The sequence below is a fragment of the Calypte anna genome, chromosome 1 (assembly GCF_003957555.1).
Source record: "Calypte anna isolate BGI_N300 chromosome 1, bCalAnn1_v1.p, whole genome shotgun sequence".
In the NCBI taxonomy this organism is placed as follows: Eukaryota; Metazoa; Chordata; class Aves; order Apodiformes; family Trochilidae; genus Calypte; species Calypte anna.
Genome location: NC_044244.1, coordinates 89,429,967 through 89,673,759, shown reverse-complemented (window position 1 = coordinate 89,673,759; position 243,793 = coordinate 89,429,967). Strand labels below are relative to the sequence as shown.

Sequence of the window (243,793 nt, the reverse complement as noted above, 5' to 3'; positions counted from 1 at the left end):
TGACTAGAAATAATAATAAAAATGCATAGCTAACATGCAGCTAGCTAGCTAAAAGGAGATGTAGAAATAAATGCTATCTCAAACTTACTGCAGTGAAAACTAGAAATCACTTGCCACACTGAATATGAAATTCAGGACCAAACACCAGCAAGAGTAAAATTTTTTTTTAATTTAATAAAGGCTCTCCTCTCCCATTAAGCATTTACATACTACTATTCCTTTTGGAACTAATACTGAAAATAATGTTCTGCCCTTTAAATTCTTAAGGAAAAAAGGCTAAAGGAAGGCTTACTTCAACCATATTTGCTTGAACAGATCTACTTCCCCTCTCAATCTTAATTTCTCTGGGCTGACATATCAGTGGCAATCAGTGCTTTACCACTACAAGAAGTGAGAATCCCTGCAGGAAACACCTGGAACTTCTCCCCATTCTTGTTACCAGCTGGTTGCAAGTCTGGGATTTCAAACTTCCTTCTAGCAACTATTTACTCTTCTTTAGTGTCATTGCACTTCTTGATGTAGCTTTTCCTACAGCCCTACTACAGATTTAATGATCCAGTAGCTGCATTTGTACAGATATACTGATAAACACATAATTTCATTGCTGGATAGGTTTTATTTCATAAAATATGATCAGGCAACAGCACCAATTACTCTAAAAAGAAATTATTCTCTTTTTTACTTAAAATGAAATAAATCAAATATGCCCAAGTTCCCCTATTCTAGAATCCAGACAGTAACCTTCCCACCTGTATGCAGAATGAAAAACAATTACTTGTTCTTAAACATTAATTTTCTAAAATTCTAAAGTACTGAGTGACAAGCTCACACTGACATAATTGCATATATCATTATTAGAAATAATATATACCAAGATAGTATAGTAGTATAAATCAAAATCTCAGAATGTTGTGTCGTTACAAAGAATAACATAGAAAATATAATTATACAGAATAATAAACAGTATTCAAACATCCAAATAACTATGAGAAGACAAAGATTTTTTTCTGCTTCCTTGAATAAGCAAGGTTTCAAAACTGACAAATAACTACTCTTCCACATTGCATAATTTTCTACTGCTGACTTCCAAGCTGCTAAATCTCCTTGTCCAAGTTCAGGCTATTGCCTGAAACAATTTCTGTCAGTTGATTGGCCAAACCTCAATCAGCAGATACTTGGATTTTGGAGACAAATAACACTGGGAAGTGAGAAGTTAGTAACAATGGGAAATGGAAGCAATGATGCCAAAATATCAAAATTAATACTGTAATATAGTAAGAAATGGCTTGAACAGATGCATTAAACTAAAAATACTGGAGGTCATCACCAGGTTATTTTAGGTCTCCCTTTGTTTGTAGCCAATGCTTAATTCCTAGAAGTGTCTATTTTGGTCCTGTGTGTATTCCCAGACCAAATGCATAAGAGAGAAAGTGTTGGGATTCAGTTGGCTGCTCAGAAGTTATGTATACAAACAATAGTGTTATTTCCCCAAGATGATTTCTATCTCCAGCATATGTAGCTGCTCAGAATTATAACAGCAAATGTGCATCAGGAGAATATGAATAAAAGTGCACTGTTGAATTTAGCTTCGTGAGAGATTTGGGAAGGTCTAAAGAAGTAATTTATTTCTTGGAATAGGCTACACTTCCTCTCATTTAAAGTTTGCCTTGAGAATCCTCGTGAATGAGGAAAATGCCTGATGGTTTTAAAACATGTAACTTTTTTTAACAAAATCAGTTAACTACTAGATATGAAGCAATCAGCATAAGCTCAATACAGCTAAAAGAGAATTAATTTCTTTCATTTCTGTGCTCCATCTCTGCTACTTGCTTTCTCACAGTCCATAGAAAATATAGTTACTCAGCTTGTCTCTCTGCTCAATAAATTAGATATTGTTTTTAGCTCAGGCCTCTCTCCAGGTTTTTCTACATTCAGCTAATTGTTCTGTGTTTTCTGTGTTTCTAAGATGCAGCTTTCATGCACATCACTAAAAATCTTGTTCAGACTTTTTATCTTTTCATGACTGGAAGTGATCTATTGTGCAAGACTTCGAAGCTATTGCTCTAAACTAGCCCTAGGCATAGCTTCTTCATTAGAAGAACCCCTACAGCTTCCTGAGATTTGAGACAAGATCTTTGATTGAGACAAGAATTTTACTTCCATATTCTACCTAGTGAACCAAAATTAGTACATCCTCAGAAGAAATATTTGCAGGTCCCTGTAGCTTTTCCAAGATAAACTATATCAGTTGATTTCTACTTGAGTCAAATGTACTTATAAACTGGAATAAAGCATATTGTCAACAAATAAAGAAAATAACAGGAATTTTGGGAAAAGTATATCATTGAAGCAATAGCTTCATCTTTTGGAAAGTCACTAATGGACTCTGTTGTGTCCAGCTGCTACTTTAGGTATTGAAGTCCATAAAGCAGATCTCAGAATCTGTTGTGTTTCAGTTTAAATATCTTATAAACTCAGGCAGATATATAAAATACTTGCTGCATCTCCCTCCTCAAAGACTGGTGAACCCACTCAATGGATAACAATACAGCCTGAGTGGGTGAGTCAAAGCTCACAAATATTACATATTCCTACACTTTCTTTGGGGGAAAAAACTTGACTGAACAAAATCTCTCGTATAATGCATTTTCTGCAAATCAACTGCAATTCATTTATATGCCTAAGAATATTTCCCTAATGATAAAAATGCTCACATTGTTGTGAGCATTCACACTTGCATTAAACCAAAAATGTTACTTTTGTATTATAACCTTGAAAGCTTACACTTCATCTTTAGAATCTGGCATTGAAACCTTTCATATGATACAACCAAAACACAGTGACAACTGTCACCCCAAACTCAAATGTAGCTCTGCAAGAACCTGGCAGTTGCACAGTTCTTAGTCACTGCAGTTCTTTTTCGTGTTGATCTTTTCCCTTCATCTTACTACACTGACAAGCTAGATCAGAAAGGAAGCCAAGAACTGTTTTCAAGTAAAAACTTAGCATTTTCCTTCTCTTAGCACTGACTTGCCTTGAAACTGTCCCAGATCTGCTTTCAGCATATCTTGAAAGACCATCAATTGCTTGTCAAACGATTCACATGCTTCAGCTGCTTTTCTAAAGCATGTTCCAGAGTTCAGAGACTATTCCATAGTTTGACAAAATTTTTGTACTGCTCAGTGACAGGAACAGTGCTGGAATACTCCACAAATATGTGTTACTATCTCAGTAAAGGCCACAATCTGCTGCATTGTTTGAAAAGTTACCTGGATTGTTTCCTAAATAAGCCCTTTCTACCATCTTTCCACATCTCCCTATGTTTGCAGTCAGGCATGTACCTTCCTAATTCAGGACATGTTTCTTCATGGTACAGCAAAACATAAAAATGCTATCAAAATATGACAGTGTCTCTTTCATCTCATCACTAGCTTTTCCATTGAAAGGGAGCAGGTAGCCCTTAGATAAGGTTAGGACTCCACAAATTCTCTCTGTATGTAAAAGCAAATTTAAGTAATACATCTGAATCTAAAGACACTCACTATCAATAAGCCACAAGCAGCTCTTCCAAACAAGCCCTAAAACATGGAGGGAAGAAGGACAGGAAGGAAATGGTGAGAGTATAATCCCTCATAGCTACCCATAAAAGCCCTGTATTCCTGTATGTGTCTCATCAGTTGTAGGTATAGACAAGTGCCACAGATTGTGACAGCAATAAACTTCTATGTCTCCTGCACCTCAAATAACCTTCCTGTACAGTTACTTATTTGAAAAGTACATTGATTCCAGCAAGTGGCTTGCCTCTTGTGGGTTTAGTACAAGTTCTTCTTTTTTTCCTCCCCCAGGATGACTTCACCACATTTTATAAAGTGTAGTCCTGGCATTCAGCAATTTAGTTCATGTCTTCCAGCTACGTGATGGCTTTTTAAGGACCTTTATCAGGCAACCTAGTGCTATTCTTCTGTATTGTATGTGGCTCCCCTATTCCATGTGAATATGTGAATAGAAAATGTTGCACTGTCATTTAAGACATTTTTTCCTTGATTTTGTTTTCCTCGCCTAACTCACAAACTGAATTTCTCCATAAGAATCAGCACATACCTGCCACTGCTGCTTTCTCTGGAGTTACTTCTGGTTTTTAACTCAAACAATGCACTCCTACTCAAAGGGCGAGAACTGTTGATTCTCACTGGCACTTGCAACCAGGCAGGCACACTGCAAGAAGAGTAAATGCAGAGATCCCAGTTCTGAATATGCTAGTCCATAAATACATTAAACATATTTTCAAGTCCTATGCCTTCATTAGCTTGAAGATACTAAGTGATGGCCAAGGATCACCTCAACTCAGCATTTTTTTTTCCTATAATCATCAGTGAAAAAATGACATAATTTGCATTCTTTCATCTCCAGGAACTCTCAGGTTACCTTGCAGAAGTCTGGTGACACTGCATCTATGACTGCCTTTTGTGCCTGAGTATCACACAGCAAAATCTACAGACACCATAAATACAGACACCAAGAAAGGTCTACATTTGCTAGAAGCATCCCAAGAAGGTATCTAAACATGCATCTCAGAATTATTTATGACACAAACTTCCAACTGATGTTCTAAATAGGGCCTGGCAGACATGACCTCAGCCCCTGTACCCTGATCCCAGCTCTGCTGTGATCACACAAGTGTTTCCCCCCCTCTGCTCTTAGAAACAGTGACTGTTCACACACGTGGAACTGACACCTGAGCAGTAAGCAAGCAGCTTCATGAGTTAGCAGCAAAATTATTATTACCCTTTCTGACTCAGGCACACCCTTGGCCCTATAGCCATGAGAGCAGACACTTTCTATATGTGTTTTTAGAAAGTTAACTCTTTATGGGTCCTTGTGTTTCTGAGGCAGCTTCCTTCTGTCCAACCTGGTGATGTTATATCACAGGTTGTTACAGCCTCTCTGCTTGGGTCAATGGATTTACCTCAGTTCCATTTCTTGGCATTCTGTCTGTGCCAGCTCACCGTGATCTCTCTTAATTTCTCCTTAATTTTACTGTAAATCAGATTACTATCTAAATGTTCACCTGCTAAGGATGAATAAATCATTAGCCTTTCCATCAACAAATCACATTTTTTTTAAGATATAGGGACATATGTGATTCAACGAATTACTATAAACATTCCAAGTCAAACAGGTAATGATTTGTATAGTCCATTTTTAAAGGAAATTCTCCTGTCCTGGTTTCAACTTCAATACCCATCACCTCTTACAGCTTTGTATACACCAAGCTTTTCTCTATAAACATCAGATTATGCATGCTGAAGAATTCATATTCTGAAGAATCAGTATATATAATTCCCTCTGAAGTTAAAATGTTCTATTCATTTATCTATAAGCCTTTTTGACTTTTGGACCTCTTAATGTTGGACATATTAAATGTTATGACTATCTGAAGGGTAAAATTGAGTCCAGAACAGTAAAGAAAGAATCAATACTGCAAGCATGCAAAACTGAAATAACATAGATGCCATCATGCTTGCTGTGGTGTAGTTCCTTGCTATGGTTCTCCATGGCTTTCTACCACAGGTGCTGAGAGGGTCAGAACTGTATTAAACCTGTACTAGGAAGGAGTGTGTGTAGTTGGGTGCTGTTGAACTCTAGCCCAGGAATTTTAGACTGAGCTGTCTGATCAGCTACACCCTGGTTAACTTCCCAGTGCTTAAAGCTTTATCTTTACATAGTTCTGTTATCTTCCCTTTGGGAAAACTGCTAGCCTCTCATTCTTTTACTGATTTCTTTGACTCGGTTTGTTTGTGTGGCTGAAACACTAATTCAAACTGCTAATGTGTCATTCAGTTCACCATCTGCTAGCCAAATACTAGAGATATACAGTCTTGTTTCCAGGCACTCAAGTTCCCCTTGAAGTTTCTAGGCACTGGTGTTAGGTTTAGGGCATGTCTCCACGTCCCTGTGAGCCTTTAGATGAGCCCTTTGGGATACAGCACCATCTACTGAGGCAAATTAGCCCAGATCTTCACAAGGACTTGAAATGGATGCCACCGGCTGTATTCACAGTGGCATTAGAGGCCAGTGTTTATTAATAAACTGGAATCCATCACATCTTTGGTTAGTGTGGCAAAGCACAGGCAAAATCTTGAAATGTAGCTCTCCAGCTCTCATATTTCAGTTGTCTTGTAAAATTTGTCGCTGTACCCAGCGATTTCTAAATTCCAGCATCAGCACCTTTGTGCCATGACTTTTATTGCAGGCTTCGTTTTTGACTGCCCCCACAGGAAACTGAGAAACACACTCCCTCTTGCACTCAAGTCACTTGCTCCCACCTAAATGCATAGCCATTGTCACTGGAATTAACTTCATGCATATGAATCTCCTGTAATGATTCCTGCTAACACCTTCCAGTAGTCACACAATACCTGTTGGGTGATGGATCCACAACAGGTAACAATACAAAATCAGTGTGTAAAATGACTCAGACACATATATACAAATGTATATATATATATATATATATATATATACACATTTTTTCCCTTATAGAATCTAAGTGACTCCCACATAATTGCTCTGGGCTAATGCATTGTGTTCTGGTTCCAATCATTCAGCATGACAATGTTGCATCTCTCTGCTAATTCAAAGGCCAGTTTCTTTACTACCACCTATTAATTACTTCTATGCACTTTTCAGGGGCACTTTCTCCCTTTCCCATCCCTATTGATCCTTTTCCATTCAGTGTCAAGAAACTGCCTTCAACTGACCCTGGCTGCTAGGATTCATTGCTCCCTCATTAATTTCTAGGCTTTCACTTTCATGTTTTCTATTATCTGCCCCTTATGCTCATCATGATGATGAACATGGCAACATAGCCGGTTTCCTTCACATCCTTCCTAAAACCCTTTAGCACAATGCCTATAAAGAGCTTGAAAAGACACTGGTTGCTATGGTTGCCTCCTATAACATGGATAAATACGGTCTGTTTTTTTCTAGTTTGTCACCTTTTTCTTCTTTTTTTTTTTTTTTTTTTTTTTTTTTTTTTTTTTTTAATAGATATTAGAGGGTTAGTAGACTTCCTATGTCTGTAGTTGCACAGTAGTAGGCAGGCTCAGTGATGCAGTAAGTAGGTTCAAAACGGTATCCCTGGTGGAATACATGATTGAGCTGCATTCCCCTCAGACACTCCCTGGCCTTGTCCAAGTATCCTCCAGCATCAAACATCTTTCATACCGCATCGTCTTTTGCTAGCAATGATCCTGCCCGTCGCCACGGTGTACGGCACCCGTGAAGCTCCTTCCTCACCCTTCTGGGCAGCCTGGAGTCTTTTTGTGGAGACACAGTAACTCTCTCACCTGCTGGAGAGAAGTGCGAGGACCTTCCGGCTCTGTGAGCCTTCTCGCTCGCTCCCCGGCGGCTACAACCCGTCCCCCGATACGGAGACCCCTCCGGCGGGGGATGAAGCCAGAGATCGTGCCTCCTGGAGAGAGTGGGGGGGTTCAGTGGGGAGCTCTCAGGGCCGCAGCCCCGTCCTAGGCTCCCCCTCCACCTCCCGCCACCGCCTCTGCCAGCCCCGCGGGGCCGTTGCCCGAGGCCGTTGCCTGGCGACTCAGGCGCGTTACCGCCGGGGCCGGGCCGCAGAATGGCGGAGCCCACCGAGCTGCCTCTCCCCTCTTCGGTCCCGCAGCCCTTGCCGGCCTCTTTCTTCGGGGACGTGGCGCCGGGCAACCCGGTGATAGACAGATTCGAGACCGAGGTGCGGGACGTCCTGGGCTTCCTTCAGTGGCTGGGAAGCGCGGGGGAGGACAAGCAGCAGCAGCACGACCTGCACCGCCGCGGGTAGGGGCTGCGCCACCGCCCTCCTGCCCTTCCTGCGTTGACACCCACTCCGACACCCGCTCCGGGAGCCTCTGGTCGTTTCCCCCTGCCACAAACCCCGCTTCCTCCACCTTTGCCCGCTTTCTTCGCTCTGTTCCTTCAGCCCATTACCCTTCACCGCCCCACCGGGGCTTTCCATGCCGCTTTCCGCAGCTCCCGGCCCGCAGGACTCCTCCGTGGTGTCCTACGGGCTCTTTCCGAGTTTCCTCTTCGCGCCGCATCCTGCAGGCCAGGGAGCTCCTCTCCCACTCTTCCTGGCCCGAGAGCTAGCCAGGAGCTGGTTTTCTTCTGGGTCAGCTCAGCTTCTTCAGCAGCGTACCAGAACACCGGCAATTCGTTTCCTTTTTCTTTTCTTTTCTTTTCTTTTCTTTTCTTTTCTTTTCTTTTCTTTTCTTTTCTTTTCTTTTCTTTTCTTTTCTTTTCTTTTCTTTTCTTTTCTTTTCTTTTCTTTTCTTTTCTTTTCTTTTCTTTTCTTTTCTTTTCTTTTCTTTTCTTTTCTTCCCTTCCCCTCTTCCTCTTCCTCTTCCTTTCTTTTTCCCTTTCCCTTTCCCTTTCCCTTTCCCTTTCCCTTTCCCTTTCCCTTTCCCTTTCCCTTTCCCTTTCCCTTTCCCTTTCCCTTTCCCTTTCCCTTTCCCTTTCCCTTTCCCTTTCCCTTTCCCTTTCCCTTTTCCTTTCCCTTTCCCTTTTCCTTTTCCCTTCCCCTTTCCCTTTCCCTTCCCTTTTCATTTCTCTTTCCCTTTCCCTTTCCCTTTCCCTTTCCCTTTCCCTTTCCCTTTCCCTTTCCCTTTCCCTTGTCCTTTCTCTTCCGCTTTCCCTTTCCCTTTCCCTTTCCCTTTCCCTTTCCCTTTCCCTTTCCCTTTCCCTTTCCCTTTCCCTTTCCCTTTTTTTTTCCCTTTCCCTTTTTCCTTTCCCTTTTGAATTCAGAGCCCTCAAAAATCTGAGCGCTGCCTTTCCCACCACTTCCTACAAGTTCACGCTTTAGAGAAAAAACACAAGGTATTGTGGCGCGGTTGGCAGCACCACTGCCGGCTGTATCGGAGCTGCCTGGTAGGAAAATCCCTTCCCCGTGCTGGAGCAGCTGGCAGCCCACCAGGATGTGGTGCTGCTGCGTGCGAGGCTGAAGGGATGTGGGAATGTACGTGCCTCCGAGAGATGCACTCACAGTGGGGCTACATGAGGATAACGCCACACAGCTCTTTTTTGTGCGGATGTCTACGCTGGTATATTTTTATACACGTAGATGCAGGCAGAGCATATGGCAAGTGTGATTGTGCACATTTGTTTGCTCACATACATGCATGTCTGTGGGCATGCATAAATCTAGATTTTGTAATGCAGTTAAGAGAGAGCAACTGGAGTCAGCGTATGATTCATGGTGCATTCATATGTCTTTTATAGACTGTGCATTTCTCATGTAGCTCTCCTTGCTGCCTTTAGGTACATTAAGATAGAAAATTTCAGCTGCTGCTTTTAAGGTAAATGCTTGATTTTCGGTCCTTTTATCTCAGCAGTGTTCTATTCTAAATTTACCAGGTGATCAAAACCTGATTCAAAACCAGCATAGGAGTTAGATTTCAGGGTGGTTTGCTTATCACTTAGGTGCAGCTTCTACCCTTATATATTTCTCTCAGGACTTTTCCAGATGTAGTCCACAAATGCCCCTTCTCTGAAAGAGCAGTATACATTTCCAGGAGGTGCTCAGATTCTGCAGTGTGGCATTGGTCTGCACTGGAGATCCTTCCTTTTCAAAGCCATCAGGATTTCTAATTTTTTTATGTGTTGTGTCCATCCTCAGGTCTAGCACTAGATCTATCAAGCAGGTATCAGTCTCTGGGCTTTTTGCCCTCCGTGTTTTAAATCTCTATGCTGGCTTTTTGTATGGCTTCAGCAGCCCATTTCAGTGTTTTGCTATTTTTAAGCCATTGGGTTTTTACTTTAACTGACCTGTATTATTTTGAAAATTATCCCCTCAAGGAACCTTAGAAGAAGGAACACCAGCTGCTTCAGATACCACCAAAACGGCTGATAAGAATACATTCATTGTATCTTCTCCACATTAATTGTATCTTCTGGTTAGGAGTCAGGAATGCTGAGTCTGGTCTGTTTGCAATGCCATGCCAATTTATCAGTTCTTGTGAACAGTGTCTCCAAGCTTTACTTTACTTAACCCTCTGGAATATTTGGATCTGAGTAGACTCTGTCTTTTTCATACAGGTATTCTGTATATGTGTCCCATGTCCACAGATAACTCAGTAGGCATGAGAGCATTTTCTCATCCAATGGATTCTGCCACATTGGTCATGGAGATGACAAATAACATTACCTGGTTCTTGATCCCAGAAGCCACTGTTAGTCATGATCCATACCAAAATTCCAGGTCACTGACAACACTGTGTAACACGAAGCTCCCAATAGCTCTGTATCCCCCAGTATTCTTCCCCTGGCATTCTTCATTTGTAAAGGGGCAGTACAGAGGCAGAAGATTGGAATTCTCATTGTTAGCATATATTCAGGCATCTAGCAAAATTGTAGATATATATTTGTGATTACGAATTTTTAGGCTGTTTTTCCTTTGCCTGTCATTTTTTGATAAGTTGAAATAGGAGTGTGTGCTGCTTGCAAACCAGCATTAGTCTCCTTGTTCCTAACAATTTCTGAAGGTAATGGCTATTACATACAGGTGCTTTCCTAAATGCTCTAAAGACTTCTTACTGTGTCATTTGTCAAGCTGGTTTTCCTGGCATGTGTCAGGGTCAAAGTGTTTCTGTTATTAGAGGAACAAGAAAACCTGATTCCACATGGCAACTATGTTCTATTTAGATAAAAAAAAGAAATTGTCAGCTTCATTCCTCTAGTGCTGACAGCCTTTTGTGTTGATAAGTCAACTGTAAGGCCATAATTTAGGCACATTCAATGTTCTAATGTAGGAAGCAAAAATTACTGAGATCCTGCCCTGTACTGGAATCATAAATGTTTTCAATCAGAAGTAGCAATCAAAAGTATTTTTCCCTCAACTAAACATGAAGTTGTTTTACCTCATTTCTCTTGGATGTGGTGCCATAAAAGGGTTACCTTGAGCTTTTAATTTTCTCTCATATTGTATGGCTTAGGCACTCTTAATAAGATTTCTTTTGATCAATATCAGAGAATCCTTTGCTATCTGTGGTAAAGACTTGGCTCCAAATGCAGCCACGTGGGCCTTACCCTGTGCACACTTTTATGGGTGGGCCGTTGTGATTTTTTTTTTTTTTCCATTCACTGAGTAGTTGGAAATGAAGAAACTTCACCTCTGAGCTCTGACAACCTGGTATTTTTTTGAGAAGTCACTTGCTTAGCTTGTTATTCTGGTGTCCTACAGCCTGTTTGAAATAAAGGCTGATGAGCTGTTAGGGAAGTGTCTCACTCTCTGCCTTTGTCTGTGACAAACATTCCTGTGTCATGAACTCATGACTTGTAATTAGTCATTGCATCTTAGCAGATACAGTTTACCTTAATCTTCCCATTGAAGTTGAAAGCCTAGTCAGATTTATCACTAATTTACTAAGCTTTGTTACTTACTACATTTAAGAATCTCATATGTTAATATGAGCATTCAAAACAAAAAGTGAAAATGACCTTCAACTGGGGATTTAACAGCTAATCAATCTTAAAGAAGCTTATTAGTCTTACCTTCCAGAGTTTTATCAACATTCTTACCATCATTTACTTCATTGCCTTACAACCTGATCATTAGGGGGTTTCTTCCCCTTTCTTCCCCTCTCCCTAACCTCCCCCCTGCCCAAGTAACATCCATCAAACCTTTTGGGTTCTAGAAGATTTTTCCTAAGATTTTTCCCATGATAGCCCAAGAGAACATTGCTCAGATGCCTGAAGAGATTCCTTTCCTTTGGAGCCTCTTTGCAGATTTATCCCTGCTAACTGGAGTGGGATACTATTCTCAGTTTAAGAAATCAGTAGTCACCCAGGCTGTTGATCAGTTATGAATGGACTTGGAGAGACTCATTCTCTATTTGGAAGGTGCTCTTCTTAAGAACATTTAATTCAGATTGTTGCTTTTTGGCCTAGTTTGTGCTGTTACTGCATTTTTCCTTTAGGATACACTTCTAGAATGTCCTAGTTATTTCTTTGCTGTTTGCTTTCAAGAACTGAGAATTGTGCTGAGGTGATATTTCTAGAAAAGAAAGAAAAAAGAAAAGAAAAGAAAAAGAAAAGAAAAGAAAAAGAAAAGAAAAAGAAAAGAAAAGAAAAAGAAAAGAAAAGAAAAGAAAAGAAAAGAAAGAAAAGAAAAAGAAAAGAAAGAAAAGAAAAGAAAAAAAGAAAAAGAAAAAAAAAAAAAAGGACCATGACAGTTGTAATTCTTTGATGTAAAGATCATCTTGACAGGTTTCTCATACAACCATCTGCTTCACCTTGAAATGTGAAGGTGGCTCACAGCTTTCTGTGTGGAAACATTGGTGTTACTTGCTGCGTTTTTCTTTATTGGAATTCTTCTTTGCTCAAATTAAGATCTGTCTGGGAGACTGTGAGGATGGATCCCACATTCCCGAATGTCAAAAAACCACTTAAGAAAGCATCTTGAATTCTCTGCTACCATAACTCTTTTAAGAGTTTGAGAAGTTCCAGATATCTCTTTGTAGTAAGCATAAGGTTTACATGTGAGAATTCAGTTAGAAGCTTATTTTCAGAGACTAATTAATGTTTCTGGAGTGGCTTTCTGTCCTCATAAATAGCTAACTATGAATAATTTAGCCATTGTGGTTTCACAGGCATTCTTTGCTGAGGTTTCTATGCAAGCAATTTGTTAAGAGAATAAATGTAAGATAAGCCTGGCACTGTGAACACTGTCAATACTATTAATAAGTCGGTAACAGAATTCTTTTCTGAAAAATCCCCATGCTTATTATCAGTTTGCCTGTTCAATTACTGTTTTTCAGTTTGAAAGTAGCTTTTTAAAAGAAGTCTAAGATGGGAAAGTTGTACTTAAGAGGGCACTATCAAACAGCAGGCACTGGGGCTATAATACTGGCATGCCAGTCAGTCTCTCTATTCAGAAGGCTAACTACTTGGAGTCACCATTTATGGGAGCCTTGCTGGTTCAGCCTAATAACTGATTTGCTACACAAAGTCATCCTTGATGACAACTGTGGCTAGAATAATAGGCAAAAGCAACAAGGGTATTGCAGCTATTGCCATAAAATCCTTTCTATTTTAACAAATGTGTCTGTATACTACCCTTTATGACCTAAAATTCCTGAACATTTCATGCCAAATGCAGTTCATGCTAGAGGCTTTCAAATGACTTTCTTCTTTTGTGATTCATGGTATAGCTTATAGATACCATGATCTATATAGCTATAGATACCATAGCTCTAAATGCTCTATAGCTTTATGGTTTATTCCATGGCTACCACTTCCCAAATTTGCTGCTACTGGACATGAATTGCTATTTGAAATCTTTTTTCTTGTTCTTACCCATTGTAGCTTCCAGTCTAAGAATTGCTCTGAGTTTCAATTGCATTGAGTTTCTGTAAAATAGAAAATTGTTTTTTCGAAGAGGACCTCTCAAATACCAGCTGAATGGTGGGACAGGTTTTCCCCTTCTGACCATGTTTGAATAATGCTAGGGAATTAATACTAAGATATTGTAATAAGAATTTACACAGGAGAAAATTAATCCTATTTTAAATGCGTGATAAAAACTGGTGACAGAAATGAAACCCAAAACCATCCTCGGCTGCCTGTTAAATCGAGTTTTAATGATCACTTGTTTTGAAATACATAGAGGTTCAAATAAATTTGGAAGAAAGGTGTCTTCACAGTTTGCAGTTTTCCTGATTTGTTTACTTGTTATGGCAGGTCTGCTGCCAGTTTAAACTGAAGCCCTTTCTCCTCTATCTTTTTTAGAGCAAATACTTTGTTTAATATTTGGATCAAATATAAGCCTAGACTGCCGGAGTGGTATTACAGTGAAAAACTTCTGAAAGTTGGTGATTTCCTTGCTCAGATCAAAGTAAGTCATGAGAAAACAGAACAAGCTCGATCATAGTCTTTGTTTCATTATGTCTCTGTGCTACTTTAATTTTTAATCAGATTGTACTAGAAGCTATTTAGAAAGCAGAAAAAACTTTTGCAAAATAATTCCAGTGAGAGTTGGTAGTTTGTATATCTTGCTTATTATTTAAAAATTGTCCTGGTTTTCAGTATATTTTCCATATCTATACTTGTTATGCACTCATTGTCTTTTTAAACACCCCACAATCTCTCTTTAATATTTGTTTGATGTTTCTATGCAGTGGAGTACAATATCTGACTGTGCCTATAGACATTGCTTAAGTTCTAATTGACCATGATAGAGCAAGTGGCAGTTCCACTGGAATGTCAATTCAGAGCTCAGTTAACCAAGCGTGCAGATGAAGAATGGTCAGCAGAAAAACAGAGCAAAAAGTGCAGTTACACATTGTACAACTATCTGCATTGATGATGCTTCTGCATATTGAATTCTGTGTGGACTTATGGTCTATTAAGAAAAAACATAAATCACAATTAAAAGGGATTCAGGAGCAAGTTTGTTAAAGACTTCAGAAGTATTTCAGGGATATTTCACTACGTGATAACTCTTTTTATACTCTTACTAGTCATCTGTTACTAGCTACTGTTGGAGATGGGATACTGGTCTAATAACTATTGGTCTGACTCAGTAGGGATGTTTTTATGTTATATTCTTACATAATACTTGTCTTTTGTGTCTGCTGGGAAATAAGGGCTCAAGGGCATTCCACTTTTTACCTCAGTGATATTTGTGTTAGAAGATCATGTCGTAAAATCTGGGGCTTTCAAGGGTAAATACTAAGCAAAGCTCAGGGCTAGCTGCAAGTAATTTCTTTTAGGACTGAAGAAGGGTTTGTGATCCTGAGTGATACAGTTATGAGTCAGAAATACTGAGGGATTACAGAATTTATTACAAAAGTTCAGTGCTTGAAAAGCTACTTGAGAGAAACTACTTAATGTTTGTAGAGAATTTGCATAATTTAAAGTACAGCTACTAATTAGATCCAGCAGTGGATTTTTCTACTTTTTATCAGGAACATATTAGAAGTGTCTTGGGTTAGTGCAGTGGTGTTTTGGCAGTGGAGGGGTGGGTCACAGGGGTGGTTCCTTTGAGAAGCTGATGGAAGATCCCCCGTCTTCAATCCTGGTCCTGCCTCTGCCTAACGCCAAGCAGATATGGGAAGCTGGATGCTCCTCTGCAAGTAACATATTAAAGAAACAGAACACAAAACTGCAAAAATATAAAGAGAGAGACCTGCAAAACAGAGGAGGGGAGATGAGAGAACAGTGACAGAGAATAGACAACAAGGTCCGTGAAGAAGGAGGGGGAAAGGTGTCTGAGCAGAGATTTCCCCGTAACCCATGGTGAGATGTTCCAGGCTGCCCCCTGCAACCTACGGAGAAGCACAATGGAGCAGTCCCTGAAGAAGTATGGTGGGACAGTCCTTGATGGACCATGGTGGGGTAAAGGTGGATTTGTGGCCGTTAAACTATCACAGGTGGGCAGACGAGAAGAAGCAGCCTGTGCAGGATCACAGAAAAGGATCCATGGATGTGGATCTGCAGCTGTGGAGGACCCTGTGTCAGAGGAGGTGACTGTTCCAGAATCAGACTGTGACACTGTTTGCAGCCCAGGCTGGAGCAGTCTGTGCCTGAAGAGCTGCACCTCATGGGAGGGACTCATGTCGGAGGGGTTTGTGAAGGACTCTCTCCCATGAGAGGGACTCCATGTTGGAGCAGAGGAAGAATGTGAGGAGTCCTCCCCCTGAGGAGGAAAGTGGCATAAACAGCGTGTGGTGAACTGACCCTAAACCCCTATTCCCTGTCCCCCTCTGCTGCTGAGGGGGAGGCAGGAGTGAAGAAGTCTTCCCGGGGAGGCCTGGGAAGAAGATGGATGGGGGGGAAGAGAAGATATTAAGATCTGGCCATGGTTTATCTTTCTCTTTGTAGATTAGGTTTGTTTGTGATTTTTTTTTTCTTTTCCAAAGTTGAACTTGTCTGTTTTTTGCCTGTTACTGTAATTGAGGAATGAAAACCTCCCTGTCTAGATTAACAAACCTTTGGGTGGATTTTCTCCTCCCTGTCCCACAGTAGGGTGGACAGGTAGGGTCTGTGTGTGAGTGAGCGGAGGTCTGGTTGATACCGGCTGGGCCTATACCACGACAAGAAGATATATTTATTTGGTCAATAATAAAGAAGGGAAGAAACCAGCATGGCTGAGCTGTGACCTGCTAGTCAAATTAAACAGCAAGAGGAAACTGCACAGACAGTTCAACCAGGGACAGATATCTTGGAAGAGTATAGAGATGCTGTCCAATTGTGTTGAGATGAGGTCAGGAAGGCCAGGGCACAGTTGGAGCTTAACTTGTCAAGGCATGTAAAGAGTAAAAAGAAGAACTTCTACAGGTACATCAGTGAAAAAAAAGGTTAAAGAAAACATACTCCTCCTGAAGAGCAAGTCTAGTGAGCTAGTAACAACAGATGAGGTTGAGGCTGATGACAGAGGCTGAGGATGATGAGGATGATGAGGCTGAGGTTCTCAACAACTTTTTTCCTCAGTCTTCACTGGCAACCTCTTCCCCAGCACCTCCCAAGTTAAAAAAAAACGCAAGGAGGGGAACAGAGTGGCAGAGTTCCTCCCACTGTATATAAAGATCAGGTTTGTGAGCACCTGAGGAGCCTGAACATACATAAGTCCATGGGACCTCATGAGATGCATCCCAGAGTCTTCAGAGAATTGGCGGATGTGGTCACCAAGCTGCTATATGATATTTGGAAATTCATGGCAGTCAGATGAAGTCCCTAGTGACTTGAAGAAGGGACACGTTACACCCAATTTAAAACAGGGTAGTAAGGAGGACCCTGGAAACTACTGACCTGTCAGCCTCACCTCTGTGCCTGAGAAGATCATGGAGCAGTTTCTCATAGAGGGTCTGATAAGGCACATGGAGGACAGGAATGTGAGCCAAGATAGCCAGCATGGCTTCACAAAGGGTAAATCCTGTCTGACGAGCCTAGTGGCTTTCCATGATAGGGTAAATATATCAGTGGACAAGGGACAACCTATTGGTGTGATCTATCTCAACATCTGCAAGGCATTTGACATGGTTCCCCATAATATCCTACTCACCAAGTTGGAGAGGTATGTATTTAATGTGTGGACTGTTTAGAGGGTAATTGGCTGAGTGGTCACATCTAGAGGGTAGTGGTTGACAGCTTGAAGTCCAGATGGAGGCCAGGGGCAGATGGTGTCCCTCAGGGGTCTGTACTGGGACCTGTACTGTTTAGTATTTTTATCAACGATATAGACAACGGGATCAAGTGCACCATCAGCAACTTAGTAGATGACACCAAGCTGAGTGGTACTGTCAATAAGCCAGAGGAACAGGATGTCATCCAGAAGGAACTGGATGAACTGCAGGGGTGCACCCAGGTGAATCTGCAACTTTGCTCTGGTAAGACCTAACCTGGAGTACTGCATTCAGCTCCAGAGCCCTCAACACTGGAAGGACATGGATCTGATGGAGTGGGTCCAGAGGAGGGCCATGAAGATGATCAGGGTGCTGCAGCACCTCTCCTACGAAGACAGGATGAGGGAGCTGAGGTTGTTCAGGCTGGAGAAAAGAAGGCTCTGATCATTCAGTGAATTACAAAAAGGGCAAGTGTAAAGTCTTACATCTGGGTAGGAACAACCCCAAGAACCAGTACAGACTGGAGACTGAGCTATTGGACAGTTGTGAAGGGGAAAGGGAACTGGGGGTGCTGGTGGATGGATTACCATGAGCCAACAATGTGCCCTTGTAGCCAAGAAGACCAATGGCATACTGGGGTGCATTAGGGGTGTAGCTAGTAGGTCAAGAAAGGTTTTCCTCCCCCTCTACTCTGCCCTGGTGAGGCCACATTGTGGAATATTGTGTTCAGTTCTGGGACCCTCAGTTCAAGAAGGACAGGGAACTGCTTGAAAGAGTCCAGTGCGGAGCCTCCAAGATGATGAAGGGAGTGGAGCATCTCCCGTATGAGGAAAGGCTGAGGGAGCTGGGTCTTTTCAGCTTGGAGAAGCAGAGAATGAAGGGTGACCGCATTAATGTTTATAAGTATGTAAAGGGAGAGAGCCAGGATGGTGCCAGGCTCTTCTCAATTATGTCCAATGACAGGACAAGAGGCAACAGATATTAACTTGAGCACAGGAGGTTCCATATGCAGACAAGGAGAATTTTTTTCACTGTGAGGGTGACAGAGCACTGGCACAGGCTGCACAGGGAGGTTGTGGAGTCTCCTTCCCTGGAGACATTCAAAGCCCACCTGGACGTGTTCCTGTGTGACCTCCTGTAGGTGACCCTGCTCTGGCAGGGGAGTTGTGTTCGATGATCTTTTAAGGTCCCTTCCAACCCCTAACTTTTCTGTGATTTTTTTCTGTGAATGTGTAGCACCAAGTTCTGTGGTAGGTAGGGTAGAGCCTACTCCATAAGCACCCATCTTAACCCCCAGTTCAAAACTATTCCACCTTTATGTTATACCATACTCAATTATGCATAGTCTTTTAAAATTAATTATTAAATATGAGTCGCCAGTAGGTAAGAACCAACTTAACTTTCTTGTAATTTCTCTTAATGCCTTCTCACTTTAGATTCATTCTATTACATGTCTGCTATGTATCTTTTAGGACACACCTAAATTCATTATGTCATGTATCTGGAAATCCCATTAGTCATCATATTGATCAGTACTGACTCATTTTTTCCCCCTCCCTATCTACCTGTATTCACCTCTTATCTCTGGTCATATACATATATTTTCAACTTTGGAAAAGAAATTACCTTTTTGTTATGTATTGGTAACTAGCTTAATGGTAATCTGATCCATGAATTTGGACCCTAAGAGGTATCAGAGCCTGAACCTATGCATTAGAGTACACAAATGACCACTTCCACATAGCTGTCTATGAAAAGTAAACGTTTCTGTGTATGGCTGCAGCTTTCAAACAGCACAGAGGGCAACAAGGCAATGTGGGTTAGACTGAGCTGATTAAAAAATCAAGGAAAGTTTTACCTTGGTGGTACAAATTTATATTTTAAGAAGTAAATGCAAGGAAATACTTGTGTATTTTCTGTGATTTACCATTACAGGATTATTTTAACATATACAAATTAGATACATTTTCCTCCCGAATTTATCATGACTGGTCTGTGTGTGCTAGAGTTAGTGAAGTTGGTAGAGAAACCTCTAAATAATCTTTGCTGCAGGAAGTGTTGGAGGTGATTCAGTAAATGGCACCTCCACATCTGAGTCAGAGCTGAACCACAGCATGATGTTGGAGTGGTTCAGCATGCTGCTGAGGAGCTGTAATTTGAATGAAACATTGAGCTCAACATCCTGTTTCCTAACAGTTACGAAAGACCCAGTGGCACTTTCTGCTAATGCTGACTCCTAGGTCATATGTAAATTTTGGTTGGCACTTCCTTCATTTTTTTTTTTTTAAATCTTTTAATCTTCCTCTTTGCTTCCTCTCTGCTGTTTGTGTACAAGGGGCTTTAACATCAGGGACACAGGGGAGAGGGAAGTGATGGTGGCTGTATATTGCTTATGAATTTCTTCTTTATGAAGTACATCATTATCTTTACTATTGCAAAGCTGCAGGACATTCCAGGAACACTTGGAGTTTATTAAATCAGCCCAGGATTGTACTTTAAAATTGTTCTCTGATATGTCATATTTATTGTTGAAATAAACACAAACTTCCAAACCAAAAAGCTATTCTTCTAAGTACTTCAGCCTTTCATATGCTGAGCGTTCATATTAGAAATTACATGGCTGAGCTTTTGTATGAAACTTCAGTGTTTTACTTATAGCTGCATTTTTGCCTTGATACTTTTTCACATAAAGTTAATAAAAATAATGCATGTTTTATAGAAACAAAAATGTAAGAGAACTATAAGAGAAACAATATTATTTCTTCTTCAGGAATACAAGTTGGCACTTCAACAGTGCTATGGAAGATACCTTCAGCAGTTTTATTCTGCAGACCTTGATGATATCATTGATGATGTGCATCAGTTTAAATCTACCTTTTTTCCAAATGGTTTCAGAGACAAATATGCAGTACTTACGGTAGGTTTGTCTTTTGTGTTTTTTTGTTTGTTTTGGTTTTTTTTTAATTGTAAAAGACATTTACAGCTTCAGAACAAGTAGCCTATTTTAACTCCCACAAATTTACTTCATATTAATATTAACTAGTCTATACTAGTTTATTGATACAGATTGTGTTGAGATTAAAGTCATATGCATGATATGGATATCCAGAGCTGGTGGACATTTCTAAGAGGATATAAGTACTTATGCTGCTGTGGCATAAACTAACCACTGTCAACTTTATGTTAAAAAAGGCATTTTTTTCTGAGTGGCTTATTTTGTGACAGTCTGTAGCAGCAACTCTGCTGCAACTTCAGCAACTCTGAAATACTTGCTATAAACCACTGTCAGAATGAGGCTGTGGGCAAAATTTGATAAGTGTCCATGTGTTCTGCATTTGTAGAAATTTCTGTGCAGTGTGGTGTAAAACTGGGAAGAATGCAAGTGAATTAAAACATTGCACTGTAGTTTGTACCATAAATTTGCAAAAATACCTCCAGTAAAAAAGCACATGACATAGGAAAAATACAGCATTGTGTTATTATCAACAGATTATTTGCAGAGCAAATAATCATTGCTCTGATTATGAGCAAGAGGCAGAATGAGGAATAGTTTTGTAAGTGCTCTAAGTTCTAAGGGGAGCCAAGTGACCTCAAGAGTATGTTAGCATCCTTTTGTGTTAATTGCTTATCAAAGCAGGTGCTTCCAATTTGGCATTTCTTATCCATGGGACATATAGGGGGAATGCTAAAAACATGCTAGATTTTGCTCTAAGCAATTCTTTGCTGAGAAGCTCTGCTTACAGTACATGGTGGATATTTAGAAATAAACTAATGCCACTTAGGAAGAAGTCCTTTAGTGTGAGGGTGGTGAGGCATTGGATCAGATTGCCCAGGGAGGCTGTGGATCCCCCATCCCTGGAAGTGTTCAAGGCCAGGTTGGATGGGGCTTGGAGCAACCTGGTCTAGGGGGAGGTGTCCCTGCCCATGGCAGGGCAGTTGGAAGCTGGAGATATTTAAGGTCCCTTCCAACCCAAACAATTCCTTGATATTCTGTCATCAAGAACAAGAAAAGGAAACCAAAGGCTTCTCCTGTGAAGCTAATCACATTCTTATTCCTATAGTGAGAGTTAGATTGTAAATAGGTGCTCAGTGAGGAGAAAAAAGCAGGCAGTTCGATTAAAACCTAGAAGCGGATGTCATGGTACAAGAGAAACTCTGTTTATACTTTTCACACGTAGTCCAGCTTTCTAGAGAGAGTATGATCAAAGACTATATTCATCCATTTTATTTTAGTTTTTAAAAAATGCCTTGTTAATAAATTTGAAGTTCCAGAGGTGGTTTCTTCTATTTTCTATGTCCTTGAATCAGTCATAGTGCTTGATGTTATCATGAATCTAAACTAAAATGCCTGTTCTGTAACTTGGCCCTTAGACACTGAAATATCCCTAAATTTTGAGATATGGAATCTATCATGACAGTGATCTCTGCAACTGCAAATAGATAATGATAATGTGTCAAATGATTCCATCTAGAGGCTTTTTATGTAATTTTTTTGCCAGGTTTTTGTGGCTAGCTTTTGTTTTGTAATATAGCACTTGTTAAATTATAGAAATGGAGTTCCAGGCCTTGAAACTTCCACTTTTGGTGAATTAACTGCAAAAATTGATATAATGTCAAATACTTTCAACAAGACAAGAGGGCATGGTCTTAAGTTGTGCCAGGGGAAGTTTAGGTTAGATATTAGAAATAATTTCTTTACAGAGAGAGTGATCAAGCATTGGAACGGACTGCCCAGGGAAGTAGTGGATTCTCCGTCCCTGGAGATATTTAAAAAGAGACTGGATGTGGCACTCAGTGCCATGGTCTGGTAACTGCAGTGGTTGTGGATCAAGGGTTGGACTCGATGATCTCTGAGGTCCCTTCCAACCCAGCCAATTCTATGATTCTATGATTCTATATTATCAGGTTCTGAGGCTTCTGAGAGGGTGGTAGGTACTGACTAGCTGTGTCCCTCTTAGCTCATTCCCTCACATGTTGGTTTCTTCAGATGATTCTGTACTCCAGACAAGACTGAGATCACAGTATGATAGGTCTTAAAAAAAAGAGAAGGAATGATGCATCAGTAGAAAAGTAACAGATAAGAGTGATAAATAAGGTATCTGTGATACAGATGGAGAAGTGCAGAGAAGTTCGAGACTGCCATAATTTACAGAGGACATCTATAGACAAGCCAAGAATTAAAGACAGATTCTTTGAATATCAGTTTAATGCCTCATCCATCCTTTCTCCCTATGGCCCTTTCAGCAGCCCCAGTTGACTCCATGCATTTTCATCCTCTGATGCAGCAGGAACTGACTCAGGCTAATGATACAGCAACCTTAAAGCTTGGGAACTTTCTCCATATCCTAATGCTCATTTCAATGTCACATTGATTTTTTTGCTGGCATGCTGGGTCTTTCAGTGCTCACCATTTTGTTGTACTTCGCTGATGTGAAACTGACATATGCCTCTATTTTAACTACCTATTTTATCTCTATATTTTTTTCTGTGTTTTAGTTCCGTGCTTTGCAGGAGAGAAATACTTGCATCTATCAGATGGTTTGCAGCAGTGACAGAAATCTCCAGAATCAAGAGTCCCTGCACACTTGTTTCAATGTCTTGTCCTCCTTACGACTCACTATGCAATTGGCTCTGCCTCAGGAGAATTTGTGTTGGCTTATCTACAATGGTACCTCAGGCTTTCCATTTGAATTCCTTTACTAAGCAGCCTGTGGAACTAAACTCTATACATATTCTTTAAGGCCAACTTAAGGGTCATGAATAAACTTTTAGTTAGTCTTCAGTCACAGTAGGGTTTTGCTTTTGTTTTGTTTTTTGGTTTTTTTTTTCATTTTTTTCTAAAATAATTATTTTTACACTCAAGTTTCTACATACTCTCCCTTTACTAGGTGGGCTGTTGCAAAAGTAATAGATTTTTCATCGTAGCTGTGGTTAGAATGTACTAATAAACTGAAATCTAACAGCATAATAAGTTTTTGGGCTTGTAGTTTGTTTTTTCATGTGTGTGGTTTTGTTTTGGTTTTTTTTTTTTTGTATTTGAAAGGGATTGCAGGTCTAAGAGTAGAAAACTGTTGTTTGCCATTATGTCTTTTTTTTTTAATGTTCTTTAAGGGTAGAGTTAATAATCAACCTACTTTAAAAATACCATATGGCATATAAGAACTTGAATCTCTGTATATAATTTTAGTATGCTACTTATAAATGCTTGAATTAGGAAAAAAAATTGAAGAAAAAATTGAACTTCCATGAACCAGAAAAACCAGTAGTAATATATCAAGATTTTTATTTCAAGAACAACCACAGTGTGTTTTTTGCTTTGAAAGGCAATGGTGTTTAATAAAAAGTCAAAAGGCTATTACGAATTATTTTTTCTATGATCAACTGTTGCAATATAAGTTGAGGAGATGATGTGGTTTTATTTTGATTTTGGAAAATTTAATTTCTGCAAAACTTAACTGGTCAAAATTATTTTGTTTTGCTGGGAATATCATTGGCATCCAGTCCCTATTTTTGAGCTGGTTTTTATTTGTCTTGTTCTATGGGAGAAGAATTAAATTTAAAATATGCTCACCTGCCATTTGTAAGTCTCCTGCCTGTGTGTGGGACAGGTCTCTACCAAGCCTAGCTAAGAAGCTAATTAAAAGTGGCAATAGCTCAGATTTTACTCAGTTTCAGAGCATTTTTCTGCAATTTCTGGCAATAGATTTTATGCTTTTTTACAGATTTGACTGTTAAAAAGGAATTTCTTAATGCTTGTTCTATTCTTGCTTATTGGGATAATAACACCCTCTATGACAGTTGACATTGTGATGGCTCCTGCTCCCACAGATGTCCCTTTCTGAACATTCATACAGACAGAATAATAGGCTCACTTTTTTTTTTTTTTTCCCCTTTTTTTTTTCCTTTTTTTTTTTTCTCTCCAGAACTGCAATGTCTTTTATGTTTCGGGGGCTGATTTATGAAAAGCAGTTTTGCAGCATAGCCTAAATTTTTGACAGGATAAGTCACTTTGATATTTTTGAAAACTCTCTAGTCACGGTTTTCTTCATTTCACTTATCATACTTAAAATCATTCAGTTCTGGGTTTGCCTGTCAGGACAGTGCCATGACAGCTAAAAGAGTCATGTAAGGTAAGATTTGTGAGTAGAGATAATACTTGTTTTATAGAGACTGGCATTTGGGGATAAAGTAAGATTTTTCTCTCTATTTGTTACTTAACAAAAATTTGATACAGTATATTTTTAAGATTTCATTCTTTTATTATATTACTTCATTGTGTAGGTATTTTTGAAGCTAGTGTTGTCCAAGATTTTAATGGCTTCATCTGTAGTTTGAGAGTAGCTATAGAAAAATCATTTATTTTTTCAGTCTCTGGAAGTAACAAAGCAGATGTAAGAATAAGTTTTTGTTGGTTAGCAGAATAAATTTCATGTAGTATTATAGACCTTATACTTCATATATTTACATAGTTTATATAGTTACATACATTTATATAGTTTGCTATTTATTTTAATTTATTTTTGCAGGTACCATTCACATTTACACCATATGCAGGCATTTGATGACGATAGGTCAGTCTGCTAAGGTATGGCAAAGCAAAGAAAAACATCTGGAAAATTTACACAAGATGGGAAAATGTGCCTGTATTTTGCATAATGCTGTATTCTGCCTTTTGTGTTTCATTGTTGTTGCAAACAGTAGCTCTTTGTCACAAGGGAATAAATTGTCTAGGTTGCAAAATGGGCAATTTTTAAGCCCGCATGCCTTCATTACTCCACTTCTTCATCAGCTGTGGAATCAAGTCCACCATGCTGTCATGCTGGTATTTGAAATGGGAATTATTTTACTGCTTCGGAGGGCTTTAGATAGCTTTCTTTCCCAAGAATTGTTCTTTCGTTTGGTAAAACGTGGGAATGTGCTGACACCTGGTGGCTACCTTTTCTGCTGTAAATACTTGTTAAAAATCACCTGGCCTTTCCCCACTGCCCTTTGCTTTTTAACTGGTAATGTAATTTTTGCTTGTGCTAGATTTACCTTTTTCTTAATCCGGTGTATTTTCTTATCTGTTGGTTTATTAATCTTGCATTGAGAAGGAAAGATTTTATGTCTTTCAGCATCATTTATTGTAATAAGAAGTGATTTATAACCTCCATTAGTGTATTCAGGTGTTTACTATACAGGAAACAGAGGAATTTATCATTGGTATTTCAGATTCTTGAAATTCAGACAAAAGGAAAATCTGTATAATGATTACTTTAGGACTAAGGTTGTGCATATGCTGTTTACCTGAGGGAACAGCTGACCCAAAGACAATACAAGGAGAAGATATTGTTTAATCAATTTAGTAGGATTAATTTAAAAAAATTAGACTGCTGCAATAACTGTGCTAGCCCTAAAGTTAAGATCCAATGGTCTAGTTCCATGGATGTAAATTAATCAGGCAGACCCCATTGGATCTCAAATAAGCTTGCTGATCTTGCTGAAAACTAGCATGGAAAATAAAGATCACTAGAGCTGTCAGAGAGAGAGTTCTCAAAACAAGGGCAGATGAGAGGTAAAGACAGGACCTGTTTTGGGGGTGGAAAGGCTATAGTGAACTGGAGTGGTTAAGGTAGCTTGGAGACTAAAAAGTTATGCTTGGCCATAGTTTCAGATGAGAAGCAAAAATATGCAGGAGGAGTGCTTTGTAGTCAATGAAACATATTAAAAATTAATACAATTTCTGTGATCTCCCCCACTCCTTTTAATTTGTATTACCAGTTGAGGGTAAATCTTTATATATGTCCTTTATTTATATATTTATATTTATATAGTTTAGAATGCATCCAGCTTGAAACTGAATTTCTTCAACACAGGTGCTGGAATACTTACTGTGGGCCAGTATGTGTATGGAATCATCCATTCCGCTCTTATCTGTGCATTATCTGACGTGGAGAGCCACCCTGTATACTGCAGTTTCTCAGTGTTATTTTGATTGTCAAGACAGCGTTCATGGAGAGGTATATTAATTTACCATGCACAGCATTTCAGATGGAATTAAATGGGAAATAAATCATTATCTAAATATTCGTGCTTATGATCAGATTGTATGTATTTAGAGTTCTGCCCATATTCCAAAATTTAACTGTGAAGTGGAGGAGTGTTCCCACATGTAAATGAGTAATCAATTACAATTTAAATGCATTAGAACTTTGTAATATAACCATATATAGAGGTGCATAGATGTAGCATTAAGTGTTTGCAAGTGTTCATGAAAATATACAGTGTTTTGCAAAGGTTTTGTTTTCTATTGTTGTTCATGACCTAGCTTTCACTACAGCTTTTTGAAGTTGTCAGTAGTCAAGAACGATATGATGCTAAAAAATTACGTACAGAATATGAAAACAAAGTATAATAATTATTTTTTTTTTAATACTTTGGACAGATATTTGCTCGACGTGGTCTGATTCAGATTTATGAACTGAAGCAATTAGAAAATACCAATCCTTCGCGGGAAAATTCAGAGACAAAAGCCTCTTTTATAGAGGCCACTATAAAGGTATAATTCTGCAATTCATTATAAACAGGTAGTTACAGTCCCTATAAATAGAACATATAATGCAGTTATTTACTACTTTTTTCTTTGTGTCAGATGTCTGTAATGATTTTTAAGAGAGCAGTATATGAATCCAGAAGGAAGCCAGAAGATTGGTTTCGACCTAAGTTAAAAGTTAGCTTGAAAGAAGCACAGAATGTAAGTCTGAAATCCTTCTCTGTGTTTACAGTTTGCATATGATGAGTATGTGATAAAATTCTGCTTAATACATATGGTACTATTCAAAGGAAAAAGTTTTACTCTTTCAATTTTATGTTTAACACTATTATTAAAATTCAGAACAAACTTGAAAGGAAGAATGATGGAGGAATTACTACTTTAGAAAATACTGAATGTTCTAGCATGTTCTATATTTTAGCAACTATGTTAGCAATAAGTATAAGATAAATCTTGTTCAAATTCATACTGAGTGTATGGGGGTCCTGGGTTTTCCCTGCTAGGTTAAATTACTGTGAAGATAAAGAGGTACTTTGAATCAAAGCTACTGCATTTAAATTTTTTTTTTAATACTCACATTGTAGAACTCTCTTAAGTCTTGTGACATTTTTTTTGCAAGCCACCTAATTTTCTGCAAGGTACCTCGAATTAGAGAAAGACAATGGCCAAAAGAAAGAAAGAAAGGGCCCAAACCTCAATATATTTAAGTATGTAAGGTTTGCACATATAAATGTACTGGTTTGTTTGAAATATGCAAGTGAGGAATATAATAGTGTTTTGCTTACATGGCAGTGCTTAGCATCCTGATTTTTCTCTGATTTTCTGCAAAGTATGTAGAATTTTTGAAAATAGCTATAGAGAAATAATTTATGGTTTGTTATGGTCAAGACAGTATCATTATATAGAGAGATCTGGATGCCCTAAACTACATGGCCTTAATACTCTTACAATGTTTGTTCTATTGTTTTCTAAAGAAAATATCATGCAGCAGTGCATGTTGTTGCTATGAAGTTACAGCACTTAGCATGAGGCTTTGGTATGCCTTTGAATAACAAAATTTGTAACACCAGTATATTTTCCAGTATGTTATTTTCTGTTTTAAATATGTACTTTTTGGTGGAGAGCTGTTTTGGAAGAAATTCTGCCTTGTTGTAACTCAGCTTAAATATTACAAGGCTTACATTGCCTTTTCTTACATAGTTAGCATGGCCTCGCACCATCACTGAACAGCTGCTGACAGAAATGTTTGAAGGTGCTGCAGCTCAGTTTCTTGCCATCCTGGAAGCTCTGTCTGATAGTAGCAGGCGTGTGTTGTGCCCTGATACACCTCCTCCTGATGAAACTGAAGTTCGTGATGTCATTTCAGAGCTTTTTTTTGCAGGACTGGAAATCCTCACAGGTAACAACATAAAGGAGTAGAGTGTTGGTGAACAACCAAGACCTCTGTTGTATTAGTTTTTCCTTTGCCAGGTAATCTTCATAAAATTTAAGATTAAAAAAATGGGCCAATATCTATTGTCTTCTGTATCAGTAGAAATCTACAGTAATTTACATGCTTCCTCAACAAGATGAAGTTCACTTTCTTCATAGCAGCCCATGTATAGTGCTACGCCTTACATTTGTGGCTAAAATAGTGGGTTTTGGGAAAACACCCATGTTTGGCCATTGCTGAGCAGTGCTTGCACAACATCAAGGCTAACTCTCCAACCCTCCTCCTCCTCACAAAGGCCAGTAGGCTGGGGGTGGGTAAAAGATTAGGAGAGGTCATAGTTGGGATAGGTGACCTGAATTCAACCAACAGCTATTCATACCATCTGATGTCACACTAAGGGACAGGATGGGAGCACATCAGTTGTTACAGTATTTGTCTTCCCAAGGAACTGCTGTGCATCTTGAGGCCTGACTTTCTTGGAAGTGGCTAGACAGCTGCCTATGACAACAGTGAATAATTTTTTTTTTTTTTTTTTCCCTTTGCTTGCGTGCACAGCTTTTGCTTTTCTTATTAAACTATCTTTGTCTCAACCCACAAGCCTTTCCACCTTACTTGCTCCCTTTGTCCTCTTGTGGAGGGTAAGAGAGAGAGAGCCAGTGAGGCAGGGTCTGGAAGCCAGGCAAGGTCTGCACACCATGGTGTTTCATATACTTCTTAAAAAAAAAATCCATCAGACTTAGATTTGAAAACTTGACAAAAACACTGGACTTGATGATTCCTCCCAAACCTCTTTTTTTTCTGGGATATTGACTGAATATAGCCATAGACACAGAGATACTTTGTTAATAAAAGATTTTGTAGAGACTAAATACACTTCAGAATCATATTTTCTTGATATGACTACTGATAAGGCAAGTACAATGTAAACTAATGTCATGGATTTTCTATTATAAAGGTGAAGCGAGCAGTACTGATATTCAAGGAAGTCATTGCACTGATCATTTTGGTATAATTCATGCATCATCCACCCTTTTGCAGTTAATACTAACAGGTAAATTAACTTTAAATTTCCAAAGGATTCTGTACCTAGTAATACAAATACTTGACAAGCAGAATTAATATTCATGTTAGTAGCAGTTCTATGCATAAAGGGACTGCAAAATCCCATACTCTTTGCACAAGATATGCTTGTTTATTTGTGTATTCTTAAGGTGTTTAAAGGAATTACATAGAGATATCATTATGATTTTCTTAACACAAGTGTTCTTAAATATTTAAATATTTAAATAGTTATTAAATAGTAATGTGTGGACGTTCTAATCACATAGCAGTTCATCTAGATATGTTATTTCTCCTAAACAGTGATTCAAAGGCCAAATCCTGCAACAATGTCCTTATATATTCTCATGGAAGAGAAGTAGGATGCAGTAATAAAAGGACTGTCATAAGCTTGTTAAAATCCTTGGGCCAATCACTGTGCTGCTTTGGAAAATAACAACTATTACTAAGTTAATGTTACTAACGTGTGTTAGCTGAGTGCCCAGGTGATATAGCAATGACCGTAGCATGTTCTTAGGACTGCAGAACACCACTGAACATATTAGCTAAGACATTAAGAACTTGCTTAGAGTTCCAAGGACCTGGAAATTCCTGTTCTGCTTTTAATGTGGTTCGGATAAACTTGAAGAGTGATAAAACAGACTCACCTTGTGTGCATGCACATTTTCTGATAGAGTAATGAGAAACACTCACCTGTCTTGCAAGACACTGTGCAATTTTTTTTCTATGCATTTTTGAAACTAAATTTCACATAAGAAGGGTCATTATGGAGTGATACCCAGACTTAAGCTCTTTCTGCAACAGAAAGGACAAGCTCCTTGATAGTCTTTATTAAGGTACATTATTAACAATAATAGTGTAGCCTCTTTGGCATGTAACAGGACATTACAGGTATATTATTAAAGTAGTATTTAAGTACAGCCATTACAGAAATATGATAAAGCTCTTGTTTCTTGTGCAGCTATTAAAACATCCATCTAGATTATTCTGACTGTTAAAAAAACACATGGAGTTTTATCTTTTTTTCTTACTTATATATAAAAATATTTTCTAAATGATAAACTATTTTTTGTCATCACTGCAGGAGAAAAGGGAGTATCTGGAGATGCAGCTGTGAAATTCATAAAATTAGCTTTTAGCTATGAAGAGTGGGATGTGTTTGATTCTGCTATTGAATTTGTTTTTAATTTTCTTCAGGTAATCCAGATGCTATTTAGACTTTATGTAGTCTTTTCCTATGAGGATAAGAAAGATTGTTCAAAGACAAATTTCCATTATTTTGGGATTTTTGTTCTCTCTCAATTAGGCCCAAGATGACCCACCATGGAAGAAAGCTGAAATGGAACTCAAACTTCTTGCACTGATGCAAACTTTACTATTTCCAAGAAAACCTAAACACACTTTTTCTATTAGTGGCAATGATGCCAAAGAAGCTATGATGCCTCATGGTTCTGAAAAGAAGCAAGCATTTAGAAGTGAGTGTTGTTAAGTTTTAGCTGTGTTTGCATTTAAAATATTTTTGCACCAAGAAATTTTGTTTATTATTCAAAAAAATATGTGGTATGGTGGATGCAGTATTCTGTAACAAAAACTAGCAACTGAGAAATTGTCATGTATTGAATTTCACCCAGTTTTCATTTGTCAAAACAGGACTTTATAACAATTCCCTCAAGTGTGAGAAGGCAGGCTGTACATTAAACATACATGAAATTATATGCAATAATATAAAATTAATGGATGTTTTCGGATGGATTTTCAGGAAACAAATAGATAGGTTTGACTTTCTTTTATCTGTTCTTATACTTCATTTATGTAAAATTTCTTGACATCGAAGCAAGAAAAAATTACTAGCCAACTGTAGTTTAATTCCATGACACTCCAAAAAACCTCCAGATATTTGGAAAACTTTCCGTTTCCAAAAGTAGAAATGCTGACTTTTCACTGAAATTAATGAGCTTGGGGATATCTGTCCCCTTTTTATTTACTGTTTCCTAGATCCTATTATCTGCTGGCATAAATTGGTAAGTGAATTCACTCAGATGTTTTCAACCTAGAAGTAACATCTTGACTTTCCTTTTCTTCCTTCTCTAGAAACTTTGAATATAGATCATGGAGATCCTCCTCATGATCTTATTATTTTGGCAACAACAGTTTTATCCTGTGTTTCCACACCTGAACAGGTATAGTAAAATTCAAGGCATTGCTTCTGAATGCATCATATAATCTAAAATGAATGCATATCATTAAGCATTAAAGGAATCAGTTGCATGGTTAACAAGCTGCAAACATGAAATAGCAAAAATGAAAAAAAAAAAACATGGATAAGATGTGATCAATTTTTGATTTTAAAAAATAGTATTTGTTTCAATTTTAAAGAAGATTTGTTGATGCTCTATACTCTGGCTACTTAAAAATGTTTAATAGATACTGAATCCATTTGGAATATGATAGAACTAATTGCATGTTTTAACAAATCAAGCAGAGATCAAATTTCTGGTATTAGATATAGGTTCTCAGCTGTAGGAAACATTGCTGCAATATTTATGGAAATGGAAGCAGTGACCCTAAGGAATGATAATGCCTTTATAGCAGTGATATGCCTGCAATTTAGTATAAATTCGCATTGCAAACAAACCAATAAGAAACAGCAACAATAAAAACAAAGAGAGTGAGGCTTTGTGCTGAAGTCTGTACTACAGAATAATCCAAAAGACTGATGAAAATTGTCCTTAGAAAGAATATGTTCTGCTTTTTTGTCTTAACTGCAAAATTAATTTTAGATACAATTTGAATAATGCCCCAGTTTGAATATAACTGGGCCACACATCTTTATAACTTCAGCTTGATATTTTCAATCATAATATCCTGCCTGTGTGGTAGTTATACCTGTAGATAACATGATTTGTTATTTTTTTTACATGACCGCTGTATTATAGAGGCAGGTTACCTGAGTTTAAATTCTTCTGGTTCTTGTACAGTTTACCACAGATCTCCTCAGAACCTAATTTGTGTGGTAAAGAAAGACAAATTCTCCCCTGATTAACAATGAATTCACTGATGGTGACATTACATGATAGAGCTGAGCCAATCTAACACCTTGCTGCCACCAAATAAATAGCAAAAGTCACCTTGATTTACTTCTTTTTCAGTTTTTTTTTCCCGCTTCTCCATTTCTCAATATCAATAGCACTGAAGTCTTAACCTTCTACATATATGTGTGTACAGATAGTGTGGAATAACCCATAAGTTTCATTATACCTGAGATACTGGTCCTGGCCTGTATCAGGAACAGCGTTGCCAGCAGGTCCAAGGAAGTGATTCTGCCCCTGTACTCAGCCCTGGTGAGGCCACACCTCGAGTACTGTGTCCAGTTCTGGGCCCCTCAGTTTAGGAAGGATATCGAGGTCCTGGAGCAGGTCCAAAGGAGGGCAACCAGGCTGGGGAAGGGACTCAAGCACAAGTCCTATGAGGAGAGGCTGAGGGAGCTGGGGCTGTTCAGCCTGGAGAAGAGGAGGCTCAGAGGAGACCTCATCACTCTCTACAACTCCCTGAAAGGAGGGGGTAGCCAGGGGGGGGTTGGTCTCTTTTGCCAGACGACTTTCAACAAGACAAGAGGGCATGGTCTCAAGTTGTGCCAGGGGAAGTTTAGGTTGGACATTAGAAAGAATTTCTTTACAGAGAGGGTGATCAGGCAATGGAATGGGCTGCCCAGGGAAGTAGTGGATTCTCCGTCCCTGGAGATATTTTAAAAGAGACTGGATGTGGCACTCAGTGCCATGGTCTGGTAACTGCAGCGGTAGTGGATCAAGGGTTGGACTTGATGATCTCTGAGGTCCCTTCCAACCCAGCCAATTCTATGATCCTATGATTCTATGAACTTGGGTATAAATGGCAATTAAGGTGTGTGACTGATCCTTATTCACTGTTCAGAAAATGTGTAACAGTGTAGGTGGACTCTATTGCCTTTTAAAATGGCTTAATTAGGAGGCTAACTGAAAAGAGTTTTGAATTTGTTAATTTTTCTCTTCACAAGATGCAGATGTGTTTTAACATTTTCTTCAGTTGTTAGATATTCCACTCCAGCCTAGTTTTTCTAGTTAAGTTGTTCTTGACTGCTCCTTTGTCAGAGATGCACCAACAACACATGGACTTTGGCAATGCAAAATGAAGCAGACTAATCTTCTGCAAATATTTAAATACTGTACTAAAAAATTAAAAATCTGTTAAATTACATTACTTATTTTCCCTAGAATGTATGGACTATTATAATATTTCACAGGTAGTTTATTTTCTTGCCTCTCCCACATAATTTTGATCTCACTGCTTTCCTCGGCTGTATTACTGTTAAGAGCTTGGCAATAAAAAAGAAATAACAACCCCCCCCATCTTCCCCCCCCCAAACCTAGCCGCCTCTAAAACCACTTTTATTGATGGGAGAAGAAAAGCTTGGCTGGTCTACAAGAAATTACTTGAAAATATATTTATTAAACTTTCTAAATGTTTTCATCCCTTATAAGACAGTTAATTGTCATTATGGCTTTTTTATGTGGTTACTTTGAAAAAATTCGAGACTGTTTATCTGTTTATGTACTGCTGTTTTGACAGTGTTTATATACATACCTATTTTTAAAATTACATTGTTTATTCTTTCCAGAATATGAAACCAGACAAAGAAATACTTGTTGATGTAATAAAGTTTTTGTGGCAGAAGTGTAAAATGGGACTTCAGCGAATCCAGATGAGTGGAAGTGACTTCTTAAAATACATCCACAAACACAAAGCTTACCAAGTACTTCTTTATTATAATGTATTTCTCTTAATATGAATGTGGTCTGTTACAGTGAAGCCAGGATAAAATACTGGTATCCAGTCCTAGTACATTTTCTTATGCTAAAATGCATATAAATCTTCTTCACTGAAAATACGGATGGTATATACAGTTTGAACATGCTGTGCTTCCACATTCCTGTATCAAAATATCTCAGCCTTGTCCCAGTACAGTAACACATGCTCTGCCATTTGTCCATGGTGCCAAGAAGCTAAAACAGTGAACAGTCTTTTGGTGAAAGCAGTCCTCTGAAGGGTAAATTACACTAGTTTCTCTGGGCTGCCAGTTGATGGGGAAGTTAATTTTGTGGCCCTGATCCCCATAGTAAAATTGTTCAGATATTCACCAGAAGGGGTGTATGGTTGCTTTCCTCTGTGTGTCCATCAGAAGCATTCAAGTCTCTTTTGTCCTGCTTAAGTGGAAGGGTACAGGGATAGATGAGAGGCAATTGATCAAAATTGCTAAAAGTTTTGCCTGTAGAACATTCATAAACCTTTCTAAAATAATAATTAAAGAGTATTCTAAAATTAAAAAAGTCTACTGTCTGAAGAAATAGGGCGTTTGGAGCAGCACAAATTTAGCATCTTAGTCTGGTGGCATTCAAAAAAAGAATCCAAACCCAAGAAAGATTGAGTCCATGTTTATGATTATTTTTAAATGTGTGCAAAATCCTGTCTACCTCTGTAATGCATAAATATCTCAAAAAAAAAAAAAAAAGTTTTAACTCTGTCTTGATTCTTCTCTTCCCCCTAACCCCATTTTTAGTGGGTTCACATACTATGGATAATAAATGAAATAATTCAGAAGAACAGCATGGCAGACACTGACATTGTAATGCACACAGAGATAACCTTATGGCTAACTGCAATATTGGAAAATGCAGCTGATTCTGCACGTAAATCCAAGGAAAAAAAAGGTAAAGCTTTCAATAAAAATTTAGTTTTCTTTCAAGAATGACTGTTCTGAGTTGAAAACCTGAACAAATACACCTATTCAAAAATTATTGTGAAGAGATTGTTGAGAATAAAATAGTAATTTTTTTGTACACACAATTTTATCCATAACCAGAGCTAATGAAACCTATTTTTTAAAGGTTTTGGTGCCTTATTTCCTTAGATTTCCAGTTCTACTGAAGTAACCCCTCTTTGAATCACATCTCCTATGATCCAGCCTCCCCACAAGTCTTCAATGTGACTCTCAGCCCCTTCAGAGAAGCCTCAGATCACTCATGTTCTCTGAATATTGGCTGAGCAGAAGACAATATGTGCTGTAGTTCATGTAGAGCATTCAAGTGCTGGTTGACTAGTGACAGGCCAAAGGGAAGAGTGAAATATTGAGGTCATACTGAAACTTTTGCTTCTGTTAGGGCATTAATTTGGATCTCTTGTCTAAACAAGTCTTGATTTTCATATAGGAATTCAGCTGTCTTTGAAATCGAACTTAACTTGGCTGACATTATTGGGATGTAATGCAATCACAATCACAGAAACAAATTTCCTTCCAAAACCTGACTAATGCTGTAAAGTATGGATATTTAGACATACTTTAAAAAGTTCACTCCTGTGGATGTAGGATCTTGGAATATGAAATGTTGTTCCCATAATATTTGATGCTAACTAGATAGTAGCTTTTACGGACCCTTTTAGAAAATATTTAGGAACAGAGGAGAATGACAAACCCTCTTCCTCTTTTGAAAGTATAAAAAATCTCAGAATGCTGCCATTCATTATAAAGGTAGAGTAGGTATAGTTTTCTGTGATATTACGAAAATCATACCATTCTAATGGAGATCGGATGAGTCCTCATTGTAGCACCACTGCTATTCTTTTCATTCAGTTTAAATATGTCTTTTTGGTGGCAAAAAAAAGCTAAATTGATAGGAGTCATTTGTCAAAATAGGCTGATAAATAGTCAAGCACATGCTTATACTGGAAAGAGTTCTTTTGCTGAATGAATGTTAGGTGAATGTAGGTTTTTTCTCTTTGCAAAAAAGAAACAGTGAACAATCAGAAATAAACAGGTGAAAGTGGTGCAAGGAGTACAGCACTGACTAGCAGGTTGTCCCTAGAGCTAGAGAGCTGTAACCAAGAACAAAGAAACTGCTTAACTGCTTCCTCTTGCTTTGAAAAGGAAAGCACAATTCTGCATGCATTCTTTATAAATTAAAATAATTGAAACAATGCAAATGAATGTCAAAAAGATGATAATACCCCTCAAGGAGTATTAAATTAAAATAGTATATATAATAAAAATGTGACCCCACATATTTAAAAATCCTCCTATAAGTTAAATTTAACATTAAACCCACTATGAATTAGACAACAATAGAGCTGAAGTGACTTGATGGAAAATAGATATGACTGTTATAATAATGTGAGGAACAACAAAATAAGTCCAGGTTTCATTGTCTTGGATATAATGCTGCTATGAAAAATAGGGTGCATTTAAAAATACTACATTATTGGATAATCATACATTGAGTTGATGTAATTGTATATATGTAGCTATTGCATTTAAACCTCAAAAAGCTTTTCAATTCACAATATAATTATGTCTCATAGTCAACTGCTGAGGCCCTACTTTTTTTGCCCGACTTTTAAGTTAGTAGTAGCGTTAATCAAATGGTACAAAGATTTGCTGACCATCTTTAATTTTTACTTTCTGATTTTCTTTCTATAAAAAAGGGAGTAGAAGTTTCTCGTCCTTGCAAGATGAAACATGTGATATTCCTGAAATACTGATGGTAATGTCTGGTTTTTAATTAATACAGCATTTTTGAATAGCATAAGAACACTTAATTCTGCTTGAAGCATTTAATACAATTTGACATTTAGCTTTATAAAGGTGAAATGTTTCATACACTCAGGCTAGTGCAGAGGAAAAGCAAAGGTATTTTCTCAAATAAAATCTCAAAATTTTCCTTTTTTTTAAGTAATTGGTGATACAGAGGTTTGATTTGAAACTATTTTCCAGTATACTGATTTCCACTATCCACTATTTTTATGCTTAGTTTGATTGCAAGTTTTTAAATGATCATATAAACTATATTAATTGTGTCATTTAGGACAATATTTTGCATTGCGCTTTTGCTTGTTTGTTTTTGTAATGGCAGTGATGTGGAACAGATGGAACAACCCGAGTGTCCTTGCTTAGTCCAGTGAGTTCAATGCTCAGCACTTTGCAGAAACATTCAGTCAATTAGTTCAAAATTAACTACTGAAACACATTAAGAGGAAAAGTCATAGGTTTGTCTGAGGATCTGGGATATTGGGATTGGGATATTGGGATCTGGGATAGTGCTTACACACATGGAGAACCTTTAACTCAGTGACTGCCCACTTAGGGGTGTTTTCCGACAAGTTAGTGTTTCCTTACCAACATCTAGTGGAACATTGGAAGGCTGCTTGTGTAAAACACTGTCAACTTAATTCTCTAAATTCAGTTTCATTCTGCTGTAAGTAACTCTCTGAGATAGTAAAATGTTTTATGAGAGCTGAAGGAAAATCAGTCCTAAATAAATTAAAATAACTTTAAATTTAAAACATTGATATACGTCTATGAAGACATGGGGAGCAATGCCTATGTAAAGGTTATCTGACTGAGTTTAAACTACATCAGCTAAAAATAATAGCACTTCACTTTTGATAGTCCATGTTAGAGCTTTTAATGTTGTTATCCCATAAAGTGTGTTTTTATGTGTTTTAATTTCAGAAAAGCCCTATGGAACAGTTACAAGTTGCTTATGAAAGTCTTGAGAAAGCAATTAATGAAATGAACACATCTTACTTGATGACCCTTGTGCCAGATGGAAAGTCGATATTTGACAACTGCTGTACAAAGGTAAGCTCTACAAAAATCTACCCTGCAACGAAATCAATAAATAAAATATTGGATTTTGATGACACAAACTTAGTATTTTATTCATACCTAGAAACCTTAGCATTATAAAATGTACCTCACCTTCTTGCCTCATGTAAGAATAGAAAATGTAAATCTCTGTGTAGTAGAAATAGCACTTTTCTCTTTCACTAAAAATATAAATAATTTTAGGCTTTCTTTGCTTTATTCATTTGGAAATAATAATTATGTTTAGCTTTTCCTATAAAATAAAAGCAGAAATCTTGTTCATATTTATTGCTTGCAACTGTTTATTATTAAAACTAATTTTTGCTGTTGAGGGGAGTTCAGACTTCCTAAATATTCTCATTCTTCAATCTGATTTTTGTTTTGTGGAATAGTAACACAATAAAACAATTTTTTCTGCAGCTTCATCTTTATTATTAATTTCCTTTCTTATTGATTCTCAGGCTGTTTTCTAGTTTTCTTTGACTGCTATCCATGCTTTCTGTCTAGTCATTCTCTTTCCTTTCATGCTTTCTCAAATGACTACGTTACACAGTTATGACAAATTTCGGTGTTTGTCAGTTTACTGCATAATAATAATACTATCAAGATAAATGCAGTAAGATAAGTAATTACAGTTTGTGTTCATTTAATTGCCACTTCCTCTCCGTTAGGTGGAGTCAAATGATGAGAATTTAAATTCTGTTTTGGGATGTGGTAATTCTCAGACAGGAACAGGTTATGGTTTTGTTGTGGATTTACACTTGGAGCTCATTCAGGCCCAACATCGAGTATCTGTGAAGCTTCTTAAAATGGCACAAGGTAGGTGTCAGTAAAGCTCAGTAATCATCACAGCTTGATTAGAGTCCTCTATTAATGTATTTTGTAGTACTAAGAAATAAAGGAGTGTCTATTTTCTATAGAGGAGCTGATGTTGGGCAATTTATCTGCCACATGCTGACAGAGTAATGCACCAAATTTATAGAATGTGGATTTACCATATTAGTCTCTGACCTCTACTCAACTAATGTGAGTTAAGCTTTGCAAACAACTACTGCTTCTGTTTCCCAGTTGTGGTATTTCTGTTACAATATTGACTCTTACAATGTCACTAAGGGACAAATGGGGTATGGTCTGCAGAAGTTTTTTTTCTTTAATGCTTATTTTCTCTCTAGAGAGTGACCTGAATATTTCTTCTATACTCTTTGTAATCTGAATTTCTACTCCTTTGAAGCTGTCCATAGCTCTTCCCAGTCAGCAGATATCCCACTTCTGCCAAATGCCTTCTGAAGTAATTCTACTTGGTTTCCCATTCCTGGTAGTACTTTTTAAATGAAAGGCTAATATTTGACTCTCCAGAGGTCCCCTGTGCACCACTCTCTATGATCAAACAAGATTCTGTGATGTTAGTATAACTACTAAAGATATTAGAGCATGAGGGTGGAATATTTTTAGTGGTCTGATCAGTCCAAGAAATTCTTCTTCAACCAAAGAAAAGAACATAAGAGAGCAAATCTTTACTACAAAATAACATATTAACTCCTCACTGAAATTCTCTCAATAGTACTATCAGAATGAATAAATAAGAATTTCCTTTCCACCTAGATGCTGAAAAGGATGACAGAAGTCTTAAGTCTAGCAAGTCCAATGTGAATAATATTAAAGATTTCTATTATTTAACAGGTAAGTCTTATTAACTAAATGTTTTAGAAGTATTTAAACTTTTTGCTGCTGTTTTATAAATGCATTAAAATATCTATTTTACAGAGGCATTTATAATGAGAAAAATAAAAAAGAACAAGCTATCCAGAGCAATCTTTTTGATGCAAAAAGCTTCACTGAAATTCCCTAATGACTTAACCACTTCTTCCCAAAGGCAGCTACTGGAGGTAATTAAAAAAATATCTGAGGGTACCTTTTTTTTTTTTTTAATATTGTTATCACAGTTTTTCATGTTCTGTATAACTATGATTTGGATTGCTCCTTCCTCATAAAGAAGAAAAATGAACTTGAGGGACATAGAGTGTTTTCAACTTCTGTTGTCAAATTTCCCCTGAGTAGTTTTGTTACAATGAAAGAATAAAATTATTTAAAATGAGGAAATAGCATATCTCCAATTTTTTTGCACACATATGCATTGCAGAAAACCTGAAAGAAGATAAGATCTTCCTTTCTACACTTCATGACCTAGACTTTGAAATGATGAACCTATGCCTCACCAAAATGTCATTCAAGTTACCTTCTCCACATTGCAACCTTAATTAGCCTTTTTTCCCCAAGATCTGTAAGTTGTCTTAGGACATTTTGGCTGATGATGAGGACACATACATTTTGTTTTATTCTTATTAAATAGACAGATTAGGAGTTGGAGATTTTGGAATTTATTTGGACTAAATGTCATCTTTATTTGGAGTTTCCATTGAGTTTTATACTAATATCTGTCCATAAAAATTATGTTCTCATCAGTGGGGCATAAAAGTTCTCTATAGCCAGTACAACAGATAAGAGAATCTGCATTTCTCACTATATATGAAAAAGTATTTTAAGCAAGAAATTACCAGAAAGTGTTTGTCTTCTAAGTTCTACAAATTTTGAAATATGCCAATGAACACACTTATTTTTTCTGGCAGAAGAATGCAAAAAATGGATCAGAAAAGGCATACACTAAAAATCTAATATATTTTAAAAATATATGACATTTATGGATATAAATTGTAGTGTTATGGTATGCGATTTGTAACTGTAGTCGTCAGTGAAGACTTACAAGCAACTCCCAAGAAATGTGTGGTTATCCCCAACATTTGCAAAGGCCTTATACTGACCTTCACTATGTTTTCCTTTTGTGTTCTTTTCACAGAGGAAGATGGAGGTAAAAGATTATGCTAAATTTGCAGTCAATTGCCAGAAAATGTCAGAATTAACTGCTTGCACAAACTTATCATGATCATTGATAGTTTTACTGTGATGAAGTATTTAATTATATGCTCAATTAATTTTCCTTCTAGAGGTGGACAGTGCTCACTTCATGAACAGAAAATCCATATCTTTATTTTCATGCTTCTGTACAGAGAATTTTGCCTTTTTTATTACAGTATTATAGAATATCCAAGAGGTCTGTCTAGGGTTACTCATATCCTTTGGTCAGTTTCTCCCTTTTGTTTTAATTTAAATCATAGGAAGCACTGGCTTTAATTGAGCAAGTTGAAGCTGAACAAAGTGCATTGCATCTCAGTCTCAAAGAAGCTATGAATAGCAAGGAAAAAAGCAAGACTCCTCCTCCTCCTCTGTTACTTTCTAGATCACATTGCTCCATGACATTTAAACCAGCCCCGTTCTTTTCAGATATACAGGTAATGTTTTTCATGATGATTGTGTAAGAAATAACTAAATAATATACAAGACAGCAAAAGTTGTTTCAACAGTGCTATACCATCACTGATTTGTCCTTGAGAAGAGTATGTTATTCTGACAAATATGTATCCTTTTTTTCCCCAGCAGTCAATTGTGACTCACTGTTTTGAACTTCACATTTACATGAAACTGTCTTCGTGTCACGTATCGTGTTTCTTGGTGTTTCTGTTGTGTAACATTTATTCTACTTTTGTTCAAAAGCTCATTCTCTTGCTTAGGGGCTGACATACTCCTACTTACCCTCTGAGGGGATGCAGGGCAGTTGTGAGAAGGTACCATACAGAAGCCTTTGTTAATGAAGTACTGAAGTGACATAGTTCAGGTGGAAAAATCTACTTTCCATTGAACATGTAGAACTACAGAACTACTCAGATAATAAGGGATTTTAGGAAAGGTCTCTAGTCAAACCTTTCACTCAAAGGAGAGTTGGCTGAGATATTAAAACAGGTTGTTTGGGCTTTTATTCAGTCAGCTCTGAAAAGCTGCAAGGGTGGAGACTGAACAGCTTCTCTGGGCAACATGTTCGTGGGGAAAGTATTTTTCCTTATGTACAGTTGGAATCTCTCTTTCTTCAATTAAGTTCAATTTTTCATCCTCCTACCATCCACTACTGTGAAAAGCCCAACTGCATCTTCTTCATCACTTGCTTGCAGGCACTCAGAGGCTCCTGATAGGTGCTCTGAAGTGACCTCTTCTCCAGGAAGAATAAGCCAAACTCTCTCAGCTTCTTCTTGCAGGATTAGCTGCAAGAAACATCTCCCAAACATCTTGGAGGTCCTCTACTGTAATCACTCTAGTCATTCAACAGTTCTTGTTAGAATGATGGGTGTCAGGAGGGAAACTGGCTGTGGTATCCAGAGGCAGTACAGTGAGTGCTGAGCAGAGAGGAATAATCACATTTCCCAGCCTCCTAACTCTAATTTTTTAATACAGTTCAAGATGTTTGTAGGCTGCTTTGGTGTCATGGCACACCACTGGCTAATGTTTGGCTTGATGTCTAACATGACTCCCAGATCCTTTTAATGCTGCTCCTCAGTCCATTAGTCCCCAGCCTATGTCCTTGTGAGGGATTCCTCCTTTCCCACCTTGCAAGGGTGCAAGTTTTTGCATTTGTCCTTGCTTAATGTCATGATGTTCCTGTTGGTATTCCTCTGGGCTATCTTGGTCCTTCTGAATAGCAATTCCACCCTCAAGGATATCAACTGTTCCCCTCAATTTGGCATAATCTGCACACCTGCTGAGTGTGTACTCACTTGTTTTCCTCAGGTTATTAGTAAAGTTATAAAACGGGACAGGTCCTAGGGTAGTGCACTGCAGTACTCCATTTGTTACTACCCTCCAGCTAGAGTACAAACTACTAACAACTGACATGCCAACCATTTTTTGCCATTTATCTCTTCACAGCCCTATACTGTATTATCCTAATCTGTATATAATACTGGGAGACCTTGCTAAGGTCCATGGTGACTGTTCCAGATAAACTTATTTTTCTTCATATGCCCAGAAGAGGGCATATGTTCAAAGGTTGATCTAAAATTCACTAGCTGCCATTTTCTCCAGCGAGATATTTTAATAGTAATTTTACAAGCTTCTTCAAAATAATAAGTGTCTATAAAACCAGTAGAAACTGAGATCTTATTAATACTGGTAAGATATTTCTGTGAACAGTTGTTATATAACTTGCAGTTCTATTGCATTTTGATTAGTGATTTTCAAAGAAATTATTTGAGAAAAGATGTTTTGTTTTATAACTAAAGAATATAAAATTTAAAAAGAAATTAAGTCTGGTAGTTCATCTGTATCAGTGTTACTACTATTGTTTGGTATAGGACAGTGAATGTAACATTAGGCCACCAGGTGGTGCAATTAGATTATTATTCTTACAATTTGAGCCTAGATATTCTAGAATAATTTTCTAAGGTTATGCATAGCTGTTGAACAGATATGAGAGCTATTTTAATGAAAATTTTATTAACCAGACTTGGATGCTTAGGATTTAATTAGATTTATATAGTTGTTGTACTAGAAGTCAAAGTATCTAAAATTTTCTGGTCTTAAACCTGTTCATTTGCTGAAAACAATCTCTTCTATTTCAATATCTTCTGAAAAAAAAATCAGATTTCTTTGCCAAAGAAATAATGTCTATATCAAACTGATGTCAACTTGAGAAGAATACCATAGCAAGAATCAAATAAGGAGTTTAGATTACTTTAAATCTACAGGATTATCTATAGAGTTTATGCTTAGCAATAGATTTGAGATAGATTTGAGTAGCTAAAGTTAGGAGACAGGATAATGGAGAGTCATCTGCTTCTATTGCCACTTTTATTCTCCAGCATAATCAATTAAATTTTCTAGCATAGTTAGTCCATTGAATTTTTTTCTCTTAATTTTTTTTGCAAAATCAGTACATTCCACATAAGGTAAAAGTTGGAAATACTATTATGTATCAATATTTTTTTTTAATTTTCTTCAAAGGTTTCGTGGTACAGTATATTTGGCTGTGTGGCAGGAGGAACTAATGAGAAAGTAAGGTTAAATAACAATAAACTTCCAAATGCAGGAGAAGAGGTAAGACAAATTGTTCACAAAGATGAACAAAGATGTTAAAGATGTTGAGAGGACCTGAGCCATCCTCTGCCCATATCTAATACTTGCATGTGGCATGTATGGAGGAGATCCATGCACTCTCTCTCTGGAAGCCCAGCTGAGGGCTACAATGCCTCCGTCTCAATGACTGCAAGCTTGCTCACTCATGATGTCAATGTGCAAACAGACAAAAAGGTCTCAGAGAAGCTTCAGATCCTGGTACTTCATTGTTCTCTTAGGTGATGTGCTCTGTGCACTTAACTGTATTCCAGAGAAAACTGATACCTTGTCCCCCTCTCATTTAATTGTTTCTCTCTTGTTATGTGGAAACACAGCATGTCTATAGATTTAGGCTGTACTTTGATTTTATCCAAGACCTTTAAATAATTTGTTTCACAATAGAAGTTTAGAGTTAGAAATTTGTTACGATATATACAGTGGATGTATCTGGAAAATATTCTTCTTTTATTGGTAGATACCAGCTGATGGCAAAAGCCTCTTGGAAATACAAGGCTTAGATCCCAACGAGAAATACATATTTGCAGTTGCAGCATATTCTTCTGATGGAAAACTTATTGGTGATCAAATTGGAGAAACAACTAATCCAATCCTTGCTTATCCACCTCTTTCTGCAACTACTGTTCGAGCCTATCTAACTCAGGTAGCTTTAGAATCTCTGATAATAAAGGCATAATTGAACTAGTTTGCAATTAAGTTTTCACTGATAGCTCTGAAACTTGTTCTAGTAAACCTTGAGACTTTCTTGTCAAAACCTTGATTAGCACAAATCACAATGTTAGCATAGTAAATTATATATTTGAGTAACTTGATTCTTTATTCAAAATTACTCGAAATTCCATTTTACAGGGGAAGATGTCTCTCAGCTAGTTCCCTTATCCCTGTTTCTGGTTTTCACTCTGCATTTAACTTCTTTCTTCTTTTTTATAATTTATTTTTTCATTTTTGTGATTGAGAGCAAGGTGCTAGAAATCATCTTATTAGTCATTACAGAATAGGTTAAAAAATGTGATTTAACTTACCAGGCATTAAATTCAACCATTTTCATATGGAAATTGCTTTTGTCATGTCTTGTAGAAGACAACAAAGGCTCTGTCAGAGCAAATTATTATTACAAATATATCAGAATTTTTTGTAGTCTTAATAAAAGAAAACTTAAAACAAGTAGCTGCATGAAGAAAAGGGAGATTGTCTAGCCCAATCTGTCAGATCATATCACATCATGTTAGAAGATTTCCTACAATCTTCCAGAGTAAGAGGTATCCACAAGAGTTTATGACTACTTGTGTGTCTCCATTTACATCCAACTATCCAAAGCACTAGGGCACTCTGCAGAATTAGCAAAAGTAAAATGAACCTAGGCAAAATAAAAAAAAACCTGCACCACAATACCTGTGAAGTATTCTACAAAGGGCTGTTAGATCCTTGGTTACCAGTTAAGAAACTCTTTTGCCTTCTCTGATGCTAATTCTGCAGGGAAATACTAATATTGGTAGGGTCAGAGTGCTACTAGGTGTGTTTTATTCAAATATGTCAGAATATTCTCACAGATATAATAGATTTACATTTGGTGGAGTTTAAAAACCTTTCTTTAGGCTATAATCATATTTAGGTTGGTTATTTGATAAACAAAACTTGGAAAAAAACCAAAAATTCCAAAAACTTGGAATTTTGTTGTTGGTGGATTTTTTGTAGGTAGCCTTTCAGACTGGCAGCTATGCAGTAGCCAGAGAAGCTTTTTCACCATTGTGGGATTATTTTGTGTCAAGTTCTTCTCCACTGCCTGCCAATGCATCTGTTATTTCTGCAAGGAGAGATTTGACGATATCTGAAAACAGGTAACTTGTAAAAAAAAATTGAAGTAATAGTTAATTATAGCTGTGTACATTTTATTTTAAAGAGTCTCAGGCTGTGAAATTATGTGCAGACTTGTGGTATGAAAAACATTCTGGAAAGAAGTGTGAGATGAGTTATATAAATATAGTGTTTTATGATTAACAGAGTTCTTTTTTGTTATTTATGGAACCTCTAGCATAGCATATACACATCTAATTCTTTGTAATGATTATTTTCTTAATATCATTGCGAAACATTTATAAAGTGGATATTAATTCTGCATGATACATTTGCATGTGGAAAATAAGTAATATTCACTGGGCTCTTGACTTTCAGTTCCAATCAAGAGAGAAGTAGAGTTCAGAAATTTTGAAAATTCTCTTGAGAACACTACTCGAAACGAGTAAATGCTTGCCCAATTTTTTGTGGAGTGTCTATGTAAAACTACCAATAATCTTAGAATATACCTTGCATATGGTCTTCTAAAATGCTTTATAAGAAATATTTAAAAATAGTTATTTTTTATTTATAAATGAATTTCAATTGTTCAACCATAATACTATAGTTTTTTCAAAGTGCAGATAAAAATTTTGTGATTGCATATACTGAAATTCAATTGATCCAGATGGAAAAATAAAAAACTCTATTAATTCCCAGATAAAAGAAAAGACTTGCATGAAATAGAAGGCATGAAATACTGTAATAAAAATAATACTTTTAAATGTCAGTCAGCTGCTTACTATGTGATAATGAATCAACATCCTGTAGAACTGAACACAAATCTTCATCCTCACTTATGTGGAATTCTTTTTAGACAAAGTATTTCATTAGGGAAACTGATGGAGGAGATATGAAAGAGTTTTGAAGCATCTCTGTTTCAGTCTGACAGACTGGCTGAAACCATAATGACAAGAAGCAACCTTATTGCACGTGTGTTAAATAGTTCTTGATTGTTTCAAGAATTAAAGAAGAATCAAAAAAATCTAGATCTTTGTTTCAAGAAAAAAAATGCTACAGGGATTTCGTAGAAAGTTTTCTCACAATACTTCCATTTCCACTTAACAGAGTGAGTAACTGGTAAGAAGCTGTTCTGAGACATGCAGTGTAGCTTGTGTTTTCTCTGTATTCTTTTGACATACTTGCATCAGAGCCCATACATTTCCCATGGAAATGCTGTTTGGATGCAAGCAGGTAGTGGGTGCTTTGAATCCTGTTACAGGAGAAATGTGTCTAAGTCTAGTTCTTGTTACCTGGGTTCAGCCAGACCACTGCTGTGTACCCTGTCTGTCCTTCAAGTGCCACCATATGCCTGATACAAGGCATAAAAATTGTTTGAGGTTCTTAATGTTGCATGCAATAAGTGCACTTGGGATTTACAGGTAACACTGGTGTAGGCAGATAATCACTTGACATCCTATTTCATAACCCTGTGGATTTTTTAAATCTATCCCTGGCCTAGGCAACAGAGCAGGAATGCAAGTCTGGTCATTGTGGTGTTTGGTGGGTTTTTAAAAATCTGTTTTTAATTTCTTTTTTATCTTTTTTTTTTTAACACATACAGCTCTAGAGATAACATTTAAATGAAGCTGTCTTCAGTTAAACCAAATGGAGACAGAAAACTTTAAATAGTATGGAAAACATTTTCAGGGATTTTTCTTTTCAATTTTTGACAGCTACGTCCAAGAATAATTTTTAATATTTTCTTAAATTTTATAATTTTTTAAAATTAATGTAGAAGATTCTCAGGGTTTTAGTAAACAACCTAGGATAAGGCAGTCTCAGTTACTGATCGGTAGCTAGGAAATCAGATGATCTAGTTTGAAAGTACATAGAAATTCAAGAGACAGTAGAGGGAGCTGGAATGAAAGGAAACCTGTTGGTTCCATCTGGAAGCTCTATTGATATCTTGGTAATGTCAGCTATGAGAATGTGTCAATTTGGTCTTACTTCTTGAGCTTTAGTCTCTTTTAGGAATTACAATCAAGGAGAAGGAGGAATTAATTTCTTATACTTCAAAATAATAGGATTTTTCCTGTAATAGCAGTATATAAAAAAATACAACAAGGACAAAGACAAATGTCCCCAAGGAAGGAAAAAAACCCATCAAACCCCAAGCAAAAAGCAGACAGCAGAAGATGTTCTTTTGCAACTTGTAATGCAAGTGATGAAAAGGAGTCTGTTACTAATACTTAGTAATGGGCTTCATGACTGCATGCATCATTGTCATGAGATAAAAGTAATGTGAAAGTGGAGAAAATTACAGTAAATAAACTGTAGCATCCTAAGATTTCAAGTAAAGTTCAAAGAAAGTTTTACTGGATTAGGTGAAATAAATAAGGAAAAGCTATCTTGAGAAGTAGTCTTATCCCTTTTTTATTTTTTATATTAGAAATTTTAAGCATTTTTTTTCAGTTTTATGTATAAATCTTATTTCCAGAAGTGGCTATAGCAATCCTTTGTGCCCATCATTTTAAAATTAAAGACTGCATTTTAATGTAATGCAGTTTCAGACATGCAATATTTGAATCATCATTAACATGCTTTTGCTGTTCTTTTGGTTTTGCTTTTTTTGTAGGTTACATTTTGAAGCTGTATCTCAGACTTCTCCTATTACCTTGCACCTCTTTCTGAGGAATATATTTGCTATTTGTGACATCAGTGTAATGGAAGGAGCACTCTTCTGTGATTCCATGTGTTCCAATGAGATCCTTTATAAGGAACAAGTATGTGAGGCTTAAAATTATGTACTGTATTTGATTTTACTTTTTGATCACCTTTGATCATCATTGCAAGATAAACGTTGCAATGTCTAACCTAAATATTTAACCTCCCCAGGTTTCCTGTAGATGCCCTTCAGATACTGGAAGGCCACTATATATTAAGCTTCTTCTAATATACTAAACAGATTTTATCTTATTGCAGTCTTTCGTATTGTATAATGGCATGTTAATGACACAGAAATTATTCTTTTTTATTTGAATAGACAAAATTTGCCTCCTGCATAATTACATTCCTATTCCACTCTTTCTTTGTTGAATATTGTCTGATAAAAATGTAAGCAGTTGATTACTCAGTGACTTCACTGGATCTGCTTGAATGTGCAGAGTGCAGCAGATAACTGGAAGGGAAAGGGAGGAATTGTTATCCTCCCCTTAGCTACTCAGAAATTAGCATGTGAAAGTTCCACTTGACACAGACTGAGGTTGTTTACCAGGCTTTGTAAATTTCAGAGGGCACAATTAGTCAAGAACAATCATCCCCTTAAAATAATGACTAATGTTACATTTGTTTATATTCTTCTAACAGGTGTCAATGTAAATTAATTTTTAAACTTTTATCTTACTTCCTGCTTACATTGCTTTTTGAACAGCAGTAACATCTGTCTTCTTTCACTCTCAAATGATTTAAAACAACAAAATTCATATTTGAATCAAAATGTGGTTTTCTTTTGCAGGTTGCCAGATTAGCAGAATGTGAAAGAATGACTGTGGCAATTGAACTTAGCAATTGGTTGAATGATGCAAGTTATGCCCTGCAGTCTGTTGTACAATGTTATGGTCTTCTTGCTCCATTTATTTATCACAAGATTTCTTCAGTGCCAGTAGTTCAGGTGAGAGCATCCAAGTCCTGCATTTATAGTGATTCAAATTAAACTTACAATGGACTGTACAGTGTGAAAGCTAAATATTCTTTATTTAGAGCTTCTCATTCTTTGTAGATGCTGAAATAAAATCCCTTTTTTGGCTTTAGATGTTCCCAATGTATAGACATTTAGTAAGCTGCACAGATTCTGCTCTCAGATTTACTAAGGTAACTGCAGAATGTTGTTTCTTCAGGTTTTTTTATTGGTATTTTTAAACTATAGTAGAATCTATGCTGTAACCTCTGCTTATATGCTACATGCAAATGACAATTTTTAGGAAAGAAAAACATCATTTGCCTGTGTCTTTTTTTGGAAATTTGCTTCATATACAGGATTTTTTTTAAGGCTATAAAAATGGTTTTGAATGCAATTTTTAGTTTTCAGCTATGGGCTCCTTTCCAGAAACAAGCACCTTCTCTTTGAAAACAAAGTAACTGATTTCTTTCCTGTACTTTCTGAAACAGCAAATATGGTGTTTAGATTCAGCAAAGATACAGTAGAAATGTGCAACTTTTTTCCCCCCATAATTTGTAGTTTTGTCAGGGAGCAGCAGTAAGGGTATATTTGCTCTGTGAGGATGGATGAGGTGATTGCAGTGCAGTCAGGGTGAATAGCATCATCTGAACACATCAGACAAAGCAGAGTGTTGCTAAGAGAATCCACTGAGAATCCAGAAAAGGTGAAGTTTTGGGCTGGCCAAGGATCCATCCAGGAGAAAAAGTCAGGGCTGCAGGACCTGGAGCCAGAGACTGGAGACAAGGCTACAATACAGGTCCAAGGTAAATTCTGAGGACAAAATTAAAGACCAGCACATCAATACCAGAGGTCAAGCAGGGACTGAAGGCTTGTGTCTTTGCTTAATTGGGACTCTTGGGCCCCTGGGTAGAAGATGTGAGAGGAGGACTCAAGTCAGGCTGCTCAGAGAATGACTATTAGGGTCCTCAGGGCCTGACACGTTTTTAGGAGTGCTAAGAAAAAAAAAATAATCTGTTCACATACAGGGATAGCCTCTTGCTATGGGTTATGATGAACTATGAAAGGCACAGCTACCCCCTGGAAAAAGCTCCTGTTTTATTTTTCCCAAATAATTTAGCTGCATGTCTTTTTTGTGTCTGACAGACAAAAATGGAGGCAAGAAGTCTTAGTTTGAGGGCACAGTGGAAACCTTTTTCTTTCCTCTAAAATTCTGACCAGCTCAATATATTTTTCAGCAGTCCTCTACTAGGAGTATGTCATCTCACTGAATTAAGCATTCTCTTATTTCATGTTAATTAAATCAGCAAAAATCTCCATCATGTATCTGTAATTTAATATCTGTAAATTTATGTGAATGTGCAATTTATTCCAAAGGGCTGTGGTTGAGATCCTGACACACTTAAGTTCAATGGAAATTTTATTATTGGCTTTGTAGAGTTAGTATTTAATTTTGTATGTTAGATTTCCAAGTATTTTTGAGGTTTGCTATCAAATACAATAGGCTTATACAGAAGTGTGTTGCAGACTGCAAGGTTTTTTTTAACCCTTGTCTTTACAGATCCTCATTAAGTGCCTGGCTGTCCTTCAAGAAATTCCAAGTGCTGTTTTGCAGAGGAGGCAGGCAGAGCGCTATGAGAGTATTCAGCATATGATAGCTTGTACTTCATTTTATACAGCAAAGGTAATGTGTGTATTATTGTGTTTACAGCTTGGTTTAAGATTTAGCTCTTGACTTTTAGAGAAAAAAAAAGAATTAGTAAGCTCAACTTCAAGGTGGATACTTAGAGGACAATCACTCAAACAGTAAAGGCATAGAAATACGTATTAGAATCTTTGTATCAGTGCATTTTATATACTAATGGCATTTTGACTTTCTAATAGAATTGAGAATTTTCATTTTTTCAGAAAATAGTCTGTAGTTATTATTCCATGAAATGAAATCTGTATTTTATATCATTGTGTGTATTTTTACATTTAAGGTAGTACTATTTTCAATAAGGCTTTATGTGATACATAAATTTACAAGCTAATTTACTTCAAATAGGCCATCTTTGTAGTTTTAATCAGATTATAGATGGCTTATTTGCTATGTAGATACAGGAGATTTTAAATTATTTAGTTCCATTTACTGGCAGGAACATAAACACCTTGATTTTTAACCATGATACATATCTGTGGATCACATTTATGATTCAGATGCTCAATTTATTTAGTGAAATAAGGAGAAATGTGGTACCGGTAGGATTTTTTTCCTCAGGTGCAGAGACATGCTGGAGTCAAAATACTTGCCATGATAAATATATGGTTTTGAAAAAGTCAGCTTTCCTCTAGCTTTGAGCACATGTCAGCTGTGAGTTCAGTATTGAAGCTAAATTGCAGCTAATACTTTGAGGGATTCCCCTGGGTCAGTGATCCCTCACCCCAGTTTCTATAGGAGCTGGATCTCTGTGCTCACCTCGCCAGACCAGATCAGCATCAAGTATCCTTAAAAGTGCACTGCGAGGAGACCAGGTTTTCATTCTTTATAGAATTCTTATAATATTTTAAGCCTCAGTGTTGTCATTTTCTTCATATTGATCACTTCATGGCTATGAGGGCACCGTGAGGGCTGGGGAGCCAGGAGCTGAGGGCAATTCCATGGCCCTGAGGACAGCACTGAGCAGTCAGGTTCAACCAGGAGTCCAGATGATGATGAGAGTTTGCAGCAGTGAGGAAGGTCTGAGGTGAAGCTGGGAAGTTAATCCTCAGGTCAGGATAAGGTGTGTGAGGGTAGCTAGGGTCAGGCACAGCCAAGCAGGCTGTGATGGGAGCAGTCTGAGGTCAGGCTGGGGAGTCAGTCTCCAAAACCTGTCAGGTCTTCAAACCTGTGGATCCATTGCCAGGTGCAGGCATGGTTTGGAGCACTCTGGAGAGCAGCATCCCACCCACACAGGAGCTGGCAGGGGCTGTAGGCTGTAGGCTCAGGGCTGAGCTGAAAGGGAGCTCCTGGACCCATGGGGTGGAGCCCAGGTGGAGGTTATGGAGGTCAATAAAGCTTATGAGCAATGCTGAAACTGTGATGGTGTTGTTGGATTTTCCAGCTACATGACGGTCTATACTGCTGATTTTCTTTTTTCCTTAGAGATAGCATTTCAACATAATAGCATGCAGAACAGCAAGCAAAGTGAGTGAATTGCAAATGCATTAATTGCATATACCATTTATCATGGTGTATGGTTTTCTGTTGAGCCACAGTCAGGCCATGTGCTGTATTTATCCTAAAGCACACTTATTTTGTATTCCACAGACAAACATCCTAACATGAAGTTACCTTGCATATAGTAGAAGTGCTTTGGCCTTTAGAGCTCTATCTAAAGAAATGAAGCCATCTCAAAACATTCTGTACACTGTTAATTTATAAATATCATAATTTAAAAAATAGATTTCACTACTCCTTTTGCTAATACAGTCGGGATTTTCTGATATGCACTTGATACCAGATAAGTAAAAGAGAATCATTTAGTTACCCTTTCTATTCTTTGATATCAGTACTGCCTAAGAAGAAGGAGGATGTCAATCACAGCAATGCATACCTCTGGTTAAATCTCTCTATGCTCAGATGGATAGGTTAAACAGAAGTAGAACACAAATAACATATCTACAAGTCCAATTATTTTACAGGCCTATACTCCTGATTTTTTTTTAAAAAAGAAAACTTAAGAATTAAGAAATTAATTTCTAATAGTTAGGTACTTTGACAATTATAAGGAGACAACAATGAAACATTACATGTTATACAAAACAAAAATATTTAACAGATGATTCTTTAATAGGTACTACGCTCATGGAAAGAATATGAACTAGCAGTAATTATTGTTAATTATGGGAAAAAATTGTTGGATTCCACAGCAACAACCTCACCCTGTCTGTCAGAAGCTATAAAAACTGAAGAAACAGATACCAACAAAGAAGTAATTGCTCTGTTTTTTACTTTTTCTTTTCTCTAAATACTGAATTCTGTTATGTTAAAGACTCTATTTTTAACCTTTTTGTTCTAGAAGTGAATGTATGAGAGCTGCCTTGCAGAATAAGAGTTCCCAAAGAACAGCTGAGAGGCTCTATTTAATTGTAGCCATCTTTGCAAAGACCAGTTGCAGCTTGCAGTGGGTACAGGGTCTAACTTGTTTAAATGGAAAGGGCTTAGTAATACTACAGTTCAAAGCTGTGATGATCCTGTGGATATTTATATAATCCTAGAATCATTTTGGTTTGACAAGACAACTGATCTTCATATATAGTTTCCAGGTATGCTTTTTTAGACAATTTTTTTTAAAGAATTGTGTACTTAGATATGGGCAAAAATATGCTAAGTAATATGGAAACTTAGCCTCACATTTTGTACTTGAAACTGAGTAATTTAGGGCTGAAAAATATTTCTGAATGGAAGAAGAACTTCCAATCTCAAAGACTGTAATACTTCAGTTAGAGAGATGCAGCAGGCTGATTTTAACTGAAGAAGAGATTTGAAACAGGGGCAAGGAAGAAGGAATAATGAGGGAAGAAAGGAAGCTGTGTGAGCATGAAACTGGGATTTATTGAAGGAAAAAAGTGAGCCAGCTTGCCAGGAAAGATTTCTGTATCAAAATTTGTAAGACAGTGATAGGATCCAGGACAAAATTTTCTCCATTGCTTGTTGGTGAGTTTGTGTTAGCAACTGTCAGGTTCATTCTGAAAAAGATCGAGGAACGTAGAAACAATACAGTATCTTAAGCCAAGTAGGGCTCACTGAAAATTACCTTTTTACCAAATAAAAAAAAAACAAACCTTGATTTCCAGTGGAAAATTCTGATTTCTGTAGGCAGCAAATGAACTACAAAATATTTTTTCTGGATAACAACAATTTTGTCAAACAGTCTGTTCAAATAAGTTGTAGTAGCCTGTGGTACTTCACTTAAAATTTATTTGGTGGCAGAGCAATTGTACTCACACCCTTGAAGATCAATCAAGGATGTATCATGGCCAGGTTTTTGAAACCTTATAAAGATCTATGAACATTGATTTTATTTCACTTGAAGTATAAGAGAATATCAATGAAATAATCAGATATAAAACTAGAAGGGATATAACCTAAAGGGATATAACCTAAACTCCACTATTGACTTGCTGGCTTTACTTAGATAAAAGATATGTTTTCACAACTAAATAATGGAAATTTCAGATTGCTTCTGCAAAGACATCCCACTTAGCTGCAGTGGAAAAAGCAACAGAAAATCTAAATGCTCTGGAATCAAATCTTCTCAAACTAACAAAACCAGGTGGGTCTACTGTTAAAACACTTCCTATCTTTTCCTATGGAATTTTCTGTGATTTCTTTGTAAAAATTATTTACCTAAGGAGTGCTTTTATTTCATATATCTTTCATGATAAATCAAACAAAATCATAATTTTATTGATCTGATTTGTATCTGGTAGTAATGTGTATAATTGCAGTGAAATGAGGCAACGAGGCAATCAGGTGTGGCTAATTCCGAGGGGGGAGGCGTGAGCTTGTGCCAGACCCACCTGTGCCCAGTTAAGGCCTACCCCAACTGGGCATGAGCAGGATTGGACAACCAATAAAAGGTGAACTTCAGAGTGCATGCCCAGGTCACTCTCGAGCAGTCAGAGGGGGATGTTGGCTGAGTCCAGAGCACAAGCACTGAACAAGGCCAGCCAAGTCTAAAGGTGACAAGATCGGAGCACTGTTTGTGCAACCCAACAAGAACACCTGCTTGACTTCAAAGCGCCATGCCCCAAGGAAGGTTCTGTCTGCTACATATAATTACTTTTATTAATCTTGTTCATCATTGCCACTAAAACACCCATTCGTTCTTAGAAAGGAATGGTCATTTTTGTTCTATTCTACAAATAGTTATATTTTTCCAATCTGTTCATATTGAGTTCTGTGTTATTTAGGCTCGCTTTATCTTCCTTAATCAGAGAATGAAGTGGCAAAGCCCATTTATAGTATGTCTTACTAACCTGCCAGTGCTAGTAGTAATGACCACTACAAGAAATTTTAGTAGTGAAAAGGTTTCCTAAAGAAAGATAACAGAAATCATCCTTTCTGTGAAGGAATTGCATGTATACTAGCATTTAACTACCTTGTAACTCAGGAGTGAACATGTCAGCTTTAAAATATCTTAGAGCCTGGATTAAGTACAAGAATTTTCATGCAATAGTTCTGCCAAAGTCAGATGAATTCATAAGTAGGATTTACAAAGGAAAATTGATTGTAACTTAAAGCACAGAACTACGGCTGATATTTTTTCCATTAAGTTTATGGCATTTATAGCATCTAATAGTCCTTGTGGCCTGGGTACAATCATAGACTAATTTAGTTTGGAACCCATTTCTGGAAAGCATTTATTTCAAACGCCTGCTCAAAGCAGGTACAATTAGATCAGGTTGCTCTGGAACTTGTCAAGTTCTGAATCTCTCTGAAGGAGATTTTGCAAACTTTATGGGTAACTTCTTCCCATGGCTGGCCACCTTTATTGTCAAAAGGGTTTTCTTTATATCTATTTGGAATTTCCTGATTTCCAGCTTGTGTCTATTGCCTCTTGTGTTATCAGTGAGGACAATCTGTCTCCACTTTCTGTATTCCTCCTAATAGGCAAGTGGGGACTCCTCTTAGTCTTTTCTTAAGACTGAATAAACCCAGTTCTCTCAGCCTCTTATTGCTGTCTCATGCACTCCAGCTCGTTATCATCTTGGTGGCTTTTCACTGGGCTTAGTCCAATATGTCTGGTACTGCAGTGTCCAAAGACAAACACAGTAATCTAGATGTGGTCTTGGAAGTGCTGAACAGAGGGGATTAACCACTTCCCTTGACACTGCTGATTCTTGCTGCAAGGGCATGCCATGCTGCGGACTCATGTTCTAGTTGCCTGTCATCTCTGTATATGCATTTTTCTTAGAAGAGAAAGCATTTCTGTAATAAATAGGATAAAAAGAATGAGGCAGAAATTCCATTAATCTGTGCACTGATCCTGCTGCTGACACCAATGCACACATTCTTGCAGATCAGCTTACAGAATGAATTAGTTTGGTAAGTTAATTGAAAATTACAGTGATTATTTAATAAACCAATATTCCATTCTTACTTAATAGGAAGTTAAATTCATGGGCTGATCAGTTAGAGAAGAACACATTTTCAGTAGCTGGCAAACCCTTGATGGTTGAAGTCTGCTTTGTTGCAGAAATAGCATATTTGTCAATAAGTTTCAAGATACCATATGAAGAGGACTCTTCTGCGAAGGATGTGCGAACAAATAACAAAACTTAGAGCTGTCCCTGCAAATATTCTTAAGTGTTTTAGAACAGTGTGCACACCTGTAAGGCATGAGTTTAAAATAGTTTGGAGAAAACATTTTAATAGGAATTCCTTAAATGTGTATCAACATTTAGTATTCCACTGATGATAGTCTACAAAGATAATGAAATAGAGATGAGTGTGCCTCTTTCATAAGAAACTGAATGCAATTTAAAGTCTGAAATTTCAAATGTTTTCCCATTAAAAGAAATTAAAATTGGGAGGTATTATTCTTTGGGAAAATGCTCATTTGAAGCAGTATGTTTTTGAACTTTTCAAATAGGAGAGAGTACTAGTAAAGGCTGTGACTTTGTCCTAGAAAGAAAATGAAAAAACCCCATACTTGTTCTGTTGACTGCCCTATTTAATTGGGTGTTATTTGCATTCACTAGACTTCAACTGATTGCTACCACTGGAGAGCATAGCTATTGATCCACTATCACAACAGGTTTTTCCAGAGTGTATTTTTAACCTCTTTTTCTCAGGGACTAGCTGCATTGATCTTTTTCAGCCCCAGAACTTGCCTAAGCACAAAATGTGTTGTGCTTCTTTATTAAGTCAGGATAGCAACTAGCACAAGTAACACTGTTCTGGTGTTCATCAGCTGGTAATGAGTTATGTTTAACTCTCAGAAGCTTGAATCCAAGTTATTCTTCTCCTATGTATGATACAAATTATTAATGTCTATACATTGTGTATTTTGCTTACATCTGCATCTAATATTTTATTCAGAGAATGGAAGCACATTTGCATGCATTTATTTATGTAGATATTTAGTTACAGAAAAAGAAATGTCTTTACCTACTTATGCTATTCCCATGCTGAGTGTGCATGTAAGCACAGTCACTGCCATCATCATATGTCCAGTTCATGCTGGATAGGTTTAAACACATTTCTGGAAATGTCCTTACTGCACATCCTCCTCAACAGATGATTTTTATGGACCTTTGTTAGACTTCTGATGAACTCCAGACATCCTGCTCTTTAGTCTAGTACCTGGAAATCCATCAGGCACCTCTCTAAGCTCTTCATTATTTAAGTGGCACAGCTGCTTAAGTTAGAAGAAAAAGTACAAACTTTTGCATTTCTCTCTGGATGACACTGAAATATTTAAAAGCAAATCCTGTGCTAAAGAAGGATTTTTCTAGTCTTCAGTTATGATTCCAGGTAGAGTTTCTATTGTACACTATCACTGTGTGACTTCATGGATTTGTTTTGGTTGATGTAGCTCGTGGATCAGACCTTACAGGACAGGAAGATCCTTTGTTCCTCTACCCTGTAATTTCATGTTGGACATCAAACAGTGCTTATCAAGAAGGTAGGATAATTTGTGTTTATTTTAATTGTAAAGGGTTTTTTAAATTAGAAAGTCAAGAGGAAAGCTATCTTCTTTCTTGGAATAAGGCCTTGGAAACTTTGTCTTAATTTTTCTCTCAAATAAAAAAAAAAAAATCAAGAAAAACATATCTTAAGAAAAGTTTTTAGTATGGTCACATTTAGAAGTATATGAAATACTTGCAACAAATTATTTTACATGCTATTATTAAGTATGTAAAATATTACTATTTTAAATAATTTGAATATATATTTTCTAATAACCTTACAAATGAGCTTATATTTTAAAAGTTGTGTTAAGTTTCCGAAGTTTGAAATATATATATACATATATATATTTAAATTGAGATATCTCATTTCCACATTCAATTATGTTATTGGATGAGGAATTGACAAAAGTCTAAGTAAACTTGTGTTATTTAAATAAGATTTAAGATTCTGGTATGTGGCCTTTTTCACCGCCCTTTTTTTTAACACCAGTGTTCAAAATAACAGTGGAGCCTAGCCTTTAAAACTGCTATAGCTTTTAGATAGAATAAATATTTATTTATTCATGGTAAAAAATTTATGAAGACAAGCAGTAAAATAAGCTTGCAAACCATTAAATAGCTCTCTAATATCTAGACAACACATATCTACTGCTGCAATGAGAACTATGTGATGCTCGTACACTAATGGGACTGTTATAGAGAAGAGCAGCTAAGTGAAGAGTATAAAGTTTATACTTGATGAATACTTGTTTGGGTTTTTTTTGCCAGGCTTTTCAGGCATATGTGCAGTTAAGTATGTTGAATGCTGTTATTAAATATTTTTGCACAATGTATTACACAGTAAAAAAATAGTTCCAAAACTATTCTCTTAGTCCCTAGAACATTTCTCATTCTAGGAGTATAAATAGAGTGAACTTGTGATTCTGGGTGCCTTGTCACAAGAAGTATTTAGTAAGGGCTATTGTGAGTTATGAGTTGTCTGATTTTACTATTAGGATGCCTTTTCTTTATTATCATGCAACATGACATAAATATGTGCATTGAGTTATACGTAGCTAGAGTTACAGCTGAATTCAGAAATCTCTTACAGATTAAATACAAAATTGTATTAATTATCTGTTACTTTCTTGCAGTGATGAAATTCAGAAATCAGTCACGTTTTCTTGAGTTCTTTGTTCAAGTTTTGCACAAAATCATCAATGAAGAGAAGTTTCAAAGTGTTCTGGAATGGGCAGACAATGTGGAAGACTACTTGAAAAGGTAGATACCTATAATAGTAGTAGTGAATAACTACTGCTTTGGTTTACCAGTGTCAGAGTTCCATCAGAAACTGTAAATTGCGCCTGGTAGGAGTCTCATTTGCCGTCATTTCTATGGCTGCTACTGCACAGAAGTTACCATGAGCACAGGGTTATGTAGCTACAGAAAATATTGTATTGTGACCTCACTGAATATGTTGACTTCTTCCTTGGCTGTGTCTGTTTAAAACTCCTGTCTAGCATCAGCAGTTTCCAGTATTTGCCTTTTCGCAGACACCACTTGGTACTCTTGCCATTTGCCATATTATGAGGTAGAAGGATAACTTAGAAAAATATGTCAGGTTAAGTCATGAGCAAACTGATCAGGAGCTACTGTAGTGTCTAAAAAAATCTATACTGAAAAGATAAGCGTAACAAAATTACAGACACTTACCTAAAAGTATCTCAAAGAAATGTGATTATAGATTTGTTAAAAATTATGCACCACTCAAAACACTATTTTTAAAATTGAAAAGCAAATGATCGGTAAAAACCAGATGTAGGGAATAGCAATTCCTGTTACAAAAGACCAAAGGAATTGGACATGAAGAAGTTCTATGCAAAATTTCAGAGCAGAATTTGGGTAATGGAGCAAACTGTTTTGTTTTAGTAGAAGATATGAAGGTGAATAGTTGTTGCCTATAAATTCAGATTTCTATAATAAACCTTGAGAATGAGTATTCCCTCTTTTTGGAGGGAAAGAAGGAAATGAAAGGTGATGAATTTAGAACTCCCAATCAAACAGGAATGGCATGTGTTCTATATGTTCAAAATACAATCCTTTAACTAATCCTTTAACTACAAGAGGAGTTTAACATGATGGTGGTTTTAACATTGTTTGTTTATCAGGAGGAATGACCACCTTCTCTGTAAAAATGGAATTTCAGCAGCAGAAACAAAAGCTCCTACTCCGATAAAAAGCCCAGATAGGAACACTACAAGAACTGCAGGACTTCAAAAAGTGAGTTTTGTTTTTAAGGATTCATGAGTGTCTTTACTGGGCATGAATACCATAGGCACAGAAACAAGTTTTTAAAAGTTGTCTCATAAAAAACTCAACTGAGGACATGCATAGTTATTAATATTTGAGATACAAACTCTAGGCCTCAGCTCACCTCTGCACTTCTAAAAACAGAAAGAAAAGCCAGAATGGGATTTTATCTGAAAGTCCAACAAATGTGAGGAATTTGAGATGAGTCAGAGTATGCATTCCAAAATCAAATGAAAACTTTCCTTTTATCATCTCCCTTTAAAAAACAGTATGTTAATAGGAAATGCCTTGGGTACTGTCAGAAAAAATGAAAAGCTTTCTGGAATACTAAATATTTTCTTAGCTTTCTTTTTTTGACAAACCATTCCAGAATTTATTTTCTGTTCCTTTCCTGTGTAAGCCTAACTGCTGTCTACCTTAAGTAATTGATAATGTAGTTATAAATAAGTATTTGAAGTATATTTAAGATTTTCATGGAAGATTTTTTTAAAGAATACAAAGACCTCAGCTTTAAAGAAACCAGAGACACCAACTTCGAAGAAAACAAGAAAAGAAGCCTCGAGTCCTAGTCAAAAAAGACAGACTCTTAGACAGTACTTAATGAAACATCAAGACATAATGATATCTCCAGAAGCACAAAGGTAAATGAACAAAAGTTGTCAGGTTCATAAACAGAACTAAAATATTTTTACTGAAATCTAGTTTCCAATTGAGTGTGTATTTTAAAACTTTTTTTCTGTCAAAGGGACGAATTTGTGCATAGTTTACTCCCTTTACTGCTGTAGTTAGGTACAAATTGGCTTCCAGTCAAGAGAACAAAATCTATCTCTGTTTCAGAGAATAACTGCTGAAGATTATGAAGTCTTGGTATTAATAATCAAAGACTGTATCAGTTGTGTTAGCCTGAGCATGTTGATTCATCTTGGTGGAAAAGCTGTGTTAATCTGTGTACTGTAATGCTTGTGATGGAGAGCTTACCTCTTAGAAATCTAATAAAAAATGTTTGTTTGTTCCTGATGTTCATGTAGTTTCAGAATGATTTTTGTCATTCTTTTGCTAGCCTATTGGATTATCTGTTCTGTAGCTTCAGAAAACTGTTTCTTGACAGGAAAAAAAGAAAATTCATTCACCTCTTTTGTCAGATAATTGTATAGATTTGATTAAGGTCAGAAGGTTCTGTTAGTAATGAGTTAAATCGTTTGTAGTACTCATTACATGTTGCTTTGGTCACTTATGCTTCCAGCAATTAGCATGTAGAGAACTAGATATATACTGAGAATATGAGCATCCACATAACTGTTTCTGGAAGTGTTTAAAATGAAGAACATCAAAAAAAGTTTTGCATATACTGCCATACACTTGCATACACTATCTTCTAAATACTTACCTGAACTGCCCATTTTCCCTCCTTGAAAGAGAAAACCCACCTTGCCTAACGTGATCTTTGTGGCTTTCATTGGAAGAGGAGATGTTAAACTTATCCTGGGCTTCATGCTTTTTTAGCTACTCTTTGGTATCTTACATCATAGTACTGCTCTATAATAAAATCAACATTGTAGGTGGTGTACTGTTCTGCCCACATTTTAAAGGTGGAAACAGGCAGAAAAATAATTTAGATTGGTAAATGGATGTGTTTGAAGTTTATATAAAACTAAAAATGAGATTTAATTTGACTACAGCATTGTATGCATGCCAGGTAATACAGAACTGGCAGAGTTACAATACAGAATCTGGCACAGAAACAAAAAAAACAACAAACTGCTATAGCTGGAAATTAAAACCAAGCATCCAAATTTCAAAGAAAATGTTTTGTTCACATTGAGGATGACTGGCTACCAAAATACAGTAATAAAAAGTATGATCCAAATTTATAGTATAATAGTAGACCTTTCATCTCCTGAGTAGACTATGTGAAACACACTGTATTTGCTATAATAATCCTCTTGGATGATTACAGTACAAATAATTTCAAACACAGATAAATATTTTATAAGTACTCAGAAAAATATCTTGTGGAAGTTGGTAAAGTATTAGATAGGATTTAGTGTGTGTTGAGTGCACTTAAAGAGGGAAAGCACAATTCCTTGTTTTGATGGCAGCAAAAATCCTTTTGCTAGAAATATGTTATATGCTTTTGAGTTTATACAAGTCCGTGGATATGAATTGGGATATTTCTGTGTATATTTCCCATGATTTTTTTCACTAGAGCCTCAGGAAAAAACGGTTTCATTTTTGTTATTTCATGTATTTGGATTTAGGGAACACAGTGACGAGTTGCAAAAAGCAGCTCATCACACTTTGGTGATACTGCTGAAGCCACTTTTGAGGAATTACTTAAATCAAGAGAAGTTTCATCAGATTTGTCTTGAAGAGATGCCCTGGAGGTCTCAGATGAATATCTATCTGGCACTTGCTCACTACAACTTATTTAAAAAGAAAATAGAAGATGAATTTAACATTGGAATTTCTGCTTCACAGCACCTGGACAGGTAAATCTTACTGCATAATCAGTGGTTGCTATTCATGTAGATTAACATATGATTGCCATAAATAAATCTGAATTACAATATCATCAGTAATTTTTTCATTTGAACAGTTCAGCATCCAAATACAAATTGATTTACTATGTAACAAGTTTTGTTTTCCATTTTATTAGAGGTGACATGTACATTTTTGGTTGCTCGCTTGACTAGTCAGATGAAAGTTTTGATATACACTGTGCTATTTTTTAATTCCTTATAGCTTTTAGATATCATGGAAAGCAATCAAAACTAACTTTTGGAAAACTGAATTTTGTGCAAATATAAAAATTTTTTTTAATAGTATATCTGTGGGTTTTTTATGTGTGTATTTTCTTCTTTGTCTCCCATTCTGCAGTTACAGTATATTGGATCCTGAAATATTCTCATTAAGTAATTCTGGTACTATAGTGGTGGGCCAAGATGTAGAGAGTATCATGAGAATACCACCTCCTCCTCTCCTTGAAAAGTCAGGAGTGACTGAAAAACAAACCCGTAAGAACTTTTAATGTGTGCACAACTGGAATAAGTTTCAACCTAACTTTTTCTTTCTCTTACTTTCTGTTTTTACCTCCATCCTTAGTTCTCCCCATCACCTTTGGAAAAACATTCATGTCAATTTAAAGAGAAAGTGCTTCTGGATTTCAAAAGTGTCCACTAAATTTTTTCCTTTTGGCATCATGCTTAGTATAGGAGAAGTCATAATCAATAATCAGCATTTATAATCACTTTGAGTTTTAGTAAGAATTTATAACAAGCTTATAAATTCTAATTAATTAGTGATACTGGCTTTTGGTTTGCAGGAGCTGTGCTACCTAAATCTATTAAATTGATAATTACTTTAAATGCAATTATAATTTTTATCACTTTTTGTGGTTATTAATTTGTTAACCTTTAGATTTCCTATCAGGTGAATTATTTCCGGTGTCACTCTAAGTCTTTCTTAAAGTTACATACTGAAGTGATCTTTCAGATTTTAAGTAGAATTATTTAGGTCTCCTTCTTTACTGCTTTCTCCCCAGTGTTGTCCTGTGGCAAATCAATTTTTTATCTTCCACCTCTTTTACTTCAGTTGTCTGTCTTTCACATTTGACTGTTCTATTATACCAACTCTTTGCATAGCATCCTTTGAGGTTTCAGCAGGAACTCAAAGGCTCCTGGTGGTAGGTATTGGTGAAAAACAGGACTTCAGTTACCTCAGACATTTATAACATACAAAGTGATTCAAAGTCGTCTGCCTAGTCAACACAAGCTCAAGAAGACAGCATGAGCCTGGCCTTTCAAATACCACTCTAGGGAACACCTTGTCACCGCTGTATAGAGCAAAATTCTCCTATAATTCCATGGAGGACTTCCTTGTCTTTTCCAAAGAAGTGTAATAAAAAGTAGCAGTTGAATTCACTGGTTCCCTTTGCAACAGCTCGTTATAGTCTTTTATTTTGATGCTTACAAGTCACTGAGAAAAAAGTTACTGAAAACAAATGAACATCCTGTTTATTACCTTTTATTACCCTTTGCAGCAATTCTGAATGAAAGAATTTAATGAAGCATATAGTTTACCATAGAGATCAAATGCTATTTTAGCTTGAAATTAGCTTCTGCCTGAAACCTATAGCTCAGATATTACTATATTCTGCTACCATGAACCCTTGTCTTTCCCCTTGAAGGATATTTGGTATTGAATAAAATGATGAAGCAATTCCATGCATAGCACATCATTTGTCACAAGTCTTCCCTTCTTTTGAGCTTCTTTTGAGAGGCCTTGGTTTTCTGAAAGGTTCTTTGGAGCTTTCCACATGGTGATCTCTTCCTAAAACTTAACTTGCCTGAGGGCTGAATTTTGGATTTGAGGCTGAAAACTGTTTGGTATACATTATTATTTTGCTAAAACTTTTATTTTTATTCCTGCTCCTTCCAGAACTTAAGTAAAAGCATCCTCTATTTTAAATATCATAACCTTATAAATATGATAACCTTAACTTTGGCATTTGCTAACATATAAACTTAGCTGCCACAGGAAAATCCTAGATGAATGATAATATTTTCTTTTTAATTTTTTTGGAAATTTAACTTATTTTTAACCTGTGAACTTTTTGTCTTCAGGTAAAGGTAAATCTCAGCAAAACATTAAACTGGGTGGAAGAGGTACTCCTCAAACTCAAAAAACAAGCAATACTGAAAAATCCATATCTCCTTCCTCAAAAAAACCCCTGTTTGTGTCAAATACTGCGTTATTGGAGCATTGTACTAAAATCTTTTTGCATTTGAGAAGAGCAGTGGTAAGAATCTTTTTTACTAAACATTTTGTTTATTATTAGATATTTATATACAATAATTACTACAAAAAATTATCATTACTTACTACAAAACCCCACATTTCAGACTCTTCCAAGTAAGTTCAGTGATTATCATTTTTTAGCTTCTGCAAAATGTCCAATTATAGCATATGAAATGTCAGACATATCACCTATTATAATTTATATTTTTGTCAAATTTATTATAATGTATATTTTTTTCATTTAGTCTTTGAACATTCCTTCTCATGTTAAATCTTACTGAAAATGCTTGTTGACCGATCTTTCCCTTTACTGGTGTTAGTGAATGTCTTGGTAGTATTGACAGAAAGACCATTGATTGACAAGCAGACTGCCTATTCTTCCCATAAGCACTTCTAAAACCAAGGGAAGATACATGCATAGGGGATGTGGATTAATTTTTAGTGCTTATTCTCACACCAGAGGGAAAAATTAAAATAAGTTATAAATTAGTGCTCCTATGAAAATTTCCAATTAAGGTTCTACAAATGCTTTCTGTGAATTGACATACTGAATTATCTGTTATTAAGAAGAATCCATAGAATGTAATTTTGAAATGTTACTTGTAGCTAAATTCCTCAATAAAATATTTAAGCTTTTAATTTTTCTGTGTCCATACTATAATTGTATTTTGAATAGGTTCTTGCTCATCGTGGTGGCCACTGGACTTTGCTTCAAAATGCTTGTCGAGAACTTTGGAACTGTACTCAAGAATTACAATTGATGGCTTATTATTCACATTCCCATACGGATGCATTTCCTATTACCATCAGTTTTCTTAGGAACACCATCTGGTTGCCATTTTATTTGGCATCAGACACGATCATTGATATGATAACTGAACTACAAGCTAGCAGGTCCCTCAAGGTAAAAATTATGTTTATTAAGGCAGTATACACTTTATTACTACACCTTCAATAGAAATATTTATTCTCTGCAGTAAGTTTTTAGAAGATTACAGTGTTTTCTGATCTTTATCATTTGATTTATCCTAAAAAAAAAAATTTGAAATTAACAGGTAGAATAATGTTTCTTCATTGTAGATTGTGGATCCTGAAGGGGACTTCTGCATCCCTGGTTGCTTAGGAGGTATTCTGGATGAGAATGGTGGTTCTAATCTTCATCCCCAGCCTCCCCTGGATGATGTGAATGTGGTTGACTTGAAATGGATATGTAATCTGATTCTTAAAACAATAGAATTGTTATACCAAATGAAGAAGTGGGAAGCACTGGTACACATAGCTGTACAATTTAATATATTTACACAGTAAGTTAAACATACTCTTCTAAAACTAAAGGGCAATATTATATGGTTAAATATACCATTATTTTCCTTAATTACTATACTTTACTTTTTCCAGTGAGAGATACACAGAACAAGTGAGCCCATTGCTGGTGTATGCTCAGAGGCAGCTGCTGGGAAGGATGGAGCAATTCAGTGGCCCACACAGCCATAAATCTCATTTTATGAAAACTGTGTCTTATAATGCACAAAAGGTGAACCACAGATTTATTTTTTGGTTACTGACTCTCGATGTAAACTAAATGTAGTGAGGTACTTTCCCAGATTAGATTGACATGGGTTTTCATATTGTTCAAAACAGTAAAATTGTAAGTTTTAATATATATAAGTATATATAAGTGTATATAACATAAGTTATATAAATATAAGTTCAAGATTACACTAAATTAATGAACATAATAGAAGTGCATGACAAAAAGGCTTATGTGACATGATTCCTGGAACAGCAGAGGTCTGGACTTGATGACCCAGAAAATATTACTTCCATGGATGATGTACCTCTTCCATATGATAAGCCTAAATCTAATTTCTTGTTAGTTCTTAATGCTGCTCTTTTAAACTGAAAATATTTGCATATTGCACAATACTTATGTTTAATTAAAGTTAACTACAAAGCGATTGTTTTGTTTCTGCATTGGAATGCTACTTCTGAAGACCAAAATTAATGAAATTGAATCAGCCCTAGCACTGCAAATGCCAAGGAAAAACTTGAAAAACTTCATGACCAACAAAAAAACCTCTGAGCTGCTCAGCAAGGTCCTCTTAATAAATCTATGGCTCTGTATAGTTAGTAAACTGACTTTCCCACTTGGAAATTTTTCATGGAATTAGCTATTAAAAAGTAGAATTTTCCTTTTTTTTTAACCTGAGGTTTATTTCTTACAAGTTTTGCTAAAGGCAATCACACAGTTGATACTGATGTTTTTATTACTTGTATAAAAGAGGACTAGGAGAAAGTGGGGAAAGTGGGGTTTGTTCTGAACATGAGCATGGGGTTTAGAAGCCCACTGCCTTGCCTAGAGGTGGCCCACAGATACCTGGGGTGTGCTTGAGCTCAGGAGGGCAGCTGAGGTGCTCTGCCTGGTCTCTCTGTAAAGCTGCTCCCTGCTGACTTCTTTCAGGCCCTGCCATTCAGAAGGCTTTTGTCTGAAAGGTCTTTTGTTGAAAAGTCTTTTGTTTTGTTGTCTTTAAAAGTCTTTTGTCTTAAAAAAAGGGGCATTGTAGCAAACCACCACATGCAGCTGGAATCTGAGAAGTGTGAAAAAGTAGTCATAGTTTGGAAAGACTACTTGCAGATTAAAGACTGATGTTACCTAAAGTAATAAAGATTGTCTAAAAAATACACCATCTGGTCAGAAATTTGGAGGGTATGGCTACATTTCACAATGCAGTGTCTTTCAGAGAGACTAGAATGAGCCCTGAACTGGTTCTTTTGCTTCTGAAATGATGTAGCTTCATTAGGAAAATAAAACATCTGTGCTGGATTAGCCCTTTATAGAAGTCTGGAAGTTTGCTTCTCTGACAGGGTTAGATTGCTTCTATTATTTGCTTAGAGCTATTTTGTGTAAGCCTATGCAGCATCACTTTCATGCTGTACAGGCAGTTTGCTCTTTAGGCATCCTTACACTGGCAGGTTCTTTGCAATCAATCATTTATCCAGACAAAAAAAGGTGGAATATTTGGTGAACATCATTGAGTTACTCATGATTAGGGCAAATACTAAGTAAGGTACAAGTTTACATTTAAACACTTACATGGTATATCCAGTATTTAGGCATTTTTCACTTCTTGATGGCAAGGGTACTACTTGTGTGTGACTGATGTTTTTTATAAATTAGTCCCCTTTTCTTCTTTTTTTTGTCATATAACTGAGTATCCGTATACTTAACTTTAAGCACCAAACATTTTTCTGAATATTATTTATTAAAGGCAACTTCCTTTTTTTTAGATGAGTTGCAGGAACTACATAGAGCAGAAATTGCAGCTGTCTGTTTCCTGTTCTCCTAGTGAACGGTTTTCTCCTGGACACTTTTCTGGGATCAAAAAGGATTATACAGGTCAGAACACATTTCAATTTCAGTATTCTGATTTCTCTTTTCTCCAAAGCCCTTTCCTTTTTTTTTTCATACTAGATGGGATTTTTTGGTGTTGTTGTTTTTTTTTCCCAATTCTTGTTTTCCTCTTTATCATGGGTCTTAAAATCTGTTTGAAGAGACTTTTGTCTCCAAATTTTTATTCTTGATATTTTGAATGGAATAATGTTTTCAAGACCTTTCAAAAAATATTCAGACTGCTTCTGAAAGGAGCAAGAAGCAGTTGTCATGTAGATGCCAGATAACCTACAGTATCTTGAGTGGTCTAGCTCCAGTTTTCCACAGGTACTGTTGGATATCCAGCAGGATACCCAGAAGTTAATGGGAACCTGCACTGCTATAAACAGAATCAGTATTAAAAATGAACTATAGAGGTGAAAAAAATGCTATTTTACCCACAGTTGTTCTTTCTAGTTAAGATTAAGATGGTACCCTCATTAAAGTCTGTAAAGCATAGTTCCTAATATCACAGATATAGCAATGCTGTTCACATAAGGCTTTGTGTTAAATTCATCTGAGGAATGTCATTAAACATTAAATCATGGTGTATGTAAGAGTACACAATATTATGCATTTAGTGGACAGAGCATACCATTTCACAGGTTTGGTACATAGAAACTATGGGAATTAGAGTAAATGGAATTAGTAGTTGTAGTTAAAGATGTGTTTCCAAACTTCAGACACCACAATACAGAGCAGAGTGGAGCTGAAGCATGCCCAGGGAATGTGACATTCAGAAAATACAGATATCACATGGCAATTAAAATGTAACTCTGAAATATCATAGAATCATAGAATCATAGAATTGGCTGGGTTGGAAGGGACCTCAGAGATCATAGAGTCCAACCCTTGATCCACTACTGCTGCAGTTACCAGACCATGGCACTGAGTGCCACATCCAGTCTCTTTTTAAATAGCTCCAGGGATGGAGAATCCACTACTTCCCTGGGCAGCCCATTCCAATGTCTGATCACCCTCTCCGTAAAGAAATTCTTTCTAATATCTAACCTAAATTTCCCCTGGCACAACTTAAGACCATGCCCTCTTGTCTTGTTGAAAGTCGTCTGGCAAAAGAGACCAACCCCCACCTGGCTACCCTCTCCTTTCAGGGAGTTGTAGAGAGTGATGAGGTCTCCCCTGAGCCTCCTCTTCTCCAGGCTGAACACCCCCAGCTCCCTCAGCCTCTCCTCATAGGGTCTGTGCTCGAGTCCCTTCACCAGCCTGGTTGCCCTCCTTTGGACCTGATATTTATATATTTATATATATATTTATATAAAAATATAAATCATCTGAAGTGTTCCTGCTGGTTAATAATTTTGCTTTATTTCATAACCCAAGAGTAAACAAAGGGGAAAATTGCATTAATATATTTTAATATTGAAGTTGCAGAATTGTTGAAATACATGTTTTGTGGGTCATGTACTAACATATATATTTGTGTAATGCAAAAGTGTTCTCCATAATTATTAATCTCTTTTAGAAAGCAGTCAAGGGAAAGCCCTAGCTTATGTACCTCTTGATGTGAATGATACACTGAAATGTTTTAGAGAAACTCTGCAAAAATCTAAACATCACAGCAGAGCACTGAGACACAGCAGAAAACTACTTTCCTTATTTCTTGCACACGCACAAGGTGAGTTATTTGTTGAAGTGTTTCTCATTGAATAAAGTGTATGTGCAGTTAAAATATTACAGAGTGAAAGAAATGGATTCTTCTAAAACAAAATTCTAATTGTTAATGACAATTAGAAAAACAATGGAATATAAAGGTATATGTATGAAATTCTGTAAGCATAAGCTCTAAGCCTGGTTTTCTATGATTTGTGTCTGATGGTTTGATGATAGTTTTGGTTGGTTTTGTTTTTTTTTTATATTCAGCTGTGTCTGTCTGCATCCAAGCCTCTGTCAGAATACTTACAGTTCTTCCCAAGTTAATTTTCCCTAACAGGAATGTATTTTCGTTTGGTTGCACTGACTGATGAGTTATGTCCAATGAGCTTAATTAGGAGACGCATATGATCATAGCATAGGAAATCAGCTAAAGATAGGGTACATAGGGATTCTGTATTTGTTTGAGTAATGTGGTTTGGAAATATTTGTGGTGCTGTAAATAGGACAATACTTTTTGAAACTGATCATATAAATCACTTTTCTCACCTAGAAAATGCTGAAAGAGCAATTGACAGTCATATCTCTTCAAGCAAAAAGGTGAAATTTAATTTGGGACCTGCACTGGCATTCCTTCCAACACCATGTGACCTCTCGCAAGAAAAATTTTATTCCTCCAGTGTGGTTGAAAGTAGACCAATACCATCATCACAGCTTTCAGTAATCATCTCTTCCTATGAACAAACAATTGGTAATTTTAAAAATAAATTTCTGTTTACAGTTCCAATGTAGTAATATTCTACCTATCTGCATTCATGTGTCTTTATTTCTGTGTTACTTTCCTTTGTCAGATAACTGAAAGGTGGTGTCCAGAAATACATATTCTTTTTTCTGTTGATTCAGAAAATCAACATTAGAATCTACACAAGACACTAATTGGCTTGTTGGTTCCTAGTCTCTACAGTTATTGCATTTTATGAGAAAGATACTGAATAATCCTAATTAAAAATGTGCTGTAATGTTTAGTACATTCTACTTAGTCCCATGAAGTTTTTTTTCCTAGAAGACAAACTTTTTGGGTTCTTTGCATTTCAATATGAGACCTACTTGCTTAGCTTACATCTGACGTTCTAGTAAGGCTTTACTCACACAGTTACATCTCAGCACCACTCCCTTATCACAGTATGACCCAATAGGTAAAGTGTAGCAGCTCAACAGTTGCTGTGATTTTATTTGAAGTAAGGGATCCTGAAATGAGGCAGGAAGAGTGCCACTGTACTGCTTGCTGTCTACCTTATGTTTTGGAAAGGAAGAAATTTTAGAACTCTGAGAAAACAATACAAAAGGTAAGGTAAACAGGGCTATAGATATATCCCACTCTTCTTTTTAATTAGTGGAAAACAGACATGGTATATTTGAAGATAAATTATACAAACCAAAGAATACTATAAAATCATATTCCTGCACTGAATTACATGTGAGAGCATGTCTACTTCTCATGCAGAATTTTTCAAGATTCAGTAACTGATTTACTGATGTGAATTTTTTTTTTTCTAATTGATTAAAAATAAATTACAGGAATCCTTGAGATAAAAAACCAGAAAGACCTCAAGGTTCAGGCTCTACACGAACTTGGAAATCTTCACTTTTATGCTGGAAACAAAAGGTACCTAGTTACTGTATTAAAAATGAGCATGGCTTCATGGTTTTTTAAAATTGGCATTCACATATCCTATAAGTTCTTGCACTATCTGTATAAATTCTTTCATCTAACTGTACTAGCTATATTTTGCAAATCTTCTCTCTAGAAATTGTTTATTTTTATTAGCTATCTAATTGTAATTAAAAAAAAATTAACTCCTTTTTAGGAAATAATATCTACTGTTTGACAATTTAATTTTAGTTTAAGTTCCAATAAGTCTGTTGACCAGGTATCCTTTTGTGTTATAGAAACTGTATTTCAGTTTTTCATTCATTCAGAATTAGTTATAACTTGGGCAACAAAGGTAAAATGAAGCAAGACTTATCTTCCACTTTGGAAAATGTAAGGAGAATCATGAGAACGTTTTTTGTGTGTTACAGAGCTGCTTTTAAATATTGGTGTCAAGCCCTTGATGAAACACTCAACATTGCTGATGCTCTTAACAACTGGCAAGATTTAGGTTTTCAAAAAGATGCTACAGACTGCTCTGCAGATGGAATATCTACTGATACTACTCAGAAACTTCTTTCTCAGGCTGGAATTTGGGGATGTTTACATGCAGCAGTGTTAGTAGCCAAGATAGCTCAGTAAGTATTTTATCAACATACGTATTTCTTTCATATTTTAAAGGAATTGCTCATCCAGGACAGTAGGCAAGTTTAAATTACTTTAAAAACACTAATGAGTTGCTATAAAAAAAGACTCATCAAAAGCAGAGGAATATTTCTCTTTCAGGAAGCAAGTTTCTCTTTTGGAGATTGTTTGTTCCCTTTGCTTGAGTGCTCATCTTTGATCGTAATTGCAGCCGTACATTATACGGAGACATCACTGATATAAAACAAAATGATAAAAAGTCATAAAAGCAAGGATTTTACAGTCATATTGATTTTCAATTGAAATATCACATCTCCCAAGTCATTACACCTATTAAATATTAATGTATCTTAAGGGCAGATTTACTGCCTGAAGTACTCGTTTTCTGGTGAATTACAACTAAATGAATTTTGAATTACTGTGTTAAAGTCTACCATTAATAAATATTTCCACTCAGTACTCCATAACTGCTGGTAAAACACTGTGGATGTAATTCTGAGCTGTTCCTTGTTGTATTGTACAATATAAAAATGAACAAAATATAATGTATAGGAATATCTAAGCCAGAAGCATTCTGTCCATGAAAGAGCAGAGTTTAATTTGAGTTAACTGTCTTGTCTGAGAAGCACTTTACTAATACTGTAATAAACACTGTACTAATACTGTACAGCACTAATAGCACTGTAACATATCTGTAAAACAAGGTAGCATTGAAAGTATTAGTATGGGTATTTCAAGATGATATCTCATAGTCACACTCAGAATTAGCACTTAAGAGGGTAAAAAAAGAGTTTAAATTGATTCTAAACCACAGCTCTTCTGGTTCTGAGCTGTGGGTCAGTCTTAGGTCCAATTAGGCAAGACTCAGTCTCTAGCTTCTTTTATAGGTGTCCATGGCACGTATTTGCTGCACTGTATACTACCCCTTTACTGCTAATATGTACATTCCAAATCCTGGCAGGGATCTAGAGGTAGCTGTTCTCTTGGCTTCTCCCTCAGACACTTCTTTTTAAATTCAGACTTGACTTGAACTGTTAAACATCTTTCCCTTGAGTTGCTCTTTCTATAGCAACTTAATCTAAGACTGTAAAATGCAGATTAAAGGATTCTAATATTGTATTAAGGATTTCTGATATTGTAGGTCAGAGGAGTAGCCCACCACCAGCGTGGTTTAAAGCTCTGATGGAGTACTTACTGTGTGGGATTCATTTAATCTAGCTAGACACTTACCATGTGAAACTCCACATATGCCTGTCATCTGAGGCTTCCTTTATGGAAAGAAATACACTTTGAGGTGGGAGTTGCTTAAGCCAATTTATCTTTCCAGTTTTGTATGAGATGAATATTGCACATAGATCGCCAGTATATCTCATTTAACTTTAAAGAGAACCAATCTGGGTGACTATGTTTGTCTAGGTATGCCTTTTGTCAAACATATTGCATGATATGGCTGAGCACCTACCTACAGAATAGGCAGTTGCTTTCCCACATGGAAAACATCTAGTTTATGTTAGTATTGTTATCATACTAGAGTTAAAAAAGTGTTTGCATAATTTACATTGATGATGGGAAAACCATATTTCTTACTTTTTTTTTTGTACTTTAGGTATATAACAACATCAAAGATGAGATTAAGAGTTAAATACTGCTATTTTTCTGCTATGCTTTTTAAGGTAAGGATGTTATTTCTGTAAGAATTTCATGAAGTTGAAAAATTGCTTCTAAAATTTAAATCTCAGTAAGCCTTTACTGAAACATCTTTCATTTCATTTTCATTATAAAAGACAAGTGGAGCTCGGAGGTAGTTGACAATTTATGCACATTAGATTAGATGTTTTGATTCTCTGCATTTAAACATTATTCCTGTATTATAGCCTAGAAATTACCACTTCAGTAGGAGGCCAAGAGAAAAAGTTCATAAAAAATAAGTTTCAGAACTTTCAGCCACCAACTATAGAAGAGAAAAAGGTTTTGGCTTATTTTTTAAGGGGCGTTTTACAATACCAGTAACAAACATGACATAGGAAAAAATCTGAAAGTATTTTTCCAGTCAAACTCCACTGGGATCAATTCTTACTCACCGCAGTACTGCACCAGGAAGTTAGTGGGCTTCTTCCAAAACAAAACAACGCCAGTTTCTAACATCTTGTGCCAGCCATGCTTGTGCCAGGCAGTGCTTAAAATCATTGGAAGTTCAGGAAAGGGAGAACAAATTGAAGGAACAAATGATAAAGGAGAATTTTTACTATCTTCTAGCACTGTAATTGCTTTTTGTACAAACGGAAAGATTCTGATTCCTCCTTTTGACAGGAATAGTATTAAGACTTTGTTCCAGTTTTATAATGGTAGAAATAATTGTGACTTGACTGAAGGGGGTCTGATATTAATTGGCATAGGAGCAGCTTGCAGGGCGAGTGTCTTGAAAAATATAATCAATTACTGTCACTGTACCTAGTGAAGTTCAAGAATATAATTTGTTCCTTCATTTGGGAAGCTTTTATAATCTTATTTAGATTCCACTTCTGGTAAAGGCTTTAGACTTGTTAACATCAGATCAGAGCATGTAAATGCATATTTTTCTAGCATATCATTGCTGATTACAAGATAAGCAGAACTGGGAGCAATATCCAACATCAGAGAAAACATTAGCACTCCTCCCTTTTTAAAGGAGGAACATTCAAGTTACTTCCTTAAAATTCATATCTATTTTAAGTTATATGATTTAAGATGCAGTTGGTGATGTAGTTAAAGCTGGAACTAGGGTGGAAATAGCTTTTAACTGGCTGTAAACTTAGCGGCTCTCCCAGAAACAATGCCTGAGGTGATGGCAGGGCAAGGACTTAAGGCTAAGTAAAATCAAACTTGTGAGAATCCCAAGTGATTTATTAGGATTTTTCCAGTACTTTCAGAGATCTGTTTAGTGAAAGTTTTGACTCGGAGTCTTAGAGAAACTTCATTAGGAAAAAAATCCCTTACCTGGGGAATACTTGCTGACGAATGTTTCATTATTATTATTCTTCACTTAGTTTAATTTTTCTTTTTTTGCTTTTGCTATGAAATATTGTTCTTAAACTATTTACAGCCTGAGGGGGGGTTGTTTTTTGCTTATTTGGTTTTTTCCCCATCAAGTTCACACATAAAATATTTTTTCTAAAAAGATTTTTCATGTTTTTTTCTGGAAACAACTGTGCACTTGGAAGATTGACAGGATTTAATCTGTGAAATCATTTATGATTCAACAGAGGTTGGAGTTTTTTTAGTGTTTCATGAATGCCTATACATCTTTTCACACATTGTTATTATTTGCAGACTCTATTTAGAGCTTCTCTTCCACATCCAACATCTGACTGTGACTTTGCACAATATGAAACTGATATGCTTATTCCTGGTATCAACTTATTCTCGGATCGCTACAGAGCTGATATCTCCACTGTAGTTGCAAGTCTGAATTTTCTTATGTTTGAACTACATTGTGCAAAACAAAATTTAATAGTAAGTATTATTTTTATACTCTGGAAATGAATTTTAAGATGTCAAGTCTTATTTCTTTGTGTGGGTGTATTTACGAGATACCTCAGAAGATCTAGCAAAATACCTTTATGTTTAGAGTGTGGCACTGAGACAGGTATAGCTTGCCTCCTGCAATTTTTAGAATATACAGGACACTTTTTAATGCAGGAAGACAACAATACACCATCCACTTAGCTTCGGCATTTTAGAGGAAATTTCCTATTATAAACAGTTTGAAATACCCTGTAGTGAGAATTAATTTGAATGCAGTATGTCCAGAATGCTTTCAATAGTTTTACTTTCAGTAAATTTATAACTTCAGCATTTTTTCTTCCCATATTTTCTAACTCCTCTGTATGGAGTATTTTTATAGCTTCCCTTTTATGCTGATGATGTGCTTATTTCTTCCATTTCAGTGACTGACAACTTCCACTTTAATCCAACTTCTTTCAAAGGTGCAGTGCTGTACATTGGAATAAACAAATTGAATTGCTTGCTAATACTGAAACATGTGCAATACTACCTCTTTTCTGTTTGTTTCTGTATGCTCTAACAGATTTTAATTCCAGGCAATTATTGTATATCTTTAACAATCAACTTTCAGCTTGACAGAAAATTCTCTAGCAGAAAAAGCCAATAGTTTTCTCATGCTCTAAGGAGTTGGGTCCACTTATGGAAAGGTCCTACAAGTGCAAGAGCCCACGCAAGGGAGAGAAAAAGATCATGGGGACTTGCAGCAGGGGAGTAAGAAAAGGTTAGGGAGTAAAGATAGAAGAGCAGGAGGCAGCAAGATGTTGCCCCTTTTCTGTCAGCAAGCGATTTGTTGGATTGATTTCTTCTGGAACTTCAGGCTAAGTGTCTGTCTTACCTCCTGTTGATGCTTCTTCCCATCCTGCTTTACTGGAATTCACTTTGTTATTAAGCTTTTTCTAACTGCCCTCACTATGGGAGATCAAGTGAGATGAAGGAGCAGACAGTTACCTGGAGGCAGGGACACTTAATTTGACTGCTTGCTTCACACAGCCATGCACATTTTGGACCCTTTCTGCACTTCTACTCTCAGAATATAGATCCAGGTCATAGATCGTGGTCGGAGCTTCATTCTACTGAATGCATAATGTGTGGGAATGTTTTGGATGTTGAGCACTGAATTGATTTGACACGTAAAATACATCAAGATTCGAGTTTTATTAAAAATAAGCCTTTGAAGGCTGATTTTGTTGAACTGCCTGAAATATCACTTGGAAAATGTATGGGTACAATTAGAAGATTTGCCTCGAGCATTTGTAATCCAACTTCAGAAGTTACTGGTTTAAGTAGCCATAAAAGGCTATTCTATGAAAATGAGTGCATTTGACAAGAAAGTAACAATACCATTATCATTATCCACGCTCAAGGACATTTTAAACTGAAAAAAAAATGTAAAAGCTAAACACTTATTACATTTTGCAAGTTTTTTTCATTTTCAATAAACAAATGCCTCTGTTAGCAAAGAGTCCGCTTTTTCCGAAATCTTATATAATAATAATGACAATGTTTGTGAACTCTAGTAGACCACACTTTTTTGTTAGTTGTCCCTACAAAAACGTTCAATGTGAAATACATGCAAATAAATTTGCCAATAATTCTCATTGCTATCCAGTTTGTTTGGTATTGTTTCACTTAGACCATTGTAGGATTTAATTTATTTTTGTTAGAAAACTCGCAGAATAATATTATCCTGTTAATTATACTGAAAAAAATATAGCATCAAAATGCAGTTTTATAAAACCTTTAAATCAACATATTTCCAGTACGTTTATTCACTAATGGTAGAGGTAAATTGCCCACCTTGAACAGAGAGAATAATTTGGGAGAACTTTACTGTCTACATTGCAAATGCTTAGGCATTTACATAGCTATATATGCACATACAGATATATATATACACACACACACACATATATAGTATTAGACAGTGTAAGAGGTTAGCTTTAGCCTGCTGAAGAACTTTTCAACACTTTAATCTGTCACAGAGCATAATAGTAGTGGTGGTATGCAGCAGTGAAAGCAGTACTCCTGTATTTATATGTTTCTGATATGTATTTGCAATGCATCTTTATATAATTGTATCCTTTATAGCATTTATAACTAGATGACCTAATATTTTCTTACAGATTTTACCATTGTTCACATTATACCAATACTGTGTTTCTGAGATTTGTAAGGATCCAGTTAAATGTATTGAAGGAAGAATCTTCAAGGTAATCAAGAAATTTTTTTTAATCACAGAACATTGTATTTCAAATAAACTTTTCCTTGTTAAATGTAGTTAATTTAATATTTTCTCATATATCACTACTTTGAAAAGTAATGGTTGTGCTTAGTCTTTCTAAGCACAGTAGATTGTAGGATTACTTTTTAAATGTAATTATTCTCAATTTTATTAGGGTGCAGTTATTTATGCAGTTTTACTGTTAACGTCCTTCCTACAGAGACAGCCAAGTACTTCCATAATTTCTTTCTGCTGTCCATTTAACAAGCATTCTCCTTAAAGATATGGTTGTAAGATTTTCACTCTAGGATCCAAACTTTTTACTTGGTATTTTTTATCTTGTTCCATCAGTCTTGGAAATGTTTTAGTAGTGCAAAACATAAATGATTTCTTCTTCACTGTGTTCACTTCTGGATTTGTTATCAGTAATCCTGGTGGAACAAGTTGTCACGCTTCTGGGAAGAGACTTTTGTCATTTCACTAATGTTTGCTTATTGGTTTTGTTTTGATTTTATTAGTCCCCTGTTTTGTTGTGTTTTTTTAATTGAAGGAGTCTGAGCTCCAGTAAAAATCAAACTATTATTGTTTTTCAGGAAAAGCTGATACCGGTTAGGGAGAGTAGCTGAGCACTAAAAGACTACGATGAGTGAAAACAGAAACAGATTTTGATAAGGCACTGACACTCAAAGCTCTAGCCAGATGAATTAAATTCTTTTCCTTTTTCAGGAGCAAGTCTCTGAAGAATATGTTTTTGGGGTTTCTTTTCATTTTTGTTTTCAAAAGGGAAATATCCATCTTTGAGATTTCATTTATTTAGTAAAAAATGTCAGAGATTTCTTTCCATTGAAGAACATTCTCCATCAGTGTACCTATTCCAGTAGCCAAATCTGCTTAAAAGTTACCTTTAAATACATGCTATTTTCAGCAAACAATAGTTACAAAATTATTTAAATGAAAGGCTCTGGTCTTTTTTCACAGATTAAAGTACTTGCAGATATAGGATTTTTTACGGAGGCTTTCGATGAACTGTCTTTGCTTAACTGTGGAGAGAGAATTCCATGGAAAATACCTGCAGGATACAGAAAAACTGAACAAATGAAGGTAAACAAGTATAATATTAAACTATAACATTATCTTTGTGAACTATCCATTATCTTTGTGAAACTGCACATATTCCACATCTGAAAGTTATTACATGTTCCTAAAAATCTCCTAAATTTCTTTCAATAAGCAGGTCAAACAGTAAGCATCAAATGACTTTAATTTTTTTCACTGAGCAGCAGGAGAAAGATTGAAACATACAGTGTTTTATACAGTCGATAATACTGTTGAAAAAATGTGTGATTTCATATGTGATTTACATGAAAAATATGGAGAGAATTCTTGCCTTGTCAATAAGATACAATTCCCACTGTCCCAGCTAGGATCTGGACATCTGGAGGGCAGCTAAGGCCACCTCCAGCCCTGGGCATGGGGCTGGAAACAGGCTGAGTCTGGGAAGGGGCATCATCTGGCAGGTGGGGATGAGGATCAGAGCTGTGGAGGAGAACTGGGCTCAGAAACAGCTGCAGAATGACTGCACAGGGCTGTGGAATCTGGCTGAGGCTGTGCCAGGATGTGGGCACACAGGTGGGACTGGGCTGAGGACTTGTGGCAAGGCACAGCTGTGGAAACCTGGAGACTGGCCCTGCTGTGGCAATGCTGAGGCAGGGGCTAATGGCCCTGGGGGACTCACATGGGCTCCTGAGTCCTGGACATGGTGTGGAAAACCCCAGGAGATGCTAGGCAATAAGAATTCTTGGTGCCCTTGAAGCCTTGACAGTCAAGTCACCCCAGATCAGACTCTTTCATTTTCCTCACACCCAAAGTGAAGTAGTAATCTTATCTTTTTCACTTACCTGGTTACGAAGCTGTTAACAACTGACCTGGGTTTCTTTGTCTTACCTGTGTAGGCAGATGCCGTCCAGAGCTATTGAGCAAGCCTGCTATGTAACAATGCTGTAGCCTTTTCTTGTTTTCTACCAAAATAATCTAATGAATTATTGCTGGGTGAATGTTAGCAAAGTCTCACTTCTCAGACTGGTGCTTTTGGGTAGGTGTCACCCCATGACAAAGTATGTGTGCCAGAATTAGAGAACTGGACCCAACATAGGCCAATGGGACAGGTAGTGACATCCCTCTTGACAGCACTGTGGATTTAACGTGGTTGTACAGCCACACTTTATACATGCAGTAGGATGATGTCTCTACTTTGGTATTAATTACAGGCTGGTGATGAAAGGGTAATTCGTAGCCCACCTCCATGCCTTTTTGCTTCCCTTAGCTTGGGTTGTAGCCAGTGAAGCCATCGTTGCAGAGCAAATTGAGTTGAATGAGTTGATTTGACTGAAATTACCCTCCTCCCACTTCCTCCAATCCTGAGAAGAAGTTTCCATCTGACCCACAGCCTGACTGGTCTTATCCTGTAGCCTCAAAATGGCTAGAACCATCACAAAGAGCAATATCTTTTTTTAGCAGCAGCCAACAAATTAATGTCTAAACTAATTAATAAGGGAAGAGATGAAAAATAAATGATAGAATGACAAATGTTTGCATTTTTAAAACAGCAGTGTGGACAATATGCAGTGGTACTAGGTTATAAATGAATCATAAACTTAATAAAATTAAATTTATATATTTATTTAAAAGGTGACTTTTTTTAACAAGCTGATGATGCTTGCATACTAACTGTATAGGAAGATAAGAAACTGAAATATAGTGGTTTTCCTTAGAGTACAAAATATGTTACATTTTCATGAGGTTGAGCCATCAAGTAATGAGCAGCCTCACTGGAGCTCAGTCTTCAAATTTTCCCTGTTCATGGCTATAGTAAGGAATGCATTTAATCCTTAATGATGGTAGTGAGGTTAAAGTGCATCTTTTCTTAATTTTTATATTGTCTAATGTGCTCACATAGTCCTGGTTGGTTTGCCATCTGTCTTTTTCTGACTGGATTCACAGGTGAGTGTTGAGGTGAACAGCAGAGGAAGTTCAGCGTTAGGTCTGTGGTTAGGGTGTGATGCATGTAGAAGCGAGCACTTGCTGGACTTTTGCATGGCTAAATAGTAAGGACCATGTTCCAGGGAATGATAGAGGTGACAGAGGTCAACATCTGGAGCACAGAGTTAATAGAAGAGTTAATAAAGAATACATAGAACCCCAGTGACAGTTGTATATGGAGCTCTCAGTTACAATGAAGGCAGGAAGTGACCTTTACCTCTGCCTTTTGCTTATCCTCAGTAGACTGATTTATCTCCTGGTGAAAAGGTAATGGTTTTTTTAACGAAGGATATGGTTTAGGCTTAGGGTTCAGAAAACTGAAGCACATATAAGCAAAGAAACAGCTGACCTCAAGAACTGGCTTCAGAGCCCTCAGGGAAGTTTAGTTCTCAAGTTCATCTTGACCTGTAGTTCTTGTTTTCATTCCATTCACAGATTAGTGGTCTGGTGCAAAGCAGAGAAAGCATGTGCTAAGTCTGGAGCTGGGTTTGAGATTCAGAAGTGTAAAGAACATAAAACCAGTGAACTGTTGGGCTCTATAGAGATCCTAGAATTTGGAAGAGGATTTTTTTTTGGTTTTATATCTCTGACTTTTTCTTGCTTCACACTGAAGGGCAGTAGTCAATGGCATAGAAGGTATTGGGATAGGTCTGAGTCTCATGTTACGGTTCAGAAATGCAAAACCTGTAGAAACCAAGGAAATGTTGGCATTTTCAGAGTCCTCAAAGTACAGTTGGAAATACACTACACTTATTCACTGTTCTGCTAATCCATTTGTTTTTTACTCACAAGTAACACATTAGTTACCTTTTGTTATCTTTGGGTTCTTTTCCATTTTACAGGTGTTCCAGAAATTTGACTCCTCAAAATCTCTCCTCACTGTTACAAATTTACAGGTAAAAAAATATGAAAGAGTAGAATATCTTATGCTAGACATAAATATTTATTTTTCTGATATCAGATAGAGGTTATTTGGTTCAGCAAATATACTTGTTATTGGTTAATAAAAGTGAATAGACAACATATTCTCCTTAACAGTTTACCATTTACTAAATTTTAAATTCAATGAATGACTGCTAAAGGGAGAGGCAAGTACCATTATCACAATTTTTCAGGTGCCAAACCTAAAATGTATAAATCTGTTATTTGTCTGTGCAAAGAATACTAGTTGAATTATTCAGGTTTTGTCATGATATGTAGGATCTGTTGTTTATCCTGGTAAAATATGGAGAAAATAAGTCATCCTGCCTTCTAATTTTTGCTTATCAGAGCTGTCTTCATAAATTTGTCCTCATTCAGACTGGGGCTGAAGTCCATTTCTGAAAAAAGAGGTGAATCTGTAAACTAGTTAACAAATATCTATTTCTTATTTCAATTAAATTTACATGTTCATCAATGACTTCTCTTTTGTTTTTCAATATTACTCATTTTCTTTCTCTTTACTTGTCATAGGTCTACTGACCCTGTAGGGGTAAAAGTTAGCAGATTGTGCAAAAAAAGCTGTACCATAAAAAAAGCCCTAATCCTGATAAAGTAGAAAACCCCCACTTTTCCCCTCCACTTTCCTCTCTTTTTCTTCCAGTAAGCTTGTGTGCCTCCTAAACCAGTCAATATTAGAAGACAGAAATTAGATTCCTATTTTTATAGCTTTTGACTTTGCTAGTTTCAGATTTAATCTGAAGTTGTTCTTTATATTCAACTTCTGATCTCAACACTTCACTGTATATATGGGCCTCCTATTGGCCTCCTTAAGGGTTTGAAAAGCTGTGTAGACTTTCTGATTCTAAATTCATTAATCTAAAGTGAGGATTTTAGACTAAAGAGAAAATAAAATGATGCCATGCATAGCAGACTCTATGAATTACCACAGAACTGTATCATAGAATGGTTTGGGTTGGAAAGGACCCCAAAAATCATGTCCCTGCCTGAGCAGTCACACTTTTTGCTAGACCAGCCCCATCCTACCTGGCTTTATTCCAGGGAGGGTTCATCCACAGCTTTGGCTGTTTCACTGTCTCATCACCCTCACAGTAAAAGAATTTCTTCCTAATGTTTAACCTTAATCTACCCTCTTCCATTTTAAAGCTATTACCCCTTATCCTATTGCTAAATGTCCTTGAAAAAAGTCCCTCCCCAGCTTCCCTGCAGGCCCCTTCAGGTACTGGAAAGCTGCTGTAAGGCTCTGCTGCCCAGAGCCTTCCCTTCTCCAGGCTGAACAACCCCAGCTCTCTCAGCCTCTCATCATAGGAGAGGCATTCCAGCCTCCACATCATCTTTTTGGTCCTCCTCTGGACTTGCTCTGACAGCTCCATATCCTTCTTAACATGCTAGAATGATGATTTTTCTTTCTCAACAGGGTGAACTGTAACAACAAACAGTCCTTTGAATTCAGATTTCTGAACTACAGACTTACCTGTTTATTTTTATGACCACCTGAGCTCATAGGGTGCTATGAACAATTCAAGAAATGAGAACTCTCCCAAAGAAATAGTTATTAGCTTCATAGATGTGCCTTCTACTAGAAAAGTGATCACTGAGGCTGTTGTCACAAGCACTGCTGAGGGGCAAATTAAATTTGGAAAAAAAAAGAGCAACTCATTCCTAATGACTAAAAGCATGTTACTAATATTATTCATGTTAATTGTTGATAGACATCATTATTAATAGAGAAATAATATGTCTTCAACAAGAAAAAAATGTAAAATGTGATTTTTAATAGTCCCAATTTTTAATTTTCTTGTAGGTACTGGAAGACATATTTAATTGTAGTCTACCTTTAATGGTGGTGCCACTGTGCAACCAACAAATTATGAACAAACTAACCTTAGCCAAAATGCATTTCATTATTTGCCTGTCTGCCACAATAAATAATATACCTGAAAAAGTGGAAAAAACCATCTATGCTGTTGAAAAAAAACCCATGAAGGAGCCAAGTAGAGTATCAAATATAAAAGGTAATTATAAGGGTGGTGGAAAAGTGCACTGATTCTACAACTTGTTTCAAGCATATATACATATGCTTGAACATTTCATATTATAAGCAAGATTCATATTTATATGTTGCTGAAAAAAACCAGTCATTGTTATTATAAGCATTAAGATTTTTCAAGGGTTTATTTAGCTAATATCTCTAATATTATTAGAGCTCTTCCTTTGTTCCTCACTTATTTTGATACTGAAAGTCCCAATTGTATATAAAAAAGGAGTATATTCTTCAAATTGCTGAGAATGCTTTGGTTCTGTTTTTGTTATCTAAAACTTAATATTAAATGTTTGACAGCTGATGCTGATAAGAATTCAAGACTACAGGAACAAAGAAGCAGGATGGTGCAGCTTGTTAACTGTAAAGATGAATTAAATATGGCCATGATGAAGGTAATTCTGGTTTTTAGGAAAAAAAAGATTTAAGAAACAGCAGATTGTTAAAAAAAAATATTGCTAATGCTTTGAATGTAACAGACATTATGATGAGAGGATTGCATGAATAAGGGGACTAGACATTCCTGTTTCTGATCTGATTATAATCTTTCTAGCCATACATGAAATCTTGGTGGTTCAGTGCAGTTTTTCAAATATTCTTATTGGCTATGGTCTATTTGATGCAAGATAAATGTCCCTGGGAAATTCAGATGCAGTGCTACTGTTTCAGCATCAAGAGTAAAGACTGAATGGGATTTCAAGTATAAAATCATTACGTTATAGAGTTGGGGCCTGTAGAACATCTGAGATCTATTTGTTGGGACAGGATGCTCCACAAATAAATGGAAATTTATTCTCTGACATTTGTGAAATGTCTCAAATTTTTCATTTTCCTCTTTCTGATACTATTTATCTTAGAGAAAAAATAGCACATCTTATTAGGTTATTTGTTAGAAGTGGGGAGGTTGTGCATTTGGTTGGTTGGTTGATTTATTTGGTTTAGGTTATATATATTTTTTGTTTAATTGTAAACTTCATGCTTGGCAGTTTCACGTCACAAAAAGACCAAAACTGAATGCTAACATATTTTGATTTCAGAGGGGTTCTTCCACTTTGGAAGTATCTACTTTTGGCTACTGTTAAAAACAGAGTAATGCACAGAATTCATCTGGAGAAATGGAAGATGATTTTATATGGCAATTGGCATATGCCATACAGTAGAAAGTTGAAAGTCTTGGAGTATCTTGAAAATAACTTAATAGAAATGTTAGGTTAATTATAATGAGGTTTGTTTAAGAGGCATAATATGTTTCTTACCCTTCTGATTTTTCTTTAGCCATTCCGTTAATTTGGAAGTTTTTATTTGTTTGTTTGTGTTGGGGTTTTTAGTTTTGGTTTGGTTTTGCTTAGGTTTGGTTTTTGTTGGTTTGTTTTGTTTTGTTTTTTAAGTAGAGCTCTGAATTCCTTGAGGAAACCGGACAGAAAAAGATACTTCATGATAAAAGCCTTTGAATTATTTTTTAATTCTGATGAAAGTTCTGTGATTGAAATGTTGTTTAAAATTAACTTTCTTCTATATTTGGTTTTCATAACTTCTTACAGCTTAGTTTGTCAGAAAGACTGAACTACAGCTGGATATACTGCGCTCAAGGATCTGTCAAAGTATAGATAGAAAAACGTAATTACTCTTGCAAAATCTTTAATACTGTATTTTAATATTCCGTTTTAATGTTTAAAATTATTAAGCATATTAAGAAGTATATAAAAATAATCAAATATGCCTGTAAGATACAGGTAAGAAGGAAATACAATTGAGTAATATTGCCAAGCTCTAAAATATGTAGTTAAACAAAAATTGCACGTGTTTTTATATTGCTACTTCCAACACACTGAATCTGTAAACCTAAAACCCCTCAAATTACCCTCCCTATTCTTTATAGGAAAGGTATATTGTACTCAAGTTGGTTAATTTTAGGGAGGAGTGAGAACAGGCTGTATAACAGAATAAAATTTTTTGTTCTTTAATTATTTTTTATATTCATACAAGGCTGTTTTTTTCTGTAGGAGATTTTATTGACAGAAGCTGAAGAAAGTCTTACCAATCTTGTGCAGAGCACAGAGGACAAATATAATGGGAAGATATCTCTCTGTTCTGCTGAAGATTTAGAGGCTCTTGTTGAGGCCAAACTTCAGCTTGCTGCTATTTCTCAGCAAAGGCATCAAGCACCTTGTAGGTAAGCAATATTATAAACAACCTTATGTTGCACAGCCCTAACTACAGAAGTTTAAAAAATATCTAGCAATTTTTTCTTTGAATCATTTATGTCCACATTAATATTCTAAATCTTATTAAACAATTATAACAATTGTTCTAGTGTTTCTAAAAATGTAAGTTACACTGGCATTTCATTTTTTATTCTTTATTTTTTGGTCTATGTTAGTGGTCAGTTATTGTTCTGTTAGTTGTCTGTCAGGTGTTTTTGTGATATAATGCTATAGAAAATCAAAGAAATCCTCCAATGTTCATGCGTCTGTTAAAGTCTGGATGTGCTAGGTCATGTATTTGCTATAATTTTAAAATGTACCACAGAACACTAATGTAGCACAGAGCAGTGATCTCTGAACTATAGAATTCTACTTTATTTCAAGAACACCCTGTGTTACTGTCTTAAAAGAATATTTCTTTTTGATGTACTTACTGCTGATAAAAAATGTTGAAGTTACATTTTAAAATTAATTTTATTTAAAAGCACTGATGTAACCTTTGATATATTGGAGTAGATGTATAGATTTTAGTGAGTGTGTAAATTATATCATTAGTGTGTAAAATACTGTTATATTCACATGATCTGGAAGACACTCTCCAAACTGTGGTGTCCTTGAGGTTTGGATTTCTTTTGAAGAATGTAAGGAAATTAAATTGTGCTGTTCTTTGACTATACAGGGCATAGAGAAATATAGTAAATATTAGTAGATACTAAATTCTAAACATAATTTTTATCTTTTAGTTAGGAGGATTCTTCTGTTTGGAATAACTTTAATTTAAAATTTATGTAAGAAAGATAACAGTTTAATGATGCATCGTTTTTATTAGTGTAAAAACATTTTTAATGTAAAATAATTTAATCTCTTTCATCTAATCTAATTTTTTTATCTATGTGGTTGAAAAATCTTTGAGGGTACAATTTTTTAACTAAAGTTCCAGCATATAGAGGTGTAGCAGTCTCTTGTCATGAAATTCTCATCTATTATGGTGCCTTTTGAATGAAATTGGTTTACCATAAATTTGTCAAAGAGAAAACTAAAAATCACTGGGCAGTGACTTCATCATAATTTTGTTTGCCATGTAAATCATAATTGTAAAAATACAATTTCTTAAAATTATCTTATTAGTAGCCAAGGACCAGTACACAGAGTCAATACTAAACTTTGTAAAACCTGTATTAGTACAGTTCTGACTCAGATGCTAAACTGGTTCCTGTATCCAAGCCATTTTCAGTGCAGGACCCTTCTTTTTGACCTGCAGTTGTATCCTAGAGTGAAGTTTCTCTCTTGACTTATAACTTGAGTCAAATTGAAGAAATTTTTTTAGAGTATCAGGATGTCAGGTATTATGAATTATTTTCTGGGATTCTCAAATTTTTGATGGGTGCTTAATGGGCCCTATATATTGATAGTGGTCAGATAGCAGCAAAAAAGAGCACCAACAAACAAAGCAAGAGTTTGGGGTTTTTTAACCTATTTTATAATATTATTGCACTGCCATCCATGGAAACTGCTGATATATCTTCCTGAGATACAAATGAAACATTTCTTCAGACAGCTGAATGTTTTCCGCCTGCTAGCCTAGAAATCAAACTTTGCATGATATTACAGAAATTCATCATTTTTTTTTCCTTTGGCAAAATGACTTAGTGGTGAAATTGTTATAGTCAGCTGTACTTTCCTATTTTGATCATCCTGTCATTTTCTGATTCAGCTGATAAAAGGATGTGTATTTTGTCAAGGGAAATATATAGACACATCACTCTTGTTGACAGCAGAAGAGAGTCACAAAAATTTAATCAAGGAAAGTTTCCACATTACAGCCTCTGTCTTGCAAAAAAACTATGCTTCAGAAGGAATTTACGTATAGGACTAATTCCACTGATCTCAAGGAGAGTACTTACATGGTTTGATCCCCTAAATATGTGAGGTTTCTAATTATCCAAATATATGCTTCTCTGCTTATGTGAATACCTTACTCTTTTAAACAATGCATTAGGAAAGTTTGGGCTTCACCTATACATTATGGTCCTGAAATTTGTATGTAAGCATGTAGGTAAAAATGACCTCATTTTCAGGATTGGTAAATGTTGACAACAGTAGTTGGAGCGACTGGAGGCTGCGTGCACAGGAAGTTAGGCTAATAATTCTTAAAAAGCTTGTATATACTCTTGGGTGCTGCACTTTCTCAAATTTATTTGAGAAATGTTAGCCATAGCATCTCAAACACTAGGTTGAAAAATGTCAGGTTTTGCTGTAATTTTAAATTTCATCCCTGGTTTCAGGGGAAAATTCTTCTCAGTAAAAAGGAAGAAAGACACCTGGGATATTTCACTGCATTATCCTTACTGTCTGTTTTGCTTTTATAAGCTTCAAAAGCTATAAGCTTTTGCTTCGTCTTTTCTGTTGTTAGAGAGAAGGTTATCATCAAATTCAGTAGGGATTTATTCTGGTTTCATTTTGTTGAATAGAACCAAAAGGATGATGAAGAAAATTAGTAAGGATTAAATTTGGTGACCTGAAAGGCAAATATTAACAGTTTTGGTTCTCATTGTTACTTTGGGATCTATTTGTGCTAAATTGGTGTAATCCATCCAGTTCTGCATCACAAAAAACAAGCAGGACAGCATAAAAAATTATGGGAAAACTTCAACTACCCCCCTAATCTCTGGAGGTTACCCATCCTGTGGGGAGATGTATTTTGGCATCATAATGTGAGTAATGCCAGAGTAGTGCAGCTCTTGTTATGACTTCTCTGTGCATGAATCAAGAACTTTGCCTTTACATCAATTAATCTAGAAGTTCTCAGAATCAGTAAGTTCATACAGAGCCTGGATCTCTCTCTCAGTAAATCTTTTTACAGTGTTCTGGCAGTTAAGGTGTTCATAATTTAGTTTTTCCTTTTTCTTCATAGCAGCCAGTCTCAATGTAGAGAGTATGTAAAAAGATACATAGATAAGGATTTTGGTTGCACATTTTTAAAAATTAACCCGATGAAATATCATTGAGACATAAGATACAGGTACTTGCAGACACCTTTTCGTCATTAGGAAAGTATGTTTCAGTGGGTAGAAAATAAGTAGAAATTAAAAAAAACCCCCCAAACAACAACAACCCCCCAAAAATGTCTTAGAGCAGTAGGAAAATAGAGAATTATGGATGTAAAATTACCTTTGGAGTTAGAAAAGTAAAATATGAGACATTCAGTTTTGGCAGTTCTTAGGATATTTTGAGTAAGGTGTTCTTTGGCCCACAAATTCTGTTCTGAAAAAAATCTCACTATGTTGGTTTTGCAGCTGTTTTCATACCATCAAAATAGCAGTATTCACACAATCTGTACAGATATACCTTTCTAAAGATGTAATGAAAATTGATTGGTGTAACTGAAAGCTTTTTAAAAAAAAACCCTCATAAAAAGGAAAAAAAGAAAAACCCCAAACCAACTCATACTTAATATTTTCAGGAGTCAATATTTTGGGATTCCAAGTCACAATTTTCTTAAATGTGTGGTTGAATGCTGAGCATCTCTCTAGATGCTATTTGGAATGAACAGGATTTACGATTGGTGTGAAGGGGAGCAGAATCAATGTCGTGTCATTACTTTCAAGGTTTTGCTGGGGTGGAACCTAGCTCGATTTTTGGTTGAGGGTGTTCACTAATATTCTGTGAGTATTTCGTTGCATGGTCACTTTGTGATCACTGTGGTCATTTAATGAAAGGAGGAAGGTGTTTTCTTAACTCTCCTAATTTATTGCTGTTGTCAATATTTTTACATTTTCTAATTACTAAAAGCCCATCCCTGAAGACAGGTATGCATAACTGAAAGTTATAGTGGAGTTCTGTTTTGATTGCTCCAAGAGAATATGACATATCTTTGCTTCTACAATATTATCAGGTTATGCCTGCTATTGGCAAAACTTCTTCTCTTACTGCTGTTTTCTCACTTTTACTCCAGTGTCTAAAAATTCAGAATAAACCATGAGTGCAGTTTTTTTGTTCTACTGAAATATAGATAAATATAAAATCATAAAGTGGCTTGTATGAGTAGTATTTTTAAATAATATTGTGTGTGTCACAGTGCTGCTTTGGCTTTCTCTGCAATTCGACTTCTCCAAGATGCAAAAATTTTTAGGAGGGAAATGACACATTTTCAAGAAGAAAAGGACAAAAGGGAGTGTTTGGTATGTGTGGATATTTGTTTTAAACTATTGTTTCTTAGTATATGAAGTCTTGTATTAAATGCTGAGTGCTTTTCAGAATACTAGAACATAGCAGTCATCTGTACTATGTGGTCACCATTGACCTGGGGAGAAAATTATGTATGACACGTTTTGGTTACCTGCTTGCCTTTCAATCATTATGTGAGTAGACATTACAGAATTTATGTACGTACTCTCATATGCTAGCATTGAGAATTCCCTTTTGTTAAAAAAAGAAACAAACCAAAACTAATAAAAAGCTGAAAAAATAGCCATCAATAAAAATCTTGTATTACTAAGTGAAGTTATTTTAGATTCTTTGATTGAAATCCTACTTCAGTCTGTCCTCTTTCAAAAGGCCAAACAGACCAGTTCATATCATTGCTGCCTTCCAAATTTAGCAAGATTGCAGCTGACTTCTGGTGTCTAATACTTACATATACTTTGGAAAGCAAATGTACAAAACTTATTGGTCACTCTCAAGTGTACAGGTTAAGTCAAAGTGACTCACATGGGCAGAAAAAATAAGCAATGAGATGAGATTTTGTAATAAGCATAATGAAACTAGACTTCCTTGCAGGCAGTATAATTATTCTCTGTCTGTGTTGTGTATCAGGGTTCGTCTTTCTGCACTTGATCCTACATTTTCCTAGGATTGCCCTATAGGAAGTAGTGGTGCCATTCAATTTATTCCTTGCTGGAACAAATCTTTAGAATATGAACTGTGGAAATTTAGTATTAGAAAGATGACTTGAGCAGAAAATTCTCCCAAACACTTCCAGTGCAATACTGCATTACTCTGTTACATTAAAAGAAACTAATGGAAACTAGAGAACAAAAATTAATTTTTTTTATCATTAGTGAAGTACCAGAACTTAATATTGCTTCATTATGCAATATAGATGCAATACTGCTCTATATGCAAGTAGACTTCTACGTGCCTTACAGAACATTTGTGTGATGTTCTTGTTTGAGAGGTATAAAGTCCAAACTGTTCTGAATTATTCTCCATAACACATATAGTATAGGGGTATACTTAAGGACTCTACAAAGTAAACAGCTTTTGTTGTAACTGTTTTTCTATAGATTAAAAGCTGAATAACAAATAGACTCCTGTTATTAGAAAAATATATACCTACCCTTCAAATAAACTTTGGGTTATAATTATTTGAAATATACTTGTCTTAATTTGATTTATTTTAGACTGATGCTGCTCTATTGCTTTGTTTGTAGTAAAGTAGTTGACTCAGAAAGTAACAATGCTCTTGCTTCTGGAAATTATCAGGACCCTTGTGTTGAAGATGTTCAACTGCCACGAAGTGTAGCAGCACAAGACCATATGAGTGTACATCTGTGGCTAAGGTGTCGTGTGATGTTAGTGACTGCACTAGTAGCACAAATACTTGGTGTTGCTGATATCGAAGGTATTACCCTTTTTTTGGTTTAGCCTTCAGGAGCATACCAGGCAAATGAGCATATTCAGACACAATTCTTACTCATAAATAAAAAGTAAGAGGATTCATTCTGGGGCTGTATTATCACTGAACAATTATTTGTATTAAATTCATCCAATCCAATAAGGAAAATACATTTCTTAGTACAATGTCTGCTCAGACCATGTAAACAAAAAGCATGATGTTGGTGTTCATTTAATGATCATTATCTTTTGATAAATCACTTGTGTGCGAAAAAGTTGCAAAAGTTGTAGTGTAATTAAGTTAAATAAGTATGCTTGTTTTAAATAAAACACTTGCTGCATAATTCTAGTTTCCTTAACTTTTTCTATCTCCAGTAAATTAAATGTTCCTATATATCTCCTAAAAGTGTTCTAGACTGTTTTGTTTTTTTTAAGAAGTGAAATACCACAAAATACATTTAGTGCTGCTTCATCGTGAATAAATTGCTTTTCATTTGTTAGTTCTGTGAACTTAGTATAACCTCTAATGCTCACTTAAGTATTAAACTCATAGTTTTAAGTCTGTAGCCAAACTCTTATTCTCTCCTGGGTAATTCCTGCGAATAAATGATAACTAAGATCAGATTTTTTAATATATAGAATATATTGTATGAGTGAGTATGATATCTGATCAACAAAATCTCATTATTTATGCTGTTGGCTGGCATATAAAAAACATATTTGGATGAACATAAACTAAAGAGCAGTTGAAAAACTAGGCAGTTTTTGTAGTGAAATGAGGCAATGAGGCAATCAGGTGTGGCTAATTAGGAGATGAGAGGCGTGAGCTTGTGCCAAGCCTTTTATTGGTAGCCCAATGCTGCTCATGCACAGCTGGGGTAGGCCTCAATTGGGCACAGGTGGGCTTGGCAGAAGCTCATGCCTCCCACCTCGTAATTAGCCACACCTGATTGCCTCATTGCCTCATTTCACTACAGTTTTTTCTTTCTTTTGAAGTAAATTTGGCACAGAATCAATGTAATGGTAAATCTATCCTGTCATATTTTCTGCTACTTTTTAATGTAGAAGAGACTTCTTAAGAAAGGTAGAAGATACTCTAAAGTCTTTTCTACTGTACTTTTCTATGCATATGTTATCTTCTTCCAGAAAAGAATGTGGCTGAACGCAGAAGTGTGATAGAAGAAGTGATACTGGAGGCAGAAGCCTTTGGTGCTACCGAGACTCAAGCTGAAATAATGGTGCAAGCTGCTATTCTTGATCTGCAAGAAAAACATCCTGTGACAAGTGTTAAACTTCTTTTGCAGGTTTGAGCACAAAGGAGAAACTGTTTGCTTTTCTCTGATCCATTTTTCAGGTAGTCAGAACAGCTGATGCCAGCATTAAATAAGCTTGAAACAGCACCTCTAAAATAGATCTTTTTTCACTTTGTGTCATTTGTACTCATAAATAGACAGAAAAAGTAGTAAGTCCTTTGGTTTATGTTGTCTATGTCCAAACAGAATATCATCAGTCTACTCCAAGAGGATACAGTTATTTCCCCTTCAGCTTCTTTGACCCTCGTGAAAAGTTTGCTTCTGCTGGCAGACATACTGACACTGCAAACAGTAGAGGGCACAGAACATTGGCCTTCCACAGTGGAACCACTGGATTTACTGATTTTGGCACATGAGCTTACCATTAAAGCAGTGAGTATATGTTGATGATTTGAACAGCATTTACAAATCCTTCCAACAACCTAAATTATCTTTTCTTGAAGCTATTTTAACAATTCATTAAAAATAAATGTTAAAATTGTTAAAATTCCTATTAACTTATCACTTCAATCTTCCCTGTATCACCTAGTGTAAAGAAGTAATCCATTTTACCAAACTTACTTACATATAATCATCATGCATACTTATGTATGCCACCTGGAAATTTTTAATCAATATAAATATATTGAATACCTGCAAAAATGTACATGCATCTGTAAAAACTATAATAGGTACCTTCAATTTTGCCATTTGAAATGAGTAATATGGTGATACTCAGCACCTCAGGGATTATGTACATCACAAAAAATTCCTAACTCTTGAGCATTCAAGTTTAAGAATTTATTTTTGTATCTCAATTTAAAAATAATTTGATTTAAAAATTTGCATAAGGTACCATATTGTTTCTGATGTTTCAGATTGAAGAATTCTTACTATCAATATGAGAAAATGATTTCCGTGTAAAAATTTAAATATGCACTAAACAAAAATAAATATAAACTCATGAAATCTGTGTGAGGAAAAAAATAGTAATAATCCTCTACCTACTTGGTGATCTACAAGTGTAGTCTCTACCCATTCTTGATACAATTTGTAAAGAAAAGATTTGGATCAAATTCTTCCCATATATTTCTTATATATGTTTATATAAGTTTAATTTGTTGAAAGATTTATTCTTAAAAGTATTAAGGAATGATATGAATCAATTCAGAATCAGACTTCCACTTGTGAGACTTGCTGACCTTCAAGAGACTTAACACTAAGAGCATGTCTCCATCCTTTTTTTCCATGAAAGAAAAGTCTGACTGGTCCATACCTATTTTTTTCTTTTTCTTTTATGGCCCTTGTTGGATGTCATATTTCTTGTAGAAATGCCAATTTCTTTCTAGGGCTTGTGGTACTTGGGAGGTCTGTTTCTTGAAGACTGAGTTGAGGGAGTTTGCTTTCATAAAATAAAGCATAAAGTTAATAAATTTGAAAAAGGAACATTGAAATTGGTCATTTGAAAGCAAACTCCTCTGCAAAGACGACAAGTACAATCTGAAGTAAAGGCATTTGGGAGTATAAAGCCCTTTTCTATTGCACTTTTGCAAGACACATTAGGCTTCCAAGGTGTTGCAGTACTTAACTTTTTTAATGCTATATAATTTGTGTCTGCAATCTAATTTTACCAAGTATACTTTTTTCATAGATTTTTATTTGTGGAGAACCCATTGAACGTCACATAGAAGACAGCACATTGACTTGCATGGTCCTGCCTACAAAAAATATCTACTTGCCACATATCAACTTGCTAGCCCAAGTCAAAATGAGAATCGGTAAGAAAAAACCAAGTCATTATTGTTATTTTTCGTTAATTTTCATTCATATTTTATGCAATAGCAGATAAAGTGGTGCCTCAGAAGTGAGTGTAGTAAAGAAACTGTTTTCATTATACAAATAAATTATTTTGAAAGACAACCTTAGATGCCTGTTTGGCTCCCTGCAATGTGTATAAGCAAGGTACATTTCTTACAGGACCAATTATCAACAAAGGTTTAAATATTAATGTAATAGCTTGAGGAAACTAATGTGAACTTCAGGGATTTTTTTAACTGGAAGTACTTTTCTAACTTGTGTACAGAGTATTAATTCTGTGAAAAAATTCTGTGAAAACGTGCCATATGTTTCATCTCTCTGGAAGCAGTTAGGTGGAAATCAACTAATAAAATCAAATCAGGCATGATACTAGTGATAACTGTCCCAATAAAATGATTAGCATATGTTTTTTCTGTCACCGTTTAACTGAACAACATTTGTGGATAACTTTTCCTTATATAGAAACTTGGAAATACGCTGATTAGTAACAGAAGATAACCTTTAAGGGCTGTCTCAGATTTGTTGCCCTACAGGAAATATAGGGGAAGGGATATTGTCTCCATGTCCATCTGCTAAACTTAATTTAGTGAATATGTGACTTATAATGAATTAGAAAATCTGATTTGGTTCGTATTGTGGTGAAACCTCAGTATGCTCCAGATAATTTTTCAGGAAGATGTACTGCAGGAGCACCCCAACCACTACTTTGTATGCAGTCCTTAAGACTAGAATAGAGATAGTCCAAAGTAAACTTCTCTGAAATGCATCTGCTGTGGCTGTCTTTAGCCAAATCAGATGGTTTGCCCTAGAAATCCACTTTTATTGCTCCTTACTGCTTGTCACTGCAGGCATTGCCAGACTCACTTGCAGGAATGGCCATACTTGACTAATTCCCATTTCTGAATGGGAATCACAGGTGAATATTAGGGCTTACAGTGTAAGAGGTATGCAGTACATCAAGGAAGCCTCCAGAACTGTTTAGAACAAAAGGAACTCAGGGATTTGGAAACGTTCAGAGAGGTTTGGGTTTTGCATACAACTGCCAGGTGAACTAAAGTTATGAACTGGCTTACTGGTTGTCTTTCCAGATAGTTTGTGAAAGGGCTGATATGTTTAGCTTGAACTTCTTTTGGATGGCCTATGTAAACATCAGTGGCAACTGTAAAGTACTTGAACAGCATTATAGTTCAGTATTTATATCCATTAATTGCTTGGATCATTGAGAATTTAATTGTAGCAGTGAATTCATAACAGCATTTGTTCTGTGGAAGTTGCTTCTTGTTTTTGCACAAATTGGTTTTCTATTGAATGATTTACTGAGCACTGGTTTTTTTTTTCCCTTAGGACACACACTAGCTGCAAACATAGCTCGTACACCTGCAAGAGAAGATCCACTGCAATGGGTACATGCTCTCAAACATTTAGAAACAGCACTGGAGCTCTGCAGAGCATCTGCAACAAAGCATTTAGATATGGAAGCTGAACTTCTTTTTCAGATAGGTAAATGAAACCTTGCTTGTACATCATGGTTACCTTCCTAAGCACCGTGATGCATGTGGCCTCACTTGAAATGGAGACATTTTACTGTAAAAATAGAACAGATTTGGATATTTCTCTCCTAGCTGCAGATTTCCTGTTTAGTATCATACCTACATAGTTCAGAATGCATTACACAACAAGTAATTTTAAAACTGCAGTAGAAAAACTGCAGTAGAACTTCTCCCACCTCTGTGATGTTTGGGATCAAAAGGTGTAACAAATGAGATGAAGGACACTGTAAAAAGTTAATTAGCTTCTTTGCATCAGTCTGAAATAAAGATGAGAGGCCTATAAAGTTTTTCTAAATGATTTAATAAAACTAAAGAAATACAGAGCGTTCACATGCATTTGGATTTTACTGGCATTATGTTTTGCATCAGAAGGTGTTGGTTTGTTAGTGTCCTAGCCAGAAAGGCATTCAGACTCTGTAGAGTATCTCTTAAAATCTTATTTATTGCAGTTACCACTTTAAAGAAAAAGAGGATAGTGCAAATAATATTATATCACTTCAGATGCTGGGAATCCCTAGTTGGCAGTATTGAATGGGCTTCCAATCAGGTAGCACAACACAGAGATCCTGTCTGTGGAAACTCCTTGTTTTGGTCTTTTGAGTTGTTAGAGGATTTTCTTAAAACAATTATATTCATTATTTCTGTTGTCTAGCAAAAAACTCATTCACCTAAGAACTTCCTGCTATGCTTTTACAAATAGGGCAAGTGGTGTAATCCCTAATAATGAGAAGATGGTGCCAGCTGGCTCTTCTCTTACAGCTAACTGGCTATGTTTATCCCATGGCTAAGGGATGTGGACAGCACATCAGAGGCCTGCAGGTCACACTCTATGTGCAGCACAGCATATATGTACAGCCTGTGCATTATCTCCTCCACTTATGATGGTCTTTTAGTTAGAATCACTACATTAGAGTCATTATGGTTCCAAAGTTTGGTTATTGTAGCTAATATATAAAATAATTTTCTATACAAGCATTATGGCTCACATTTGAATGAACTGGAAAAGATCTTGCATATCTGGAATAGTTAATGCACTATGCTGTTCAGCTTTCCTGGAGGGGAAAGCAGGTTGGGCCTTACAGAAAAAAAATTAAAATATTGCAAATTTTCCTTCTGTATTTCTTTCTTAGGCAAGGTAGAACGCCAGATAACTGAAGCAGGCCGTAACAAGTCATCTCAAGCTGTTGGAACCCTGTTGGAAGCTATAGCAGTCAGCCAGCAACATGATCAAAAATTAGAGTAAGAAACTAGCATTGTAACTTTCAAAATAATTCTAATAACACATGAATATAGTAATTTGACTGTTTTCTGACATTTAGTGGAGGTTTTCTATTATCAAGCATCTTTTATGTGTTGGAGACTTTTCTTCTATTGCAGTATAGAAGAGCAACTGTGTATTTCTTAGGTAAAAAAAAATCTGAGAGCATTCAAAAACATGTTGTGGAGTATACAAAGTTACAGCTTTCTGTTCTTTTTTTTCAAACCTGTACCCTCTCTGTCAACACCAGGAGCAGAGCTATCAGTTAAACAGGAGTTTTATGCACATTTCAGAAGATGAGCTGTGGTCTGCCCCCTTCCAGATAATAGAAATCCAGCTTGAAAAGGTTAGCAGCCAGAAACAGAAGAGCAGAGGCAGAAGGAGCATAGGAAATGTGTTTGTAACAGATATTGGGACAGTGACTTTGGCATTAGTTATAAGCATAGAAGATGCCTGAGCCAGGCCAGCCAATAAGTTCTGTCAAGCAGCCCTGATACATTGTACTTTAGGGTTTTTTTAGTTTCTTTACCAGTCTTAATGTAACATGCCATGTCTGGTTACAGACAATGTAAAGGCAGCAATTTACCTGGCTTGTTTGGGTATTCTGTTACTTAAGCTAATGAACCAGAACTCTGAACACAGAAGCAGTAGCGTAGTAATAAACCTCTGGAAGCAGTCAGCATAATGGAAGACAGTACAGAAATGGACTGTGGTGCTGCTTTCCAGGTTTAATTTGCTAAACTTATTTAAATCTGTTGCTGTCTTTCTAAAACAATATACAGCAATATTGATGGTGCCTGCCTTTCTTATTTTAGAGAACTAAACATTCCAATCACCTTTATACAAGCCCTCTGATGTATGTAAGTTGGTTTAGTTAAAGATTTTTCTTCATATCTCAAAGCTTATTTTGTTAGCATGCCTAGAAAGTTACCTAAATTGTCACAAACTCAGGTGTAGAATTTAACATCTTTCCACCTAGCTTGTCCTATCTTGAACTGTACAGTACTCTGAATTTAGTATTTTGCTTTACACAGATCATACTAGAACTGGAATTTATTGTACTATATAAATAGCCAACTACATAAGCAAGAATTTGTTGCTATGCCTAGCAAAGCCAATTCACAGGTGAAGTCTGGAATAATTTACAGAACCAGGAGGAACCTGCATAATAAGACTTAAATCTATACGGAACAGAAATTTTGGGAAGTTCTCCAGATACATTGATTTTCTGCAGATGCAGGGCAAGGGAAGTAATTCTGCCCCTCCCCTAGGCTTTGGTGAGATCCCACCTGGATTACTGCATCCAGCTCTGGAGTCCTCAGTACACGAAAGACATGGACCTCTTAAAGATGGTCCAGAAGAGAACCACAGAAATGATCAAGGGAATGGAACACCTCTGCTTTGAAGATAGGTTGAGAGAATTGGGATTCAGCCTGGAGAAAAGAAGGCTCTGTGGAGACCATACTGTGTCCTTTCAATACTTAAAGCAGACCTATAAGAAAGGGGGACACAAACTCTTTAATACAGCTTGTAGCAGTGGAACAAGGGGTGATGGTTTTAAACTAAAAGGGGATAGATTTAGATTAGATATAAGGGAGAAATTTTTTATAATGAGCATGGTGAAACACTGGAAGAAGGTTGCCCAGGGAGGTAGTAGAATCCCAGTACCTGGAAGCATTCAAGATCAGGTTGGACAGGGCTTTGAGCAAACTGATTTAGTTGAACATGTCCCTGCTCATTCCATGGGATTTTGCAATAGATGACCTCTAAAGGTTCCTTCCAACCCCAAATGTATTCTATGATTCTCTCTTATTTGCCTGATTTGTGCTGCTACTGTAAAAATAACTAAAAGAAGAAGGATGCAGAGGGGGAGAATGGGAATTGCTGAGCACAGTCTTCCTGCAGCTATAGAGTAGTCTGTGGAGAACTCAAAACGGAATATTCCTCAGCTGAGCACAATGAAGAAACAGGACTGTTTTGGCCAACTGTTGGTTTTTTTTTTTTTGCTGATTCTTGGAAGAGTTTGGCTGAAGATCCATATCCAAATTCAGACACTCATGATTCAAGGAAACCAGGACAATGAATGGTTGAAGAAGGAAAAGGAACCCGTGCAGATTCTGTACGAAAAGATCACTTCCCTTTCAGAATTACAGTTCTCTTACTGAGTGTTTGCAATTTAGTTAGGGAATATTTGTTGCACATAGTGCAAATGAGATTTGACAGACTCTTAAATCATTGTGTTATTTGTTAGGCATAGCATAGGGATGTTTTAGTCTCACAATGACTTTAAAACAGGATTACATGGCTTTCTGAAAGAAGATACACTTTAGGTAGATGATGAAGGATGGATGAATGATTTATTTGGTGAAGCTGTCTGGCTAGTTTTATGTATGAGTCAGATTGTGGCACTGCAATGCTTACTTTGATAGCAGCATTGATAGATCTGTATGTTGTTTCTCACAGGTTAATAAGAAGATCATACCTTGAAATAGCACTACTGTATTTACATTTTGCCTCAAATAATGAGGATGTGTCACAGATGGATGAGATGGTGCCTTCCAAATCAAATGTATGTTTTCTGTCTCTTAGGTAGTGGCCTCTTGAAAGCAGGAAATACATTTCTGTACACTGTATATACATTATGCACCTTGCCAGACTATTTCTTACACTGACATGCTGCTATTGAAAATCCTACTAGAAAAATCACACAAAGAAATCATATACTACAGCAGTAGAGTTGTTTTTTTGTGTGTGATATTTTTTTATTCATTCTTCTGTATAAAATTGGAAAAAACAGAATGAGCGGTGTTTTAATTTCTAATTATGCACTAAACAATTTGTGCCTTGTGAAGACAACATAACATTCAAACATTTTAAAGTTATTTATACTTTACGAGATTTAAATTTTTAAGTACAAACTTGAATGACAGCATGAGAAAAATAAGACTTTAACCATCTTAAACTGTCTGCAGGTCATAGATTAGAAGTGTAAGGTGTAACATAAGAAAAAAGAAGTAATTAAGATCCCAAAAAATAGAAAATTATATTGAAACTCTATATAGTAGTGAGTGTAGGATGGGCTGCTCTGAGAAAATTTTTACAGGAGCAGCCAATTAGTATGGTCTAGATATTTTTTAAAGGTCTTAGCAATTAATCATTGGATTTACAATCAATGCTGATTTTTACAACTTGCAAATAAACTAATAATTCTGAAATTAGGAGGACTTTTTTTCTATCTTTAAATTTATTTTACCAAAATTCATTTAGAATACTAATTATGAACTGATGTATAATTTTAGATATCTTCTGAAGAAGTCTCTTCTCCTGAGGAAGCTCTGAAATCAAAGTGCTACAAAGTACAAGCCTGGATTGCTATAAGAGCAGCTACACAGGTTGGTGCAATATTCCAAAGTAGTAACTTATTTTTTATTTTAATTTCATTTTACACAAGCATGCAATACAACACAAGGTAAGAATTAAGGCTTCCTGAAATTTTTGTCATAGGTCTTATTTTAGGAAATTAAAGTGGGCAGTGACTGTGTAGGGCATTTAATCTCACTAGGACAGAACTGACTCTGCTTGCTTCAACTTTGATTCAGTGCAAATAAAACTGCACACTGCCTGATATGTGTGCACATATATTTGACATGTGGGTAGACATCAGTGGCATCCAGGTGAGGATATCTGATTTGAAATCACTTATGTAGTAATTAAGCTGTCAGCAGTAATGATTTATTTAAGTATAGTATGTACCTTATGTCAGAGAAAAATAGATTTTTCTGACTTTTAAAAATATTGTACCTTGAATAATTAATTTTTGTCATCATCTTGCTACTCTCTGTTTTTAAAATCTGTATAAATATTGTAGGGAATTGCTTTTGAATAATAAAAATATTATTTTTAGGCCAGTGAAGCTGTGCTTGCTTCTCAGCTATTAATTGGAATGAAGAGTGTTAAAGAAGGGAGCATGAAGGATGCAGTGCAACAGAAAATCCCAGCATTTGCTTCCATGGATCTTTGTGCTTCGTACAAGGATTTCTTATCTGGTATTCTTTATATCTTGTAATATTAGAGCATTACGTTGCTGATAAACCATATGTGCCATGTAATCTATTAACACATTTAATATCTAATTTTCATTTATGCAAAATTACAAGTCAGATTTGGAAAGTAATAGAAAAATCCTCATCTTGCATAGTAGTACTAAATATTGAATAGACCTAATGGGTCTGTAAATATAATCCTGTGTATAATCAATAGGTTAAGACAAATTGCATTGTTTGCACACTGTGGCTCAGAAAGAGTGCGTATGCCACAGTACTTTCAGGAAAACTTCTAGAATAGGTCTTGGTCCCTTTATCAGTCATCAACTTCTTTTTTTTTGAAACACTGATTTAGAACAGACTTCTTTCCCTGGGCATTTTAGCTGTTGGAAATTTTCAGTATTTCTTTTTCAAAGAGATGTTGAAGTCCAATAGCTTGTATCTCCCTACCCTTCCCTCCCCTCAAAAAAAGCCCAACCACCAAAACCAAAAAACCCAAATTCTTTAAAATTTATCTGCCCGCTTCCTGCATTCTGAGAGTCAAAATCAGGATAATGAAATAATTTTCACTGCTTTTTGGTTCCAATGGGGAATCATTCAGAAATGCTTCCATTATCTTGGTAGAACTTTGCCTTTGCCTGGCTTATTTCCAACTTCTGCATTTATTTTGCAGCTAATGGGGTTGATGAAATGGAATTTTTTGATTTAAAAAAAAAAAGAAAATCAACGAAACTAGAAATTCTGGGTTGCCAAATGTTATATAAACACTACAGTAAACTATCTGTATTTATTTTTAAATTGGAAACCATTAATGTTGTTATAAAATTTTGGTTCAGTGGCTTGATTTCAACCATCTCAAATGACTGACAAAGACTGAATTGTTCTGCCTGAATGTTGCAGGCAAAGCTAAGCAATGTCTGCCTACTGTGCAGCATTTGAACATATGTTTTGATTCATTTATGAAAACAAGTGCTGTATGCTAAGACTTTCCATCCAACTGATTATTTTGTACTAGCTCTGTTGGTTGTAATTACAGCTAATTTTTTTCTTTTAGCAAATGCAGCAGGTGTTTTTCCTGATAGTTCCATTAGGCAATACAAAGAAGAAAAGAAAATGTAGAAAAGAAATAGTAGGCCAAAATATATAAATGTAAACTTAAATGGAAATGATGAGCACAGCATGCTAAATATTTTCTGTGAACCATTCATGAAACACATTGTTAAAATTTTGGCTATTAACAATGGGGCCAATTTTCCAATTGACAGTGAAATATCAGAAATAATAAAAAATAGAAAAAATAATGGAAAATCCCGATTTTCTAGAAGTACACATTTTCTGGAAGTTTGCAAAGAGTGTAATGTTTGTTCAGTTTTGAAAGAAAAAACAGAGCAGACTTTTGAGAGAGCTATATACTAATACACTGAAAAAAAATAATATAAGCAGTGATAGAGTGATAACTATAATGAAATATTTTTCCTCTTTTCACATAAGTATAACTTTCAAGCAGCACCCAAAAAAAAAAAAAAATTTTTTTAAGTCCCTATTTAGGAACTTTAATAATGTGCTTAATACTGAAAAAGGGACTGGATTGAAGCTGACTGGAAACACTTAAGAGTACCTGACTTTTCTGAGTTAGGTCAATGTAAATGAGAAGTTCAGCTGCTGCAGCTATGACTAATGATTACTGGTATTGTTTCCATTTAATAAATGTATATGATTGAAAATTTATAGAAATATTTGGTTTATATTTAAGTTCTGAGAGAGAGAAAGCATCTTGCTTACTACGCCTTCCAGCTTCTTGCAAGGAACAGTCAGATTCCTGGCCATGATCTGTGAAATATTTTCTTTATAAGGTCAATTCACATTAAAGCAGAATGGATAGATTTTTCCTCTTATGAAAAATAAAACCAGATTCACAAGCTACATTTTTAGTTACAGATCAGTCAATTCCAAAGCAATGCAGAAATAGAAATACTCAACTAATTTGTATTGTTGAACTGTTACCCCGTTTGCAGATGGATACCGTGTTGTCTTTGAAAGTCTCCAAACATCTTCTGCTGCAAACAAACAAATCATACAAGACAAGCAGAATGAAGATGAAGGAACAGAAAGTTTTGCTGCCAAGGACAGCCAGAAAAAAGAGGAAATAACATGGGTTCACTTAATCCGCTACCACATCCATTTAAAAAGGCTTTATAACACAAACCTGCTATTTGGTATGAATTTTTATTTCCTTCTAGAAAACTGCTGTGAGTGAGATATTGTTCCTGGGTGCCAATACTGTCAGATTCAAAGGTCATTATGATAGTGTCATTTTGAGTTCCTTTAAATTGTATAACTGTGAAAAAACCTTCACTGAAATCAAGATTTATGTCAGTTTACAAGCACTGTAAGTGAAGGTATAATTACCTTTTTTCATAATTATTTGTAATCCTTAATGATACCAGGAAAAACATCCCTCAGAACTTAATTGCTATTACTATATCAGAATCATAATTTAAAATTATTTGCCTATATTTGGTTTTATTCCTGGATACATCAGAAATAAATTTGTTCAGTTTGGGACCTGTTTGTGAGAACTGAATGTAGTGGAAATGGGAAGTCTGAGCATTATTGAATGTGTTTTGACTAAAACACGGATACTATTGCTGGTTTATTTTGCTGTAAACAAAACATGGCAATAGATAGGACCTTCCAAACAAAGAAAAAATCCATTAATTTTAGGTCCTTTATACTCTGCATCTACATTTGATCCCCAGTTGCTGAATATACAAATGACAACCTGAAAGGTTAAAACAGAACTAGATACAGGTGCTGCCTAGAGAGAAACTCTGAAAATAATAATTTCCTTGCAAGGATTTTTCCTTGGAGCTTCAGAAGAAAGGAAAGTATTTTACTTCACCACAGAACTGGAAGGATAATAGTAAGGTATCTACAGGAAAGCATCAAAATATGCATTTATATCTCAACTGTATTGACAAATGATGGACCTGAGGGGGGAACTCAGCTGATCAGCCACTATAGCTCTAAATTGGGGTCTTAGGAGCTCTTAGGGCTGCTTTTGACTCTCCTGAGTAAATATGCATCGATTCTAGTGGGTGCTTAGATGTCTGGTGAATATACTGATGCTTACACTTCTAAATGTAAGTATTTACACCTCAAAACTGCAGCTCTTTTTAAAATGCCACTTTAAAATGTCTAGACAGACTTGTTTCATTATCAACCTCCAGTGAAAAACTGCAATTCAAATAGCATCACCTAGTAATACTTAAAGACAATCAGTAGTATTATTGGAAATGCATTTATTTGACATTGAAACACTTGTATTTTAAAAATGGATAAGTACTGAGTAGCTGTAGAAACTTTACTTAGTAATGGCAAGTGATGATGTAATAAAAATCTCTTTTCAAAGCTGCCCCTTACTCAGGACCTGGATCATTTTCTGCAAGAGATGGACACCTTAGTGCTGTTTTTGACTCAGGGATTGTTCTGCGCATTGCAGAAATGCATTCCTTTCTTAAACAACATTTGACTGAATATTCAGTATGTTGTCTTGAGAATTTCCCAAAAGAGCTACATGATGTAGAACTGCTGCTTGGTAGGCCTGCTGATTCTTCAAAGGTACTTATTTTCTCTCTGATGTTTCAAAAATATGTATTATACTTGCATTTCACTCATATTCTTGCCAGTTCCAGTGATGGTATTTCTGAGAGTATTATAGAAGAATGAAATACATTATTCAGAGCATTTTTTTGGGTGCAAAACCAAAATCCTTTGCAAGCAGCAAAGGACATAGATAACAAATGCAAATACCCTTGTGTTATTCATCACTGCAAAAATTATTTAGTGTATTTAGACCCTGGGAAGCAGAATAATATTTAAGATTTTATTATTAGTTAATGAAATCGGCTGTGTCATTTCATAGGACTGAGGCTTTTAGTCATCTAGATCTCCATGTTTCATACCAAAAATGTCCTGATGTTTTCTTTGTAGTGTGTATGTACAAGCCTCTATCTTGCTAATATTGGCCTATAATAAAAACGTAGCTTAAAAAAAGATATGATTTATATTCTCTTAAAATTTGTTGAATCGCCCTCGTGTGCCAATTTTTTTCACTGAGTATCAGCTGCTTAGGAAATCGATCTTTTCAGATCTCTGGCTTGTGAACAGCCTATTTGAGCTTTCATATGTAGGCAGCTCAGACTGCATTACTCTGAGGCATCTTGAATTGGAATTCTGGAGTATATGTTGGCTGTGGTATATATATTGAATATTGAGTAGTAAAAGTCTTTGAAGATTCAATGTAAAAATAATTGTCTTCAAAGTTACTTTATACCACTTCTCACATTAATAATTATCCAAATACAAAAAATTTAAAATGACAGGTTTCTCTTTGGTTTATTATTTTACCTGTTTTGTTCAGTATTAGATGGAGTCAGGGGAACCTTGAGGAGTGAGAAGTTGTTATTGTAAAAAAAAATGTATTGAAATACTTTTGTGAAAGTAGCTTTTCTAGAATTGGTGAACTTTTTGCAGTGTTGGACAGCATATCATTACTCATTTCCCAACAAAGAGCTGACTGTGCCACTGAATAAATTGTAAATATATGGTATGTGACATTTATAACAACCATCATATATCAAAAATTATTTTACTCTGTCTGCTCTTCTTTTGACATAATTAGTATTACACTGTCCTAGAATAATAAGCTTCAGAGCTCACTGTCATGTTCATGACAGGTCCAAGCTGCATAATCATGTGTTAGCTTCACTATTGTAGACAGCTAACAAGCATGAAGCTCCTTACGTTTTTTAATTCTAAGCTTCATTGATTTTTATCACAACATTTTTAGAAGCCTTTACTATTCAGAAGGCTGCATAAGTGATTTAAAAAAAAAAAAAAAAGTACTGTAATTTGTTACTGGGATTTTTAACAGTAGAAAGAGAGAATTTTTCAATGAATGATTTTTATGTATGAGGTTGTTTTGGCTACATATGTCTTTGTAATTTTGTTTTTGACTCTTGAAGATTTTTTTGGCTGTGCTGGACAAAACACCCAAAATACATTAAGAAAGCCATAATTAAAATCATGGGCCCTGTTACATTTTGCATGCTTGTTTTTTATTCCACTTCAAGATAGTATATAGGATTGGAAGCACTTAACTAGGGCAGTTAGTTGTTTTCAAGCTTTTGAGAAAGTTGAATAGATAAATATTTATGCGTGTAATTCAGCAGCCTTCCAGTTTGACAAGAGCAGTTGTAATTACTCCAAAAGATTCAGTAACAATGTAAATAACAAAAGATGCAGTTCAGCAAAAAAGAATCATAGAATCATAGAATTGGCTGGGTTGGAAGGGACCTCAGAGATCATAGAGTCCAACCCTTGATCCACTACTGCTGCGGTTACCAGCCCATGGCACTGAGTGCCACATCCAGTCTCTTTTTAAATATCTCCAGGGACGGAGAATCCACTACTTCCCTGGGCAGCCCATTCCAATGCCTGATCACCCTCTCCGTAAAGAAATTCTTTCTAATGTCCAACCTAAACTTCCCTTGGCACAACTTAAGACCGTGCCCTCTTGTCTTGTTGAAAGTCGTCTGGCAAAAGAGACCAACCCCCCCCTGGCTACACCCTCCTTTCAGGGAGTTGTAGAGAGTGATGAGGTCTCCCCTGAGCCTCCTCTTCTCCAGGCTGAACAGCCCCAGCTCCCTCAGCCTCTCCTCATAGGGTCTGTGCTCGAGTCCCTTCACCAGCCTGTTTGCCCTCCTTTGGACCTGTTCCAGGACCTCAATCTCCTTCCTGAACTGAGGGGCCCAGAACTGGACACAGCACTCGAGGTGTGGCCTCACCAGCACTGAAAACATAACATAACACAACACGCCTTTTAGAAGAAAAAATAACACAGTAACGCAGATTTTGAAGAGGCCCAACTCAGAGTTATAGCATAAATTAGGTGGTTCCCACCTCCATGTATGTTGTGTTCTCATATTTTTTTTTACACTTCATACTAGCAGGCTAGTGGGTGATTAACTGCCAAAAATAAAGTGTAAAATCCCAAATGTAAATCCTTTTAGTAGGTGGGTGATGCATGCTCATTTCATCAAAATGAAAAAAACAGCTACCTCACCAAGTATTATGTTTTAGTGTCCATATTTTGGAAACAATGATGGAGGCCCTAACAACCTTTTCACATAACTTCAGAATTCCTCCTGTTCTTTGCAGAGCTGCGTAACACTTCCGAAAGTAGAAATGGTATGGTGCTGTTCAGCCTGTAAACAAAATAACCTACAATTTTAAAGGAGGCTTTTATTCATAAAGAGATGTTGATTTACAGTATTCCTCCATTCCTTCCAAATGATGGGCAGACAGTAACTATTTGATGGATAGTCTGATAATATTCTATATATATTTTAGTAAGTGCAACACAGAATAAATTGTCACAAATTAAGAGACTGAATTTTAAGCACATATCACCCTTTGATAGTTGCACAGCTAATGAAATGGCAAATAGATAAACAAAGCATTACTCTAACATTCAGAATACTAATTTCGTTATTAATATATGGATTAATATTAAGATGGCACAAATTAGTTTTTCATCATTAAATTTCATATGGTTGGCAAATAATATCTTTTAGCAAAAAACACAGTTCCATAAGAAAGATGTCAAATGTAGCAGTCAGTGTTACTGTAGATATCTCTAAGTCAGCCCAAAGATTCTTTGCATTAACTTTAGAAATATTTCATCATGTGGACTTTGAAAAGCTTTAACTTGGTAAAAGGAACATGTTTTAGAATAACCCATTTATTACATAAGCATATGTTTGTGTAGCACTGAAAGTCATTCTGATTCTGGTTGACACTATATTATAGCAGATTTTTTATGTTAAACTAGAAAAATATGATTTAAAAATTTATTCTGTGTTTCAGAGGTCTCTTGAAATTACTGGAGTTACATCAAAGATGACACCTGGGAGAATAGTTTCTCCGGTTTCTGTCACCAGAGAAGCAGACACTCAAATGGAGAGCAGGGCAACAAATGCTTCAAATAAAGAAATTAATTTTCAGTGGTACATTCCTTCTCTGGAAAAGCCATCTAACAATAGAGAGACTAAGGTATAACTACACCAAAACTGTTCCTTAGGTATTAGAACAAATTAAGTGTCATTTCCAATGAATATTTGTGTTCTCACTGATTAGCTTTTTAATTATACGTATGCTGATTGACAAGTTGGCAATCATTGGCTATAGATTCACTCTGCCACAAACCTGCTGTGTGGGACAAAGGGAATTCCCTGACAGGTTTTTGGGAGCAGGGCAAAGGGATTGTTGGCCATACAGATCTCCAAGGCCATGTTGTATCCATGCCTTTTGCAGGTCTTTGTTGCCTGAGAAGCATAGAAACATGGAGTTATTCAGGTTGGAAGGGGCCCCAAAGCTCAGATATGCTACTCCCCTGCAGTTAGCAGGGACATCTTCAACTAGACCAGGTTGCTCAGTGCCTCATCCAACCTGACCTTGAATGTTTCCAGGGCTGGGGCATCTATCACCTCTCTGATCAACCTGGGCCTGTGTTTCACCACCCTCATCATAAAAAGATTTCTTCCTTATACTAAATCTAAATCTACCCTGTTTTAGATTAAAACCAGCACCCCTTATCCTGTTGCAGCAGGCCCTACTAAAAAACATTCCCATCTTTCTTAGAAGCCCCCTTTAAGTATTGAAAGGCTTCAATAAAGTCTCCTTGAGCTTTTTCTTCTCCAGGCTCAGCAACCTTGACTTTCTCAGGCTCTCTTCAAAGCAGAGCTGTTCCATTCCCCTGATCATTTTTGTACTTCTCCTCTGGACCATCTTTAACAGGTCCATGCCTTTGTGTGCTGAGGACTCCAGAGCTGGATGCAGTAATCCAGGTGGGGTCTCACCAAATCATAGCAGAGGGTCAGCATTTCCTCTCTCATACTGCTGGCCACAGTTCTTTTGATGGAGCCCAGGATATGGTTGGCCTTCTGGGCTGCAAGTGCACATTGGTGGCTCATGTCCAGCCTTTCATCCACCAATACCCCCAACTATTTTAGGTCTGCTCTCAAACCCTTCATCATCCAGCCTGTACTGATACAATGAGGGTTTGCCTAGATGCAGGTGTAGGACCTTGCACTTGTCCTTGTTGAACCTCATGAGATTCACATGGGCCCACTTCTCATGTTTAAGCTGACCAGTACATTCAAACCTCACCGTCTGGTGGGAGGCTGCTAGAAAAGCTAAGATACACATATACAGGAAAAATGATTTTTGTAAACCTCATTTCTCTGAGAAATCAGAGTAACCATGAAAGATGAGACCAATTGGAGGGCTGCAGGAAAGCAAGAGACTAGGACATGGAATTAGTTTTATTTTTAACCAAGGGAACAGCATGTAGGTAAAATTTCTGCTGCTGCAATAGAAATCTGTGGTCTTGAATCTCACGCTCCATGAGTTTTTGACACAGCAGCTCAGTGTCAAATCTCCCCCAGGCCCTCTTCATCTCTGTTAGTAAGCTGATAGAAGCCCTCTGAACTTAGTGCAAAGAATGTACTTTTCAATATAGTTTTGCAGGTTACTTTAGCATGACCTTAGAGATCCAGAGGCATCTGTTAAAAATGACTACTGCATGAGCATATTTTTAGTAATAATAGCAAACTGATTCAGTGAAAGATGAGAACATTCTGTTTCATTTTCTTGTGCTCTTGTATTGATACAGCTTTATTAGATTGGTGGTGAGTTATGTGTATTTCATGGGTTTTAACATAGTATGATGACAGCCATGCACAAGTCAATATAACTAATAACACAGGACCTTTGGAAATTCAGTAAAAACTCTTCGTTCAGCCCACCTGAAGTTGGAACTTTGGACATAAGTGTGAATGATTGAAGAGGCTCAAGACAAGACTAGCATTTTGGTGGTGACTCTATAGGGTATAACTAATTTACAGTACAAATTCCTATGAAGTGACATTTCTCCCTTTTTTGAAAGTCAGTTATCAAAGTTTTCTTCATCACTACACTGTATTTGATAGTTATAATTTAGCATCACTGGAATAGCTCAGGTCTACTACAGCATTGTGCATTGTTGTTTACCTATTCCATCTCTTCTACAGGTTTTGCTGCTTTATGCTTACAATACAAAGCCTGTCAAGATTAGCAACATCAAGATTTTCCGTTCAACATCCGTGTTTTCAGGCTACTTGTGGATTCCATTGGCTAGGTAAGCAGTCACTGAATTTATGCTGTTATTTCATGCTACATTAAAGATCAGTCAACCATTTAGGATGGGAGAAAATAAAGCACAAAATATCAAAGAGCTCTAAACCTTTAAAAGCATACATTTTCACTTTTCAGAGATTTTTCACTATAAAAACAGTATGAAGTTGTACACAGCATTAAACCCATTCAGACATATCTTTTCAATATATTAGTATTTTTGTTTTGATTCTTAAAGAAATGAGAAGCACATGCTAATTATATTACAGTGGCATAGCAGCATAAGAAAAGGCTAGCAAATCTAAGGAGCCAATCCCAGTGGTTATTCCCATTCTTTCACTGGATCAGCTACTTTCTCCATCCCATATTACAACTCTGAGCATGCAGTAACTTTCCTCAGTTGTAGCCCCAGATTCAGCTTTTCACTTTACGTTCTCTGGCATTTTTCATTACCTTTTCCTTGTCATTCATCTAGCCCCAGAATTTTTGGAACTGCTGAGAAGGTGGAGGGGAAAAAATAACAGGCCATGAAGAGTTACAGCCCCTTCAACTTAAGTTGTCAGCACATCTTGTACTGGTTGGATGAGAAAGTATTTTCTTAGAAAGGCATACTTACAATATTTCTTACCATTATTAATGCCAAAAGTTGATACGTTCCATATTTCCACTTCCCTAATGGAAAACTTCTCTTTGTAAAATTATGAGATCAGTATTGAAATGAAAGGAAATGTAGAAGCTAATCAATATGTAATAAAAGCTAGGTCAGTTTAATCATAACATGGAAACCACAAATATTGTTGTTTTATAACAGCAGTAATGAAAAATCTTGTGTTCTCTCAGAATTACTTCTTTACGGGAGAAATTATCTAATCTGAAGCAGCAAGTTGAAATATTGATGGAAAGTCCAACAAGCTTGCCTTCAGCTTCAGAACCTACAAGTTTTCTAGAAGAAAGTAAAACTTCGAAAATAATTCCTTCAAAAAAATCGAAAATTAAAGTTGCAAAAGTGCATCTTGATGAAAAAACAGAAGTAAGTGGAAACAATTCTACTCCTAAATATGTTTGACAGTCTTTTACTTAGGTTGTCTGTTTTATGGAAATAAATGACAGCTGACCTGGAAAGCAGATATAAAAGATTAAACTGCCCTTACCCCTTTCAAGATTTTTCATTTTTCATTTAATATTTGACTTCTTTTTCTTACATATTGCTTGTTGCTATACAAAAATACCAGACACCTTCAACCTTCCACTTGAAAATTAAAAGCTACATCTTCAGGTACATAAATCTGAAAATTTATGCTTAATATATATTATTCTACATCTGAAAATGCTTAGTGCAGTTCTAAACAAGGCCATCAACCAAAAAGTGCATTTTACAAGTCATTTACACCATCTTCAATGCAAAATGGGCAGGGATGGTTCTGAAATCAGAACCTACTGCTAACATATTGAAAGAGGACTAAAACTGGCAGTGAATTTATTTTCTCTATGCCACTTTTCTCTCTTCTTTTTATTAGTAAGGCTGAATATGGTCTGCAAATAACCCCCCCCCCCCTCCCTACACACACAAAGGACGTAATTTCAGAATTTTCCATGTGGTCTGTTAGAGATAATGTCATTGAAATAGAATGTTGCCACAGCATAACTGCTGCTTGATAAATGCCAAGGCAAAACAGACGTTTATTTTCAAAGTGGGAGACATTTATCATGTGACAGGATTCTCTTTCTATCTATTATATGAAATGATTAATGATGTAGAGGCTGTCATTTAGCCTGATGGATGCTGTAAAACAGTGACAATTGTGCACTGTGCCATTATTATGAGGCTGTATTTTGACCAGCTTGGAGAACAAATGATGTTTTGGCCAATCACAGTGCTTTCAGGAGGGTAGACAGAACTGTCTTTTAGTGATTGCTTCTGATTACCTGAGGGGGTTTTGCTCAAACTTTCATTAATATATGTCATTAATTGGAAAACAATGTTCAGAATACTAATGCCATGCATTACACATGTATAAGTATCATATTGTCAGAGTATTTATTTATTCAGAATGCCTTTAGAATGCCACTGGACTTAATACCTGAGCCAGGGGCAATTTTGCCTCAGTAGAAACTGCAAGGTTTGAGCACAGGTATTTGTACAGCAAACACCTATTTGTGTTGCAGAAAATTAACATTCATCAGCTAAGTTTTTGCTGTGAATTCAAATAGAATGACCTAAATCTTGATTGTTCTGAAAATTTTTTTGAAGCCAAGCCATCTGTTAGCTTATCTGAGGAGACTGATAGTGCAGCACTAGTTTTTCCTTGTTTTATACCTTTAGGAAATGGCTAAAAGCTGTTTATCTGAAGTCAAAGCACTGCTGTCTGGTGTTCCAGCCTTGTCCTTGCCATTAACTGAGGTATGCTGTTCTTATTAATAGTAAAAATATGATTTTTCATTTAAACTGAGATATGGATTATACTACTAAGTAGAATCTTGCCATTTTTTTTTTTTTGCTCATACATTTTTTGGGCTTTCTGTCTGGGTTTTATTTCTTCATCTTTACAAATAAAATATCAATGTACATGATTACAAACTGATAATTTCTTCACTGTTTATTAGAGTTTTTTTATACATACAAAATATCTATACCTTTTTATACACACAAAAATATATTAAAACTGCATCTTACTCACAATGGGTCCATCTGGTTCTGACCACTGTTCTGTGGTCAGACTAGATCGAACTTCCATGATGCAATTGCCAAATACAATTTCCTTCTGTCCCCATGTTTTTACAGTTATTCAGGCTTTCTTTGTATTTTCTTTAGCTTTCTTTACCTTGTCCATAACACATCTTTAGAGATAGCATGCCCTTTTTTTTTTTTTTTTTTTTTTTGTCCACGCTGACAACAGCATGACAACAACATGCTGACAACAGCATTTCGTTACCCAGTTTTAGTCAGTATGCCAGAGGACATCATGGGAACTAGCCCACAGCAGGCAGCAGCAGTGTTCTCAGCCATCCTAGGGGGATAAGGAGAGGACCACGGCTGTCATGGGATCAAGGAACTCCAGGAAATATTTTGGAATCCTGTATATAACATATAACCTCCCCACACCTCTAGTACTGTGTCCAGTTCTGGGCCCCTCAGTTTAGGAAGGAGATTGAGGTCCTGGAGTGGGTCCAAAGGAGGGCAACCAGGCTGGTGAAGGGACTCGAGCACAGATCCTATGAGGAGAGGCTGAGGGAGCTGGGGCTGTTCAGCCTGGAGAAGAGGAGGCTCAGGGGAGACCTCATCACTCTCTACAACTCCCTGAAAGGAGGGTGTAGCCAGGGGGGTTTGGTCTCTTTTCCCAGGCAACTCTCAGCAAGACAAGAGGGCACGGTCTTAAGTTGTGCTGGGGGAGGTTTAGGTTGGACATTAGAAAGAATTTCTTTACAGGGAGGGTGATCAGACATTGGAATGGGCTGCCCAGGGAAGTAGTGGATTCTCCGTCCCTGGAGATATTTAAAAAGAGACTGGATGTGGCACTCAGTGCCATGGGCTGGTAACTGCAGCAGTAGTGGATTGAGGGTTGGACTTGATGATCTCTGAGGTCCCTTCCAACCCAGCTGATTCTGTGATTCTATGATTCTATGATACTTATTCTCAAATATCTTCCCCACAATTGTTCACAACTGAATAAGAATGGAATGGCAATCCCCTGTACTCTTCTTTTCCAGTCAGGTAGCTTTTCCCACCAGGAGAGAATCCTGAGTTTTATCTGGGAATAGTTTGACTAGTAGCCTACCATAGAAGAGAGACTCTAACACGGTCTTGTGCATCCTGCAGCTTTATACCTAGGAGTGTGTACTTCCCTTTCATACAATGGCACCCTCCTTGTGTCTCCTTGTCCATCCTGAAGGTCCCTCCCAAATGAATCCCAAACCTTCATATTAATCTGTCTTTATCAATGAATCAAAACACTTACACATTAATTCTTCAAAGCTTATTTCTTACAGTCCTGCAAAGTATCTTCCATGGCAGAGATCTGGCAGATACCTAGGGAAAGGTTTAGCTGAGCATTCAGAGAATCATGTGAACCTCCTGGAGGTGTTTTAAATTCTCAAGAAAGCCCCCTGACTTTGCCTGCTTCTATCTGTGGGTCTATGATGAAAGTGAGGGACCAGATTAAGTGGTCTTCTTCCAGTAAGAATATGATATCAGTTCCTGTGTTTTCTTCTGGCTAAATGCCACAACAAGCTAAATAAAATGTTTCTACAATGGGCTTTCCATCACAAAGTTGAGACACAGTCTTCAAACAAAGATCCTATTAGATATGGGAGATTTGGTTGAGCAAGTGAAGCCTAATCCTTCAAGAAGCTGAGTATCTTCATTCTTCTCTGAAGCCAACAGAACCTGTAGAGTCTTCAGCACTCCATTATGTATTTCTAAGCAGTATTTCCAAACTTTCAAATGAAGCTGTATGTGTGTCTTACCCACTCTTCTTAGCTGCAGAATGGAAGCTCAGTGTGGGATGATGTTTACTATAGGGCAGTACATTCCCTTTGGTTTTAAGCATGCAGGAGAAGGCAGCTTATAAGCAGTTTTACAGTTTTTTGCCCACCATACACTTTTTTATTGCTCATCTTCTTGTGAATTAATTGGACAAAGTCAGTTGTAATTTGAAGTATTGATTTTCTCATTCTATGGACTGTCAAACTTTAACTCCTATCATCTTTCCAGCTTCTCTTCTTTGATGCTCTTTTTTCTGTTCATACGTCTTACAGTGCTTTTGATTCAGCACTGAATTATATTTCTAAGGGGAAAAAACTGCAGGCTTGGTTTTAAAGTTATTTAATGAGTAGGTATGTTCTTGAGGGAGATAACAAAGTGTAGTCTTTTGGAGTTCAACTCTTAAAAGTAAATTTATAAATAAAATAATTGCATTTAAAATTAACTTCCCAACATAGCCTGTTCTAGTCTTCTCTTCTTTTGTTAGTTTTTCTTAGTACCTAATCAGAGGAATAGTTCTTCATGTCCAATGGACATGCAGACCAGTTTATCATTGTCTTCTGTTTCACCTTTTATAGTTAGCTCCATTCTTTTAACTTCTCTATGGAAAAGCTTTCCAAATTACTCAGAGTTCCTGCTTCTCCTCTCTGGTATCTTCATTTCACCTACAGATGATAAGGATAAACTTTGAGAGTAAGACAGCTCATAGAAATTTCCTCTTTTTTTACCCTATATTACTAGTTTTCTGCAAGAAATGTCATTACCCAGAAATTTATATTGAGGCAATGAATATTTCTAACATTAATTGGCTGTAGCTCAGAACTTTGGCCTTAGTGCAGAATTATTTATATATATGTACTTTTTGGTACCTGCAAACTTGATGAAGTTATTTATTTGTTTTGTTGTTTGTTGTTTTTTTTTCCCCTCTGCTTTTTTCAGATCCCATTTGATGTTACTTTGCAATCAATAGAAAGTTTGGAAGATATGTTTGATTCTGCCAGTGGATGTACAATAACTGAAGAAAGTCTTTTCAACTGGATTATTTCTCTGTTTCACTAAATTTTATTTTTGCGATAACAAGTTGCTGAGTGCTAATGATTTAGACTTACTTTTTGGTGTTAATGAAACAACTTAATTAATCACACAAGGATTTGGTTCCTAGTGTTTTCTAATTTTCATTTTTACCTTATTTCTAATTACTTGAAAATTAATAGTTTAAAAAAATAGAATACATTTTTAGGAATAAAATACATTAAGCGTGGTTTCTGAATAAGAGGATTAAAATTTGATTTATTCAGTCATCTATAATTAGATGAGTTTTCAATAATTTCCTATTGTTTAGAAAAAGCTGAATAGGCTTGTATTCTAGCATGGGCCAATAGATGCTGCATTTTCCCTCAAGTTTTACTCTCATCAGCATTTTTTAAATTGGTTTGCAGTTATCCAAAGTTTTGTTATTTTGGGGGTTTTTTTTAAGGTTGAGAATTTTTTTTGAAACCTGCATTATCAGACTTTTCCATCTTTTGTTAAAGAAAACCACATCCCATGTTATTGAGAATAAAAATGACCATTTGGATGTCTCCATAATTTCAAAGCATCTGTCTGAAATAAAAACCACAAAGAAAGTTTAAAAACCAAAATGGTAATACAGAGAACATTTTGGGGCATCTAGAACCTCCTCTACTTATGCTGTTAGTGTTGTAAGTATTATTTTAAAGGGCTGAAGAAACCCTGATGAGTTCTAACAAGAGTCACCCGGGGAAACATGCTTGGCCAGTGTCAGAGATGAGGAATTTAACACAAAAAAGGTGAGTTTGTTGAACAAGACCACACATGAGTACGCAGTAATAGTCAGGACTGAGATCTCATAGCCCTTTTGTTTTGCTCACATCACAAGACCAGGCACTTCTTTTCTAGTTACAATGATTTATTTGCAACAAACAGCAAAAAACCAAGGACATTTGAGCAGGAGCCCTATGAGGCTTTTCCTGTCACTTGCTATGCTTCTCTAGGCATGAAAATTCAGGACTAGCAGTTACTATTCCTGGGTTCAGTTTCTGTGAAAAATAAACAACTGGGTTGAAATGCCAGCTCCTTTAATTTCATTCAGGCTCTCCTTAAGCCTTTTGATAAAATGATAGCATATTCTGAGCTCAGTGGAAACTCCAGATTTACTTTGGCTCATTACCTGGTTGAGTGAAGTTCCTTTTATGGAGGGAGGGAGAGAGGTAAAATATTTAACATAATGAGTACCTTAAGTGTGATCAGTAAGAAATAAAAATGGGCTGGGATTTTTTGATGAAGAAAATTGGATGGTTTTGTGTTATGTGTAGCTTTTTAAAAAAAATGTGCTATTTTGTATAGCTTTTTCTGTAATGCTGTAGGTAGTAGTAAAATTAGAAAGATTATGATACAATGATAAAAACACAGTAAAAAGCGAGTACTTGATAGGAAAGGAATTAATAACTGACTTAGAATGCTTACTTAACTGCCTAACAGCCAGTTTGGAGGAGATGTTCCTTGGCATTATTCTTTCAATTAAAAGAATTTATTGCTCTGCAGTTCTTCAAAAAGCAGGAAAGATAAAAATTGACATACCTCATTTTTCTTTTACAAGGATGAAGTTGAAAATGGCAGCTTTTTTTTTTAATCTCTTCAGTCATTCCTTGTGCTTTTAAAAGAGTATAACATTTTATCTTTTGGGGGTCACCTTGAAGTTTATCATATGAGTTTTGTGCAGCTTAATTAGTATTTGTAGAATGCTCCATTTGTAGAATGCATCAGGTGAAAATAGAAGCAAAGCTCTGTTACAGATGAGGTGTTTCTTATGTGCTGCTAGACTGGACCTTCTTATGACTCCTATACTTGAAAGAGAAATATTAGATAAATTGCTTTACATATGCATTTAAAATGCATTGCACATTCTAAGATATTTTTGTTGAAACAAATCAACATCCTGCCATCTTCACAGCACAGCACAGGGAAATAATGCTGAAACATTGACCTCACTGTATCCATAGCAGCAGATTCTACTCATAAACACAGGATTAAGTATTCAATGCAGGTTCAGAAGGAAACATTGGAGAAAATATTTTTCTTTTAGCATAGAATTAATCTTCTTAGTTAAAATCTGTTTGTAAGAAAGGAAGCTCATATCTAAATGTCGCCAGTAATTGCACATAAAAAAAAACAACCAACCTGTAAAGCGAAAAACTTCCTGGTTTATGTATTATAGTAGTTTGGGTGGCTTTTTCCTTGTCATTGAATGCAGACTAAGGCTTTCAATGTGTGAGACTAGAATAAATTTGTGTCAGCACCATTCTCAATTAAATTTCTATAGAATCCTTCTCTGTGTCACTGTCTCCAAAATTAAAAAGGAAGAGGGCAAAGGCACCTCCTTTGATTTCACAGCCTGAAGTGTAAGGGGGGGGCCTCTCCTGCTATGTGGAGGTTTGCTCAGTGATCTGCCCTCCACAACACTGCTAAAGGGCTACCTTGACAGCTTTGATCCACTGGCAGGATTACCAGTTCTGTTCAAACTTAAACTGAAATAGTTCTTCATTCCACATCTGTGAAAGGAATAAATGGTGTTTCCCTATCTGATCAATTGTGGGACAGGGCAAGGGAAGAGAGAGCGCTGTGAGGAAAAACTGAAGGGATTCTGAAATCAATGGTGTTTTACCTTCAGGGCATCCCCTGCCTGAGTGATAAGAAGGATCCTACAGGGAACTAAAAAATAGTAAAAAGAGGTGGGGTTTTGTTGTTTGGTTGTGGATTTGGTTTTTTTTTAATTCCTTTAGTACTGGCTGTTCTGTGAATTGGATGAAATAGGTGTCCTGAGAACAAAACCACCTTCTGGTCTCATAGTTAGTAACTGCATCATCAAGAATGTGCTAGGGTTGAAACTAAAACTGAACAGGAAGCATAACATTGACAGTGAGCTGTGGAATACTTAATTTTCCAAATACATTTCCAATGTAGTTTTATAGTTATATTGCTGCCTTGATAGAGTTGTATATTCAAGGCATTCACAGGATGTGTTTCATGCCTCCAAATACACAGCAACCTGAAATTAATTTTGGTTAAATTAATTTTATGATGTGGAAATGAGTAATTTCACACAGATTTATTCAATTATATGTGACTGTTTTAAAAATTTCCACCGCAGCTCAAATTCATGCTCATTTTTGTTAGGCCTAAATATATATCTGTTTTTTGGATGACATCAGTCTAAAAAAATAATCCTAGTAATTAGCCTCACTATGCCTCAGTTTCTTTATCTGAAGATAGCAGCAATCCCCCCATCAATGAGGGATTTGGAGTTTTCTGCATCAACATTTGCAATTCATTCATTCTTTGAGTGAAAGAATTTAAGTTATTATTCAACTGAGACACAATGTAAAAGGGGTAGTCATTTGTTTCCAAATCCATTTTCAATGAAATCCAAGAAGAAAGATTTTTAAAAAAAGAATAATGATGGAACGAGAATGAATTGTTGAAATTGTGGGTTAATATGCTGAACTAATTAAGCCAGCAAAGAGTACCATTTATGTTTGCCAAAGGTTTTCTTTGAGTTAAAGATACAGAGTACATCATCAAGTGAGAGAAGAAAGACTATCAAGCACAGGTTAATCTTTAAAATGGAGTGGGTGAAAGGGTCCAGAGGCAAGTGCTGAAGTCAAATATTTAGCACTGCAATTCAATTTTCCACTTTGAAACCCCAGAGATAATTAGAATTATTCTCATTTGTCTCCCATGTCAGCATGATTTAGGATTCTACTTAATGTGCAAAGAAAAAAAAGTACACGTTGAAGCAAATTACTCCAAAAATCTCATTGTCACACAGTGGAAAACCAGAATCTACTATACAAGAGTTTAAGTATAACAATAATAGCAGCAATAAAGTTAAAATTATTTTACACAGTCTTACTATTCTTACCCTTCTTCAGCTGTGTAATTTTCACACTGGCACTGTTCTCCTGGGCCCAAAGGTCAGTGGTTTTGTGCTGGTGTGTGCCTGTGAGGAGCACCTAGGGCAAGTAGTCAGATGTGAAATCATAGGCCAAGAGGAATATGATGTTGGTGTTTCCTTCTCTCTCATTCTAGGGTCCATTTTCCACACTTCTACACTTTGTTGCTTTTTCATGGCTTTGCAGTTTATTCCATGTTATCTCTAAATTCACTATACAGTGTTTTATGTATGTTGGGTACTTGGGTTCAGTTCCCTTTGTTGCCATGAAAACTGCTTTTGTCCAGCAAGTCTTTGATGGTGAATCTTTTGCATCCAAGTGCCTCATCCTTTCTCATCCCATGCCTGTACTCCTCAGCTGCATCCTCAGCCTCCACTTCCCAAGGCCTCTGCTCTCCTGCCAGGACTGCACTTCTCTGCACTGCATCATTATATCACTTGGGACATGACAACCAGATGGTTTTTTTTCCTTACTATGAGGAAATGGATTGAACTTTCCCACCTGTTTTAAAAACTGAGTGTGTGTGCAGCAAAAAGCTTGATGCAGGAAAAAGCATCCTGCACTTCCAAGATGGAGGTTCCTGGTGGAGGGCCCTGACAAAATCAGGGGTCACATGTTGAACATTTTGCTGAGATTCCCAGACACAGGCAATTCCAGCAAAATACCTGGAAAGCCCTGTGATGAGGATTCCCCTACCACCAGCAAGGCACATTTTCCCCCCAAACCGTATCTATCTGCCTTAAGTGCAAGGGAATGTTCTAGGGAGTCTCTTTCAGACCCTTGTGCTACTGCTGGGGATGCCCTGCCTTGGGCAGGTGGCCTTCTTTTTCAGCAACAGTACCACCCTGCTTTAAAGACTGGGCTGTGCACGTCACAGAATGAAGCAAAAAAATGCTCATCATGGTTACCTGAAAAACTCAACCATTTCTAAGCACTTAGCTTCAAGGCTTCAGGGCCTGGAAGGCAGGTACTCACCTGCCTGTCTGTACACACAATTTACAGTGAGGAGATTAATTTAAACAAAGAAACAAACAAACAAAAAAAGCTAGAGAATATTATTATGAGAGATTTTTTTCTGATTATATGTGCTGAAGATAGATAAGAACAGAATAATGAGTATTAGAAGTAAAGAAGCCTTAGAAGTAAAGCATGGTTGGTTTAAAAGCAAATTTGGACAATAAAGTGGAGTGGGGGTAGAAGACTTGTAGGAATGCTGTAGATCCCTTAGCACTCAAAGATTCTGAGAAGACAGATGATAAGTAGGACTAATGACTTGTTAATAAGTCATTAGTAAGATGCAATAAAGACATGATCCTCATTGCTGTAGGGAAATAATAATGGTATGTTGTATAATAGTGACATCGTGATGAGTTTCTTCCTTGATTCTGAGCTCACTTACTAGAGCTGAAATGAACTTGAAAAATCAAGATCCTAGCAGCAAAGGAAAGCAAATGGTCAATTCAGATCTAGTGGTTCAGAGGGCTATGCAGAAGATAAGGATGCATTTGAAACCAGATCTCTACAGTGGAACACTTAATTTTCTATGGTTTTCTTGTCTAATATCCCTGTAGAAACTATTTATTTTACTATATAATTTTCTACTCAGGTTTAGAAAGCGCATGCAGTGAAAATACATACCACTTTTGAGGAAGAGCTAGCTTTTATTTTACCAGGTGGAAAAAAAAGATTTAAAAAATCCCTCTTTCTGCAGAACTCAGCATGACTGGAAAAACGGCTATATTCCAAGTTAGGATACAGATACCATTAATAGAAGTAAATATAAAATGTCTAATGGGGTACAAATAGATATGTTGTGAACATAAGTAATCAGGTATTGGGATGGGCTGCCCAGGGAAGTAGTGGATTCTCCATCCCTGGAGATATTTAAAAAGAGACTGGATGTGGCACTCAGTGCCATGGGCTGGTAACTGCAGCGATAGTGGATCAAGGGTTGGACTTGATGATCTCTGAGGTCCCTTCCAACCCAGCCAATTCTGTGATTCTATGAAACGAACTTGAGCCAACAGGTTCAGGAGTTTCTCTGTTCCTATTGTATTTATTACTAATACTCATTATCATGTCACCAAAATGCCCCAGTGAAGAACTGTGCTGGATGCTTTTATACTCAGTACTGAAAACACCACCTTCCCTACAAGTTTTCAATTGAAACTGTGGCAAACATTGGACCTTATGTCACTCAAAACAAACCTATTGCAAAGAGCAGGATTTACTGTAAGGGCATAGAGCTCTTGAAGGTAGCACAAAAGGGCCTGGAGCACCTCTCCTTTGAGGAGTTCCTTGGAGCACCTTTGAGAGAACTGGCATTCAGTCTGGAGAGGGCTCCAGGCAGACCTTACAGTGACCTTCCAGTACCTTAAGGGGCCTACAGGAAAGCTGGGGAGGGACTTTTTCCCGGGGTATGTAGTGATAGGATGAGGGTAATGGCTTTAAACTGAAAAGGGTTGATTCAGGTTGGACATTAGGAGGAAATTCTTCAGTGTGAGGGCGGTGAGACCCTGGCACAGGTTGCCCAGGGAAGTTGTGGCTGCTCCCTCCCTGGCAGTGTTCAAGGCCAGGTTGGATGGGGCTTGGAGCAACCTGCTCCAGTGTGAGGTGTCCCTGCCCATGGCAGGGGGCTCAGAACTCGCTGATCTTTGGGTACCCTTCCTACTGAAGCCATTCTATGACACAGCTCATAAACGCGCTGGTGAGGATTTCTCCAGCCGGTTCCCAGGAAGAGGCTCCGTGCCGGTCAGTGACCCGACACATCCCCGAATGGCGCCCCTCTCCTCAGAGACCCCAACCGGGAGGCTCCTCCGCCTGGCTACGGTGACCTATCAGCTCTCCAGCCAGACCGCAGCCCCCTCAGACACCCGGCCTCAGCTGGGGCCTCCCCAAAGCCCCGTCTCGGCCCTACAGCAGCCGTGCCCCGGGGCTCCTCTCTGTCTCTTGGCTGCACGGAACGCACCCGGGGCGCCCCACCGCCCTTTCGCCCCCTCCGGGCCACCGTAGCCGCCGGAGGAGGTGAGGGCGGGGGGCGCGCAGGGGCTGTCGGGACGGTGCCGTTAAGTTGGACGCGGGGCGGAAAGTGGCCCTGGGAGTGAGGGCGCGCGGGCAGCGCTCATTGGCTGGGACGGGGTGCGGACCCCGTAGAGAACCGGGAGTCCCGCGGGCCTGAGCCAATCGGGGCAGGGGCGCCGGGTGCCGGGCCCGATCCCTGCAGAACCGCCGGACCGGACCGGAGGGGAAAGAAAGGGGTGGGGCGGGGCGGGTGTCGTCCCGTTGCCCGCCTTGCCAGGTGGGCGACGGCGGTGAGGGAGGTTGGGGGTCTCGACGTGCCGCGGGGAGGGTGCGGAGTGCGGAGGGCGGCCCGCAGCGGGGCCTCGCCGTGGCGGGAGCGGAGCGGGGCCAAAGGCAGGGCCGGGAGGCTGTGGGACGCCCGGGTTCATCCCGGGGCCTCCGGGGATGGAGGTGCGGAGCGGAAGAGAAGCCCTGTGCGAGTCGGGAGGAGTAGGGGAGGGGGAATGGTCAGCCCGATGATACCTCGGGCAAAGGCCGAGCAAAGCCGGTTGCAGGGTTTAAGTTTCCTGGCCGGTTTTGTCTGCGCCCCTCTCGGTGCTGAGAATTAGCGGCCTAAAGCTATGCGGAATCATCCCGGAAACTTTTGGCTGAAGGGTGGTTATGCTTTCAGGTGAAGGAAAGGCTTTTCTTTTGAGTCTTGCTTGTTGCTAGTTTAAAGTTTCCCAGAGTAAAAAGCTGACAAATAAACTCAGGAAATCTGGAAGGGCTTAGCTCTTACAGCGGTGTCTGCCAAAACAAATGGAAGTACACTGTTCCTGCCGGGGTTTATGCTTGTTTGTGTTTTGGTTTTGGGGTTTTTTTTGTGTGTGTGGCTTATTTTTGTGTGTGTTTGTTTTTTAAAGTATAAGCTCACTTACGAAGAGAGTTATCATCAGCTGTATCTTAGTGCGAAAAGATTTAGTTTAAAGGATTTTCGGGCGTCTCCTGTAGGATTGTGAGATGGACGCTGGTCCTTCAGGTTCAAACTTGCAGCCCTTCCCTGAGACAGGCGGTTTGATTCGAGCTGGTGTATCCCCATCTACTGGTGGGAAGTGAGTCCTTGAAATATCCAGGGCTTCGCTGTAGGCAGCTGTGAAGTCTTTGGAGATGATGCAAACATCGCTTTCGTCTCTTGATACCGTAGACGGGATGGATTTTCTTTTGTGAGAAGGAAAACATATGTTCCCTTCAAGAACTTAAATACTAAAAAATGTATAATATCTACAGGTTGAAAATTGTGTAACTAAATAAATGTCCCACTTGTCCAGAAAATGGCATAGATAATCTTTTTTATGAGTTGTGTATTTTTAATTTTTTGTTTCTGTCAATGTCTTTTCACTTTTTTAATTTATTTTTTGCAAAGGCAGGTGCAACCATGCAAGAAAGCATACGTTTTGCCTCATCCGGAGATGATGTTAAAATATGGGATTCCTCATCTCTAACTGTGCTGGAGCAGTTCAACCCACATGCACCCTCGCATCCAGTCAGCTCACTCTGTTGGGCCAGCAATAGTATCCTTTACCATTGCAACCATAGCTTTGTGGGTGTTTTGCAATATTTCAGTCGTTTGGGTTTTTTTAATTTTTTTTTTTCATTATTGTCTGCAAATCACAGGCTTGATGCAGTTTTTTAAGTCTTACATAAATAGATTTCTGTGTAATGTGAAGAAAATTTTGTGGTTCTCTGTTGAAGTGATTTACAAAATAAACTCATGCTGATAAATGCTTCTCAAGAGTTTTCCTTTAGGAGGCTAACACTTTTTTAATGATCATGATATGCTTCAATTGCTTGCCAACTGTAAAGCTTACTCATTTGTTTCTTCAATAGCTGATTACAATATTACTTTCAAGGCAGTGCTTAATTTACTGACAAGGTTGAACGAGGCAATTGCTAGTGTAGTGCAGTTCTATGCATAGTGTAGGAAGGAAAATGGTAATAAAAGGTTTGTTTGTTTTCCTTGAGCAGCTTTTCATTGATTTTCATAGTACTTGGTAGCATTACTCTTGTGGGCACTGTTGTTTGCCCTGTCTGTAGCATTTACAGAGGAAGGAGAGAGACATTGGGTGTGTAGGAGAACAGCCATAGGGTGGTGGTGATTTATCTATGAAAATAGATCCGGGCCATTTTGTCTTCTCAGCTCTGGTCTTGCAAGCACACTGTAGGATAGTGAGATGAGGTGTTAAGTGAACAGTTTTTCTGTCTGTCGTGGGAAAAGGCAGTAATGTCTGATCTTGATGTGAAAGAAAGGCAGGATGCTGGCACATTACTGTTATGTTCTGCAAGCTCTGAGTGTCTGCCCTTTAAGTCTGCAAATAAGTGGATGTATGAAAAAAAAAGTTCAAGCCATCAGAACACAGATCAGTATTTTAGACAAGGAGCTTGCAGAGGAATTGGAGCACAGTTACAGTGTGTTTACCAAACTTTACCTGTAGACAGTCTGTCTTGTCATGCTTGCTTCTGCCTACTCTACTCTTCATCCCCCAGAACTGGAACAATGAAATATCATAACACTGTATGTGTCTGAGGCTTTGTTAATTTGTTAGCATTGTGTTTGCTTCTGTATATTTCAGTAAGCTAAACTGGTGCCTAAAAATAATGAAAGAAATTGCAAGCTTTTATCTGCCTACCAGTTCTTAGGTGTTAAATTAAGCCAATTAACCTGTACTCTTAAATAAGCAAATCTAAACTCACAATGGGCATTGGCCTGAAGACGTACAGGACATGGGTCTAAATAATTATTTAATTCTTTTTGTGTGGCTGCTCTGTGGTTCTATATTGAAGGGTTTTCTTATATCTTTGAAGTACTTGGTATCTTAAGAGGTTCTTTCTGGGTTTTTGTTTTTCTTCTCTCAATACAGAGGGAGACAAATAAGCAAACATTGTACTTTAGAAACTACATGGTGAAATTCTTCAACATTTGTCACAGGCAGGATTGTTCTTTAAATCCATAGTCTGCTAGTAGCAAGAAATATTGCTTTGAACTCTGGTGATAAATGGGGCTCTTACTTGGGGGTGATGGGGAAACAAAATTGTAGACTAGATAAGCTGCTTTAGCAGTAAAGAGCACTTAAATAATATATGCCAGTTTTTTCTCCTCTGAAAGAAATTGCTCTGACTTGTATTAGGAAGTAAGGGAAGTTAATGCAAGAGGTTCTTAATGCAGGCTTGGAAAATAGCCTTATGTTTCTATTTCTGGGTCCCTTCAAGGTACAGTACTTTAGACTGTTTAACCAATCCATCTTCTGTTTGGTGAGGGAAGCTTACTGTTGCTTTTATTAATCACCAGTGTAATGCAGTTATCGTCCATAACTTCTGACTAAGACAGATACCTGGCCACTGCTTCTGCTGCTGGTGATAAAATAGTTGTTTCGAGCTGTAAAAGCAAGGCTGTTCCACTCTTTGAAATTGCTGAAGGAGTAAGTATGAGTTATGCTGTTCCCTGGTTTTGGTTTGGTTTTTTTTTTTTTTTTTGCCCCACTCCACTTTATGTACTGTTTGCATCACATCTGTTTTGCATATTTGGGTCAGTTTAATTTCGGTATCGTTATGATGGCATGTATGTAAAAACATTTCCTTGTGCATAATTAAATACATATAAAGAGTGGAGAGAACATTGCTTCCAAAGTGGTTTTACCCATAAGAAAACACAGACTGTGGTTGTGTTGGCATCAGATGCTGATAGCTTTCTGCTGGGGAAATTTGCCTGCTGAGCCTTGGTGTGCCCAATGCAACTGGTGGTTCAAACTTCATCTAATGAGTAGAGCTCAGCTCAGGGTTGAATGTCATTTTCCAGCTTGATTTGTCAGTATTATGCATGCCTATGAACTGTAGGTTGAAAAACATGGAAGTCTATATAGGAGGCTGATCTTGAAGTGTACATGAGGTAGCTGCGGGAAATACCTGAAATAGGAGAGCTTCTGTTATGGTTGGTTTTTTTTCTCCTCTTAAACAGGAGTGTGGCATTATAAACTTGAGAAAGCTGGGCTTAATTTTAGAAGATTCTCTTGACATGGTTACTTAAAGGACTTGTTAAGTAGTCTAAAAGATCCTAATTATTCTCCTTGAATAGCTGTTTAATGCTAATTTGGACTGGAAACTTTCTGAAAAAGTGTTCAAACCAGGCTTCTAGGTTGCTGAAGCAAACACTTTCAAAGGTACAGTGTTAGTACTGGAGATTTCACTAAATCTGCTCTATAGCTAATGCAGTCCTTTCCAGTTTTACCATGTTAGTAATTAGGTGGGCTTGTTTTTTTTCTTAATTCAAATCTTGGGAACTTAAAAGTGAATTTTCGACTTGATAGAACCGAATAATAATTTTTGCTCAGTGTAGGTCTGTCATTAATTTGGGTGTCTTTCTCAAAAGCTGGTGATTATTTAAAAAGAACCACTTTATGGAATTATGAGGCTTGCTGCTATAATATTCCTTGTAATGTTTAGGGAATGTGGAGTGTATGACATAGACAACATCTTTTATTTTCTTTGAAGGAGTTTTTCCTCTAAAATTAGCATTTTCTTTGTAGAAGTCAGTACCTGATTAGAAGTCTGTGATTGTAATTTAGACAGCTGTAATTTAAAGGGAAAAGTCATATTGAAGGAAAAGTCACTAAAAAAGTTTGAAATGGGAATGGGAAAGTGTGAACCTTTGAGAGTTTATTAATGAATGTATTTATATTTTAAAGTATGCTAAACATATGTCCAAACTGGACTGAATTTCAAATGCCTTTTGATGGGAAATTATTGTAGTGCACCAATAGTTTCATCAGTCAGTGAAGATAAAAACCACATCAATATGCTTTTAAGTAGATTTGATTAAATCCCTTAATTCTATTTTTTACACACCTTTTTTTTTCCCTTCTCCATCAGGCAAAACAGACGTGTGTGAGCTTGAATTCTAGTTCTTCATATATTGCAAGTGGAGGCCTTGATAAAAGTGTTAATATCTGGGATCTGAAATCCAGAAAGGTTTACCGTACCCTTCAGGTAAGTTTGGCTGAGGAAGATCTGTAGCTTTCATGACTTCCAGGTTGTGCTGGCAGTATTAAAAATACTCTTTCTTTAAGTTACCTGTGTGTAGGATCAAGCTCTCAGATATCTGTGTGTAGGATGAAGCTCTCAGATAGGAGCTAGCACACATGTATGACTTCTTGAAGTCTTTGTTCTTTCTATGCTGTAAATATGAAATTTAGCAATTATACTTATCTTGTCTTCAGAGTACAATTCTATAGTGATGCTTGTTTAAATATTCAGAATAGGTTTCTTATTTTGAGAACTTGTATTGATATTCTGATGGGATTTTTTCCAAGGGCAGAATTTCAGGTAATGGCTGTTTCTGATATGTCAAGCAACAAAACACATTTGTATTTGTACAATATTGTAGTAGAAGTAATGTTATGCAAAATCTGCACGTGGTTGTTGCCTTTCAACTGATCTGATGTGAATTCTTTAAAACCTTGTTGTGATGCACAAAGCTTAGGATGGTCTTGTATATTTCCATTATGCCTTTAGAAGATGATTTGTCCTCATTTAAGAGCAGAGTTAAATGAGACAATAAAACTTTAGTTTTTTTATTTTTTCTCGTACTTTTAAAGTTACAATTTAAAAAAAATTACTAAGCTAATACAGTACTTTAAAAATCTCACTCTCCTTTTTGTGCTAGAAGTACTTGATTCTCTTCCACTTTGTATTCAGCTGCAAATGACTACTGAAAAGCTACTTGGTAAATACATATGTGTTAATGTTAAAAGCAACGGAAGGGAAAGTTTGCAATAGTATGTCAGATAAACAGTTTATTCAAATATCACTGGTTTCTGGAAGACTTCACATTTAAAATTACATTAACCTTTGGTTATCTCTGGTGGTCTTATTAAACTATTGCATATAATTACAGCATCATCTTTATTCATTAAAACAATCTGAAAACAATCAGTGATTAAAATATAATGGCTGATCTTCAGTATGATGTTTTCTGGGATGTTCCATAATAACTCTTTAAATAATAAGTCTTAAATAATATTTTTAATGTTACAGATGGTCAGAAAAAAACATCAAGCTGAAGTTTTTCTGCAAAAGCACAGATTAGGAAGCAATATAGTTATCCTGAAGGTCTTTAACCCTTTCCCTCTAACCTCCTGTCCCCACAGGATCATAAAGATGAAGTCACATGTGTTACGTACAATTGGAATGATTCCTATGTTGCTTCTGGATCTTTGAGTGGTGAAATTATCCTACACAGTGTTACCACCAATCTGTCAAGTACTCCCTTTGGTTATGGAAGCCGTCAGGTAGGCTTGCTGTATTAAGTTCCTTTCAGGTATGAAGCTTTAATTCACAGTGTTTAGAAATTGAAAGTATCAAGATTCTTTTAAGTTTTGTTAATCTATTTCCTTTTAATTTTTAAGAGTGAATTTAGGTAAAGGGAAAATCAAGCCGTTGTGTGTATATAAGTTTTAAATAATAGGTAACATTGAAATACAGATTTTTCCACTACCTTTATTTATATGAAAGTTACAGCAAATTTAACTTTATAGACTGTCTCCTCAAGAGCAAATTTCCACCTGTCTTAGAACCAAAAAAAACCCTGGTCAGCTTTACAAACCAAAGCATGATTTCAGTGCACTGCTTAATCTATGTTGTTGCAAAGACAAAGACTATGTAGCCTGGGTTCTGATTTATCCAAAGTAATCAGAGCCATCTGTACAGTAGGAGTGAATATAAGCCTGCATTTGGAAATAGTAATTTATTTAATCTGAAGATCAAAGTTGTAAAGCTGCTTAAAGAGGAAAACAGTGAGATTTTTAGAGTACCTACTTGGGTGTTTAGGTAAGATTTGGATAATTAGTTTAAAGGAAAACAGTGCAAAAGGCAAACAAAAAAGCATGTGCACTGCTTAAGGGTCTTGGTAGGATTTCTATTGCAATGCCTTTTTACAGATTTGAAATATACTGGAGATTTATGGGGTATTATTAGGAGAATTCCCTTGGTTCAAGCACATATGCAGTAGTAAATGAGCTATGTTGTCCCGTTGGAAGTTTCAGTGTGAGCTCTTAGAGTGAATGTTGTCTTAGGTATAAGCCAAGTCTTAGTATTCTGGGCTTTCTGTAATTTTCTAATCAGTCACTTTTACAGAGGTAGGAGCTGCCTAGGGGATGCAGAACTGTTGCTTTGGTCTGAAACCTGACCTTTAGTGTTACAGGGAATACTAAAGTTGTAACTTAGTCATTTTCTGTTACTGCAACAGCTTTTTTAATCCTAGATTGCTGCTAGAATGTGAAGTTCAATTTTTCTTCTGTCTAGCATGAACAATGGAACCTGATGAAGAATCTTTTACAGCTTCATAGCATCAAGGGAATTGTGGTATACTTTCTGGTGAAAAATCTCCATTAAATCCAAACTATATCTGCTTTTAGGTGCTGCAGTGCCTTTGATCCATCACCATAGTCTCAAAGCGAAGGAAAATTGTACTTCATACTTGGTTTGATCTTGAACTGACTATATAGATGGGTTTTTATTCTTCTGAGCTGATTGTTACGATCTTACGAAAGACATGGATGTGAGGCAGGAGCTACAGAGGTGTCGATGCCTGGATTATACAACTGAGGCAACTATCCAGAGCAGGGACTACGTCTGTAGTTAGTTGGAAAATTAAGAAAATGCTTCTTAAGTTGATTTGCATCAACCTGTGTGATATGCTAAAGTCTTTCCCCCAAAAAGTAGTGAGGAATAAGTGATGCAATGAATAGTTACTTTGGCAGATGAAATCAAAAGGTGTGCTGCAAAGCTGAGTGACCTTTAAGATGGGTAAAGATACTTGAAGTGTTAAATGAAAGTAATTGCAAGCATAGACTTATTATTCACTTTCTAAAAGGTCTATAACATTTTCTAAAGGGGGGCAGCCTTAATTTAAAGTGGAATCTGAGCTTCAGTGGTGTAACAGAATGGCTACTTGTATGTCCCAGTTTATCATAAATATTATCTTTGCTCTTACGTGCAGGAACAGCTTTATTTGGATTGGCTTTAGGTTTTAATTGGTACTTCCATACAACTGCAGGATTAATTGTGAGGTGAAGCAAATAGCTGAAGACTTGTGTAATTTGTTAAATATGGAAAATTTGGGAAAGTTTAGGGGCCCATTTTTCTAAGAGTAAGCTTGAATAGATAAGCAGTGTGTTGTCCTGCTGGATCCTGGCACTAGCTGTCTGGCTTAAGAGGAGTCACCACTCCCTAGTAAATTTTTTTTACAGTTGTGGAATGTGAAGTCACAATAACCTTATAAAATCTAGCTTGTCTCTGTTTGATTCTGCATGATGGAATTGAGTTTCCTTGACAGTTAATTTCTGATATTGTATAGACTCTACAAGTAGTATAATAGCCCAAGGTTGCAATGCATCTTGTGGCTTTAAACAATTTTCTTCTCTTATGAGTCTTGGCCTATATTCTATTAATTGATTTTGATTCATCAACACTTTGGTGCTTTATTAGAGTTGAGTTCTTGCACAGGGTTGTTTGCAGATCCCATAATTTGTCTTTGCTGTTGGTACTCATTTAGACTACCGAATTCTTATCTGCTTGCTTTTGTGAGCAAGAATTAAGGTTTGTTTTGAAACATAATGTTTGTTCAAGTCTTCACTGTCTGGTACTATTCTCCTAGCAACAGGATTTAGTTTAGTTGTTTGTACAGCTGGCTGATTTGTAAAGAAGTGTGAGTTCTGGTCACTTCAAGTAGTGAAATAGCTTTAAAAGCTGAAATACCTCTCAAAGACTGTCAACTGTGTTTACATCCACCTTCTCACTTATAAGGCTCACTAAGGTTTTGAGGAGATTGATTACCTTATTTAAAGACAGTACACTTTCTTAATGATGTTAGACTGCTTTTGGTTTAGTTACGGGCCTTACATCTGTTTTCCAGCAGTGAAAAAGCCTGAATGTAACTAGTCCTTAGTAATGGGCCAACCATTTTCTGGAATACCCAGATCCTTGTTTGGCTGTCTTACTGTGAAGCTTAGAGATAAAATGTACGTTTATTTTCTACAGAAAATTACTCAAATCCCAGCTAAAGCAACATGATGAGATTGGATTTTTGTGCTATAGTGACTGGCAAAATGTTCCAAAGAGGGCTTAATTTTCTATTTGTGCTGTCAGCCCCTTGTTCTAGACCTGTTTCTGGTGGTTCTGCATGTTCAAAATTTCCAGAGATCAGCAGTTGTACTCACTAAGATAAAGTGAAACTTGCTTCATCCTTGCTGGTTTGGTTTTTCTTTTTTTCCAATCTTGGCAAGTTAGTTCTAAAACATGGCTCTTTCCATATAATTGTGTCTTCCTAATACTCTTGAAATTATTAATGACTCAAATAATGAGAAAATGGATGACCCCTTCCCACTGTTTTTCACGCACTTTTTTTTCCACAGTGATAGTGGATTAAAGGTTGGACTTGATGATCTCAGAGGTCCTTTCCAACCCAGATGATTCTGTGATTCTGTGAACTAGCTGCTCTTTAAGGTTCCTTACAACCCAAACCATTCTCTGGTTCTCTGACCTTGATCATAAAATGGCAATGAGCAACCAAAATCGATTGGATCACACAAACGTACCTTGCAGCGTAAGATATGTCAGGATGAGTAATTACAGTACAGAATTGTGGAAGTGTTAGGAAAATGTTTTGAAGATCATGCAAAATTTTGGTTGTGTGTATTCAAGAAAGATTCAGACTGAGGGAGTTGCACAGGCTGTGGTGGCAATGAAAAACTAGACTTAGGAGACTGTTTCAATGTTGATATAAAAGTAAAGCTTCAAAGAAGGTGAGGTGGCTGTTTTTTAAAGGAGGGAAAGGCAGTACTGGGGAGTGAATTGGTGCAATGCATACATATATGCAATGTAGGTCATAATTCTTAGAATAGAATTCTCTGGTTCTGTAAAAAAAATTAATGTGGAAATTGGGCATTGTTACTGTAGTTAGAGCAGCAGGGTTCTGAAAGATCATCTGGAGGAATATCGTGGGAAAAAATACTTACCTGCTTCTGAAAGGCAATTTAAGATCCTGTATTATATGGTTTTGTGATAGGCTGCATGTGAGAAACCAGGCATGTTATCCTCTTCTGTGATGCCTACTTTGCAGGACCTCCATCCTTGCATAACTCTGAAGTCCCTCTTATCAAATTGACTGAATTCCACTCCATTGATTTTTTAAGTACTTGGTTATAAGGTGAACATTTGTGACAGGAGACCAACCAGTGAAATAATGATATAGCTTTTCCCTCATTTAATTTTAGATGTGTGGGGTTTTTTTGTAATGTGTATTATGATGGCATCGTATTTGCTGAAAAATCAAGAAATCTTTCCAGAATGTTTTTGGTACCCTGTACAAAAAAACCCGAAAGTCTGTCTCCAACAGCAAAAATAACATTGTAATGTGAAATGAACATTTTTTTAAACAATTGTTTTTTAGAGTGGTCAGTTTTTGTATACTGTTCTAACTGAATATAACATCTGTGTTCCTAACATGTTTGGTTGATTGTTAAAATAATTTAATTTGGTGTTTAATAGTGGTATTACGGTTAAACTTTTATGTGTGTTTTACAGCCTATTCGATACTTGAAGTATTCATCCTTTAAGAAATCCTTGCTGGGCAGTGTTTCTGACAGTGGAAATGTAACTTTGTGGGATGTAAATAGCCAGATCCCATATCATAATTTTGAAAATGCTCATAAAGCACCAGCTTCGGAAATCTGCTTTTCTCCAGTCAATAACCTGCTGCTTGTAACTGTAGGTTTTGATAAAAGAATTATTCTCTATGACACTTCAAGTAAAAAGTGAGTATATTAAAGACCTTTCATTTAATAGTATCTTTAATATTTAATTTAGAACAGCTGAAATGGTTGGCCTATCACTGCTGGACAACCTGTTCTGTAGACCTTTTAAAATCTATATTTAAAAAACAACCAAATAAACCCCCCAGACAAACAAATAATGAAAAAAACCCAAGGCATGTGAGAACTAATTGTGGTGCAACATGTAATTGACTGCTCCCAAGTGCTTGTGTATGGGCTTTTTCTGTCGATACTAAGCAGTCAGCTTCTAATGGTTATCCACAGCCACCTGGGATTAGATTTTCTAATTCAGGATACAGGACCTAGCTGTTCTTAGGTGCTCAGACGTAGTGAGGTAGTAAGTCTTAAAAATTGCAGACTATTGCATGAAAAAGCAGGAAGTTTGGGGCATAGGTGATGGAGCCGTGTAGTAAGGAGTGGGATGACAAATGGTTTCATGGGACTTTGATTCTAGTGTGAGTTGTGCTCTTACCCTAGCTGAATAAAAGCAGGAATCTGGCTCTAGTTTGGAGGGGGTGTAGTAAAGGAATGCAAACGGGGACCTGAAGATCCCAGGAAAGGTTAGAGTTCATAGGTTTGGGAAATCAGATGATGTATGCAGTGTGATTGCTGCTGGAAATAATGATACCATTGAAAAAATCAGTGTCAGAACAGCTTTTATGAGGGCAATTAAATCCTGTCCTGTTGAAATCTTTTGGGGCATATGCAGTCTTTAATTTGTTAAGCATGAACACTAGTATAAGCCTAATCCACTGTTCTGCAAGGTATTTTACTGAATGTACTTGGCACTGGGAAAGTGGAACTGCTCACTTATATCTGAACTATGAAAGCTTTTTTTTTATTTTATTTTTTTTAGATACTCTTTTTGAAATGTCTAACTTTTAAACCCTAAAAGCTTCTTTATCCTGTCCTTTCTCCTGTTTGAAGATTACTGACAACAATAGTAGCTGATTTTCCTCTGACATCAGTGGACTTCATGCCTGATGGTACCACTTTGGCTGTAGGATGTTCCCGGGGAAAAATCTACCAGTATGACTTAAGACAACTGACAACACCAGTGAAAACAGTTATTGCTCACAAGGGCTCTGTGAAATGCATACGTGTTCAGTTCTGTAGCACTTCTTCCAAGGTAAAAAAACCTTTCCTGTTTATTGCTGAATATGCATATTAATGAAAGAAAGACATAAGCTTAAGTTTTAAAAAAATGTTAGCACCTAATTGCTCAGCGTTATGGATGCCAACAAAAATGGTTCATAGCAGCGTAGAGGTTATAAACTGCTCAATCTGAAGTGCCGTTTTTGGAAGTTTTAACAGAATTCCTGCCCCCTAGCCTCAGAATAAAAATGAATGAAACTTTAGTCTTCAGTTTCCTGATGTGAACATGCTGCCACGGTAGATCAGTTTGAGGCGTCTTGTACTCATTTGTAGGCAGTTACACAAAGGTCTATAATGGCCCTTCTGCTTCTGGAGAAGATGTAGAGCTGCCTGCCTGTCTTGAGATATTTTGCATGGTCTTATATGGTCTTTTGCAGGCATATATAAATGGTGTAGAAACAGATTAAATAGCAGAGAATATTTAAGAGGTTTTTCCAAGACTTAATTAGACTCAGCTCTATCAGGAAACCCTGTACTTTTACTCAGTGGAGATGAAGAGACCCTCTAAAGTTGATTATTTACCACTCAGACTTTCCTTTCCTAGTATACTTAACAGCTCTGAGTGGTTGTCTATTCCTTTACAATTTGGAGTCCCTAATAATGTGATCTCTTTTTTTTTATGCAGTAACCTAGGATGAAAATTGGTTCATGCCAGGTTGCTCCATTGTTATTTCATGTTCTGTTGCTATTTTAGGGGTCCATATAATTCATAGTATTCATATAATAATACAGTTGTTTCCCTTGTTCTTTGGGTTACATCAAGATACTTTTTTTATCTTTGTAAAGGTATATCATGTAGAGAACCTTTGCAACTAGAACTGAATTTAGAAAATATTTTGTAACAGAATATTGCCTTTAATTTTTCTTCTAGCTGAAGTACTAGTCACTCTTCTTGACTTGTTGTATTTTTTTCTTCAGTCTAACCCTACAGGTTCTTCAAATAAGCCTGCATCTAAAAAAGTAGAAGTCAAAGCTGGTAGTAATCTTGGAGGTATTCAAAATGTTGGCATAAAAAATGTTGCCTCTCTTGCTCCAGCAGCAGTTTCATCTCATATGACATTGTCAAATGAAAGTAAGGGAGGAGAAGTTTTTCAGGAGAAAACAGGTAATGTCTTTTTCCTGCTTTTTTGGTATTATGTAGGAGATGGAAGGAATAGTTGATACATTGACTGTTGAAATTGTAAAAATTTCACTGAGGGAAGGGCATTTGAAAGAACTCCTGTACTGCATTAGACATACTATGTGACTGTGGGAAGTTAATTGGGTCTTAGCACAAGCTTTAGACATCAAATCTAAAATTATAGACCTGAAGCACTGGTGTGTATTTAAACTTTAATGGAGAAACCTCCATGGGTAAAGTTTTGGGGATGTCTCTTGCATTCAGACTTGCCAGAAAGCACATTATAATCTACACAATTTCTTTATGGAATGCAGAGCTACTGGTTTGTAGTTCTGTTAATGAGCAGGCGTAACAGACCTCATGTGAAAAAACAAAACAAAACCCCCAAACAATCCAACCAACAAAATAAAAGACAGGAAAAAAACAACTAGTCAAAAAAACCCAAGTGAGAACTGTATTTTTGTCTGAGGCATGTTTCCAATATCACATGGTAGGAAAGATGTTAAATATAGTTGCAATATGATTAGTTGTATAACTGTACTTGCTGTTTGTGCTTCTGAAATTAACAAGTTCTTTAAAAGAATTTTCAGCATTATTCTGAAATTCTTCCACAGTGTGAAATGTATTCTTAAAGTTTCTATTTAATTCAGGAGTTCTGAAAACATGGTCAAATCACTAACACTATTAGTCTGATTGTTGAAAAAAATCCTCAATCCATTTTCATTCAACAGCACTTTTCCCCTTTTTAAATAAGGAGAAATGCATTTAGCAACAGTAATTAGGCAATAAGCCACTGCAGTCCATAGGGATGTGTATTAATGACCTCCCTTGGGTAGGCAGTGAAGAACAAGGTGAAGTAAAATGCTTCCTATGTATGGAAGAAGTGTTGCTACCCAACATTACTGAATAGCGTGGAAAATTTTATTTTGATTAAAATATGTAATTTGTTACCTTTATTTGAAGTTAAAATGGCTGCTGCGCCTTAAATAGGACCTTGTGGTGTCAGTAAATGTTCTAAGAAAATAAGGCTTACCCAGCAAACCAAATATTTTTTCAGTAAACTGAATACTCAATTCAGAAGTAAAGACCTCTGTATACTTTAGGGTCTTTAAACTTAAAAATGGGAATAGCTGAGATACCTCAAACTTCACTGTTCTGATGATAATGTTCTAGACCCTGATTACAGGGTTCAACTTTGGAGAAATAAAGGGCATTCAGTAAAGTGATCTGATAGCATATTGAAAAAAACAGATCTATTCATACAGCTTATAAATGGACTGGGGCTTTTTGTCACAGGGCATTTTCAAGTACAGAAGTATAAATAAAGTCAGAATGTGATGAAAAGTTTGGATGTGCTTTGAACTGGCATCCCATAAACTTCTGTTTAGCAGCTGTGCTCTGGTTTAAGTACTTACTACATTTAGATTACTGGGAATGGGTAAAAATAGACAAAAGACATTTTACCCTGTTTATATTAGGCTTTTTCCATGTAGGAGCCTCTAGATTCTGGCACAGGTTGATCCTACACTTCTAGTTTGACTCAACATGCTAAGTATTTACTTAACTAGCAAATGTAGTCCTATCTATGTGTTACATATGACACATCTGAAAGAGCTGAAATTGTGCTATATTAACACATTTGAAAGTGAAATCTTAAAGCTGAGGCAAGTCCAGTTGATGTAAATACCTAGACACGATTAATTGTAGTTATCTACATAGTCATATTCAGATCACTTGAACAAGTAATCCCACATAGAAAATGAATTACAGGTTTTATGAACAGTGGTGTGTTCTTTTTTTTTTTTTTTATGACAGGACGTACAAAGTAAAGCTTTTGTATGCACAGGTGATTTGTTTATACGAGATTTATTGATGGATTGCATAGCACCAATGCCCTTCGCTTATGTTTTAACTTAAGCAAAATGCAGGCACTTAGAGAATTAGGACTTCTGTGAAGGAAGAGTTGCTTGCTTACAGTCCTGTTTCCAAACATGAGAAATTGTGAAAGTTTTTTAGGTGGTCATCTTAGCAGTTCAGTTCACTTCTCCATGTATTTCTCATCTAAAAACTGTAGTTTGAATAATTACTGGGATTTTTTTTTATTTAATATATGCTTTTGTTCCTCAAACATGTCCCTAGTACCATGCATACAAAAGCCAATTGTTTCCCCCACGTTGGGTCAGGATTGAGGCTTAAGGTTGGAGTTGAGAACAAGCTTCTTTTATATGCAGCTGTAACCCCACTCTGGTTCTTAATATTAGAAATAAGCAGAGAATATCCTGACATCAGGTAACCTTTAAAATAGATGTTCCATAGAATTTGTCTTAGAATGCTTAATGACCCCAAGTGAAGCAGATTTCTAAACTTGCATATAAATTTAAATATTTTGGTCACCTGAATGTGATAATCTTGGCAGAAGGTTCACTCTCTAGTTTTCATTTCACCATAAATCTGCTGCATCCACCATGTAGATTTATCTGAAACTGAAAGCATTCTCCATTTTAACAACTCTCCTTCTTAAAAAGAGGAAAGGAATCCCACTGTATCATGTTTTTGTTAGTATCTTAGTTTCTAGTTATAGTCACTTGTGATGACATCCCAGATGACAAAGTTAAAGCTGACTGTTTAACTGGAATCCATAGAGGTTGTAAAGTCCTACCAGGCAGCATGCTTGCTGTGAGATTGCTTAGAGATAATGTTTGTTATATTTGGAAAACTTAAATGGCTAACTGAATGTTATTTTCCTTTTAAGGCTTTCCCCGTAGTTGCAGCTTGGATGTGATTCCATCTAAAGAAACAGATCATGGAAAAAGTGCAGATTTAAGTAATTTGGGTGATTTGGGTCGAAGTAGTATAGGAGATGTGTTTTCTCCTGTCAGAGAAGGTAAGTTGCTAATACTGAAATTTGTAAATTGTGATTCATCTGCATATAGAATGACATTTTTGACATTTTTGTCTTACTGACCACTGTGCCTAGATAGTATTTGAATTTGTCTTTGATTATGAACTCCATGCAATAATTTAAAAATTGGTGTAGGCTTCATTTAATAAACAATTAATTTTTCTATGTTTTGGTATTTTGTAGATATAATTGCAAGCAAAGGGAATGAAGATCCTCAAGGAAAAGGAGATGGTAAACATATTTTCAGTGTATTTTCCTTTTTCTTGCCTTTGGAGTCCTACACTTGTTCTTATATGCTAATTTTGTCATACCATTGAAAATAAACAAGAAAGTAGACACTGAAACTAATGAACATGTCTGGAAATCATCTCCATGTTTTGAGGTGCTAAGAGACAAGATGGTAACAGGAAAACCAAGAGCATGATCCTGTAGTGATTTTTTTTTTTCTTTCTCTTCATGTAATTTATAGTGATGTATGGAGACTTATAATGCTTTTTTACTTTCATAAGGAAAGTTTCAGCATAAGTTGGATTTAAGGATTTAGTTTTTATGGTGTGCATTTTTAGGTAATTTATTAATTTATTCATTTTTAATTTGGGTTCTGTGGATGTGCAGGCATTTTATTTGTGGGCTTGAATTGTTTGTGGTCTTGTTTCTTTTTGACCCATGTGTTTCACTCTTCCTTTTTAGGTGTGGATTTTCAGTCCTACCTTTTGAATTTGGATTATCTCCCCCAGCTCACCGCTGCCTTACCAGTAAAAAGAAATCCAGTGAGCAGTAGTGCACAAGGGATACAGTCTAGCCCATTACATGCACTTGTGGGATCTCCAATTAAAGAAGAAGGAGAACATCTAAGGACTGAAGGGAATAAAATAAATCTTGGAAAACAAGAATCAAAAGAAATCTTAAAGCAGGTATACTATATTAATTTTTGTTATAAGTAATCCTTTTAGAATCTTGACAGAATACAACTGCTTAAAGAAAAAAATCCTTAATAGCACCTCCAGTGCATCTTTTTTGACAACCCTCTTTCCACTATTGACACAAATCTGTAAAATTCCATTCAGTTTAAGGGTGCTGGCCTTTAGCAATGGAAGATATAAATATTTCTCTTTAAATAAGATCAGTTTATAATAAAGTTCATATAGAGCAAAACTGAGCTAGCCTGGGGAATATTTCAAATTTTCTGAAAAATGAAGCATGATCAGGTTTTGATTGCACCATGATGATTGCTTGTTGTTCATTAGGTCATTCCCACCCTTTTTTCTTTCCCTGTTCTCCACCTTCCTTCTTTTATATGCTTCTGCTGAGACCCTGTTTGATTTTTCTGTAAGTCTGAGTTTGCTAGGAATAATGTTTATAATTTCACCACAGCATGTTTGATGGGAAAATGAAAAGCCCCCTACCTTTTGCACTCCTTTCTGTGTGTGTGCAGTTAAGCTAGTTTTGAATATTTTAACAATGAACTTTCAAGATGTCTTGCTATAAAATTAAAAGCCTATATTCATGAGTAGATTCCTAAAAAAAAAAAAAAAAAATTTTGAAAATGCATTTCTGGAAACTTAGTCTTCAAGTACAATTAGATAATTGTAATAAGTAGAGTTAATCTTCTTTTTAAAAAATAATTATTCTTTTACTGTCAGCTTTCAAAATCAAGCTCATCAAGTGCAGAATCTGTAACTTTAAGTCCTCCATCATCATCCACTGTTGTAAAGGCTCCTGATACAAATGAGAGACTAGTGAAGAATATTCAGTCCCATCCTGCACTTGATTTACCAGTAAATGGTACTACCTCAATAAGTAAGTTGATCATTTTGGCTCAATTTTATGCATGGTTGATTGCCAGCTGATGTGTAACCTGATAAAATGGCTTTAGTATTAAAACAGGAAACATTCAGTCTTGATTCTTCTGTAAATTCAGTTAGCCCTCCTGAGACATCTCTGGTTGCCTCTGAAAAGTGACTCATTCTAAATCTGGTTGGTTTTTTTTTAATAGGTAATATCTGAGATATGATATTGACAAGCTTAGAGACCAATAAAAATCCTGTTGTACTCTATTATGCTGTTTTGGTTTTAAAAAAGGTAATTTGTTTTACCTTTAATTGTAAAGGTACGAAGATAACATCACCTGTTACTGCTGGAGTTGCCAGTTCATTGTCAGAAAAAATAGTAGAAACTATTGGGAGTAGCAGGCCAAATGCACCTCTGACATCAATCCAAATAAACTTCATTCAGAATATGATACAAGAAACAATGGATGACTTCAGGTACTGGTATTCATGCAGAACACTTTTTTTTTTCATTGACATGTTTTCTTAGTAAGACATTTTAGCATCTGCTTGGACATATTTTCTATTGCATTAGAAAAATGACACCATATATAGCCCTGATCTTGTAAGTCTGGGTATGAAACTTTATTTTTCTTAGATCAGATGACTAATTACAGTGATGTGTCTGAGGGTTGTTAAAGCAAAGCTTTGCCACCGTGTTTTCAGATGAGTGTTTCAGTACTTCTTGGATGGTAAATTTATCAATACAATGAGGTTTTATTACTGTTTTAGCTATGGACTGATTTCTTTCCTTTCTGCTGGGACAAGGGTGAACGGAGATTGCAAGTTGACATTGTGGAGAGTTTAAGATGGTTAACTTGTAGTGTCATTGTTGTTAGCTTGGCATGTATAAGGAAAAATACTGTGCATATTTCTACTGGTGAAGCTTGACATAATGTCTGTTTTGTAAATTATGGTTAGAGTCATGATGGTGATTACTTTGTGCTTGTGGATACCTAACTAACATTCTGCCTATGAAAGAAATAAGTCAAGTTAGCATGGATTTAGAGTGGAGTTCAAAGGAGATGGAACAGTTGAGAGTTGTATCTAGGAGATTACTTCCTAACCTATGTTTACAATGAAGCAGGTTGACCGAGATGGTAGAGGTGAAAAAGGATTCCCAGGTTGTACTGCTGTCTTGAAGAGAAAAAATAATGCAAAACTAGCTTATTAGGTCTGTGTGCTATGGCTGTTCCATCAGCAGAAAAATACATTAAATGTTAGTAAATGTCTTTACATAAGAATACATTATAGTAAAACTCCTCTGGGCTTTTTTTGGCCATAATCACATGTCTGATTAAAAACTGTAACTTTCACATAACTTAAGATGCAGTCTATGGGTTGCAGTTGTTATTTTATCTTCAAAGTTCAGTGTTCAGGGATCCCAGGGTTGGAAGGTATGCTTGTCAGGCTTGTGCTTCCAGTGTCTGAGATCTGGAGTCTCAGTGGTTCTTTTTCTCCTGACCTACACTTTCTGAAGTGGCTGGCAGGCTCTGCTGGCCCTGTTCCCATGTGTAGGTTGTGAATACTTTCAAACTGAATGTAAAAGGTTGTACTGAGGGCAGTTAGAGGGAAAGGAAGCTATTGCAAGCTTCTGATTTATATAAATACCTTTCACCCTTTGGAATCTGAGGAAAGGATTTTTATTGCTCTTGCCTGAAATATATTCCTCTTCAAGTAATAGGGGAAAAGGAAGCAACCTTAGAAAAGGACTGAAAAGCTGCTTGTTTTTTTGGTGGTTGTGGAGGTGTTTTTGTGGTGTTGTGGAGGTGTTTTTGTGGTGTTGTGGGGTTTGTTGTGGTAAACTGTCCTTGCTGTTCCTAAGCATCAGGAAATACTGTATTAGTGTAGTAATCAAAGGGTATTTCCAAGCTCAGTTCTTGCAGTGTGGAATAGCTGTCCGTGAAATGTCATTTCATGAACAATACTGTGACTACTTCTTAGGTAGATTACCCTGGAGCATTCTGTGGGTTTAAAGATAATGTATCATTTATCACAGCTGATGTTTTGGGTCCTCTTACAAGAGTGTTGAAAGTTGATGTACTGCAAAGCTCTATCTTCACTTACAGATAAATAAATTTCTGTGATACTTGTGAATGGTAAAAATCAGAAGTTTACAGCCTACAGTTCACAGTGAGAAAAAAACTCTCAATCTCATCACATCTCTTTTGTATTTCTAAAGAGAAAAGATCCTAAATATTTTGTAAACCAAAAATGGTACTCAGGAAAGTCAATGTCATAAGAAAAGTATTGCAGAAAATAAGTGACAGAAAAGTATGTTTCATGGCTTGAAGTGGTTTTTGATTTGTGTTATAAAGGTGAGGAACTGTGAAGTCTTGGGCTCTGAGGGTTGGAGCAAATTGCTGTTTCCTAAATAAACCTAACTGTTGTCCTTTTGAAATTATTCCCCAGGGAAGCATGTCATAGAGATATTGTGAATTTGCAAGTGGAGATGATCAAGCAGTTCCATATGCAGTTGGTACGTACAGAGAGCATGGTAGGAAATACATTTTCCCAGTTTGTTTTCATTTTCAGTAACACCAAGGCATGCCTACACCCTCTCTGAAAACTGAAAATCAATTTTCTTTATTAAGAGCAAGAAAGGAGAAGATTTAGTGTGATGCAGGGGAATTAATAGATTGAAACTATGAATTGGAATCTGTTAAGCTGGTTTATGCTTGATAAAAAAGGGAAGTTATGCATTGGGTAGGTATTATGAATTCCATATTTCAGGAGTTATAAAAAGACAAAAGAGAAACAAATTCAGATGTCCTGTGGACAGGACCAAGAGCTGGGGTAAGGAACAGATGGAGTTCAAATAGAAAGCTTCTCTTACAGGTACTGCATGCATACTGAACTGTGTTCTTTAACTTTGTCTTTTTATGAGTCTTTGTTGTTTTGATCTGCATTAAAAAGCCCTGTTCTTGATGCTGAACATTTTAATGGTACCTGCATTAGCAGATTCTCAAACTCAAGAATTGCAAAATATCCTTTAAAATATTTGCTAATGAATTAATGATCAAAATACTGTACATCAGCATAAAAATATTTTGTATGAAGTTTTAAAAAACAGCATTATCTAGGTTATTTTCAAAAGGGATATGAAAATAGAGAGACTAAAACTGCAATAATTAACCTTGTAACTGCTGATTAGGGCTTTTTGTTCTTTTCTCTAGAATGAAATGCATGCTTTACTTGAAAGATACTCTGTAAATGAAAGCTTGGTGGCTGAAATTGAGAGGCTGCGAGAGGAGAACAAAAGGCTGAAGACTCACTTCTGAGAGATCCACACTGCTAATTTGATTAGCATGAACTCGCTACAGGCCATGTGCTGCTTTTGGCAGATCATCCATCATCACTGAACTATTGTATGAAGACCTGCTATTACTTTGAACATGACTCTTCTAAATAAGTGGTTTAAAATACTATATGTAATTATAGAATTTGTTACAGAGAAATGCTGTATGAAGAACTTTTGCAAAGTCATGCTAACCACCTTGAAATGCATCCTTCGAACAGAAAAACAAAAAGGATAAGTACACTATCAGAGTTTTAGCAATATGTGAAGTGCCTTTTTCTAAACAAAATGAAACCAGGACGGATGCCTTTCCTGTGAGAACTTTCTGATACACCGACTTTTCTATCTGTTTTTTTTGTAGTGCTGTTTGAAACAATCACTGTAGCTTGCCTTTCAGATACTTCTCTTGGAAAAAAGGGGAGAGAAAGCTCAGCTTCTTTATGACGTGGAGCCTTCTTTATGAGGAGCCGGAAAGTACAGTAATAAATTGATTTTATTCAGTGGCAACTCTTCTATCCTGAGTAAAACTAGAGCTTGAAAATATTCCCAAATTCTGTAAGCTTGTCATTTGTGCTTCTCTGCTATCAACTTTGGTGTTGCAAATGTTACTTCATCTGCTCTGAGATCTTTGTTATGACTTTAGCTATGAAGCTAGAATTCTTTTTACTTACACATATCTGAATATTACATTAGCTTGTCCAATTTGAATGCAACTCTGGACTTCAAGATGTAGGTATACTCAGCTATTAATAATACAGCATTGTGTAAATGTGGTCTTTCAATCTTTGACTCAAGCTTCTCTTGTGGCCCCTCCCCTTCCTTTTGACTTGTAGTGGGCAACACCTAACATTGAGCCGTTGTAGTTTTGAATCTTGCTGGTTTGGCATTATTGTAGCCCTTTTGAGATAGCTGCATACCAAATCTAACTAATATCATAGTTGTATGATTAACATAAATGCTAAAGGGATATCCCTACTTCAGTAGCATAATGGTACTACACCTGTGTGGGGATTTTTTTCTGAAATGAAGCTCAGTATGAAGTCCTGACTCTGCTGAAGTTCAAGGCCGGTTTGTCTTGACCTTTGATTAAATTAAATTAAAACTTTAATTTCAAATTAGTTCAAAAATTAAATTTAGATTTTTTTTAAAAGTTAAACTAAAAATTTATCTGGAAGACTTCTTTTACAAGTGCTTCTTCTTATTTACATTGTTTTGGAGCCTTTTTTTATTTTCTCACTAATACTTAGTTCTTTTCACACAATCATTCAAACTCAAACAAGGAAAGCCTGAGAACTTGGTGAGTTAATTAGTTACAATGTACAGTGTTTAAATCCATGATGGCACTCTTCTTCTAAGTGAGAAAGCTGTAATATATAGTGTAACTTATTTTTATATGTTGTAAAACTAAAAAATCCAGTCTATACTTTTTCCCTACCTTTTTAACTTTTTAAAAAAGAGTCTGTTCCTTTTTCTGAGTCAGGTAATGAGAAATACAATTTTCTAGCAAAACTAAGATCTTCAAGTAGCCTTTACTATTAGGGACAGGCCTTTTAAATGTCTGCAGTTCTCATGCTTTTGTAAGCATTTAAAAATATTTCTATGTCATATATATATCTTCATGGTAAAAAGAGACAAAGTACATTTTTTAGTAACTTAACACACAATTTAGAAACCTTTTTTAGAAGTTTATAGTTTGTGCAAGCTTTACACACAGTTTGCAAAGACAATAGTAGTTGAAAGTTGCAAAAATATCTTGGTATTTCTTCTACATCCTTTGCAATGTTAATGAAGTAACCTTGCATATTTGCATCTCTTGATTTGTTTCCCAAGTGCTCTTGCTAGTATACCCAGATGACATCAGGGAATTAGACAAATATCTTGGGTATTTGACTTGTAGATAACTTGTTTTCTTGACTCAAAACTGTATAATATTTTTCTTAATTCCCAAATGGAGGTGATTATAAGAAGAGTGATTAAATGACATTCTGGCCTTTTTTAAAAAAAGATTTTTAGGGCTTTTTTCCATATCTCAGGATTACTGTAGAACAAGTGGCTACATATGCTGTGTGAAGACCCAATATTCCTACCCTTGTAGGGGTGTATTTTGCCTTGTACACAAATCTGATTCGTATGTTAAAATAAAGACTGTTCTAACCTTTTTGGGAAAAAAATGCTCTGGTGGCCTTCTTTTTATAAAGGGAATAATCCATATTGGAATTGTTGCAACTCAGCCAACAAGTGCCTGAGCCAAGGAGTCCGTAAGTAGATCTCTACATATGCTTCTTTTTCAAATTCCCTTCTCTCTCAAGCACACATCAGACTTTGTTTTACAGTTTATTTACAGTTTCAAGGTCTGTAGGCTTTAAAACTGATTTTGGCTGATTGGTTTTCTCATGAAAATACAAAATGCCAGTGTATCCTTACTTTGTGGGAGCAGCCCACCTAGTGCCTGATACATGTGCTCTGCTGTTCATAAAGAACACAATGAATTTGGAAATTTTGCTGTCCCCCTCCTGTGTAAGGAACCAGGAAAAAATGCTTTACAGACTGCATTGCCAAACTAGAGGTCCTTGCTAGCAGATATCTTGGATGCTAAAACTTAAGATAAAATATTTTACATTATTTGGATATAAAAATAACAGACCTGACACTGCAGGATGCTTAAGGCTGACAGTTGATGGTGCTCTATGCTTGCTTACCAGAGTACTTGTGGCTGTGTGATCCTTACTGGTGCATGTCAAGGGCTGGTGTGGCTCAGTAGGGCCATTTTTGCACTACCTCTGGCTGTGCATCTAAGGGATGATGATTAACAAATTCTCTCCATACTTTGTTCTTAAGGATTCTCATACTCTTCCTGAAGCATCTTGTGCCAGGCATTGGCAAGGACAAAATACAAGGACAGAAGGACAAGAATAAAAATCTCTGAAGTGTTTTCAAGATAAACTGAAAATAGCTGTGCCTGGATGTTTCCCTGTAGGCAAAGTACAGCCAGTACCTGTTTTCTGACACTTCATGTTTTCATAGTTGTCTCTGGCACAGCTATAGTGCAAGGAGACAACAGTGGAACCATCCTCGATGAATGATTTCAAAAATCTTTGTAAATACATCCTTGTTTTAGTTCATTTTGACATTCCAAGCAATGATATATTTATGAGGCTAAGAGCCATGAGAAAGTCATTCGGGTGTAGACAATGATCTGTCATCTCCAGTATCATGTCTGCATCAATACACTTTCTGCTAAATACTTGCATTTATTGAAGTTACAGACTTTGATGTTTTCATTCTTGCTGTGGAAAACTAGCCTTGGTTTAGAATGCATACATAATGTTTTCAAAATAAACTGCCAGAAGCTTTTTTGGGGTTTGTGTAGATAATAACTTGGATTTTCAAAAACATCTCTGAGATTTGGAGTTAGGGAGTTGATGACACCAGAAAACTTATTCTTGGTCCAGAAGGTACCTCAGGTTTGAGAGCAAACTTAGAAACCTCCCTTAAATCTGCAGAAACTTTCAGGTTATTCTCTCTTTGCTTGGGTTTATACAACTGGTCACTAAAGTAAAGGGAAGAGAATGGTAAACTGCTGGTATTTATTCCTTAGCCTCATTGGTATGTAAAACACAGACTGAAGCAGAAAGTGTCATTTTTTAATGAATTTGTAGAATGGATCTGAGCAAACTACTGTTGGGGTTGAAGTTCTTTGGAGTGACAACTGCCCCTTTTTTTTTTGGACTGTGCCCATCTTGGAGTAGTTCTGGTCTCTCAATGCTGGTGCAGCATAAACAGCAATGCCCACAGTGTTCTGGGGCTCCATCAAATCAGTATTTTCTGTCTGGCTTGAGACTAAAGTTGGATGAGAAGCATCCACTCCCCATCCTATTCTAGCAGTTTTTAGAAGCAACTCCTCAGCTTTCTATCACCTGCTGTCCCACTTAGTCACTGGCTAGCTGTAGACATGACTAGCTTTGGAGGGAGTTTAGAGTTGTCATTATACTTCTGAGGATCATGTGAAATCTGTTCTAGCTGAGGAAACTTGTTCTTATTAGTAGAAAATTGTTCTCCTTTAAATCTAACAGGTGTGGCCTGCAGCACACACAGTTGTGCTTCGGGCTCTACATCTCTTGAATTCATCATTTGTCCTCTTGTTCTAGCTAAAAATACTGAGGCTTATGTAATTGAAAGTTACTACAGTTCCCATCCATTTTCTTAAGACTAAGAAGTTGTCTCAGTATGGAAACTACTGAGAGACAGTGCTTTTTCAGGTTATTAGTTTGTGGGAATGATAAATTTGATTTATTCTTTTCATCCCTACTTGTCCCCTGACTAATGGAAAAGGAAAGAAAATTACACAGAGAAAAGGAGACATGAGAAAAGAACCCAATTTCCAATACACGTTATTTACATATGAGTGCCTTTGCAGGTTATAAAAAATGCGTATTAGCTAATACAGGGCAGAACTTTTTCAGAAATCATTTTTTAAAATTAGTACTATAAATAAATATCAGTGCTCAGTTGTGTTACTATAGCACTAATTAGCAGAATGGCGGAATACCCACGGGTGTCCAGCTGGAGATCCTTTTTTTTCAATTATCAGGTTGCAGAGGGTGAGCTGTGGTTCCCAAATAGGAAGTTCTTCATATTTTTGTAAGGTCTTGGATTGACCAACCAAAATTAGGGTGCACTAACCCAATTCTTTTTTGAAAGTTTTGGGCTAAGGAGATTGAATTGCTCCCCTAATTTCATAGCTTCTTAACTTAGAAGCTGTTCTGGCTTTATGCTGTTCCAGTTCTCAACAACTTCTCCATCACTCAGTCCTTACATAATTTAGTATCCAAGCCTACCTGAATAAGCAGAATGGTGCAAGATCTGCCTAATAATTTAATAGCCAGAGCATTTTTGTCTGCTATTCACTGTTTTCCACTCAAGTTTTAAATTCCCAGCATTACACAAGTGTCTGCAGATTCCTCCTGTAGTTAATTACTGAAGCTTATCCCCCTGACAAGGAAAGTCAGCAAGTCTTAAAACTTAGGGCAAGTTTAAATAATAACCCAGCAACCTCAAAGCCAAAATACAGAAAATTCTTCTCATGCCATGATAGCTCTAAAGGAATTGCATATGGTCCTAGAGCTCATGCTCCCACTCTTCCCTGCAGTGTGTAGAGGAAATGTCACTGTGCTGCATCCAAAGTACTTGTCCCCTCAGTCTGATGTCTTATCAGCTCCTTTAGCTGTGGGAAAGCTGCTGACTCCCTGCCTCTCAGCGATGGCAGAAGCAATTAAAAGTCTCTTTTGCCTCAGAGGCATTTGGCCCTGCTTTGAGACCCCCTCTCTAGGGTGCTGCCCAGCAAACTCTTAGGCTGCCTGCACCCATGCCCTGCTGCAGGGCTTCCTTCCACACGGATGTGCTTCACTGGGTGCAGGTCACACCATTAATGGGGCCTCGCTTCACATGGCACGTCTGGGTGAGGCTTGAGGGATTATCTACATAAATGCCATTGCTTGTTTCCATAGTAACTTTGATGCTTCAGAACAGAAAAGACAAAAAAGCCAGGAACAACGGGAGAGGACAATGCAGGGAGCTGACAGCACTTTGGTGACATGTATTTGAGTTGACCAGTGCTATTCTGAGGTGTCAGAAAACCCAACTGTGACAGACAAGCGTTCTCCAATGATATATTACTATTCCTGCAATTGTCTGTCTCGTGGTTGGTTTTGCTATTTATTCTATTTAGTTTTGGCTTTTTTAAAGGTTACTTTCTACACCAGCTATTTAGGCAAATGAAGATGGCTTTGGTGTGACTGTTAAGTATCTCTAGCTCTATGTGCAACATAGAGGTCAGTGGTACCAGTGCTTTGGAAGCTATGCCATGCTTTTTACAAGTACAGGAATTTATGTATAAATACTACATGTGACCATTAGGACTGAACGAGATAAGCAATGCTCTACCTTTTAAAAAACTTTTATCTTTGTAAAGTTGGTATGTACTTAAAGTTCACATAGTTAATTTAAAATACTTAGCTGATGTTTACCTCTCATGTATTTAATGCCAAGCCACAACATGTAGGGTGTGCATTTATTTCACTGTTTCAAGTAACTGATGTGTTTCTGTCTTACTTAAGTAACAGTTATACGGCAAACTATAGGAATACTTGCCTCATATCAAGCGAGGGAACTGGGGGCTTGTCAGTATTTCAACAAGGCTTTATACTTGAAGAAATTACAGAAGTGTCTTCACCACCTAAGAATCATCTTTAAGAGGTCTTTATCAGCTCAAGGCAGAGAAACCAAAGAATTCACATCTAGCCCTTAGATTTCACTGATGAAAAGCTCTGCTTTTGACTTTTGCCCATTTCCATCATACTCTGCATGCACAGTACTACCGTGATTAGGAAAAAGACTGAATGGGTCCATGGAGGTTTATCTTTCTGAGACATTAAGTGTTGCTGTAGTCAGTCAGGTTAACAGCTTCCTTTCTGGATGGAGAGCACGACTTCAGGGAGAGCCCACCTTTCAGGTTACTGCATTGTGCCTATCTTGCTCTCCTTTGCTCAGAACTTGACTCTGGGCTTGAGAAACCTGACTGCATTTGTTGATCATAGATCCTCAGGAAGGAGGGAGAATGAGAGAGACCTAGTGGTGACTGAGCAGTTAACCTGGTTCAATCTGCTTTGAAAATGGGGACCTTGAAGCTGCCTCTGCAACTGAAGAGAAAACCCTGACTGCTGGTGCAACAGCTACTCTCAACTGAGATGTTTAAAAAAAATAAAAATAATCCCTCCAATGTCTCCCTTACAGAGCAGATCAGGTATTTCATATTTTTCTACAATGCAGCTGCTTCTCTGGCTTTTTCTCTTCCTAGAAAATTGCTAGATGGTAACCTGTCCCAGGGTCCATGAGGCTCAGCTACTAAAAGCCAGCTCCAAGTGCACAGGAAAAGATGGAGACATTTCTTGCCACCGTTGCTGTGTGATAAGAGCACCTGGGAATGAAAACAACTCTTAGAGGATTTACAGCCCTTGCCACACACTGAGTCACAGCATGGAGATTTCAGTAACAGGAGCCCTCCAGGTCCTTGAAATGCTTCTTTCAATGAGCATCCACTCCATCACACCAAGGCTAAGCGTAAACAAACTTTTCTATCCATGCACTTACCTCAGTAACCTATGAATTTTCCTGATAAAGCCATGGCAGGCTCCAGAGGAGAAAGCAGTACAGTCAGCTACTCCTGGTACTACTTCAGCATCAGGGATCAAATTAACATCCCTGAGGGTATGGCATCTTAACTGATTGAACTTCAGAGGGCTCGTCTGAGGGCTTCTAGAACAAAAAAAGATAAAAGAAAAAAAAGCACCTGGGGTGTCGTGTGATGAACACAGACTGAAGGGAAAGGAGGAGTCAAATGTGCCAGGGAGGTGTGAGGGAGACAGTCCTGGGCTCAGACCTGGGCGACATGAGAGGGACAGGCTGCGGCCCTGGGGGAAGCAGCAGATCTGGGAATCGGGGCTTGGGTGCGGCCACACCTGGGGTCCAGGTCTCCTTTCGGAGCATCCTCCATCCCTACTTACATCCTCCATCCTTGGCTTACAGGCTGAGGCGGGCGAGGCCTTCTTCCCATCCCACGCAGCTCCCGGGGCCGCACGGGCAGAGCCTTTCCCCTCCCTGGGGAGGCTCTACCGGGGGGGGCGGGTGGAAGCCGCTCCCGTCAGTGCCCGGGAGCCGCCAGTGAACTGGGGGCAGGCGGTGAGGGAGTGGGGGAGACACGCGTGGAGCGTCGGGCGGCGAGGACGATGGGGCAGTCGGGGCGGATCAAGAAGGGGGTGGGGGGATAGGGTCGGGGGTGTCTTTGCTTCCCGCCTTGTGTGTAGAGGCAGAGGCCAAGTTGTGCGGGGTTTCGCCTCGTCTCCCTCATCCCTCCCCACGCCCCCGAAGATGCTTTATCGGGCAGTCATCCCTTCACAGGGGCTGCGGCTGCCGAGGAGGAGCCCGCAGGCAGGGGTGCGGGCAGGAAGGGGTGCGGGCAGGCAGGGTGCAGGCAGGCAGGGTACAGGCGGGCAGACAGGAAGGGTTGCAGGCTGACGGGCAGGGCACAGGCAGGGATCAGGGAGGCGGCAGCCTCAGCAGTACCTCCCGGGCCCCGCAGGGGGCGGCCCCGCCCCGCGCCTCGACGCTCCCGTGGCCGCCCCGCACCTCCCTGCGCCCCTGGCGGCGGCTTCGCCCCCATCCACACACCCCCCGGGCGGGACCGGCCCCTTGGGCGTCTGCCCGCTTCACGCTGGTCCGGAGCAGGAATTTCGGCCCAAAACGTGGAGGGCTGAGCGGGCCAAGCGGTTTCGAAAGCTGTGCTATGGGCTGGGAAGGCGTCGCAGGGGCTCGGTGCGGGGGAGCGGTGACGGCCGCTGCCGGTAAGTGATAATTAACCACCACCCACTGAAATGCTAATGCTTCTCCAGGGAAATTGGCAAGTGACGTCATTAGTCGTGTGTAACAGGTTCAGTCCTGTTGGAAGAAGCCTCTTAAGTAAATTTTCGTTCCAGCGCTTTATGCTGAAGGGGTGCGAAGTAATTTAGATTTAATTTTAAAGTTACATGAAAGCGATACTGCGGTATTAAACAGGTTTCAAAGAGCTGTCTTGATTTTTTTGGTGTCGGTGTTGGTGGTGATTGTTCTTTGTAATGAATACACGACTTATTCACCAGGATGTGTGTTGTTTTCTAGGGATGAAAGGACAAAGTGAAAGAAGAAATAGGATGCTACCAGGTGATCTCTTTGGCCTCGACTCAATTTCTTCCAGTGTGACAACAATAAGCTTCCAAAAGCTAAGAGCAGGGCAGCAAGGAAAAAGTAGTTTACACTATTTCAGTGAGGATTTTAAACCTCTCTGATAGAGAACCAGAGCTCTAATAGTAGAGCAAGACTGCACATGACCCTTCAGCCAAAGGTCTGGGTGAATTTTGACATTTTGGGGGGCCCTGCTTCACGTTGTGCCTGCAGTAAGTGGCTACGTGGCGGAGCTCAGCTGGGTCAAACAAAGATCAGTTGGCATTTCAGCTCCAGGTGAAACAGGAACTAGAAATAAAAAATTAAAATTCTCATTTATGAGAAGCATCCTAAGAACATGTCTTCTTTCTCAAGGTAACTTGAAATTACTCTCATTTGCCAGAGAAGTTATCCTAAGTTTTGAAATAGGTACAGGATGGGAGAACTATCCCCATCTTAACTCAAGGTCTGACAGCTGCTGCAGAACAGCCATCCTCCTTAATACCACATCTATGCAGGATAACCAGGAGAAAGTGGTAGATGTGACTATGGGGTGGCTGGGTTTGTGCCACCATGCATGGGACTGCACGTGCTGTGGGAATTAAAGCTCTGTAAGGTTCAGGCCTTTGTTTTAAAGGAGTGGAAACATACAGTCTCATCTTCTTGTTCTGTATATGCACCATTGTGTGGTGTGTATGCATATGGACACGATCTTCAAGTTGTTTCTGGTCCTGTGGATGACCCCTTTTCTGGGAAAGTCTTATCCAGACTTTGCCTTCTAGAGTGTGGATGGAAACAGTGGCAAATGGTTGCTCTGTATTGTCAGGATTTTAGTTGTTCTTTGTGTACCTTGCATCAGAGGGGGGGGGGGCGTCCATCAGGTGCTTATGGAGTAAGGGTGGCAACTTACCTCCTGGACTGAGATGCTGTAAAGGAGCATTTCAGTATCTAACAGTCTTGGAGCTTTAACATAGATTCCTGCACTTGTTTTCAGACATTGGAAATTCAGATCAGGCTATTCTTTATGGGTTAAAGGAGTTACTGATGTGATAGGGAAGAAAAAAAAATCTGCAGAGGTCATGATGACCAGAATAGTCTAGATGACTAAAGCTAATTATGCAGGGTGAGAAATCATGATCAGAATTGTTATTTGCAGCCACAATTTAAGATATCGATCAGATTCTGAGCTATTTTGACTATCTTGTTTGTATCTTTTAACAGTAACAAAATTTCCTATCAGCCTCTGGTTAGCAGGAGAGGAAATAGAGGTGAAGGCAGCTGTGAGGTTTTTAAGCCTCTGTCTCACTAGTTTCCATTCTTTCAGGCTTCAGTGCTTATTAGAGCACAGCAGAGCATGTCCTCAGAGCTGAATCACCTTTTACTTGTTTTGTAGCCATTTCAACTTGACGAGTTTTCTTCTGAGACTGTGTTTGTGTGTGAAATGGCCGTAGTGCAGGGAGGGAGAGGAAGTTTGTCTTCGTTTTTGAAGACAGTGGGTCCTGTGGTCATTCACACCTGTCAAGGTTTAACGCTGGGCCAGCAATTAAAGGTATGACAGATGCTCTCTATTAACCCCTCTCCCTTCCCCTGTGGGGGAAAGGAAAGAGAACAAGGGAAGGAGACTTACACACTGGAAGCTAAACTACACAGCTCTAATGAAAACAGTAATGATGAAAAGAAACAAACAAACACAGAGAAATATATACAAAAGTGATACCACTCTACCCCAGTAGTACTCATGACACCACAGAGGCTGCAGGGCAGGCCCTGGGAAAATCCTGGACTAGGCTCCTGGACTCAGTAGCAGGTGGGAACTGGATTCAGGAAGACATGGATTCAGGGTCAAATGCAGAGGAACAGATAGAGTCCTTCCAGGATGCTGGCCATGGATGCTGTCACAGCTTAGGAGTTTGGGCAGACCACAAGCCAAAGGACAGAATTACTCTCTATTCCCCCCTCCCTCCCCCCCCCACACAAAGGGAAGATAAAAGGGGATTAAAGACGGGAGACTTGAAGTTGGAAATGGAAAACAGTTGGAGACAGATTTACTAGCACGGGGTAAAGGCAATAAGAAGGGAAAAATAACAGAAATACAGATGTGTACAAGTACATATATAACCTGATCCTGATGCTGGCAGGGACAGGTGCCTGAGGGCCCCTTGCAGCAGGGCTGACTCAGGAGAGGGTTCCATGGCTCTTCCAGCACCCGATGGATGTGGAGCCTGAAGAGCTCATGGGGAGGTGGTGGTAAAGGAGCACAGGGGAACAGCAGCAAAGGAATGAGCAGAAAAAGGAGAGGAGGGGCTGCGGTGTGCCTGAGCTTGAAAGAGTGTGGGCAGAAAATGGGAGGGAGCAGACCCCTGTGTGTTCTGCCCCTTTCAAAGTCTGAAAGCCCTCCTTTAGTTCCTCAAACGATGACAGATGAAGAGAACATGACCCTCATGGTCTCAGATTTATCCTGAGTATGACTCATATGGGATGGAATACTTCCTTTGGTCAACTTTGGGTCACCTGTCAGTTTTTCTCCTGTCCCTAGGAGGGTCACAGGTGTGTACCCTTTTGCCTCTCTTTGTCGTCTGGCACATAAGTTTAGTAGAAACTAAAGGAGTAAGCAAGAGTCTGTCTGTGTACCATTCTCCAGCATTAACTATAAACATCGAGTGTTCCCAGTCCTAGAAGTCTGAAAAACATGCTGCTAATTTCAGAAAGTAACTAGACACTTAAAGAAACTTAACTGAAAAGTAAAATTACTAGAAAGAAAATCAGTTATGTTCTGGCTCAAACCAGGACAACACCCATCACAAAAGTGAGTTGCATGGCCTTGTGGATGCCACAGGGAGGGCTGGTTTCTCTTGGGATAGTCTCTTTAGTTTTTTATAATATGCAGCTGTGATGGGAGCTGTTTCTAGGGTGAAAATAATAACAGTAGGTATTATAATTATTTGTTCCTCTGTTGTTTTTTTATTGAGAGAGAGAACTAAGCTTTGTGTTCAGTGAAGATTTGGGAGGTGAAGGAGAGAGCAATATACTCAGGTAACACGCTCAAGAGGATGCTCACAGATGAGTCTTTTGGTTGCTGTCCTATAACAGCACTCTGGGTAGGGAAAGATGTTTGGAGATGTTGTGCCTGTGGTAACATTGCAGATGTGAAACTGTTTGATGGGTGGTGCTTCTAGATGCTGTGGAAGAGTCTAGGGTTGATATTTGTGTCCAGGTAGATAATTCAAGAGCCCAGAGTTGGGTAGTTTCTATAAATCCTCCCCTTCATCCCTTCTGCAGTCATGTCCTGGCTTGTTTCAGGTTTGCTGCCTGTCCCAAATGTTGCTTAATAGTATGGCTAAAGGAATGAGGAGAAGGAAGGAGCAGAGGGCCTGTGAGATCATGGAGGAGTCCTTGTCACAAGACTGAAAGACCTTTTTTCTCCCTTCTTCTGAGTCTGCTACAGTCTATGTACTGTTTTTATCTTTCTTTTGTTTATTAATGGTGATGGCCATTGATGCTTAGAACAGAAACAAGAGAACACCCACACTTCATATCACATTAAGCAAAAGCAACACTTTAGCATTTGTGTATGTCGGTTAAAGCAGTGTATGTGCATATTTCTTTATAAGCTATTTTATATATTTAGTTTTAACGTATTTTTCTTCATCCTAGCTACTTCGTTGTGGCTTTTATTTATTCCTCATCTATCACTGTATTGATGTTGAGCTTCTTCTTTAATTGCTAGAAAATCTAGTAGAGTGCTATTCTATTTACTTGGAGAAAAGCAGTATATTTCTGACTAATAGGCTGAAATACAGCAATAAAGAACATGGTCACAAATGTTCATAAAAGCACGGTTTGTCATCTTGGGAGAGAAGTACTGCTGCTTTATTCAGTGTTTCTGAATTGTTAGGGTTAGGTCCTTGTTTAAGCACTGTGGTTGGGGTTAACAGTCTGTTTCTGATGTTATCTAGAATCCAGTGCCTCCAGAAGGTGTGAGACATGGTGTTGTGTGTAATTACTAAATAACCAGCCCTGAGGGAAAATTTTCCTTGGGTCTGTTGGACAGAGATCTGCTTTATTTATTTATTTATTTATTATGATCTTCTATTTAAAAACACTATAATGGAGAACATTTTACATTCAATGTAAATTCCTTGCTGATTTCACTCAGCATTGGTCTGTAGCAACATCGTATTTTGTGACATTTAATCTGGTGTTCTGCAATTTTGATATTTTTTTTTTCTTTCTTAAACCAAGTTTCTGGTAGTTTAATTATATGCATTTTCTGTTAAAACTAGGCAGGGTGGCATCTCCTTTACCCTATCTATAGCTTTTAAAAATGTTTATTTCTAGTGTGTTCTCTCATATTTCTTTCCCTTCGTTTCGGTCTTTTGTTGCTGTGGAGTGGGGGGAGCAAGCTGCAAATGGTTTGAAGAGACCATTTCTTAATGTGAAGCCTCTCAGGGGCTGTCAGAAATAACTAACAATTAATACAAGTACTGTTGTAATGCTTGTTTGGAGTTGAGTCACACTTATGCTTGTAGCATGAATTTGTAGCACAGGTAAAACAGGCACTGCACGCTCGGCGCAATAAAGCCTCAGGTTTGAAGAACCATAAGGAATATCTTAAGTGGGTGAAACCCAGGAGGGGGTAGTAGATAAAACAAGACTTAATGCTAATGGGTGTTTGGTATGAGGGAATTAAGTTGAGTAATCTGAGGAGGTGTTGAAGTAGAGGAAAAGAAAAACAAAGTCAGATGAATGCTTGATACCATATGTGAAGGTTGATGTTCGAAATGTATTGCGAAAGCAAGCAGAGATGAACCTATGGTTGCAGTTGGAAATAAAACACCTAAAATGTGGCTGAGGCAGGGCAGAATAACAAACCTCGAATTCCCTTGATCTGTATGAGATAAAGAATTTGTAAATAAATTTGAAACAAGTTAGGATTTTACCCCATTTTCAGGAACAGTAGCTTTTAAAAGTGAAAATTACTATGTTCACTTTATTTATCGATTGCTTGGCTGAAGACAAAGGGCTGGATTTTTACCTCTAAGATTTTAAAGCTGCATTATGCAAAGAGTTGGTTATCCTGAAGTTAGGGGAAAGGCATAACCATAGTCTGGGAGTGACTGTGATAATGGAAGTGTACTCAGGAAACTACTTTAACTTCTAGGCAGTTTTTTTCAGAGAGAAGTGTCTTCTCACTGCATAAAACCCACTGAGGCTGAGATAGAAAACCTGTGATTAATTTTGTTATCTTAATAGTCATGTGGTGAGCCACACAAAGCGCTAGAGAATTTTAATTTCAAACAGATTGTCACTTTACTTGCATACTTTCTAAGTAATAAAGCTGAAATTATTTGTAACAGAGCTCAGCTGAAGTAGATGGATCTATATCAGCGGAGGATTTGTTCTTTAGGGTTCCTGTTCTGTATTCATTAGAACAATCTGGGAAAGTGTAATTTGCATAAAATAATGTGCTGGTTGTTTTAAGAGCTCGTTTCCAAACAATGTGCTAATCTTCATTGAAATAGTACAGTGCATATGGTGTCCCCTTGTAACTTGAGTTACGAATAGTCATTTATTAGTGGCTTCAGAAATTAAACCAGTCATGCACATTTTAATTGGGCTTCTCTAAGGAGGACTGAGTGAAGAAATGCATTGAGGCATCATATTTTGAACCATGGAGTTCAGGGGAATGGTTCTGTGTCACAAGATTTCTGGGCAACTTAGACATGCAGTGGATCTTTCCTTGCATGGTCTTGTACTTCGGTTTTTGGAACACTAAGATTGGGTTCCACAGATGTGACCGAAAGTACAATATATATCCTGGTCTAATTTTAGAAAAAAATAGAGTCTAATTGATAAGCAAGATAGGTACTTAGAGGAGTACAGCCTGGTAAGCAGATGTCTGAAACTTACGAACTGTGTTGTTATTGCATTTAGTTTTTCTGCATGTTCTGTTGCCAAGATGCTGTGCTTTTATATTGACACTGTTTCACTATGTTGTTGAATTTTGGAAGAGGAGCTGGAAAGGGTTTGGACTTTTTATAGCTTAGCAAATGACAGTGAGCACTTCAGCAGTTTGGAATTTAGATTGAAAATTTTAACAGTGTGTTCCAGAGCAGTGCGTTGGAGATACGAAATTGGTTAAGAGCTTCTTTACTCACCTCTGCCTGCACTTTGCCCTCTCCCTGCCCCTCCCCACATTTAGGCTTCTGAATCAGCTTGATTAGATAATTTCTCTGTTCTTCGCTGTTCAGATTTGCTCAGACTGTCTCCAGAGTAAGGAAAATGCTATTGCACTGGATTTCATTTGGTTCATGTCAGTAATTTCACAGCTGTGAGAATGGGAAAGGTGTTTTCATTTCAAATTAAAGGTTACGTATTGGTGAGGTCACACTTTTGAGCTATTTCTCAGTTTCTGTAGTGAGCAAAATACTAATGCATGGTTGTGTGCCAAGATTGATGGTTGTGTTCCTGCTGCTGAAATTCTCCTGCCTCAAGATTCATGTCGTCTCTAGGCCAACTCTAACGTGAGAGACATTGAAGATATAAAACTTGTTGGTAATTAGATGTTTAACTGATGGATATTGATTCAATGATATAATTTAACCATAATATCTACAAATGGGAGTGAAGTGCAGAGTGAAAGAGACATTGTAGGCCTGTATCTGTGAAACGTGAATTAATTTGAACGATGTAGAGAACATTAGAGACTTCAGCAGTATTTTTGTGAGTGCTGTATGTGCCTCATTTTAATTGCATGATGCTATTCTGCCAGGCTGCATGGAATTAAATAAAAAGAAACTTAAAATGGAACAAACAGGAAATGAAATAATAAGTGGAATAAGATGCCTCTGGAGAGAATGGTGAGGAATTTGCAGTAATATTTGAGAAGTTATTAGATGTGAATCCCACCCATCCCCTCCAGCAGCCTTGTTTTTCTCACGCCCATATAAAAATGCATCATGGAGAGGAGTGAAAGTGGGATTAGTCTGTTTATGAGTAGTAGGGGTAGAAGCACATGCTTTCAGTGTGGGATACACAAAGGGTGCTGCATTGTACCTCTTCCTCTCCTGTGGCTGTATCCCTCACTGTGGTGAGTTTAGATACCACAACAAGTGACGAAAAAATAATTTGTGAGTACCCAAGTCAACAAAATGTAGTTTCCTATAGTATTGTGCTCTCTTGACATAGACACTGAAGTTGATATCCATCATCCCATACTCCCCAGTTGTCCTTTAACTTCTATACCTCTCATTTTCCTCTGGTTCCCCACCATTACTAGCAGTCCCCCCTCACATCCCTGAAACCAGTGAGCAGTACTCTGGCTCTTCCCCTTTGCATGCCTTGAGCCTTGTGCAATAGATATTTGAGACTGCCAGGCTGAGAATTCTTTAGAGGAGCACAAGCAGTCAGACTTCATGGTATGTTTTCAGCCCTCAGTAGTCCTTGAGGAAGGGCAGTTTTGTCTCACTTAGTAGGATGTGGGCAAACTCTTCATACTGTGCAAATGTCATCAGCAATAAAGATTTGTTCGGTTTCCCTTTTCTGTAAGGTGCAGGTGTCACCATCATCCCTAGGGCTTCTTAAGCTGTTTCTTCTAATGCTTCTTTACCTCTAGCCTTGCCATCAAAAATGGGAGCATGTTCATAGGCTAGTTATGATCACTTTTACTGTTACACTGCTTAATCCTGGTTGAATGGGAGAAAGTTGTCACTTCACGTGTGGCATTTTAGTGTAATCTGAAATTGCCTGACTTGGTCCTTCTCAAATTGATGGGCTTTGCAGTGCTGGGGTTTGGTTAAAGCATCGTGTTGAACATGCTACCATGATTTGGAACATAAAGGAAGAACCAGTCTGCTGGGTACCTGGCTGGCATAAACAGTTAGTTAGATCTCTGAACACAATTGGATTTTAAGTCTTATGTTTACATCTTGGTCAATGTGCTACTTTCAACCCCCCCTACACCACCTCTCAATACAATGGAGTTAGCATTTCTGCTGACTGCAGCTCCCACTGGAGCTAATTGAGCTGGTATTTCTGTTTGGTAAGTCTCTTGCTTATGGTTTCCATAAAGTTGAAAGTAGATCTTGGTACTGATCATGTGTTTTTTTTTCCTGGCCTAAAATTTCATCCCAATTTCATCTGTTCTTGATAACCCTTCTTCAGTTTATCTACTGTTGTCTGAAATGAAAAAGACAGCCCTATCTTTGAAGTTTTCTCAATTCTTAATGGTATTTGATATTTCTGCTAGAGTAAACATCTTTTGCTCTACATGTAGTCTACCTTTTGGAGTGACTTTAATGTGGAACTCAAGGCATCAAAAACATTTGGCTTATTGAACTGTAAAATGGGAATATTTCTATCAGGCCTGCAAGCTCCCTCCTGGTAAGATGTAGTAAATTTTTAAGCACCAGGATTAAAGTTTCTTATGCCAGTTGCATTTTTTGTTTCTTTTCTCATCAAAATGTTTAGGGTTCTTTTTGAGAATGAATTTGATAATGAAAACATATCCTTTTGTCACTTACAAAAGTCCCATCCACCACAGTATCATGGGCTTTGCAAGGTGGATTTGGCAAAAGTGTGCATTTTTAGAGGAAAATGGTTCTTTTGCTGCTTCTGTTTAGTTCTTGCCAAGTTTAGATGTCTCTGAAAATTATGTGCTAGTAATAAAACTGTGAAAGCTTACCTGTCATCTCTCTACAATTAAACAGCAGATGTCCTGTCCTCACTGAGCAAGCAAGAATGTTGCATTGCAGGGTGATTGGGAGCTCCAAAAAAAAAACCAAAAAAACCCCCACAACCTTCCTAAGCAGTTCCCTATTGCTGCAGGCTGAGGTTTAAATTACAACCTGAAACAGAAAAAGAAAGTTTCTGTTTTCAAAGCACCAACTGACCACCAGGCTGTCTGAGTGCATCAGGAAGACAGGACAGGCTGTGATAGGGGATGGGGAGATGGAAGGAGTGAGATTGTAAGGATTTGGGCATGGGCACTGGTGCCTCAGGGTAGGAAAGGGAAGGAGGTTGCCTTTGTAGGCAGGAGCTCACCTGGAAGGCTCTGTAGCTGCTCAGAGATGTGTCTCTGAACCTCTTCAGGTTTTCAGCTGTCATACCTCTCTGGTTTCTAGAAAGAGTTACACAAACCTGTCAAAGGGATCCCTGTGAGACCCTAAATTTTGTGTTTGGAGCAGGGGTTGGGTAGCAGGTTTTACACATTGATTTCTGCCTGTCTGCATAGCATGAACTCTGCCACTGCAATTGTACTTTGCGTTCTTTCATGCAGTGATAAGTGTCTGTTGGCACTGAAATGGAGAGAGTGTTTATACTTTTTGTCTGGTAAAATGTTCATGTGTACCCTATTTGAGCTCTGATTTTATATATATATATTTTTTTTTTCTTTTTTTTTTTTTTTTTTTACTCTTGCAGTGTTTTAGGAAAACATTGTTAGTAGTAGACGTGCACCTGAGACACAATTTAAGTAGGATAAAAGTAGTCCAAATCAAGAATCGTCTTGAGGGTGTTTTGGGTTTTTTTTTGGTATGGTTTCAAAGGGTTTTGATTAATGTTTTATGTCATGGAGTTTGTATTGTAGGTTTTGCCAGTTCCATACTGGAGGGAGCAAATACAAATATTAAAAAGCTCAGCAAGTTAAAATTCCTAGTGAACTGCTGCATTAGACACCAGTTCCACTAGTAGCACTCCTGCATCATAAAATCATGGAATGGTCTGGGTTGGAAGGGACCTTAAATATCATCTAGTTCCTATCCCTCTGCCATGGGCAGGGACACCTCACACTAGAGCAGGTTGCTCCAAGCCCCATCCAGGCTGACCTTGAACACTGCTGGGGAGGGGGCAGCCACAACTTCCCTGGGCAACCTGTGCCAGGGTCTCACTACCCTCAGACTCAAGAATTTATTTTTTATGTCTATTCTAAACCTACCCTCTTTCAGTTTGAAATTGTTACCCCCTCATCCTGTCACTTTGTGCCCTTTCAAATTGTGCTTCCCCAGCTTTCCTCCAGGCCCCCTCCAGGCTGCTGTAAGGTCTCCACGAAGCTTTCTCTTCTTCAGGTGGAATAACCCCTGTCTGCATAGGAGAGATGCTCCAGCCCTGTTACCCTGCCAGCCTGTTAAACTCCACTGCTTTATCCACTGCTGTGTCATTTTGAAGTATGCTTGGTAAAGCTTTCCTGGGCCTTCTGTTGAGAATATGTGTACCTGAGAAGTCACAGTCACAGTCCTGAATAGTTTTACATCTGAATTGAGAAAGACACAGCAGGTAAGTGACATGCATGAGTAGAAGGAAAAGAAGAGGAAAGAATGAGATGTGGCTCAGTTTAGTGTTGAAGCTGGTGGGCAGGGCCATCCTATTCCCAGTTTCAGTCTCTGCTAACCCTGGCAGGCACGTCATATATTCCTCAGTGGGTGAAGGTTCTTCTCATAAACAGCTTAGCTGCATCCCAGCTTCAGACAAATGATTTCCATCAGTTCCTTTTAGTAAAAGTTCCTCTAGAACCAAACTCTACAGCAAAATTACAAACACCTGTAATTTTGAGCTTAAATTTATTCATGCCCATATTAACAAATGCTTTTGTATTCCACTTTGTCTGCTGGTTAGAAAGACTGCTGTTTCTCATCTTGGCTTCGACAAATCACGGCGTTACATGAAAAAGCAATCTTTTTACCTCCTGAGTGTGCTTTATAGTAGGGTTGCTACAAACATTCCTTCATGAAATATCTTTCAGCTCCTTAGCTGATGGGCTGTTATCAGCACAGTCATCATGGTGTAAAGATCAATGCCAGGTAACCAGGTTCATGCTCAAGAAGTTTCTTGGATGGAATTTGCTGTGTGTGCCATGCTGGCCTAGCTGTGCTGCCAGCTGCACCCAGGATTTTTAAGAGACTGAAGAATCGACGTGCCTTTAGGCTTTCCCTCCCAAATATACAGTATATTTCTGTGAGTATCCCAGCAGTTCTCTGCACTTGCCTGAGTTAAATATTCTCTGGTGGGCTGACCAGAATCATTCACAGTCTGTAATTAAAGCACTCCATGTGCCTGGACAATGTTGCTGATGGTTTCCTGTCCCTGCCTGTGATGTGATGTGCTGTTTGTTTTAACTCTGCTTGCATTGTTTCTGAAATGGCTTTAAGAAGCCTGCATAAAGATTCCAACCTGCTGGAGGGAAGGGGAGACTGCTCCTTTGAGGAGAGCTGTGATTGTGTCCTGGCAGAGGAGCTTCCCTGGGAGCAGGAAAGGGATTCAGTAGCTGAATAAGGAAGAGGCTGAAGTTATGAGCATAGAGAGCAGCAGCCTCTGAGAGGACTGTGTTGAGTTTGCTGCCACTCAGAATGCCCCTGGATAATCAAGGCAAAGACCTGACCTTGGATGGCAAAGTGGGCAAAGGGAGCACAGGGTATAGTTCCCCTCAGACCTAAGTCTGCTGCAGAAAACTTGTGGTATTCTTTAAAAAGCCTCAGAATACCCACCTCATGGCTCTGACCAGCCCCAGAGCCCTTCTTCAAAATGGTGCTGAAAGATTAAGTTGTGTTTGTCTGTTCTCATGGCTGCACTTTCCTGGCCTCATGATGATGCCACACTGATAGTGTGGAATCCTGCACTTGAGCAGTTCTTACTGGGGCTGCATCCTGCAGTGTTAAACCTTGTCTTCTGTTCTTTATCATGCTTTTCCTCCTTTCTGATGCTTAACTCGATGTCCTTGCAGACCAGGCTGAAGGAACTTCCTTAGTAAGGAGCTTTCTGCTCGGTACTTTCCACTTACCCTTGTTTCTTCTTGAAGTAGTTTTTCTGATTTCTACATCTTAAACTTTTGCCAACTTTTCCTACTTTTTTCAGTTTAGCATATGCAGTGCTTTGGCAAATGATTTATTAAAACCTAGGTAGATTACATTCACAACATTTTTTTGTGGGAATAAAATAAGAAAGATTTTGGAATAGTGTGACATGATCTGTCTTCTGTAATTCATTTGATCACCTTTTGTTTTCCATTCTTTCCTCAAGATTTGTGTGCTACGTGTAGGTGACTGATGTGTCTCTGCTACCAAAATGACTGTTTTCCCTCTGTCTTTCAACTGTGGGCACCATATTTGGTTTTCTTCAGCCATGTGGTACTCCCTCATTTGATGGATTTATTTAATATCCATGCTATCAGACTTGCAATTTCACGTACCAGTTCTTTTGGTGTTCTGTGATTAAGATTGTTCTGCCACCCAGACCTGACAGCAATAAGTTCTTTGGATTTTGCTTCTGTTTCAGTAATTTCTGTCTCTGAGAACTCATTCTTATTAGCTGTCATGTATCTGGTCCACTGCATCAGTTTGGTTTTTTTGAAAATGAGTGGAGATAGTAATTTGTTTTGGAAGCTATGTGTGCATGAAGTCTTCCCCACTTCTGTTAAAAACTTCATGCTTCTTTAATTTGTTTGTTTGTTTGTTTTTGGTGGGGGAAATTGGTTTTGTTTTGGCCAGTTGGGGTCGGAGTTTTCTTTTACAAGACTTTCTTCAGTTGGGGTACAGGCTGATTTATTAGCTCTGGCAACGCTTCCTTCAAGAAACTCAATTTCACTGCACACACACATTGTAGATGATCTTTGCTTTTTCAGTGTATTTGTGGAAGTAAAGAAAATGACTGTGGGAGAGCAGTAGCATGATGTCTTGTAAATAACAACGAAGACAATGAGAACAAGTACACTCACCTCTGTAACAAGTAGGATGGACTGCAGACATACTTTCAGATGAAGCTGGACACTTCTGTTGTATTTGGCCTGTTGTGACCTACTGAGGAAGATGAGGCCCAACATTTCTGAAATACCCCAGAACAGCTCCATTGCCAGTGGAGCAGATCACAAAATAAAGCCCAAAATTTTAAAGTCTTTTTTGTGTAAGAACTGGAACGTATTGATTTACCTGTTTTATTTTTTGTTTTGTTTTGTTAAGAAGTCTAGCAATTGGAGGCCTTGCAGACTTTCAGTGTCAGCTTTTTTTCATTCTAAAGAAAGTTCACACACAAAGGATGATCTGATCTTGGAGTGAGTGCAGAAGCAGCATGTGTTTTCAAAGAGTTTAGCCAGCTCTAATTGCTCAGGGCCAAGGACCTAGCTAGACACTGGGTCCTGGGTTAATCTAAACTGCAATTCTGTGTGGACAGTTCACAAACACTTTGCTACCTTCTGCAAGCAAATTAAAAGTGCAGAATAGCAGGGAGGTGGTTTTAGTTATCTGGTGTTACTTTGAAAATGCAGAAATTAAGAAAGGGTACTTCACTTAAAGGAGCACAGAAACAATTGTTTCTTAGGGCCAAATCAGGGCAGGAGATGAGTCACTCTGAACTCGGGCTGTGTTTTGCTGATTGAGGATGGTAATGAAACTTGGACACCAGAGTGCAAAGAGTGGGTGTATTTTACTGTTGATAACCAAATAATGCAATCAAATAAATCAGAAAAGTACAGAACAGAGCACTCAAAGCAGGCAAATAGAAAAAATACAGGGTGATGCATCAAATCATTACTGCATAGGAGAAAAGATGTTGATTAACAGAGGTACATCACCACTTGGATATGTTACCATCATCCAGATTTGCAGTCACTGGGGAGCTTCGGTTGCAGTGGGGATTTGGAGAACTCTTCCCAGCAAGTCTGAAAATCCTACAGGGTGTCTCCACCCGTAAGTGAGCCATGGAAGGGTCCAGCCTTGTATCCTTAAAAAATCAGCAAACCAGAAGGACTTCCATATTTTGCTATGCAGAACTATCTGGTTTATGCCCCCTGACCAACCAAGACTGAGACTTAGCCAGAGTCCATGATGTGAGAGGTAGGATTTCCTAAAACATTGTCTCCAGATGTCAAATCAGCACAAATGATACTTTGAGATGGTTAGCTGCTGGCATCAACATAACTATTGTTATAAGCTAATACAATACCCACTGATACAAAGGTTATTAGTAAAAAAGACAGGATTCATCCATAGGTCAGCTCTGGCTTAGGCCTGTTGTCCAAGCTTTAGCACTACAGGCTGACTCCACACAGATTTTGGCTTTGCTCAGAAAGTCATACCATTTTCCTTAAGACCTTACCATAAAAGTTCAGATACTTTAACCTCATTCTTATTGGAGAAAAGAGAGATTAGTTCCAGAAGTACCTGGCTGGGGAAAGCAGTGTTTCCAGAGCAAACTGCACATAGTGTAAAATCTAGGCAAGTTGGATTAGCTGGAGCAGCATCTGCAGTAGGTGGCTCTTTTGGCTCACCAAGGCTGATGTGATGGTTTTTTTAGATGACATTCAAGACATTTATGGGTGAAGTCTTCTAATAGTTAGAGGCAAGCCTATAGCAAGAGTTTAAGCTCGTGTTTTTAGCTGTGTTTTCTTAATATTCAGAAAGGAATAGATGTCTGGTTATCTGTGTAGTATTATGATTGTTATACAAATGCTAGGTAGGCTTCAAGCATTCTGCAGCTTGCTTATTGGGAGCAACCTACTTCCTTTCTACTTCCAGGACCATGTGAGAATGCAAATCTAACTAAATCCCTACTATTGCAGGTCCCCTGCAGGTCCTCCCATTGTCAGTGCCCTTGATCTCTGACTCTTCCTGTTGCGCACCAGATTTTTGTCTCCCATTGCTGTGCTCTATAACTGGAGACTGCTTTAGGGATGGTTTCAGATGTCTGGAAATTCGACAGCAGTGGTAAATGTGAGAATGAAGGACAGATGATTTGTGGATGCAGAAAGACTGTAAGTAGTTGTTTGCTATTTGAATATCAAAGCGCAGTCTCAGCCTGAAATACATGTTGGAATCGTACCCCCGTAAGAATGAGCTTATTTGCTTTCTTTTATTCAGTCCATGTTGCCTCATCTTCAGATGGACTGAGCTTGAGCCACTCTGCTTAGCCAAAACTATAAAAGCAATTGTGTGTTCCTCTGGATGGCCAGACATGTAAAACAGAACATCTGTATGTATGATTACCCAAAATGGATGTCCATGAAGAACTATTCCTGCTTAGCTGGAAATGTTTCTTTTACATTTGCCTGTATTAGTCTCTTGCTGTGAAGAGAGAGATGTGAAGTAACTCAAATTCTGTGAACAACCCTTAGGTTTTTATGACCTGAATAGTTGTTGGGTTTTTTAATTTATTTTCCCCTCTTGGTAGGAGCAAATGGTGGAGCAGTTTTGTAAACTCTACTAATGCTCAGTTTCTGGAGCGCTACTGGATTTGGTAAAAGCCTTTTAAGTTAGGAAGGTATAATGCTACAGGATTCAATACAACTAAAAGATTGACTATGTAAAAAGGCATTTGAAAGGCTGGAGAGGATGACCAACAATGTTTGCTTCTTTCTTGAGGAAGAATCAACAGTGGGATGCAGAACTTGTTCTTTTTGCAATTTGGAGGTTTCAGGCTATGGTAACAAATTAGAAGATCAAATTACAGCAGTACTTTGATTTAGAAAATGAAACATAAAACCCCACCCAAGACATGTGTGTCACCGTAGGACATTATAATTACTAAAATATCACTTTTATATATAAATGGTATCATTTATAAATGAGGAGCTGCCAAGTTATATTTATATTAGCGTGAGTGCTTTATTTCACTTCCAGTTTGTACAAGCAGTTATGTGTGTGGGAGAATGACTGAGGTGTCTATTATTGGTATATATATACTGAATCTCTTAAAGCTATTAGTTTAAAGAGTTTAGGTTTATTATTGAAAATACAGAATTAGATTCTTACTTAAATAGATAACAAAAATAACCTTAAGGAATAAAGCATTTTATAACTTGTTAGAATCCTATGGATGCTTACCCTAAAACTGTGTTTGCGAACAAGTGTTTTTTTAAAAATCTAAATAGCTGTTAGTTGAAGTCTCTGCTCTGTAATGTTTGGATAGCCAGAGACCACAGGGAATATCTCTTTCCAATGTAATTAAAATTGAACAGGGGTGTTCATGTTCCATGTTTGAAGGCATGCAAGACAGCCCCCTTCAGGAAGAGAAACGCTGTAGGCAAATGTAGTGTATGTTGATACAAAAATATGTTTTTTAACAAAGGAAGCTTAGAGACCACAACTTGAGAGCAGCAGAGACAGTAACTGAGATGAAGCTTTCTTAGGCAAATGCACTAACCTGAAATCTTTATAATTGATCATGAAACGAACACAATAAAACAAAGGTTAAGAATCACAAGATCTCATCAACCAAGAGCCTTGAAGTTGAGTGTAGGGAAAGGGGTTGTGTGGAGGAGAGTGGATAATTACTCAGTTGCCTGTGATCTCTCCAGCAAAAACTCTGCTCCGTGTTGCCACCGAGGTCAGGATTGCTTAGCCTTTTGCAGTCTTAGTGCTCTGAACACTCCTGAGAAATCATGGTTATATTGTGAATGTGACCAGGTTTTAAGTTCAGTAAACCATCCTCCCTCGTCCCTAAAAGCTAAAATGAAGTGTTTTCTTATTGTGATCTGTTCTGCTTAAGATCCCCAGAGCTCTGTGTTGCCCTCTCAAGGGTTGTTTCCCTCTCTTGACCCACTCTCATCTGTGATTCTTTGTGGGTGATGCCACAGTGTTTAACTTTTGCCTGATATTTGAGACTTGATGTACTGGTCAGTCTCAGTGGCTTTCCAGAAGCTTTGTGGTATTGTATTTGGGTGTTCCTGGAGAGTTTTGAGGGTGGAGGGCAGCAGTGGTGGTCTCCATGAGAAGAGCCTGGGGCTGCCCCATGCTGGACATGCAGCTCCAGTGGGTGCATCACAGCACACAGCTGAGCCTGTCAACCACAGGTGTTTCACCTCTGTAAAAAGCTATTTTTAAAAGTGGCAAAAAATGCCAGACTGAGAGGAGGAGGGGAAAAGTGTGACAAATAGCCAAAGGCAACAGAGTTCAGAGAAGAAGATGGAGAAGGAAGAAGAGGGGGAGATGCTTCATGGTGTCTGAGCAGATACTGCAGCCCAAGGAGAAGCCCATGCTGAACAGGAAAGTTTTCCTTAAGGAGAACCAAAGCAGGGGAAAACTAGTGAGAGGGAAGGGGCAGCAGGGAGGAAACACTGTGTACAGAATGTAAATCCCCATCTCTATGTTTCTTCAGTGCCACTTAGGGTTGGGGGGAAGAAGGAATCTGGAGGAGTAAAGCTGAGTTGGGAGGGAAGGGAGGGAACATGCTTTAATATTTGTCTGTATTTCTCTTAGCAATAAATTCAACTAATGTTCCCTAGGTTGAATCTGTCTTGCCTGTGAGATAATTGGTGAGCAATATCTCTGCCTTTACCTGCACCCACAAGCCTTCTCATCCTCCCCTTGTCCTGCTGAGGAAGATAAATAAAGAAGTGACTAGGTGGATATTTGCCCATTTGCCAGGGCTAACCCTCCACAAGCACAAATTTCTGGAGGAAAAGGGATTCTGGTCTGTCTTCTTATGGCAAGAAACTTTAACCATATGTTCATCACTTGTAAGAAGCAGCATGTTAGGAACAATTATTCTATAACAAGCAACAACAGCAGAGATCTGGTTGAATTCTTTAAAAATGACATTATGAAATACTATTGTACCATTTTTAATATCACTGGATATTTTTTTAAAACTCTCATCCTCCCCCATTAATGTTAGTTGTTAAGAATTCAGACCCTGGCCAGGTAGGGGTGTTGGAAGCTGGGAATAGCACTGCTGCCTATGACTGGGGCAAGGACTGAGGCTCTGGAGAAGCTGACATGGGCTCCCAGGATCTGGGCAGGGTATGGGTAGCCTTGGGGTGTGACGCAGGGACAGGAAGGGCTGGGGGTGCCCGTGGGGTCCTGACAAAGCCTATCTAATATTTTATTGATGTTTGTGACAAAAGGCTCAGCAGCTTAAGAAAAAGAATTCAGTTGTAAAGTTGCACTGACTTCAGTGAGCTTCTGGATGGCGTTAACTCTGCAAGTGTTTGTTTGCATGACTGGGACTTGAATTTTGAGAGGTATTTCTCCTAAGTTCAGTTTAAGGTGGGATGAGGTTTTAGGGGTGTTTGCAACATGAAGAAGATGGCTGTTTCTTTGGAGGAAGCTAGTCAGAGAACTGCAACTCCATCTAATTAAGCAGTTGACAGGTCAAGTCTCTCATCTTTTCTGAGCAATCTGCAGCAAAATTAAAAAGCCCAGTCCTGGAAGTACTTAATTATAAGGATAATTTTGGCCACGCAAGTTGCTTCATTGAACAGAATGGGATTTCTCCAGAGATCAGTCATGTGTGCTGAAGTGTTTCCATGGTTTGCATCTTTAAACTATGAAGCTCGGTTTCAACTATAAAGATCTAGGTTTGAGGTTTTCAAGCTCAGGAATGCGAAAGCTCAGGGAATCTAATTTCTGCTAACTTTCTGTGATACTCGACACCCTAAAGCCATAATACTGAGAAATACGTAGACACTTCCCTAATTCCCACAAATTTCAGCAGCCTAAGCCTACTTTTAAGTACTTTAAGTAAAACCTTGTCGAGGTTTTACCCTTAGTTGCTGAATGTGTAGGTTTTTCAAAAGTATTTTTGTTTTTAGCAGGACTTTCAGAGGCACTAGGACAGGTGAGTAATCTACCCACCAGGTGTTAAAGTAGGATAAAAATGTTTTTGATAGGCACCAAGTGTTATATATCATATATATTAAACTAATTACATATTTTTAATATGCATCCAGTTCACATCTTGGGTACTCATTGAAGTCTGAAAAGAGATTAAGCCTAGGTAATTTCCAGCATTTGGGGGGGGGGGGGTGTAGTTTGCTCATAGGAGAAACCAGAGTACAGGAGAAGAATGAAAAGCACATGAACTTGTCTTTTCTGTTCTTCTTTGCTTTTAAAAGTGTAGGTGTATCCATTAAAATACATCAGGTTTAATCTTTCTCAGTTTGAAATCTACAAATTTAAACTAGTGGCACTTAAATCGTTTGCTCCTAGTCTTGGTTCTAGAAATACTTGTTTGAAGGACAACATACTTTTACCTCTTTATTCTTAATATTGCTGTGGACAGAATGTCAGTAACAATGTTTTCTACCCACATGGGGAAACTTCAGCACTTAACTCTCACATATTATGGATGATTGTAATGAGTGAAGTGGAAATTGAGGTTTACCAAACCATAAAACATGCTTGATCTTGTACGAATTTGTTGATATGATATGTAGTAGATAAAAAAGAGCCATTTCTCATTATTTTGTGCCTTCCTAGATTGTATGGTTTTATGTAGTTGAAATCTGCTGTTATTATGAGAAGGATGGAGAAAGCCATAGGTTTTTTTGTCTTCTCTCAGTATGTATAAAATAAAAATGAGCATGTGCCAGTGTATATTCTAATCTGTGTAAAGTTTTTTTTTTTTAATGGGTGCATTTGAAATTGTCTCTAAGAAAAGAAAAGCTTTTAATATGTGGCTTTTATTCACCTGCATTGATTTATTTTTTATTAACAGGTTGTTGCTTAATGTTATAGTTCATTGATACAACACTGTCAAATGTTCTGCAGTGCTTTCCACAATTAAACAAGCCCAAATTTAAGATACTGCTAAAGGACTGGTATCTGTCTCTAGTGCAGCTATGTGAGAATTACTGTGGATGTGTATCTTTTCAAAAGTATCTAGGCTTCTTGGTGTAGTGCAGATACACTTCATGAAGTTATAAATTTCTTCACCTTACTTTTGTTTTTATAAACATCTGTGTCTTGCTGCTTAGTTCTTCTAAATGTGAGATGTAGGAAATGGAACAGATGTTTGGATAACTACTTACTGAGCTCATGGAAGAAATGCATAAAGTATTTTCATTGTTATAATGAAACTGTCATTACATTTGCTTGTGAGGTTTGAATTGGGTTCTTAACAGGAGCATGTTCAACAGGCAAAAAAAAAAAAAAAAAAGGCATAAAACATCATGTGATGTTCAGATAATGAAAAATGTATCACTTACCAGTGTTTGCATTATTCAGAGTTATACACATACAAGTGTCTGCTCTAATCCCTTGCCAGTATGTTGTCTTGGTAACCAGCTACCTGCACACCTGCTTGGCTTCTGCAAGTGAGGGGAAATGGATGGTTATTGGCCACAAATATATTGCAATGGAATATAAAAATCTAGAATATTAATATTTAATGAGGCTTTGCCTTCTAACTTTGGTGTTTAGTCTGTAGCATCAAGTTTTATACCTGAACAAAAAGAGATTTGACATCATTTGCATTACTTCTTTCTGCAAAGCACGGAGGAGTCAAATTCAAATTCATACCTAAAGATCCTATAACACAAAGGAAGAGTATCAGCAGAGTGTATATTAAAATAATACTGTTATGCTATTTATAATCTATTGAGTGAATGTTATGGAGTAACTAATAACTGTTGAGGAATTGATAACTTTTCAAAAAGGTTTTTGTTTTTCACTCAACTAAATTGTCTGTTCCATAAAGGTACTGACCTGAGAGCCAGAAACTGAGGGGGAGAGGGAAGAGCAAAGGTAAAATGCTGGTAGGAGTGGCCCTCAACATATCTTCTGCTTTGGCAGAACTTTATTGCCAGATCTCTACATTAGCTCAAAACTTCTCATGGTAAAAATACAGTCTGCTGCTGAATCCCAAGAACTTAACACTAGGACTTTAGGAGGTGATAAAGAAGGCATAGAGACTTTCTGTTCTTTAAATTGAAACTATATGAATAAATGCTGAAAAAATGGGATTTTAAGTTTACTGCTGTTTCATAACTAGATCTAGAAATACCTAAGAAAGCAAAAAAGGGTGAGTAATACACCTAATTAGGTGAGACTGTGTTCCTAGGCAGTCTTTTGGTGCAGTAGCATCTCGTTCAAAATAGCAGCCAGAAATAAGCCAGAGACACTATGATGCTGTTTGCTCTTTCTAATGCATGTCTAGAGTGAGCTTACACTGACTGACTGCTGTATTTATAAAATGTTACTGGTAAATTTATAAATACACACATAGGTATAGTCACAGATGACAAATAAAAAGCTTAAGCATGAAAAAAGCAACTACCTGAAGTTAATGAGATGCTTACTTGGATTAGAGATTGTTTACTGGCTATGATAATATATGATGCTCAAGTACTTACTGAATAGAGAATATTCTAGAGATCAGAACATAGAGTTCTGAAAATATAGAGGAGACCTGGACAAGATTTTGAATTGGGAGACCAAACTGGGTTAGAAGTATTTCTTCTTTTAGTACAAAAATGAGATGTGTTCATGTCTTTGTTCATTCTTTAAGTTCTGCTTTAAAATGCTAATCTTTAGGAAATGAAAAGTTATATATGGATTCCAGCTTTGTTTTTTTTTTTTTCTTTTTTAAAACAAACCAAACCAAACTAAACTAAACTAGAAAACAAAAAACTTAAAACAAACTTAAAACAAACCAAACCAAACTAAAACAAGAAAAAAACCTGGCAGCCTACACCTGGGTTCACATTAAGGTGCATCTGGCTTTTTATGATAACTACGCTGGTACTCCTCTAAAAATGCCCTTTACGTCAGTTGGTTTTGTAATGCAGGCTCTTACATAAATTCCTGATACAAAGAGTTGAACTGTGTGATCTGATAAGGTGGAGTTCAGCTTCCAAAAAAAGGAGCATGAAATTTCTTTTCTCAATTATGTGTAAACATTTTGCTGGTTTTAGTCTTGGTGTTATTGTTCATACTTCAGTAGCCTTGACAGCATGCTAGATATTGCCCACTCAGGGGAAGACAGTTTCATTGCCCTGATGTGTAGATCTCATTGTTTCTGCCATGTGTCTTGTGCAAATGAATCATCCCAGGAAGTGTTTCAGACTTTAGATATATTACTGTTGTGCTTGCTCAGAAGTTTTTGACAAGATCTATGATGTAAGGTGAATTGGATATTTCTTTAGCTGTATGTAAGGGGTTATGTGTGTAATTTATATACATGCACAAATATGAAAAGAGAGTCCTGTAGATTTTACATGTCCAAGGCTATCTGTTAATATATAAATATAAATCTGTAAGGGTAAATCTAAATCTAATGTTATTGTATTGGCAGTTCTGAAGGTTGGAGGTCATAATAGTTTTATGTGAATTATGATTTTCCTTCTCCTTCCTTTTGTAATGCTGTGATACAGTAGAAATATACTTGTTCAAGTATACTGCTTTTGGCATTAGCATGACTGATAGGGTTGGACAAATAAAGAACAATTTTGATTGCATTGTACTGTGTGGGTTTTGTGGGGAGAAGCCCAAAGATTTTGTTAACTTTTAGATTCACGCCTCAAGATAAAAGCAGTTTTACTTGTGTAGAAATGCACACTTAGGAAAATGACAACATTTTGGAGTATAAGTTCAAGCCCTGTAGTTCAGAAGTATGAGAAGGCATTGCTCTTGCTTTATAGCTTGCTTATGCATCTCAGCCATGTGGGAAGGGTGTGTGCAATAGTGAACCTCGTTAAAATTGCACCCTCACCCATCCTGCTTCTCTCTGGTCAGCCCTGGTGAGGCAAAGCTGGTAGGCTGGGTCTTTTCCAGGAAAGGTACAGACTTGCAGGAGGGGATCCAGCAAAGGGACAGGAAGATGATGAAAGGACTTGGAGCATCTGACGTGTAAGGAGAGGCTGAGGGAGCTGGGATTGTTCTTCCTGGAGAAGGAGAAGGGAAATTTAGGGAGATTTTACCCTCTATGTGTGTAAGCACCTGATGGAGGGGAGTAAAGAAGATGGACCAGGCACTGCTCAGTGATGGCCAGTGACACAAGGAGGGGCAGTGGGCACTAACTAAAATATAGGAAATTCTGTTGGAATGCAATAAAAATTTATTCTGTAGGGGTGACTAGACCCTGGACCAGGCTGCCCAGAGAGTTTGTGGCAGATCCATCCTTGGAGATACCAAAAACCTAACTGGCTGAAGCCCTGGGTAACCTACTGTATTTGAACCTCCTTTGAGGAGGGGGTTTAGATGAGGTGACCTTCAGAGGTCCCTTCCAACATGAATGGTTTTGTTAAATTAACCAGAAAGAAATGGGTAATTTTTTTATCAGCTTTGTTTACTCCTTCATCCTGTCAAAGCATAAATAGTTTATTTTTCATGTTAATGAACTGATGGTGAGCACTGTTAATGTATCACCAATGCCCAAAGGTTGTATTTAAAGACAAGCTTGTGCATTAAACATATGCCCATTTCCAAAACGTTTTCTACTGCTGTGCTTAAACTCCAAGCTTCTTTCATTCCTGAAAGCTGAGTATATACTTCATTGCTAGGTAAGGGCTTAGGAAATCAGACTCTCCAGAATGTTGAGATGAATCCCTTCACACACACACACCTGCAGCATCCAAAAATCATGTGGTGATTTTGGGCACAGAGGTGTGTGTCTGACTCCCTCAGCTTTGAGAAATTCTAGTTATTATCACCAAAGGACATTCTAAATTCCCTTTCACCAGCACTCTGTCTGTCTTCTGGGTGAAGTAGGCAGGTAGGATTTGGAGAGAGCCAGCCCCAAGATGGGTCCAAATCCCATCTTATTTGCCATGTTCTGCCGAACTATTCTGCTTGGCTCTTTAATTAAAATATAAAAGCTTTTAAAAATGTTTGTCAATTATAAACCATGGATGTCAAGAGTCATATCAAAAGATAAACAGTGAAATAAAAGAGCAAAATTTAAAAGCTGTGCTTTCAGCACCAGTCTTTTTGCATATGTTTTATCTCAAGCCTGCAATCATCAGCAGCTGTGAGGGAGAGGGGATACAGACGTTATTATTTTAGTGCACAAACCTAATTATGAATAAGACCTTTCTTACAGACTTGTTTCTGGGCACCAACAAAATATCTCATTGTTGTGTTAGCACCATTTTATTATGCAGGGTTGTTGTTGACAGGGCACTGTGGAAGGGAGCAGTTTGCTTGTGGAGAGGTAGCAGAAAGTGCCTTCAAGTTCTCTTCAGTACTCCTTGCAGTATCAGTGTGTAGATGTGACTGACTGCTCCAGGTGGGTAGTTTGGCAAATCAAGATTAATTGCTTCCCACATCTCATTGCAGTGTGACTTCCTGGGCAGTTTTGCTCATATTTTTGGAGCATGGTGTGATTTTTTTGAGGATTTTGCTGGATCCATGGCATGACTTTGAGCATATAACCTCTAGAAGTGACTTCAGATGCACTTTGGTCCATAAGGCAACTTCTGCAGTGCTGTGTAATGGAGGCAATTGTATAGGCATTACTGGTGCTTCTCATTAGAACTTTGGTCTATGGTTGTTTCAGAAGCATAAGAAGTACTAGTAATTTTCATAGGTTCTGTATATGCTGTGTAATGACAACTTTACCTGCAAAGAGCTTGCTAATCAGGCTCTAACATAAAGCCTTCCTGAAACAGTTAAGTAAATCTCAGCTAGTTTTCTGAAATATTTTTTAATCCATGTGACAACGCTTCTATGAATCAAAACTCTGAACATGAAACTTGATGGTTGTGCATGGAAAACTGATATACGGGAATGGGAGGAACCGGTCTGTGTGCAGTAACTCTGGTTGGTGGTTGGAGACAGCCAGGCAGCTGCAAAGGTCAGATTCAACAGAGCCACCTCTATACCTTTTTTTCTATTGTAGTAATTGATGTGAAGGAAGTGAGATTAGCCTTTAACTTTTGTATGATGTCAGCAGTATATTTAAGCATATGTTTAGATTTCCTCCTGTTACTAAGACATTAGAGACACAGGTGGTAAGCACCAAATTAAAGCAGTTTTTCAGTGGTGGCTGCCTGTCAGTGACACATCTGGGTAGCTGTGCAGCCACCCTCTGCTCCCTTCTCCCTGAATGCTCCTCTGGTTTTGGAACCTGCCAGCCCAAATTCAGACAAGTAATGGTGAGGCTGGTTTGGATGTTATTAGTCGACTCGTCTAAGGGATTGTCAGTGTGTATGCGTCGGGCATCCTGGCCTTATTCTTGCATTATGTCCAGTGACTTACATTTGACATTGCTGTCTAAAAAATGTTCTTCTTTAAGGAGAAGTGCTGTTGGGAAAAAAAAAAAAAAAAAAAAAAAAAAAAGATAAGCTCATGAGTGAAAATAGCACTGCAGCTATTTTACCAATGATTATAAGGATAAGCTTTCTATCTTTGCTTTGGTCATCACTATGGCAAATCTCTTAAGATTAAAAGTGAAATGAGTACAATCTGTAAAAGCAATAAGACAATTATGGATTTGAGTCTACAGGCAAAGCTTGAGGAAAATGTTGAAGGTGAATAAGTGTTACACATTAAATTCTAGAAAATCTTTAGTTTGATTATAAGAGCAGTCTAGGCTTTGATTTTAGTGATGCATCTCAAAAGCAGCAAAGATGAAGCCTCGATTTACAGTAAAGTACTTTGCTGAAGTCTCATTTTTCACTGTCCTGCTCCCCTCTCAATGCCCATTTGGAAAACAGCTGGTTTAAATCACTAGGCATTATGAGAGCAGCAAAAAAATGGCATGCTCAAATGAAATTTAAAAGTTTCAAAATGTAGATAGTTTGTGGAAGCCTTGAGTTTTTCCTTACAGCGATAACTGTTATTTATATTGATCCGATTTAGTATTTTTATAGCATTTATTAGCCTACATTAGCTCACCTTGAAAACACATGAAACAAAAACCCCACTTTCAGATTAGCATGTAGTTAAAATCTAATTAAGTCAGTACCCATTATACAGGGTTATAATTTACAATTTAAAACAATTGCCTTGTAAATCCACTAAATACGCATTAAACCAACCAAACAAACAGCAGTTCTTGACCTTTTAAAATCAGAGTAATCAATCCTGGCTTGTTTTCTGCTTTCGTGCATCCTGGCACCTCAAGTTTAAATGCAAAATGGTAGCTGTTTTTTCTCTGGAGTGGGTCTGAGGACATTTGCTGTAGAAGTTAAGCAAAATGACAGCCTGCTTTGTCTGATTTGTAGAGCTCTTGACTGTGCTGTTTTTACTTTCCTTCATATAAGTCATTAATAGAAATTCCCTGCCCTGCAGGGCAGAGTTAATTTGTCACATATATTGGGTTGATGTAACAGGAATGGAATTTGATAGAACAATAGGGAGGGATTTTTTGGATGTGGACTCTTTTTGACTTGGTGATACCAAACATTTTCCAATAAAGAAGTTCTGTCTTAACAGAGTGCAAATTTCTTGCTTTTAAGTAATTGTGCTATGTTTGAAAAAGCATATTCACTTCTTTATATTGAGAAAGAAGAAAATGTAAAGATTTTTTTCCCTTGTGTTTCTGTCTTGCATAGTTAAATATTTCAATGATACTGAAAATATTTTTGTCTATGGATTAGTGTTTCATGAGAGTTTCTATTAATCAAGTAATATTGCAAGAAGAAATATCTCTATTTGATTCAGGTTTTTGTTGTTGTTTCCTAGTTAGAAAAACGAGTTTTTCAGGATTTAAATGATTCAGTTTTCACTCTTAAGGTGCTTCAGAAAAATGAGAATTTTTTTTTTTTTCCCAGGACTTAAATTATCCATCTTTCACTCTTATGGTCCTTTTTTCTTGATTTGAGCAATCTAATATTATCATCTCCAAAACCAGAAAATGCTTGTTACAGGAATATTTTTTTTAAAGGTACAATATTTAAATACCATACTGCAAAAATTGCAAAGCAAGACTAGGACCTATAGTAATTTAAAAAATTTTATATAGGTCTTAAGTGCAGCAAGTAAGTTGTTTCAAACTTGCTTTCCTGACTTAGTAGCTAGTCTTTTTGGTCCTTTGTTGTTTTTTATTGGCTAAGTGAAGAAAACCTAATTGTTTTCTGAAATTCACAGTGTAATGTAGATTGGCAAAGCTGCAGTGTTGTTTTTTTTATTCCATAGAAGACTTTCAATTTTTAGAAAAGAAATCCTTATTTTTATCATGCTGATGAGATAGGCATTTTTTTCACCTGGCTGTGTTTAAACAAATAATATATTTTTTGTTGTTGTTTGGAGAGTTGCCATTTTTCGTATCATGCCTCTAATTTAAATACCTCCTTTGAAAGACTTTTATGTATCTTAGAAAAAAAGGTTTTATTTATGATTTGTGGTGAGAAAGCAAGTTCGATCTAAAGTGTGTCTGTGCTTAGTGTTCAGGTTGTCACATGGGAGGTTACATCTTAAGTGTTTATTAAGGAGATGGCAGCTTTATTTCTGCCATCCTCATTCCAAGATGGATTCATTGGTAGGAAGTAGGAATGCAATTTTAATTTCTAGGACTGTGTGAGTGTCTTCTCCATACTCACTCAGGAGTGCCCATAGGATTCCTCTTACTGAGTTCTGTTTCTCTCGGTTCCGTCTCATAGGAGGGCGTCTCCTCCTAATGGCTGCAATGCGGTGTCCTCCGTCTGTCTGAGGAAAAAGAGGTGAATGCAGTTTCTCAGTTTCTCAGGCCCGACGAGGGGCCGTGACAGCATCTTCACATTCTCGTGCTGTTTTAATCACATCACCCACAACTCCCTCCACATCTGCAGAAACCCATAGCATTACTGATAGTGTATGGTTAAAAGGTGGTGGTGCAGCATGCACAAACCTTTGCATCATAGGTCTAGGGAATGGCATGTCGTAAGGATCTTCAATGTATCATCATTATAGATCACGTCTTGTACAGCCAATTCTTCCAGATACCTGATAGCTTTTTCAGTGTGGCTGCTTTGACCTGTGGGCAGTCTATTTCCTCTTTATAGGGGTATCTCTCCCTTACAGCTGACAAGAGTCGTTTCCATAGACTGGTAGTTCCAGCCTTTTCCCCAAATGCCCGATCAATACCTGCATCTTTGGCCAGGGATCCCAACTGCCTGGCTTCCTTCTGAGTTAATGTTATGGTAGCAGCCCCCTCATTCCAGCATCGGAGTAACCAAGAGAGAAGTGGTTCACCTGAAAAACGGCTGTAGTCTTTTCTCAGAGTACGCAAGTCCCTCATGGAATAGGACTGAGCAGATTCTGAGTCTGAGTCTTCTTCAGTTGACTCTGTTCTAGGTGCTCTACGAGGAGAGGCAGCATCCTCTATTTCCTCTATCATCTGGTCGTCTCGTTCTGACCTGGAAGGGTTAAGACTCATTTCTGATTTCCATTGTTTTCCTTTTCTCCTAGTTACAGGGTCAACAAGTAACTGTGTGGGCTGAGGGGGAGAGGCTGAGGTGTCTGCAGCAGTAGCAGCAGCAGGGCTCGCTTTCTGAGCAGCAGCAGTGTCTGTGGGGGTAGAGACAGCAGCTGCAGCTGTAGCAGAAACACTGGCGATGCTGGCTGGCCTTATCTGAGTTGTGTCCTTGCGTGAGGGAGGGCGAGAAGCGGCTGCAGAGGCAGGAGTGGGGGTGCTCTCTGCACGAGGAGCAGCTCTCACTCACCAAACAGCAACTCTCGGCCTCTGAAAAGGCATGCTCAATCTCATTACTGTGTTTTTTGTGTTACTCCTCACCAATATATGAGAAAAATTAACAACACCCACCAGAAGATTGAGAAATTAAATGCTATTGCTACTAAAATTTGGTGGAGTCAGCCCAAAATACGATGGAATGGTATAATTTCCCAAATGAAAACTGGGAGTGTAATTAGCAACCAAGTTTTTTATCTCTGTATGAAACACTACTGCACCATGCACCATAATATACATCAGTATTGAGGACCATATTGCAACGATGGTTCTTAAGCAGCTTTTACAAAAGAAAACGCACATAGTAACACTCATTCCAGCTGCAAAAATACATATCACATACCCTAAATACCAAAGGTACGGCAGGATTGGTTTAGTCTCCAACCCTGTGAACTTTCCAAAGAACAAGGTCTGATTCCAGCTCAGCAAAGCCATTCTTCCACTGGAGTTGGTATTCAAACTATTCAAGCAAATTAGTCAAAATTTAAACTGGATTTGAGCCAATTAGCTCTTGCCCCACGTTGGGCGCCAATAAATCTGTCATGGTTTAACACTGGCCTGGCAATTAAACTGAGTGACAGATGCTCTCTATTAATCTCTCTCTCCTCCCTGATAAAGAAAGGAGAGAGAATAAGGGAGAGAAACTTATGGGTTGGAAACTAAACTACACAACTTTAATGAAACAGTAATGATAAATAGGAAAAATTACTAAATATATACAAATATACAGGAAAATTGATTCCACATTTGTCCCCCCTCTCCCCCCAATAACTCTCACGTCACCACCGAGGCTGCAGGGCAGCCCTGGGAAAGTCCAGGCTGGACTCCTGGAGTCGGCAGCAGTCGGGAACTGGAGGCAGGAACACACAGATATGGGCTGGCACGGATCAGGACCACAGGCAGAGGGACGGATGGAATCCTTCCAGGATGCCAGGTGAAGGAAGGGAAGCAGGAAAGGCAGGAAGGGCAGGCAGCCAGAAGCTGGAAGTGAAATCTGGCTTGGCCCTCGTGATGCCTCAGATTTATACTGAGTATGATGTATATGGGATGGAATACTCTGTTTGGTCAATTCTGGCATCTGTCTTGTCTGTTCCTCCCCAAAGGAGGGCTCAGGTGGGACCTCTTTATTCCTTCTGGATGGTAAAATGTTCCTCAAAGCTGAGCACTGTCCTTGGCTCTGCACACCAGTCTCTAGCAGTAACTATAAACATCGAGTGTTATCAGTCCTAGAAGCAGACACTGTCTGAGAAACTTGCTGTTAATTTCAGCAAGTGCAACTACTTACAGGAGACTTAGCTGAAAGCAAAAGTACAAGACAGAAAATCACCTGTATCCTGGCCCAAACCAGGACAGTGAGGTAGAAATGTAATGTTATCTAAAATGAGGTGCAAGTTCCTTGATAAATTCATAGACTGCCTGTTGTAAAATTAAACTTGAATTTACTGCTTTTACGTAGCATTTGACAGACTTTCAGGCTTGCCTAGAACGAAGATGGAATGGAAGATCTGGTAGGAAATCCTCAGAACTGTTGTTAATCCAATGGAAATTGATCCAATGGTAGTGAAAGTTTGTGTAGGATGAGTTATTTGTGTTGTGTTTATAAAAGAAATAGACAGTCTTGGTCTTTCAAACATAAATTTAAATTTTTGAGAAACAGCAGTAACTTTTTTCAGTGGGAAGAATTGAGAAGAAAATACAATGCCTTCTTCAGAATGCCAAAGATGTCCCTGCTAGTGGCAGGGAGGCTGGACTGGATGACCTTTAAAGGTGCCTTCAAACCCACATCATTCTAAGATAATATATAAGTGAGGGCATAGTATGTACCAAGCTTCAGCTTAACCAGGAGGTCATCAAAATGCCCTTGAGAATGTTTGCACTTGGCACTGTCTTATACCTTTTGGGATCTCAGCCTAAAAGATGGGAAGAACAGGAAAAATAATCAGCAGATTTTATTTCAGAATGGTGTAAACCAGAGCAGATTATGTAGGTTGACACTGGCCTGCATGTATATAAAATTCTACTACACTCTGATTCAATAAAGAAGACCTTCTAGCAGCCTTCCACTACCGGAAGGGGACCTACAAGAAAGCCTGGGAGGGACTTTTTATAAGGACATCGAGTGATAGGACAAGGGGTAATGGTTTTGAACTGGAAGAAGGTAAATATAGGCACAGGTTGCCCAAGGATTGTCTGGCTGTGCCCTCCCTGGAAGTGTTCAAAGCCAGGCTGGATGGGGCTTGGAGCAGCCTGGCCCAGTGGGATGTATCCCTGCCTATGTAAGGGGGGTTGGAAGGAGATGGTTTTTAAGGTCCCTTCCAACCCAAACCTCCTGTGATTCTCTAGTTTTTCAGTTCTATGAAGTGAGATGTTTAGAAAGTGCTTCTAGCACCAGAGTAACCTTTAGAAGTTTTGCTAGCATTTGAAAAATTCCCCTACCTGTGCTTTTAGTTGTTTCTCATTATAATCTGTGCTCTTGATGGTAATTCTGTAAGACAGAACCAGAGGATGACATGCCTTCCCACTGCTTGATATAAATCTCCTCTGATACAAAATTAGTTGAGCTGGAATGAACCTAAATGCTAATGCAGAAGACATCAGGCAACCTGCTGTTTAGCATCAGAAAATTTTACCTTTGGTTTACTTCTTCATCTTCCTTGTTCCAGTAGAAGTTAAATGACTAATGACTGTGACTAATGGCACAAAGCTGTTTCTATTTACAAACAAGGAAATTGTATGATCAAAAAAATCACTAACAACAAGCATTTCATAAAGTCAGTGCATGTGATGTCAGCTTCAGTCAGCTAATGAATAATCCCAGGCCTGTTTATAAGAAGATGTAAAAATTATCAAATACTTCTGGGTGTTTGGATGTGACATTCTGTCTTTAGGAGAAACAGTATTTTTCTCAGATTCTTAGCCTGTATAATGTCAGAATGTATTCTCTATATAATACTGAATATATTACATAATTCATCCTTGCATGAATTAGTTTTCCTTTGAAAATAGTGACCTTTCTTTGATTGATAAGGTATTGCAGCTTCCTTCCTTTTTTCACTATGAACTTTTATGTAATGAACTGAAGTAAATGATAATTAGTCTTTTATTTAAGCCTTTCAGAGGCATAAGTGGTTTAGGATGTTATCCCATTTTCACCTCATCAGCAGAAGTAAATTTTGATATCTTTATGGCTGAGCTAGAAGCCTGATCCTGCTGAATAATTCTTTCTAATAAACTTTGGAGGATTTAGATGATTTGTTAAGTGTGGCAGGATAAATAAGACATGATGCTTAGGTAAGGTAGGTGTAGCTCATCCATAGACAGCTGCTTCAGTCCCTTCCACCTGTGGAATAAGGGGATCTAATCTGGGTCTGTCTCCACAGTAGCAGAAAGAAAATGCTGGTGGGGAAATTCACCCCTCTTAATGAGGAAGGTGAAGAAAGGCAAAGAACACAGGAATTTCTGCTTTGTATCTACTGGAGTCATTTGCTTCTTTAACTACACAAAGCAGGTACAGTTGAACACCTAGAAAATGTGTGTTTGCAAGCCCTCAATCCATACATATTATGGTGTCCTCTTTATCTCTGAGATACTAACTTTGTAGTAAGGTCGAAATCATTATATCTTAAGTCTTCCATCCCCGCTTTCCCACAGTCTATTTTTAACTTAGATGCATCTTTTTCTAATCCTTTTCTAAATCTAGTTTCTAAATCCCATTGTTTAGATTCTATGGATTTATGTGGAGTTTTGTGTTGGACAAGAGCCCATTATGTGATGAACAAATGCTCAAAGGTAATGCTTAATTCTAACTCTAAACAGGTCCATCTCTTCCAGGCAGAACCCTTAAATGCAGTGACAGTTTGTGGTGTGCTTGGTTCATTTGAAAGAGCTACTTGTATTCCAGGGCTAAACTAATTGCAAGGCTGATTTATTTGTATTTCTGATATACATCTGATGGAGTACTAATTTTATATAAAAATTATGCACTTGATATGAAAATTATCTCCTTATATATTAGGAGTTTAAAAAACTGAAAGTTTTGAAAGTATTAATGTGAATCTCCCAGTCTGTTCCTCCTGTCTTGCTTTACTTGGATTTTACCTTAGTAACTTTTATTGACTGCTTTTTTTTTTTCTATTATTTTGGTTATGGTTTAGATTATAATTCTCTAAAGGTGGTCTTACATCATCTGTAATTTTAATTTTAGCTAAAGTTGTCTCCTAGCCAAAGTCTCAACTTGGGAAAAGAGACTTTACCACTTTGTTCTGATCTTAACAGCTGGTATTCTGGTATTCTGAACAGGTAAGAGAAAGGTTCTCAGGCAAAATATCAGTAAAGCACCTTGAAAGGGACAATTTCTTGCAAAGAAGAATGAAAAGTGTTTGATTTTTGTGCTCTATATATTATTATATTGCAATAATTTTTTTAAACAAAGATGAGTTTTACTCTTGAAATTTTAAATGTTTGTGTTTATACATATAGACAGTGTTTTGTGCTGTTGGCAGCATACTTTAAACAATTTATGGTAGTTACTGTGCTTTAATAGATTAATTAACCAATTGGCTTCTTTGGACCTGCTTTCAGCAAGTGTGAAAATGCAGTTCAGCTTTATGTTTTGTTGTTGCAAGCCTTGGAAAGACTTTCAGTAAACTGCAGTGAGAATGTGATGAAGAACACAAAAATATTATGTAAACAAAAAGATCTTTACAGCTTTCTAGATGCCAATGTAAGGTCTTACTAATTTTTCTGTTTAGGTTAATAGATTGAACAGCTGGAAAGGAAATGTTCTTTAGTTCCGTTTCTTCTTTGATGTTATCTGGCAAGCTGAAGGTACAGCAGACTTTTTGTTTTTTTAGTAAATAACAAATTTCTCTGGCAAAGTGCAGTATTGTTAACATGATAAAATATTTTAAAATAGTTTTCAGTATGTTGGAATGGGTGGATATATAATGCATCTAAATATTCAAACTGTGGTAATTTCCTTCTATTTCTAACCTTTGGCCAATGGATTCTTGATCTGAAGATATTTATTTATTTTTTGAGATGTTTGTAAAGAACACCTCCAGAGATTGTTACCATTTGTCAGCTCTTGGAATGACAGCTCCAGTCACGATAGAAGACAAGTAATTTTCCTCTTGAAGAAAAGGGATGCTAATCTCCTCCTACAGTAACATGTTTTGAGAAACATAATGCACTAAGAGAATGTACCAATTACTTGGCTGAAAATTGCTTCCCTTCTGCAAAGCAGGCAATCATAACATTTTCGGACATTTTTTTAAATTGGTTTCATAACATATCTCCCTCTTTTGCAAAGTAAAACTTTGCATCTCCCAGAACAGATGGATGTTCTATCAGCTATCGGAGGGGTGCTGCACCCTGGCATTTCAGCTTTCAGTCCGGGTTATGACCCTTGTCCAGGCTCTGTAACTAGAAAACAAATAGGCTCTACTTTATTAAGAGAATAAGTAATGAACCAATAGAACACCTATGTGTTCCCATGTGTTCTACTTAACACAGCTGTGAGGGGAGTTCTTCCAGTGTTGTCAATGACTGGCAGCTTTTATTGGTGGGAATCTGGATTTTAGTTGTAGTGTCTTCAATGGCTTTCAGAAACCCATTGCTAATTTCAAGTGATATAGGGGTACTAAGTGGAAAGTGTATGTGTGAGCATGTATGTCTCAATATAATTATTTGCATATAATAAATATGCTAAGCCAAAAGTGTGAGGGAAATAGCAATTATATTAATGAAGTCGCTTAATTGCATATAATGAAATTTTTAATTTACTGCAACCTGCTCAAACTATCATTGACCTAATGAAGATGATACCCTTTTGCTTTTGTTTTTTCCTATTTAAATCAGCAGGAGTATATTAAAACAAACTGCTTAATTGTTGTGATATTAGATTATTTGAGATTTAGAAGGAAAATAATAACACAGTAATATAAAATTTGGCTCTATTTAATAAGCAGTTAGACAGAAGTATCTTTTTAAAGATGCTTTGTGCCACAGGCTTATGACATTAGCAAATGAGTCATATCAAGTCACTTGAAAAGATTTCTAACATTTCAGCTTGAAGCCATTTGCAGTCACGTCTTCTGAAAATAAAGAACTCTGTTGCTTTCATACCCAGCCTCATGGGACCCTTAAGGGGCAGCAAAATTTGCAGTAAATGGTCTTTCAGGGCAAGGGGGGGGTAGTAAAGGAGAGAAAAGGTTGAATTACAGTTCACTTTAAAGACCTGTCCTGTGATTAATCTACGTTGCCATTAATCTGCAGCGACGTGTAGTTCCTTCTAGGGCAGATTTTGTTGTGGGGCTAAATGTAAGCAAGTTAGTTGGAATTGTGTCTGGGCCCTTGTGCTTCCTCCCATTCCACCACCTCTGTGCTTTCCTGGTGCTCAGATCCACCAGTGAACTGGCTTTCTCCTTCCTCTGCTGCCTTTTCTAGTCTGGTCTGTCCATCTCCTTGTGATGCTCCTCTTCCTCAGCACAAGGGAGCTGCTGGCTGGTGTTGTCCTCTGCGAGGGAATTAACAAAAGGAACTGCAGAGGAGGAATGGGAAAATAGTTTGGGCTGAAGTACTGAGTCCTGTGCAGAATGGCAGGAACAAGAGGCTTCTGGGAGGATGTCATTGAAGCAATTAGAAAAAAAGTCATGCTAGCATAAAGGCTGGAACATCTGCTTAATGGTTTAGAAGAAGTTTAATGTTTGACTTCACTAATGGCTCTGAAACTTTTTAGCATTAATATTCACTAAGGAATGAGTCACTGTCTTTGAGAAAAAGTCTTCCAGCTGGAGCTCTGCAACTGTTGCATTTGAAGTCGTAACACTCCTGAAGAATTCCAGCAGGACAAAGCCTATTTTGGGGCAGTTTGTTATGCATATTTTTGGCATCTGACTAAGCCACTTCTGTTTTGTTTTGTTGGTACTGTTTATTGTTTGTATTGGTATTATGTGGTAGTGCATGACTCCATCATAAGAACTGAAATATCCACAAGCTAAAGAAAAGTTTTGTTTCAAATCTCTTGTACTTAGCTTATACATAAGGAAATACACAGCTGACAACGTTGTGTGAGGACGGTCGCTGCATTAACTATAAACCTGACAATCCAATTAACTGTTTACCAATTTAAATATTTTTTTCCAGAAACACTTGTGGTTTTTTTGCCCCCCTCTTAGCAATTTTCATCATCCCTCTGTTACTTCTAAGGTAGCTTTATCTTTGGAAAAGTAATAAAAGCTTATTTGCTTTGTAACTTGGTTTGTATACTCATGGCTGTCACATTAATCCGATGTTAGTATTAGATTTTAATAAAAGGTTACATAGCAAGAAGAAAGAGCCTTGCTGATAATATGGAATATTCCATATAATTTAGTTTTTTGTTTTTAATACTTATATTTTTGGTATGATGTGAATGATATTGAACTTTGCCAAATGTCTTTTATAAAAAAATCAAACAAACAAAACCCAAAATACCGTAGCTATGTTGAGGCACTACTGAGACAATGACAAGAGAAAAAAGCTGAAAAGCAACTTACTTTTTACCTAGCTTTGAAATTCAAGGAAAAGAAGAGAGTATTAATGATGAAGTTACATGGCCTACTCACAGTGACATTTTCTGTTTTAAGTAATGATGAAGTTTTGAATATTTTGAGGACTTAACATGAAGCAGGGGCATGTGTGTTAGAATTCTCCTGGAAGGGTAATAAAAATAAAAACCACCACAGGCAGGCAGCTCCCTTATCTTTCTTTCCACATCCAATGCGGTAGAGGCAATCTGATGCCCTTCTGCTTCTTCGTAAAGAAGAAATTCAGATCACTTCCTACCTATGGGGCTGAGATTCAGCTGATCTCCTGTTTCAGGTGACATATTGTTGAGTAAGGCAATTGTGGGGAAGGATATGGCTGAAATGAGGCCACTCTAAACAGACAAGCAATTCACATATGCTCTGGTTTTGCAAGGGAGAAAGGTATGACTCTTAGTAGTTTTGTAGAATTTATTGCTGTTGCCTTATGTGGCATCCATCATGTAAGCCATTGTGCCATTTTTTCTAATTTACAGTCTTATACAACAAGGGGGAAACTTCCTTCCTTCCTGAGAAACTGTTAATCAGTATCTTACTATATAAAATTTTATATCTGCTGTTGGGGGTGGGAAGAGAAGGGAAAGAGAAGAAGAAATGTAAGTTTTTTGCTGAATTTCCTGTGTACAATCAAAAATCTGCCAGTACTGGATGTTCAAAGTAGTGGCCTCTGAAGATCTATTTTTTAACAGTGCTTGTTATTCTGGCCACCCCAGATTCCACTGAAGCCAGTTGGTTTTGTGTATCACAGCACCTCTGGAAGTTAAGATAAGGAGAGCAGCTAAACTTAGGCTATGCCTAGAGTTTTGGGCTTATGATATCCTGAGACTTTGAGCTGTAATCAGTGCAGAGACTCTTCTCTCCAAGCTGGATTTTTTTTTTCCTTTTTTTTTTTTAACACATTCTTTATGGGAGCAGTGATCTAGTACACATTTACGAAAGGGATGCACTTAGAAGCAAGTAACAATACCCAACAGCCTATGGGTGACAACAATGACTATTGCTGTGAATTCCCAGCAATTTAGTTCATTACTAAGAAAATGAGATGGGGATCTGTGTGTGCACGTCAATGTGCATCCTTTCACTTCTTCTAGTTAGTGCTTTTGTTGCAGGTACTTGTAAAATATAAATGTTTTTTTTTTCTGTTAGAAAAATGTTTCTTTGATACCTCTTATTGTTCTCAGGTTCTTGTCACTCTGTAGATTCAGATCTTGCTTTTGGATCTTTGGAGAATTGGCTGTAATTTATTCTCCAAATATAGTGTGTGATGTAGAGTAGAGAAAAAATGCAAAGTCATAATTAAGTACAGCTACAATAAGCTCTGCAAGTTTCTAAAAGTCAATAGTAACAGTAAAGTTTAGGACTATGTCACATTTGTTTTGACAGTTTATAGTAAATTGAGCAAGGTTCCTTGGAATCCAGCTGCTTGGAAGTGTCAGGGTTTAAAAAATCCCAACAGAATAACAGAGCTCTACTTCACTTTCCTTTTATCTTTTTCTAACAGCAAGAATAGAAGGCAGACAGTTTATTTTTTCCAACATACTTTCATAAGACTTAAAACCAAAATACAATTGATGATGTTCATGAGAGAGATTTACTTTAGAATTACATTTTGTATTTTGGAGGTTTCAGTGTGCTTCAAGATGACTACTGCTAATCTGTTCCACTTTCAATGGAAAATATTTCTAGTCCACTTATGTTTAAGAGAGTCACCACATTTAGTCTGTTTCCCTGTCGACCTTGAAAGAAAAGTGGAGTTCTTATATGTCAGGGAGGTGAGGAAGGGTAAAACCATCACAGATCTGGTTTGTGTGCATCCTTTCTTTGAGATTATAACATCCTTTGGTTTATTAGAGACAGGTCCTGCTAGGAGGGTACCCTGCTTTCATAGCCTAGATTCACACTTTCATTGTCCAGCTGGGCTTTTTGTTCTTTTTGTTTCTGGTGGGGTTGTTATTGTTAAAATCTGATTTGGCAGGTGGGCAAGAAGGATGCTGGTTATGGATTACTTTGAGTTAGTGTTCGTTAGGATGGGAATGTGGCTTTTATCTCTTTTGGAAAACATGATGTGAGAGTCAATGAAGTGTTGAAAAATGGCATAGTGATGTTAAGGAAGTATATATCATTGGTAACCTCAGGATATCTTGGTATGTAGTTCCTGATTGATGGGCTCACAGGGGAAGATAGAGGAAAAAGCAGCAGCCTGCTGCCCATCTTAAATTTCTAAATGCCATCCAGGATGCTCAAGAAATAAAGAAGAAGAATTGAAATCCTTATAAGACAGTTGAAGTTATATACTATAACAAATCTGTTGGAAGTAATTCAGAGGCTTGAATACTTATATTGTCTTAATAATAGGGGTATCATTGGTTTATCAAGGTTGTGCATGCTTGCTTTGAGGTCCAGACTGCAGCTGAATTTGAGTGTGGAAGTCTACAAGTAATGATTAAAAGGGAAAAAAGAGATTTAATGGTAGTCTTCCCTTGTAGCTAGCATAATTATTATAAAAGATAAAGGAGTAGAAAAAGGATGAGAACAATTGCTGTTGTATTGTCTGATCCTTTCTCCAAGCATTTAGGGAAATGGGTGAGATATTCATGTTCAAGAAAACATCGAGGGAGAGTGTTTTCAGAAAGATGGAAAAGAGTAAAAGAATGGAAGGGAAAGAGTAGAATCAGAGAATTGCAGACAATCTACTTAAATTCAAGAGAAGTACCAGACATCACAATCTTTGGCAAATACTTGTCATGGCAAATACATGTCAGAAGGTGTAGATGAGATTCATCTTGGCTTTAACACCTGAACCCTTTTTTTTTTTTTTTTTTCTTCACTTCTAAGCAAGCAAAAGAGATATGTAACAGATGAAACAGATGCAAGCTGAATCAAACAGTAACTCAGTAGGTTTGCAGACTAATTGTAGAAGCATCTTCTATTCAATAATAGGGCAGAATGTGTTTCTGGAGGGTTTGATTTGGATCTGCTCAGAATACTTTCTTACCTTGCAGGTGATGTTGAGAAGAAAGCAGCAAGAACTTCGGAGGACAGGTTTAGGATAAACATGCTTCAGCAATGGTCTATTAAAAGTTGGGTAAACTTTAGTAAGTACTCTTATATGCTACACTTCAGAGCAGTTAATTACAAGAATACAAGGTGGAAGAACACCTGCTTAGACAAAACTGAAGAAAAGATTATAATAGCTGTATTCACACAGTAAATGTGAATGAACACTTCTGCTGTTTTAAAAAAACCCTCAAATTTATAAACAGTATTACATTATGTTATGTATAGTAGGATCTTCGATGAACTGATGTACCAAGTTTGGGGCACTGATTTTATGCCTACTGATTTGGGGCATAAACAGTAGAATTATGAAGGCAGAAACAATAGAGGGATAAAGGAGTGGTTATAAGGCTTTTTGAGAGTAAGAGAAGCAGCGAGTTAAATTGCTGTGAGAGATTCAGGCTGGTGACTTTTGTGAAAGTGAGCAGGGGCTGTAACCTCAACTAATGCCTAGGGAGGGCTGTGGGGTGTCAGCTGCTGTAAATCTTAGTTGGAGAAGTTGTGTGGATGTCTGTAGCAGAAGTGACTGACCTAGCAGATGAGGGGTTGGATTAAATGACCTTTTGAGACCTTCTTAGTTTGTTGTCTTGTTTTCTGGAAAGTTTTCTTTGAAGAAAATAACAAAGAGCAAAATAAACATTTATGAGTCAACCACAAATGTTACAGAGCAGTATTCCTCAGTAATATCCAGTATGGCCTTTTAATATGAGATTGCTCCTGGGATTTCTCACTCATCTGTCTACCAATTAATATCATTATCTTGGTTGTTTTCTTCCAAGGGAAAAACAGAACAGAAACAAACCCTAACTCATAAAGTTTCTTACCGGAAGACGAATGTCAAAAATATCATTCATTTGGATTTTAATTACCAAGTCCTTTTCATAGTCTTCCTTGCACTGTGTCATACGGCATTTTACTCTTGTATTACTCGTAGTTTAGAAAACAGTGCAAAATAACAAAATGTCTAAGGTATTAGCTTTCCATTCTGTCTATTCTTAACCGGATATTCTGTTTACAGGGACTTGCTGTAGCATAACGTGATCTAAATGTTTTATTATTCAGGAAGCAGCTCTTCAGCTCATTTACATGACAAGGAGCATTTTTAGAAGATCTTTTATGGTGAGTTATTGTCAAGGCAGCAAAGCATATCACTGGTAACTTTATTGCAGTTATCTAGCTAAATATTACTGAATTTATTTATTCATTCATTTATTTATTTATTTTAACTAGCACCACACTTTTGGTGTATTTTTACTCTGCTATTTTTGCTTTGTCTCCCTTTTCCAAATAGATGTGCATTAGGGGACAAAAGTTCTAACTCTAAAAATGCTAGATGGCACATAGGAGTGACATGAGCATTTTTCTCTAAAATGCATCCATTATCTAATTTGTTGCCTGCCTGCTTAAGGAAAAGATGCATATACCATTCCTCCATCTCTATCTGTACTGCAGTATAACTTGTGGATCTTGTAGTGAATTTGAGACAAGATGTTGAAATTGTTGAGGTCTTATAGGTTGCATGAAAATTGGTGTTGACATGGAGTAGAGTTTCATGCTAATGCTCCCACTTTGAACAGAGAGGGAGAGTTGTGCTCTTCTCACCTTTATTTTCAATATGTGGTGTCAGAAGGAGGGAGGTGCCTCACTGTTTGGGAGAAAAAAAGAACAAGATAAGAGTAGTGCATTGAGAATTCCAGGAAGAAACGGGGTTGTAGTAGCATGGCTCTGGGGATGTTGAGAGGATATGGGCTATTACAATGACACATATTGGGAATATGAAGGAAAACTGAGGAGTGTGAGGGATGTGAGAGATGCTGGTCTAATTAGTTTAGCTGCTCAAAGAATAGTAGTTTTAAGGTTCTGGAATTGTTTCTTCTTGTTGGCTGAAATGCAGGTGACCAGGTATTGACTGCAAATTAAACAAAAATGTCTACATTATTGTTTGTGAGCTTCTGATTATGCTTTGGTTTTACTGAAGAGACTTTCATAGTACTGTATGGACAATTTTGTGCCTTGTGTTTCATTTCCCTTCTGGAATTATTCCAGGCCACTGTGGCACCTCTGTGGTTGCATTTGCCATTTCTTCCAGCTTTTCTGTTAAGGAATGTTAGGAGCTGCTCTTCTATAGCAAGCATTAAAGAACACCTGGAGAAAAATAGAAGTTAAGGCATATGTTTGCAATCACATCACTCATAGAAAAGTCCAAACTTACAAATCCACAGATGAAATTAAAACTAGAAATGAGGCATCACATGTTATTACCCATACCTAGCATCTGATATGAGACAAGTTGCACATCTGATCTCACTGCCTAGCAACCCCCATATTACAGCAATTTATATTTCTACAAATATTCAGAGTGAAAATAACTACTCTGCCAAAAATTACTTAGAGGAGTGAAAGGTCCTTGGAGGTCTCATGTGAAAGAGGAGATCTGACATATGTCTTGTATTTTCATATTGTTTCCTTTCTGTGTATTATCAGCTCAGATATTTTGAAAGCAGCAACAAGTGGTCCATATTTGAAGGAGTGCCTAAGTTACTTTATACATCAGTATGTGATGTATTTAAACTTCTTTATTTCATAAATAACTTAGCAGAGCTTCAGTATAGTTATTTCCTCATATTTCTCCAAGATAGGTCTTGTTCTACCCATTTACCACATGGAGAAACAGATAATGGAGATGTCAACTGTGGTAGTCAGGATTGTGGATTATTATATGCTCTGCAACTCATCTGAATTTGTGTTTTATACCTGTGTCCAGATGTGCTTGGGGCAAGAATTAAGCAAATGCTTATAAGCTGGCTTAGTCTAAAACTGGAGAAGAGTAGCAATGTCAAATGTTATAGGTTTTCCCCTAGTTAAAATATTTGACTTTTTTTTCCTTTTTAAATTATTCTTAAAAAAGCAAGGAGGAAGACTAACATCTCAGAATGCCATCATAAAAAAATTCTGAATAAAATAACTAATCTGGAAAGTGTTAAATTATCTGAACGATAGCAGAAAATCACAAAATCTTTTGTCTGAGAAAGCTCTGACCACCTACAGGCATGCAGATCTGTTCTCCATTACACGGGAAGATCTCTATTCTGTCCACCACTTAATGTGAATTGCTCACCATATGCTGGAACTTTCAGGTGCTCTCAAGGTAATTGGTATTATTGTCGCTCTTCAAAGAGCAAACTGTCATAAAAGCATCTCCTGCAAAATGCATAAGTAATCTTTATGACCTGATGATTTGCATAAAATGAAGTCAAGAACCCCGATCCTTTATCTTGTAGATATCTACTTTCTAAATGAATCCCAGACCGTGAATAAGATTATTAACCATCCAGGTGATGAGCACCCCTAGATCCTTGAGTCTTGGATGACATAAACGCAACTTACAATCTTTTCCCGATGCAGCTCTATGTGTTGGTAACATTAATACAGTACTTTCACAGGTGCAATAGCAAATAATATAGTTGATAGGTAGTTCATGTACTGAAGGTAATTAATAGAAATTTTTCCTATCTTTCAGGAATCTCATAGGGTATGATAGAACTCTTGGTTTTCAACTTTCCTAATCACTGCTTTGAAACTTCATAGTAGAATTTAAATCAGTGAATGTAGTCTCATCTTTTATTCTACTGCAGATCATGCTGATGTGTCCATAAGGTTAATTAAATTGTACAGCCACAGAAGACAAACATTATAATTTCTGAGCAGGGAGGATATGTTTGCATCCTCATCAAAATATCCGTGATGTCTATTTCCTGTGGCCATGATTCAAATTTGCTGTCTGGAGCAAGACTCCTCAAAGAATATCAACTGTAATCCAGTTGTATCAAAAATCTGAGTCACTGAACTCTTCCAGCCTGAAGAGATAGTGTGAGATAATGAGGATTTTTTTTTCTATTATTTCCGTATTCCAGTGTGAAACAGCCAGCCTCAGTCACTTGGTTTCTCTTGTACTCCTTTTATATTTTTATCACTTTTGGGAGAAGTTGTTTCTACAAAGTGCATGTATACTGGGTTCTTGCTCTGAATTTATTCCTGGGGAAGATCTTTTTTCCTCTGTTGAGTATTGAGGAGCCACAGGAAGTTACTCAGGTACCAAGAGCTCCCCTCACATTATCGTTCTTAGAGACTTCACACCACACTCAGTATAGTGAATATCCACCCTATTTGGAAACCTGACAAAATTTTAAGTTTTTCAAGATATGATTGTTACACAAATGACATTTTTTTTTGCCTTTTTGTGTGTGTGACTGTTGTTAATAACATCATATTTTAAAGTAGTAGTGTCTGTGCAGTATCTGTACAATAGTACCGTATATAGGATTAACTTGATGCAAGGAGTACAAGTACTGTCAATTATTTCTTATCATACTATACTGACAAATACTTATCACATGCAGCTAAATGGCCGAATGAGGTTTGTTTTAGACACCTGATGCAACAGACAGGAGATAATAGAAAAAAAGACATTTGTAGAAGAGAGATTCAGGAAATGTTGGCAAAGTTACTGTCCAAGTTTAATTGCTCTGACAGACCTGTGGTCAACCAACCAACCTGTGGTGGTTGTTACAGTCTCAATCAAAACTTGGTAATTAAGACCATGAGTGGCCTTTAATGAATGATTGTTAATATTTGACTATCATTATATATATTTAAAAATCCAGTATTAAACTGGAAGGACTTTTTATACACTTGGCATCTGATTAAAAAAGCCCGAAAAGCTCTTGCATGGAAGGGAAATTTAAAGTCAACAACTAAATAAATCATTGGAAGGAGCAGTCTTGGTTTCATCGATAGGCTATACTGAGGGAATTTATTATGTGAGCAATAACAATTTCATATATAGTCCCTGAGGAGCCGTGATTGTTGAGCAGTCCTCAACTTCATTTCCAGCTGTATAAAAAACTAGCTGGCAAAAGCATTTTGGACAGATAACAAGAAGGCCAAAGTAAAATTATGTACTTCCCATAGGAAATTGGACCCCTGATAGTCATGTAAAACTGCAGCATAAATCTGCCCTGTCAGCAGGGAAATACAAGTGAATCCAAAAGAATATATCATGTAGCAAATTGATACCATAGTCATCAGCAGAATCCCTTCTTTAGGTATCCAGCCCGGAGCACAACTTGAATAGATCATGCTGTCTCACTTCGAGTAAACTTACAGCAAGCCTGAAGGCTATTTGTGTTTTGTGAAGATCTAAGCGTTCTTTAGCATTGTCTGGTTTTACTACATTTCAGGCTGTTGGCCTGACCTTTAATCCTCAGTTGGCCTGTCATTCAACATTTGAAGCATCTGAATGCTTGGTTCAGCTTTATATGGGGTGATCACTTTGATCCTAGATCAAAGATAGAAGAACAAAACTGTTTTAATTAAAATGTTGTAGTGTATTTCAGAGATACGATGGTAGAGTTTTCCAGCATGCTTGATTCTGTCAGATTATAGAAGCAAAGTATTGAAAGCTAATGCTCTTTCCTCTCTTTCCCCAGACTCCTGTTTACAAGTGCTGAAAATTGTTCGTTTTCAGTGTGTAAAATGCAGCTCCCTTTGAACATATCCTAGGGGATGGAGTTGGAGAAAGGCTATGTCTAAGTCTATGTTACTTAATGTCTAATTAAAGTATTGTAGCTTTTTTAAAGCTCTCCCTTTTGCTGCAGTGGAGAACTTCCAAGGTTCCTGAATTCTAAAGTTCGAAAGCAAAAGCTGAGCAAGTTTCTGGGAGTCTGATTTGAGGGAGCAAGCCTCTAAGTTTTTTCCTTTTCAAATTATTTCTACCTCTGCTTCCCAAACAGCACAAACAGCCTGGTTATTGGGGTGTGTGTGTGTGTGTTGCTTTTTGTTTTGGTTGTGCTTGCTGTGTGTGTGTGTGTGTGTGTATGCAGTATGCTGTTTTTTTTTTTTTTATTCCTAGGGTCCTTCTGTGTCTGAAAATGGATAGTGTGTTCCTTGGCATACAGATTTTGTTTGTGCTAGAAACACTTATGCCAATTGTCTTTATTAGATAAAAGTGTGATGACTTTCCAGAAATAAGGTGTCCTGTCTGGGGATAGCACAGGCTAGTGTCAGCCTCTGTCCAGTATGTGAATGCCATTAAATTGTCAAATCAGTGGCTTGTGCATGTCTGCTATTGGATGGGTGTTGTCCGTGCAAGGAGTGCTCAGTATAGTATCTCAGGAATTAGAAGGTTGTTACTCCTATAAATGTGAGGTGTTTGTAGCCATGGAACTGACTACAGGGGAACAGGGGAAGATGGTGGGTTTGGTTTGGTGTACTTATCAGCTTCCAGTACAGTCTGTTGGGGTAGAATTTTTCAAGGAGAATACCTACAGTGAAAAGTAAGCAGTGGTCTTCACTGGAAGCCAGAAAGCAAGACTTGAGATTGACCATTTCATAGTTGCTTTATTTCTTATTATTCCTTCTCTGAGCATGAGGTTTTTTTTGCTCATTTAGATGGCCTCTTGATCTGACCCAGAAAAGAATACTGCTTGAATTATGTCTGGGAGGTTCTTCACCTGCTCTGAGTCTGCTGTATTGATCAGGACTTGATCTGGAGTGCTGAATCTCAGGACTGAAGCATCTTGATAGATCACAGGGACATCACTGCTGCTGCTTTCAATGGTCAGGTTGTAACCTGTTGTGACATTGGGCATCCAGCCTTTGTCATCTTGACCTCTAGGAGTATGCCTCTGACCTGGATATTGATCTTTGTAACACTCAGGTCTGTACTACTATTGGGACCTTGTGCATCAAACTTTAGGATATCACCACTTACGAGGAGCAATGTGGCTGCTGTCCAGGGGATTGTTGTTAGAACTGAAGTCACCTCATGTGCATTGGGGTAGGTAAACAACTCAATGTAGTGCTTTGGACTGAGCAGTGCTTTGGGCTAGTCTGGCTGGGCCAGGGCCAGGTGGGTGTATTACGTGACTTCAGGGCTGTATGCTTTTTCATTCAGTCCAGCAGCGGTGTTGTTAAGTATGGGACTGGTCATACCACCCTGCCATTCTTTCATATCCTGTCACATTCATAGCCTTCTCAAATGAAACTGGTGTTATCACTCTGCTCGCTAAGGATGAAGCTGAGTCAGAGAGAAATCTCCCAACCTCAGATAGGGTCACCCTTATTACAGACTGGTGGCTGCATTCAAGCTGTACAACCTGTGCTTCCAGAAGCTGTCTTGGGGCATATTGGTATATGTGCCTTTTTGGGAAGTGCAATTCCATACCAGGTGTGCAGGAGTTACCAGAGATGCTCTGCAGTAACTTCTCACATTGAAGATTGGGTATCACAGAAGTTATTTGAAGAAATTGAATTCGAAATGGGAATGAGACAGATGACTCTCCCTTGATAATGTTTCACCGAAGGAGCAGTAAGAGTCAGTGGGACTTCAGGATATTGGTCGAAAGCTCCCATCTTCAAATGCAGTATGGTAATAATGAGACCATCAGAGGGACCCCACCACCTGAATGGACTTCTTCAGATGGGTTTTTCTTCTGAAGCAGGGGGTCTCTTACAACACTTAAGTTGGTAATGCTGGGTTTGGTTAGATTTTTGTTTTGTTTTGTTTTGTTTTACTGGTGTTCAGCTTGGATTTTGTAGGAGTAGAAAATCTATAGCTAAGTGGTTATTTATTTGAATCGTGTTTGTTGGTCATTGTGCAAATTAAAATGTATGATGCTTAGCATGAGGGCAGAATTTTTCATTTACTGACTTAAGTCCAGTGACCCCCCCCAGATAATCCCCTTCCTTTCTCAGTTTGTGGGTAAGAAAATAAGATAAGTGGGCTTTCATTGATGTCAGTAGAAATATTTCAGAATTTAGACAAAAAATAATTGAAACTCATTCTGGCTTAGCTCTATGCTTGTTTCTTCTAGATTTGATTTTCTGCTTTGTCTTTTGTAGCAAAAGAAACCTTTAAGCTTTTCACCTGCTTCTCTCTCTTCACGAGTCTCTCCCTCTGGGTATTTTCCTGATAATACATGGTTTTGTTAGTTTTACATTTGAAATGGGATCACAGGTTTGGTGATATTGACTGAGCACATAATTAGAAAACCTACAGTGGCTGTGCTTTGTATTTCATGTTATGCAAGCAGTCTACAAAGATCACCAGTTGGCTAAAGCAACTGTGAAGTATTTCTTAAAGAGATAATTTAAGAGGCTATTTAAAAATATGTTTGTGAGATTAAAAATTTTAAATTGGTGCTGCCTAGTCACAAATGATAATGGAAGCAGAAGTTAGGATGGATTAGTGGATTTCCATGCTCGTCTGCACCTCATCTGTTTTTATTTCTAGCCTAATACAACTGAAGATCACTTTGAAATTGTGTAATCAAGAGGCACCTTTTTTCACTGGGTAACTTTTGGAGTAGGCTGTGGCATGCAAAGATAAGTAATAAGCAGGAGTTGCCAAACTTATGTAATTGGTTCCTTTTTTTCCCTGCCTATTTGAATGATTTCATAGTACTCTCTCAAAGTATTAGTTGATTATTCTTTCTCTGTAAATGACTAGAACAACTTTATAATATTTTTCCTTTAGCATGTAACACATATATAAAAATGTGCATTCAGACAAAATGTACTTGAATTTTAATTAAATGCAAAGTTCTCTATCCTTCCCCTAATAGTGCTTCTTGTTAATGAGATAGATGAGTCTGCTTGGAGTCACAAATCTGTTTAGGAGCAGTGGGAAGTTTCAGACATAAAAGTAGCTCATTCTCAGTACTCAGCAGGTTGCTGTACTTGTTTTTAACAACAGCCTTTCCACAAAAATCACAAAATCCTGCTTCATGCAGATATGAAGGAAGCAGAAAAAGGAGCATTGCTGAAACACATGCTGAAAGGGTAATGCACATCCTGATCTCATTGCATAACCAAACCACCTGTAGTTGTTGACTTTCTGTAATTCAATAATTCATCACAAGAGCAGCCGTGCGTCTTGTACGCTTTGTTGCTCTGTGGTTTTTGTTGATCTGTCCTTCAACAGTATGAACATAATGTCCCTCTAATGTGAGGATCATCCTTAGGGAAGAGTGCTTTGTATGTCATCTTAAGTTTGAACAGCTCACTGGAAAGCTTTGATTAAGCTGCATGGGTGCTAGTGCCTTTTAGAAGTGTCCTTGCAGGTCATTTGTAGGTTGAAGTCATCAGCTCATCAAGGGGGTGTAGTTTCACATTATCCATGGTACCCTTTATGACTGTAAGAGTGAGGTGAAGTTAGCAGCCAAGCTTGGAGGTTGCATGGTTGTTGGACTCTAGTGCAACTCTGTTGCTCACACATGCAAGTGCTTTTGCTAATTTAGGGAGAATGGCTTTAACCTTGGTTTACCAGGAAATGAAGTCTGAAGTACAAAGAGAAGTGGGGGAATGAGGTCCAGAGGAACACTTCAATGGCAGAATTATATGAGCTTTTCACACTTTGACTGGTGGCCCATCTCAAGTACCTGTGCAGAAACACAGTGCATAGGAAGTGAAAAAGAGGATATAAGAAGTCTGTGCACCATCACAGGACCTTTTCAGGGTCACAAAAATGTAGTGTGGCATAGGTCATGCAAATGATGCACTGCAGTGGATGAATACAGACTTTGAGAAGTACCAGCTGGAAAGATGGAAGAAAAGTTTGTGCTCCAATGGAATAGTGGCTTGAATTTGCAGAACCAGATTTTCTTTGGAGAGAGTAACAAGCTGCTCAAGATCGGAGGACAGTCCAACATGAATGTGTTTCACTGAGCATCTGTTGCAGATTATCTGTTTGAGAAAAGGAATTTTATGAAGCCTTCTTTAGAGAACTGGAAGAAGCTTTACTGGAAACAGTGCTTCTTGAGGGCAACTTTTACCTGCAGAGATGTGTTGGAAGTATAACATGGTGTGGCATCAGCAGTCAGGATCTCAGTGTTGCAGATGTTTTTCAATGCAAATGCTGCCTTAGATGATGGAGTTGAAAATCATGAGAGAAGGGAGGAAAGTGACTGATGGGATTAGAACCCTGGGCTTCAGGAGAGGTGATGTGGCCTTTCATAATATGTTGATAGCTAAGGTGATGAGATATTTGATTAGGCAAACTATAAAGTAGGTGAAAAATTGCCCGGACTTCTGGGCTCAAGGGCTTATGATCAGTGGCCTGAAGTCCATCTTGTCACCAGCTACTGGTGACCTAGTAGTTCCATGGGGCTGAAGGCAGTGCTGTGTAACCTGTATGAGTCTATGGCATGCAGTCTCAGTGAGTTAGCCCTATATTACTTGTCTGAAGGGAAGGGAACAATTTGCTCTCCACAGGCTGAAGAAATGGGCTCAGAGGAACCTTGCCTTCAGCAAAGGCAAATGAAAATTCCTGCAGTTAGGATGGAACAACCCCATGCAACACGACACATTGACGACTGCCTGGCTAGGAAGCAGCTTTGCAGAACACCAAGACAAAAAGGGAGCTAAGACATAGAAAGATGAGGGTTGTATTGACCCAATCTAGAGAAAAGGAGACTGAAGGGGCACTCAGGGACAACTCCAGTTCTTGTCTTCAACTGTTTAAAGGAAAGTTGTAGGGAAGCTGGAGCAAGGCTCTTTTTGGAAGTGCTGATTAAAAGGAGAAGAGGCAACAGGCAAAAGCTGCAGCAAGGCAAGTTTGATCAGCGAAAAAAAAAAGTAAATTATGGTGGTCAGTATTGGAAAAGACTCTTAGATTATGATACCTCCACTCTGGAGATGCTAAAAACTCAGTAAGGCCCTCAGTAAATTGTTCTAGCATCAGAATTGGCCCTTTTTTTGTATTGAGAAGTCGTACCTTCCTGAAGTCTCTTTCAACCCAAATAATTGGATATTTCTGAGAATTTTCAATGCATTCATTGAGTCCTCACTGTGTAAGAACTAGTTATTTGGGAGTTAGGTGTGGTTTTATTTATTTATTTATTTATTTATTTATTTTTATTCTTTCTGCTTCATTTGGTATTTTATTTCTTGCAGATGTCTTAAGTCACACCAGAGGTGTGACAAACTCCTTCTGATGGTGGCCTGTAGTTGGTGCTTAGAGCAGAGTGAATGTATTCGTGTCTGTATTTGCATTTCCCCAGGACTGTCTTTTAGCTTTCCATGATTTGCAGCTGAGGGCTGTTGTGTGCTAAGAGGAGGCTGAGTTTTTATAATACAATTTCATATAAATGCTCTATACAGACACTTCTTGTAGTTCTTAATACTTTGTCAACACCTATAAATTTAGCATAGCCAAAGAAAGGCAAAACCAAACTGTGACAGCAAGGCATGGGTAAAATTTAGGACTGACATCTTTGCACAGTTCTTTTAAAAACTGGAATCTGTTAAAGCAATTGGGGACATTATATTTATTAATCAGTATTGTGTTGTCAGTCTCCAGATTTATTATGAAACACATTTTTATAACCATAAAATAATGAGTAAATGAATAAATAAAAAAGAATGTGTCTGTGGATGCGTAATCAAAGCGATTCAGCCAGCTGATCCATACCAGATGTCAGCAGTTTTTTATTTTAAACCATGAGTAAGGCATTTTGAAATTTATCTTTACTTTTCAGATGCTCTGACTGAATATTTCTACTTTACTGCTTCTGCTTCTTATGCCAAGATTCTGAATCACTGTTACAAAAATTATAGATGGAATATAAAGGTTTTCCATTTCTCTCATGCTAGCATAGTAATGTGCACTGGAAGTCTGCACAGATAGGACTTGTGTTGAATCTAAGTTAAAGGACAACATTGTCAGCCAATTTGTTGTTCATTCCTGCACTGCTTAAAGACTTATGATTTTCCAACATGGGGCAATAGGCATCCAAAATTAATGATGACAAATTCTTCCAGAAGACATTCTGCATCAGAAGAAGGATTTGCAGGCAGAGTCCACAGTTTGAAGGTATTTGAGATGTTGTATTGCATACTTGTATGTCCAAAGACAGTCATTAAATAAGCAATGCCCTACAAGTAAGGACCTGCATAGAAAACCACGTCTTTTGGTTCTTCTTTTTTATTCTACATAATATTTGCAGTATCAGAAAATAATTCTGTGGTCCTCAGAATTTTTCGTGTGCAATCATTCAATACCTGGATGGCTTTGAAAACAGAATGAGGTAGAGGCTTTACTTTCACTGTTGCCTATGCTAAGAGAGACTGAACAACTTAGGCTTTTAGGTAGATTTTTTTTTTTTTAATCCTGTTAGTTGATGCATCTGGGACAATAATGCAGTCACAGTATTTTTTCAGGGGATGCAGTGATTCCTGCTTGTCTCGGAGCACTTCAGGCATACACAGCGCTCCAGTGCTCCGAGGGCAAAACCAATGGGGCTTGTGCCAAGGCGTGCTCCTTGGTTAAGTGTGCTTTGTGTGTTTCAGCATTAATGATCACAGATGCCTGTCTGTTCAGGGGGGAGCCTGATGCCTGTGAGGTGCTTATTGCACCAGTAATATTACTGAGGGCTTCAAGGTCTCTGTGCCTGCCTGGTAATGCAGATAACTGGTTCAGTGGAGCATGAGAACAGATGATAACAGTAAAAGTCTAGTGGCATTTAAGTGATGTCGAGTTTATCTTTTATGTACAGCAAACAGGTGAATTTAACATATTTTACTTTGTTGTTTTTTTTTCCCTACTACCATTGTTCTGTATGCTTGGGTATCACTCTCTCATGTTAGCTGGTGCCTTTTACAGTGCTGGGAAAATTGATGCCTATCTTTTTGAAAGGGTGTGCCAGAGGTTTCTCCAGCAGGCAGTGTACTTACCTTGTGGTGCTGCAGTGGTTTTGGCTGCCAAGCTTGCGAAAGAAGGGTGCTTACAGCCAGATGAAGCCTCTCTTGAGACATAATAGGTCAAGAGGGAGCAGTACCATAAGAGAGTTAAAGATGGTTATTAAATGCTAGTAGTTACTTCTGAGTGCTTGTAGAGAGCTGAACCACAACTTACTTCGCACAAAAGACCTCAGTGATGGATAAAACTGGGAAGCTGATTTTTAAAATCAAAAATATCAGGGTGTTTCTGTCATTACTAAACACTGTAAGTTGAAGTAGAGCTTTGTGGAGTATGTTTGAGATGCCATGGAAGTGAGATAGATGTATGCTCTGTCAAAAGTTTAAAATATAGTTGGTGCTAGTGATGGTGGTTAGCACTAGTATCTTTGAAATTTAGTCTCAGAGAATTCAAGTTTTCCACTTTGCTTGCATCTCACTATTGAGATTTAAAAGGAGATGAGTACCAAATGAGGCTTGACTCAAAAAAATCCTAATCTTATATACTTTCTATCTTACCATAACATCCACTTCCCAAACTGGTTGCAGATAAGACGAGATTTTGCTTGATGCATTTATAATAGTACAGGCTCTTGTTTCACTGACAGAAAGCACCAAGTTGTTGCTTGCACATCTTCACTCAGCCTTAGCTACCAAAACTGGTCATTTAGGCAGTAATGATGGGTAATGTTTTGCAAGTGTTGTCCTATGTCTCTTTCCTGGTTTAGTAAAAAACATTCACACTTCTTTAATGGAAGTACAATAGAGGACAATAGTGAATTTTTTTTTAAATTTTTGTCTTCCTAGATTTGTACAAACTGGCACCTGTAGCTGTTCTGGAGATCTTCAAGTGCCATGGTCCTCTCAAATTCTTTTTTCTCTTTTTAAGTGCTTGTGTGTGGGCTTCCTACCTTAGCATTCTTTTGGCCCACAACTGCAATGCCAAGTGCTTGAAAATGAAAACTTTGCATGTCAGTTGGAGGTATCGAAGTTGTATTGACTTTAGTTTGGGGTTACTGTTTCTTGGTTACAGGATTGTATGTGGCCTTTTTAGCACTGAATGAATGAATAATAATTGTCTGGACTGTATTCCAAATGGAGATAATTCCCACTGAGATAGTCTCCCCAGCCGTGTTCAAAGTGGGTTGTGTTGGTTAAAACAGTTTCCCTGTAACTGATTAACAGCCCTAGCTATGGTGCTAATTACATTGTGTAATTATCAAATTTCTGCTAAAAGTATGCCAAGAACTTCTCTTTTTAAACAGAATTTTGTTTGCATTTCTGTTTTGTTGCTATGGATCTTGACATACGTTTTTAAAGAGGCAGAAATCAGCATGGCTTCTTCCAAAAAACTTCAGCACATATTTTTTTCATTCTGCATGCTTCTGAGGAGACACCTGCACTGGTGATTGAAGGTGGGCTGGCTCATGCAGGAATACAAGTTAATTAGTCAATCAGAGGCTACACTTCTTTTTATTCAGAAAATGGTATTTTTTACACAGGGCAAAAATTTTCTTTTGAAGCAGAAGTCAAGGTGTGAATGGAGTTCCTATCCGTGTATATTTTTACATTGCAGTTTACAGGCTACACGCAGTTCTCCCCACTCAGAATTGCAATGTCTTGTGCCAGACAAGAAGCCTTGCAATTCAAATATCCTATTCTGAAATCCTTGCTACCAGGACTATATGGAGGAGTAAAATTTGCTTTTTGTGATATCTTGCAAGACTAATCCTGTAAAGATAAATTAGCTAAATCTAAAGCAAAGCAATTTAAAAAAAAAAGCGCACTTTTTCACTTTAATATTTTCTTGATTTTTTAACTATTCTGAAATAAAGATCTCAGCTGCATTTCCTTAATTGATATGGCAATTGAATACAATTTAATGTTAACATTCTAAAGAAAGCAAATCCTGAAGCAACAGCTCACCCCACGCAGTGGTCTGTGTAAATGAAGCATTCTGAAAACAACTTGGTGTTACGGGAAGAGAAATTGTGCTCAGCACCATTCCTCTTGCCATGTTGACTGGCATCTGCTCTGTGGGGAGCAATTTGCCTGTCCTGCCAAGGAGAAAAAAGTTTGGTAACGCTCTGGCAGCTGTTAACAGAGGTGACTCAGCCAGCAGACAGATCTGAAGAGAAAACACATCTATTCTACAAGCAGAATTATATAAAGGCTCCATTCCTTTTAGTTAGAGATCTTATCCCTTCTTGCCTTCAAGCACTCAGAATCAGACACTGGCAGGGGTTTTCAGCTGTTGTTTTGCTGGTATCTCTTGCTTCTGAGGCTGGGTGGTTATTAGGAGCACAGCTGAAGGGTCAGCTGGCTGACATTTAAACAGAGCATATATTGACCGCCCATTTTCCTTCTGTATTTGCTGCTTCATGGAAATAACTGCTCCGCTGCATTGTCTGGGGGAAAAGATTTAAATACCAATTCATACCACTCATCTCTTTGGGAGTTTTTGAAGTTAACTGCATTGATAGTTAATGGAATTGATCCCTCTTGTTAGCTTTTATCTCTCTGACTTGTATTTAAACACTATGTGGCCATAATGACGGTGATAAGGCCAATGGCAGAGAGACACCGTCTCAGTTAGCAGAGCTGAGATTTGATTCCAGTGCTGCTGGCATTATTTTAGTTTTGTGGGTTTTTTTTTTTTCCTTCCTCTTTTCCACGTCGTTCCTTTGCAGACGGTCATGACTCAGGTGCTGCAGGTTGCTGTTAGCACTCAGGATTTATGAGCTGGGTTTCATAGTGGGGAGCATAATCCTGGTGAGAATTTGATGTATTAAGGGTCATGGTTTATCACTCAGGGCTGGTGTGGTCATAAGAAACATGTGGTCACACTGTAGGGACCTATTATTTCTTAAATCCATTCACCAGCAAGGAAATATTGAGAAAAGATTATAAAAAAGAAGAATTTTAATGGTGGTGATTTTTCAGCTGAGCTTCAAAGAAAGTATGTATGTTATTGTATGACTCCCCATCGAGAGAGAACGCACACGATAAGTGCAGTATTACAGAAGAAAAAGTATGTTCTTTGTCTGTTTGGTTTTTTTACTTTGAATGTTTATTCATCATGAATTATTGCTTACTTATGCCACTGTAATCATGGGGATCACTTGAGAAGTGTCAAAGGGAGCTCGACAGAAAACTATGTTAGTGTGTAGTTCTTAAAAGTGATCTTTTTGTCAAGTGCTTTAGTCTGCGTTAGGCTCTTAAACAGTTCCACACTGGGAAAAAAAAAACCCTAAAATATTCTTCTGGCTACTATTGGTGTGTTTGTTTATGTGTTTGATTTTTGTGACACAATACAACAGACCGTTTTCTTGGTATTTTGTATAATGGCAGTGCAGAATGTTATGACTCCATCTACTTGGCAAAATGTCTTGCTGAGATATAAATAGATTTCTAATGACTGCAAGGCTCTGTGCCTAAGAAATTTCCTTGTAGATATCTCATTACAGAGCCAGCATCATTAATAAAATAGCTGAAATATTTTGCAAATGCAGGAATAGTTTTTACATCAGTAACTGCAAGGAAAATACCTACCATATGCATAATTTGAGGCTGATTTAAAAACTGTAATTTATCATAATTATCTACATATTATAATGGCAAAACACAGTTAATTGCTTTTGACTGGACTGGTATTATGATGAGGGGGAAAGTTAACAGCAGATGGCCCTACTGTCAAAACTGTAGTTTCTTAACCAAAAATGAAGTAGCAGACTGAACATAACATGTTTCTGGCTCCCTTTTCTGATTTTCAGCAGTAGGTATGAATTAGCATTTGGTGGGGTTGTGAATGTTTACATAGCAATGGAAATAGTCTCACATGGGGACAAAAATAGAAAAGAAAGCTTGACTAGATAGGATTCCTCATTATATTATGGACTAGACTTTCAGAACAACATTGAATTGTTTAAAATTCTGAATTACACTGGAAAGCAAATAATTTCAAAAAATATTGGGATCTATGGTAACACTATTTTCTGCCCTTTTACCACCCTATGTGCATCTTTTACTTCCACAGAGCATTGGAAAAAAGTGCTTTGTCTTCTATATATCTGTCTGTCTGTGAACAAATAAATTAGCTAGTGGTTGAAAAACCAGGTAATTTTGCTGTGCTTCAAATAAGTTTGGCTTTGCTCATCAGCTGCAATATGCCTGAAGGATTTGTCTTATATTAATCATGATGTGGATGCACAGATGTGCTGCTGTAAAAATCCCAGCATTTCCACTCATGGAATGCCTCAGAGAATTGAAAAAATTAAGATTACATTTGTACAAAGTTAAATTACAGAATAGGGGAGAAAGGATTTTTTTTTTTAATGCATTTTTTTTTTAAATGTCTAGCCAGAGAGAATCACAATAAGCAGGTGGTACATTTATACTGCTGGATGGTCAATGAAAGTAAATTAGCTGCTTCAGTTGATAGAAAAGAAATGCTGGTCTGATCACCCTAAATAAAGGTGACATGTTATTTCTGAAACAGTGCTAATACAAAAATGTGGTTAAACCTCCAAGTTTGTTTGTATGTACGTATATACATTTTGTGTGTGCTTGGTCTTATAGATTTTATAACACCAGACTGGAACAATGGGTGAATTTATTGGAAAGCAGATCTCCTCACAGGGAGAGATTTATTAGTTGCTTTGTGTCAGATCAGAACTTATCCAGATGTGCCCATCGATGGGGCAATGTAATTTGTTCATGGTAGTAACAATATGTAAAAGAAAAACAGTGGGACAGATATTTTACACTTAAACAGTTTTTCCTTTTATAAAGCCTAAGGTAAAGATTACAGAAGATATTCTATTTTTTTAAGTGCTAACTGAAGCAAATGAGTATATTTGTTAGATCTGAATTAATTAGTAAGACATAAATGGTCTACTAAATTTTTTTTCTTGAATCATTAACAGTGAGATTATGCATATTTCGATATATCAATCTTTTAAGTTTTTTCAATGCATTGTCATTTGGTTTTGTTGTTTATGAAAAATGACAGGCAACTCTGCTGCAATCTATCTTATTCCTGTTTCAGGAGAAAGTTCGGTTTTTTTAATGTATACCTTTGTCCACTAGGCTGTATAATCTTGACCCTTGCTTCAGCTAATGTAGATAGATACACAGCTTAATAGTATAACCTCTTTTAAAGTGTTAGGTAAGTAGACAGGGAGGAATTGCTCAGACTTTCTTTGCTTGTTCGAGACCTAAAGTATATACTGTGAATGCTTTGCTACACGTATTAATTAACTGTATGCAATAAGTACATATATTTTTTGGTCTAGCCTACTGGGTCATAGTAGACACAAAAATAGGTATTCTTGGACACTCTAAAAATCAGCTGTACAAAAGCTTGTCATAAATTCGCCATTCTTTATTTTTCCTTGGAATCATCCTTGTCTCTGTAGGAGGCTCTTCAGATATGTTTTCTTTGAACTTCTAGTGATGTGATATTTTGCTTTTACCCCATGCTGGTCTTCTGAGAATCCTCTAAGAAGGTTTCTGTGATCCAAAGTGAAGTTCCAAGTTCAAATTAATTAAAATATCTCATTATTTAAATCTGATCCATGTTCTGCAGAGGGCGTTTTGGAGGCTTTAATGAAGAAAGTTCAAATTCAAATTAAAAAATGTAATTATTCACTTATGTCCTGCTAGTATTTCCCTACATTCCCCTACAAAATACTAATGCAGTACACATGAATCTTAGAATTAGGTTGAAGAGAGTAATTTCACAAGAGGTTCTAAACATTTACCTGCTAAGATATATTATAAAATGGAAGTCTTGTACAATTCTCACAACATCCTTGCTGCTCATGGAAAACCTTATTTCTTTTTCCTTCTGTGCAGTTTTGCTGCACTCTTCTTCACTCTCCAAAACCTAAGCAAAAAGGCAAAAATTTAGAAAAATTCATTGATTTTATTGGTTAAAATTTTGCCTATGAAGTTACCATTTTTCCTATGACTTCTTTTTTTGTCTTAAATTTTTAACCTCTGTCAAACTTCTGATTGACTATTTATTGTTCATCAGAACATTTTGTTTTCACATTATAACAACTACATTACATATATTTTTATGAATCAGCAGAGGGATGAGTATGCTAAATATCAAGTTTCCAAAAACCTTTCTGTAAAATAATCCCATTTGTTTGTAGCAGCTTGACAATTGAATGCTTGAGGAAGGAAACAAGGCAGAAAACCAGGAAAAAAATTTAAAACTATATATATAAAAAAGATAAACATTCTGTTTGTGACATGAAGCAACAAATACAATTGTTACAGTAAAATTAAAACAGTAAGTAAGGAAGTCACTGGAAAATTATGATGTGACATCTTTAATCCAGTAAAATGTTCTGGAATGTGTTACACAATTTGATCTTACAACAATGGCTTAGATCTAGAGCAAAGGAGTGGAAATCTCCATCAGTGTGCTTTTATAGGAAAGTCTTTCTTCTCCCTTTAACCAATAAGAATTAAATATCCTTGTGTTTAGCTTCTTAAAGTATGTATAGTCACATTCACCCTATTTCAGCCCTGAATAGTACTCAGCTCTCTTCCTCTATAGAATTAATGTTCTTGCTTCAAATATGACATCATGGTTTAGTTGTGAAAGGACTGACTGCCTGATTTTTACTGCTGCAGAATGATTAATGTGGGTATTTTTTCCCTATTGCTTACACCTGAAAACAAGTTTACGAGAAAAAAGAAAATTATATTTTTTCAAAGTGTGTCTTAAGTTCATAAAGGCTTGGGGGCTGGGATTGTGGTGTTGCATGTGGCAGCAAACCAGCAGATTTTGGCAATACAGACACAATGCAATACCTCTCATATTTTTCTTTTGGAACAGTAAGGCTCCAAAGGCCTGTGTTGGCAGGTAATGAGATCTAATAAGCATGGGGAAAAGGGGTGGGTGGGAATGAAAGAATAAAGGAATATCCATATTCATTATTTAATCAAATAAAATTCTTTTGGAGGATTCTGGGAATACTCAGGCCTTGCTTCAAAAGCTTCTCTGTGATATCTGTAAACAAATTACCTTATGAATAACTTCTTAATCAGGGAAGAGGAGAGCTGTTCTCTACTTGATCTCTCCCTTTGGGTGGTCTCAGTCAGTGAGCAGCAGCCTTCCTCCTGATGGCTTGCTTTCAGAAAAGCTATATGGTATTATGCTGACAGCTGTAGACCTCTTTTTGTTAGGCATAACAAACGTCCTGTGCTGAGGACAGCATCGAGCCCAGCTTGCAGTATGCCCAATTAGAGAAGCTAAAATCTCATTTGTTTCACCATGGGAGTCTCTGAAAGCACACCGTTTTGGCCTCATTACAGTATTTTTAACTTTACAAAAACAATTTCATTATGGAAATTAAAGAAGCTTGTTTAGTCTTAGCATTTATGCTGAACTTAATAAATTCCACAAGTATATCAGCTGCCCTAGTGTGCAGGCTTTTTATTCGTTTTCTCAGTAAAAAGTTGTTTTAAAAATTATTTGCAGAGACTGTTTCATAAAGGACCGTGTGATTTTGATATACTGGTTATTTAGTGTTAAAGTGAATGAACATTTAGACTCCATTGCAGGTCCTTTTTTTGTAGTGAACCTACAAGATTTGACTGGCATGCTCAAGCCTGCAGTTTTCCTCCAGGTTCTTGAGGTATTTTTATATTTGTGATTTTTCTCTCAGAGGAATCTTGAAATCTTTCATGGTGCAATACAAAGGACAAGAAGTAGAGCAGTGCTTTCCAAGGATTGCTTACCTTACTAGAAGGTAAGGATCTCCATCCAAGGTTCTGCAGGAAAATCCAACCAGGGATTTTGAATTAGTTATGGGTATATCTTCTATATGTACCTTGAGAGACTTTTTATGCTTTTCTAAGATGTGAAGAGGACAACTACTTTCCCATAATGTGTTATAGGACCAGAAGTAAAATAAAGATGCTGATGAACATCTATTTGAACATCATCATTTAAGAGGTTTATTGATGAGAAAGGGGAGAAGCCACAGAGACCATTTTGTCAGTACCCAGTCAAACAAATTTGCAAACAATATTGAAAAATGAATAATCAAAATAGGAAATATTAAAAAATTGATGCTGAGCATGTTACGTAAATAATTTGGTTTATAGTGGGGAGCCTACGAGGACCACAGTTAGGCAATAGGCTGGGTTCTTCATTTTTCATCATTTTTAACTACCCTTTTTGGTTTTGAGTCTTCTCAATGGAAAGAAGAGACTTAAATCCATTTTTGTTATAGTCTGATTAATGCTTTACTTTCATTAAAGTAGTAGTAGTATAAGGCATGATCAGTAGATAAACCAAACAAATCCAGGGTTGTGGTATGCAACTCTACCTAAGATCTCTTTATTATAGCATTTAACAAATTAAGATACACTTTACAAAAAATTGGTGGAAGTGGTGTTGGATGAAAAGAAGTAAAGTAATTTGGCAGAAAATAAACCCTTCTGCAATCCATCTGACTCTCAGATATTAGAGAAGCTGGGGGCAGCTGGAATTAGATTCTGGGTGACAGAAAATTTGTCTTTAGTAGGCCGGAAAACAGGGATCTGGATGCCCTACTAACACCACACCACATCCAGTCTTGCTTAATAGGAACTAAGGCAACCAGAAACTAGAACTTGGTTGTGCTCAATGAGGTTTCTCACCACCAGATTGATGACTAATATGATTTATTAAAGGAACAATGAAAAATTCATTGTCTGCAAAGCATGTGCTTAACCTAGGTTATGAATAATATGGGCTGGCCAAAAACTAACTCAGAGAGGAGGAAAGTAACTCTACAGAGATTTCCTGGGGGAGCCAACCTGTCTAAACCCGTATGATTCCTGTCTGGGGGGGCACTCCTTCCAAAACTGAGCATGAGAGTGTTTCTGTAAAGGTTTTCACTATTAAAGAGATTCTACGGAGTTTGGTATAATTCCCAGAGTCATTCGATCCAGTTGAGTGTTTGAATCTTACCCAGAGATGTCCCAGTGGGGGTGGAAGAGAGGCTCAGCTCATCAACTGCTCCCAGGAGTCATGGGTATCTCTGAGATGGTATCTTCCCTACCATCCTTTCCTGCCATTGGCTGTTTCCATACTATTCCAAGTTCTCTCACTTTACAGTTGTAAGGGTACAGGCTAGCCTAGAGAAAATTCAGAGTGCAGACTCAGTGAGGGGTGGTTGCATCTTCAAGGCTGGTAGCTTTAGGGATGGAGGTGTGTTTTTGTATTTTAATGACATTGCAATGTGCAAAGTTCACCTTAAGAACATAGTTTTGTCAAAGAGTGGCAGACTGTTGGCTCAGGTTATCAAAAGTTCAATTAGTTGGTTTTGTTGCCACATGAAATTTCTCTTGGAGTTAGCACTCTGAGTACCCCTGACAATGCCAGCATCTAAGGTCATCATGGTGCACTGGCCACATTCCACCTGCTCCAAATGCTGTAACTTTCCTTAAAAATATAAATGTAATCTAAGTCAATTCTAGCGATTATTGCCATTATTCCACAGTGGGGTGAGAGTTGTGAGTAGTAATTACAGTACATAATATTATCCAGAGGAGATTAGTTATGTGCTTTTGAGGAGACTTATTGTTTGAGTGGTAAATTTAACTTGAGAGAAAGGTATGGGCAGAGTAGTGAGTGGAGATGAGGATATATTTGCATGCATGGATCATGAGTATGCAAACACTCAACATAGTTATGTCGAGCTGCTCAAGTAATGTTGCCAAAATGCCAGCAAGGAGGAATGGAGGAAGGCTATTGTGAAAGCTTATTGCATGTGTGAGGTGTGCCATATTGTCTGAGCACATTTTAATCGAAGTAATATGACCCTTCCTAAGAATCTTGGTATATGTATCTCAATTGAATAGACTTAATTAGTTGAATACAACTTGGAAGTAATGCAGCTTTACACATGTAACTAGCAAACCGGCTTCATCTGTTATTTCAATTTTTTTACTTTAGTCAGCCTCTCAAACTATGTAGTGTTTTCTACTTTTTTTTTCAGATGTGGGATGTGGTAGTGAAATGTATCCTTTGAAGTGGAGAGGTATCTGGAAAGTTTGTTAGTATGATTTTACTCAGGATACTCTGCTGTACTCTTCTATATAGATTAGTGAAGAGCTGTCAGATGAGAATGTCTTCTAGTCTCTATCAATGGTGGCTAGGGATTGGATGCCTTAAACTACAGGTGAAAAGGCTGGTTATCCCATCAGCTACATGTGAAAGGCTTTAGTCTCCCTGAAATGTCTCTTAAAGGTGAAATAAATCAATAGAAGGAGGTTGCCATAACTGTGCAGTTACTGTACAGTTCTGAAAACAAACTAAATTGATTGTAAGCCTCTGTTTTTATGTATTTTTCTCTTCTGGAATATGTCCCAGTGGCTTGTTCTTTGTTAGAATGATCCTGTTTACTTAATAAGCTATAAATACATTGAGCTCAAGTCAACAAAGGTATTTTCAACATACACAGGATTATAAATAAACCAGATATTTTCTTATGTCTCTTAGGGGCAGCAGGAGGGGAAAGGTAATCAGTATCAGTGGGGCACCTGAGGCTTTTCTGTTCTTAGGTGCCAAATTCTTCTTTCCTACTGCCAGTGCTGTCATTGTCACCAAAACTCCATTGTTTCTCACTTTTTTAGGAAGGAGCTGGAAGGAAATAGAAGTGAAGGAGACAGAGGAAACCTCATTCCACTACTCTTTATCTTACCTCTGCTGTCATTGGAGCTAACCCATCAGCTTCCTCAAATTCCCTGTCTTAAGATTTATTTAGACTGGTGAGAGGTGTCTGCATCCAGCTTAACTGTCTGAGTCATTTTTCAGAGAAGAGTCTAGCTTCCTTACAAAAATGGGTGATGTTTAGCAGCCATAATAATTTGTTTCTCTGCTGGCTTGCTTTTTCAATGAAGTTGTGGCATTTTCCATAGTCATGTGTTTCCATAGAACAGGTGGTATGTTTGCTATGTTTTCGTGTTTTTTTTTTTTCCTTTGGTTGTTTTTTTGTTTCAACCAAGGTGAAGTGATGCAAAAGGCTGTGAGAACATTGTTTCCCCTAAAATGGGTGCATTTCAGTTCTTCAGAGGTGTTTTTTCTGCTGATCCTTATATTACTGAGAGCAGAGGTGCTGATTTCATGTTTTTTCTCTCTTTTTGGTTCTTCAGCCATGTGATGAGTAGGAAAGGTGCTTCTACTTGCTCTTTAAATAAGTGAGCATAAATAAAAATAGTAGACTAGGATTGGTGCAAACAGGCAGCCTGCAGCTGACATGCATGAGATAGATGCACAGATGCACACTCTCAATCTTTCATTCTTCTTTGGAGATACTAAAAAATTGAGTGGATGTGGCCCTGTGACCTGATTCAGCATAAAAACTGGCCTGGTTGTGAGTAAGGATTTGGTCAAGATGACCTTCACAGGTTTCTTCCAACCTGAATTATAGGCTGATTCAGTCTCGGGAGGGGAGGACTAGCAGATGCAGTATATCCAGTTCCAGTGGTGGTTCTATTGGTAGCGTCATTTTTTATTCCTAAAGTTCCGAGACAAAACTTGTCAGAACTACAAAAATGTTTGAGGGCACAGATGTCTTGGGAACAAACTGGACTGGGAAATTTGTAATATTTTGGTATTTTACTGTGTAATAAACCAAGTAATATAAGGCAATGATAGTCTTGGTGATCTATATTTATTCATACAAATCTAAAGAAGAACGAGATTCCTGTTGAGCCTGAATAATGGCAGTCTTCATTTGATGTCCTCCGGGACTTACTTTGTTCACTATGTCCACTGTTGTTTTATGTGTTACAAAACATCAGGACTCCATCTTGGATAAATTGCATAAAAAACTCAGTTTCTCTAACTTCCTTTTGAAGCCAATTAAAGTCTAAAGCTGAAATAATACAATGTGGTTAAATTATAGATCAAGCAGTTGTACAGATGTATTCTTGAAATGTACTCAGTCCATTTTATGCTGTTATAAACTACTGAACCGGTATGTTTACTTCCTCTATAAATCAAGCAAATCTTTTTTTTATAGCAGAGAGTGGGAGGTGAGGTAATAGTGGAGTGGGAGGATAATTTATAATAGAGGTACCTGCAACATGCAGATACAGTGCTGCAGAGTATTAGGGTAGGTTAGGTTCCTTTTGAAAAGGTGCTTGTAATGATAGATAATAGCATCCCACAAGAGGAAGCAGACTGGAAGCATACTGAAATCCAGTGAAAGTTGAGGTACAAAGTTCAGGATCATTTATATCACATGAGAATCATAATAGGAAGGCAATCAACAATTTTGACAGGAGCTCAGTTCATAATCCTTCAATTTCTTGAAAGATAGCGAGTGGTCTGACCTGGCTGTTTTCTGAAAGAACTGTATATTTGGTATTTATCAGAGACTGAAAGGGCAATAATGTAGAAAAAGAGTCAGAGAAAAGATAGTAATTCTAACTGGTAATGAGGCAATGTGTTATAGCCAGAATTTCTTTTCCAGCTGGTGTATAACAAAATGAAGAAAAATGGAAAGCAAATATTTAAGCTCCATCTTATTTTTCCTCCTAGTTACAATGTCCTGTTGTGGTTTAACAAAGTTGTCAAGACTTAATTTAGTGTCTATTCAGTAAACAAGAGGCTTCACCAGTGCCAGTGTTTCTTCTGCATCAGTTATTTTACCTTCAGGAAAGAAAACCACCTGCTTGGAACTGATTCCTTATTATGTTCATAGGTATCTGACCTGATAAAGTAAATAACTATTCTTCCTAGAGTTTTATAATATATTCTTCTAGAACAGAACAAGCTGCTGTTTTGGTTTGAGGAGTTAGCAACTGAAGGAAGCTCTGAAAATTTGAAAGGAGAGATTTTGGCAAGAGAGAGCAAAGGAAAATAAGTGGTTTGTCCTCTGAAAAAATCTCTTTGCAGGAAGTTTTTCATAACAGTCTGGTAGGAAGCCTACCTGTGAAAACAGATGTTGACTTTAAAAAAATGGCTTCTAGGGTCATCTCTATTGTTCTTACAATTGTTTCTTTGACTGGTTTTAGTTTTCATTAGGGGAAAAAAAGATTAGTATTATGGCAGCAAAGTTCTTTTGGGTTCAAAAGTAGACATCAAAATTGATATGTGATTTACCATGACCAAGTATATATTTATATACTTATGTATGTGTACAAGTATGTATATATAAATGATATCTGACAGAAGCAGCAAGGAATGAAGGAGTAATTAAAAATTGGTTTTTAAGGAATACTGATGTTAGTTTATCAGGTAGCTTTGACGAAAACTTTGAAGTAGGACAGAATTAAATGTTGGCTCCAGCCAGCCTCCCAGTCAAAGCTGACTGGTGAAAAAGTGATGTTAGATATAATGATCGATGTGATGGTATTTAGATATGGCAGACTTAGTGGTTTCTTAAAACAAAAGCCTTTCCTCAGAGCATCTGTGTCCATGAACACATGGCTTTGTAAATGAATGGGGAAATGTTTTGCTGTTGTATCCTGCTTAATGAAAATAGTTGCAACCCTTTGTGCAGTCCTTCTCTCTGGTAGAGACCTCCTCAGCCTCCCTTCTCCATCCATGTAAGTTCACAAGCACTCTAATGTGTGTTCTCTGCCTAGAGCTGGAGGAAATGTTTTCATTTCTGGTTATGCATTTGATAGTTGATCTGCACATGCCAACTTTATTGCCCTTTTTTTGCCCTTCATGACTCTTTTAATTGGTAATTATGTAATCAGATTAAATCTGCCAGGAAGCAGTTAACATCCTCAAAACAGGAAAATGCCTAACAGGCTTTTCATAGTTATCCGGTGAGTATGCAGAAGGCAAAAGTAATTTCAGAAAGGACTGTTCCTGGTGAGTCTTTTCCAAGCAGTGAAGTATTAGATTACACCCTAATGTATATCAGCATGTTAAAATAATTTTACTATCTTGGTTTTTGGATTAGGCACCCCACAATATGAAAATTTATTATGATACGGAAGTTTCATTTGACACGAAAGCAGACCCAGTTGACTGTCAGTGAAAGGCCAATGACCAGGAAATGTAACCATCTTTTGTACAAGACACTGAAATATCTTGTAAATGGAAATAAGCTAGAGCAATACAAACTTTGATCCAAACGGATCATTAGTTGCAGCGTACAGATTCTTTTTCAAATCATTAACTGCATCTCACGGTGTCTTGCAAGGAAAGAAATGGAGGCCACTGCTTAATGAGTCTTTCTTCAAAATGCATCAGACAGCCTAGCTTCTTACCAATTAGGCCAATTTAGGAGTTAGAAAATGGTTCGATTTAATTCAACCACTAGGGCTTTGTAAATGAGTATATATATGTATATGTGTGCTACATGCAGCAGAAAAATTGTCAGATGTGTTATATACTTCATTTGCTGTAAATTCCCAGCTGTTCTGCCTATATTTGCCCATTAATCTGTCATGAACTTTAACACTTCAGACACATATTTCTAAACAGCCCAAACAATTATCTTATTTGCTCTTTCAAAATTAAGTTGTCATATGAATAATTCTATTTTTAAAAACCAGGCATGAATTTCTCTTAGTCTGTGTATCTTATTGTGCTGTTGTGCATGCTCAGCCACACAAACATGCATACACTTACTCCCACCTGTTGTCAAATCTGGGGTAGTATTTTGTTCTGAGCTTATGATGGATTTCTTGCTTTTATCTCTTGGCCTACCATTTAAAAATGGAAGATGTGTGCTGCGTGTATCTAGAAATATACAGGAGTAGGTGTAATCTATAAATCAGTGCTCCATTTTTATATAAAGTTAATGCTGATAGATTTGCCTCATTAAGGCATTATTATGAGAATTGCTGTTATTCTTTAATCCAAAATAAGCGCTGATACAAATTTGTAATCCAATGTATTTCCTGACTTTCTCGAGATTTTTTTTTTAAAGTAAATTCATTGGAAAATCTACCATGTTTCGTTTGTCACTATGAAGCCAAAGATGACTTCATCATGATTAAAGCAGAAATTGGGAAAAATATGTTTTTCATTGTTACCTAACTCACCATATAAATCTGCAGGAGAGCAGATCATGCTTTGTTTTGGGAAAGCTGTAGGGACACATGTTCAGAGACATCCATCCTAGCTTCTCCCATGATGCTCATGAATGTGACACTTATTATCAAGGCAAAAGTGGGAGTCTTGGAGAAGGAGTGGTCAACTTCTGCTGGAAGCTCCTGGGGGCAGGTGCATGCGGGCTATGATCTGTGCAGAAGAGGAATTATAAGTTTCTTTTGGTGTACTCTTACCTTTCTGTTGCCTTCTTTCCAATTTTTAGTCAAAATGGAAATTGTCTCAGAGAAAGTAAATTCTTCCACCCTAATGTGACATAGGAATGTCTGTAATGAGGGCACAGATCAAAAGTTAGGTTTATGCTGTATCCTGTCTCTAGGGAAGCCAATAGTAGATGCTTACAGGGTAAAAATGAACAGACTTGTGGTGCTTTGCATTTCTTTACCTTCCCTTCTTCCAGTGATCAGATAAGTAGATAGCTTTATCAGTGCTGTCACCAGAAAAGAAGAGAGCAGTTGAGAGATCTGTGTATTTATTTAATATTAAGATTCATCAAATTCTAGTCTGATGCTTGAGCACTTAGTTTTCTGGGGCAGAATTCTCGATATGTTAATCAAAATTTGCAGGCATAGTTTGATTAACATACTGAGAGGAGGAAACTTTAAATCATAGGTGTCATTAGTTAAATTTCCCATTGATTGTTGTCCTGGTTTGGGCATTGAACTCATTGGCCCATTGAAACCGTGACAGTTGTTAGATATTTTTCTCTCCTAATTTTTTTTTATAACTACTAAAATTTAAATAAGGTTTTATTACTGAATGTTCAGTTGTGTGATTTCAACTCACATTTATTTGATGTTGTTTGTTTTATATTATCCATTCTCACATCTGATTATTAAATGTTGTTGAGTTGCTTGTTGTTTGTCTTGACAGGACAAGAAAAGTGGAAGATTTTTATTGAACTGGAGCCTTAGCTGACTTGTCACAACACTTTTAGGATATGATGACATTGCTCAGCTCCATAATATTTTGTAGCCCTATTTCAAGCTGGGCTTTTTTACCGGTTTCAGCTCTTACAGATGTCTTGTGTCTCTGGCTGACATTTGAGGCCCACAGAGTTTGTGAACACAAGGCTTGTCTGAAAGGAATAGGTATTTCTTCTTTTGTTTTGTGTTAGAGCTTTGTAGTCATATTTTATTATGAAGTACTGGTTCTTACGCTTTGCATTTTCTCCCATCCAAAAACTGTATGAAGCCAGACACTTACTTTTTATTGATTCCCTACATCTTTGAAAACATCAGGAGGCCCTCACTGTTATTTTTTTTTTTTATTTTAGAAAATGCTTTAGCCTGTACAAGATGCTGTAACTTTATGGCAAGTTTAATGCGTGAAATCAGAGTTGACAGGGAAAGGGACACAGAAGTATTTGATACTTTTGGGGTTGAAATTGTGTCAGTGTCGTTTTGAAGGATCAATGAACTCTAAAGAAATGTGTACAGGCTCTTGCAAATCATTATAATGTAGCTTAAAATTTATCTATAGAATGTCTTTGTAAAGTTAAAAGGAGTAATTGAAGCTTGCAGAAAGGAACTGGGAAAACATTGTAACTAGATGCTACTGGTGACTGTGTGTGTATGGGATAATTTTTAATGATCTATAGCTTGCAAATAGTTGGAAACTTTTCTCTTTTACTTCACTGAAAAGAACAGCTTGCAGTAATGGATGTATTTTACAGTTGCATAAAGTGCAGAATTACTAAGCAAGGTTGGGAAGCCTGATAGTTTTACTTTTAGCAAAACTGGCCTCCAGAGGATTTATAAAAGAACTTTTATTTTTTGACAGCTGAAATGAAAACAAAATCTCTTACAAAACAGAGTCAACTCATTGTATTGTTAACCACATTCCTGCAAAACTTCAGGAACTTCTTCAAGAAATCAGTGTAGTTTAAGTTTTTATGCAGTGCTGTTTGAGAATATGGAGTAGTGATGCCCTTGTTCTAAATGCAATATGAATTCTCACACTACTCTCTCTTTGGTGTATGGGTGCAATTTGCTTTCTTATCTGGTGATAATTATGACTTGCACATTAACCTGAACATTTCCATGGGTCTTCAGTCCTTGCAGGTTCAGAAGTAAATGTCATGACACAAGGAAAGATGCCCTGTTAGGAATGTAGAGCACTTGTCTTTTGGAAACCCAAAATGTTTTTTTCTTTCCTTATAATACAGAAAAAATTTCCTTCTCTATTGTCCTGATGGCTAAGCTTTCATGTTAACATTTTGTACAGGTCATACTTTTTATCTTTTAAGGGATCACTTGCTGGATTGTTTTCAATTTATTAGCCAGTAGAAGAATTTTACAAAGTTCTATTCGTTCAGCTAAAGAATATATTGATGTTGACAGGGTCTACACACCTGTCCAGATAGCCTCTGTTATAGTCATCCTTAAGGAAAGTACAACTCCACTGTTTAATCCATTATCAAAAAATGGTAGCTTCTCATCTATTTGCATGTCTACCTAATTTTTGATATGAGGAAGAAGAGGCTCATTATTATTAAGACAATAAGCTTTACCGAACTGATGCAATTGATGTTAAATATTGTGCAAAAGGAAAGTGCTGCTTCTATAGTAGTTTCCATTAATGTCTATTGTAAAGGGTCAGTGTATTCCCCTGGGCAATACTGTATCACCTGGAAATATTTGAAATGGAGTGTATTATGATCATAGTGAAGCCTCAGGAAGTTGGAAGGACTTTGAAACGATAATAGCTCACTGGCTAAAATACCTCACCAAATCAGAACTGGAGTAACAAGTCTATTACAAGATGTTTGAGGTAGATAAATGTAATTTGCTGAATATATATACTGAATATACATATATATATATACCTGCTGCTTAGTATTCCTGTTGCAGTGCATATATAAAAAGGAGAAGCAGTTTGAAGAGAGGTTTGGTAAGGCCTGTGAAGTCCCTATCCTCAGTCAGATTAACAAATCTTTTTCAATTTTAAAGGAGCAAAATGGTATGGCTGGTCTTTGCATCCTCTGATTCCCATACTTATACCCTGTTCTCTTCCATGTTATAAATAATTTTCTCTTGCCTTCTACACTTCTTCCTCCATGTGCCAGATAAAAGTTTGTATTTAGTCCTTACAAAGTTTTAAAACTAAAAATGCCGAATACCTTTTAAGCACTTCTCTCAAATATTGCCTCATGACAAAAGCTGGCAAGTCCTCTTCTGTTGGCACTTGGATGTTACATTGAAATGGAATAAGTTGCTGCAGCCTTATGGCAATCTTACAAAATGAGATATGCTTCAGATTAGAGTCTGGATTAAGATTGTTTTGTTAGGGACAGGGATATGCATGTGAAAGAAAATACTTCAACTGCTGGGGTAGAACACCCATCCATCTTCCTGTGACAGTGCACTCAACCTTCTTATGCCAGTCTGGCAGATAGCTTTCTCTTTCAGGGCCTTGGCATTCATGAAGAAATTGCTGGGGTTGTGGTGGTTTTAGTGTTCTTGACATCTATCCTGTTCAACATCACAGACTCTGTGAGGGCAGTATGAAAGAGCCCTGCAGAAAAAGACCTGGACGTTGTGTTGGGCACAAGTCAGCAGTGCATGTGTCTGAGGGAAACCAACCAACCAGCCACATGTTAGGTTTTCAGAGGAGGAATGTAGACAGCAGATTGAGGGAAGTGGGGTGATTTTTGTTTGCTTTTATTTTGTTTAGTTGTTGTGGTTGGTTGGGTGGTTTTGGTTTTTTTTTCTTCATCTTCTGTTGTTAGCTTTGGGCTCGCTGCACTAGAAACATCTTGTCCATAGGCTATCCAGTGTGGGTTCATGAAAAAGAGTCTTACATGAGGAGGGACTAAAGTATTTGGATTTGTTCAATACGGAGAAGAGAAGGTTCAGGGGTGATTGTAGTGCTACTGTCAGCTATCTAACAAGGGGTTATAGAAAAGACATCCTCTTAGGACTGTGCATTCAAAGAATGAGAAGCAACAGGCACATGTCACAAGAGAAATCTGTTTAGAAGGAAATACTTTTCATGTGTGATAATGATTAAGCTCTAGATAAAGTACCCAGAGAGGGCATATCAACCAGTGGGAATGGTCAAAGCTTACCTGGACATAGCGTATCCCTAACAACATGATCTGATTAGCAAAATGTCTGAAGGAGGTTATGGGTCCATATGACTTCTGGAGGCTACCTTTCAGCCTAAATTATTCTGCAAGTCTGTCAATCACTTTGGCCATCAAAACCAGGGGTTGTTCTTCTAGAGCTATACAGTAAACACTTCCCTACCCAGGCAGTGTGTTGCAGTTTCTGATTATATGTCAAGGTCTTTACTGCTGGTGGCTTCTGTGGTATCAACAGATGGGCTCCATGTTCTCACTACAGGAACTAACAGAACATTTTCAACTGCAATTCAGTGTTTGGTCTCATTGTCTGAAAATTCTATACTTTTAATAATATTTATCATAGATAAATCTGTAACATGAATAATTTCTATATAAAATAGCATACAGGAAGTTGTATGTCAAATCCTTTTCAATTTGGAGTGGCATAGGAGTGAATTCGGCTTCTTTCTCACTCTCGGAAGACCTTCTTTATGCTCATCAGGTGTAGATCTTGCTTTTGACATTTCTTTACCTGTCTTCTTTTAAAAAATGTTGTATTCCAAAATATGAGAAGAGATGGATTGTATGGCCATGCACAGAAAACATTTATTGGTTGATTGCCTGATAGTTACCCTCTAGCCAAGTTCAGACTTGCTAGGGGAACTACTTCATCCTGGTTCTCTGGATTGGGTCTATCACATGTACTTTCAGATCAGTCATAGATGGGAATAAGGAATCAATTGCAGTCATAATTTATACAGGACTAAATGTTAATCAATTCTTTTAGTTTCCCAGTGCTTATCAGAGAGATGAGCCCTTACTATATTCAAACATATAAAAGTAGACTTGAACTTTCTAGGCTAAATCAATTTAGAATGAATGACTTTTAAAACGTAAATAAAGCTCTTGAGGTGCTATTTCTTTCTTCCACTCCTGTCTTGATTTATTTAATCTGCTTTTTTTTTATTATTATATTTTTTCTGGGAAAGCTGACAGCTGTGGTTGAGTGTGTCTGGACTGATACAATATTTGTAGAACTGGTTTAATGGAGGCAGCAGGCTATGCTTATTAGGGAAGACCTAATGTATGCCCTCAGTAATCAAGTAAATGCACACAGAACTCCTCACAGTTCTTGAGAAAATTCAGAATCTGAAATTTGGCAGCAGACATTTGCCGTTTTTATGCACATCCCTACTTCTCTTTTGCTGTGTTATCCATACCTTTGCATAGAATCACTTGGAGTTTGAAATACTGTGTATAAAATGAGCAGTTTGTTTTTGAAGAGCTCTAAGTCTGCATTCTGCTGGCATTTGCAGTAAAACTTGGCTGGTGGGCTCACAAGCTTTTATCATAGAATCACAGCATGTGTAAGGGATGGGAAGGGACCTCTGGAGATTATCTAGTGCAGCCCCCCTGCCAGAGCAGGTTTGTGTAAATTAGCTGGCACAGGATGGCTTGCAGGCATGTTGTGAATGTCTTCAGAGCAGACTCTCCACAACCTCTCCAGGCAGCCTGGTTCAGTGCTCTGTCACCCTTAAAGAAGTTTTTCCTTATGTTTAGTTTGAACCTCTTTTGTCCCAGTTTGTGACCACTGCCCCTTGTCCTGTCACCAGACACCACTGAAGAGTATGGTCCTAACTTCCTGACACCTGCCCTTTTGATACTTGTGAGCATTTATGAGATTCCCCACTCGGTCTCCTCTTCTCTAGGCTGAACAAGCCCCCCTCTGTCAGCTTTTCTTTGTATAGCAGATACTCCATTCCACTAATCATCTTAGCTCTGTGCTGGACTTCCTCCAGTAGTTAGTTCCCTGTCCTTCGTGTACTGGAGAACCCAAAATTGGACACAGTACTCCAGTGGGGCCTCACCAGGGCAGAGTAGAGAGGTAGGATAACCTCTCTCAACCTGCTTGCCACAGTTTTCTTGATGTACCCCAGGGTGACATTGACCTGCTTGGCCACAAGGGCACATTGCTGCCTCCTGGTGATCCTGTTGTCCACCAGGACTCTCAGGTCTTTTTCAAGAGAGCTGTTTTCTAGCAGGTCAGCCCATAACCATACTGATGGATGCATAGGGTTATTCCTCCCTAGTTGCAGTACCTTGCATATTCCCCATATTGAACCTCATTAGGTTCCTCTCTGCCCAACTCTCCAGATCGTGCAAATCACAGTGGATGGCAGATCAGCCCTCTGGTGTGTCAGACACTCCTCCCAGTGAACTAGCTGAGAATACACTCCGTCCCCTCATTTAGGTCAGTGACAAATGTGTTGAATAACATACCCCTGCTGCCTTGGCCTTGGAGATGTCACAGGCACCACCAAAGGTTTGAACAGGACAGGAGAGGTGAGGGTGCTGAAGGTGAGGGGTGAGGGTGAGGTGGAGTCAGGTGGCAAAGCTCTGTGAGTGGGACTGGTGGAGCTGCACTTCCTTTAGCAGAAAGATTAACTTGCCTGTAAAAATGGGAACGTGCCTGGGAAAGAGAAGGGGGAGGGAGGGAGCGTCTTCCTTTTTAAGCTCACCAGAGACAGAGAATGTGGCTGAGCTGTCAATTGACTTTTAACAGCTGAAAATGCCTAATTTATCAAGTTGTTGCAATATTGACAGCTTCTTCTGTTTGCCTGTGCTGTTAGCCCTTCAGTGCTTGGCTTCTCCTCCTCGTGTCTCATACGTTTTTCCTCACTGTCTAATTTGTAATCTCTCTAACTCCTGAATTGCTTGCTCTCTCCCTGCCCTGCATCCCTCTGCCTGTCTTCCCTGGCATGCTGCCTGTGCAGACCTGCCAGCCCAGCCACGGCAAGCCAGGAGATGAGATGCCACTTGGAAAGCTGTTGGGTGGACAAGATTTTTATTTTATAAATTATTACTTTAACTTGCACGCCTCTGTTTCTTTCACATGTTCCTTTTTGCCTCAGAAAAAGGCTGCAAGGTCTTAAAGCAAACTGTGTTTCTGTTTTATGTCTGCCCAAGAGAAGCGTGGCTCGGGCTGCCGAGTGCTCTCCTAACGCCAGTGGTGAATCAGAAGGAGCACATCAAAGAGGTCTGGGGGAGGCTGCTCTCCCCACCAGGAGAACAGGGCTAATTTCTAAGCATAGCATATTTTCTGGGTGCATACATTACCATCAGCTAGGTTCCCCAACCAAGTGAGGTTCCTGCTGGATGGCTGGTCCCAGACAAGCAGCTGCACAGGAGGTGTTTGGGAACGTCTGAGTCACTGAGGAGTCACACAGAGAGCAAGAGGTACCCACAGGAGGCACAGCACTGTGATGTCTCCTGCTGCCTCTGAAGGCTGAGATATGAGAGCTGATGGGTTTGGCAGGGACAGTAGATCAGGAGGATGTTTCCTTCCTGAGGCATTCAGCTTGAGAGAAGAAAAGGGCAGCAACATGTAGTGGAATTACTTATATCTTTAATATAGTCAATGTGAATCTAAAATAAACCAAACACACTACCATGAATTAAATGGAGATGCTAAAGCCAGTGTTTACTGTGGTTTAAAAGGTCTGTGAAGTTTCAGTAGAATCTTCTAAAAATGATTGTATTGCAAGTAGGGAACGAAATCCAGCAATATAATTAAAAAAACCTGCATCCTAAGCTAAACTATTTAAGTGTGTGCAAAGGCAGTCGAAACTGTAAATTCTGTTTATTCTGTGAACATAAAACCTTTGTTTCGGTACACCACCATCTGTCTCCTTCCATTCAAGTTAAAATTTTCAGAGAGCAGCAAAAGCTGCCTGTTCCCTACGGGGTGGGGAGCTGAGGGTGACCCTCAACCCATGAAGCACAGTCCCCAGGGGTCTGACACCAGGACTGGGTGCTGGGGACAGGTTCCATCGACAGCCCCAGACCAGGGGATTGATGACCCAGGTTTAGGGTCCATCCAGGAGGCAGGGCTGAAGACTGGCACCTCTGTGGCAAGGGCTGATGGGCCCAGTCTGAGCTGGGATGGGATCTTGGGCTGTAGGGGGGGGGAGAGTGGGGGCTGTCCAAGGAGATCAACATGGATCCATTGGCGCTTAAGAGGATCCTGACAAAAATAAGCAAAAATAATCTGCACTTGTGTTTGATTTCTAAAGGTTATTAGTATGAGTGCTTTAGGCAGTCTGTTTATACTTGTTCGGTGTCAGGGTCCGGGCACTTTTAGATGTGCAAAGTAATTCTGCCTGTCCCTTTCAGCCACTGTGCAAAGCCTTTTCTTTTCCAAAGTTCGTCAGTTGGCGATCTCGTTGGAGCTTTTAAAAAATTGTTTTGCATACTTACTCTTTCCATATTTTCTCTCAAACATTTGTCATGTTAATTTTCCCCCTCCCAGAACTCTGATTAGCTACATGAACAGAAGTGACTTTGGTATTAATGATACCATTATATACTACACTGAGTCCATTAATAAATTAATAATGCCGTGTCTTGTTTGTTTATAAATGAGGCTCACCAAGGGCTGTTTCAAATGAAAAGGATGTCACTGATTGCTTGTAATTTAATCTAGTGAGTTTTTATGCATGTGAGGCAAAGTCAATTATCCCTAACTGAGAGATTTCTAACTCACAACTTCATTTCAAGCTTAATACAAGTAATTTAGTTAAACAAGATAAACCTGGCAAAAAGATACTACTGACCTTTTTTTTGTTTTGAAAGTAATTTCCAATAGTTACATCTTTTTTGCGATGTGTCTCTTATGTCCTCTTCTTATGAGTCTGAAAAAAATATTTAATTTTTTGTACATATTCTTAAATCTGAAATTATTTGAATTTTGTTGACCCATCCTAGCACCAAAATCTGGAATTCTCTTGTAGTACAAAAGAAAATGTTTTAGGCAGCACAATTTATCCACAAAAGCCTGTTAAATGCAAAGTTGTGCAAGCCTTTTTTTTCTTCTTTCTTTGTCAGCTTTTTGCATTGTTGATTGATTTGCTGTAGTGCTGCTGTCAGGAGTTACCAATAGTCTGGTAGGATCTCATGACTGGCATTTTGCCTTTTTAAAAACCAACTCATTGCTGCAGTAAAGAATTTGAACATCTAAATCAGCCATCATAGCTGTTAGCCTACTTTTATATTATTATTAATGTGCTCTTGGGAAAGGAATATTGAACAGTAATTAGGAGCATGTAAGGTACTGGAATAAGCTTGAAAAGGTCAGTCTCTAGGCAAACAGCCGTTCGTATGTTATATTTATTTATTTATGTATTATAATCATTATTAGTATAGTAATGTGCATGAATTTATATTTTCAAATGGAGTTTAAAATGCTGCTATAGATCACACTGTTAAAAAAAAATAAGTAATTAATTGCAAACCACACCTGAGCAGCAGGGTTGATACTCAGTTTAATTCTTAAGAGCTTCATCTTAATGTTACTTTTTTTTTTGTTGTTGTTAAAAGTGATAAAAAAAATATTTTTCACATAATTGTAGAAAAATATTATAATTGTATTCTATTAATTCCATTTAAAAATGTGGAGTAAATGCAATTTTATTTTATGCCTAAGGAACTTCATGTAGATACAGTGATGACAGAATTGAGAAAAATTGATACTTCATAGGAAGCAACTTCATTATGTGCAGGAAATACTTCTGTAGGAAAATCCATTGAAGCACTGAATGATAATGTGGGATAGTAATGTTTTAACAGTATTTTTTAATCTCAAGCAGGTACATGTGTTGTTATGATCAAGGACCAGGAATGCTGATGCAAAGCTCTAGGAATATTAAGCGATCATGTAAGAATTGTCTCTCTTTATTCCTGAGTGATAATGAAATAATGAACTAGCTTTAATATAAAAGCATTTTATGGTTTATTGCTCTGTTTATCTAGAGAGTGTTCTTTAACATGTTCTTCTACTGACAGCTTGTAAGCTACAGGATCAGGCAAGATAAGATAACTCAGTTCCTTTCACAACTGAATCTTAAAGGTAGATTTACCTTCTAGTAGCAGTATGAGCATGCATGTGTTGTACATTCTTGAGACACTAGGCTGAGTATATTTTAATGATACTCATTTAGTATCTTTACTAAACTGAGGCTGCACATTCATTATGCATTCAGCCCCAGAGGTCATTCTGCTGATCTCTGTGTATATGCAAAATAAGAAAGTATAGAAGATGTGTCTGGTCTGGCTTTTAAAGTCTAATTAGCCCATAAAGTAATAGGCAATTAAGTGGGTTTTGTAAAATTATGGGAGGAGAAAAAGGTTCCAGACAGGAAATTCTATAAGCTGAGGTAGCAGTGCATGTGGCAAAGTTACTTGGTTATGGGCGTTTTTGTGTGTTTTGCTCTTTTTGGTGTTTTTTGTTTGTTTGGTTTGTTTTGTTTTGTCTAAAAAGAAATGTTTAAAAACCAGACAATATTAATTATAAAAATATAAATACCTTTTCTATCCCGGTATTTTTAAGTTACATGCATATATTTGCATCATACAGATGACAGCTGGTAGCACTTCTTATTAGAAAATGGCAGTAAATGTTTTTTATTGACACTGCTTAGAATTGAATAAATGCTTTCTACTAGCATGTGACATATTGGAAAATATCAAAACAGTTACTAAGCTGAGGATGAAACCAGTATTCTTCATTGACCATTTAACAGTACATGTAAATGCAAGTATATTAAGTATTATTTAGAGGTAGTATGTGTTGTACATCTAATTTGTGACTCATAGGTAGATGCTAACAAGATTTCAGAAGGGAAATTCATTTTTATTAAACTCTTTTTACTCTTTAGTATCAATTTGTGGAAAAGCCTGAGAAGTCTTTATCTACCAAAACTTTTAATTCAGCATGCTTTTTCTTTTCCAGCATCTAGCAGCATCACCTTGGGGAATCTGAGATGACTGTGTAATTTGAAGCAGTGAGTCTATAAGAGGTAATTTTTCTTTAGGAGTCTAGGAGAAGGAGGTGCAGGAAGAAAAAAAATCTCTTGAACAGGTAACATTTTTAGGAGATCACTTTATAGTGGCCTCAATTTCTCTCTCACCAGACAGTAATTTGTAATAAAAATATTTCTTCCAGAACAGCCTCTTTCTCTTGGCTACATTGCTTTTTTCTTGTTTTCTTTCCCAAGGGTAAGATGGAGAAAAGAAATTGTGGTTCAGAGGACTGACAAGAGTATGTATTTTCATAAGCTAGAATTCCCAGAATTCCCAGATGGCAGAGGGAAGTGGCAGATATCCCCCTTTTCACTACTGTAGAGTACGGATGTGCAGTATTAACATATATGCATCCCATGCCTGTATTATACTATAGATGTACATGGAGCAAATTGTTTGCCACTTACTCCACCTTCATATTTGAGGCAGGTGCTAACTGGTTCCTATCTCAATAGCTGTGTTTGGAATAAACCCTCTAAATTTTCTTTAACGGATGTAAAATATTGCAGGACTATGTCTTTCTAGGTAACAGAAGAAAGTACTTAGGGTTAGTGTGGAATAAAGCTTTATCCAGTCTCTTGGTTACTCTTAATCCTCTGTGTCTGATTTGTGTTTAAGGATAGTACTTATTAGGATTTGAAATTTTGTATTGTTCAATAGTGCTTTGATAAGTGTTTCAGGCAGATGTCTTTAGAGAACCTTCCCACTCAAAGCTTTCTGCTTTAATGCAGTTACTGGCCATAATTAGTTTTTAATATAGCTAAAGACAGTGGGATCAGACCTGAAATGAGTGAATTTCATGTCATGTGTATTACATGGAAAATGCAAGGTTGCCTGGCATTTAAATGTCATCATCAGGAATTTGAGGGAGTTACACTGATTAGTGGTGTTGTGTGAGAATGTTGCAAGTGATGTACTGAGATCTTAACTGTATATTAGTTACTTTAATAGTAAATTGAAACAGCTCATAATAAGAAATGCAATAGCTTGGCCTTTAAAAAGTTACCTTTGTTCTGCCCAGAAGCTTTACAAATCTTAAAGTCCATTCAGATGGGAAACGGAAGTCTCTGTTTTTCAGTGATACAAAGGTGCCCTTTGCAGACACAAGATCAGAAAACATGGGAGCATGTGGCAGCTGGGACTTGCATTTTTAAAAAAGCTGAGATTAGCAAATTTTTCAATTGCAGCACTGTTGTACACTGCCTGTTCTAGGCTATACCAGTCCTGGTTTTTTTTTGCTCAGTGAGGCTCCTTGTCTTTGGGGTATTAGTAATTCAGAACTGTCGATGAATTTGGATCTTAGAGTGTGAAATGAAATGGAATTCCTTAAGAACCCCAAAATCAGAAGCTTTGAGCAGCATATACGCTGTTGTATTAGATTCCCGGTGATTCAAAAGAAAACAGCAAAAAAACCCCCTCAACCAACCAAAAAAAAAAAAAAACAAAGCCAAAAAAACCCAAAACCAAAAACCAGCCCAGACTCTACTCAATACCCAGCCAAGCCCTACTGACTCCAAAGTGCCTGCCCAGACTTACCCATTTCCTGTCTGGCTGCAGTTTTTACTGTTTCTTTTTCTGCATGTGGTTTGAGAGAAATTGCATGTCTGGCAGCAGTTTCCATTTCCAGGCTTTCTTAGTTGTCACATAAGCCTAGGTGGGATTTAGACTCAGAGGGATTTTAACTGTCTGCTAGTGGTGCTCTTTGTTTCCTTGTTTTTAATGTCTTGATTCTTGATGGCATTACCAGCTGAGGTGGCCCAAATTTGAGAACCTTAAATCTGTCTTGCTTCTTTGTTGTCAAAGGCAGGTTGTACTTTGCTTGTGAGTGGGACTTCATGAAGCATTGATGTGTTGTTTTTCCCAACTCAGTCTTGTTTGAAGTTTGAAAGGAGGATGCCCCATAAAGAAAAGAACAAGTATGTTTATTTAGTAAAAATAAAGGTATTGATTGTATAGCATATGCATTACATATGCCTCCTGCATACCAACCGCAGGGTATTTCAGGTTTTCTCTAGCTAACTATGAAGATATCTTTAAAGTTTGAAGGTATTTAAATGTCCTTTGAAAATGCTTCTGTTTTCTGTAGCTTGGCATTCTAATTTGTCCTGCATTCCTCATCACACATTCCTTCTTCCTTCACTAGAAAAGGATTTCACAGTTCATCTGTCAAATGTAAGGAGGTGATGCACCATTAAAAATATATGATGGAGACATTTCACTAAAGATCTATTGAAAAATACCTGGAGCAGCTACAGAGGGGAAGGAGAAGTTTTATCTTTCTCACTGTTTTTCTTAATTCAGAGAAATCGGATTTGGAGCTTTGAGTTCAGAGAGATTCTGCCAAAAACCAGGAATGGCACATAAAGCCACAAAAATCAATGTTTCTCGTTTTACTGAAATAGTCTCCTGGTGTGAAAAGCATGTGAAAGCAGCTGTTTATGGGCAAGCTGGGGGTGGCACTGGGGCCAGCCCTGAGCCCACGTCATTGGGCAAATTCGTAGTTACAAGGAGGGGCCAAGAGTCACTTTTAGTGCCATCTTATTCTCAACTGAAGTGTCCTTCTGAAGAGAACCTTCTTCTTCCCTTTCCAGCTTGGCTCTGCATGGGCACTGTCATTGATCAGCAGCTCTGAAAACTGCTTCTCTGTTGCTTAGATGCTCGGTTATTACCATAGCAATACTATTGTATTTAAAAGCCTGATTTTAAACATCTGTGTTTTAAATATTACATTTAAATTAATGTGAAAGGCATGATTGATGTTTGGGGTGGGACTACAGTAATCCTTTCTTAAGTGTTAATTATGGAAGGCATAAAAAGCCTAGATTTGCAGCAGATTATTAGGGAAGAAAACTTGCACAAGATGTTGTGTCTTAGAGATCTGGCAACCAGCAAAGTTTCTAGCCTCTAGAAAATGGAACAAAAGCTATCTCTAATAAAAGCAAGAGCCCTTCAATTTCCTAAATAGCTTTTCTGTTTAATTTAGAGTACATTTTTAAAAAAGGCTGGTCTGAATGCAGTATTTTTCTCATGGTTGCTTTGTTATGAGCATGTCTCACTACAATGCAGGTAAAAATAAATACTTCTTTTTCAGGCTTGTGGGAATATCTTTTTCCTTTTCTCTCTACCAGTTCCAGCAGAGTAAACTTGATATATTTTCCCAAGTAATTAAATTCACTGAGAACTGTGGCTTCCTTTGGAAGAATTTAAGATCACATTTTCCCCTTTTTTCTCTCTCTAATGAAAAAATAGTTTGGTGGGGTTTTTTTGTTTTTTGTTGGGTTTTTTTTGTTCATAGGTATTAAGCATCACAGGGAGACTTTTGTTAAAATAGGAAATTGAACTGATGTTTTTAACCAGCTTTTTTTCTTCTTTTTTCTTCCCCTGCTACTTACTGTGATGTTGGCTGACTACACCTAATCCATACCCCTAGCCAAAAATTTACCATTTTAAACTTTTGCTGCAATGTGTTTGTAGACTTAGGAGTATTTTGGACTCCTTCAGACTCCAAATAAAACATTTATTTAAATGTAATATTCACAATTATTTTGCGTTCCTTTCAGTATTACCAGATAAATCTAGCATTCTTTTGTCCTTTGTGCTTTTAGACTTTCTTATATTGTATTGTAAAGTTATAGTATCCTTGTTAAATATTACCGAATGCTGGGAATTTCTACTCTATTTGCAGATTTGGTTTTTGCCTTGTATCTGTCTCAGATTGTTTTAGAAAAAAATAATGGAAATATTGACTTGTTTATCCTCTTGATTCCTGGCCCTTTGACATTCAGTACTAACATACCACAGAATTTAAAAAAGTTTTTCCTACTGATTAAACTAATTTATCTTTATGCTGCTTCTGCTGGGGAGCATTAAGGGCTTCACCAGTGAAGGTGAGAGTGGTAACAAGGCAGTGACTTCCCTATCAAGTGGAGACAGTGGATACTGGAGACAGTGGCTAGGGTCAGAATCTGTCCACTGATTGCCCAGCAAGTCCACAGTGAGTTGAGGTATGTCTGAAGCCAAAGCAGCAGGTTTGGGCCAGGTTAGGAGCCGTGGTGATAGAAGAGTGGGTGCAGACAAGGCTGCAGCCCAGCCCTAGTGCCCACAGCCTCAGCCAAAAAGTGGTTGCCAAGTAGAAGGTGGGTCAGGAGCTCCTTTCTAGCTTCCTTTGCAGCAGCTCTTTTCAGAAAAGCAACAGAGCTGGACTAGCCCACAGAAAGTAAAACTGGATTTAGCTGGCTTAAAGCCCCCACGGAGGGTGGGATCAGGGCCCTGACAGTGGCACATGTTTAGTTCCTTCTCATCCTTCTCAGTCTTCCTAGCAACAGGATCACAGAAGGGCTGAGGTTGGAAGGGACCTCTGGAGGTCACCTGGCCCAGCCTTCTGCTTAAGCAGGCTGCTCATGACCATGTCCAGATGGCTTTAGATAGTCTGCAAGGATGGAGAGACAGTGCAGTTAAAAGTTGAATTGGATCCTCAATTGTGGGCATAAAAGAGGTAATTAGGCACCCTGTGAGAGGTGCACCCATGTATTTTTCTCGATTCAGTCCAAGTCAGTAGTCCCCTGCCTTCCCTACCCACAGCTGGAAATGATGAGCAAGATTAGCAATAGACAGCCCTGTTTCTCTCGTTTTTCCCCCAGTTTCCTCTCTCTTTGTGTGGATTTCAAACATGTAATACCTGAGTGACTTTCATCTCCCATCCTCCACTAGGGGCCACTAGTGTAAGTGATGCACCTGTGCATTTTATTACTTCTCAGCTGAGCTTAGAAACCCATGTGGCCAAGAAATAAATCAAATGTCAGCCTTATAGTACGACACTAGCATTGGTTGTTGAATAAGTAAGACTTTAATTCTTAGGAGACTACTGTGTCCAGTTCTGAAGCCCCCAACAAAAGAAGGACATGGATCTGCCGGATAAAATCCAGAGGAGAGCCACAAAAGCAGATGATCCAGAGGACTGGAGATCCTCTTCTATCCTCTTCTATGAATGCTGGCTAAGGGAGTTGGGGTTGCTCATTCTGGAGAAGGGAAGGCTTTGGGCATACGTTATATCAGCCTCCCAGTGCCTGAAGGGGCCTCAAGAAGTCTGAAGAGGGACTTTATATTAAAGACATTGAGCGATAGGATGAGGTGTAATGGCTTTAAGCTGGAAGAGGGCAGATTTAGGATAGACATTAGAAAGAAATTCTTTCCCTGTGAGGGTGGTGAGACACTGGCACAGCTTGCCCAGCGAATTTGTGGCTGGTAGTGTGGCTTGGTAGTGTTGAAGGCCAGGTTGGATGGGGCATGGAGCAACTGGTCTAGAAGGAAGTGTCCCTGCCCGTGAGAGGGGTTGAGGATCTTTAAGGTCCTTTCCAACCTAAGGCATTCTGTTATTCTGTGATTAGTAGTTACTGTACATTCAGCTGCATGCTTCTAGTGTTTGTGCCCTTGCTCTTTAAGAACTAAAGAGAAATGCTTTTCTACTTGTGTGTTAGACTAGATCCTGTTTGATCTGCATCATGTTTTTCTGACCCTGATTTTTATTTCAGCTTACTTCTCCTCTTACTTTCCCTTATTCTTTTAGCTTTTGTCACCTTCAAACTTGCTGTTTAGTGTACCTCTATTGTAAAACTATGTTTTCTTGATCACTTGTCAAAGTGAATATCCAGTAAATGATAAAAATTAAACAGCAAAACAAAGTTACTGAGCATAGTTCTAGGTACCACACTGAGCATGTTTTTTCTTTCTCTTCCTTTCCAGCCTTCTTCCTGTCCTATGTATGGAATAAATTGACTTAAGACTAGAAAGAATAGACATTAAAAGGAGAAAGTCAACACACTTTTAAGATGAAGATTTAAATAATACTTAAATTTTCTTTTTATATTTTTTAATCAGGAAATCTGTAAATAAATGAAAGCAGCAAGTCATCAAAATTCCTAAACAACCAAACTAGGATGTGCATGCTAGATGCTAGAAAATCAAGGCTGGCTCAGAATTCTTAGTGTTAAAACTTAAGCTGTTTTCCTGAACTTCGGTGAGGAGAAACCTTGATAGTTCTATGCTGTGAGATTGTAGAGGCGATGGGGTATTGGGCTGAGAATTGAGCTGCCATGGACTTTAAGAGCTACATTTAACATTTGTAATCCTAGGCATGGAATATGTGCCAGTTGTACTTAACAAATGTTCTAGTAAAGTTCAGATTTTCCACAGGTGTGAAAAGGTGTTTTTATCAATCAGCAGATGCAGATTTCAGTAAAAATAACGATTTTTATCTCTCACAAAGCTAACTTTAGGTAGGTGAGAACTGGACTGTTTTTTACCAGATGTTCATGTCCAGAGGAAGCCTGGTATACTGTGGTTTTCCTCGTTCCCTCCTTTCTTCTTTTTTTTAATTTTGTTTTTTTTCTTTTCTCTCTGAGGGAGATAGGAAGTAGTGGCATGACAAGACACCAGAAGCCAAGAAATTGACAGTTGGAGGGATTAGGGCACCTCATACTGCTTTGCTTTTACTAAAATCTATTTAACTGCAGTGCCTGAATGAATTTGAAAAAGATTTTGCTTTGTTAAAAGCTCAAACCCACCTGCTTCTTCCATTAATGTATGACTTGCAGTCTGAAAACATGAAAAATTAGATTTGACATTGATAGTTCAAATGGTAAAAAAAAAAAAAAAAAAAAGTGGAAGAAGAAAACCTTTAGTGAATTTCCCTAAGGAAAAAAAATCAGGCAAAAGTCCAAGTTAAGAGAGCAAGCCAAAAAGCTGCAGTACTAATTTAGGAAATGTTTGCTAGATAAAGAATTGATATTCATTTAAGCAAAACTATCTTTGGAGACAAGTTTGCTTTGATATTGAACTTCTTAAAAATTAAATGCTTCTCAGATAGCTTTCTAACAAATATCTGGCAATGATTTGTGAAACTACTGTGATGCCTAGCTACCAGTAACTAATACTCATCTAGCAGTGAAAGAATGAATTTGCATTGATAGTCATTAATGCTGGTATAAATTCAAAATAGAATTATGTTTGTACAGTCTTATTCCACATTGTTAAATGCAATCCTGGTATCTTGTTTGTTAGTTTGTTTTTTTAATTATATTTAGATTAAATTCAAAACAGCCAGCTGATCTTAGCAGCTGGTAAATATTTACTGCTTATTTGCCAAATTATTTAGAGCATTAATTTTGGGGTTTTTTCTGTGTTCTAATACTTAATGGATGTCTGCCGCATATGTTGAACATAAAACGCCTCCCTTGCAAATGCATCAGCACTTGAGCAAACAAGTGGCTATTATGAGTGTTCTTAATGGGGTGTACTTCTGCCTATGTTTGTCACAGCTCTGTTTAGCACAGCTTCATCAAAAAAGGCTCAATATTTAAGAAGGAAGATTGGAAGAGATGGGCAAGTTGGATTTGTGTACTGAAGCAGTAGGCTTCATACTACATGTAAAGCTGCCTGACATTTGCTTTAGAAAGTGCAGAGGAAGGACATTTACTTTTTTGAGTCATACATCAGCCATCGGGTATGTGAATGGTCTGCTTTAGAGGAATGTGATGGACTGTTGTTAACCAGTAGAATGTATTAATTAGATCCTCAGAAAGTGGCCAGGAATATATTCTGGGCTGTTGTACAACATAACTCAAGATATGCATGTCCTTTGAAGGAAAAGTATGTGAATGTGTGGCCTAGATTTTACAAGAGAATGCTAGTGATAATTAAAGACCATTAAAACTGTAAATTAAAGACCATTAAACTGTAAAATTCTAATTATCTAGGGATCTACATACCAGTTGTGTTTTTTTGTTTGGTTTGGTTTGGTTTTTTGTTGTTGTGTTGTTGCTGTCACTTTGGTTTTTTTGTTTGGTTTTTTTTGGTTTGTTTTGTTGTTTCCTCCCTCCGCCCCCCTCCCCCCCAAATAAATTTCATGTATGTAATTTAAGGGGCAAAAAAATTTCTTCGAGCAGCTTGTAGTTTGCTTGGCTCCTGAACTGAAGAAATGTTTCATGAGCTTGAAATCTATAAATCTTTAAAAACCAATAACTTCAAAGTAGCTGTTATTACTGCCTCTATTTTTTACTTGCTCCTTTTATTGTTTATTGAATTTTCCTGTGGGTTACCCCCCAGTTACTTTCTGAGTTGGGGAACAGCTTTGGAAATTGATTAGGTGTTTCCACTTATTTATAGTCAAGTTACCAATTATATGAAGTAAACAAAGTGAAAAGCCTAGATAATCATCTCAAAAGTGTTGTGTTGCTCCCTGGACATAGAATATTAGCTGCTGCTTTTTACACTGGTGGCTGGTAGTGTAAAAAAGTCTAACCTAAAGAAACTGATCTTGAACTTGACAGTATTTCTTGAAATTTCAGAATGTGTATTTAAGTGGGATGGATCATTGCTGTCCTGTTAATATCACTTGGAATTGTGAATTGAAAGAGAAAGGTAAACAGTTCCCAGACATTACTGTATGACAATACAGTATGATAAATAATGAACAAGGGGACAACTGATCTCTCTGTCCTGTAGTATTTTTCTTAGTAAGGTAAGCACAGGATGGTTTGAATTATTCATGAGCTCTTACATGGCAGTGACTGAGCCCAGTCCCCTAGTCTAGCAAAATTTTTCTGTTTGAGTTACAGTGTGCATCTTCTTTCATACCAAGATTATTTACTTTTGCCACACATCCACCTAATTCTGGATGGATCTAGCTATTTACAAACTCAGAGGAGTGGTTATGGGGAAATGAAGGGTTACTGCCTTGGCTTAATATTTCATAAAAGAGTGAATTGCATTGTGCTTCTGAGAACATGGAATTTCAGATGACATCTCTGAAAACACTTGAGGAAACTTTTCACTGAAGCTTTAATTCGAAAGTTGTGCTCTTTTATTTTTCCCTTTTCCCTTTTCTCTTTTGTTGTTTCTTTCATAATCATATGTTAATGCTGATCCTGCTATCCTGACTGCCATGCCAGTGCCTCAAGGTATTTGAGTCTGGATTGCAACACCAATAAATTGCCACATAGATGAAAATTGCCCATTTGCAACCAATACTGTATCAGAAAGGCAGCAGGAGGTCCTCACTTTCTTTCTTATATGCTCTAGAGCTAACGCTTTCATTAGCAGGGAACTGTGAAAAGGAATTTCAGTTTTTATTCCCAGGCTACTTTGCTCTTGGCTTTGTCAAGTTGTGTGCAATGCTTTTTGGCACAGAGTTTCAGCATTCAGTTAAAACCAATTAATTAGCCATCGCTTAAAAATTAGTTTTGGACTCAGGATACCGTATTTTGTGACCTGTCTCAATTAATGTTGCTTGTAAACGTAATATTTTTATAAGTACATATGCAAAATTTCACCACGAGAAAACAGGTGTTTTGGCATGCCTGATGTAATGCACTTTTTGCTTAGTATTAAGTTCATGCTCTGCATTGAGTTTTTAAAGTAGGAGCTAAGCAATACCTTGAATTTATTTTTATAATTGTTTTTATTCTTTTGTATGACTCTGAGAAAAATATTCTTTGAAATGGTCATATACCAATGTTATACTTTTAAAAGTGTTTAAACCTCCCCCCAGGTCCAGTGACCTAGATGAGTAATTTAAATTGCTTCAAGTATTTACTTAACTTGTGTGATTTAATACTTCAGACAAAGAGTAGCAAATCAGAGCTTAACCTAAAGGACTACTTCTACATGAAAGCCATGATGAAGCAGTGGACAATGTTTCACAATACGTATTATTTTTTGCTATGAAATATCTGTGTTTACTAGATAGGAAGTATGTGATTATGTTGTGCTTTAGTTTCTAGGTAGCAGAAAGAATATGGTACTAAGGAGAAAAAGTTTGGTCATAACCTACTCTCACCTTCTGATACAGTTTTCAGATAGAGTTTGGATTTTAAACTGATTACACAACTGTTATTTGCTTGCTGTGTACAGCATTGGTAGATTAGTAACAAAGTTTAGCAGTACCTTGCTAATGGAGGACATGCACTTGTAAAATATTGTTAGTATGACAAGTCAGGAAATCACAGAGATCAGAAGGGGAAAAAAAAAAGTGATTTGAAATGGTGGAGTGATACTTACTGCAGATAAAAACCATGCTAAAATAGAATTTTTCTGAAGATCCAGCCTGAAAAAGAAATAACAGTAATATAGGATGGAAAGGAAATGGCAGAAGAAAAGGATAAAAATAGAAGAGTCTGGAAAGACTCTTGTTAATCTTGGGCAAGGTGGAAACCTAAAGTAATAAATGTTTCCTACATTTTAAAAATAAATGCATGGAGGACTAAGGTGAAATTGTAATTAAATTATAATTAATTGGAATATCACCACTTTTAGGTCCTTTGCACATGCATATGTCTTCTGATCAGTTTTCTGAGTATGTACGACAGTGTCCTGGCAAATCACAATACAGTTACCACTATTGGTAGCAGAAGCAGCATCTTTGAGATAGCTGTAGAATAAATACAGATCTCCTCATCTGATTTATTAACAGTGAACAGGCTAACTCTGGACCTGTTATATGTCTGTGCTAGCATGGGTCGTGGCAAATTTCTCACACAGTTCCATGAACAGCAGTCTTTCCTGGTGCTATTGCTGTTTCTGAACACTGGTGATTCCGGCACAGTTGCTGTCTTCTTGTACCGGGCTTGCAAGTTTTTGAAAACCAAAAGCCCTGAGTGGCTGAATCATGCCCCAGGTGTCTTGCTTTGTCTTCTCAGTTTTTGCAATGGCACTGCAGACAGTGCCAGAGAGTTACAAGATGCCTGGATTAAATGCTGTAAAACATCTCTGCTGTCCTCCATCATCATCTTTCCATCAGCTGCAACAACACGAACAGGAGGCATTTATTCACTGGAATCCTAACATGGCTCCAGCAGAAACAAAAAGAAATAAGTAATCTGCCTAGGCAAACTGTCCTCTCTAAACATGTTTGTGAGCTGAAAACACCTTTTCTCTAATAGGACAAGCAAGTTCTCTCTGAAAGCACCATAAATCAAATCACTTGCTGGAATTAGTGAGGAGCTGATTGAGAGAGCAGTCCCCAGGAATCCTAGCAACAGCCCCGTTACCAGATACCTCTTTTAATGCAGTTACATGGATGGGGGTTGAGTGCAGCTCTGCAGTGTATCTGTTCATAGGTGAGCATATTAGTTCCGGATGTTTATTCTCAGTTAAGTACATGTTCCTCTCTGGATATAACACCTGTGCGTCATTTCCTTCACTGTATGTTCCAAGATTTGCCGCAAATTTTTCATGTGGTGCTTTCTTCTAAGTTGCTCAGAATTTTTGCAAGAGTCTTGCCTTAAATTTTAGTTCTTGTTCAAGATTATTGGGTTTTTTTGTTTTGGTTTGGTTTGGTTTTAATGCAGTTCATGTAATAACCATTGTGGTAAATTCCATGTGTCCCTTTGTATCTTTAGCATTGCTGAACATTAGTAAATAAAGAGTTTTGCTTTCAGAAAGGTTTTATTTGTTAGTTTCCTATGCAAATGCAGACACTTTGGGTCTTTTTAGCACAATGTAGTTTTAAATTATAACATTTCCAATTTATATTGGAGGCACACACAGAATTGGAATTAGTTGGGTCTACAACATGACTGATGGCAAACAAAAGTGACCTCTTCTCTGTCCCCTTCTGTCCTCCAAAACAGGTGATTGCTTGATTCCCAAAGCTTCTTACAACTAGTAAGTCGAACAGAAGCTTATCTTGTAACTCAGCTGTGTGTTGTTTAGGGTACAAAAGCAAGAACTGTTCATCATTTTAATGACAAACAAAAATGAACCCTAACTTTAGAAATTCAAGCAGGCAAAACCTTTGTTAATGGAACACTAGTTCTGAAGTATTACAGTCTAGAAATAGCTCGCATCCTATGGCACAGAAATGACTTTCAGTCTGCTTGTCAATATATTCCATTTCCATACAGAGCAACAGGAGACTAATCTTTAATAGGCCTCCTTGGGGGGAAAGAAAAAAAAGAGGAAGAGAGCAAGGTGTGTGTGTGTGGGGGGAAAAGAATATGCCTGAGAGCTTTAATTTCTGAAATTTCTGAAAGAATAATGTGAAAGGTTTGTTTTCTTCTAAATCGATGGTTTTGCTGAACTTCTAATGGAAACAAATGGTATCTGTAGAAATGTTAAGAAATAGTTTGAATATTCTAGAAACCTGAAAATGTAAATTGAAGATATAGAAGAACATGTTTTGTAGCTGAAATTTACTTAAATTTATTTAAGTTTATTGTGTTTATTATAGTAGTTATTAAAAACCAGCATCAAAATAGATTCATACTGAGAGAATGATCATATTGAATTCATTTATGAACCTTAAGAGGTTAGTTCATATCATTATACAGTTGGGTGAAATTTTTCATTTATTAATGTTCTTTAACAGCAAAGATTGTCTTCAAACTATTCTTTGTCATTTTATGATAATAGCAGAAAATTACCATTTCACTTTTGTTCTTTCTGTTTTTGTTTTCCACTTCGATTTCTTTCTATTTTTCCAATAAAAAAGAGAAAGAATGACCTATAAAGACAGAATCTGCACCATTTGCTTTTTAACTGTTGG

General features: G+C 37.5%; 2 protein-coding genes across 4 annotated transcripts; both read left to right on the top strand.

Annotated features, from left to right (window-relative positions):
* The first annotated feature begins 7,636 nt into the window (after positions 1-7,636).
* Positions 7,637-116,699, top strand: CFAP54 (cilia and flagella associated protein 54). The gene is made up of 69 exons (XM_030454014.1): positions 7,637-7,833; positions 13,777-13,882; positions 19,882-20,028; positions 22,608-22,779; positions 24,638-24,696; positions 25,967-26,110; positions 26,536-26,649; positions 26,743-26,844; positions 27,844-28,042; positions 29,031-29,126; positions 30,219-30,331; positions 30,441-30,618; positions 31,241-31,314; positions 33,789-33,923; positions 34,728-34,878; positions 36,647-36,705; positions 37,674-37,802; positions 38,480-38,627; positions 39,411-39,488; positions 39,573-39,694; positions 40,982-41,155; positions 43,695-43,787; positions 44,281-44,466; positions 45,519-45,661; positions 48,235-48,382; positions 49,114-49,269; positions 50,837-50,959; positions 53,091-53,228; positions 54,476-54,572; positions 57,840-57,929; positions 59,070-59,196; positions 60,084-60,195; positions 60,718-60,866; positions 62,484-62,714; positions 63,103-63,239; positions 64,854-65,023; positions 65,699-65,926; positions 66,103-66,326; positions 66,421-66,556; positions 68,311-68,419; positions 69,936-70,088; positions 70,617-70,814; positions 71,642-71,729; positions 72,146-72,352; positions 73,966-74,032; positions 75,669-75,851; positions 78,026-78,112; positions 79,102-79,224; positions 82,005-82,058; positions 83,906-84,116; positions 84,443-84,537; positions 86,146-86,315; positions 90,425-90,527; positions 91,831-91,969; positions 93,109-93,266; positions 93,462-93,647; positions 94,906-95,032; positions 96,417-96,572; positions 97,753-97,861; positions 100,344-100,449; positions 101,180-101,272; positions 101,785-101,926; positions 103,939-104,139; positions 105,336-105,544; positions 108,854-109,039; positions 111,058-111,164; positions 112,001-112,190; positions 113,484-113,561; positions 116,580-116,699. The coding sequence occupies exons 1-69, from the start codon at positions 7,637-7,639 to the stop codon at positions 116,697-116,699; spliced, it is 9,540 nt and encodes a 3,179-aa protein (XP_030309874.1).
* A 6,877-nt stretch (positions 116,700-123,576) lies between these two features.
* Positions 123,577-144,946, top strand: NEDD1 (NEDD1 gamma-tubulin ring complex targeting factor). 3 transcript variants are annotated; one of them, XM_030469008.1, is made up of 15 exons: positions 123,577-123,634; positions 125,034-125,181; positions 126,992-127,086; positions 128,534-128,650; positions 129,811-129,951; positions 134,246-134,475; positions 135,421-135,622; positions 136,567-136,753; positions 139,521-139,652; positions 139,854-139,901; positions 140,361-140,584; positions 141,314-141,470; positions 141,781-141,937; positions 143,912-143,978; positions 144,676-144,946. In XM_030469008.1, the coding sequence occupies exons 2-15, from the start codon at positions 125,046-125,048 to the stop codon at positions 144,778-144,780; spliced, it is 1,998 nt and encodes a 665-aa protein (XP_030324868.1). In that variant the 5' UTR covers positions 123,577-123,634; positions 125,034-125,045; the 3' UTR covers positions 144,781-144,946. The 3 variants fall into 3 exon arrangements, with proteins under 3 accessions (XP_030324868.1, XP_030324866.1, XP_030324867.1); XM_030469006.1 differs by lacking the exon at positions 123,577-123,634 and adding an exon at positions 123,757-123,908 and having other exon boundaries at positions 125,038-125,181; XM_030469007.1 differs by lacking the exon at positions 123,577-123,634 and adding an exon at positions 123,757-123,908.
* The last annotated feature ends 98,847 nt before the right edge of the window (positions 144,947-243,793 follow it).

Bases quoted from the DNA above. Each gene is read 5' to 3' on its own strand.
- CFAP54 (XM_030454014.1), top strand. From the start codon at position 7,637: ATGGCGGAGCCCACCGAGCTGCCTCTCCCCTCTTCGGTCCCGCAGCCC. The intron at 59,197-60,083 runs GTAGATACCTAT...TTTGTTTATCAG, and splicing joins GTGGAAGACTACTTGAAAAG to GAGGAATGACCACCTTCTCT. The intron at 79,225-82,004 runs GTAAACAAGTAT...TCCATTTTACAG, and splicing joins GAAAAACTGAACAAATGAAG to GTGTTCCAGAAATTTGACTC.
- NEDD1 (XM_030469008.1), top strand. From the start codon at position 125,046: ATGCAAGAAAGCATACGTTTTGCCTCATCCGGAGATGATGTTAAAATA. The intron at 128,651-129,810 runs GTAAGTTTGGCT...CTGTCCCCACAG, and splicing joins AGGTTTACCGTACCCTTCAG to GATCATAAAGATGAAGTCAC. The intron at 141,938-143,911 runs GTACTGGTATTC...ATTATTCCCCAG, and splicing joins GAAACAATGGATGACTTCAG to GGAAGCATGTCATAGAGATA.